Consider the following 288,358-nt stretch of genomic DNA (forward strand, 5'->3'; position numbering starts at 1 on the left):
TTTGCAAAATTCCTTTATTAAAATCAACAGCCTTCTACGATAATCTTCCTTATTATTGAAGGACCAATATTGAGGAAACACAATTGCCATGGCCTCAAGTAGTTGATCATATGGGAATCATGATATTATTTCAGATGAAACTCTATAGGCTATGTCCCTTGCAGTAGATGCTATAGACTCAACAATCTTGGTAAACTCTTCCCTTGTAACTCTTGTAGCTCACTTCTTTGGAGCACTGTAGTACATTGGTATCTGAAATCCCCTTACACAAACACATAAATCTCCATTTTCAATGATCTTTAAATAATTATCAGGATCATCCAAATCTATTAGTTTTTCGCTAATGATTAAATCTATCATCGAATAAATTTAGGTCAGTACGATAGAGACTATCGAGGGCTTGGCATGACAATTTACGCAACTGAGCATATTCTGCAATATACATGGCTCTTTGCTGCGTTTTCTTCATAATTAACCTCATTTCTTCTAGCATGGGAAGAAGAGATGCCAAAGTCAAAAGTGTCTCTATATTTCTTAACCTCTGAAGCAGGTTGCCACATCTCTAATTTTCTGCATTGTCCTGATTTTCGTACATTAGTCCAATCAAAGATTGATATTCGAAAAATACTCGATGTGCTGGTCCATCCAAAGAGATCCATCTGGTATCAACATTGTTTAGAAGCTTGTTTCCATCGGTAAATCCATCAGCAAAGTATTGAAATTCCCTAAAATGCTTGGGACTTCAACAAAAATATGCATACAACTCTCTTACTAAATCTTCAACCTTGTTTATTGAATGAAACTTCTTCACAACTCTAAAAGAAAGATTCATCCTATGGGCCATACAGTGAATGGCAACAACATATGGTGAACAAGAAGCCTGCATCTTTGTGCAAAGACCATTCCTTTGACCTTGCATTACTGAAGCTCCATTCGCTCCAACATAGACCAACTTCTTCACTATTGTCAATTCATCCATAGCTCCATATTCAATTAAATTTCTCTTTACTAACTGAAATAAAGTTTCTGTTGTCGCATTATCTCTCAATTTAGCAGTAGATAGTAAATGTGGTTGGTAAACATTATTCTGTATGGTATAAATATGCATGCATACCCATGACGTATTATCTATTGTTGTAACTTCATCTAAGGACAATGCAATAAACCTTGACTATTTTATTTTTCTTTGTACATCCTCTATTTCAACCTGTGCAATACAACTTGCCCATTTCCATCTACTGTTTATTGACCAATGACAAATAGCATAGTTAGGAACTTTTTGAAAGTGTAAAAACCCACTCATTTTTGGATAGTCTGTCATTGGACGCCCTCTGCTCAAAATATAGAAAACATTAGTTAATTGAACAGCTTTTCCACGTTCTTCTACTTCACTTGCTTTTGCAAAAATAGCATTAATAGAACCTTGAACTTCACCAGGCTTCATCTGAAATTTATGAAACATATAATATTCTTCAGCATTCCTTTTATGTTGACATTGCTCCTTTGTTTTATATCTTACCACTTTTATTTCCTTACTATCTACAGTTGAGGTTTCATAAATCTTACCAACATATTTCTCTATGGTGTCTAGTTTAAGCTGCAACTGCTTTTCCTTTTTATAGTTCCAATTACAAATTGCACATCTGTATTCTACTAGTGGCTCACCTACAATTGGATTGTCCATGGGCTCAATGAATGGATACTTTGTTGCCTAATCAAATTTAAAGCTCCTATCCATCTCCCACTGACGATTAGTTTTTTCTTTCGATTTTCCTTTCCCTTTAGTGTCACTGTTACTATTAATTGCACCATCATCATCACTGAAGTCGATTGATTCATCTTGGTACTAGTTATTTACTAGATATTCTTCTTCAAGGTCATCTTCATTAGAGATATCAAGTTTTGCAACTTTGTCACCAGATTTATTAGGCTCCCCAATTTGTTGAATGGACTCCTGTGTAGGTTGAGATTGTACAGGCTCCTCTGATGATGTACCTTCCTTACTTTGACCAACACTGTTGTGTCTACCCCCGCCAAAGTATGAAGATATATTTTTGCATTTCGTTGGCCTCTCTTGGACATCTCCACCTTCATTAGTCCTACTCCTCTTCCTATTTAAATTTGACTGTGACATCTCCATCAAATTAAGGCTGCAATAAAATACTATGGAGTCATAGTCGTAGTCATTCTGGTTCTCTATTGATCGCAATACTATGAAGAAGGCTCCTTTTGGCATGTTTCAATAATGAAACTCATGTCTTAAATAGACAACTATGAATAAACCATTTTTATTTTGGCGAATGGGCTGACCGTTACATATGATAAAAACTAATATTTGGCGAAGCTCGCGTAATTTCAAGTAATCTAGTGGGTGAATATGGTAGGAATTTGGGACCCCATTGTGTGTGATGCATGGTGAATTGGGTCCTAGGACAAAAAAAAAATTCACATAGGAAAATGGGAATTTGGCGAATGATGTTCGTCAAAAGAGACACTCAATTAATTCCATGGAAAATAAGAGTAAACATTAAAGAGAAATATGAGTGAAGAACCCAACTACCAAACTAAAATTATGTAATAATAGTGGTGAACGTTCCAACCACTGTATGAGTATTTTATAAAATTTGGGCAAACCGGTCAACTAGTATATGGTGTTTTTTTTTTCCCAATTTCTATAGCCCGATTAGGACATATTTTCCATTTGGCGACTAATCGCCACTAAAAAAATCCCTGGAGATCGAAGTACTATCACTTAGTTGATTGATGAAGAGGATTTAATCAACAAGATGTAACAAAAGCACCTAACGGAAAGGTTGAGTTATGATTTTGTAATGAAGTACAAGGACTAGTTAAGACAATAATAAAATGATGTATTGATAATACACATGAAGATATAGAGGTTGGCCACACTTAGCAACCATAGAAGTATAAGTTCCAACAAGGCTATTTGAATAGCTTGACTAAGTTCATTAGTGAGTGCCAAGCAAGCTAGTTAGTGCTGAGAAAATGCAAATTTTAGTGTGTGTTGAGTGATACAGAAGGAACCAAAAAAGTAATAGGTGTCAAGCATTAGAAAAACTTAGTGGATGTCAAGTGAATCCATAGTAGGTGTTGAGCATTAGTAAAACATAGTTGGTGCCAAGTAACACAGTATGTGCTGAGCACTAGAATTTCAATAGTGCCAATCTACTGCATTATTATTTGAAGAGTCAAAGATTCACCAAATTTGAGCTAACAAGTTTATTACCTTAACTTTTTTGAACCAAATGGATGATAAGGATGATGAGTTGGTGACACAGAATTTTAGGTAAACCAGTTTTGGGCATAGTTAGGAGGATTATTCATGATGTTTCTAGAAGGAACAAGATATGGGGTAGATCCATTGAAACCTACCTAATACATTCAATCTAAAAGAAAAGAATGGGAAGATTCAAGAAGGAAAAGTATTCTAGAGTTCTATATAAGGAGTCATAGAAAAAGAAGCTAGAGTTGTTGGGTCAAAGTTGTTGAAGGGTGTGAAGGAGAGGGAATCAAGAAGAAGGAAGAATAGAGCATAGAGACTCTTCTTTGATAAGTGGAAATATAGGAGATTACACTGGTACATCAAGCATGGAGACTCAAGGAGATAAAGCTTGAAGGGAGGATAAGTTGTCAGAACTGCAAAGACTGAAAACTAGACAATGTTGTGAGCTAAACAAAGATCTAAAATTTGTAAGTTGTGAGTTGTATCAATTCAAAAGCCCTTGTTATTACTCTCTGACAATTTTGTTAGCTAGGGTAAAATCCTATGGACATAGGTTGGTTTAATAGCCATTTATAAATCCTTTAACAAGGTGGCATTCCAAGTGAATGTTCCAAAGTCCTCTAACTAGGCCCACTTCTAACATGGTGGTTAAATCTTTTAACCAAGTTACATCTAACATCATGTTGTAGAATTTAATAGGGCAAGCCTATCATAGGGCATCACTTTAGAAGAGTGAGAATTGAGTAGCATGTTACAAGTGGTTTTTTTCAAACTGGGTTTTCACATAAATCATTGTATTATCTATTGATTCTTCATGTGTAATGCTCACATGTTGATTTTACAATAACTTGCTAAATAAAAAAGTTTAAGCTTGGATGCATGAATAGTTTAATGGGCTCACTTTACTTGATGAAAAAGTTTGAATTGGACATTTGGACCTTGAAAAACTAATTCACCCCTCTCTCAGTTATTCTAAAGAATTTCTAATAGGGTTATGTCATATTTCTAAAGAAATGCATCATTTAATTTTTTGGGGCTATGTTTTATCCATCGTCAGATCAAGATAGATCCGCAGTCGTCATATTGTCACTATTAGAATTTACATAGCTTTTTATCATAGCGACAAAGTCGCATAGTGCCACATAATAAACTGGTCCCATTTCCTTGGTTAGTGTAGTCATTAGTTGGTCCAACTTCTCCACCATCAGATCAAGATCATCCAAGGGTTATCACTTTCTCACTTTCTCAAGATGTAAGGACTTTAAATTATGTGAAAAAGTGAGAAAATGACATGTGGAAGGTGGGTCCTATTTCCTTATGGGCTGCAAAAGTAAAGTATGTTAGAGCAGTGTGGCAAGCTATAATAGGTTCTGATTGGCTTTATTTTATGTGAATGTTGAGGTGGATATCAAGTATTCAGCAGGCCCAAAGATATTAAGGCAGGCGCAACAATAACTAAGTTCTTTTACAATCATCAATCATTTGGAGATTGATGATCATTTCTTTCTCACATTATGGACTTGCTCAATCTATAGATTATGTGACAAAGAAACATGAGGACACACATCTAGGTGGCCCAAAATTTGCAAAGAGTTATTGATAAATAATTAGAAAGGTGTTGGTGGTGGTTAAGTTTTTTGTGGCCATGACGAGTATAAGGAGAAAGAGGGTGGCAAGGGTCATACGATATGATGGTCAAACTTGTGAAGACCTTGTGAGCTAGCAAAAAAAAGAAGAAGCTACTAACCCATGTAATGCTTTTTGGTTGTAGGAGCTATTAACTTGTTGGCTTTGATAATTTGTGAAACTAGGAACGAGAGAAGTAATGGTTTTCTTGTGTGATCTAATCTTCATGATCAATCCCAACCACTCTTGAGTTATGGTTGTGCTAGGAAATCCTGAAATGCATGTTGCTTGCCTCTTAGCTATCTATTTGAAGGATGTTTGCATCAATGGCAACATTTTATCTCAAGATCAAGGTTTATTCCATTAGGGTTTTGATGATTTCCATGCCTCTAAAGATGTACCAAATCAAATTAATGATCCATATTTTATCCAATCACTCTCTGATAGTCTTATATGCATGAATGAAATTATGAAGTAATGGGGGAGTTATGCTTAAACTATAAAAGAAAGTTTTGTTTTCTTCTCAAGGGTTCTCTCTTTTCATATTTTTAGAGCCCTTTTGTAATTTTTCCTATGCTCGACATATATCTTCTTTGTTGTATCCATTTTCTGTCAATTAAGTGTCTGTGCACTCTTGTGGCCTTGCTTACTGAATGCATTTTGAAAATTAAAATATCATATGACCATGTTTATACTTGGTGACTAATTAGATCAAGTGAATACATTATATTCCTTCTCTGATCATATTATCTTTTGGCTTATCTATGATATTGAGATTGAAAAGGTGTAGATAATGGTATATTTTGAGAAGTCTATTAAGCTCTAGTGCATTCATTAGGAAAGAAGTAGACCCACATACTATTTAGTGCATCACCCTCTAGTTTAGATTAGGTGGTTTTTCTTACATGCATTCCTTCTCCCTTTTCCTCTCAAGAATTAGTTAGGTGCATCCTAGTAGTAAAGGAAGTCAACCTTCTCTAGAGCCTCAATCTCAAGTTGCAAAGTCCCACACTTTTGAAATTGTTTCCATGTCACACATGGTTTCCTGAGAAGTATTACCTCAGGCTAGGGTGCAAGATTTTGTATCAACAACTACCATTGTCACCTTCCTAAATGTCTTCAAAGACTCCTTCCAACTTGGTTACATCATTGAAAAAAATTTTACCCAACTTTATAAAACTACTTGATCACTTTCCCTATTCAAGACTTGGGAAGCAATAAGGAAAAAAATGAGAAATTTTGAGAAATGGAGCCTAATAAAATTCTTTCTTCAAAGTAAAACCTTAGACACTTCAAGGAACACCTAATGATGAGGTTTCCACAACTGATTTACTCTTTGCAAAATTTCTCTCAATACGTCTAATTGTCCTTATAGCCCTTTCTATGCTTTTCAGACAACAACTTTGTTTTTCTCCACTGAACATGGAAAACAAAATAGGTATTTGGATATTGATGCAAGGAGGAGGTTGTGATACTACATTCTTATTACAAAACTCTCATCTATAGGCTTTATTCAAGCCTACCAAACGTATTACCATCAATCCCTTAGGACTCTTCCAAGGCTAGAGACCATGTGGTTAGCCTATTCCTTATGCCACCCTCACCTATTCCAAATGTCTCTACCTAACCCTTAAAAAACTCAACCAAATACCTCTCATAATACCCAACACCTTCACTACCTTACACCATCCAGGATCTTTCACAACACCATACCCCAATAAGCTTCTAAAAGGCTTAACTCATTTCCATTTAAGTGGTTTCAACATTCATAAATTGCGATACACCTTAGTGGGCTTCAAAACATCAATTCTCACAAGCAAACCTTAAGAGGCTCTTTCTTGTAGCCCTACCTTTGGGGTTTTAAGGTAGGAAATCAAAATATATCCAAACAACTACCAAAATAAATGAGGGATTAAGATACCCAATAAGCTTGATGAAATTCCAAAAACATAGACTCGCAACTATTCAATAAAGCATATAACTTGCAAGCCCAAGTCTAGACAAATAGGCCTAAAACATACCTTTTAACTCCCAACTCATTAAAATTTCAAATAACAATAAAAAAGGAAAATTTTAATAGTTTTACGTTATGAGGATCTTACAAACTTTTGACTTTAAAAATCCTAACTATTGAGGAGATATAGAAAGCTCCAAACCCTTGTCATAATGAGGGTTTCCTTGTTGAATAAGATAACTATCTCACAAAATTCAGTTTTTCATCTATTCTTTTGGTGTTTGAAAATGTTACTAGTTTTCAATTACCCTGATGAGAACAAAACACATCTAGGGGCAGCTAACTCCCATTTTTAACATGCCCATTTAGACACCAAGCCAACTATAAGGCTTGACCCTTCTTCTTCTTTAGGCTCTGCAAAACCTAGGCGGGCAGACCTATAGATTCTTTATATGGTACCAGTTACCAAAGCATACACTGAATCTAACATGAAGCAGATAAAACCCTTATTTCTCCTAATAACTCATGAAATAACCATCAATCTACAGTAGCTAAATGCAGATCTAGGGATCTCACAAGCTGAGTGAGAGTTCAACTTTTATAGCTCTTCAACATGAAAAGGGGAAAAATGTTTGATTATTGATGTTGATCTCAGCAAAACAGGATATGAACAACACAACCTTATGATCCTTCAAAATGATCAGTGCCTTATCTATTAGGCAATTCACACAAAACCCTAACACATATCCTTGAAATTCACTAACATATGCCATACATCAAGACTTCCTGATCTATCTATCCACTTTGTGAATTAAACATCTGCATCCTTCTTAACCTCATACTCAACTTATCCCTTCATGAAATCTACAATCCTATGATGATGAATCAAGCATTTACATAACTCTTTGAGTCATAAGAAAAATAAATGAACATATACAACCAATAGGTTGCAACTAAGTTTCATATTCTTTGTTTAAAAAACACAAAAGATCACAAACAACATGAATGGGAGACAAGATATCAGAATGAAGATTGACTTATTGCTACCTTATCATTCCTTTCCTTGAAACAAATTACAATAAGATGCATGAAATTTAAATACAAAGCTACCTAACAGATTAGAACTATCTGTATTCTTATTTCTTACTATTCATTACATGAGAAATTTGCTGAAGAATGGTATCACAGATCTGAGAGAACTCAAGATTGGAACCTACTAGTTTCTCAGTCACAAAAAATGGAACCCCTACAATGAGAAAGAAAGGGAAAGATATAGACAAGAAAGAAATCCCAGATTGAATCTACAATCGACATCTATCCACTAGGAAATCAATCTTTTTCAACTGAAAGCCTCTTTCATTGCTTTACCCATCTAATTTGATTTGATCTCATTATTAGCTTGTAACTGATTTAGATGCTCAATAATCAAATATGCCCTTTCTATTACCAATGCCCCTAAAAAAACAAATTGACCTATATCATGGATTGATGAAATCTTGTGCAAAAACAAACCCTAGAATCAAAAAATTCAGATTCTCACGATTCTAACGGTATATGATAAGGCGCACTTTGCCTTCCGAAAATTCCAAGGATCTCCATTTGAAAAACGTCCTCTGGCTATAAAAGTTAGGTCTGCACTTTGAATTTTAAATTTCAAACATTTAAAAAATCTAATGTTTGAACATTAGAATGAATCCCCTTTTTTATTTAACAGAATTTTTGAACATGCATCCATTTTTGAGAAAAATATTAAAATGACATTTATAAATTTTTATCTTTTCCTCATCCCTTCAAATTTGGGGTCAACCTCTGTTGACTGATGCCATGTGGCACTCATTGATTGGCTATCTATTGTTCATTAGATTCCTCATCATCGAACATGGGACCCTCCTTGCCACGTGTCACATTTTTGCAATCCCATGTTATTTAACTTGCGAGCAACTTAATATTGTGATTTTGCACAATTCGTCGATCTGGTCAATTGGCAGCATTTGACAGTCCCATTTTGATCTGCCACTGTTCAACTGCAAGCTAGGCCCACTGCCACATGGCACCCAGGCGCATTCTCACATTCTTTATCTACCTTGCAACTTCATATTGCGGGGAAGTGCAGTTTGTTGGATCAAGCGATGTGTCAGCATCGTAGCCTCCATTGCCACATCAACGTGCTCATTAATTTGCTTAAAATTTTGATCTTGTCACATTGGGTGATGTCATCATACAACAGATTGCAACATCCAGTGCACAAAGGGCCCACCTCATTGCTCACAACCTCCACAAAAGGTGATTTCTTCAAATCATATTGCATCATGTGAAGAGTTGTATTAAAACACTTATAACTCCCATTTTTCCATCAATGTGGGATAATGGTTTTAAATGTACAAAATGTGGTCATTAATTTAGAAAATACTTAGGTAAGAGTTATAAAGTTACATATTGAATTTAAAAAGATATATATATATATATATATATATATATATATATATATATATATATATATATATATATATATATATATATATATATATATATATATATATATATATATATATATATATATATATATAGGTTGCACTAGATGAGAGAAGTGGTCAAAGTCAATGGATGAATCTATCTCTACCATTTCCAATGCTTGTGTTGGATGATAGGTGTCAATTGGGGCCAAAACCCATATATCCCATTTGTCCACCCATTCTGTTAGCTCACACTCATCTCAATTGTCCTCCACATATGATGGACAATAGTATGCCATTTATTATGTGTAGATACTCCATGAACCTACACCAGTGATTCTAAAAGAGTGCAAATCACTTGATCCTATTAGTGTGCAACAATCCTCATATGGTGTAGTACTAGCATTATCTATCAACCAAAAAAATTTATGAACCATAGATTCACCTTCCTTACCTGGACCCATCGTAGCATTACACAACTAGACAATGGATTTTACATCTGTCAATATTGTTCTATTTTTGTAATGTTTTATCCATGAGCTAAGTCTTTTTTGATGCATGCACCTGCACTATCTTGCTCTCCCTTTCCATGACTAACATGTGAAATTCCACATATATTAAACTTTAGGCAACTTGTGCATTCTACTCAATCAATAGAACATTTGTACATTCTTGAATTAAGATGCACAATTATTTGACCAAATAATGTGTTGGTGATATTGTATCCCCTATTACCCAAATCTCCATAAAATAGTTGGAAAAAACTATATAAAAACTCCATAGAATGTGATTGATCATTGTTAATGTAAAAATGGTACTTCCTTAATATCTTCCTATCATCATCTATACTTCTAGGTAAATGCATGAATTTTATGTCAACAAATATGGAAACCTACTAAGAAGTATAATAATTTTTTTGCACTTCATTTTTTGGTTGTAGTGTAGTGTTATTTGTGAAGTCTACAACTAGAACAATGGTATCTAGTGGAAATGTATCCTTACACAACTTGAATTGCAAATCCAGCCATCAAGCTCTATGTGTATGCCTTGCATACTCATGAATAATCTTTTCACAAATAATCTTCATGAACTCATATAGTGGAATCATTTCAATGACCAAATGACATCTTTTCCCCTATTTCCCATCTTTTAGAGCATATATCAATTCTTATATTTTATGTAATCTACTATTTCATTTCCAATTGCATGTATACTATCCATATGTTCATAAGTTGATAAAAGCTAAAAAGAACCACAAAATAAGCATGTACCATCCAAGCATTACATCTTATATAATTGTTGACCATCCCCTATTTCATATAAAATAAAGATATGAATTCCTTTGAAGATCTAGGTGGCTCATTCATGTCACAATCCTGCAAAATAAACTTAGAATACAAAAACACACATATATGCCTAAAAATATCAAAATGGTTAGAAAATTCAATATGTATCCTACAAAAATAAGTTTTATGTGTGTGTGATTTATCTTCACACAAAATGGTTTACCCATCTCAAAAAATATTTGACTTGTTTGATATTGAGGATACATTTTTGTGATGTGGAACCTAATCAACCTCAGAGGTTTATTCAGTGTGATTTTCTCCCCATATTATTTCTACAGGGGTTTGGGGGCTGTGTCCCCAAGATGGGGTCAAGGGGCAATGTCCTTGCAGGGTCCTGGGGCAATGTCCTAGGTGTGTTCCCTATTATAGTATAGGGTGGGGTGGAGGAGCAACATCCCCACAAGGGTTTTCGAGGGCAGCACCCGTAAAGCCAAAAATGACCTTATATTGTAAAAGGTGTTGGCCACTATTTTTATATTATTCTAGCACTAATCTTGTAAGTGAGAAAAATCTTGTGTAAAATTCTTAGGGTTACAGATTTTCATAAGGTGTGATGCAAAAATTGGTTCTTGTAGTGGTATTGAGCTATAAGGGATTATGGATTGTAATTAGGTTGTAATCATTGGATAATAATAATATTGGACTTGTTGTTGGTGGATGTAGGCCAAGGATTGGGTGAATCATGTTAAATCTTTGTGTCTTGTGTTCTCTTTCATGCAATTTATTATTTTATGATATGTTATATTTGCATGCAACTATTATTTTTTTCTAAGGTTAATCATAACAAGTGGTATCAGAGCCAAACTATCATCATTCTTTTAGCCAAATAGACATCATTTTTTTTATCAATCCTTGATAGAAAGGTCTTATAGTTTAGTGGGAGTGATGGAAAACAAGGGTAAGTTGAGGGTTAACAAGTTTAACGGGAAGAACTTTTATTTATGAAAGATGCAAATAGAGGACTATCTCTATCAGAAGTATTTATGGAAGTCATTGGAAGGAAAAACTAAGAACTAGTGAACTATGACAAATGAGGAATCACAGATTTTAGATAGAAAGGCACTTTAAAGCATTCAATTATGCTTGGAACCATTAGTGACATTCAACATTACAAAAACAAAGATGATAGAAGACTTGATGGAAACCCTAGCGAAATTATATGAAAAGCCCTCCACTTGAGATAAGGTATTTATCAATTAGCATTTATTTCATATGAAAATGATAGAAGGTGGATCTATTGTAGATTATTTAAATGAGTTTAATATTGATACTAGTTAGTTATCTTCTATGGATATTAATTTTGATGAATAAATTAGGGCTGTCTTGATTTTGTGTTCCTTGCCTGAAAGTTGGAATGGCTTGGTAATGGCTATGAGCAATTTTGTTTTTGGATCTAACACCCTATAATATGATGATGTGATCAGTGTTATTTTGAGTGAGGAAACTTATAGGAAAACCTCAAGTATATCCACATTAGGAAGTGCTTTGAATGCATAATGTAGAGGCAAAATTTTTGAGAGAGGAAATAATTCTAGAAATAGTAAAAAATCAAGAGGAAAGTAAAAGGGGAAGAGATCTCAATCTAGGGGACCAAGAGATATTGGTACTATGGTAAAACAAGGCATAAGAAGAAAGATTTTGGGATTCAAAACAGAAATGAAGGGGATAAACTAAAAGTGAACAAGGAGCTAAATTTGGTAAGTAACTAATCTGAATAGTATGCTTTGCTTCTTTCTTTAGAAAGTATTGATGATTGATGGTTTTTAGATTCTAGTGTTTCATTTTATGTTAGACCTGATAGAGGTTATTTTATTGATTATGTGCAAGGGGATTTTGAGCTTGTTTATTTGAAGGATAATGAACCATGTTAGATTGTTAGAAAGGGAAAAGTGAAGATTAAGTTGCAAAATGGGAATTATTGGCTACTATATGAGGTAAGACATGTTTCAAGGCTGAGTAGGAATTTAATTTCAGTAGTGCAACTTAGTGATGAGGGTTGTGTAGTTACTTTTAATGATAAAAATTGAAGGTTGTAAAAGGTTCCCTTGTAGTAAAATAGGTGTGAAAGTAGACACCTTATATCTTTTTATAGGTCATATTTTTCCTTCTACTTTGATTGTTTCAAATAAAAATGAATTTTTAGGAATATTTTCTATAGTTGAGTAGGGAGAACAAATAGTTGTTGTAGATTTTGATATAGCATTGTGGCACAACAAACTTGGGCACATGAGTGAGAAAGGTATAAAAGTACTTCATCCAAAGAAGTTTTTACTAGGTTTGAAATGTGTCAATATGGAATTCTATAAAAGTTGTGTGTATGGAAAATAAAAGAGAGTGAGTTTTGTGAAGATTGGGAAAGAAAATAAAAAGTGATAAATTAGAGCTTGTGCATATAGATGTATGGGGATTGGATCGGGTATCTTCCCTTGGTTGCTCTCATTATTATGTTACATTTACTAATGATGTAACTAGAAAAGTACATGTTTATTTCCTTAGATATAAATCTAATGTATTTTAAACTTTTAAGAAATAAAAATGCTTAGTAGAAAATGAGAGTAGTAGGAAATTAAAATGGCTTAGATCTAATAATGGCGGTGAGTATTGTAGTTATGAATTTGAAGACTATTGCACCACTAATGGTATTCATAGATAAAAAACTATTCCAAGGACTCCATAGGAAAATGGAGTGGTTGAACACATAAATAGTAATATAATGGAGCGTGTAAGAAGCATGAGGTTGCATGCAGTGTTGCCCTTAAATATGTGAGTAGAGGCTATCAATACTATTATATATTTGATTAATAGAGGTTCCTCTACTCCATTGAGTTGCAATATTCTAGAGGAAGCATGGATTGGTAAGAAGGTGAGTTCTACTTTTCTCAAAACCTTCGAATGTGAAACATTTTCTCATATAGATTCTAAAAAATTAACCAAGATGGAATTTAAGTCAAAGAAATGTGTATTTTTGGATATGGCATTAATGAATTTGGTTATAGACTTTGAGATTTTGAAAATTGTAAAATTGTAAGAAGCAAGGATGTCATATTCAATGAGAATGTAAGGTCCCTCCTTGTATGTAATTATCAAATATGAATTCTCTGTTAAAATCATTATAGGAGATTGAAATGGATATGAAGTAATGTTTTATGTTGTGAATTCCCTAATAAAAATTGAGATTAGTTGAGACATCCATGTCCTTAATACTCAGTGATTCAAGAGCTATTATATTATCTTGACTATTTAAACTTTAAAATTTCACTAACAATGATACAAGGTGTTTTCACCTAATGATGATGATGTTGATTATGTTACCTCGATAATTAGGTTATACACATTTAGATAGTTCAATATTCCTTAATTGGTGATGTTTATGATATTTAGGTGTATGCATGCCTAATGATTATTATTCTAGTATTTTAATCTCAATTAATGAATAAAGGTAAGTTATATTGATTATGTAATTATTGATGACTAAATGGGTGCACCAAAATTAGAAAGGGTTATTTAAATGAAAGATTTACATTTTGATTTATGTGACTACCTAAATAAGTTTCAAATATATATGCATCTAATTTTCTTCAGCTACTAATGTGTGAAATGAGTGTGCAGGATTTATTAGCTGAGAAATCTAAAAGAGAGTTAGAACTAGACCCTATGTACCATTTGTAGAAACCAGGGTTGAGTCTAATAAAATATGCAGACCCTATTGTTCATATTTTATTTGTATCATGAATTGAATGAATGTATTATTCTGTAAGCATTAAGTGTTAATGTTTTGTAACAGGGATTTTATAGTGTCACTTGACACTTGTGACTTGTATATAGATTTCAATTTGATAGTTAGGGTTAACCAAGTAACCTAAAGATCTAAATTGGACTAGGTTAGTTACCTTTTTTCTAATTAGTTAGTAATCGAGATTAATTACCCTAATCAGAATTAGTGATTAATTTGCATTTTTGAGGGTTGCTAGGAAATCCAAAATTTTAAAGCTTTTTGATAGGTCCCTAATTAGTCCTAGAGGTAAAAAATCATGAAAACTAAGTACGTAAGGGGTATAGGTATGGGTTAGGGGCATTTTCCACCCATCTAGCCTCTTTTGTTGACTTTTATGGTCACCCAAATATCCCATTTTTGCTTTATTACAAAATTTGAAAGTTTTTCCATGAGTTGAATAAGTCAAACTCCACCTTGAGGTTAGCCTTATGAAAAGTTGAGTTAGAAGACTCTGGAATCTTTAGGCAAGTGAGGGATTCCATTTTGGAGGTGGTTGAGTTAATATCCGATTTAGAAGAAAATTTGAGAGAGAAAGAGTGTTCACCCAACCTATAGTTTTAAAAATCAATTCAAGATTGAAGGAGAAGGAGAAGGAAGGGAAGCTCATCTCAAATTGTTTAGTTGCTATAACCTTATTGTGAAGGTAGGAATCACTCAAGCTCATTTTGTTTATTCTATATTTCATGCTTAAGTAGTTTTCTTGCATATGTACGTTTGTGTGCTTGATGAATATGTTTGGGAGGGATTAAAATGGGTTTTTCTTAAATACTTTTCCTATGTATTTTGCTTTAATTTTTGAAGGGATTGTATGGGTTGTATTGGCATTACTCACCTTCAGATAGGGTAGAAGTGGCTATGTACAAGAGGAGGTCTTTAGTTGAACTCCAATAGTGCAGAGTCTCTCCTTAGGATGAGGAGAGGGAGAAAGTAGGGTGTTATGAGCCTCTACTCACTAGCACAAACCATGTTTTGAGTTTTGAAATTTAAGAAATGGAAGAATAGAAGCTCTTGTGATTATAGCCCCAAAAGGCCACCTATTATGGTGTTATGGCTGACATCTCCTATTGAAAAAGTCCACCTCCTCCCTAGTCTAGTTCAATGACGAACCTCTTGTGCAAACATAGATGGGAGTGAATGTTTGAAATTATCTTTATGTTAAGATTGGTTGTCTCCCAGCCAGTTTTTGTTCTCTCCATGATCACCTTGATGTAGTGCAGACTTCATAATGTTTTTCTTATTGTGGAGCCAAGCAAGAAATTCAAAGTTGTTATTTAATTTCAAAATGTGTTGGGAGATTTCTCCTTGGGATTAAAATCTTGTTGTAAAAAAAGTTAATGTTAAACTTATTGTGGAAATGACTACAATCTCGAGTTTTTTTCCCTGGTCATTTCTTGAGGGAGTCCTTGAATTAGATGATTGAATTAAAAAAATTGAGTATGTTCCTTTCGTATGATATTTCTTGCAATTAAGTTTATATGCATGTGTTATCGGAAAGTGGATACAATGTTGTTTTACCCTTCTCTATGGCATTCTTATGGTTGGAATTCGTATTCATTTGATTGGTGTTAATTTGATAAAATGATGAAGGAATGAAAGGATTTGATCTTAAGTATGATGTGTGAAATTTTCTACATGAGTTCAAGTGCAAATTAAATTAGGAATATAGTCCTTGGATTAATCTACATTAGATATCATAAAATTTCTTAGTGTTCCACCTTAATTATTTAATAGATTTAATGGATAGACTATTAGTTTTGCAAGTCGATATAGAACTTTGGGAATATAGCTCCTAGGTAATATTATCATTTTGTTTAGCATTTCAAATTATGACCCAACTTAGAGAAAATAAATCCACCCTTTAAAATTTATCTCAAAGGAACTAGTACATACACTTTCAAAAGAGAAAAGTGAAAAAAAAGATATAGGTTCAAAAAAAAAATAGTGGAAATAAAAAAAGAAGAAAAAAGAACCTATAGATGGATGTTGTCCTTTGTATGGGGAAAAACATTTAAATTTTTCCCAAGTTTGTGATAGTCATTATAATAACAATAAATAAATAAACTTTGAATTATGCTCAATTCTATAAAAATACATCTAAGTACATTAATATAAAACAATATATAACTTTTATCCTTTTTCTCTTACTTTGAAACTCACTAAGAAAACTTTATTCATAAAGACTCCTCTCAACACTTTTTCCTTGAGGGAAATTTGACAATTTAAAAAATAAAATCAACATAAATAATAATTTAAAAAAAGAGGAAGAGGAGGATGGGACACCCATGGGCCCCACCCCACCTCACCTTTCCTTTTCCAAAATTTTTGGATGTACCTTTTTGAAAAAAGGGTTGGCAAAGCTCTTTGTTTTAATGGAACATGGTTATCCATTCAAACTTTATAAAATTTTACCCACCAAAACTAGCTAGGCTTCTTAATTGATGCAGCCCTACTTTTTTATTTAATACACCTCCAAACTTTTATAACTCACCCTAGAACATAGCTACTAGGGGTAGAGATAAATTAGTTTAGTTAGTAAGTTTGGTAATTTAGTTAGAAGTTTGGTAAATAGTTAAAATAATTTAGATAGTGGGTAATGAAATTAAATTAGTAAGTTAGTATGGGATAAAAATAAAGGAAAGTAATTAGTAGTTAATGTTTCTATTTAAGTTAGTAAATGGTTTGGTTTATTTAGTACGCAGGTTTAAATTATTTTTACTTATTTATTTTTAGTTTAGATTTAATTAAAATATTTTCCTTATTAGTTAGTAATTAGAGTAAATTTAAATAATAAATTTATTAATGTTATTATGAGGTAAATATAATTAGATGGTAAGTGGATTTAACTTAGTAGTTAGTAAAGTTAATTAAATTAGTGCCAAAGGTGGGTAATATTTATTTAGTTGTTAGTTAATGTTAGTGTAAACAATATAGTTACAATTTATCTATATAACTCGTCAATATATGCATATGATATTTGAAATAAAAATCATATTTTTCTTTAATATAAATAATACTTGGTATATTATGGATTTAATAATGGAGTTCATGATTTCAAATTGTCAAGGTTGCAGAATTAAAGGGTTATTGTACAAAACCTTGGATTGATAACCCGATAGTGTTTAGGAATGTGACCTAAGGATAAAATGAATGTTGTGAAAAAATTAATAATCGATATTTAATGATTTTAGCTAGTTTAAAAGTTTATTTAAATAATGGAAACAAAGTATTAAGGTAATTACATGATTTTTTTTTCTAAAACAACTTGATATCCTAATAGAACAAATGAAACTTTATGAACTAAAATAATGTGATTTATGGAAGGGTCAAATTAAGGATGACTTAGTCAACAATTAGTGTTTAGTCAACCCAAACTCGTGGTTTGTATAACACCATGACTTGAGTGTCCCAAACATGTTCAGTGTGATCAGAATGTCATCTTTGCATCTTACTAAAAATAACCAAAACTAACTCCAATGCTTGGTCAAACCTTCTATAACTTTCAAGGTATCATGTATTAAACATAGTGGATTAATTAAATTTAAAAAAAAAAATTGGTGTGCTTTTGCTTCAAATTTTGGGCATGACATTTTGGTATCAAAGGCTAGGTTCATAACACTTGGGCAACAATGGGTCCATGTAAAGTGTTGATGTTTAAATTTTATTATATGATGTAGGGATTTCTCCTTTTAGAATTTTTTTTAATAAGCTAATGTACTCTTTCTAAATAATGAAACTAATGAGTAAACCTAAGCAAAACTTGAAATGGATATTAATGATTAAAAAGGTCAACCATATTAGATAAATTAGTCTTAAGGACTTGAAAACAACTGATTCAATGTAAGAATATTACATTTATATTAAGTTGGATTATGATCTCATAAAGAATTTGAAATTATATTGAATATGATCACCTGGAGGGAAAAGCTAAATTAAGAATCCTAAAACATCTTTCAATTAAGTGAGTGGAAACAACTAAATGACGTAGTGATTAGAGGCAAGTGCTTCACATCATCTTCAATAGAAGTCAAATTTTGTTTGACTTGGTCACTCATGGAAGAATTGTAGTTCATATCAAATATGGAAGTGATCAAGTACATTAGTATTGATTTAGACATTTCAAACATAAGTAAAGGAAAACTAGGATCTTCATAAATCTAATTTTGTACCTATAGGATGAAATATTGAATAGATAAAATGAATTTTGAGTAAATAGAACGGTAAAACTTGAAGAGTATATCACATTACCAAGTTGTTGGGATACCTCTAAACTATTGAAAAATTAAAATATATCATTCTAGTAATCCTCAAAAAGAAAATGAAAGAAGTCAATTGAAATCTGCAAGTAACCTTTGGAAACCTCAAATAATCAGATTACTAATGCAAGAAGCTATTGAACAAGTGAGTTAGCTAGGAACACTCAAAGAACAAAATAATCTTAGTTCTACTATGAGTAGTGGAACCCTAATTAGGGATTAAATCTATCTAAAAATATGGTGGTAAGAACATATATTAAATGGTGGGAAATGTAAACTTCTGAGATAGGGTTATGTGAGTTTAATTATGTCAGAAAACTTATTGTATAAGCATGAGAAATAAGTTTTTAACTATCAAGTGAATGCTCATAGACTCTAACATTGAAATTTGTGGACTAGTTATAACCCTACAATATAGAGTAAGTAAAGTTGTGATGAGGTCATTGATGCAGAGAATCTTTGTATTTATCTTTAAGGAATCTTAGTTCAACTCAAGGGATTCACAATAGGCTGGTACACCCTCAAGGAACCAAGAACATCTCAAAGATTACAACAAAGAACCCTGACATTATACACCGATAAGACAACATCTTCACTCACACAATCAGATTGCTATGTCTGATTGCATTGTTTATAAATCCAGTTCTAAATATCTCCTTGAAAAACCCTTTGAAGGAGTTGTTCCAAATTAGTAATTCTAAAACATATCCAAATATGAGACCAATAAAATAAGCAGATTATAAATTACGTACTCTGAACCAAGACCCATTTTCTCTGTCATAAACCAGAACCAAAACTGGTAACCCTGCCTAGGGCATCACATAACATTCACAAAAAAAATTCAAATAACCCCAAACCAATTTCACATCATCCATTTGTGAGTCTAGTTTCCAAATATTTAAGCCATTTATTTTTCCCATTCATATATAATTTTTCAAGCACAAATCCCTGCCTTCATCTTGAATGGATATCTTTAAAAACCAGTTTTCACTCAAATCTTCATAACTTTCACAAATCTATATAAAAACAATCCAAACCAAAAGAAAATGAAATTTAATTCATGTATCTTTCCAATGAATATATTTAGAGGTCTTTATTTTCCAAAATGTTACTGTACCAAACGTTTCAATCTGACTGTAGTTGGGCATTCTCAAATCTGCAATTTACAAGCTTTGCCAAAATCTGCATAACTTCTTCATTTCTAAATGAAAAAAATCCAAACCAAATCCAAAAGAAAGGTTATTCACTTCTCTATCCAAATATACAAAATTTACATGGTTTCCAGGCTGTACATGGTCGTACAATACCTGGAACCAACACTAAAACAGAAAACCAATCAAAATAACAACTTAGGATATTACCAAGTTTCTTTCAAAATGTATCTCTTCCTTTTCTTAATGCTTTGGTTCGACCTTACATACAGTTTTATAGATTTTTTGGTTGGTTATAACTTCCAAACCACCCTTTAAACCAACCCATTACATTACTTTAACCCTTTTGCATTTTTGACAACATTTTATGCACTTTATGCATTTTTACATTACAACTTTCATACAAACCCAACCTAGACCAACATTATGACTCAAATGAATTTAGATGGATGTAAATAGATCCATTCACCAATTAAATCAACATTTTTACATTATTTATCATATTAAGACCTCCTTTGACAACTTATTACAAATGGCTTCTATAGCTTTTATATCTTTGTCTTCTTGAAATTTAATGTGCTCCTGCACCATACTCCCAAACTTGAAAAGTTTCTAAGTCCCTTGGAAACATGGAATCAATAACCTGCAAGAAAAAATATTAGATCAAAATCCTCATCTTTTCCTTTGACTCTTCACCATCATCACTGGATTGATGCCTCCTCCACTTTCCTATCTCTTTCACTAATGACTCCCATCAATGGAGTTATGCTGGTTGCCTCTATGGTGCTTCTCATTCCTCAGTCCACTCCTCCATGCTGCATCACAACCTCTTGTCCCTCACCTAGGAGTCCCATCATGCCTCTCTCCCCAGTCTATTGGCAACACACAAAGGACCATCCTCTCTGGCCCTGGATCATCTCCTATGATCCTTTGGTAGACCTCTCTTGTCCACCCATTGTAGCTGAGCGAACCGGCACCATTCTGCAACCACAAACCTCAAAACAAGAATCCAAAATAACCCAACACTGCCTGGTGTAGATCATCTTCCATCTACACGCTCAGAATCTTCTGAGCTCTGACACCAATCTGATGCAGAGAATCTTTGTATTTATCTTTAAGGAATCTTAGTTCAACTCAAGGGATTCACAATAGGCTGGTACACCCTCAAGGAACCAAGAACATCTCAAAGATTACAACAAAGAACCCTGACATTATACACCGATAAGACAACATCTTCACTCACACAATCAGATTGCTATGTCTGATTGCATTGTTTATAAATCCAGTTCTAAATATTTTCTTGAAAAACCCTTTGAAGGAGTTGTTCCAAATTAGTAATTCTAAAACATATCCAAATATGAGACCAATACAATAAGCAGATTATAAATTACGTACTCTGAACCAAGACCCATTTTCTCTGTCATAAACCAGAACCAAAACTGGTAACCCTGCCTAGGGCATCACATAACATTCACAAAAAAAATTCAAATAACCCCAAACCAATTTCACATCATCCATTTGTGAGTCTAGTTTCCAAATATTTAAGCCATTTATTTTTCCCATTCATATATAATTTTTCAAGCACAAATCCCTGCCTTCATCTTGAATGGATATCTTTAAAAACCAGTTTTCACTCAAATCTTCATAACTTTCACAAATCTATATAAAAACAATCCAAACCAAAAGGAAATGAAATTTAATTCATGTATCTTTCCAATGAATATATTTAGAGGTCTTTATTTTCCAAAATGTTACTGTACCAAACGTTTCAATCTGACTGTAGTTGGGCATTCTCAAATCTGCAATTTACAAGCTTTGCCAAAATCTGCATAACTTCTTCATTTCTAAATGAAAAAAATCCAAACCAAATCCAAAAGAAAGGTTATTCACTTCTCTATCCAAATATACAAAATTTACATGGTTTCCAGGCTGTACATGGTCGTACAATACCTGGAACCAACACTAAAACAGAAAACCAATCAAAATAACAACTTAGGATATTACCAAGTTTCTTTCAAAATGTATCTCTTCCTTTTCTTAATGCTTTGGTTCGACCTTACATACAGTTTTATAGATTTTTTGGTTGGTTATAACTTCCAAACCACCCTTTAAACCAACCCATTACATTACTTTAACCCTTTTGCATTTTTGACAACATTTTATGCACTTTATGCATTTTTACATTACAACTTTCATACAAACCCAACCTAGACCAACATTATGACTCAAATGAATTTAGATGGATGTAAATAGATCCATTCACCAATTAAATCAACATTTTTACATTATTTATCATATTAAGACCTCCTTTGACAACTTATTACAAATGGCTTCTATAGCTTTTATATCTTTGTCTTCTTGAAATTTAATGTGCTCCTGCACCATACTCCCAAACTTGAAAAGTTTCTAAGTCCCTTGGAAACATGGAATCAATAACCTGCAAGAAAAAATATTAGATCAAAATCCTCATCTTTTCCTTTGACTCTTCACCATCATCACTGGATTGATGCCTCCTCCACTTTCCTATCTCTTTCACTAATGACTCCCATCAATGGAGTTATGCTGGTTGCCTCTATGGTGCTTCTCATTCCTCAGTCCACTCCTCCATGCTGCATCACAACCTCTTGTCCCTCACCTAGGAGTCCCATCATGCCTCTCTCCCCAGTCTATTGGCAACACACAAAGGACCATCCTCTCTGGCCCTGGATCATCTCCTATGATCCTTTGGTAGACCTCTCTTGTCCACCCATTGTAGCTGAGCGAACCGGCACCATTCTGCAACCACAAACCTCAAAACAAGAATCCAAAATAACCCAACACTGCCTGGTGTAGATCATCTTCCATCTACACGCTCAGAATCTTCTGAGCTCTGACACCAATCTGATGCAGAGAATCTTTGTATTTATCTTTAAGGAATCTTAGTTCAACTCAAGGGATTCACAATAGGCTGGTACACCCTCAAGGAACCAAGAACATCTCAAAGATTACAACAAAGAACCCTGACATTATACACCGATAAGACAACATCTTCACTCACACAATCAGATTGCTATGTCTGATTGCATTGTTTATAAATCCAGTTCTAAATATTTTCTTGAAAAACCCTTTGAAGGAGTTGTTCCAAATTAGTAATTCTAAAACATATCCAAATATGAGACCAATACAATAAGCAGATTATAAATTACGTACTCTGAACCAAGACCCATTTTCTCTGTCATAAACCAGAACCAAAACTGGTAACCCTGCCTAGGGCATCACATAACATTCACAAAAAAATTCAAATAACCCCAAACCAATTTCACATCATCCATTTGTGAGTCTAGTTTCCAAATATTTAAGCCATTTATTTTTTCCATTCATATATAATTTTTCAAGCACAAATCCCTGCCTTCATCTTGAATGGATATCTTTAAAAACCAGTTTTCACTCAAATCTTCATAACTTTCACAAATCTATATAAAAACAATCCAAACCAAAAGGAAATGAAATTTAATTCATGTATCTTTCCAATGAATATATTTAGAGGTCTTTATTTTCCAAAATGTTACTGTACCAAACGTTTCAATCTGACTGTAGTTGGGCATTCTCAAATCTGCAATTTACAAGCTTTGCCAAAATCTGCATAACTTCTTCATTTCTAAATGAAAAAAATCCAAACCAAATCCAAAAGAAAGGTTATTCACTTCTCTATCCAAATATACAAAATTTACATGGTTTCCAGGCTGTACATGGTCGTACAATACCTGGAACCAACACTAAAACAGAAAACCAATCAAAATAACAACTTAGGATATTACCAAGTTTCTTTCAAAATGTATCTCTTCCTTTTCTTAATGCTTTGGTTCGACCTTACATACAGTTTTATAGATTTTTTGGTTGGTTATAACTTCCAAACCACCCTTTAAACCAACCCATTACATTACTTTAACCCTTTTGCATTTTTGACAACATTTTATGCACTTTATTCATTTTTACATTACAACTTTCATACAAACCCAACCTAGACCAACATTATGACTCAAATGAATTTAGATGGATGTAAATAGATCCATTCACCAATTAAATCAACATTTTTACATTATTTATCATATTAAGACCTCCTTTGACAACTTATTACAAATGGCTTCTATAGCTTTTATATCTTTGTCTTCTTGAAATTTAATGTGCTCCTGCACCATACTCCCAAACTTGAAAAGTTTCTAAGTCCCTTGGAAACATGGAATCAATAACCTGCAAGAAAAAATATTAGATCAAAATCCTCATCTTTTCCTTTGACTCTTCACCATCATCACTGGATTGATGCCTCCTCCACTTTCCTATCTCTTTCACTAATGACTCCCATCAATGGAGTTATGCTGGTTGCCTCTATGGTGCTTCTCATTCCTCAGTCCACTCCTCCATGCTGCATCACAACCTCTTGTCCCTCACCTAGGAGTCCCATCATGCCTCTCTCCCCAGTCTATTGGCAACACACAAAGGACCATCCTCTCTGGCCCTGGATCATCTCCTATGATCCTTTGGTAGACCTCTCTTGTCCACCCATTGTAGCTGAGCGAACCGGCACCATTCTGCAACCACAAACCTCAAAACAAGAATCCAAAATAACCCAACACTGCCTGGTGTAGATCATCTTCCATCTACACGCTCAGAATCTTCTGAGCTCTGACACCAATCTGATGCAGAGAATCTTTGTATTTATCTTTAAGGAATCTTAGTTCAACTCAAGGGATTCACAATAGGCTGGTACACCCTCAAGGAACCAAGAACATCTCAAAGATTACAACAAAGAACCCTGACATTATACACCGATAAGACAACATCTTCACTCACACAATCAGATTGCTATGTCTGATTGCATTGTTTATAAATCCAGTTCTAAATATTTTCTTGAAAAACCCTTTGAAGGAGTTGTTCCAAATTAGTAATTCTAAAACATATCCAAATATGAGACCAATACAATAAGCATATTATAAATTACGTACTCTGAACCAAGACCCATTTTCTCTGTCATAAACCAGAACCAAAACTGGTAACCCTGCCTAGGGCATCACATAACATTCACAAAAAAAATTCAAATAACCCCAAACCAATTTCACATCATCCATTTGTGAGTCTAGTTTCCAAATATTTAAGCCATTTATTTTTCCCATTCATATATAATTTTTCAAGCACAAATCCCTGCCTTCATCTTGAATGGATATCTTTAAAAACCAGTTTTCACTCAAATCTTCATAACTTTCACAAATCTATATAAAAACAATCCAAACAAAAAGGAAATGAAATTTAATTCATGTATCTTTCCAATGAATATATTTAGAGGTCTTTATTTTCCAAAATGTTACTGTACCAAACGTTTCAATCTGACTGTAGTTGGGCATTCTCAAATCTGCAATTTACAAGCTTTGCCAAAATCTGCATAACTTCTTCATTTCTAAATGAAAAAAATCCAAACCAAATCCAAAAGAAATGTTATTCACTTCTCTATCCAAATATACAAAATTTACATGGTTTCCAGGCTGTACATGGTCGTACAATACCTGGAACCAACACTAAAACAGAAAACCAATCAAAATAACAACTTAGGATATTACCAAGTTTCTTTCAAAATGTATCTCTTCCTTTTCTTAATGCTTTGGTTCGACCTTACATACAGTTTTATAGATTTTTTGGTTGGTTATAACTTCCAAACCACCCTTTAAACCAACCCATTACATTACTTTAACCCTTTTGCATTTTTGACAACATTTTATGCACTTTATGCATTTTTACATTACAACTTTCATACAAACCCAACCTAGACCAACATTATGACTCAAATGAATTTAGATGGATGTAAATAGATCCATTCACCAATTAAATCAACATTTTTACATTATTTATCATATTAAGACCTCCTTTGACAACTTATTACAAATGGCTTCTATAGCTTTTATATCTTTGTCTTCTTGAAATTTAATGTGCTCCTGCACCATACTCCCAAACTTGAAAAGTTTCTAAGTCCCTTGGAAACATGGAATCAATAACCTGCAAGAAAAAATATTAGATCAAAATCCTCATCTTTTCCTTTGACTCTTCACCATCATCACTGGATTGATGCCTCCTCCACTTTCCTATCTCTTTCACTAATGACTCCCATCAATGGAGTTATGCTGGTTGCCTCTATGGTGCTTCTCATTCCTCAGTCCACTCCTCCATGCTGCATCACAACCTCTTGTCCCTCACCTAGGAGTCCCATCATGCCTCTCTCCCCAGTCTATTGGCAACACACAAAGGACCATCCTCTCTGGCCCTGGATCATCTCCTATGATCCTTTGGTAGACCTCTCTTGTCCACCCATTGTAGCTGAGCGAACCGGCACCATTCTGCAACCACAAACCTCAAAACAAGAATCCAAAATAACCCAACACTGCCTGGTGTAGATCATCTTCCATCTACACGCTCAGAATCTTCTGAGCTCTGACACCAATCTGATGCAGAGAATCTTTGTATTTATCTTTAAGGAATCTTAGTTCAACTCAAGGGATTCACAATAGGCTGGTACACCCTCAAGGAACCAAGAACATCTCAAAGATTACAACAAAGAACCCTGACATTATACACCGATAAGACAACATCTTCACTCACACAATCAGATTGCTATGTCTGATTGCATTGTTTATAAATCCAGTTCTAAATATTTTCTTGAAAAACCCTTTGAAGGAGTTGTTCCAAATTAGTAATTCTAAAACATATCCAAATATGAGACCAATACAATAAGCAGATTATAAATTACGTACTCTGAACCAAGACCCATTTTCTCTGTCATAAACCAGAACCAAAACTGGTAACCCTGCCTAGGGCATCACATAACATTCACAAAAAAAATTCAAATAACCCCAAACCAATTTCACATCATCCATTTGTGAGTCTAGTTTCCAAATATTTAAGCCATTTATTTTTCCCATTCATATATAATTTTTCAAGCACAAATCCCTGCCTTCATCTTGAATGGATATCTTTAAAAACCAGTTTTCACTCAAATCTTCATAACTTTCACAAATCTATATAAAAACAATCCAAACCAAAAGGAAATGAAATTTAATTCATGTATCTTTCCAATGAATATATTTAGAGGTCTTTATTTTCCAAAATGTTACTGTACCAAACGTTTCAATCTGACTGTAGTTGGGCATTCTCAAATCTGCAATTTACAAGCTTTGCCAAAATCTGCATAACTTCTTCATTTCTAAATGAAAAAAATCCAAACCAAATCCAAAAGAAAGGTTATTCACTTCTCTATCCAAATATACAAAATTTACATGGTTTCCAGGCTGTACATGGTCGTACAATACCTGGAACCAACACTAAAACAGAAAACCAATCAAAATAACAACTTAGGATATTACCAAGTTTCTTTCAAAATGTATCTCTTCCTTTTCTTAATGCTTTGGTTCGACCTTACATACAGTTTTATAGATTTTTTGGTTGGTTATAACTTCCAAACCACCCTTTAAACCAACCCATTACATTACTTTAACCCTTTTGCATTTTTGACAACATTTTATGCACTTTATGCATTTTTACATTACAACTTTCATACAAACCCAACCTAGACCAACATTATGACTCAAATGAATTTAGATGGATGTAAATAGATCCATTCACCAATTAAATCAACATTTTTACATTATTTATCATATTAAGACCTCCTTTGACAACTTATTACAAATGGCTTCTATAGCTTTTATATCTTTGTCTTCTTGAAATTTAATGTGCTCCTGCACCAGTCATCAACCTAAGACAAACTAAAGATTCTAATATAAGAGTTGAGTAATAAGAGGATTACAAACCACGAGGCATGATAAGACCAATGATGATGACCTATATCTACAACAAGGAGATAGTTGTAAGAATGAATAAGTAAACATTGATGACATCCTAATAGTGGTTTTATACCGAAATAGTCACAAAATTACAATCTAAGGATGAATTTATAAGTCATTATGACTAGGAGACATGGACTATGGACTTTGATAAGAAAAATAACATTTTGTACAATCTCGGATGATAATTAGAACTTGTGTAAAGGATGGAATAACACAGGTAGTAATATATATATATATATATATATATATATATATATATATATATATATATATATATATATATATATATATATATATATATTTGTATCTAGGATCATACCAAATTTGGTGAGAATGATAATATAACTTGAGTCGGTATATTGTGGTGAATTTTTCCTAAGAAAGATTATTGGTAGGAACCATAGTATGTAATTATAGTGAATTAAGGATAAGAGATTTGATATTGTAACTACAACTTAGAGTACAACTCTACTGACACTAATGTCCCCACATATTTACATTTTTTTGAAAGAAACCGATGTAATGATAAGAGGATGTAAGGGGACTCATTTTAGTATCCTCACAATTGCACTTTTGAGTGAGTTTAGATCAAGCTAAACCCCTTTGTACAGTAAACCTTAATCATAGGGTGATGTCGATGAAGATAAGTATGTAGTTAGTATGTGGGATCAATCAGAGTTTGAGTGACATGGTCATTAGACCACCATCTAAATTCAATTCAAGATCTTTGCAATGTATTTGGGAGACCTAAGATCCCTCATTTTCCTCAGTGACCCTGGTACAGTCACATTATGTCAGTAATGTAAATTTTGTGAGTAATTAGATGTATTTCCTTATTTATCTAATTTCAAATGTTAGTATTTTAAAGTTCTTCCTATTTTCCAATAGTGTGATGTGGGGCTATTTAGCCAACTATATTATTGATGATTCTATTTTGCCTCTAGGTTATGTCTTTATTTCTTGATTAAAATTTTACTATTGTGGCCACTATTTATTTCTTTTATTCTAGACTTTTGAGTTGGATGTTTCGTCCTTGATGTCAAATTTAAATTTTGAGGCACTTTCTTGTGAGTTTTGTTGGCAAATTGACATATGATAGGCCTACCAAAAAGGGGTTCTAGACAATTAAGTGGATGTGTAACAATAGGGTATGGAGTTACTAGTGGGAGTATTCGTACCCCACCCTCTCCCAAGACCTTGAGAATATGATTGTGAATATTTGTTGACTGTTATGAGTAATGAAATTGTATGCAAGCATAAAAGTAGATAAGTTTATGAATTTACCTAATGGATTTCTAGATACAAAAGGTGCATGTGTAGTTATGGACTTGTTTTGTGGCCTATTAAAGAACTAGTACGTCATGGAAACTCTAAAGTAAAAGTGTTTAACCTTAATAAAGAGTCAAGTTGCTTAGTATAAAGACCTTATTTGAGGGAGTCTTGTATAGATGTTACCTCAATGAGTGGGTTTGTGGAATATAGAATATCTATGATATTATTATTATTCGAGACTTTATAAGTATGTTATACTAGATTTGAATGTTGTTTATATGTGACCAATATGTTTTAAGGAGTATTTGACCCTAGAAAATGTAACCATGTCAAAGCTATGGATTGAACTTCACTTTTAGTAAGAATAAATAGGCACATAGGTTATCATCCCTATGTATGTATGTGAATTATTAATCATTCTTTTTATAAGCGTAAATTTTGGTATAAGTCTAGACAAGGTCTAGCATAAGACAAACATTTTAGTTCTGTGACTTCCAGGAGGAAGTCAAAAGCTAGTGTGGGAGGATGTAAGGTCCCTCCTCGTATGTGATTATCAAATATGAATTCTCTATTAAAACCATTATAGGAGATTGAAATGGATATGAAGTAATTTTTTATGTTGTGAATGCCCTAATGAAAATTGAGATTAGTTGATACATCTTTGTTTTTAATACTCAATGATTCAAGAGCTACTATATTATCTTGACTGTTTAAACTCTAAAATTTCACTAATGATGATACGAGGTGTTTTCACCCAATGATGATGATGTTGATTATGGTACCTCGATGATTAGGTTATACACATTCAAATAGTTCAATATTATTTAATTGGTGATGTTTATGATGTTTAGGTATATGCATGCCTAATGATGATTATTCTAGTATTTTAATCTCAATTAATGAATAAAGTTATGTTATATTGATTATGCAATTATTGATGACTAAATGCGTGTGCCAAAATTAGAAAGGGTTATTTAAATGAAAGATTTATGGGACTACCCAAATAAGTTTTAAATATATATGCATATGATTTTCTCGAGCTACAGATGTGTGAAATGAGTGTGTAGAATTTATTAGCTAAGAAATCTAACGAAGAAGCAGACTTGGACCCTATGTAACATTTATGGAAACTAGGGTTGAGTCTAATAAAATATGTAGACCCTGTTGTTCATATTCTATTTGTATCATGAATTGAATGAATGTATCATTTTGTAAGCATTAAATGTTAATGTTTGGTAATAGTGATTTTATAGTGTTGCTAGATACTCATGACTTGTATATGCATTTTAGCTTGATAGTTAGGGTTAACCAAGTAACCCAAAGATCTAGATTGGACTAGGTTAGTTCCCTTTTTGCTAATCAGTTAATAATCAAGATTAATTACCCTAATCAAGATTAGTGATTAATTTGCATTTTTTACGATTGTTAGGAAGTCTAAATTTTTTAAGCTTTTTGATAGGTCCCTAATTAATCCTAGAGGCCAAAAATCATGAAAACTAAGTATCTAAGGGGTATACGTATGGGTTGGGGGCATTTTCCACCCCTCTAGCACCTTTTGTTGACTTTTATGGTCACCCAAATATCTCATTTTTGCTTTATTGTGAAATTGAATATTTCACCATGAGTTGAATAAGTTAAACTCCACCTTAAGGTTAGCCTTATGACAACTTGAGCTAGAAGAGTCTACAACTTTTAGGCAAGTGGGGGAGTTATTGCATTTTGGAAGTGGTTGAGTTAATATCCTATTTAGAGGTAAATTTGAGAGAGAAAGAGTGTTCACCCAACCTCTAGTTTTAGAGAGCAATTCAAGATTGAAAGAGAAGGAGAAGGAAGGGAAGTTGATCTCAAATTGTTCAGTTCCCATAACTTTATTCTGAAGGTAGGAATCCCTCAAGTTTATTATGTTCATTTTGTATTTCATGCTTAAGTAGTTTTCTTGCATATGTATATTTGTGTGTTTAATGAATATGTTTGGGAGGGATTGAAAAGGGTTTTTCTTAAATATTTTTTCTTAGTATTTTTCTTTGATTTTTGAAGGAATTCTATGAGTTGTATTGGCATTAATCACCCTCAGATAGGGCAGAAGTGGCCATGTATGGGAGGAGGTCTTTAGTTGGACTTCAACAGTGTAGAGTCTCTCCTCAGGATGAGGAGAGGGAGAGAGTAGGTTGTTATGGACCCCTACTTGTCAACACAAACTATGTTTTCGATTTTAGAATTTAAGAAATGGAAGAACAAAAGTTCTTGTGATTATAGCCTCGAAATGGCACTTGTTATGGTGTTTTGGCCAATGTCTCATGTTGAAAAAATCCACCTTCTCCCTAGTCTAGTTCAATGGTGAACCTCTTGTGCAAACTTAAATGGGAAAGAATGTTTGAAATTATCTTTCTGTTAAGATTGGTTCTTTGTTGGTCAGTTTTCATTCTCTCAATTATCACCTTGATGTGTTGTGGACTTCATAATATTTTCCCTATTATGGAGCCAAGTAGGAAATTTAGAGTTGTTATTTAATTTCAAAATGTGTTGGGAGATTTCTCCTTGGGATTAAGATCCTATTGTAAAAAAAGCTAATGTTAAACTTATTGTGGAAACAACTATGACCTCAGTTTTCTTTCCTAGTTCTTTCTTGAGGGAGTCCTTGAATTAGATGATTGAATTAAAAAAAAATGGAGTATGTTCTTTTCATATGATATTTCTTGCAATTTAGTTTATATGCATGTGTTATCAAAAAATGCATACAATGATATTTTACCCTTCTTTGTGACATTCTTATGGACTAAATTCATATTCATTTGATTGTTGTTAATTTGATGAAATGATGAAGGAATGGAAGGATTTGATCTCAAGTACGATGTGTGAAATTTTCTACATGAGTTCAAGTGCAAATTAAATCAAGAATATAGTCCTTGGATTAATCTACATCAGATATGATAAAATTTCTTAGTGTTCAATCTTAATTATTTAATAAATTTAATGGATACACTATTAGTTTTCAAGTCCACATAGAACTTTGGGAATATAGCTCCTAGGTAATATTATCATTTTGTTTACCATTTCAAATTATGACCCAACTAAGAGAAAATAAATCCACTCTTTAAAAGTTATCTCAAAGGAAATAATACATACACTTTCAAAAGAAAAAAATGAAAAAAAAATATAGTTTCAAAAAAGAAAGAGTGGAAAAGGAAGAAGAAGAAGAAAAAAGTACCTATAGGATGATGTCCTTTCTATGGGGAAAAACATTTAAAAAATTTCCAACTTTATGATGGCCATTATAATAACAAAAAATAAATAAACCTTTAATTATGCTCAAGTATATAAAAAAAATTCTAAGTACATCAATATAAAACAATATATAACTTTTACCCTTTTTCTCTTACTTTGAAACTCACCAAGAAAACTTTATTCATAAAGACTCCTTTTTCCTTGAGGGAGATTTGACAATTTTCAAAAAAAAAAATCAACCCAAATAATAATTTAAAAAAAGAGGAAGAGGAGGATGGGACACCCATGGGCCCCACCCCACCTCACCTTTCCTCTTCCAAAATTTTTGGACATACGCTTTTGACAAAAAGGTTGGCAATGTTGTTGGTTTTAATGGAACATGGTTATCCATTCAAACTTTATCAAATTTTACCCACCAAAAGTAGTTAAGCTTCTTATTTAATGCAGCCCTATTTTTTTATTTAATATATCTCCAAACTTTTATGACTCACCCTAGAAAATAGGGACTAGGGTTAGAGATAAATTAGTTTAGTTAGTAAGTTTGTTAATTTAGTTAGAAGTTTAGTAAATAGTTAAATTAATTTAGATAGTGGGTAATGAAATTAAATTAGTAAGTTAGTATGGGATAAAGAAAAGTAAAGTAATTAGTAGTTAATGTTTCTATTTAAGTTAGTAAATGGTTCGGTTTATTTAGTAAGTAGGTTTAAATTGTTTTTTTTTTTTTTAGTTTAGATTTAATTAAAAAAATTTCCTTATTAGTTAGTAATTAGAGTAAATTTAAATAATAAAGGTATTAATGTTATTATGAGGTAAATATAATTAGATGGTAAGTGGATTTGATTTAGTAGTTAGTAAAGTTAATTAAATTAGTGCCAAAGGTGTTTTGTATTTATTTAGTTGTTAGTTAATGTTTGTGTAAATAATATAGTTACATTTTATCTATATAACTTATCAATATATACATATGATATTTGAAATAAAAATCATATTTTTCTTTAATATAAATAATACTTGGTATATTATGGATTTAATTATGGAGTTGATGATTTCAAATTGCCAAGGTTGCAGAATCAAAGGGTTATTGTAAGAACCTTGGATTGATTACCTGATAGTGTTTAGGAATGTGACCTAAGGATAAAACGAATGCTTTGAATAATTTAATAATTGATATTTAATGATTTTAACTAGTTTAAAAGTTCATTTAAATAATGGAAACAAAGTATTAGTGTAATTAGATGATTTTTTTTTCTAAAATAACTTAATATCCTAATATAAAAAATGAAACTTTATGAACTAAAATAATGTGATTTATGGAAGGGTAAAATTAAGGATGACTTAGTCAACAATTAGGGTTTAGTCAACCCAAACTGATGGTTTATATAACATCATGGCTTGAGTGTCCAAAACATGCACAGTGTGGTCAGAATGTCAACTTTGCATCTTACTAAAAATAATTGAAACTCACTCCAACGCTTGGTCAAACCTTTCATAACTTTCAAGGGATCATGTATTAAACATAATAGATTAATTAACTTTAAAAAAAAATTGGTGTGTTTTTGCCTTGAATTTTGGGTATGACAGAGAAAGTGTTGTACAAAGATCACTTCTAGCAACATGAGAAGAAAGAAGATGATTATGTAGTGTTGGATGATACTCCAAAAGCTAGTATTCCAACAATTCCTCATGATCTAGAATAATCACAACAACAAATACCATACACCCTAGTGACCAAGTAGGCCTCTAGAAATATTTTCTCCTTCCTTGTATTCTATTTTACTTACTAATGTTGGAAAACCTAAATGTTATGATGAAGCTATGCAGGTGGATGCAAAGATTTAGTGGGAGTCTACAATGAAAGATGAAATGGACTCTTTGTTGAAAAATAAGACATGGGATTTATGCAAGTTTCCTACAAGTAAAAGGGCTTTATAGAATAAGTGGATTTATAAGTTGAAAGAAGAGGATGGAGGTAAAAAAAAAATTTAATGCCAAGTTAGTGGTAAAAGGATTTGCATAGAAAAAGGGCATTGATTTTAATGGGATATTTTCTCCTATTGTTAAAATGACTTCTATTTTTGCACTATTTTAAGTATTATGGCTACCCAAAATTTGTATTTGTAGTAGCTTGATGTTAAAATAACCTTCCTTCATGGTGATTTGGATGAAGAGATATATATGGCTCAGCCATAGCGATTTGAGGTCAAAGGTAAGGAGAACTTAATCTACAGATTGGAGAAAAGTTTATATGGCTTGAAACAAGCATTTATGCAATGGTATATAAAATTTGATAGTTTTATGCATGTGCATAGGTAAAGTTGGCATCATTCAGATCATTGTGTTTATTTTAAGAGGTTGGATGGTGACAACTACATTATTTTATGTTTATATGTTGATGATATGCTTGTAGTTGGGTTTAACATGGATCACATTAAGGGATTGAAATGCTAATTAGCACATGCATTTGCTATGAAAGATTTGGGGGTAGCAAAAAAAATCCTTGGTATGAATATTTACAAAGATATAAAGAACAGCAAACTGACATTATCTTACGTTGATAATATTAAGAAGGTGTTGTAATGTTTCTCTATGGAGAATGCTAAAGTTATCAGCACACCTTTACCTGATCATTTGAAGTTGACTAAGGAGATGTGTCCCAAGACACAAGAAGAGGAGGACAAGATGTCCAAGGTACCTTATGCTTCAACTATAGCAAGTTTGATATATGTTATGGTATGTACAAGGCCATTTATTACACATGCAGTGGGGGTTGTTAGTAGGTATATGAGTCATCTAGGAATTAAGCATTAGAATGTAGTTAAATGGATTCTTAGATATTTGAAAGGAAAATTTAGTAAGTGTTTACATTTTGGGGGCTCTACTACTGATTTACAAGGCTATTTTGACTTAGATTTGGTAGGGGATATTGATACTAGGCAAACTACTATAGGTTATGTCTTTACTATTGGTGGAGCAATAGTGAGCTCAGTTTCTAGGTTGTAGAAGATTAATTCTTTATCCACTATAGAGGTAGAGTTTGTTGTTGCTATAGAGGTAGCTAAGGAGTTGGTCTAGCTTTAGTTCTTCATGGATGATATGAATATTTGTTCAAAGATAGCCAGACTGACATTCATCCTGTAAAGAATTTAGCTCTGCATTCAATGAAAAAACACATATAGTTGTGGTACATTTTTATTTGGTCATTTTTGGATGATGGATAGTTAAAGTTGGACAAGATACACATAAATGAGAATCTAGTAGATATGTTTACCAAGGTAGGAACAAGGGAGAAGTTGAACTCCTCCTCAGCTTTGGTTGGTCTTCTAGATTGAACATAATAAAAGAACAATAGAGTATAGGGTGGTTTGATATATTCCAAGAAGTTATAAGTTTAGTAGAACTATGATTAGACTCCAAGTGGGAGGTTATTATTGTAGAGTTTGATCAGTCTCCATGTGGGAGATTCTTGTGATGTGGAGCCTAATCAGACTCAAAAGTTTATTTGGTGCAATTTTCTCCCCATATTATTTCTTCAGGGGTATGGGGGTAGCACCCCTAAGATAGGGTCCTGGGGTAGCACCCTAGGTGCATTCCTTGTTGTAGTACAAGGTAGGGTAGATACGTGGGTGTTTTCAGGGATAGCGCCCCTGAAGCCAAAAATGACCTTATATTGTAAAAGGAGCTAGCTACTATTTTTATATTATTTTATCCCTAATTTTGAAAGCAGAAAAAACTCTTGTACAAAAAGAGTTATTGTTAAGGATTTTCATAAGGAGTAATGCAAAAATTGGTTCTTGTGGTGGTATTGAGTTGTAAGGGATTACAGATTGTAATCAGGTCATAATCCCTAGATAATAATAATATTGGAATTGTTGTTAGTGGACATAGCCCAAGGATTGTGTTCACCATATTAAATCTCAGTGTCTTGTGTTCTCTTTTATGCAATATATTATTTCTGATATTGGCTATATTTGCATGTAATTATTACTTCTTTATGAGGTTAATCCTAATATAAATATCAACAAATTTTGCTAAAAATTGTGTCTGAGTTGAGTCCAAAAAAAATTTCACATGTGGGTCATGATTTTGGCTAACAATCCTCCTTTTTACAACATCTCTTTGATTAGGGGAAACATGTGTGTTATTTATCAAAAAATCTTCAATCAATGATTTCAGATATTTATTTATTTCTTTATCCTTTCATGGTAGTCTACCATTAAATGTCCATAACTCATTTTTCATTGGATCTTCCAATCTCTCATGCCTTACCATAGCTCTCCTTAGAGTACCTCTATCAGTTTTCAATATTTTTCTTGTCTTTCTCATGAGTTGATATTTCTTCATTTGGGTACTTACTATTGTCAATGTTAATTATGTGTCTTGTGATATTACTATCTTTGGTGTGTGATTTAGAACTCACTTTTTCATATGCACTCATTAGATTCTTTACAATATTTTTTCATTTGAATTGTCTATCATTCTTAGCCAAAGAATCTTCATGATGGGCCTAAATTTCAAATTCCTCATTATTTCAACAAATAATTGGCATTGACCTATAATATTTAATTCTTCAAAGAATAATCTCCACATATAATTAACTTTTCTTTGACAAGTACACTTGCTAATCTTGTCAAACATTGATTTCAAAATATTAGTATTAATATCAATCAAATATTTTGGTCTTCTGAAAAAAAATTCTAGAAGGTTTTATAACTCTTCCATCCCCTCAACATATTGAACATCAACATAAGGTTGAGTATATCACATACCTTGAACCAAAGATGATGTGCCTTGGCAATAAGATGCCAAAGATAGAATATCACCTACTTGATATGTTGATGTTGTGCATTCAAGATGACATGATAGAGTGTGTACATCGTCGAATGTAGAAATTAGTGTCTCTTTAACATGAGATGATGATATGACTCCAACATTGGAAGATGTTGTAGCTTCACAATTCAATTATCTTCTTGAGCATGAGAGTCTCATTCATTCTCTTTGTCTTTCCAATTCTTCCTCTTCGTTCCTTTGTATTGGCAGTTCTTGTTCCTCTTTGAAAGAAAGTTCTTCATTATTGTGTTACAATTTTATTTGTTCACACAGTAGTTTCATTTTATCTCTTTTAATTTCCAAATCTCTCTCCTTCTCTTTCTTTGTTTGAGTTTTTAGTTTCTCCCTTGGCATGATGATGATTTCTATATGTCAAATTATTCAAACATTTGAATTACTTACGATTTGTAAATTACAAATTATTCAAATACATATAAAAATTACAATTATTTCAATGAATACATAATATATATTAAAAAACTTTTCAAATTTTAAATTATTTCCAAATAACGATTCATTCAAACATACAAATTTCAATGAATTCACTACATATTAAACAACTTGTCAAATTATAATGAAAATTTTCTCTACAGTAATAAAGAATCCTTAAAAAGGACTGCACTAACTTTTTATATAGAAATATTGTTCAAAAATCCTTCAAATAGTGTATCCAATTATTGAATTTGGTGTTTTCTAGCTACCAATAACATGAAAGAATGTTCAAAAACCCTTCAAATGGTGTTTCCAATGATTGGATTTGTTTTTTTCTAACCTCCAACAACATGAAACCTATGTTTTCTATCAGAACAATAGAATAGACAACAAACAAAAAATAGAATATTGGTCAGTAAGGACACAAACTTTTGTTATAATAATTTTTTGGTGTTTTCAAATAGTTTATATGCACGATAGTGCCTACACACTATGAAGCATGAATGTACTATAGTGAATATGCACTATGTGAAAAATCTATCTCTCCCTATCCCACCCTCTCCCATCCCCTACTTTCTCTCTCCCCTATCCTACCCTCTCCTATCCCCTACTCTCTCTCTCTATCTCTCTCTCCCCTATCCCACCCTCTCCCATCCCCTACTCTACTCTCTCTCCCACTCCCTACTCTCTCTCTCTCTCTCTCTCTCTCTCTCTCCCATCCCATTCTCTCTCTCTCTCTCTCTCTCTCTCTCTCTCTCTCTCTCTCTCTCTCTCCCTCCCTTCCTCCCTCACCCTCTCTGATCCCATACTCTGTCTCTCTCCCCTATCCCACCCTCTCCCATCCTCTCTCTCTCTCTCTCTCTCTCTCTCTCCCTCCCTCCCTCCTTCCCCACTCCTTATTCTCCCACCCCTTGCTCTCTCTCCAATCCCAACCTCTCCTATCTGCTACTCTCTCTCTCCCTCCCTTCCACCCTCTCCCATCTCTCTCTCTCTCTCTCTCTCTCTCTCTCATTTCCTACTCTCTTTATCCCACCTTCTCTCTCTCACTCTCACTCTCACTCTCTCTATATATATCCCCCCCCCTCTCTCTCTCTCTCTCTCTCTCTCTCTCTCTATATATATATATATATATATATATATTTATTTATTTATTTATTTATTTTTCATGTATCTATCTTGATCTTCATCTCCATATTTCTCTAGCTACTATATATTTCTCACACACATCTCTTTTTCTCTCCCCCCATCACACCCTCTCCCACCCTCTCTCTCTCTCTCTCTCCCAATATATATATATATCCCTCCCTCTCTCCCTATCCCACCCTCTCCTACCTCCTACTCTCTCCCCATCCTCTACTCTCTCTCATTCTCTACCCTCTCTCCATCTCTCCTTCCATCTCTCCTTCCCTCTTTATTAAAACTCATGCTTACAAAGTGCCTAAGCACTATGGTGTGTATGTACTATGTAAGCCTATATTTTAAAATGCTTTAAATAGTGCATGCATTATATTTTAAGCTTTGGATTCTACCAAGCCTAAGGCTTGGTTTCTCCTTGGGGATCCAACCCAAAGCTATGGAGTCTCTAAAATCGTTGGAGACATGTTTTGTAGTAAACATAAAAGAATGATTGATTTTTCTTGTGTACTTTCCTTCAAGTTTCCTTGTGGTTGAGCATTGATAAAATTAGGTTACATGACATTGTAGATATCTATGTTACCTATATAACCATATAATTTATTTCAAATTTTGAACTATTTTAAGCCATTCCACTATAATTTCTTTTGAATGTATGTCTATTTTCTATCAAAAACCACTGTGTACTAATTGGGGTGTAGATTTTAGCTCGTTCATCATATTTTGCAACTTAGTTTTTTAGAAACTAGAATCCATTCTACACACTTTGAAAAAAAAGAACTTTAGATTATTTTTCAATCATTTCTTGGTGGAGCACATAGATACTTGACATTTTTGGGGTGTGTTCAATTAAAAAAATCATTAAAAAAATACACATTATAAAATTACCCAAAAAATCTAGGATATGTTAGTGTAGTTTTCTAGAATCTACACCCAAAAAATACACATTATATTATTTTTCCTATTTTTCTAGGTTTTTCATACACTTTTAATAATCTCGCTTAGGTTAATAAAGCATGTCTTTTTAGGTGAATGGTTGTGAGGTGTCACCTTCCTACATGTGAGCATCCATTAGCTATCTTGGGAAGATACTTTGCTATCTTTAGTCCGATAGATGGTTGCTCCTCATTGGTTGGTGTTGCCACCTCCTCTCTCTTCCTAGCCTATATAAGCATGCTACCTGGCTTGTATTTGCATCTCTTGTTTTTGCATCCTCTTAATGCTATTTTGCTTTCAACATTTGCATTACTCTCTTGGAAACTAACTCTATGATGCTATTTTGATTTTGTATCATTTGCATTCATAGTTTAGATATTTAATCTTTGCACTAGTTTTTTGGGTTATTAATCTTTTCAGATTCTAACATGGTATCAGAGCTTTTCTATGTGCAAGAGTAGATTTTAGTTTCCTTATTTGAGAGATTCGAGGGGGGCAAACAAACTTTACTGTAGTTTTTTGAAAAACGAAGTATGCTCTTCTCTTCCATCTTTGGATGATCCTGAGAATCAGAAAATTTTTGACAAAAACAATTTTTCTCTGGGGTTTCAATCTCAAATCTGACAACCAACTTGCATATTTGGAGTTGTCAATCAGTTTTGCAGGTTCCAGCATGCCATTGATGGACTTAAGAAGCTAATCCAGCATTTGCATGTCAAATTTTGGTTGCTGGGGTCATTTTCTAATTTTTGGAGCCATTTTTTACTATTAAAGGCGTCTGATTTACACTATAGCAACATCTTTTGTTAATCAGCAAGAAAAACACTTTCTGAGTTTTGTTGCAGTCCCAAAAAACCATCTGGGTATTTTTAAGATTTTGCATGCAAGCTGTATATTTTTCAAAATCGAGCATGCAAAGCTACAGCCATACCCCTCTCCGTTGGCAGCTGCAGATTTAAATGCAGTTTTCAAATGTCTCGTTCTTGCTCATACGGACTCTGATTTTGATGATTCTTGTTATGAACTTGGCTAATTTTTTGTGCTCTATCCACTAGTGGAGTTATTTTTTTATTTTCATGCATGAATTCTTCAGAAATTGCAGATTCTCAGTCGTGACTGTGCACAGTTCTCATTTTGGAAACTTCGGAGGATCATAACTTTCTCATATGACCTCGTATTGAGGCTATTCTTTTTTTGAAAGTGCATGATTTTTCGAGTAGATCGCAGTGGTACTATTTGTTTCCTTGATTATTGTGCCCAAGTTTCACTTTTAGTATATGTTCTTCATGAGGGTTTGTAATGCATTGAAATCAAAACCACTAAGTATCTCTTTCTAGTGGTAGTTGTAAATGCACTAAAATAAAGTGCCAAATCATATTTCTTTGGGGGGGTTCTTTGATTGAGTAAGAAGGGGGGGCATTGTCGTGGCTGGGTTCTCTTTTTTTTTAGCATTTCTTTGCATTCCTTCATCATGGATCAAACAAATATGCCCATCCTAACTCCATACAGTTACTTTGAGTGGAAATCACGCATGATAATTCACTTAAGGAAAGCTGGATTAAATAGGATAACTATGGGACTTGAAACTGAACCTGCTAAAGATGAAGACAAGCCTAAGTGGTTTAACAAATGTGATGAGGCATATGGAACATTGTGTTTGTCTATTTCTCCTGACTTGCTATTTCACATTGAGTCTTTGGATACACCAAATGAAGTATGGACAAAGCTAGAAACATTATTTGGCACATAAGATTCAATGAGGGGTCATATGTTGGAAAATGAATTAATTAGTTTGAGTCCAGGAAATTTCAACACAATCCAAGATTTCTTCACCAAATTGAAATCACTAAGGCTGCAGTTAAAACAATGTGGAATTGAAAAGAAAGATGAACAACTGATTCTCAGTATTCTCTCTAAGTTAAGTTCAGAATATTTTGTGTTTGTCTCTACCTTTTATGCTACTAAGGGTGCAGTTGGTACTCAATTCACCATGCCATCTTTAGATGATTTTGCTGTCAATCTCACTCGAGAACAGGACAGGCTAATCCAGATCGGCATTCTTAAGTCCTCTAAGTCACATGGCTTGGCTGCCAACCAAGGCACAAAAGAACAACAAGGACAAAGTAGTAACAACAATAGTAAGGATAAGAAAAAAAGGAATAGCGAGGAGAAGAAGGATCAGATATCGATTTCTTCAAAAGCAACTATTGATACACCATCTTCCAAGGGCAATAAGCCTAAGAAAGAAAAGGTCAAATGTGCCTATTGTAAAAGACCTTGTCATGATGAACATAAATGTTTGCAGAAACAACTTGATCACTTGAGATACATTCTTGAGAAGAATAATATCAGTGTTCCTAAGTCTATCAAAAAAAGTTCTATTGAAGGGTCTAACAAAGAAAAAGAAAATAGCAAGGGGAAAGGAAAGGGCAAGGCTCTTTTTGCAGTTGCTTCCTCACCATCCACTTGGGTTCTTGATTCAGGTGCTTCACACCACATGGCTTCATCTAAGGAAGAAATTGCATCCTTAGAGCCATGTACTATGCCTTCTATGTTGGTGGGTGATAACACTCCTGTTGAGGTGTGTGGGAGAGGGTCTGTTGATGTGGAGGATGGGACATTCCATGATGTTCCTTGTGTACCCACAATGTCAACTAATCTCCTATCGGTATACCAGATCACTCACACAAGTTTAGGCAAGCAGGTTGAGTTCACTCCTAGTTCAGTGGAGATATGTGAGGTTCACAATGATTCTACAGTTGTAGTTGGGAGAGCAGATCATCAGTCACGACTCTATATGTTTTCTCACTTTGTTCCTAATCCTCCTTTGACTGTTGCGCTCACTCACTCTAATGATGTGAGCAGATTATGGCATGAGCAGTTTGGCCATCTTAAGTTCCACTACTTGCATTAGCTTAACTAGTAGAGCATGGTCACAGGGTTGCCTTCTACTTTGACATTGGAGTCACTTGGAATACATGATAGATCTTCTGATGGATCAGATTCACTTGAGCAGTCTTCTACCTCCACTTTTGATGCAGAGAGTGATTCAGAGGACTCACTTCCTTCCTCTCCTAGTCATCATTTATAGGTTGATGATTCTCCTCTAGATTCTCCATCTTTTGGTCCACTTTGGGCTAGACAAACCTTGCAGTTTGCAGGTGATTGGGTTGGAGATCCATCAGACACCAAGCAGATTCGTTCACAATTCCAGGATGCTCTACATATCTTCATTGCTACTGCCTCAAATCCACAGTCCTTTCATGAGGCTTCTGGTATTTCTGAGTGGGATACAACTATGCAGGAAGAGTATAGTTCCTTGATGAGAAACCACACTTGGGATCTTGTCCCCTTTCCTAAGGGAAGAAAACTTGTTCGATGTAAGTGGATCTACCGGACAAAATTTGCAAGCTTTGCTGGAGGTGCGGGATGCTTCATCTTTTGGGGGGGCCTCTTCCTCTCACTTGGAGTCCTAATTTTCTTTGGGGAGTCTCTTTTCTCTCTCTTTTGGGGGAATTTTATGTACATGGGTACCTCATCAGGCTTGACTTGCCGGGACCCATTTCTACATCCACCTAAGCTTCGCTTATGGGGGGGTGTTAGTGTAGTTTTTTATTTTTCCTATTTTGCTAGGTTTTTCCTACACTTTTAATAATCTCGCTTAGGTTAATAAAGCATGTCTTATTAGGTGAATGGTTGTGAGGTGTCACCTTCCTACATGTGAACATCCATTAGCTATCTTGGGAAGATACTTTGCTATCTTTAGTCTGATAGATGGTTGCTCCTCATTGGTTGGTGTTTCCACCTCCTCTCTCTTCCTAGCCTATATAAGCATGCTACCTGGCTTGTATTTGCATCTCTTGTTTTTTCATCCTCTTAATGCTATTTTTCTTTCAGCATTTGCATTACTCTCTTGGAGACTAACTCTATGATGCTATTTTGATTTTGTATCATTTGCATTCATAGTTTAGATATTTACTCTTTGCACTAGTTTTCTAGGTTATTAATCTTATCAGATTCTAACAGGATAAACTACACGGTGTTAGGTAAGTTTTGATTGGAGTGATTAAAGAATTTCAATAAAAGGTTAAAATTTTAGGGGTGACACACTTTGCACCATGTTATGTTTTCTCTAAAAAAGTAATACCACTTTCTGTGGCCCCCTTTTTTGAGGACCTAAAAGTAAACCATTTTGGCAAAAACCTAGTAGTTTAGAAACTAGATTCAAAGAACTACTACCTTTTTTTTCATATCTTAAAATTTTGAGCATAAGTATCTTCAAATTCTTGTCGAAGTTCAAAAATTGGTACTTTCAGCAAAAAAGTTGACATTTATACCCACCTTTTTGGACCACAACCTAGTGCACTTACCCAAAAATATTATCATCAATCTTTGGTGTGTAAGGTAATTTTATTTAAAAGGATTTACAAAAATTTATTTATTTGTGTCATATTATGGTGTTCATACACAAGTGCAGTACGATCCTAAAGCAAGTATTTTGAAATAGTATTTTTTAAAGATCCCTACCCCAAAAAAATCTATCATATGGGTACACAAATAAATTACATATTCAAAAAGTAGATTCCAAACACTACAAATTTTATTGCTAAAGTTTTTTTATATTCAGTCTCGAAATGCATTAAATTTTTACATCAATTGACAAGAAATTTCAAAAATAGGAAAAAAACTTCCACTTTTTTCCCAAAAGTGAGATTCAACTTCTTGCACTTACCCTAATAGAAGATATGAAACTGAATTTATTGCTAAGAAACTAGATAGGTTCATTTTTAATGGGGACATATCACTTTTCAATTATGTACTCACAACAACAGCTCATCATGCTTCTAGCTAAGACCATTTCCCTATTTACTTGAACATTGTTGATCCCATTAGAACTAATAGATCCCCTTTTGAATTTGAGAACATGTGGTTCCTTGATAAAGAGTTTCTCTTTCTATTAGAATCATAGTCAAAATAAGAGTCCTTTTAGGGATCTAAGATGCATATCTTTTTTTCCAAACTTAAACATCTAAAAATTAGAATCAAAGACTAGAATAAATCTCATTTCAACATTATTTTTGAGGAACTTGCTAGGGTGGAGTCAGACATTAAAGACCTCACCGGAAAGATTCAAGCTTATGGAATAGACAATGATTACTATTTCCAAAAAATATTGTTAATGAATAAACATGTTGATTTATTGGCCAAAGAGGAGATCTTTTGGAAACAAAAGTCCCAAGAAACATGGTTAAAAGTAGGGGACATGAATACCAAGTTTTTTCACAATAGTTCCATGGCCCAAACTTATCTTAATACAATCACTAAGATTATTAATCATCAAGAGATAACTATGGATGATTCAAACAATGTGTTAGAAGTGTCCATTAACTACTTTAACAAAACTTTAAATAATCAGGATGCCTCGAACCTATTAGCCCAAAGATAGTTGGTGGCCCATATTCCAAGACTCATTGCTAGAGAGAAAAACTATGGGTTAAATAAAAAATTCACCAACAAAGAAGTCAAAGAAACTCTCTTCCAAATGCAACCAAATAAAGCCCCTTGGGCAGATGGTCTTGAAGCCAACTTCTTCACAAAATGCTAACATTTCTTAGGAGATGATATGTGGGAAACTTTAGAAGGTTATAGAATTTTGTCTATCTTCTCAAGGAAATTAATCATACTTTCCTTTCCCTCATCACCAAAAAATCATTTATCATCCTCCCTTAAGATTATAGACCCATATCCTTGTGTAACACTATTTATAAATTGCTCACTAAAGTTCTTACAAATTGATTAAAAAGCATTATCCCAACCATCATCTTAGATGAAAAAAATGGATTTATTACATGGAGAGTTATTATGGAGGGTATTTTAATCATTGATTCAGTTCAAAAAAGAAAATCTTAGTGCATGCTAATTAATCTTTATATAGAAAATTCATATGATGAATCAATTGGAGGTTCTTATGTAAATGTAAGGAAGCCTTTGGTCTTTCCAAGCAATGGATCAATTAACATTCTCATGTATTTCCACTCTTAAGATCTCAGTCATTCTTAATGGGGATTCTAAGGGTTTTTCTCAGTATATCTAGAGGAATTTGGAAAGGTGACCCTATATCCTATTTTCTTTTTGTAATTATAGCTAAATCTTTTGGTAGATTAACTAAAACTTCAGAACTAAGTGGACTAATTTGAGTCAAAGTTACTAATGGGGTGGACAATGTCATCCATCAAAAATTTGTAGACATCATGATCCTTCTATGAAAATGCTTAGTAAGAGAGGCTTGGACCATAAAAGCTAACCTAGGCATGTATATGGTAGCCTCTAGTTGCATGGTAAATGAAAGTAAACTAGAAATCTTTTTCATCAACACAGACACGATTATTGAAGACATAATTTGCACTATCCTTAACTTAAGAAAAAGAGTATTCCCATGTAAATGTTTAGGATTTCTCATGGACATAGGAACTAAAACCTCTAAACTACGGGATCACATATCATTAAAAGTGGATTCCAAGATGAACAGTTAGAAAATAAAGTGGGTATCTAATGTGTTGGCTTGGTTTTGCACCATTGTTGTTTTGTTGCATTAAGCAGTGAAAAAACCTAAGTGTGTGTTTTAAAATTTTAAATTTAGCTCAAGACCTTGGGTAAGACTCCTAAAAAACCCTAAAGCCTTTTTTCCTTTTTTCCCTAGCCCTTAAAATTTTTTGAAAATAATATTTCAAAAGAATTTTAGGTAGAAAAAATTTACCCTAAAGTTTCATGTTGCAAGGATTGCCATATATATTTACATTATAAACCTTTCCTAAGCCAGCTTGGAATCATAGTTAGTATTTTGAATTTTTTATTTAAAAGCCTTAACTATTGCAGCCTTTTTGATTAACCATTGATCTTATCAAGATCAATGGAGAGCACTTACCCACATTAAGAAAATGTATGAACTTTAAATAATGTAGGCAAGCACCCTTGCGCCACATAGCCCGCACTGATAGTAGAACCTCAATAAGCTACAAAGTCCATAGCTTGTTAAAATTTGTCAAAAATTTTTCATAGAGTTTTCAGTGCCTATCAGCACATGTTCAAATTTCTTGTGATGTTATTTTTTGGCTCTTTAATGAAGTTATTACCTTGTAATCAATTGTGATGTACCATTGATCTTGGATCGATCAATGGATAGTGCTTGCCTGAATTGGCAATATGCAAGAATTTTAAGTAATACGGGGAAGCGCCTTGTGGACATGTGTCCACAATGATGTCAATTTTGTGCTTTATGAGATAAACCATTGATGCTGATACTTGTTCTCTTTTCATAGGACAGGTGTCATAATTCTATTGGTTCAATATTCTGAATTAGTCTTCCATAACATTAGATTTCTCCATCATTGATCTTGGATCAATTAATGATCAGCGCCTTCCCACTTGATGAAGTTGCACAAATTTTAGACAAAGTGGGGAAGTGCCTTAGTGACATGTGTCTATACTGACATCAAATTTTTTATTTCATACTGGCCAAATGCATAGACTTTTCTCATTGTTGATATTAACAAGATTGATGGAGAGTGCTTCCCCACATTGTGAAGATGATAGATATATACATAAAGTAGGAAAGCATCTATTTGATGCATGGAAAAGGATGATGTTATGGATACAGCTTGGTAGAAGACAGTAATGATGTTCTCCATGGAAATTGTCAAATGAGATGGAGCATAAAGAAAGTATTTCATTGGTCAACTTAGTTGACTAGATCCTAATGGGAAAAGATTTTGATTCACTGTTGATCTTATCAAGATTGACAGAGAGCACTTACCCACATTTAGAAAATAATCAAACTTTAAACAATGTAGGAAAGCGCCAATGCGTTGTGTGGCACAAAGAGACCAAGCTTTGAGAAGGTTGCTAAGTCATGCCATGCTATAAAAGCCTTGATGAATTGAAGTGCATTCATTGGTTGAACATGACATGTATATGTCAAGCTAGAAATGATGATGTCATGGCTGTGGAAATTCTCAGAGCTGATACTGCAGTTCGTACCACTGTTAGACTTTTCAAAATACATTGGTTTGAAAGGTGATATCCTATTGGTCAAGATAGCTGACTGGATGATATAAGGATACAAAATTTTCATGATCATCAATTTGTGCAAGATCAAAAGTCAGTGCTTACCCGTGTTATGAAGTTACATGACATTTAAATAATGTGAGGAAGTGCTAATCTAATGTGTGGCAAGGTGGGACCAATTGTGATGGATATGTGTTGAGTTGTACTAGGTAGAAAGAGTTGTTGGAGTGTCATGCTAGTTGGATCTAAATAGTAAAGGCTATGTTTCAAAGATTTTTTAATTTTCATGACCATCAATCTTTTTGAGATAAATGGGTAGCACTTATCTGCATTATCGAGATGTTTAAACTTTAAATAATGTGGGGAAGCACCTATTTGATGTGTGGCTGGGAGCTTTAAAACATTAAAGAAGTTTTCTTTTTCAGAGTAAAGTCATCGAATGTTGTATGATCAATAGGTGAAATACAAATTTAAAACATGATACGAAATTAACAACTAAAAGGAATTAATATGCTTCAAAACTCCTTCATGTGGTCTGAATGCAATAGTATAACCTAAAATTTTCCACTACTAAGCCATAAAATTATAGATTTCTCAGAGCATGAAGTTTTCTAGAGCTATGGCATGAAATTTTTCAAGGGTTTCAACAATTTACAAAAAAAAATTGCAGAAAAGAGACACAATTCAGCAACTAAGTACTTTGCATCCTCCAAAAATTAAGAAATTGATGATGTGTGAAACTTAAAGTTTTTGAAAATGCCTCCACAAAAGGAATTCTCTAGAAAAACTAATTATCTTAAGAGGTCTATGCATGATGATTTTCTTGAACAATTTTATTTTTCTATAAGTGAAATAACCAAGGGAAGAGAGCTTATTTCAAAGAGCTCTAGGTTAGTTGTAGAAGAGGGTTTTTATGATAGAGCCAATTGGGTAAGAGACATTGAGGTTTCCATTAGAGGGTTAGAATTCTTTTAAAAATGGTTTTCTAAAAGAAAACTAGATAACCCTTGAAGTAATGTTTGGGAGTTCGATATTGGGAAATTAATAGTCCCTGGGGTTTTCTTTGACAGTGATCTATTGGTTGACTTGGCTAAGAAATATGATCATATTACTAGATTTGTGAAGAACTATGCTATAGAAAATCTTTTTAGGGTTTCTCTTGAATTGATTAGTGAGGTTTTCAACCTCAACCCTAACCATATTGTGCACAAGATTATTAATATGGATGATCTTCAAGCAAGGTATGATGCATTGAGAGTGTACCTAAGAGTAGGGCCTTTATTGTTGGTCTCAGATTGGTTTTGACAATTAAGTGTCAACACACTTAACCAATTCTCATATAAAAGCTAAGTACACTATATATGTCGAGCCATAGTATGTGCTAAGCTAGAATTCCAATAGTTGTCGAGTGACTTTAGGTGCTGAGCATGATACAAGTTTCAAGTGATCTATATGTGTTGAGCAAGCCAGAATGCTACATGTGTCAAGCAAGCCAAAATGCTACATGTGTCGAGAAACATCGAATGCTACATGTGTTGAGCAAGCCAAAATCATACATGTGTCGAGCACCAGTAATCCAGTATGTGTCAAGTAACACAAAATTAACATATGAGTTTGTGCCTTCACAAACTTAGATGCAAACCATTTTTTGAGCCAACATAGAAGAATCTCAAAGGATATTAAAGATAAGAATGAATATTTTATATTTCCTATGCAATCAACATGCAACTAATAAAAAAATGGAGAAGGCATGCAACCACTAAGAAAAGTGCAAGGAATGAGCAATAAATAAAGATTTAATATGGATCATAGATTCATTTCAAACCCTAAGTCTTTGAAGCCTTTATAAGAAGGCAAAGGCCCCTTGATTTGAAGTTTCTAAGTAGATGAATAATTGAGGTAAGTGAATTGTAGAATAGAGCAAGCAACAGTGGTGTTAAAAACTTAGTGATTGGATCAACATTGCATATTCAGTTGATTAAAATAGAGCAAGCGCATCAAATAGATATCGAATCTCAGAGGATCAAGATCAAAGAGAGTAGATCAAGTGCATGAATTCAGCAATCAAGGATTGTAAGATATTAGGTTTATTAATCTAATACTCTCTAGTAATTGTATTAGAAAGAAAATCCTATGTTGATATGTTAGCTTAACAACTAGATTGTAGAACCTTTGACAAGCTGATAAAATCCTTTAACAGGATGACACTTCATGTAAAGTGTTTGTAAATCCTTTAAATAGGTCACTACTAATACAGTGTAAAGCCTTTAATAGCGAAAATCATCAAAAGTAGTCAAACATTATTGCTGCAGTGATATTTTGTGGGTATCATCCCCACCCCAGTTTTACCTTCTCATTTGGGAGGGTTTCTAGGTTACCAAATTTGGTTTTATGTGTTTTGATGCATTTGTTTACTTTATGCTTAACTGATATGTTTACATGTATGCAATTTATTTTCAGTTAAAATTTTTTGAAGGTAAAAAGTGTAATACTTATGATTCACCAAACCCCACCCCCCAACCCTCTCTCAAAAGTATTCTTCCCATTTGATTATTCCAACAATTGGTATCAGAGCTTAGTTCTCACAAGGAGAAGCCTAACAACTTAGAGAAAAGATCCAAGATGGAAGTCTTTAAACTTGGGAAGATTATAGAGAATCAGGTGATTGATGTGCACCTTCCTCTACACAACTTGGAGGAAGCTAGAGAAGAATTGAGAAAATCCTTGAAAAGAAGGAAGGATATATAGCCATAGCTGAAAATGATACACAATACAAGGAGATTGATACCATAAAAGTGTTTACCAATGGAGATACCAAAGAGTTTGATGTAGCAATTGTAGAATTGATGGAAAGGAATAGAGCTCAAGCAGAAGAAATCAAAATACTCAAGCTTGAACAAGAATCACAAGCCATAATTCTTTGTGAGATAAGGCTATGCTAGAAGATGATAAGAGAAATCTTACCAATAGACTAGAGGAAAAGAAAATTTATTTTGAAAGAATTTTTAACATGCAGTTAGATACTTTATGTCAAATGATGAATGCACATCATGAGCTAAATATGAAGGACATTGAGATCTCTGCACTGAAGATGTAGAATGAACAATTCCAAAATGACCTAAAAAGAGAAAAGGAGATTTTAGAGAGCTTCAAAAAACCTAATGAGGCCATCAAGTACTATGAGAAGCTACTAAAGTCACCAAGGGCTAACAATAACACTTCAAGACTAGGTTACATTAGCACAGAACAAGGAGAATCATCCAAGACTACAGAAGAAAGGAGTAACAAAGGTAAGAACATTAAACCTACTTGTCATTTATATGGTAAAAAGGGACATACTTCAAATGTGTGTAGGATCAAGAATTCCCATCAGCATGATAAGCCTAAGAATGCAAGCTATTGTCATAAGTGCAAGAAGCAAGGACATCAAGCACATGAATGTAGGACTAGGACTATCAGGACACCAAAATTTGAAGGTCACTACTACAATTGCAAGAAGTATGGACATAGAGCATTTGAGTGCAAATCAAAGCCTATGTGAACATCAAATTAGGAAACAAGAGAAGGTAACCATGGTCATCACTACAATTGGGACTATAACACCAAGTATAGCTATCATTACTATTAGGAATATGGCACATTCTTGAAAACTATATAAGGACACATTTCAAAGGAAACCATAGCAGATAGTTAAGTCAAACCACATGTTTCAATTGCTTGAAGATTGGTCATATCAGTAGGAATTGTCCAACAAAGTCAAAGGTAGCCAAGTCAAAAGTCAACAAAGGAAAAGATAAGGTAGATGTTGAACACATCAAAGGAAAAATAAACAAGACATGGAAGAAGAAAGATGAGGTTAGCACATCAAATAAAGGGAACTCATCCAACTAAGCATGGATAGGTGTATGGGAATGATATACAAAGCTACATCATACATGAGTCCCAAGGCAAAAAAGCACTACAAAGAAGAAAATAGAATGAGAAAAGATGCAAACTTAAAACCTCAAATTTCTACAAGTGTTGTCGAGCTATCCTTAGATGCCAAGTAGTCATTTGCAACTGAGTTGATAGATGATGTTAAGCTAATCTTCAGTTGATGCTGAGTTAGGGAATTTTAATGGAAACTGAGTAAAGAGGAAATCTAGTTGGAGCTAAGTGATGAAAAACTAATGGAAGTCAAGTTAGGTTGAAATCTTCAAGAGCTAAGTTTACAGCTATATATGCACTAAACATTTAATTCCAAGTTCTAAAAGAGTATAAAGTCAAATTTTTTTATCATTTCTTGTCATTTGAATGTAGAGAAAGAATGAGAATAGTGTAGAACTGATTGACAAATAGAATTAAAGCTTTTGCATGGATTTCAACCAAGACCAAACATTGTTTTCATCAATCTAAGGTATTCTTCAAGTGTCGAGTTACATAGTTATATAGTTTTATATCTTTTGAAACCCTAGATTTACAAAATGGCATCCAGTTTTGAAAACCCCGAGGAAAAGGAAGGTTTCAAGGTTCAATTAGTTAGAAATGATGTCCAAAACCCAATTTTATGCCAATTCTAGAAGTTGCATATAAAAATGATCTTGCCCGTGCACTATCCATGATTCCACCCAATGTTGTAATGGTGTAAGATGTCAGGAAGTGTTAAAATTGTAAGGTAGGAGAAATAGGAGAGCTGGAGATTTTTTGAGCATATGATCAACTGTGTGATAATGGAGTGTTGAAGGAAGAATTTCAAATAATTGAGAAAAAGGGTTTGGCCCATGCCCTAGTTTTGCCCACAGTTTTCAAAACTAAATGGATAAGAATTGTTTTAAGTAGAATACATAATGGTGGTTTATGGTTAGAAGGAGGGCCTATCATGATAACCAAGATAATCATGCATAGGGTTATAGGTTTTCCAACCCTAGATCAGTACAAGACCCTACAAAGTGATTCCGAGGAAGCTATTGAAAATAACACAAGGGCTAAATGGAACAAAAGGAGCATGACTATTGACACTATCATAGATCCCCTTCTAGATTTTGTAGTGAGAGTGATATCTCACAAGTTCTATCAATCAAGTAGATTGAATAGTGTTCCTTGCATTGTTATGGATGTGGCTTACAAGATTGTGAAGAAGGATCATTCATATGATCTAGCAAAATTATTATTACAATAGATCATGGAGAATTTGGGAGCAATAAGAAGATCAAAAGGTGCTCAATGTAATTTTGGATCAGTTCTGATCTACATAATTTTTCTATGTTTTGGAAGAATTTCCCTCTATTGGTAGAGTTAATTGGAAATCAAACAAGTTAGTTATTACTCAAATCAAAGAGTATATTGAGAAAATGGGAGAGAACTTTGAAGCTAAAATGACAAGTTACTTTGAGGATTTCAAGAATTCCATGAAATAAAGGCTTAGGGTACCAATTTCCATAGTGGATCAGCATATCAATGATTTTTTGTTCTAGTTGATATTGATTATACTTATATCCAAGTAGCAGTTCCAAGGGTTAGATGGCTAAGAGCATTAGGATATGAGCTAGAAATTGATGAAGCATCGTCAACAATCATAGCATTGCTTGTAGAGAAAATTGATAAGGAGGCACACCATTTTGGAACATATGATGTTGTGGAATCTATAGTTGAAATAGAGTTGAAGACAACCTCAATGATAAAGAGGAAGGATAAACTAGTGAAGAAACTAAAGAAGAAATTTGGAGAGGAATTGAAGGGGTCGTTGAAGAGGAAGAAGAAGAAGATGATGAGAGTGAAGAAGATGAATAGGGGAAAGGCCCACTAGAGATTACAGAAGGTTTAGGTGAGGATGAAGAAAACAAAGAAGATGGTGAGGAAGAAGAAGCCAAGGAAGCACCAACTCAAGCTGAGCCCAAGAAGAGAAAGCCCAAAGCTCAACCTATAGTCTAGACCAAAGTAAAGAAGGTTGTAAAGCCAACACAAGCCAAGTCAACACAAGTGACAAGAGCCACCACAAGAGCCTCAACTCAAAAGGCAAAGGAACAAGTCAAAGAGAAGAAGAAGGCTATTGAGCAGACTGGGGTAGTGCAGAAGAAACCAAGGAGCAAATATGTTGTACAACAAGAATTTGATGGTGAGGAAAGAATAGAATCAGAAGACATCAACCAATTTAGAGTGGTAAGGCATGTTCCCAAGTCCAATATTGATAAAATATGTAATAATGTTAGAAAGAAGTAGATTTTTCTAAATTAAAAAGTATTGATTTCAATAAATTAAGTAGAGAGGATTAGAATAAGGTAGAAGAATCAATATATGCTATGATGGCTAAATTCAAGAATATTCCTCTTGAATTGGATGATACAATTCCTAAGGAGTTGTATGCAATTATTGAAAATGCGTGGCATTACTCTTTTTAAATGGAAAAGGAAATAAGAGAATCCACATTGACACAAGTGATTTTAGAATTGACTAGAGGTCAAATTGCTAGGGCGAATAAGAAACATGGGGGAAAGTTTGCACCAAAATATAGAGCCTTCTGCATTTTGCAAATCAAATTGAAGAAGTTGTAAATAAATCCACAAGCTTGTGGAAGTCAATATATAACTTGACTACTGACAAGGATGGAGAAGAAGAGGGATAGAACACTGATGAAGATGATAATGCAGATAAGGTAGAGGCTAGTAAGAAGGAGAAGGTAGAGAAACAAAATGAGGAAAAGGAAATAGAAAAAGGAGAAGAAGAGAAGAAAGAAGAAGAAAAAGGAGAAGTAGAGAAGAAAGAAGAAGAGAAAGGAGAAGAAGAGAAGAAAGAGGAAGAAGAAAAAGAAAAAGGAGAAGAGGAGGAGACACAAAAAGGAAATGAAATGGAAATATCTAACCAATAGTAGTAGCAAGAAGAACAAAGTGTGCAAGACACACAATTGCCATCTCCTATCTCTCCACATGTCATTACCACATCTGCGGATACCATAACTATGAAAGATGTTCCTAAAAATCTTGTTAGAACGTGAATCCACTGACTACACAGGATCTCAAAAAGATCCTTGACCAATCCACTCAATAGGCTAAATTATGTATAAATCCAGTATTGGTTAGTGTGGATGAGTTGCAAAAGGTAGTAGCTAACTCAATTAGAGATAAGATGAAACCACAAGAATCACCTTCTATCATCTCTACAGCTACTAGTGCTCAAATTCTAATGCCTCCATTACCATTTCCAATAGTTGACACATCAGGAATAGTTGACATAATGTAGTAGAAGTCAACTATAGAAGAAGAAAAAGATACATCAACAAAGAACACATGACAAAATGATACATCTAATCCAATAGTACAAACTAAAGGTACACCCCAATTGATTGTGATTGATCTAGGAAGATTAGAATAAGATAAGGACACACCAAAGGAAGTGGAGCAGGCCATCATATAGACATTGGTTAATCTACCAACTACTAGCACTCCTACACAAGTTCTTCAGAAGTTGAGCACTGATGCAATGCCATTACAAATTTCTACACTAGGCTCGAACTCTACTAAGGTTGCATGGGTACTCCACTATGGAGACCCTACATTAGATGAAAAAATAGAGATACCAAAATTTGATTGTGTAATCATGAGCCTTGAATAGATAAACATCATGTAGCAAGCATTGGAAAGGAAAAAGAATTAGAAGATACTCAGGAAAGAGTATAAACAAAAGCAAGCATTACATGAAATTAAGGACATCCTTTTGGATGTCTTCAGCTCACAAACACCTAATGAAACCAAGCCAATATTGGAACAATTATCAGATGTTGTAGAACAAGTGACAAATGAAGACTAGGAAACCAATGTAAAACTCATGAAATGGTCTGAGAAGAAATTCCAAAGAAAATTCAATGAGAAAATATCAAGTAATATAGCACTTTCACAAGTTGAATTGGCAAAGAAGATTGAAAAGACAAAGACTGTGCTTGGGAATGTATTCTCATTGTACAAAAAGTTATGTGACTTCTCATATTTCACACAATAGACAAGCCAAAGGATACTAAGCTTGGAGAGAAATCTAAATATTTATAGCATATGACTATCAAAAGATCTAGCTCAAAGTGAGAAGCATTTTGCTCAAATGCTTCACACACAAAGATAATTAGCTACACTAATAGTAGAAGAGGCCAATATCAAGGGCAAACTAATGCAGATACAATCTTCCATTACCCCACATTTGGAAGTACTCCATAAAGAAAAAGCCTATGTAGAGACTATTCTAAAGAGAGATCCTAATCTTTCTACTTTAGATGGACTTGTTCATCTTGCAGTAGAGACTGTCATCTAGCATAAATAATTGGAAATTTCTTTGGAGAATTGGGATGTAGCTATCAAGATGATTATGGAGGTAAATAGTACATTTTTGGAGAAATATGGTTTTGATCCTAAGGACCCTTTGACATCAGTGTCAAAAGGGGGGAGATATAATAAAGGGGGAAAAATAATAAGGGTAAAGACATAATGTGTGAATAGAAAGGGAGAGATATAATATTTTGGGGGAGTTGTAAATAAGAATGGAAGGTAGAACAGAAAGAAAAAATAGGGCAAAGGCAAAGAGTATTAGATACATTAGCATGAGACAAATTTAGCACAAGAATTTTGGTTACAGGAATGGAAATGGCACATCAGCTTAGGGGGAGTTATAAGATTTTTGAGGTGTATTGTTCTTTACAAAGTTTTGAACAAGTTTTTGAAATTTTGTACATATGCCAAACAAGAGTAAATAATGTACTCATAAGATCAAGTATAATGCTTAGTTAAGTTTTTTGACACTCATGTCAAAGGGGGAGATTGTTGGTCTCAGATCGGTTTTGACAATTGAGTGTCAAAACACTTAATTAATTCTCATATAAAAGCTTAGTACACTATATATGTTGAGCCATAGTATGTGCTAAGCTAGAATTCCAATAGGTGCTCAGTGACTTCAAGTGCCGAGCATGATATAGGTTCCGAGTGATCTATATGTGCCAAGCAATCCAAAATGCTACATGTGTCGAGCAAGCTAGAATGCTACATGTGCCGAGCAAGCCAAAATCATACATGTACCGAGCACCAGTAATCCATTATGTGCCAAGTAACACAGAATCAACATATGAGTTTGTGCCTTCACAAACTCAGATGCAAACCATGTTTTGAGCTAACATAAAATAATCTCGAAGGATATTAAAGATAAGAATGAATCTTTTATATTTCTTATGAAATTAGCATGCAGCCAATAAGAAAAATGGAGAAGGCATGCAACCAATAAGAAAAGTTCAAGGATTGAGTAGGAAATAAAGGTTTAATATGGATTGTAGATTCATTTCAAACCCTAAGTCTTCAAAGCCTTTATAAGAAGGCAAAGAACTCTTGATTTGAAGTTGCTAAGTAGATGAATAATTGAGGTAAGTGAATTACAGAATAGGGCAAGCAGTACAAGTGTTAAAGACTTAGTAATTGGATCAACATTGCATATTTAGTTGATCAAAATAGAGCAAGGGCATCGAATAGATATTAGATCTCAAAGGATCAAGATCAGACAGAGCAAATCAAGTGCCTGAATTCAATAATCAAGGATTTTAAGCTACCATGTTTATTAATCTAATACTCTCTAGCAATTGTATTAGAAAGAAAATCCTATGTTGATAGGTTACCTTAACAACTAGACCGTAGAACCTTTGACAAGGTGATAAAATCCTTTAACAAGGTGAAACTTCATGTAAAGTGTTTGTAAATCCTTTAATTTCTTTTGAGTTAAAAAATTTTTAAGGTAAAAGTGTGATACTTCTAATTCACCCCCCCGCCTCTCAAAAGTATTCTTCCCATTTGATTATTCCAACATCTGCAACAACATTTCACCATGATTGGTACACTACCCTTGGTCACACCCAATACCCCAGAGCCACTGATGAGGAAATACTTTAATCCTAGGGCTCAAGCTTTGTACTTTTCCCTCTGCCAAATCTTTGGAATGGATGAAGGGGAACACATCCCAGGCTCCATTGTTCTTATTATGGCTCAAATATTATAGTTTAGAATGAGTAGTATTTTTGATTTTGCCTCTTTCCTTATAGAGGAAATTCATAATGGTTTGATAGGAATAGAAAAGGGAAAGGTAAAAGAACCCTATTGCTAGTACTCTTTGCTCATGCATGTATTTCTTTTTAAGGGAGTTACCTTTTTCTCTAAGGGCATGAAAATGAAATTGATGAGGGATGGTGAAAAGCTACAAGTCCAATTGTGGAGTTTTGATATGACTAGGGAGGCCAGGAATGCTAGTTACATAATGTTTGATAGGTATTTTGCATCCAGACCTAAATTACTTTTGAGAGGCGATAGCCCTAGAATCCCATAGTCTTTGTTAGAATTGATCAAACCCAAAGATCATGCAAAAGGGCCCTTGGTTAGTTACAATTGGGGGGATATAATCCCATATAATGTTTCTAAAATGATTGGAGTATACAATTTTTTAGGGAAGCCTCATGTTCTACCATTCCATGTGCCATTGAAGATAGGGATAGCAGAATTGTTATGGCAGATTGGAACCATTGAGGAGGGAGGTATGATTGGTAAAGGTAAAGGTACTTTTTTCCCAATTGTTACTTTGGCCCATGATTTTGTTTTTTTTAAAGAATGGGTGGAGGCACCTTAATTTGTTTTTGGATAGATAAAATATGGTAGAGTCTCATGCAAGGTACATTGATCTAGAGGGATTTTATGATATTTTGAGAGAGAGGGAAAAAGCCACCTATATGACATAGTAGGTGTATTTCCCTAAAGATATTATTAGGAATATCTTCTACTTACAGTAACAAGAGGTGAGGAAAGAGAAATGGGTAGTATTCAATAAAAGTTTGGAATTCATTAATGTATTTGACTCTAATTATAATCCTTTGAAAGATAAAAAAGTATTGGGGAGCCAAGATGCATGTATTAATGAATAATTTTGCTGCAATAATGCAAACTATGAGCAAGAAAAAGGCTACATATGTTAAAGCTTATCATGATAGAGTAGCTGAGGTGGAGAGAAGAATAAACAATAGAATGATAGTTTCTCTAGGTCAGTACACATTGCAGAAGAGGGCAAGGTACATAATAGTTCAGAATATACAACAAGTTCCCGCTCATAGAAGGCCAAGGCTAGAGAGCCCACTTGCAGCTAGTGCTCCAAAAAGGCAAAAAACTAGAGCAAGGATATTCTTCTTATGTAGAGGAGTATTCCCCAAGCCAAACCCCAATCAAAATAGAGGATGAAGCATCCTTAAGAGAGAAGCTGAGACAAACGGGTGGAGAAGGGGATGTAATTGTTACTTCTGCAAACATGGAAAGAGGAGTTCCTCAAGAGCCTCCTATGCCCTCCTTAGACCTTACAATTTCTGGTTATCAAGGTAAGGAAAATGACACAATTATAGCTCAAGCTTCATAAAAAATTATTGATGATGAAAATTTTGTTAAATATAGAACTTTTGCACAATTTTTGTGGAGAAAAAATATAGGAAATTTTGAAGAGAAATGTAAAGCATTGAAAAAAGAGCAACCAAATAGATTTGACTATAAAATTGAAGATGGGGTCAAGACCAAATTTTTGAGTGATTCTGTCTAGTTAACACCTAAGGCTAGGAGGAAGTTAGTTAGGGAAGCAAGAGTTCTAATTTTTCCTGAATGGGACATAGCTAATGCTATGATTTTTTATTCAACTAGAAAGGAGAAAAATGTTCAATATAAAATGGAGGAAGAAATACTACAGGCACATAGAGGAATCAAATTGAGTAATGATCATCAAGCCCTAGTAATTTGGTCACTCAAAAAAAGAAAAAAGACTAGAATACAAGAAATTTCTAGTGTAGAACATACTAGTACTCCCACAGTATATAGGGCTAATGAAGTGAGCAATCAACAAATTACCAACATGGCTAAAGAAATACTAGAGTTTGGGGCTACACTGTTTGGAAAAGAGCAAAATAGGTTCTTAGAACTCAATGCCAAATTTGAAGAAGTGTTAAAGGCATATGAGGAAAGGGGTAAGTAGATACAATTACTAGAAAATAAGGTATCTCAAATGGATAAGCAGCTTGGGAAGAGAAAGGTTGGAGAATCCACCAGGCCAAGAATTGTATATCCCCGACCACCAGTTGAACCATTCAAGTCAACTCCCATTGTTGAAATACTAGAAACCCAATAGAAGCCTAAATTCTACACTTCAGAGGAATTTGGGGAAGCAAAGAATAAGTTGTATGAAATGCATGTAGAATTAAATAATCAATGTGAAGAAAAATTGAGGAAAACAATTTTGTACTTAATAGATAGAATTGAACGGCCAACATTTTATGATCAGTTGGCAAGAATTGTAGCTATTTGGGATGAGATAAAAGGAGATGAAGGTAAATTGGTACCTATTGTAAATAAGTGGACCAAAATAAATAATGATATTACCACTATGTGCGTATCTATCATCCGACTACCATGTCACCAAATCGAAAAGTTTTTTGATTTCCTTAATAAGCTAGAGAATTTTGATGAAAAATGATGTTCTATTCATAAAAGAATAACAATTTTCTTTTCCAAGTATATGACTTAAAAATTTGACATTTTTCCTAGTGCTCTCAAAAAGGTTGACAGAATAAAAGAAAAGGAAGAATGGAAAAAGGAATTGGATGAAATATTTTGCCAAAGAATGAATAATGTTATAAATGAAAATGGGCATCTACTATGGAAGATGACAAATTATGAGCTAGTCAAGATACAACTATTTTACAATATTATTAGGAAAGATCTCATTGAAATAGAAGAAACTTACAATTTGGTAATGCAAGTGCAAAGGGAAATAATAAACTTTGATTGGCTTGATGACACTATTTTCAATGATTGCAAAGAGAAATTTATGTCTGTAGAATAGATTGCAGAAGATGATGGGGTAGAAGAAGATGCAGAGGTAACTGTTCCTTTAATAGTTCATGATAAAGATAGTGAGAACCCCCGAGTTGAGGTGAGCTTGCAGGTAATAGAATAGGACATATCACTTTCAAGCTTGATAGCCACATACTCCAAAGAATTAGATTAATAAAGGATCAAATCATGGAGTTTATAGTATTCCAAAAGATGTAACAAAAGAGGGGCCTACCAAAAGAATTTTATGATGTATAATTTTTTTTGTTACACACATTTTTGTCTTTTTGTGACAAGCAATATGTAAATACCTTTTGTAAAAGGACACTTGTCAGTTCTCTATGCCTGAAGCTTGTTTCATCTCACACTATATAAGTGAGATTCTAAGGCTAGAAAATGGTTTGATTTCTAATACATTTTTAGTTTATATTGAGTATGGTTCAGTCCAATTTTATGTATGCAAAATTATGATGTATTCTCCCTACAAATACTTGGAATGTATTAACATTATAGGGTTCTAGTGTCTTGTCTATAGTCATTCAGAGTTTTATTACAATTGTATGCAAATTTTCAAAATGAGATTAATACAAAATTAAATTGTCTCCATATCTATTCTCATTGAATTTTGTCTCCTTTGTTATTACCTGGTTGCTTTGATATTGTATGAGTGAAGCTTGTCCACTTGAATGTAAATCACTTAAGTTGTATGTCAATTCATTATTGCTATTAATTCAATGAATTAAGTAAATTCTTTAGTGAATTTGATGGGACTGCTATGGTAGTAGAAAGGATGCTTGTAAGAATGAATTTTAGTAGGAATTATTGATAATATTTGTTGTAATGCAACAAATCAGATCTATAAATTGGAGCAAACTCTAAATCCCAATGGAAGAGGCACTAATCTAATAAATCTAGTCTGTAGATAGGTAGATCATGAGTAAGCATCAAATTTTAAATAAAAAATAGCTTTATTTTACTAGTTGAAGAGTTTTAAGGATGGTCAACACTTGTTTGCATGTAACCTTTAAGCTTTAGCTAGCTACTATTGCTGAAAATACTTGCAAATTGAAGAAGAATTGTGACCAAATCTGTTTATAAGGGGTGTATATCATCTAAAACTTTCAAGAAATGGATAAACTATATATATGTCAAGGATAGAAGATGAGAATTGAAACGAAACTAATAAAATTCTCATACAACAACATTCATTCTGAATCATCCCTTAGGTATACCCACCTTGGTTCTAAAAAGTCTAAATAGTAGAAAGCCAGTCCTTGTTTTGTTGAAGTTGGATCCAAATAATATGCATACATAATTGTTGATGGGAAGTAGCTAGTCCCTAGATTTGTGGGTAGTATTATCTTGGTATTAAGCTTTTTTGTTCAATAGTTGAAAAACACCAACACAATGCAAGGCATTTATCAATGATAAAATTTGTTCTCTCTACCCTCCCATCTTATCAAATGTATTTTCTTCTTCTAACCTCCAAGGCTAAAGACGACCTTGAAAATGGATTTAGATCCTTTTATTGGCAGGAAACTTCACACAATTAATTTTTTTCCTTTGTGAAACAAGACAATATTTGCAAACCAATCATAAATAGAGGATTGGGAGTTTAAAAATTATAGTGGCAAAGTAAGGCTTTTGGTGCAAAATTAGTTTGAAAACTTTATAAAGGAAGAAATAGGAACTAGGAAAATATTATTTCCCACAAATATCTCTCTCCCAATGAATCAACAAGCATATCCTAGACTGAATCCCCTCCTAGGGGATCTAGAGTATGGAATTTTATACTAGAAAATAGAATCTTAATCTCACAACATCTAACATGGGATGTGGGAAATGGTCAATCGGTTTTATTTTGGGATAATTCTTGGGGAGATTACCTTCCCTTCAATAGTCATTTCTCCCTCTATACTGTTAATACTCTGGAAGCATCTTGGGGGGACCGATTGAAAAATTACATAACACTCTCAAACAATGATCCCCATATCTAATGGAACTAGAGATCCCTAGTGAATATGCCCTTCAAAAATGAAGAAAAAAGGGATCTTCAATCTTTCCTCTCTCTTCAACAAATATTTCATAAGGAAAAAGAGGATTCCTTAGTATGGACCAAGGCAAAGTCGAGACACTATAGTGGTAAGAAGGGATACAATTCTTTAGTTCTCCAAACCAACTTTTCCCTTTACTCTCTCCAAATCTAGATCTATGTTGGAATAAGTTTGGCCTCCCCAAATCTAGCATATTCCTATGGCTTATGCTCAAAAAACAATCCTCACAACATAATGGTCTAGGAGGATAGGCTTGTATGGTCCATCCAGATGTTGCCTTTGCAATCAAAATGAAGAATTAGTGGACCAGCTTCTACTCACATGTCCCTATGCCCATAAATTTTGGGTTTGGTTATGTAAGAAACTCCATATTCAAGCTTGCCCATGTAAAGGCCACAAGATTTTCTATAACTCACTTTGGCTATCTTTCCTTGATATTCTTATATGGGAAATTTAGAAAGAGTGAAATGGAAGAATATTCAAAGGTTGTGCCATGCCTCTTCTCTCCCTGTAATAAAATTGAGACGAACATAGTGGAGAACATAAACCATAAATTGAGGTCCCCTCCTCAACCCAAAGGCCTATTTTCTAGCTAGGATGCATGGATGAAGTAAGAATGGTTTGGAATTATCAATCCTTAGTGTTTAGGCCATGGAGGTAACAACTCAAAATAACTTACGAAAGATCTCTCTTGGTCTCTTCCTCCTCCTGCGTGATTCAAACTTAACTTCGATGGAGCCTTTAGAGGTCACTCATGACTTGCTAGCATTGGTTGCATCATTCATGTTTAGAATGGAAATATTTGTGTGAGAATTGCCAAGCCTATTAGAGTGGGCTTCCAACAATATAATAGAACTAGAAGCTTTTGTGGAAGGTCTTATACTTTTTAATAATATTTGTATCAAAATCATTATCATCAAATGAGATTCTCAAATTATGCTTAATGCTCAAGGAATAAATCATCCCCCAACTAGACTTTGCATACTAGATTGGATAGAACTATAGTTTTACTTAATTTACTCTCCCTTTTTAAAATTACTCACATTTATATAGAAGAAAACTACCAAGTAGATTCCCTTCCCAAACTAGGTATAGACATGGCTCCCACATTTTTGAACCACCTTAACTCCCTTAATCGTCCCTTTTTCACCTCACTAAAATGTTGGTCCTCTAGATTCGGTAGGTCCTTCTATGTATAACCCCTTCATTTTTTCCTTTATCACCTTTCTTTTCATTATTATATTTCAGATGTTACTCCACACCTTTTATATCAAAACCCATAATAATCATAGTGCTTTTATTAATTTTATTATTATAACTGTTTTCTCACGACCTCATTTTTTGGGAGTACTCGTTATATTTACACCTCTAGCTTCGATCTATCTAGTTTATCCTTTTGTAATACAATAGTATTTATTACTTGTCTTTGTCACGTACTTTCTAGGTATTCCATCACATATCTAGATGCCCAAAAGGGTCCTCAATTGGTAACCTTAGTCATGGACACCAATATTCACATGGACAACTGGCAATAGACTTCTGTAATTCTAGGGTCGAATCTCCAATAGGGTCGGGCTTAATCGGCACACTTGCAGCTGAATTGACTACTGAGGTGGCAGATGTGGGCTCGTTCATGCCATCAGTGTCTGTTTCTTAGCAGGTTGCCATTAATTTTGAATTCCAACTGTTCCTGCCAGATGCCAAACGGATGGAATATTCACATAAAATATTTGTTGCTTCACATTCTAACGCAATAATTGTTTTATAGCAATGACAATGGGAGCTTCTAAACAGAATACAGGCCTCTATCAAACCAGAATAGAAAGACAATTATTTTCAAATATCAGTTGGAAATATTTTGGTAGGCATTTCTAAAAAATGTGGAAGCAAAGGCAAGTCAAGGCAACTGATCTGTTCAATCTGATTCATCAAAGAAATATGGCTTCATGGAATGCGTCGACTGCAAGATATGCACAAAATGCTCTTGTCCAAAATAATTTAAAATGTTTCTATTGGATGTAATTGTCAAGTATAAATGTCAAACTTTGATCTTACTTTGCTATACTTTGCTATACTTTGCCCAGCCTGTCTGAAAATGGGAGCGATGAAGCAGAGTATGAATACCAAACGATTAGAGCATACAAAAACGATAGAGGACTTTCTTCATATCTTGCAAAAAGTTGAAAGACAAACATTTAAGTGAAAAAACAAACTCTTAATTTAGATGAGTATTAACCTTTCCATTCTTTAGTGTTAACAAAGATATAAGATCACTCAAAAATAATTTCTTACCATTTCAGTCACCTTAATTTCTCATTTTGATCTATATTCATGTTTAGAGCATATAATGTAAATTTATTGTAGTTATATTTTTATATTATATTAGATTTAAGAGTTGAGTTTATTGTTTTAGTGTATGGCTATCTATTTTCTCATATTTTCTATTGTAGGTCTATCAGTGAGCATATTTTTATTTGAGACCTCATATTATATGTCTTAAATTTGGTCTAATAATTCATGTTTTGGTTTGTGGAGTGATAGAAAATGTTATATGATAATAGTCAAAGTTTGTAATTAAGAAATTTATTAAAAAATCTAAATAAATAAGTTCATGAATTTGGTGAATCTTTAAATTTATATATATAATAAGTATTGTCCCTTAATAATGATGCTTTAATAGTTTTCTGAAATTATAATTTAAGAAACAATATTAGAAGTATCTTATGTTGGTCTTATATTAGAAAACAATATGAATGAGATAAATTAATTAAGGAACTATTTAATAAGGGAAAGATGATTTAGACCACTAATATTATGCAATGAAGGAGGAGTGAAAGAAATATAAGGATGAAGCCAATAGTTTTATGTTTATCAATTCAACACTTTTGAATCAATTTTGTATATATATATATATATATATATATATATATATATATATATATATATATATATATATATATATATATATATATATATATATATATATATATATATATATATATATAAAACATATAAAATTATTTTTCATGTCTCTCAACTAGATTTTTTACTGATTCAAATGATACGTGTGTAGCTTCCTTTCTCAATCCTTTTATCTGTAGTTTATCTTTTTGTTTTGATTTTTTGACTATCTTGTAAGCATCTTTTTATAGATATATAAAATATATAATGTCTTAATTGTAGCTATAGTTAATACAAGATTTATGTAAATTTCATCATACTATTGATATCAATAGAGAGGGTCCTAATCCTTAATTTGAATTACTTGAAAAGAAAGTATGGAGTTACAAATCTTAATTAATAATGCTAGGTGGATTATCATCTAGTGGATTATTCTCATCTTCATAGTTTGTAACCACTCTAAAATATTTTAAATCTCATCATTATAACCTTGAATATTGTTGATGTATATAGATTAATAGAGATCTTTAGTAGTCATGATATCTACTAATGGAGTGGGCTCCACTTATTATCTTTTAAATTTTAAATTTTGCATTTGACCCCATGTTGGATGTAGTGTCTTCAAATAAGGTAACATTGACATTGTTGAAAGTTTCTTCCTAATTCTTTTGTTGACTATAAAGATGAATTTTTATATATCCATTGACTCCAATATACAAAGAAGATAAAAATAAGAGATGCATCAATGTTCCAAAGAAAGGGGTGCATTATGAAAATGGGTCATTTTAGGCCAAATCAAATAGTTATTGTGAATAAAATTAATTACAAAATATATGCTACACTAAAGGAAACTAGACCATCTTGCATCTCTCAGAGAAAAAGGTGCATGATCAAAAAAGTAGAGTGCAAAATTAGCTACAACATTAAATGTTCCTACACTAAGTATAATGCCATTATTGATCATCTATCCTAATGGATAAACAAAAGTAATTTTGATTACACATTTTCCCCTTTCCTAGAGGACCTAAATGTCATTTGATGTTGAATATTATGTTTCCTACTCTCAAGTTGTATCCATCCTTAGCTTTTGGGTGGTGCACTCTACATTTGCACCCTCCATATTGCCCATTCCATCTAACATCTCCTTAATAGAATGAGATGAAAGAGTGTAGTTGATCCCCATGGTTTGGGGCCTCTCCCTAGATGAATAAAACATACAAGGATACTTAATTACTTGTGTTGAAGAGATGGTAGAAGTAGGCCTCTAGGAGGTTTGCTTGTGGTTTTTTCCTAACTTCATGTAGCAAAAATTATCCTAGGTCAAAGTCATACTTAACATGTAGAAAATAACGAAAAAAATATTGTTGTTCTTACTCTAAACTTCCTTATATGGGCTTGAGAAACATTCATTTTTGGGGGAATGCACAATATTTTAATTCTTGAGGAAGTATTTTTCCATTGAGAAACCTTCCACATTGGCTAAGAATTGAAAATCATGCAATATATTGTAATGTTGTGATTTTGTAGCATCTTATGCAATTGAATGTAAACCCTTTACAATATAAAGGTTGCGTCTAGTATTGAGTACTCAAGATAGTTTTCATAGGGAGAACCTTGATACATTCTATTTTTAAGAAGAGACTTGATAGGTTGTGTGGATGAAATATCATGATTTTTAATTTATTGACACAAAGTTTTCAATTGCTATAAAATATTATTTGAAATAATATTGAAGGGAAAGAATTTAGAGATGAAACTTAAATGGCATGACTATAAAATATTATATTATATATATTAAATTTTGAATGTGAAGATACAAGGAACAATATACAGAGCTTTGCCCATAGCCAAACATAATCAAGAATAAAATTTCCATATTTCTTTCTATGAAAAATCACTTTGAAAAACCCTCTAGCACTAGGGTATATTCCTATTTTTCTTCCAATAAAGGAGGCTATAATCTTCATATCTAGTGAATATGCAATTGAGGCTTAGGAAAAAAAGTGGATAAAATTTCCATTCAATCCATTCACAACATAAAACTGTTAGAGTAAATAATTAATTAATTGTTAATTATTTATTCTATTACTTAAGCTTACTTAGGTAAATGCATTTATTTAATATTTTGTATTTAATGCATGTAGTGGTTAGTTGTTGACAACATGGGAGTTTGTTCCCTTCTAGCATATTCCACCTTTTGTGGATGTGTGCTGAGTTGTCATCCTTATCTTCTACCACCTTGTAGCTTGTTCTACAAGCTTCCATGAGCTCTTTATAAGTGGGCTCTCTCATTGTATAACATAAAACATTGTGCATATTGTAAATACATTTTTTTCTTGTGTTTGCACATATTGTCTCTCATGTTCATTTAGGGTTTTTCCCTTGCTCCATGCTCTTCCTCTCCTTGGCTTCTCTTTGATAGATTTTTGCATACAAGTGATCTTGGGCATCTTTGGAGTTGGCTTTTATCAACTCCAACATGGTATCAGAGCCTTCCTGTTGCTGCTTCATTGAAGAATTTTGAAGCCATGATTTGAAGTCACAAACCCTAGTTTTTTTGTGCATTTTTTCTTCAAATTAGGGGATCAACAAATTTTTAGAGCACTTTGGACCCAAATGGACATCACCATTGGATCCGAAAGGTCATTTGCAGTCAAGATTCATATAAAACTTTTCAATTTTGGAGATAGAGCTTTGGGAGGCAAAAAAAAATTCATTTCAGGCCCTTTCGTATGGATGTACGGACGATTTTTGCAAGAAAAAAAATAGTTTCCATGCATTGCTAGGTGCCCACCCTTGCCCCATTGTGCGGCTTCCGTCACGCCGCTTACCGGTCGCTACCACTGGGCAACACTGTCGCAGAGCCGCTACAGCCCAGCGCCACCCACGGCCCACCTCGGTCTGCTTCTTTCCGGCACCTCCACCGGCCCCCACCTCCTCCGCTGACACTGTGTCAATTTTTGTTGCCACTACAGCCGCTCCATCGCCACCTCATCAACTTTGGGCTCATTTTTTTTGTACAGTCAGTAGCGAGTCAATGCGTGACACATGGTAGGTCTACCACATGGCACATTGCCACGTGGCCCCTACCATGTCATCCATACTTGCCATGTAGCATCCGTGTGGCACTGCCATGTGGCCTCTTTTTGCTGCAACGGCTGATGGGCTGTCAATTTTTTTCTCATCAAATGCTGACATCAACATGACGTTAGTGCTTGCATCATCAGCCTTGCTTGCACTCTTCTTCTAGGTCTTTTTTGACCTGCCTTTGGTTTTTTGGCAATAACCTAAGCATACGGAGGTATTTTTCCGATCCGAAAGAAGTGTCGAAAAGCTGGTTCCATGACAGAGACATTTGTGCAGGTATTTTCAAGTTTTGATGATTTTTTATTGCCTAATTTTTTAGTCAAAATTTGAAGTCCTAATTTTGACTCCGACATGCATATTTTTTGTGTCCCATGCCTATTTTTTGAAAACTTTATATTTTTCGAAAGCTAGTTTTGTCACCTTTACAAAAATGTGGTCCTTTTTCTTAGTTTTTAGCCCATGCTCTTTCTATCATAGTTTTGGCATTTTTGCTATATGGTAGATATTTTGAGTGTTTTAGGCCCGAGGATCATTTTCCTGGCAGGTTTCCTTTGTTTTAGGCTGTACTTTCTTTTGTATTAGCTTGTTTTCAATTTTGATCATTGTAGCTATCATTTTGAAGCACTTTTTTGTATCACACTGAGATAAAAGTGCCACTTTTGCATTCCGACGATCATGAACATTGTTTTGAGTCAGTTGTACATGCATTATTTTCATAAAGCAACATGGGGGGATAGTTGTTTGCTATTTTAGGCATTCTCCCTTTGTCAAGTGAGTGTCCCTTCCATGACATTAGCCCCATGTAGAGTCAGTTTGACCATGTCTTTATAGGTGTCTATACATCTTTTCCTCTCTCCTCGTTCTTGGTTCGTTTGCAGGAGACTTTGGCCCACCTTCTCAGTTTCCTGTCATCACACCCCGTTTGCATTAAGGGGGGGTTATGCTATTTTTCTAATGCATCCATGGTTTGATGGTTTGATAGTGTGAACTATGTATTCAGTGGTTGATCCTATATACAAGGCGATTGCGATGGCTGGCTACCTATGCATTTCGGTGAGATGGATCATCTACCATATAGACATGCTCGGTTCATGCCTTCTTCTTCCATGGAGGTTCTTCAAATCAATAGTTTGGTAGATTTGTGGCTTCTTCATGCTTCAGTGATGCTCTTCATGATCACTCCTTGTTCCCATTTTAGGGGACATTCCCCTAGTTGGAGACTTCTTCAGTTCTTCACTAGGTTCTTACCTCTTTTTGGGGGTGGGTTTTTCCCATGTGGTTTTCTCTCTTTCCCCGTTTTACAGAGGTTGCATCTTTTGTTGCATTGTTCATGGGTACCTAACATGGCCTCATTGTTGGGACCCATTCTGCATTTCATCTTAGTTTTGTGAGCTTAAGGCATTTCCCTAAGTTGCACTTAAGGGGGGGTGTTAGAGTAAATATATAATTAATTGTTAATTATTCATTATATTACTTAAGCCTACTTAGGTAAATGTATTTATTTAATATTTTGTATTTAATGCATGTAGTGGTTAGTTGTTGACAACACGTGAGTTTGTTCCCTTCTAGCATGTTCCACCTTTTGTGGATGTGTGCTGAGTTGTCATCCTTATCTTCTACCACCTTCCAACTTGTTCTACAAGCTTCCATGAGATCTTTATAAGCGGGCTCTCTCATTGTATAACATAAGGCATTGTGCATATTGTAAATAAATTTTCTTCCTGTATTTGCACATATTGTCTCTCATGTCCGTTTAGGGTTTTTCCCTTGCTCCATGCTCTTCCTCTCCTTGGCTTCTCTTTGATAGGTTTTCGCATGCAAGTGATCTTGGGCATCTTCGGAGTTGGCTTTCATCAACTCCAACAAAAACTCTTCATTATCATGGAGTTCCTTACCCAGTGTGGTATCAAAATTTATATGCATAGATTAATTGGGGATAAGTGTACAATGATGTGGTAACAAAAAGGTGTAACTATCTATTTTTTTCTATACAAAGTATAACACAATCATAGTTAGAGTGATTGCACTATGGGTTGGATAGCACAAGCCTTAGGTTTGTCAAATTTAAAACAAAGTGCAATCACCCTATACCATGATCACACTATCAAAAAAATGATAGAAACTCAAACCCATACCCATTTTATCATTTTCAACATTTGGAACACATTTTCCTCTTATTTTCTTACTTATAATACTGGGAACACACAATAAGCTGCAAATTTCTTGGTCAATTCTCCTCAAAAGTGTCTCCACATCAATGCCAATCAAAATATAATGGAAGAAGTAATTTTTTGAACGATTATTTTTTATAAGATTTAACGTATTTTAGTTTTTAATCAATCTTAACTATATTCTATTATCTTTTTAAAATAGGATTATTTAACACCTAGGTGTTGGGGATAACTCTCCACCTAATCCACCAAAAAACTCTCCACCAAATCCACCACAAAACTCTCCACCCAATCCACCATAAAATCCTCCACAAGAAAACCCTTTGAATGTAGAACATGAGCCTCAATGAACTACACCAATTTCACAAATTTGGTTGAAACAAATCCTAGTAGGGGTACAACTTGCAAAGTCACTTGAGTTCATTTTGACCTATGTAGCCTCAATTACTGGGAAACTTAATGTACGGAATAATAATAGAGAAGAGAAAAATTATTATTATGAAAATAAGTAATCCTATAGAGATGAATTTTTTTTTATAAAAGATGACATATTTAAATTGTATTAAAAGTTAGAAGAGAAGATGACATCCTTAGAACTAAAAGAAAGAGGTTCCATATTAATTAATACATTACTGATGACATAAAAATAATTTTTGGGACTAGTGGGGGATGGTTTTTTGATGCCCCCCCCCTCTATCAATCTTGAGGTTTATAAATATATATTAAGGAAATTGTATTGTGGGTTTATCATGGTGATAGGTCATTATTTGAGAGGAAAGGGACACATCATGACCCTAATCTATCTAAGATGCATGTTGGCAAGCCATAGGTGAAGCATGTTGGTGTTCATTATGTTGTGAAGGAACATGTAAAGGTTGATACATTAGTTACCATTAGTGCTCTAACTTAGAGTATCATTCTTTTTCCTACTCCTTCAATTGAGGATGACCCTTATTAGTCTAGATGAGGTCATATGTACCAGTAATGTTGATCTTTGTGCTCATTTGGTACTATTGACAAATATGATGACAAAGATGATGTGCTAATGACCTTTGACTACCTCAATGCAGTATTTGGATTTTTAAACAAAATTGTATAAGGTGTTCTAATGGCTTTAGTGAACTCAACTTTAGGAACATCAGCAACATTTTGGTTGAATTTCACACCTTCAACTGAAGATGATGTGCCTTAATAGTGAGATGTGAAAGATTGATTGTCACCAGCTTCTTATGTTGATGGTGTGCCTAAAATATGACATGAGGGAGTATGTACACTGTCAGACATAGAACATGATGTAATGGTTTTACTCCAATATTAGATGATGGTGTACCTTCAACATGATATGACAATGTGACTTCAACTTGAGAAATCATAGATAAATTTTCATATTTCAATTATCTTGTTGAGCATAGGAGTCTCATTCATCATCTTTATCTTTCTAATTTTAATTCTCTATTTCTTTCTATTTATGGTTCATATACCTCATCTAAAGATAGTTCTTCATCAATGGAGCACACCTTTTTTTATTCACAAAGTAGTCTCATTCTAGATCCCTCTTATTTTCCAAATCTCTTATGTTCTTCCTGTGTTAAAGTTTTTATTTATTCCCTTAGTATTATGATGATTTTTTCATATCAAATCATTTAAACATACCAATTATAATTAAAATAGATAATACAATTTGTCATATTATAATTTTAATATATTACAACATCTCAACTTAGAAATTAAAATTGTAACATGTCAAATTAGAATAGAAAAGACTCTTTACTCACATTTTCCATTTGTAAAAGATAATACTTATCTGAATTGATCAACTTGGATGATGAATAATTGGATTTCCCATCACAACATAGTTTAGCACTGAAAGGAATGGTGAACAATGATAGAATATTGTGCTTTGTGACCTCCAACACTATTATAAGTGATTTTTTGTTTGATATAATGCACACAAAAAAAAGTAAACCATAGAATGTGGACATTCTTTGATAGTAAATAGCTTAATTAATTTATTTTTATTTCAAATAGTGTGACTGCACTATAGGAAAATCATGCTATAGAGCTCGATCAAACATAATCTCTCTCTCTCTCTCTCTCTCTCTCTCTCTCTCTCTCTCTCCCTCCCTCCCTCCCTCCCCCTCTCCCTCTCTCTCCTCCCTCCCAACCATTTGGAAGTAGTGCTATTAGAATCTAGATGGACAAAATATTGTTAAAATTTTATTTTGTATTTTTCTTCAAAGCATAAGAATAAAATGTATAATTTCTTTGGTATTTATCAAGAAATGGAATTATGTCATTATTTTCTTATTGGTGGAGCAAAATGGTTCTAGGTTTTTTATCTTGTTAGAGGAGTGCTAGTTCAATATATTTAGGAGGTGTATGTAATAAAAAAGATACAAGCATAAATTTTCACAGTTTGTTTTATTGGAGCTACCAAACTATTTTCTCTATCACTCGTGCCATCAAGATGAATCATATTACTATTAATAAATCTTGGATTTTATGTTTGAATAGCATAAAATATATGTATGGTGTTCGTTAACTTTATGAAATTGTAGGGGAAAAAAACACTCATTATAGTTCCTAGATATCCTTTTAGAGAAATAAAATACATTGATGGAATTAAGGTTGATCAAATTATTGGGAAGGTTCAAGAAAAACAATTACCTTTGTAAGATTTGTAAATTATTTAGGCTCTCAATATTTAAACAATACAAAATTAGATGTGGAAGATATTTGACTGGAACAAGATTTATATTCTTTTTTCATTTTTTTTAATTTTTTTTGGCATTTGGAAGTGTTGGATGATATAGGGGAACCCCCATAATTTTAACAATCAAATTATAGTATTGAAGCTCAAGATTTTTGATATACAAACCCAAATTCTACCATATAAATATTGGAAGCTAATTCCATACTCATTAGGAGACTCTATGTGTCTTGTATTATATTTACTAAATTGGTTAGTTGTGTCTAAGTCCATATGAACTCATAAATGTGGTGTAAAAGTGTTGGTTAGCTTGTCAACACAATCGATCAAAGTATGAGCAACGAATTATAGGTATATAAGGGAATATTCCTTAGGATTCATAAGAATATGAATAATTTAGGTAAGACTTTATCATCATATTTAACATCTAGACATGTATCGTTAAAAACCACTTTTTCCACAATTTAACTCAAAAATAGATAAAATAAAGTCAATGGGCCATAGGTGTGTAACAACTTCACATTCAAACATTTACAATGTAAAGGCTTGAACGTAATAGAGTTAGAATTGCAATTCTATTTTTGAATTTACAAAGCTATTTCACTTGTATATTGAGGGTTTAGAAGCACATGAGAAGCATGTCTAGAATGAAGGATGTCTAAAAAGAATAAGAGGTAACATATTTATAGTTAGACAGAGTTGTTAAATGATGACAAGGAGGAATAATAGAAAAAATATTAGCACAAAATGTATATAAATACGAGTATCTCTGACCATATTTAAAATAAAAACTCTACTTTAGACATAAGTCATCATATTGAATACCATCATTAATTTTACATATGATATACATCTATAAAAACAATTATTAAACTTGTTTTGACCTAAACATGTAGATCATATATTTCGACTCCTTTAAATATGATCCAGTAATTTATATGCTGGAATGTATCTACAATATTCTATAATATCAGAATTACTAAGAATGTGTGATAATAATTTGCATAAATGTCTACTAGTATCGTTGCATCTACCTCTCACAATATTTCTCCATCCTCTATGTTTGCTTTTTGTCCATAACCTACTCCCGTTACATGACAAAGCTTCAACAAATCTATGTAATTATAAATACTGTACTCAGCATGTTCCATCATATTACTTTGAAGGATTTCCACGAAACTGTTTGCTTGTTTTGTTAACGACTCCAATTTGGCACATCCTCCAACCCAAACATGGAATTAAATAATTTTCAGAGATATTTTTATCAAACAATTGGTATGCCTTATATACTTATATTTTGTACCTACAGTTGCTGCATGCACGTGAAGCAGGGTATGTGGAGCTACAAGATCTGAGAGTATTCATACTCTATTTCATTGCTCCCATTTTCGGACAGGCTGGGCAAAGTATAGCAAAGTATAGCAAAGTTCGGCATTTATACCTGGCAATTAAATCCGGTACAAACATTTTAAATCATTTTGGACAAGAGCATTTTGTGCATATCTTGCAGTCCACGCATTCCACGAAGCCATATTTCTTTGAAGAACCGGATCGAGCAGATCAGTTGCCTTGACTTGCCTTTCCTTCCACATTTTTCAGAAATGCCTACCAAAATATTTCCAGCTGATATTTGAAAATAATCGTCTTTCTATTCTGGTTCGATAGAGCCCTGTATTCTGTTTACAAGCTCCCATTGTCATTGCTATAAAACAATTATTGGGTCAGAATGTAAAGCAACAGATAATTTATCTGAACATTCCATCCGTTTGACGTCAGGCGGGAATAGATGGAATTCAAAATTAACGGCGACCTGCTAAGAAACAGACACTGACGGCATGAACGGGCCCACATCCGCCACCTCAGCAGTCAATCCAGCTTCGAGTGTGCCGGTTAAGCCCGGCAGAGGATAGGCGTATTTCACTCATTCTTTACTCTCTACACTATCTAGTGGTTAGAGTGATTAGGAAAATTGTGGGAGATGAATTTTATCTTCTCCAAGAGAGGGAATAATCTAATGCAGAAATCATAGCCATGTTTATTGTACTACCCTTCTCCATGTTGGCGGTGATAAGAGGGCCATTTTGGATCTCTGCAACGCCCTTTCCAAACCTCCATTGGTTATAGAAGTTGGGCACATCCTTGAGAATATTGATCAAAATCTAAGCATTCTTAAGATGAGTGAATTTGGAGTTACTGATAGACCAGTGGAGGTATTTCCTATCCTCATTATCTAGAATGTTTGTGTCTTCAATGATTGCATCGCTTCCTTTCACCCAAATTGGTGGTTCCTCCTTTCTCATGTGAATTTTCCAACCTTCTTAGTGGCGTGGGATCGACTAGTTCCTAACAGAAGACCGTGTAGGGGATAGTAATTTGGAAGTTACTTCATCCTCTAATGAGGAGTAAGGTGTCAAGAGTATTAGTTTATTTTCTCAAAATAGTCCTCTTTTTGTAATTTTTGTCTATATTGTGTAAAACTATATCGTAACTAGTTTTGTTTCCCTTGTAATATCTTTGTATACATTTCCCTTCTTCTACAACTTCATTAGTGGTAAACACATTGTACTTTGATGGTTGGGAGTTCCTTTGGTTTTTAACTCTCATATTTATCTTCATTATATACATGTGTCTTCATTATATATAATATGATTTGAACTTATATCATAGGAATTGTCATTCTTTTGAAGATGATGTTGGTATCTATGAGCTTAAGGAAGTAGTTAAAAGTTTATCTCTAATTTTCTTTATAATTTTCAAGATACTTTAAATTTAGTTTCTACATATCTCGGGAGAGACAAGTTCTTTTATTTATTATAAAGTTGGCATTATAGTAGTATGTTTATTGCAAATGATGTTTGGAAAAGATCCCAACCTTATTCTGGCATAACTTCTTAAGTGGGTATTGCTCTAGTGCTTTTGTGATATTTTCTCCTAGGTTGGATAGTCTCACATTTATGCCGACCGATTTTACTTTGTATCTTTATGGGTCCTTTAGCTCTTCAAATTTGAGATTTTATTTTATGCATGCAATGTTATTTCCATATTTTGTTCTCATAGAAGGGTCAATGTTGTTTTCTCGGAACCACATCTTTGTTGGTTATGATCTCATTTTAATTGATTGTTTTGTGTACTTATGATTTTGAAATTTACTAATCACACACTAGTTATGGATTAAGGCACTCGGAGTACTTCTTTGGCTATATACTTCTTCTCCAAAATAAGAGGACAACGAATGGGCTTCCAAAACTAATTATGGGTGGCTATGTGCTTTTTCCCTTTCCACTTGGCTATTGAAGCATAAGGGTCCCCCCACTGCCCAATATTGGTATCTAGTATGGGCCTTTCCAATCTTCACAAATAAGGGGTATGGTGATAAGAAGATAAATTTACAACCCACTTTAATTGAGGCCTTACATCTTTTCGCATAGTTTGGCTTTTGGGTGTAAGTTGAACAGATCTATATTTTGCCCATCTCCTTATTACTCCCTCCACCTACCCCTCCTGGAAGGTTGATGAGGCTTCCTTCCCTTTCTTCCCTTCCCTTATGTTCCTAATCCCTCTTCCAAAATAATTAGCCATCTTTGACTTTGGGGCATCTTATTATGAATGCCTGATAAATCAGTTAAGGTCTCTCCAAGGCCCTTACATTGTCTATCTTTGCAATTATCTTTAAATGTGTTTTATCAAAGTATGGGCTTCAGTATAAATTGATCTTTATGTGGGGCCCTAGGATGGTTATTGGATGTGGATAAATATAGTCTAGATTTGTGTTGTCTTGGGGTTTCTCTATATCAAATTATCTATATTTTTGTGACACTATGTTCTTATGGCTCCAACATAGCATAGTTTCATAATACTCTATATTATTTGTCCTTACGGTGGTTTTAATATTTCGCTCTTTACATATCTTCAAGGTGACAACTAGTTTTATTCAACCTTCATTGTTTCATCTTGTCAGATCTCGAAACATAAGGGTTAATGTTCCCTCATACTCTAATTAGATGAAATAATCTTCTCAAGTGAGGGGACTGGAGAATGAATTGGCATAGTGTCAACTTCTCAAAGCCACATAAATGCTTTGCCAATTCTCTTATCTGCATTCCCCCCCTATGATCTTGACTAGGGGCATTTCTGCCCACCCTCCACCCTTTATGCTTTGTACCATAGTTTCAAAGTAAGATTTGATTGAGGCTATCTTCTTTAATCTTGTTGAGAACATGTTTCTAGCTACTACCTTCCCTATTTATGTCTTTCTTGATATTGCAGAGGAACTCATTGTGCAAGGCTATCTCTTTCCCTCATCTTCGACATGTACTCAATTAGAGCTCTAATTTTTTCTAAGATTTTTTGCATTTCATCTTATACCTCAGATGCTTTCATATTAATCTACTTTAGTTGTATTAGTTAGCCCTTCTAGTTTTGGGTAGGGAAATCCTTTAACCCTCCCCCTTTTCTAATATATGGTGTCTTCTCTTTGTGTTGTTATGGTTGCAAGGGAGCATGAATTATGAAGTTCTCAGAATTGCTCTCTCTTGCTCCTCCTTTGTATCAGTTATCTACTCAATTTTCAAATTAATAGGCATTAGAGATGCTTCAACTCTTGAGTACATTTATAAGGACTGGTATACCAGCTAAAGACCTCATTTGGAGGCACTTGTACAGGTGGTACGCTACCTTAGCCATAGGTTTGTGGCATTGTAAATCAAGGGTATGCCCTTTATTTTTTGTAATGGAGGATCCCCTCCCCTTGCATACATGACTTCAGTCCCAGGCTAGACTAGGGATTTTCTTTCCCATTCTATTCTCCCTAGTTCCCACAACTTGAATGTTGAACAAGGCAAAAAAAGATGTAACATTTCTTAATAATTAATAAGATTTGGCAATATTATAATAAAAGGAAATATTAATAAGCAAGGGCCTACAATGCATTGGTACATTGCGAACCTCTCAACATGGAGGTCTTGAGTTCAAAACTACTCATTATTAATACATAATAATAATTAATCTTAACAATAATAATAAATAATAGATAAATAATCAAGGTCATTGGACTACTTATAAATAGAGTGAATGAAAATTTATTGCTTGAGGGAAATTGTAAAGTTATACATTTTTTTAATAATTCTTTTTTATCTCTACGAACTTTTAATAAATAACAAAATTCACATTTGACAAATATAAAAGTCTATCAAATAAATTGAATAAGTTTAGTTAAAATGTTTTAAAATTATTTTAAGAGTATATTTTACTTACTATTCACATACACCAAATAACTTTTAAATACTTATTGTTAAAAGCATCACAATTAAAAGGAATAATAAATTTATAATCAATAACAAATCTTTAACATGTCTAATTTTAATTTTATAAAAATGTTAGTAATAATCTAACATTTAGTAATAATAATAGCCATCTTCCACAATAATTAATTGTAAAAATGTATTATTAATATATTTAAAAATATTTTTTATACCTGATAAAAGCATGTTAAAATATAATACTTATATCTAAAGAATAATCTTTATAATTATTAAATGGTAGATCAAAACTTTAAACTCTTCTAATAGAATAATACGTTTTACTCCTTCCGAGAACATTGAGAAGATTTGATCATCACAGGTGGCAGTATGAGAGGAATTGAGGTACGGAGGACTGCAATGGCATACAACCCTTGTGACTACATGGTACTGACATAATTAGCAGCTGTTAATGTCTACTACTAAATCAGAGGTCTTTTGCGATGGAGTTTTTTTACGAGGCTTTTTCTGAGTAGGGTATGATTATAAGAGGAGAGCAACAGGGATAAATTTTGTTATAAAAATCGCTGCCAAACAAGTTAATTCTCACACATTACCGAGTTTACCCTTAAACATTTCATTAAGCTATTAAGTATGTCTGTAGAAATGGCATCTTCGATGGATATCTTCTGCTCTAAGCACCCATTTTTTAAATGACACCATTCTCTATTTAGAGAGATCACGGGAAATTTAGTCTACACCCACTAACTATCATTCTTATTATAATTGCAAGTTTGAAGCTTTATCAAGTACCAACCGACGGTCACTTTCTTCACAGACCGCCGCTTGATACCAGTTAAAAAACACTCAATCAACTGGAAAGAAATCAAAACGAAATAAAATAAAATAATGTTTTAGCGGGAGGAAAGAAATCCGAAGGAATCAAAAGGCCCTAAACCAGGAAAGATATCGATACTTCATTTATTGGGAAGCCTGCAATTCTACCTGAATTAGGAAACCACCTATTATTGGAAGCTGCAAGCTAGGTATAAATCTTGTACACGGTCATTACATCCTTAAATAAGAAACCGACGTCGACTAAGTAGAATTAAATCAAAGCATATATTGAGAAGATAGTTTTTTTTTTTTTTTTTAAGGAAAAAAACTAGGTCAATTCAATTTCATAATTGAGATGTTCTGCTTTTCTATGGTAGAAATCAATTATTAAAAAGCCGGACAAGTCTGATTAGTTTCGACATATCTTAAAATAGATGTTACTAAGTAGAAAAAGTAACAAAGTAGAAAAAGTATGATATTAAAATAGAAAGATATATGTTATTTTTATATCTTCCACATTTTGCATGGAGAATAGTCATTTTAACAATTTAATACACAAAATTTTATGATGCCACATGCTGCTGCATCATGAGCCAAAATGTAGCAGTCAAACAATTTATTAATTAATTTTAAAATTACAATAGAACCAAGGATGAATATTCGATTATCTTTTCTCTTAGAATCAAGTTGCAAACTCATGAACATTTCGATCTTAAATGCAAGCAAATGATGCTATTTACTCTTCAAATTAAGGGGCTTAATGTTTGTTTCACATTAAAATGCTTGTTAAACATAGGACTTGATGATTAATCACATCTAATCATAATTAGGTCATTTAATTAGTTAACTTCAGACATGACATCTCTTTAGTGAGACTCTTCACCAAATAAGCATGTCTATTCATACATAAGCACTTTCAGTTTTATATTTATATTGACCAATTGAATGAGGAAAGACGTTGAAATCAATTAATGTTCCATCCATTGGAGTTTTCTCTATAAATTTAATATTAAAGTGTCTGCTTGAAAAATAGGCAACAAAATTAGGAGTTGAATTATGAGGTCATCAATTTCACAAATTAATGCAAACAATTCTAAGCATTAATTGCTAGCTAAAATAAGCTAAGTAGTTGTATGGGGCCTTGCTCTAACACTAATTATGAACATTGTGACAATGGATGTTGTACTACAAAGGACTAGAACCATGATTCCCATAACTATTCTAACTTCTACATTACCAGCCTCATGCTAGGTTGATGTGGTCATGCTCAAAGGGTCTAATTAATGATTATGCAACTGAGTAGTTTTTCACTCAAGCACTAATGAATGAGTTTCCAACATCTTAAGCACCAACAATTTGATTACAAATAGTCTAACAATTATAAAAATAAATCATCCCGAACTATGCATGCATTATCTTTTTACTTTCTACTCCAACTTTTAATGTGTTCACATAAATGTCAAAAGTCCTAGGGACAAGACCGGTGAAGGTAAGAATATGAATAGTTATGATCTGGTTGTTGTGATTGATGTCAAGGTGAAGATAAAATATAGACTGGTATGATGACATGTTCGGTGAAGCTTTGTGAGCTCATAAGTATGACTCTAGTTCATAGGTCTAGCTAGAGAAGTAAGAAGGACAAGCCAAGCTAAGGCAGTGAAAAGAGAAATTATGCTTAGACAAAATCAAGCCAAGTACATATGGATAGAAATGGTGTTTTGAAGCAAGAAGATAGGTTTTTATGATTGGCTAGTGTGAAGAAAGGATGAGCCACTCAAGTAGGATGAAGAGAAAATGCAAGATACCCATGACTACCATGTCATGAAGCATGTGGATTGCACTTGAAATTGCAATCAATAGAAATGGTACCTATCATATCAAGGAAAAATGAATGAATTCAAATTCAAATTCTTTCTATTAGAGCAATCTATCAAATTCATAAAACATATGTGACTTATATTCATACAAGGTACATTTAACAAGGATGACACAAGACAAAGTCATACAAGCTAGACATAGGCTAGAGAATTCAAATTTGGACTCTTAGATTAGGGTCATACAAAATACTATTAGTTTGAAATAATAGTTGAGATTGCAAAGTATAAAAAGCAAGAAGCCACAGAGATAAGTTGATTGTAATATCAAAGAGAAGAAGAGGAAGAGATAAGTGTAAAGGGTAAAGGTGACATGTGTTGAAGGGAGAAAGTGTGCCAAGTGATAAAGTGTACAATAGCTAGTAGAGTTGAGCACATAGTGATTGTGTCTAAATTGTAGAGTTGAGAGAAAGTAGAGAAATTTGTAGATAGGTCTGAGGACTATCTAGGTGATCTATATCAAGCTAAATATAGTACCTACTTTTTTTAGATTAAAATCTCTAATATTTTATATCCCTACAATAGTAAGTCCCGTTAAGGGTAAATGTTGACAATTTCTTTGTATTGAAATACAGTAACAAGATAATACATTAGTTTGACATTCCAAAGTGCTTTGTATTCAAATATCCAATCAGGATGACACAAGTTCTTTGTATTCAAATACCCCCAACCACCACTAGGAGGTCTATCATCCTTAATCCTACAATAAAGGATAGGCCTCACTTACACTTTCTCAATTTAATTTATTTGGGAAAAGTGTGGTTGAAAAAGTAACCAAACTTGAAGCCAATAACATGATTACTCGCCACATACACACAAAATTTATATAGATAGGGTTTCACATTTGAAGTAATATTTGTTAATTAAGAATTACACTATTGTCTACCCTCTAGCCTTCTAACAAGAAGACTTATTTTTCATTTATCGTTACTATTCAATGGAGGTCAAAACATCAAAATGAATTTTGAATTTGGAAAGCCATTATATAACACAACCACTCAATATTATATTTTGAGTATGTGTGTTTAGATTCAATAGTGGACATTTTTATAGGGACATTAATAGATACTAACAAACAATTTCATATGTTGAACAAATAAAAACACCTAGAGTAGGGAAATAACACACATATTTGAATATTTTGTATTAAATTTTTAAGTGATTAACTTACAAGACCTTTTACTTGCAAATTTTCTCCATTTAGTTTACATAGACACACTCAAACTAGGACTTTGAGAATACTAGTATGACACCTTTAAGCTTATTATAGATCCAAGTTTTTTTTTGATGTTATTTCCATATTTAATCTAACATTTTACATATATACATACAGATTGATAGATCTAACATATTAGTCTTCATAGTTAGAAGCATCATTTACAGATATATGTTTTATCCTATTCTATATTTTGTTGTTATTGATGAAAGTTTTTATTTTAATTTATCTTTAAATCTTGAAGATATCATACACAAGTTCACCAAAGTTTTTATCTTTGAACATATTTATGTTCCTAATGATTTGTGCGGACGTTTCAGATATTCATTGTGATCCATTAGTCTAGGTCTTCAATTTTGCGGATATCGAATAATGTGGATATATAATGTCACTAACACACTCATGTTGAGATCTTAAATATTAATTTGTTTCTATATGGAGACTAATAGACGTACCTTAATATATATAAGTTTAACTTGAAAACTAACACATAAATGAATACATATTTCAAATTATTTCTATTGAAAGTAATACATGACTTTCATTGTGTAGATTGCACTATAATGTAGGAAAACATATTAATGTATCTCAATAATCTAAATTAAATTGTAGAAACACATGTGGTGTGATAATTTGTTCCACCTATTTGTATAAAATTTATAACCCTTATGGAAATGGATTGATTTTGCAAGTTGGCAATGTAATTTCATACACAATTTGTATGAGCCAAATTTCTAAACATTCTATCTCTATTTCTTACTTTTAATAGGTGACAAAATTGAAAAATAACTATTCCTATTTTTTTCTTACACCATATTAGCTATTGATTGCATGTAGTTTCCATTTTATAGGCCCAAAATACATGTCATGGAGGGTAATAATAACAAATTAAAGTGTGGTCATTTAAAATTTTATGGATGAATACAATTGAAACTATGTAATTTTATTTACTTTCATTTTGATTGATATTGTCCAAATACTTGAAAACTATCCAAAATTTGATTGGGAAATTTCTATTCTCATGTCAATTTCTATTTATTTTAAGGTATTTTGATACAATGATATTAATTTTTACATGTGAACAAGTTGAAAAAAATTGAGCAAATTTTGGGTCATTCATTGATCCTTATCATTTTCATTTACTCCAAATCAAATATATTTTAATACATTTAATTTACATTTCCCCTCTTGGATTATTTTTGTAGTGGACAAGTTTGATCTCAAAGGGCTCACAATTGAGGCCAAATTCAAATTTTATATAACCTACAATGACTTGCATATAGTCTACCTCTAGTTCCAAAAACATTATCTTTAGAAAGTTGCCTAAGACCATAAAGGTAGTGTATTGATAGGTTAACCTATTGAAACTTGACTATAGAACTATAATAAATTACCAAAGATCTTATAAATATTGACATCATTACATGCATTCATGTATTATAAGATAACATAAAATAAGTTTGATATCTATAATACATTCAAAATTGATATATACAAGATTTTCAATTTAGATTCATTTATTAATTTTAAAATAGTGAACACACCAAAAAAAATTAACTTTTTAATAGTTGATAAATAATTTTTTGATAATAACAATAAATTATTTCAATATTATTATTTAAAACAACTTTTTAATTCTTAACTTTACTTAATTAAAATTAATTAAAATTTTATTATACTTTAAATTATATATATATATATATATAGTTGAATGCAATGTTACGCTGTGGTGTGCTATCAGTCATCAAATTTTATCCTTTAGATATCAATTTTACTATACGAATAGTTACATAACCTATAAATCCCCTGAAACACCAAATTTTTAGAATAAAAATTAGTTTTAAGTTGAATAGAAGTGTTAATTCTAAAAACAATGGGTTCTCCGAATGATAGATATTTCATTTGACAAGGTCTTATAAATTTCTCCCTTTTCAAGACAGAGACTCTCAATCAGTCATTTTGGATTGCACTGTAAGGATTTCTCACAAATTATGTTATGTTTACCTCTATAAATGGGTCGTAATATTGCTTTGTTTCAATCTCAAGTTTCAACTACTCTCCCATTCTCCGTTGAAACGTTTAAAGGTTTTTCTCTTTATCTGGACCGGGATAAAGAGAAAAACGGAAGTCAGTTACCGTGGGGAAGGAAGTTAAAAGAGTCGGAGAACATTCATGGGAGTGGAAGAGAAGCGGGGAATCGGAGGCGGACTGGCGACAACAGACAGGCGGCTGGATGAAAGGTTATATACGAATCGATGCTTCCATATACGACCCGGTTTTGGCGCTTATCTTCCAGCAACCAAACGGGGCCTTAGTGATTGGTTGGAGGAAGAGATTAGGAAGAGATTGGGAAGAGTAGAGATCACCAGCATCTACGTCCCTGCATAAACTTCCAGGTTCTTTGTCATGAACTTTTTCTGTAGATGCGTGGTTGATCTTTAATTGATTTTTTGGAAAGCAATAGAAGAGAAATAGGCGTAATAGCGAAACTTTAGTGGTAAGCTTACAGTATTTGAATCATCCTTTCCTTTCCAACAAAAAGAATGGAAACGACTTTCCTTGATGATTATCCTCTCAGTTGTTTAGATAGAAATTATTTAAAATCTGAAAATTGAGTATCACATTTGCCTCTGGATTTTTGTCTGTCTATTGTTATTTTGCTTCGAGCCTTAAATTTTTTGGGTACATCTACTATAAGATTGATTTTATAGCTTGAATTCTTGTTTAAATTGTTTTACATCATACTCTATTATGCGTACAATCTCTCAAAGAAAGCCTTTTCGATCTTTCGTGCTCTTTCTCTCTCTCTAATCATGCTGCCCAATCTTGCCATTAATACGACTTAATGACATATCTTTTTAGGGGTAACACTGGTCTTCATATGTTGTAGTCATAACTTAAAATTGGTAGATTTATTTCTATACATCAGCACAAGTGTTTGATTGTTCTTCCAAATCCATTGGGATTAATCATCAAGTAATAAGGCCCCATTTGGTTGGGTAATAGAAATTTGGCTCAAAATAATCGAGGTTTCAAAAACGTGTTTTGCATTTTGCGAAGATAGTTGGACTACTTGGTTGACATAGAAGATGAATATACAAATCCATCTTCTACGTTTGGTTGTCAATTTAGAAATTAGAATTGGAACAGAATATGACTAGGAAAATCCCTTTCTTGCATTTGGTTGTTCATTTTCAAATTGGAATTGGAATTTAATGTAGATTTTTTTAATCTTATTTTATTTTGAAACACAAGCATTATAAACAGTTACCAACATTCAAATAACAGTGTGATTCTAGCAAAAAAGTACAAAACACTAGTGTTCCAAATATATTCAAATTATGAATCTGATCAATAATTCAAAGTAACATATGTAGCATGAGATAGCAGTTGGAAAAACAATATCCATGAACTAATGGGAAAGTACAATATCCATGATATGAATGGTTGTCTGAAAACACACCCTATAATATTAAAACACAGGGAAATCCATATTCTACACAAACAATATCCATGAACTGATGGGAAAGAACAATATCCATGATCTAAATGGTGGTGTGAAAACACACCATTAAATATAAAAATGCAGGAAAATCCACTCTCTATACCCTTATGCCCCACATTTGGCAAGCAACCCTCTCATATGCTACTCAATCTTCCCATTGCTATCTATATTGTTAGATGGTAAATCTTGCATATACAAACTAAACATGCTTGAAGAAGTAAAACCCCTTTTTTTTTTAATGGAATACACCAAGGAGTTGCATCAAAAATTTAATGACCATTTACAAACATGAATAGTAAACAATCATCAAATAGCTCATTTTTCTATCAACATTTGTCATCTCACAATATTAGCAAATCAAGATCAATCAGAAAAACACAAAAGAAAGACACTTTGTCAATACCATTAACAATCCTATTAGGAAGCACACATACATAGGAAACTAAATAGGGAAAAAAAGACAACAAATAAAAAAAATCCAAGAAAATTAGGAATATACATATAACATGGGATATAATCATGAATTGTATAATCATCTACCAGAAAACACAATAAAAAAAACACTTTCTCAATACTTTTAATAATCTTGTCAATAAGAACATACATAGGAAATCAAATAGGGATAAGAAGACACGAAATAAAAACATAGCTAAGAAAATTAGGACTTATAGATATAACACAAGACATAATCATGAACTATACAATCATTTGCCAAAATACATTTCTATCAACATATGCTCTCAGGTTCATCATTTTCTACTTGGTTTATTCCACATAAGTATCTATTTCAATTTTAGCTCTAATTAGCAATGAGTTCTAGTTTAGTGCTATCATAGATCAATACAATACCATTAAACAAAGGTAACTCACCAATGAGAATTACTTCAAATGCCAATTATGCCAATGCCAATGAAACAAACAACTAAACTATGTAACAATTTAGTGTTGTCATTGATTCAATCTGATATCCCTAAATGGAGCCAACTCACCAACTGGAATAACTTCAAATGCCAATCATGCCAATGCCAATGATTTGAACAACTAAACTATGTAACAATTTTTTTCTGTAATGAGTTCTAGCTTAGTGTGGTGAGTGATCAATGTAATACCACTAAACAAGGCCAAGTCATAAACTAGAATTACTTTAGATGCCAGTCATGCGAATGCCAATGAAATGAAATGAAAAACTAAACTATGTAATAGTTTGTTGTTGTAATGAGTTCTAGTTTACTGCAGTGAGAGATCAATCATACCAATCAAAATGAAATAAAAAACTAAACTATGTAACAATTTGTTGTTGTAATGAGTTCTAGTTTAGTGCAGTAAGAGATCAATGGAATACCACCAAATAGAGCCAATTCATAAACTAGAAATATCTTAGATGCCAATCATGTGAATGCTATTGAAATGAAATGAAGAACTAAACTATGTAATAGTTGTTGTTTTAATGAGTTCCAGTTTACTGCAGTGAGAGATCAATCATGCCAATGCCATTTGATTTAAACGTATTACAATTTAAACTAATCATATGATTTAAATTGAAAGTTAATGTTCCTTAAATTTTAATGGAATGCAATAAGGACTAACATCAAAAAAATATGATTTTCAGTGAATTCGTTGTTCTCTTGTTATTGGTGGGCTTATAATCTTCATCATTTGGTACTCCTTGTTGTATTTCATTTAAACATCTTAATACAATGAGGCTAAGAGGGCTATCATTTGTAATACATCCTAATGCAATGAGGCTAACATATTCAATAGGTATAAACATTAGAAAAAGGAAATCATCCATCATTGTATATGGATACATCACTTTAGTCAAATAACACACATTGTCCCATAAAAGTTCAATTATTCTCAGGATCTGTAAGCTTCCCACATCCTACTTGCTAACATATTCAATAGTTATAAACGTATTACAATTTAAACTAATCATATGATTTAAATTGAAAGTCAATGTTGTTTAAATTTAAATGGAATGCAAAAAGGACTAACATCAGAAAAATATGATTTTCAACAAATTTGTTGTTCTCTTGTTATTGGTGGGCTTCCAATATTCATCATTTGGTACTCGTTATTGTATTTCATTTAAACATCCTAATGCAATGAGGCTAAGAGGGCTATCATTTGTAATACATCGTAATGCAACAAGGCTAACATATTCAATAGGTATAAACATCAAAAAAAGGAAATCATCCATCATTGTATATCCATACATCACTTTAATCAAACAAAACACATTGTCCCATAAAAGTTCAATTATTTTTGGGATCTATAAGCTTCCCACATCCTACTTGCTAACATATTCAATAGGTATAAACATATTAGAATTTAAACTAATCATATGATTTAAATTGAAAGTTAGTGTTGTTTAAATTTAAATGGAATGTAGCAAGGACTAACATTAGAAAAATATGATTTTCAATGAATTCGTTGTTCTCTTGTTATTGGTGAGCTTATAATCTTCATCATTTGACCTACTCCTTGTTTTATGTCATTTAAACATCCTAATGCAACGAGGCTAAGAGGGCTATCATTTGTAATACATCCTAATGCAATGATGCTAACATATTCAATAGGTATAGACATTAGAAAAATGAAATCATTCATCATTGTATATGCATACATCGCTTTAATAAAAAAATTAAAAATTGTCCCATAAAATTTCAATTATTCTCGGGATCTATAAGCTTCCCACATCCTACTTGCTAACATATTCAATAGGTATAAATGTATTACAATTTAAACTAATCATATGATTGAAATTGAAAGTTAATGCTACTTAAATTTAAATAGAATGCAGCAAGAACTAACATCAAAAATATAGGACTTTCAACGAGTTTGTTGTTTTCTTTTTATTAGTGGGCTTATAATCTTCATCATTTGGTACTCCTTATTTTATTTCATTTAAACATCCTAATGCAATGAGCCTAAGAGGGCTATCATTTGTAATACATCCTAATACAATGAGGCTAATATATTCAATAGGTATAAACATCAAAAAATGAAATCATCCATCATTGTATATGGTGGAGTTGATAAAATCAAACTCTACAGTCACCAAAATCACCTGCATGAAAATAACCTGTTGAAGGGAAACCAAGGAAGGAAGAGGTGGAGCTTAGAAAAACCCTTAATAGACATGAGAGAGAAGATATTGGAAACAAGAAATATATTTACAATATGCTAGAAAGAGTTATGTTGTGTGAAAATACAAAGTGAGAGCCCAAATATAGATGCCTCATGGAAGCTTGTAGAACAACCTGGAAGGTGCTAGAAGATAAGTCTGAAAACTAAGCATACATCCACATAAGGTGGAGAGTCCTCAAACAAGGCAAGAGGATAAGTATGACTTAGATAGGAAATGACTCTTATGTTGTCAACAACTTGTCATAGCTCCTAGATGACAACTGAAGTCTAAATGCATTTATCTAAGTAAACTTAAGTAAATATAATAAATAATTAATAAATTAATTATTTACTCTAACACCCCCCCTTAAGTGCAACTTAGGGAAATGTCTTAAACTCACAACAACCAAGATGAAATTCAAAATGGGTCCCAGCAATGAGGCCATGGTAGATACCCATGAACAAGGAAATCTCTGTAAAGAGGAGACAAAGGAGAAAACCTAGTGGGAAAAACCCCTCTCCAAAAAGAGATAACTAGAAATCTAGTGAAGGACTAAAGAATCCTCCAACTAGAGAAATGTTCTAGAAAATAGGAGCAAAAAGTGATTATGAAGAGCATCAGTGAAGCATGAAAATGCCAAAACTCTATCATTAGAGAGAAATTTCTAATCTGAAGAACCTCCATGGAAGAAGAAGGAACGAACTGAGCGTGCCTATATGGTAGATGATCTATCTCATAGAAATGCATAGGTAGCCTGCCACTGTAATCAACTAGTATATAGGATCAACTACTGAATACATAGCTCACACTAACAAACCATTGAACCACATAAGCATTAGAACAACAAAATAACACCCCCTCAATGCAGAGGGGGTGAAATGATAAGCAACTAAAAAGGTGGGCCAAAGTCTCCTACAGAAAGAACCAAGAATGATGAGAGAGGGAAAGAGGTACAAACAACTATAAAGACATAGTCACACCAACTCTGCATGGAGAAAAAAAGGAAGAAGGCACAAAATCAAAAAACAACTATCCCCCTCATGGTGCTTTATAAAATAGTGCAAGTACAACTATCTTAGAACAATGTTCCTAAAACTGAAATGCAAGAGTGGCACATTATCTCAATGCGTATACATAAAGATGCTTATAAATAATAGCTATAATGATTAGAAAAGAAAACAAGCTTATACAAAAGAAAGTACAACCCAAAACAAAGGATCCCATGCCAAGAAAATGATCCTCGGACCTATAACACCTAAGATATCCACCATAGAGAAAAAATACCAAAAGCATGATAGAAAAATCATGGGGCAGAATCTAAAGGAAATGATCGCATTTCTGAAAAGATGACAAAACTAGCTTTCCAAAACTATAACATTTTCAAAAAATGGACATGGGATGCAAAATATATGCATACTGGAATAAAAAATAGAACTTTGAAATTTGAATGTAAAAACAAGTAACAAAACTGTATTAAAATCTAAAAATACCTATATCAATGTCTCTTTCTTGGAACCAACTTTCTGATGCTTCTTTTGGATCAGAAAAATACCTCCATATGATCAAGATATGGCCAAAAAACCACAAGTAGGTCAAAATGACCCTAGAGAGGTGCAAGAGGTGTTGATGTAGGGTGATGTCATGCTAATATTAGTAGTTCATGTGATTAAAATTGATCACCACATGGAAGCAACATGACAATGTTGACATGTCCAGTTACTAACATGGCAGGGGCCACGTGGCAGATGCCAACATGGCACCCATGCCATGTGGTAGCCATGGACTGGTGCTAAGTGTCAAAATAGATACAAAGTAGCACTAACTATGCAAACAACTACCAACTATGCAAAGGAGGTTCCGGGGCCATGAACAGGCTGAGGAGAGTAGTAGAGTTGGAGAAGACTAGTGGAGCACTGCAATGGACATGAAGCAAAGGTGGCATCAGGATGGCCATAGGCCAGTAGCCGTAAGCTGGCTAGGCCATGGTTGTTGGAAGGAGGCACGACTGACTATGGCAACTCTAAAGTGGTGTAGTGGTTACTCTGTGGTTGTACGATGGTCGCCACCCAATGGTGCACATGGAATTTTTTATTTTTTTAAAAAATTGTAGGTTTCTATAGTCCATACAGTAGCCTACAACTAACTTTTTTTTGCCTCTTGGAGCTCCTATCACCAAAATGGACAATTTTTGTATGGATCCTAACTATAAATAGCCTTTTGAATCTAATGGTAGCATCCATTTGGGCCCAAAGTGCTTTGAAAAAATGCTCTTCCCCCAGATTGAAGAAAAATGCACAAACAAACTAGGGTTTATGTCTCCAAATCACAGCTTCAAAAATCATCCAACCAGAAAGTAGCAGGGAGGCTCTGATACCATGTAGGAGTTGATGAAATCCAACTTTGTAGTCACCAAGATCAGCTGCATGCAAATAACCTGTCAAAGGGAAACCAAGGAAGGAAGAGGTGGAGCTTGGAAAAACTCTTAACGAACATGAGAGAGAAGATATTGCAAACAAGAAATATATTTACAATATGCTAAAAAGAGTTATGTTGTGTGAAAATACAAAGTGAAAACCAAAATATAAAAGCCTCCTTGAAGCTTGTAGAACAAGATGGAAGGTGCTAGAAGATAAGTGTGACAACTAAGCATACATCCACATAAGCTAATGAGTCCTCGAAGAAGGTGAGAGGATAAGTATGACTTAGATAGGATCAAACTCCTATGTTGTCAACAACTTGTCACAAACTCCTAGATGAAAACTAGAGTCTAAATGCATTTATCTAAGTAAACTTAAGTAAATAGAATAAATAATTAATAAATTAATTATTTACTCTAATAGTATATGCATACATCATTTTAACCAAATAAAACACATCATCCCATAAAAGTTTAGTTATTCTTAGGATCTATAATCTTCCCACATCCTACTTGCTATATATTCTCAAAATTGTGCTCATTGATTTCTATCCTCCTGAGACAACCCATATGTCTCAAGCACTAGTACCTCTATCCCATCACGATCATCTTCCTCTTCAATAGATACTTCCAATGGAAGGCCATCCTCTATCTTAATGCCAAAACAATATAGGATTGTGTCATGATATGAAAAGATGTTGCATGTCTCAAGATTGGAATTTAGATTACCAAATGTACATTCTACTACATTTCTAAGTGAGAAGTGTTGATGGTTGAAAAACTCATGTGCAAAGTTTATTGGATTTTCTCTTGATCACTAGGTATGTGCAAGATCATGGTGTGCCAAAAAGTGGCAATGTGAAGAGTTTGAAAACATCTACAAGTATTCCAAAATCCGCTCTGACTTTTTTCCACCTATCTAGGTACCAAACTTGGAAAGTAAGGTCCAACCCTTATTGGGTATCTAATTTGATATCGAATACCCGATATTATATTAGATATCTGATATAATATCAGATATCCAATATCTGTGGGTGTTATTAAAAAAAAAGACAATCCACAGGTTGCTTTCACAATCTAACCTGCAAGTTGTCCTTTTTCTTTTTTAATAACACTAACAATTAGCAGATATCCGATATAATCGATACCCGATATCTATTAGTGGACATATGCACCGAGTTGTGGTGCCAAAAAGATGACATGTTTTTTTTTTTTTTTTTTTTCTAATTTTCAATAGCACGTACGCGCTATTCTGATGACCAAAAAGTTATATGATGGGCTGCAGACCCACGACCCATCATTTTCATCTTTTTTTTTTGGCTCTCCAACAGCGCATACACAGGTTTGACAACAAAATTTCACGACCATTTGCCAAAATGCCTCCTCAATGACGAAATCCAAGACAACGAGCACACCCACGACGGCGAGGTAAGTGATATAAACTTAACTTTGCATTGTTTAATATTTTTTTCATATTTTTTTATTGGTTTTTGATATTCTTTTGTAGGGTTTTTACAAATTTCTTTTAGATTTGTTTATTTAGTTGGATTTCAATTGATTTTTTATCAAGAAATGTCCATAATCAACCGAAAAATCCACAAAACCCTCCTCAAGAAGAACAACAAATTCCACAACCCGAACCAATTGCAAGACCTCCGCCAGGCACACAAGAAAATATAATAAATGAAATAGAGAGAGGTAAAACTGAATTAGAAAGACTCATTGCTCGGTTGAAAGAATTTGGACAAACCAATCCAATGAGGGCTCAATTGGCATCATCTCTCGAATCTATTAACACTCAAATAGCTTCAGTTAGTGGTCAGTTAGATATTTGGCAGGCTAAAAGGGATGAACAAAAAATATTTTATGCAAATAAATTTTCATATGAAGATGTTTAAAAAAAAGAAATACCAAAATGTAGTATATGTCCATTATTTAGAAAACCCGGTGAGAAAAATATTGTTAGAGAGGGTACTAAACAATTCCCCATCCATTGGTGCATACATGATGCTATTAGAAATAATTTTTGGGATAGATGGTGGATGGTTTTTGATGCCCCTCCTTGCAACAATCACGAGGTCCCCATGTATTTTTTGAAGAAATTATATTGTAAGTTTTTCCTTGTGGAGATCCCCAATTATTTTGATATGTTAGACTCCCAAGGTAGAGGTGGGGGGTCATCATTTGAGAGGCCAAGAGCACGTCGTGACCCTAATGTAGTTAGGGCACCTGTCGTCCATCCACAGCATGAGCATGTGATTATTCCTTCAGTTGTGAAGGAACATGTAGAGGCCAACACTCTAGGGACCATTAAGGCTTTGATGCAGACCCTCATCCATTCCATGAGCTGATTAGTTGAGGGGGAGCCTTCTATGCATCGTGGTCACATGTGCACTTCATGCGGATCCCTATGCACATTTGGCACTCATGCCAGAGATGGTACAGATGGTGGGCTTGTCATTGATCAGTTCCTGAACGAGACATTTGGCATTGACACACAAGTAAATTACTAATTTGATCACATTTCATATGTATAGTGAATGATTAATTAATTAGCATTTACTGACATTGTTCAAAATTTAGGGTCAAAGTGTTGCTGGGCCTAGCAGCGATCCTCCAGACCCATTTTTTGTCCCTTTGACGAGTCTTGAGGTATGTATCAATTTAATAATTTTAATTAATACATATATTTATTACATAATCATATTAAGGATTGACCAAAAAAATTATGCATGTGCATTAGTTCTCCACAAGACCCTCAACCTTTACCACAGACACAAAGCAGAGACATCATACGAGCTTCACATAGGTACAGTTGTTTGATGTTAATTTAATTCATTTGATTATATTTGTTCCATTTTTCATGTTAGATATAACGTGTGTTGTATGACATGCAACTCATGATGTCGGACACACCTCCTCATCTGCGACAGTCTGTTGATAGTGGAGTAGCCGCAACTGTGGCTAGCTCACAGCCACTGACCGAGGTATGAAAGAATTTTTTTTGTTTTAGTTGTTGTTTATAATAGTTGATCTCAAAATTTCTAATGTTATTTATAAGTGATTATATTTATTGAATTTTTGTAGCGTCTTGTCATGCCTAATTGTCCACGAGCATTTGAGGTGGACTTACAGAGTGACTATTTGTTGGCAGTAAGAAAACAATTGATTTTGTGTGTACATATATTTGATTTCAACGTATAATAAATATTGATTCATATCTACTTTCTTTGTATCAGCTGGACCTGGAGAAGAGTCTCAATAAGAGGTCAAGTGAGCGTGTCAGGAGGGCCCCGTCATCTCCACTATCTCCCTCCACACGATGGCAGAGGATGTCGAGAGACTTGTTTCCTTCCCCTCGTGGGAAAGAAAAGATGTAGTTGAGATATTTGATACATATATATAGAGAGAGAGACTTGTTTCCTTCCCCATGTATATATATAGGCATCAGAGAGACATATTCGACATACATTTGATGTAAATATGACATTCTATATTTGATGTATGACATTTATTTGATGTATGACATTATTGGTTAATATATGATATGTTTCTTCATATATGACATTATTGGTTATCATAATATATTATGTGTTTGTTAATGTATATGACATTATTGGTTATCATTTTATATTATATGTTTGTTCATGTATGACATTAAATTAGATATGTTCATGTATGACATTAAATTAGATATGTGCATGTATGAAATTAAATTCAATTGCTAGAGAGTTGCCATTATGTCTACCAACTAGTAGATGTTCTTTTTTGCTTTATTAGTATTTCTCAAAAATTGCAAAGAAGTTGTTTCTGGTGAATAGTTGTAAACAATTGTGATCATCGACTTCATGTACTCATGGCTTTGGCTATAAGCATCCATGGCTTTGGCTATGTGCACTAGTGGCTTTGGCTGTGAGCATTTATGGCTTTGGTTGTAGGCACAATATAGCCTTGGCTATAGGTTGTCTTTCTTGCTGCATGTCAAAGTTACCTTCAAGAATATCATTAGTCTAAGATCATTACAATTAAAATACTATGACATAATACCTTGGAAATAATAGTCTTTAACCCATTACTTTATTTGTTAAAACATCATGTAGTATCTACTACAGTGCTTCTACTCAAATATGTTTTCAAAAATACTTAGTATGGAAAAGAAATGTCTATGGAAAGCTTGTCAAATAGGATATTGAAGAACTAAATGTGGATGGTCATTAGTACCCATCAATAAGAACATGGACATCTTTCTCAAGCAAGCCATATGACATTAGCTTAATTCATAAATTTACTTTGCAAATAACTAGAAGATGCTATGAATCTTAATACAGAGTTAATCACAAACTCATTATTCCATCCAAGAAGCATATATTACCCTAAGCCAATTAACTGATAGAATAAAAATTAATTCAATTTCAACAAAATTTTGAGTATAACAAGCATCTTAGGATCTCATCCCATCCCCTCCCCGACTCTTTAGATCTCTCACACACACTCTTATCCCCCCTATCTCTTTCCCTCTCCCTCTCCTACCACCTAATTTATCTCCCCCATCCCCTACTCTCTCTCTTCTCTCCTATCCCCTACTTTGTCTCTCTTACACACATTCCCATTCCCCCTCTCTCTTCCTCTCCCACCTCCTACTTTCTCTCCCCTATCGTCGTACTCTCTCTCACACTCACACTACTACTACCTACTATCTCTCTCTCTCTCTCTCTCTCTCTCAAGTTATCTCTCTCCCCATCTTGTACAAGCTCTCTCTGCCTCTCCCACCCTCTCTCCCATCGCCTACTTTCTCTCCCCCATCTCCTGCTCTCTCTCTCTCGTCTCCCATCCCCTACTCTCTCACACTCTCAAACTCTCCCCCATCACCTACTCTCTCTCTCCTCTCCCATACCCTACTCTCTCACTCTCTCACTCTCTCCCATCCCCTACTCTATCTCTCTTACACATACACCCCCATCCCCCCTCTCTCTTTCCCACTCCCACCACCTACTTTCTCTTGCCCATCATCGTACTCTCTCTCTTTGCCACCCCCTACTCTCACACACTCACACTCTGTCCCATCCCCTTCTCTATCTCTCTTACACACACACTCCCATCCCCCCTCTCTCTTTTCCTCTCCCACTGCCTACTTTCTCTCCCCCATCGTTGTACTCTCTCTCTGCCACCCCCTACTTTCTCAAAACACATCACTCCCCATCCTCCCTACTCTCTCTCCCATCCCCTCCCTCTCTCTCTTCCTACTCTCTCTCACTCTCCCCCTCCCACCACCTACTCTCTCTACCTCTCTCACCCCCTCTCCTCTACCATCCCTGGCTCTTTAGATCTCTCACACACACTCTTATCCCCCCTATCTCTCTTCCTCTCCCTCTCCTACCACCTAATTTCTCTCCCCCATCCCCTACTCTCTCTCTTCTCTCCCATCCCCTACTTTGTCTCTCTTACACACATTCCCATCCCCCCTCTCTCTCCCTCTCCCACTTCCTACTTTTGCTCCCCCATCGTCGTACTCTCTCTACCACCCCCTAATCTCTCTCTCACACTCACACTACTACTACCTACTATCTCTCTCTCAAGTTCTCTCTCTCCCTCTCTACTATCTCTCTCTTTCTCTCCCATCTTGTACAAGCTCTCTCTGCCTCTCCCACTCTCTCTCCCACTGCCTACTTTCTGTCCCCCATCCCCTGCTCTCTCTCGTCTCCCATCCCCTACTCTCTCACACTCTCACACTCTCCACCATCCCCTATTCTCTCTCCTCTCCCATCCCCTACTCTCTCACACTCTCACTCTCTCCCATCCCCTACTCTATGTCTCTTACACATACACCCCCATCCCCCCTCTCCCTTTCCCTCTCCCACCATCTACTTTCTCTCCCCCATCATCGTACTCTCTCTCTACCAACCCCTACTCTCACACTCTCACACTCTCTCCCATCCCCTTCTCTATCTCTCTTACACAGACACACACACTCCCATCCCCCCCTCTCTTTTCCTCTCCCATCGCCTACTTTCTCTCCCCCATAGTCGTACTCTCTCTCTGCCACCCCCTACTTTCACACTTTCACACTCTCTCCCATCCCCTACTCTCTCACTTTCATAGATACACACACTCTTATCCCCCCACTCTTTTTCTTCTCTCCCATCTCCTACTCTCTACATCTGTCACACACACTCCCATCTCCCCTATTTCTCTCCCTCTCCCTCTCCCTCTCCCACTCCCTCTCCTACTGCCTACTGTCTATCTCTCTCAAGTTCTCTTTCTTCCTCTCTACTCTCTCTCTCTCTCTCTCTCTCTCTCTCTCTCTCTCTCCCATCCCTTACTCTCACTCTCTCTCCCATCCCCTACTACTTTCTCTCAAACTCTCACACTCTCTCCCATCCTTTACTCTATCTCTCTTATAAATAAATACATATTCCCATTCCTCCCCACTCTCTCTCTCTCTCTCATAGTCCTTGTCCCACCACCTACGCTCTCCCATCCCCTACTCTATCTCTCTTAAATGCTTCCATTCCACCTCTCTCTCCCTCCCACTCCCTCTCCCACCGCCTACTCTCTCTCTCTCTCTCTCTCCCATCCCTCTACCATTGCCTACTCTCTCTATCTCTCTCTCCTCTCTCTGATTCTTGACTCTCTCTCTTTCACACACACACACACACCCATCCCCCTCTCTCCTCTTCCATCCCCTACTTTTTCTCTCACTTGCTCTCCCTCTCCCACTGCCTACTCTCTCTCTCTCACTCTCACTCTCACTCTCTCCCTCTCCACTCTCTCTCTCTCTCTGTGCTACCCTCTAGTCTCTCTTAAATTTTCACACTCTCTCCTATCCCCTACTCTATCTCTCTCTCTCTCTCTCTCTCTCTCTCTCTCTCTCACACACACACACACACACACACACACACACACACACACACATTTCTATTCCCCCCTGTCTCCCCCTCTCTCACTCCCTCTCCTATCGCCTACTCTCTCTTCGATCCCCTACTCTCTCTTGAGCTACTTTGTCTTCCCCCTCTCCCATTCCATACTCTCTCTCTTTCACACACATGCACTCCCATCCTCCTCTCTCTCAAGTTCTTCCTCTCCCACTCTGTCTCCCATCGCCTACTCTCTCTCTCCCCCATCCCCTACTCTTAATCTCTCTCTCCCAACCTGTACTCTCTCTCACACTTCCTCTCTCTCCCATCCCCTACTTTAAATCTCTTTCCCCCATCCCACACTCTCTCTTTTCCACCCCTACTCTCTCTCTCACTTCCTCTCTTTGCCACCCCTACTCTCTCTCTCTCTCTCTCTCATCCTATACTCTCTTTGCCATCCCTACTCTTTCTCTCTTTCTCACTTTCTCTCTCCCCTCTCCTATCCCCTACTTTCTCTCTATCTCTTTCATGCACACACATAGCCATTCCCCTATTTCCCCCACCAAGTTCTCTTTTGCAACTTACATCTTAACAGTGCGTGTGCACTATAGTGCATGCACACTATAGTGCGTGCACCCTATAGCGCACACATGCTATTTAGAATTGAGGTTTAAATAGCATGTGCACGCTATAGCACGTATGCGGTATAGGGCACACATGTTATTTAAACCTTAATCAAACCCAAGCCTAAGGCTTGGTTTTTCCTTGGAGATCCGACCCAAAGGTTTGGATTTGATGAACAGGCCCGAGACGTGTTTTCCAGCAAACATACAAAAAATGATTTTGTTTCTTTTGTGCTCCCCTTCAAGATTTCTCATGGTTGGGTATCGATAAGATCAGGTTACATAGCATTATCGGTCTCTGTGTTAGCTATCTAACCATATAATTTATTTTTAATTTGAACTATTTCAAGCCTTTCATCTATAATTTCTTTTGAATGTATGTTCATTTTTTGTCAAAATCCACCACGTACTAATTGGGCTATAGATTTTAGCTCGTTCATCAAATTTTGTAACAACTTAGTTTTTTAGAAACTAGACTCCATTCTACACACTTTAAAAAAAAAAAGTTTTGATTTTAGATTAGTTTTCAATTATTTCTAAGGGGAGCATATAGATATTTCATGTTTTTGGGATGTGTCTAGTTAAAAAATTCATAAAAAAAATACACATTATAAAATTACCTGAAAAATCTGGGATAAACTACATTATGTTAAGTAACTTTTGACTAGAGCGATTAAAAAATTTCAAAAAGAAATTTAAAATTTTAGGGGGCCACACTTTGTACTGTGTTATATTTTTTGAGAATAAACAGTACCACTTTTTGTGGCCTCCTTTTTTGAGGACCTAAAACAAAACCATTTTGAAAATAAATTAGTAGTTTAGAAACTAGATTCAAAGGACTGCAACTTTTTTTTTTTGTCATATCTAAAACTTTTGAGCGTAACTATCTTCAAATTCTTGTTGAAGTTCAAAATTTGCAGATTTCAGGAAAAAGGTGTCCACTTATACCCCCCTTTTGGCACCACAACTTTGTGCACTTACCCTAGTGTTATTTATATATAAAAAAAAGACAATCTGCGGGTTGTTTTCATAGGCTTATTTCATGTTCAACATTTCAGATATCAGTTTTTTTATTAGATACACAATATAAGGTAGGTTTTTTAAAAAAATCAATTTTAATATAAATTTAATAAATTTTATCATAAATTTGTTAGTTTTAGTTGAATTTGTTAAAATTTAGGATTTTTTGATAGAAATTGTTAAAATTAAGGTTTTTTTGAAATATAAATTATGTTTTGCAAATTAATAGGAAGCGCTGATCAAAATGATGACACTGAGACAAGGAATACTATTCCTCGTAATCCCCCACCAAATGATCCAGTGCCCCCATAAAACTGTCCACCAAATGATCCTTTACCCCCTCAAAACCCTCCTCAAATCGAGGATTTAACAAATAAAAATCCCACTGAATTGAGGGGTTTGCGAAGAACATATAATAATGTACCCGCATTGGCTCCTATAGTATCCACATTAAACACCATAGTGGATAACATTGAAACCCTTACCAATGAACAAAATGCTTCTCTTCATTGGTGTGATGAAATGCATGAGATGTTTGATGATGGCTTGGACAATGATGAGGTTGCGGCCCCCAATATAATCGAAGATGATTTGGCTAGCTTTTTTGCAAACCCAAAAACTAGTATACAAGTCAATTGCAAGAAACCCAAAATATCGATTAAATGGTGCACAAATGATGGCATACGTGAAAAATTTTAGGATCATTGATGGATGGTTTTTGATATCCCTCCACATAGCAATTTAGAGGTACCATTTTATTTCCTCAAAAAATTGTATGCAGAATTTGTGTTGGGCCTCAAGGTGAACTGTTGGAGTGTGAAGCCCAACATGGGTGTAGGGTTAGGAGCTCCTCAAACAAGACCCTCTTCCCAATAGAAGAAAGCTAGCACTTTTGTCCCCCATACTGATGTTTCCCCCCCTCCTTGAGTGCAGCATTCTGATATTATAGCAGAGGCTACCTCGCATACCATTATAGCCATTCATAGATTGAGTAGCCTATTGATATCTTAGGCTAGATCACTCCTATCTCCCCATGTTGATGATGTTGGTGCTAGTTCATCATCGACTAGCTCATCACATGTTTGTGTGCCTCACACTTGAATTACGTGTAAGAATATTTTCTTGGGTCCCATAGGTGATCTTCCTATGTATAATTTTGTATTAGATGAGGATACACTAGAGGCACATGTAGAGGCTACAGACTCTAATGTGAGAGAGGAGGGGAATGCAGAGGCATGGGCTCCTTCTATGTCAATACATGTATACATTTTTTTGTTATGACATATGCGATTTAAAGTTAATTTTTATAATAGGGTAATTTTAATTTTTAAGCCATATTAAATTATACATGTATGTCATCTTCATTCATGTTTAGTTGATGATCGAGGAGCAGCTAAGATTGGTTGATGATGCCATGCTCTCAGCCATTTCATTTGGTTTTGAGACATCTATAATACATTATGTTGTGTTCTCATTATTTTTTCTATTTGATATTGTAGCATATATGGTTTCTAATCTTTCCTTTATCTTGCACGTACAACATATCCCTAGGGGACAAAGTGTGGGGGATGAGCCAATACCTATTGACAAAGAAAAAGTAATTAGGTGCTTTCTATTTGATTAAATATCAATTCATTCTTGTAAAAATTTTATGGTAATAAAATTTAATTACATTCTTTATTGTATATAGGGCATCCCTACTAGCAATGAACCCATATAGATTTCACATCGTAGATGCTCAGGCATTTCCATTCGCATTGAGAGCCCCATTATATGTATAAGTATCATTTATTTTTCATTTTTGTTATCTTCATAAATAAATTCAAAATTGAATTCCATGGTATTAACAACTACTATTTTGTATTTCATAGGAAACTCCTAGTGCACATGAGGTTTGATGGGAGAGTTCTGTAGATTTGATGATGCAACCACTATATCCTGAGGAGGAGCCTGCACTAGTAAGTTGTAGTTTGAATTTAGGATTAAATATGTTATAAATTTAGCATGCTATGAATTATAATTTCATAGTTTAAGTTATAGGTTCATCTGACAAACATATTTGAACATACACAGGCCACAATCAGCAAGGTACAAGCATTTCCTAGGGCATATAAGAGGACTCCTGACTAGCACAGGAAGTCAACGAGAGAGGTATTTATTATGAAAGTTTAATAGTATAAATATTCATTAAAAAAAAAGATCATTATGCATTTGAATAATTCAATGTTAGATACACAAAATCATATAAATTTAGTAGTCTAACTTTGGGCTTTCCTTTTTTGTTTATGTATGAGGCATCTGATCCACCTAGTGTAGCGAAGAGGCTACATTTTGATCATCCACCAGCACCCTAGGATAGTATAGTTGTCATAGGATGTGTCATGAGACATTTTGAGATGACATATGCCACATTGTTTATAGAAACATTGATGTTATACACATTTTTATGGCATGATCAATGCCATTTTGTATATGGATCTATCTATTTTGATATATATATTTGTGTTAGAAATGAAAAAAGAAATCTGTAAATAAGCAATACCAGGAAAGAATCTAAGTGAGTAAATGCATGAAAAGATATTACCATAAAATAGGAGAGAGAAAGCTTCAAGCTCCAACACCATGAGACAAGATATTTGGAAAGGGGAAAGCAAAGAAAACCCCTTGTGACATTATGAATGAGGCATGAAAAGCTTAAGAAGAAAAAGAGATAGAGCAAGAGAGCAATGGCTCATACAATATTTGAGAAGAGGAAGAAACCTCATTGTAAAATGAGAGAAGAGGGTCATCTCTTAAATAGATACAAGAGAGAGGAGTTAGAATGTAACTCCCATGTCTATGAATGCCACCATTCATAAGTGTGTGAGGCCAAGTGTGAGATTCCTCTTAAGGAGGAATAATCTAAAATTAGAAATTACAATAAATATTTGTCCTCACATATTCCACTAGATGACAAAATAAGATGTAGTGGAAAAAAGACAAAAAAGAAATATATTAGGATACCTTGGCTTATATCCTAATATATTACAACAATAAAGAAAGAAGGTCTAACCTTGGTTTATAAACACACCAAGGAAAGATTACAACTTCTAACACCCCCCTTTAATCTTTACTTGGGGTAATTACATCAAAGGGTATTAAACCCATAATTTACAAAAATCTGCAACTTAATCTTCAATATGAAGTAATTTGATTGTCTTCAAGCCATATGGAACATTTGTAGATCCAAGAGAAGTACATGGGTCCTTTGAATTTGATCAAGTGGAAGCTTAGACACCTCTTCATATGTGGAAAACCAAGAAGGTTCCTTGATGGACCACCTAAAAAACAGAACAAAAACAAGACAACTATCCACAAGTAGAATTTCCTCTTATATTCAAATTAGAAATCCTTTTGAATAAGAATAAGAAATTTTTCATAGAGACATAGAGGAAAATAAAACATGTTACCACAAAACAATGGAGATAACCTGATATCAAGATAAAGTATATGCTTAAAAAATTGTCAACAAGGACAAATTGAGTAAAAAGCTTGATCAATGCTCTCATGAAAAGAATATTATACTAATGCACAAATGACCACAGACAAGGCCAACTAATGATACGTGCATCAACATTGCATCAATAATGTGGATATAGATAGTCCACTTAATGAATCATCCCACTGCAAGTTAATGGGTGATCAATCCATAACATGCATGACTCATGATCTAAGCAATAAAGTATGCAGATCATTATCACATTAATATATGAAAATAAAGTAAAAAAGAGAGACATGCTGATCAAAGTAGAATTATCATGATTTTTGTTAGGATAATCAAAAGAATGGATTATGAGGATATAACAATATATTGCCTTCAAATTGGAACAAATCATCTGAATTTGGAGGGAAAACTCCAATAATAGCATCCTCTTCATTGAGGAGCAAAAATGGAACAACATGGAGGGAAACTCCATAAAAATATTATCCTATCAAAATGGAACAGATAGGATCAAATGGAGGGAAATCCATATAAAATGAGTGCATACCAATATAGGATGGAGGGATACTCCATGGGCTAGATAAGGAAACTATGTATCAGTTATATTGAGGGGACCTACATAGTTATCCTTGAAAAAATTGGCTCCCTATGCAACTCAAAATATCATATAAATCATGTATATCAATGGTATATGTAATCACCTAAAAATGGTCATCTAGACTATTAGCCCCTTTTTCAACATTTTGGCTAAATTAATTTAATCACTTACCTAAGCCAAATTTCTAATAATCAATTTATTTGATTATAACCTATAGTTTGACTATGCTATCCTAAGTTCATTATTTGATTAAAAGAACATGTCCCCTTTTAATTAAATAAAAGACCCCATTCTTCTAACCCACTTAAAGTGCACACATAAAGTCTTTTTTCTATTTTGCAATTAAAAGAAAAGGCTTTGTGACTTTTGTCTTATATGACAAGTCAACTTATATTCTATTGGTTGATTTGTGTGTGCACATGGATCACTCCTATTTTCGAATTCCACCGTTGATCATCCACCATCTTCATCTTGATCTCCACCGTCCATACATCTTTAAAAGGGAGAGAGCTTTCCCCATCCATGATCCATCTTTTGAATATTGTTATGCTGTAGGTTTTCTAACAGGTTTCTTTGGAGCTTTGTGGAGAACTTCTATTTCTTGTCTACATTCTCTCATACCATAGCATTTTAGCTTAGATTCATGTTGCATGTTAGTTTAGCTTCTATTTTGCAATAATCTATCTCACATAGCTTAATATTTGGATTGTAACACTCTCATCCATGCTTAGAATAGCTGCATTTGACATTCTCATTCTAGCTTAATCTTCATTTGCATTGCATCCTTGAGGAACTCCTTGGGACATTTGCATTCTTGCATCTTGTCTTTGGAACCTCCCATTGCATGGTTTACTAGCAAGAAGAGTATCTCTAAGGCTCATCTGAGAGCCTTCTTATTCTTAAAATATACTCTCTTGCACTCCGTGGATAGGGAGCTCTAAGCTGGCATCCGAACATTCCAAACTCATGGAATCATTTGGATAGAAGGGTTTAGAGTGGGACACTTTCGAGTGTACATTTTTGGCGCCCACCATGGGGCTTGAATCAAATTTTCAGCTCCATTTTCTTTCATTTCTTATCTCTGGTTTTTTACAGCAGCATATTGGGTCTAATCAAATGCTTTTGTAGAATTATCACTTTGGTTTTAAGGCCAAGCCATAAATAAATTGGTTTGAAGGCCAAAAACTTAGTTGGTTTAAAGATTTGATCATATCTTTTAAATCGCTTGGAATTTGGTTCTAAAATTTTTTTTGCAAGTTGGATATATGCTCAAAATGTCTCAGTCCAATTTACAGAGAATTTTGACGTGATGTTCGGGAGTTATGAGTTTTTCTTTGTTTTTCATAAAAAGTCGTTTCTGATCGAAAAACAGCGATTTTTTTAAAAAAACTTACATTTTCAGAAAGGTTTTTCAATTCTAATGGGGGTTCTTTCTTTGTGTTTTGAATTTTGAGATCGTATTAAGGATCAAAAACTTGATTTGATAAATTTAGCCTATTTTGACAAAATCAATCTCTAGGGAGCAAATGAAGAGATTTTTTAAAATTTCTTGCATTTTTGTAAAGCTTTCTGATTTTTAGTATGGGTCTCTTCTTTTCATTTTCATTTTTGGATACAAAATCATAGCAAAAAAGTCCAATCTTGTTGACTAGGTCAAAACCAAAGAGTAAAAATGAAAGCATTTGTGATTAACTTGCACTTTCTTTGCATGTACTTGGTTGGAGGATAAATTAGATTTTTGAAGCAACTCACCACTTTTTATTGCAGATTTTTATGTTATTTCACACTAACTTTTGTTGCTAACAAGTTGTGATTCCAGGTTGCCATCCTTGTGAAAAAAATTGAAACATTGCATAAAAAGAATGCATGTCAAAGCTTCAAATGCACAAGGGCTACTAACGATTGTTTGCAGGGCTGCCCAAAGCATAAAAACCCAAATTTCTTGCTTTTTTGTTTTCATGTGTGGCATTGAATAATTGTTCATTTTTCATAGGCACATAAAACTTGTGATTGGAGTCTTTTGGTAATAGGAGAGTATGCTCTTCACCCTTGTGGTGAATCAGAAATCTTGACTTGCCATTTAGTTTCAAAAGCAAGGGGTAACTGAATCTTCTTGGCGTGTTTGGGAGAAAATGATTGGAATAGGAGAGTATGCTCTTCACCCTTGTGGTGAACCAGAAATCTTGACTTCCAAAATTTGATCCACTTTGTGTAGTTAGAATCCTTTAGAGGGCCTGCTCTCGGACAACCTGAGAGGAACGACCCAAGTGGGAACAAGCCGATTACCTGGCTCTTCCAACCCACTATAAACTCAAGGCTATCAAGGACACAAAACCTTGGTAGACGTAGTGTTTATCTTCATCTAGTGTGATCGCTTATGGGATTTCGACCATAGGGAGATCACTAGGCAAGAATGCTTAAGGTACTCTTGTGATTGCGAGATCGGTTACTCATCGCAAGGTGAGATGTCCCGTAATTGAGAGCAAGAGGAACACTATGAACGGAATCCCTATCTAAACACCCTAAGTTAGTAACTACCTTTTTTAGCTGCTCAACTTCTTGGTGCAAGGATTGATCCTAGTGGACTACCCGGATCACCCCAAGATTTACACTCACCATATGTGTTCCCTTGGTTATGCTTATGGCATTTCCATGACAAAGCCAATATCTCTTGTGGGAAACCACTTGGTGTGAGGCAAAGGAGCATCAAGCGTGGGCCAAGTTGTTGATAATGAACCATGACTTCTAGGTAGATATTGCTTGATGTGTTCTCAAATGTGCTATACTTGTGAAAATCTTTTGAACATACACATGACGATAATTCTAGGGAATTCTTTTGAGACGTCACATATGCTTGTATCATGCAAGGTTGCTTTGTTCCTTGCTTGATTGTTTGAAGACTACTCCATGTGTCACTATCTTGCTTGGAAAGAAATTGCTTTTGAACATCAAACTTGCTATGCTATCAACTATTGTCAAACTTTATCAACCAAGTCAAAACATCAAATGTAAACATTTTCTTGTGTTGCTTGCTAAGGGGAGTCTCATCATTTGATTTTTATTTTCTATGTCTCTAGTTCTTGAACATGCTTAAAGTGACTCTTTGGTCTTGGTGCTCTTGGTCTTTCTATCTTCATGGTCTATGCATGCTTGCTAGTTATCTTTTTGCTAAAATGGTTACCTTGATTTCTTGACTACACTCTTGGGTTGGGAAAGTTGTTCACTTGTCACCCTATTTGCTCTATCTATTTGGCTATTTGGGCATGTTGCCTAGCTATTGACTTGAGTCATTCATGTCGTAAGTTTTTTGGACATATTGTTTGACAAGTCGCTTTAATCTCTCTCTACTATCTTGGCAAGTGAACACTCTACCTCTCTAGTTTGGACATCAAGTTATCTTGTGTCACCCTATTAGCTTCCTCTAGTCTCCTTCATGCTTGATTATCTATCTACCACTATGGAATTCAAAGCTTGTGCTACCAAACCTCAACTGAATCTAGATGATCATGATATCCTCCATGTCACTAAAGAGTTTCAAGATCTATATGTGAAATACAAAGAACTAGAAGCAACAAATGATCTTTCTTACCTTCATCTCTCTAAGCGCATGACAGAAATGAAGTCTAAACTTGAGAAAAGGTTAGAGGAGAAGATTGCATACTTACATGAATCTTCCTTAAGGTCTTTACATGAATGTGAGTCACCTTCTTTGAGGTCATCCTCTTCTTCTAGGTCTACATGCTCTACTTCAAGACATCAAATGTCTTCTTCTTCTAGATCTAAAGACCTCTTTAGAGAACAAGCAAGTGATACCTCCTTTGAGCCTATGCTAAAATTTCATGATGGACCTATCTTTGACCAAGCTAATGATGAAGACATGGATGCATACCATTCACTTGAGAAACAATAAGAAGATCCTAGGCATACTTCTAATATAACTTTTACTCCCTTGGAAGATTCTTATGATGACACTTTGCAAAAACTTCTTGGCAATAAGATCATCATGTTACCAAAGTCTAGCTCATATGGAAACCCATTCTTGGATATCTATTGTGCTTATCATCAATATAATGAGCATAGTACTTCAAATTGCATTGAGCTGAAACATAAAATCCAAGATCTTATTGATAATGGAATTATTGATACCTTTAATGATTCATGTGGTGAAGATACTTCTCTTGAGCAAGATTACATGAATGAACCTATGTCTAGTGATGGTTTCCTTGATACCTCCACCTCTCCCAACACTCATGCATCTCCCAATACTTCAAATCTTTCCAACTTGCTTCCAACAAACAAAAAACCTAGTGCTTTCCATATGCAATATGCGTACCCTCAAGGGCTACCTCTAAAAGAAACTCAAGCTAACCTTCACTTGGCTACAAACCTTTTCCATGCTACTAATCCTAAACATCCTCAACCTTCATGCACTACTATGCCTAGTCCAAGCACTACTCCATTCACTCTTCATTATCCCTTTTCCTTAGAAGTGGCTCCATGTCAAGAGGACTCTCAAAAAGAAAAATCTATAAATGTTAAGAAAGATCAAGATCAAGCACCCTTTCATCTCTTTCAAGATTTTTCCCCTCCATATCCTATATCTTATCCACCTCCTAAGTATGATGAAGACACCACTTCCATTATCCCCCTTGAGCTTACTGAAAATTATGAGAAAATTTCTCTTCATATGCTATCCAAAGCTACTTGTCAAGATCAAAGCATCCCATCATGTTCTACTTCTCCACATCCACTTCAAAACTGTGCTCAAGCTTCAAGTGCTTCTATTAGAAATGTTGTTCCTATCAAAGGTACTCATGAATCTATTGATGGCTTTGACCACGTTGCTCACTCTAAAGATGTTGATATCTCTTTTCACTATCCATTTGCATCTCCTAAGTCTATCCTTGGTCCTTATCCATCAAAGCTAAAGCCTTCAAACCTTCCATCTATATTGGGACCTTATGTTCCTTCATCTCCTACATTTTCTAGTCCTAGCTCTCCTATAATACCTCAAGATCAACAAAGACACTCATCCTTGATGACTTTTCACCCATCTATACATCGAAACCAGTCATATCATCCTTATTCATCCACAAATCCCAAGTCCTTTGGAAGTGAGGATAAACATAAGAATCCATTAAAAAATGAAGATCACTATGTCCCATCTAATCGACATGTGAATTCTAAGAAGGAGAAAGCACAAAAGAGACTACAAAGGTCCACTATTAAAAAAGCTAAATCAAAGAAAATATGGGTTCCTAAACCCATTATTGAAGAAATGTGTTTTGAAGTATCCAAAGGAAAATCTAAAGCTATATGGATTCCCAAGTCTCTTTTAGAAGACTTGAATATTAAAAAAACTTCAAAGTTGACATTCAAGCTTCCAAAGGCTTCCATTCCATCTTCTTCCAAAAATCTTTCTAAAAATATTCCAAAGCCTTCCACTCCACTTTTTTCCAAATCTCTTCTACCACCTCATACATCTAAACCTCAAGCTACTTCATCCATGATTCCTCCTTCATTCCAATACCCTTCAAGGTGTGTGTCAATGTTGATCTTGTCCAATATTTTAGCTACCCACATGAAATCCTCTAAAGCTTACACTTACTTTCTATACATGAACTATTATCCTCCATATACTCTTCCTACTGCCATTTGTCTTTCATCACCCTATCAACATCTTTGAGCATACCTTTCTATGGTCTTGGCTTATCATGACTTATCTTTCCTATAGGAGCACTATCTACATTCAAAAAGCTTGAGCTCTTTCTTAAAATTCAAAAAATTCAAAATAAAAAAAAATGAAAAAAATGAAAAAATATGAAAATGTGCCATGGTGAAAATCACTTCTTGTGGCACCTTGGTAGCAAAAGTAAAGAGAAATAAATCCATCCTATGGTGAAAACTACTTCTTGTGGCACCTTGGATAAGTACCATGATGAAAACCTGGCAAACAGGCATCATGCGTAATTCTTCCATCATCCATCTATCCCTTCTTCTCTCTTTGATCTTGACAATGTTGAGCTATCTTTGCATATTGGCTATCTTATCCACCAGATTTTCTATTGTGCTCTCCCATTCACTCATAGCCTCTATCTTGAGCTTTATTCTTATTGCTCTATCCCATTGCTATACTATCTAGTTGACCCCTTGGTCTTGATCATAATAAATGAAACATGGTTCTCATAGGTCTCTTGACATGTCTACTCTTTTGGACTACATGCTTCATGCTATCTCACTTGTTGGCTTCACCGCTTATCCTACACACTATCTTTCTCATTACTTCCATTGCTTATCCAAAACATGCTTCATATATTTCACCTCTTTTCCTAGCTTGGGTACTCTTGAGGAGTCAGTCCTTGAGGATCACTTTCACTTGCTTCATACTCCTTTCTTATCCATCTTTTCTTATCCATTGGCTCATTGCTCCATCATATCTTATACCTTGCTAGACATTGGGAGAAAATGATGTGATCTTTCTTGAGAACTAGTGATCTCTAAATTATTCTAAAAAATTTCAAAAAATCATATATGATGCTGAAAAAATCCTAAAAAACTAGAAAATGTCTTGAAAAAATGATCATCTTAGTGAAAACCTAGCAATAGGTGCTTTGATGTATCACCAAAAAAAAATCAAAAATAAAAAAATACAAAAAAATTGGAAAATTCCTAAAAAAATCTGTCAAGTGGTGAAAACCTGGAAACAGGCGCTACTTGAAACCCTTGCACCTATGTCTATCAATCTCAATCATCCACTTCTCTACACATTTCCTAGCTTGGAATTGTTTCTTGTCCTCATCTTGGAGGCATAGCTACTTAGCCTATTGAGGTATTCTTGTGGATTAGGGTTTCTTTGACAACTCACAAAATAGTGTTTCTCAACACTTCCCCCACTTTGACATCAAGTGTTTTTCAACACTTTTCAGATAGTTTACCTACAGTCTTCGATGTTGCGATATTTCTCCCTATCAAAATCAAGTCTTGAAGAAATGACCAAGTAACTTGCACACATGCACTTTAACACTTAAACGACTGAGCTATGCTGATATTTATCTACTTTGTGTATTGTCTATGATGATTTCTTTTCCATGTGTTCCCTCCCTAATAGTCTTTCAAGGATGTCATTGACTAGAAGACTGGGGGCATGGGACATATTTTCTTGATTTCTGCTTGTGGGTATACTTTTGTTTTTCTATAGTGTTGTAAGCATTTATGCTGGTCCTATTCAACACGTTGACTTACAAATGTATCATCCTTGACTATTTTGCAAGACCGCACTCAGGGTTTATCCTAGCGCTTATGCCTTGATATAGGTGTAATCTTGCTAAATTAAACTTAGGTAATCTAATCGTGTAGTTATCTTGACTTACATATCTCTGATGCTTAGATTGGATTTCCACATACCTATCTAATATTGATCATATTCATATCCTCATAGTTATACTAGTGATGGTTGTATGATCTCATGATGTCCCTAATAAATGCTCAATGATGAAATTAAGAGTCTAAATGTTATGCACTTCTTGCTGGTAAACCACTTTGCATATTAGCTTGCATTTTAGGTTCATTTTCTAGCTTAGTCTTGCATTCTTGCATATGGGGAGAGCTCTCTTTCTTCATCTTTTTGTGGACATATCAGCTAACTCCTTTCATATATTTCTTTACTTTCTTCTTCTTCATGTCTTTTCACCTTCTTAATCTTTCGCTTCATCTCTTCTCTATCTTATCATCACATTATATAAAGTTTTGACCTCTTAAATAATTTTGACGTCCTAGATTCATTTTCAGGATCGAAATCCAAATTCGAGTTCATCTTGATGGTCAAAATTGTCTTTTAAAATTCTACTTTCTTCTAAGCAGTTAGCTGACCTTTTGAGGTCTAATCTCCGAATCATCACTGGGGCATCTTCATTTATTCATGACTTCATCATTTCCATACTTCATATCTACTTCAATTCACTATTTCACATCTAAATCATCTTTCTACTAGATTTGACCTAATTTTATGCTATATCCTTCAAGGTCAACTCTAGTCAAACTGGGGCATTTTGTCAGTTTCTAATAGTCATTCTTGAGTTCTAATCATCTATTTGTCATCTTGGACATTGCTATATTCTAATTTTCTCATTTCTAGCCAATTTTTGCATCCCCTTACCTCATTTCAATTTCGATCCTGAGGGGGCAGAAATACTCTATCACTGCTTAGGAGCATTTGTTTGATCTTCTCACTTGCTCTCACTCTATCTGCTTTTCTAAGTGTTAGTATTCTTCTTGAATTCTAACATCATCTCTTCCTAGTGTTCAGTACTACTGCTATCAGGCTGTGCATTTAGGACTTGCTATCTATTTCTGCATTTCACTCTTCGGAATTAGACATCTATATCTATCATCGCCTACTTGGCTTCGATTTTCTTTGACATAATGTGTTCCCAAATCGATCACACATTAGTCAAAGAGGGGCAAATGTAATCACCTAAAAATGGTCATCTAGACTATTAGCCCCCTTTTCAACATTTTGGCTAAATTAATTTAATCACTTACCTAAGCCAAATTTCTAATAATCAATTTATTTGATTATAACCTATAGTTTGACTATGCTATCCTAAGTTCATTATTTGATTAAAAGAAAATGTCCCCTTTTAATTAAATAAAAGACCCCATTCTTCTAACCCACTTAAAGTGCACACATAAAGTCTTTTTTCTATTTTGCAATTAAAAGAAAAGGCTTTGTGACTTTTGTCTTATATGACAAGTCAACTTATATTCTATTGGTTGATTTGTGTGTGCACATGGATCACTCCTATTTTCGAATTCCACCGTTGATCATCCACCATCTTCATCTTGATCTCCACCGTCCATACATCTTTAAAAGGGAGAGAGCTTTCCCCATCCATGATCCATCTTTTGAATATTGTTATGCTGCAGGTTTTCTAACAGGTTTCTTTGGAGCTTTGTGGAGAACTTCTATTTCTTGTCTACATTCTCTCATACCATAGCATTTTAGCTTAGATTCATGTTGCATGTTAGTTTAGCTTCTATTTTGCAATAATCTATCTCACATAGCTTAATATTTGGATTGTAACACTCTCATCCATGCTTAGAATAGCTGCATTTGACATTCTCATTCTAGCTTAATCTTCATTTGCATTGCATCCTTGAGGAACTCCTTGGGACATTTGCATTCTTGCATCTTGTCTTTGGAACCTCCCATTGCATGGTTTACTAGCAAGAAGAGTATCTCTAAGGCTCATCTGAGAGCCTTCTTATTCTTAAAATATACTCTCTTGCACTCCGTGGATAGGGAGCTCTAAGCCGGCATCCGAACATTCCAAACTCATGGAATCATTTGGATAGAAGGGTTTAGAGTGGGACACTTTTGAGTGTACAGTATAAAACCATAAAGTGCCATCATGGGTATAGAATGATGCTATAAAAGCATAATAGTGCAACTATGTGCACGTCAAAATATCACAATAAAGTCGAAGGCAAATGTGTAAGATAACTCATAATCCAATCAAAATGAATTAAACTTTATTTTCAAAATGCAGAGATCTAAGGATGATCAAAATAAACAAAATATGTATATCAGGTATAAAACTCCATTGAGGGTAAACATGAGTACTTAATTCATTTTGTGAAGGTATAAATCAAATTCTGAATTATTATAGTCATAAAATTATATATTTATCTAGGTATATATGTGTGCACCCATATATACTTAAATAAATATACGATAAGTCACAATATTTACCTTTAACATTGAGAAGATACTTCTATAAAAAATATATCAAGAAGAATGAATATGATGAATAAAGACAAAGTGTCTTAAATAGTAATTCAGTCATATCATTTTTACACCACAATTTTGATGGCAAAAGAAAAGAATAAAAAAGAATTAAAAGAAGATGTTACATAAAAGAAATATTAATATAAGCAAAATGGAACACTGTTCATTTAACCACTTAATTTATGATTAATTAAAAAAACACTGTTCAACCACTTACCCCCAAAAACATCATTAATGATGTTGCTTGGATTATCTACTCTAACAACGAGGCTTCTGCTGAGGGTATGCTTGAAATAGGGCTCTGAAATTTAAAATAAAGAATCAAACAAAATTTTCAAAAACAGTTACTGTTAGAAAAGCTGTTATAAACTACAAAGTGTGAATATTGAAACTTCATAATGATGCCCAAAGATATTCAAAATCTCTGTCATTTCTCACAGATAAATACAGCAAAGTGGTAGATAAACTTAACAGTAGAAAAAAAACCAACAGGCCCAAAACTAAACTCCACCTGTGAAAAAAGAACAAGCGACAGTTAAATGAGGAAAGGGCAGCCAAACGGACTCATGGGAAGCCATGCCGGGCCACGAGTAAATGAGGCGGCCACTAATTAAATCCTTGCAGAACTCCATTCCATAGCCCTATTTGTGGGTATCTGAGTTCCCAGTTTCGAGCCCCACTAAGGAACGACATTTTCGTCAGGCAAAGGAAGTACCAATGGCTCCTTTGGTGGATGCGGCGTATTTGAAATCCATCGATAAGGCTCGCAGAGACCTTCGGGCTCTCATTGCCGAGAAGAATTGTGCACCTATCATGCTTCATCTCGCATGGCATGATGCAGGAACTTATGATGCGAAAACAAAGACAGGTGGGGCAAATGGCTCAAATCAGAATGAGGAGGAAAACACACATGGTGCAAACAGCGGCTTGAAAATTTCCCTCGACATGTGTGAATCAATCAAAGGCAAGCACCCAAGTATTGCATATGCTGATCTATTCCAGCTGGCTGGTGTGGTTGCTGTTGAGGTTACTGGAGGTCCTACAGTTGAATTTAACCCTGGTCGTAAGGATTCATTAGCCTCACCAAAAGAAGGATGGCCTCCTGATGTTAATAAAGGTTCAGATCACCTTAGAAATGTATTTTATAGGATGGGCCTATCTGATACAGATATTGTGGCTCTTTCTGGAGCACATATATTGGGAAGAGCCCACCCAGAAAGGTCAGGCTTTGAAGGAGCATGGACCAAACAACCTCTTAAGTTTGATAATTCATATTTTATAGAGCTGCTTCAAGGAGGAAGTGAAGGATTGCTTAGTAGAGGTACTTTTTTGCTTAATAGTGCTTGGACTGGATTTATTGTAGGATGTCTACACACTTTATTAGGGCCTGATCATCTTGCTGCACTGGCTGCTCTTTCTATTTACCAAACTAGAGTGGAAAGTTCTGCTGTGGGAGCTCTTTGGGTAAAAATACACCAAATCTACAACATATGCAACCGTCTGATCAATATTTGAGAGAAAGAGGGCACACTCCTTGGTGGGTTTGGTAGGCACAACCATCTCGGGCTCCTCCACCTTCAAATCCAAATGGGTTAGTAGGGGGTACGTCTCAGCTGTCCCATGAAGAGAACCCACTTCATCACTTCTCACAAAAAGTACAGAAGCCTACTGCAAACAAGAAAAATTTCTAAAATCTTAACTGAAACAACCTCTGATTTTCACTATCTATAAAGGCTGTGAATACATACAAGGGACGCATTAGTGGACTAGAAAAAAAAAAGACAAAGAAAATTCCAGATAGCACAAGGTGTCGCCGGCAAACTGCTCTTGATAGAGCAAAGGAAAATCTTATGCTAGCTACTTCTCCCGGTTCACTGCCTTGTAGAAACAAAGAAATAGATGAGATAACAGGATTTTTGATGGGAGCACTAGCAACTGGTAACCAATGTCTGGGTCGATGTCTTTACATACATGGGGTGACAGGGACTGGAAAGACATCAACTATTTTAACAGTAATGAAGAAGATCCAGGCTAAAGTTGATGCTAAGGTTATTCAGCCCTACCGATTTGTAGAGATAAATGGGCTTAAACTTGCCCAGCCAGAGAATCTCTACAAGGTTCTCTATGAGGCATTGACTGGGCATAGACTAAGCTGGAAAAAAATTTTTCATTTTTTGAATCAGCATTTCTCAGAATCAAAACAAACAAGCAAGGATGGATGTCAACCCTTTATTCTGCTAATAGATGAGCTTGATTTACTAGTTACTAGAAATCAATCAGTTCTGTATAACCTTTTTGGTTGGCCAACTAGAGCCCATTCTTAGTTGATAGACATTGGTATGGCAAATACAGTGGATCTGCTTGAGAAATTGCTTCCACATATAGCAAGTCATATGGGAATGCAAAGATTGTGCTTTGGCCCCTATTCTTACCAGCAACTGTAGCAACATTGAAAAATTTGGTTGGCATGGTAGACATTGAAGCTACAATACATGAAATGTTTCAAGCTCCACATATTCAGATAATGAGGAGTTGTTCAAGACTTGCCAAAATTTTTCTTGTAGCAATGGTGTATGAGAACTTTAAAATAGGAACATCAGAGACAACATTTGAAAAGCTTGCAACCTGTAATTCATTTCTATGCACAAACCATAGAGAGAAATGCCCTGAGTGGGACACACTCGTTTCGATTGGTTGCAGGCTTGGTGCTTGTCGCATTCTACTTTGTGAACCTGGTTCTCACCATGGTTTGCAGAAATTACAAAAAAGAAGGGAGGATAGGAAAGACAGATATCAAAAGAGCAAAAAGTTTCTAATAAGGAAAATCCTTTGGCGGCAAGCCTTCCAAAGGGGGTTAGATGAAAACTAATAGAAAATAAGAATTAACTTGCACAAATTAGAGCAAACAGAAGTTAATCAGGTTTGGCGGTAAACCAGCCAAATCCAAAAAAAAATTAATTAATTTCTTCCAACTTAAGAAGATTAAAGAAGAAATTAGTGAAATCTATCTCAAGAGTCTCCTTCGAATCGTACCTTCATGCAAACACTCAAAACAAAGATTGAATGGCTCTGATACCATGTTAGAAATGGAAAAAGAAATCTATAAATAAGCAATACCAGGAAAGAATCTAAGTGAGTAAATGCATGAAAAGATATTACCATAAAATAGGAGAGAGAAAGTTTTAAGCTCCAACACCATGAGACAAGATATTTGGAAAGGGGAAAGCAAAGAAAACCCCTTGTGACATTATGAATGAGGCATGAAAAGCCTAAGAAGAAAGAGAGAGAGAGCAAGAGAGCAATGCCTCATACAATATTTGAGAAGAGGAAGAAACTTCATTGTAAAATGAGAGAAGAGGGTCATCTCTTAAATAGATATGAGAGAGAGGAGTTAGAATGTAACTCCCATGTCTATGAATGCCACCATTCATAAGTGTGTGAGGCCAAGTGTGAGATTCCTCTTAAGGAGGAATAATCTAAAATTAGAAATTACAATAAATATTTGTCCTCACATATTCCACTAGATGACAAAATAAGATGTAGTGGAAAAAGGACAAAAAAGAAATATATTAGGATACCTTGGCTTATATCCTAATATATTACAACAATAAAGAAAGAAGGTCTAACCTTGGTTTATAAACACACCAAGGAAAGATTACAACTTCTAACAATTTGTGTACTTTGTTTATGGATACATGATCTTTGATATGCATATTTGTGTAATTGTCTATGAATACATGTATTTTGATATATATATTTTCATTTATGTGCACAATGATATACATATTAATTTAGTATCTAGTATTGTTCAATTTATCATGGATCATGTGTATCATTCATGTTTATGGAATATCATTAATTTTGATCATGTTTGTTATATTCAATTCAAATACAATAATTTATGAATAACATTTTAACAACATGTATTATTAAATTTGGATGCAATGTTTAATTTGAAGTGCTATCATGACATAAACACACTTGTTAGCCTCCTACACAAGGTTCACATAACCCATACTGATCCACTTAACAAAACTAATTAATGCATGCTATCATTTCACACCTTATATAGGTATTTCCAACCTTGTATGATTGTGCTCAAACCCATAACTAAATCTTTTCACTCATTTGCACTTTGCAAGAAAAAGTTGCAAAATTACAATTTTGCAACTTTTGCAATTTTGAACAATTTTTGTTATAACTTCAAATTCTTAATTATATAAGTTCACCAAACTTGGAAAGGGGTTATCAATAGCCCTCAAAAGGTTTGAGTTATGACCCTTGGAAGATCTACCTCGAAATGCACTTAGAGCACCTTGGAGACTCCTTGGTATGGGGTGGCCGTGGATGATGGATGGTCTTCATGGCTAGAACAAGGGTGTCACTAGGGTTCAACCACCCATATAGAGCTAATGGTGCTAATGATTCAATGCCAAAATCAATAGTTTTAAAGTTATGCTGTGGTGCACCTATGAACTGAGGCACACTACGAGTTTTGGAATTGAGTGAGATTGTTGCATTGAATTCAAATGGAATGTGATATTTGGAAAATGAAATAGGTTATTTTAGGTCTCAACATCATTGTCCTATGGAATTTGACATTTCATTGATAGCCCTCATGAGCTCCAAGTTACGACCCTCGAAAGATTGACCTTGAAATGCACTTAGAGCACCTTGGAGATGACTCAGTACAGGGTGGCCGTGGATGATGGATGGTCTCTGTGGAAAAAAAAAGGATGTCACTAGGGTTCACCCACCCAGAGCTAATGGTACCCATGATTCGATGCTAAGATTAGTGGTTTGAAAGTTACGTCGTGGTGCACCTATGAACTAAGGTATAATGCAAGTTTTGGCATCAAGTGAGATCACTGTGCCGAATCCAAATGGAATGTGATCTCTCAAAAATGAGATAGGTTATTTTAAGCCTTGGCATCATTGTCCTATAGAATTCAATGTTTTATTAATAGCCCTCACAATCTCTAAGTTATGACCCTCAGAGGACCCGACCTCAAAATGCACTTAGAACACCTTGGAGACTGCTCAGTACAGGGTGGATGCAAATGATGGATGGTCTTTGTGGCTAGAATAAGGTTGTCACTAGGATTTATGCACCCATCAAGAGCTAATGGTGCTAAAAATTTGATGCCAAGATCAGTTATTTCAAAGTTATGCTATGGTGCACCTATGAAATAAGACATATTACAAGTTTTGGCATCAAGTGAGATTGCTATGCCAAATCCAAACAGAATGTGATCTCTCAAAAATGAGATAATTATTTTAGGCCTTGGCATCACCATCCTATAGAATTTAATATTTCATCAATAGCCCTCACAAGCTCTAAGTTACAACCCTTAGAAGATTGACCTCAAAATACAATTAGAGCACCTTGGAGACTACTCAGTAATGGGTGGTCGTAGATCATGGATGGTCTCCATGGATAGATAAAGGGTGTCATTAGGGTTCACCCACCCATCTAGAGCTAACGGTGTTGATGATTTGATGCCAAGGTTAGTGGTTTCAAAGTTACGCTATGGTGTACCTATGATTTGAGGCACACTATGAGTTTTGGCATTGAATGAGATCGCTATGCCGAATCCAAATGAAATGTGATCTCTCATAAATGAGATAGGTTATTTTAGGCCTCAACATTACCATCCTATAAAATTTGAATTTTAATCGATAGCCCTCACGAGCTCCGAGTTATCACCCTCAGAAGATCAAACTCAAAATGCACTTAGAGCACCTTGGAGACTACTCAGTAAGGGGTGGCCACAGATGATGGATGATCTTTGTGGCTGGAAAAATGGTGTCACTAGGGTTCACCCATGTAGTCAAAGCTAATGGCACTAATGATACGATGCCAAAATCAGCAGTTTCAAAATTACATTGTGGTTCACCTATGAACTGAGGCATACTACAAGTTTTGGCATCGAGCAAGATCGGTCTGCCGAATTCAAAAAAAATATATCTCAAAAATGAGATGGGTTATTTTAGAACTTAGCATCACTGTCCTGTAGAATTTGACATTTCATCGATATCCCTCACGAGCTCCAAGTTATGACCCTCAAAAGATCGACCTCGAAATGCACTTAGAGCACCTTGGAGACAATGGGGTGGCCGTAGACAATGGATAGTCTCTGTGCCTAGAACAAGGGTGTGACTAGAGTTCAGACATCCATTTAGAGCTAATGGCGCTGACTATTCAATGCCAAGATCAGTAGTTTCAAAGTTACGCTGTGGTGCACCTATGAATTGAGGCACACTATGAGTTTTGGCATTGAGAGAGATCGTTGTGCCAAATCCAAATAGAATGTTATCTATAAAAAAAATTAGATAGGTTATTTTAGACCTCAGCTTCATCGTCCTATATAATTCAACATTCAATCAATAGCCCTCACGACCTCTGAGTTATCACCCTTAGAAGATTGACCTCAAAATGCACTTAGAGCACCTTGGAGACTACTTGGTATGGGGTGGCCATCGATGATGGATGGTCTTTGTGGCTAGAACAAGGGTCTCACTATGCTTCACCTATCCATCTAGAGCTAATGGCATTGATGATTTGATGTCAATATGGGTGGTTTCAAAGTTACACTGTAGTGCACCTATGAACTAAGGCACACTACAAGTTTTTGTATCAAACGAGATCACTGTGCCAAATCCAAACAGAATATGATCTCTCAAAAATGAGATAGGTTACTTTAGTCCTTGGCATCACCGTCCTGTAGAATTTGATGTTTCATCGATAGCCCTCACAAGCTCTAAGTTATGACCCTTGGAAGATCGACCTCGAAATGTACTTAGAACACCTTGGAGACTACTTAGTACGAGGTGGTTGCAGACAATAGATGGTCTCCGTGGCTAGAACAAGGGTGTCACTAGCATTCACCCACCCATCCAGAGCTAATGTCACTATCGATTTGATGTCAAGATCAATGGTTCTAGAGTTATACTATGTTGCACCTATGAACTAAGCCACACTACAAGTTTTTGCATCGAGCGAGATCGCTCTGTCGAATCCAAAAAGAATGTGATTTAACAAAAATGAGATAGGTTATTTTAGGCCTCAACATCACTATCCGATAGAATTCAATATTTCATCAATAGCCCTCATGAGTTCCAAGTTATGACCCTTGAAAGATCGACCTCAAAATGCATTTAGAGTACCTTGGAGACTACTTGGTATGGGGTGGCCATGAACAATGGATGGTCTCTATGGCTAGAAAAAGGGTGTCACTAGGGTTCACCTATCCATTCAAAGCTAATGGCACTATCAATTTGATGCCAAGATCAGCAGTTTCAAGGATATGTTTTGGTGCACCTATGAACTAAGGCATAGTACAAGTTTTGGCATCGAATGAGATTGTTGTGCCAAATCTAAAAGGAGTGTGATCTCTCAAAAATGAGATACATTACTCTAGGCCTTGACATCACCATCTTGTAGAATTTGATGTTTCATTGATAGCCCTCATGAGCTCCGAGTTACAACCCTCAAAAGATCGACCTTGAAATGCACTTAGAGCACCTTGGAAACAACTCTGTGCGAGGTAGCCATAGATGATTTATGGTCTCCCTAAATAGAACAAGGGTGTCACTAGGGTTCACCCACCAATCCAAAGCTAATGGAATTGATGATTTGATGCCAAGATTAGTGGTTTTAAAGTTATGATGTGGTGCACCTATGAACTGAGGCACACTGCAAGTTTTGGCGTCGAGCGATATTGATGTGCCAAATCCAAATGAAATGATCTCTAGAAAATGAGATAGGTTGATTTAGGCCTCAGTATCACCATATTATAGAATTCAACATTTCATCAATAGCCCTCATGAGCTTTGAGTTATGACCCTTGAAATATCAACCTCGAAATGCACTTAGAGCAACTTGGAGACTACTCGGTATGAGGTGGTCACAAATGATGGATTGTCTCCATGGTTGGAACAAGGGTGTCACTAGAGTTCACCCACTTATCTAAAGCTAATGGCACTGATGATTTAATGGCAAGATTAGTAGTTTGAAAGTTACATTGTGGTGCACCTATGAACTGAGGCACACTATGAGTTCTGACATCTAGCAAGATCATTGTGCCAAATCCAAATGAAATGTGATCTCTCAAAAATGACATCATTTATTTTAGTCCTCTGTATCATTATCCTTTAAAATTTGACATTTCATTGATAGCCCTCACGAGCACTGAGTTATGACCCTTGGAAGATTGACCTTGAAATGCACTTAGAGCACCTTAAGGACTCCTTGGTATGGGGTGGCCACAAATGATGGATGGTCTCCATGGCTAGGAAAAGGGTGTCACTAGGGTTCACCCATCCATCTAGAGCTAATGGTGCTAATGATTCGATTCCAAGACCAATGGTTTGAAAGTTATGTTGTGGTGCACCTATGAACTAAGGCACACTACAAGTTTTGGCATCGAGCGAGATCGCTATGCTAAATCCAAATGAACTATGATCTCTCAGAAATGAGATAGGTTATTTTAGGCCTTGACATCACCATACTCTAGAATTTGACATTTCATTGATACCCTTCACGAGCTCTGAGTTATGACCCTTAGAAGATTGACCTCAAAATGCACTTAGAGCACCTTAGAGACTCCTCGATACAGGGTGGTTGTGGATGATGGAGGGTTTCCATGACTAGAACATGGGTGTCACAAAGGTTCACCTACCCATCCAGAGCTAATGGCACTGACGATTTGATGCCAAGATCAGCGATTTCAAGGTTATGTTGTGGTGCACCTATGAACTGAGGCACATGACAAGTTTTGGCATCAGGCAAGATCGATGTACTAAATACAAACAGAATGTGATATCTTAGAAATGAGATAGATTATTTTAGGCCTTAGCATCACCATCCTATAAAATTTGACATTTCATCAATAACCCTCATGAACTCCGAGTTACAACCTTCGAAAGATTGACCTCAAAATGCACTTAGAGCGCCTTGGAGACTCCTCAGTACAAGGTGGCCGTGGATGATGGATGGTCTCTATGACTAGAATAAGGGTGTCACTAGGGTTCGCCCACGCATCTAGAGCTAATGGCACTAAAGATTTGATGCCAAGATCAGTGGTTTCAAAGTTACAATGTGGTGCACCTATGAATTGAGGCACTTTACCAATTTTTGCATTGAGCAAGATCACTATGTCAAATCCAAATGGAATATGATCTCTCAAAAATGAGATGGGTTATTTTAAGCCTTGACATCACCATCTTGTAGAATTTGACATTTCATTGAAATCCCTCATGAGATTTGAGTTATGAACTTCAGAAGCTCAACCTTGAAATGAACTTAGAGCACCTTGGAGACTCCTCAGTATAGGGTGGCCACGGATGATGCAGGGTCTCCATGTCAAAAGAAGGGTGTCACCAAGGTTCACCCACCCATCTGAAACTAATGGTACTGATGATTCAATTCCAACATTAGTGGTTTCAAAGATTCATAAGGAATTGATTTCATATAGGCTTTGAGAGTTTCATAATGAATTAATGAATGATGAATTATCTCCAATCTTTTGAAAGTTTCACGTGTTAAGTTTTTCAAAAAGTGGAAAATGTAGTTTTCGAATAAGAGGTCATAAGTTCAAATTTAATAAAATTATTCTAGATTATAAAAGTTTCATTCATTTCTCTCTATATGAAAATAAAAAGAGGTGTGTCCAATGTTGAAAATGACAACAACAAAATAAGAAAATAATAAATAAAATTTACTTATTTTATTTATTTTTTCTTAATTGAATATAATATTAGTTCAATATAATGGCTTTGATTTAAATGTTAAAAATTGCTATAAAAAAAAAAAAAAAATAGATAAACTAGGATATATATCAATGACAATTTAATTTGAGTTTATACAAATATATTAGATAAATGTAGCAAAAAACACAAGTATTTGTCTTATTTGATTAGTTTGATAAAAATGGTTTTAATAAACATAATGTCAGCTCTATGTCAAATAAGAAAATAGTCAAAATTGTAATAAGATATCCGCAAGAAATTATCTTTCATTGTCTCCTTGCTTCAATACTCATAAGCTATTAATGCTCTTAAAATTGTCCTTATAGTCTTGTATCACATGCAAATATGATTTGCAAGAACTTGTTCAATATCTTCCTCTCATAATTCCTTACAAAGAACCTACCAAAATAAAAATTAGGATATGTAATTAATTTAACCTGTCTTTTTCATTATTACAAAAACCATATACAAAAAACTTCACATTTTACATCATAATACATCATAAATCTTAGGAATTCTCCTCAACACCTTGCCCCCCCTCCCCCCCCAACTCTTCATGATGTACCTACATTCCAATATCATAAAAAATATTAGTAACTTATTGTATTAAAAAAAATAATCATCAGTTCACTAAATCATTATGAAGAAAATAACATAAGAAGTAAATATACCTAGTCGAGTGTTCCAGTAGGGTCCTCTCTCTATTTTAGGGTCTCTAATAGGGCTTCATGATCAACATTAGTAATAGTAAAAATTTCTTTTACTTTTGGTCTTCCTTGATGCTTCAACAACTTTACATTTTTTGCTATAATAAGATGTGAATATATGAGAATTATTTTGTGCTTCTGAGAGTCTTCGAATGTAGGAATTCCATTCCTTCTAAGCATATATGTCTGCAGCCATGTTCTAGAAAACCACTGAACCAGTAGGATATATGAATCCATCATCATTTGTGATTGGTTGTGCAAGATTTTGTTTACCTCTTACACAACATGCTCACCAATAATTGGATTTCTCATCATTCCCCTATGGTGAAACTAATGCAAAGACATGTCTTGGTTGAAGATCTAATAGATATTTATGCTCAAGTGAACTTTCCGTGTCATCATTTTTTATAGAGGGTATGATAGACAATGGAGTAAGATAATGTGTAGCCCATGTGTCCACCCAGTCATTTGACTCACAGTGATCCCAATCACACTAAAAAAAACTAGGACAAAAGCAAGCTAGTTGTCGTTTCCAAATGGTCCACGTACTAGAATCAAAGCTCCTGAATGAATGTATTTTTGATGAGTCTCTCACTATAGCACAATCTGATCTATCACCTATGGACCCTTCCTCAACTAACCAAAAGAACCTATGTACCACTAAATCAAGAGTCCCCCCTATGATAATGCTAAACTACACCAATCAACAATACTACAAGCACCAAGAAACTCTACTACTGAATACTTCAATTTCTCCTTAACTAGAGCTCTCTTCACACATTCCCCTACTCCATCATGTTCCCCTTTCTCATGGCCAGACTAAAAAAACCTCCAAATATGAGGCACCTCCATCTTCATGTGCATCCTACACAACTAATAAAACATGCCTGCATTCTAGAATTGATTTGTACAGCTATTTGGCCAAATGATATGCCTATCCATAGCAATTGCATGCTCTTGTAAGAAATCAAAATAATTCTCGAAACAATGTTGCACAAACTCGTGAGAGTGAGATCTATCATCGCTCATATAAAAATGATACTTTCTAATAATCTTCTAATTATCTTCCACACTATTAGGGGCATGTCTATATGTTATGTGGATGAAAATAGCAATCTGAATGGAGTTGTAACACTGAGATTGTGTCTCATTTTGAGGTTGCAATATGTAGTTCTCAGCAAAATAAACAACTGATATAATAGTGTCAATGGGAAAAGTCTCCTTACACAATCCAAATTGTTGATCCAACCACTAAGACCTTTGACCATGTCTTGCATACTTGTAGGAAAGATTTTCCTTGAAATTTGAAATAAAACTAGCCACTTTGATTTCTTTTGCAACCAATTCACTTCTAGACCCCTCACACCCACTCTTCAATAGGTATTTCACCATTTGATATACCCTTTTTTTACTATTGTCTTTCCAAGATCTTGTTCACACCCCTCATGGAAACATGTGTCAAACTTGGATAAGCCACCACATTCTGAACACTTCTCATTTAAGAAAGCATTTTTATAAAAGAAACAACCATCAACTCTATGACATAAAATTTGACCTAGCAAGTCTCTTGATGATTTTGGAAGCCCACTAGCACCACAATTCTCCACCATTTTTTTAATATGCAAAGTAGAATGGATGGAGCATAATAATTCATGGTGCATAGAAAACCTAACATGATATTTGCAACAACATGTATTTCAAATTTTAAGTGGCACACGATAAAATGGCTTCAAAGATTCAAAAGCCCTTTGTGATATATAAAGACTTGGATGACTCACTCTAAATTGTTTGGACAACATAGTTTGACTTGCCTCCAAATAGTGTTTAGGATGTGGCATGCAGTCTCTGATGCTAATTCTCAACTTTAGCATGTCTTTAGCATTGGGTGATACTCATGAGCTAGAGTGCCAAAATTGTGTAATTTCTTCCTTCACATCATTAGATAGCTTGTTATCAAAATGTGGAAGTTTCCCACCAAAAGCCCATGTTTCATTTTGAAGAGGATCATCAATTCGTTCTCATCGACTAAGTGCTCTTCTCAAAGTAGTATGATTTAGGTTCAAGTCAATGAAAGTTTGTCTCATATATCTACCCTTTCTCAAATGATGACTTACCAAAGAGATTGTAATAACCCTTCGAGCAGCTCTCTTATCTTCTCCTTGCTATTTTTCCCAGTGCTATTGAGAGCACTAAAAAGATTCTTCATAATAATGGCATTTTTTTCTAATTTTTTATTGATATGAATCTTCAATTTGGAAAGCATAGGTCTCATCTTTTGCATCTTTAATAAGTGCATAAAAAGTTGGCATTGCTCCACCACTGTCTTGTTTTCGAAAAACATCTTATAAAGTCTTAAAGCCCATAATCGAACAGTTCTTTCTAATTTTTTCCCTTCCAAATTGGTAATAATCGTTTCATTAATTTTAATTATCCATTTTGGTGTTCTAGAACCCTCATGTCAATTATAATTAGGAGATATGTAAGGTTCCTGTGCATTAGGTTCTTGTGCATTGTCATGTTTGGCATGGTCAATCATGCAATTTACATTATGACCTAGTAGCATTTCATCCTCCAGATTTTCATTCTCTAAATTTTCAATTCTAGAATTATCATTTTCAATTGGTACATTTTCATTCCCTAACTACACATATTCATTATTTCACTCTATGATTTCACCTTCAACTAATTCATCATCAACTTGACTCACATTTAATATACCTTGTCTTTTCCTTCGGTGTTCTACTTTGTCCCTTTCCCTATATGCCACAATGTCTTCATTGGATACCTTCCTTTTATGTTTAGCCATTCGATGACTATTTCTCTCCATTCAAATGACAATATCAAACACCTAGGGATATATTATCAAACTTTTTTCGATTGTTTGGGCCCCAAAATGTGAGTTTTCCTAAAACCCATGAAAAAGGCCCACAAAAAGTATTGTTGTTAGGTTGGTAGTCATAGGGAATATTTTGCAAACATCATGCCAGTAAAATTGGGCATTCGATTTTAGATCAGATACCCGATTTTAAATCAGATATCAAATTTGAAATCGGATATCCGATATTGATAGCCAAATATTGGAGGCAAAAATGAATTACTAGAATGTATTAGCCTATAATATTATTATATGAGTTATGAGTTATGAATTACAAAAATATATGAGTTATGAGTTATGTATTAGCTTTGATGTATTATTATATTACATTATTATTATTATGACCTATGTTAACTATTAATATATAATAATATATTATGTTGTTATTATTATTACAACCTATAAATATTATATATATATATATGATTATTATATTATATTATTATTAAATATAATAACGTAATATATTATATATGTTATTAATATAGATAATAATTATTATTATTTAAAAAATTAACAACATATAATATTATTGTTATTATTATTATTATGACCTATGATCCATTTAGTTAGTTATAATGCATCGAGAGGGGTCACAAGTTAATATCTGACCCCTCTCAATGCATTTCATGACAACCTATGTCCCTAGGGGTCCTAGGATCCCTAGGGACTCATTTGGGTGGTTCCAATGTGTCTAGAGGGGTCATAGGTTAACTTATGACCCCTCTCCATGCATTTCATGACAAGCTGTGTCCTTGGGGATGCATTTGGTTTGTTATAATGCATCGAGAGGGGTCATAGATTAACCTATGACCCCTATCAATGCATTTCATGATAACGTATGTCCCTAGGGGCCCTAAGACCCCTAAGGATGCATTTGGTTGGTTATGATGTGTCAAGAGAGGTCATAGGTTAACCTAGCACCCCTCTCGACACATTTCATGATATTGTATGTCCCTAGAGGCTCTAGAACCCCTATGGACACATTTGTTTCGTTCTAATGCATTGAGAGGGGTCATAGGTTAACCTATGATCCCTCTCAATGCATTTCATGACAACCTATGTCTCTAGGGACCCCAAGAGATGGATTTGGTTGGTTCCAATGTGTCTAGATGGGTCATAGAACCTATGACCTAGATCAATGAATTTCATGATAACATATGTCCCTAGGGGCCCTAGGACCCCTAAGGATGCATTTGGTTTTTTATAATGCATCAAGAGGCGTCATAGGTTAACCTATGACCTCTCTTGATGCATTTCATGATAACATATGTTTATAGTGGCTCTAGGACCCCTAAGACCACATTTGGTTTGTTATAATGCATCAAGAGGGGTCATAGTTTAACCTATGACCCTTCTCAACCCGTTTCATGACAACCTATGTTCCTAGGGGTCTTAGGACTCCTAAGGATGCATTTGGTTGATTTGAATGCATCTAGAGGGGTCATAGGGTAATGTATGACCCCGATCGATGCATTTCATGATAACTTATGTCCCTAGGCATCCTTAGACCCCTAGGGATGCATTTGGTTAATTCCAATATGTCTAAAGGGGTCATAGGTTAGCCTATGACTCCTCTCAATTCATTTGATTACTACCTATGTCCCTAGGGGTCCTAGGGCTCCTAAGGATGCATTTGGTTGGTTCAAATGTGTCTAGAGGGGTCATAAGTTAACCTAAGACATAGATTGACACATTTCATGACAATGTATGTCCTTAGGGGCCCTCTGACCCCTAGGGACACATTTGATTTGTTATAATGTCTCTAGAGGGCTCATATTTCAACTTATGATGCCTCTCGATGCATTTCATGATAACATATATCCATAGGGGCCTTAGAAAACCTAGGGATGCATTTGGTTGGTTATAATGCAATGAGAAGTGTTATAGGTTAACTTATGACCCCTTTCGATGCATGTCATGATAACATATGTCCCTAGGGGCTCTACGACCCCTAGGGACACATTTGGTTGGTTGTAATGTGTCAAGAGGGGTCATATGTTAACCTATGATCCCTCTAAATGCATTTCATGACAACCTATGTCCATAGGGGTCATAGGACCCCTAGGGATGCATTTGGTTGGTTCCAATGTGCCTTTAGGAGTCATAGGTTGACCTATGACTTCGATCAACACATTTCATAATAATGTATGTCCCTATAGGCCCTAAGAGCCCTAAGGATGAATTTGGTTTGTTATAATATGTCGAGAGGGGTCATAGGTTAACCTATGATGCCTCTCGATGCATTTCATGATAATGTATGTCCTTGGTAGCCGTAGGACCCCTAGGGGTGCATTTGGTTGGATATAATATGATAAGAGGGGTCATAGGTTAACTTATGACCACTCTCAATGCATTTCATGACAACCTATGTCCCTAGGGGTCCTATGATGCCTAGGGATGCATTTGGATTATTTCAATGCCCTGATTGATGCATTTCATGATAATATATGTCCCTAGGAGCCCTAGGACCCCTATAGACATTATAATGCATTGAGAGGAGTCATAGGTTAACCTATGACCCTGATCAATGTATTTCATTATAATGTATGTCCCTATAGGCCCTAGGAACCCAAGGGATGCATTTCGTTGTTTATAACCTATGACCCCTCTTGACATATTTCATGACAAGGTATGTCCCTAAGCGTCATAGTACCCCTAGAGATGCATTTGGTTGGTTCTAATGTGTCTAGAGGGGTCCCTCTCTCAATGCATTTCAAGACAATCTATGTCAGTAAGGGTCCTAGGACCCCTAGGGATGCATTTTGTTTGTTATAATATGTCAAGAGGGGTGACAGGTTGACCTATGACCCCAATCAATTCATTTCATGATAACGTATGTCTGTAGGGGCTATAGGACCCCTAGGAAATCATTTGATTCATTACAATGTATTGAAAGGGGTCATAGCTTAACCTATGTCATTTCATGAAAACATATGTCCCTACGTGTCCTCGGACCCCTAGGGACACATTTGGTTGGTTCCAATGTGTCAGGAGGGGTCATAGGTTAAAACCTATGACCCTTATGGATGCATTTCATGATAACCTATGTCCCTAGGGGTCCTAGGGCTCCTAAGAATGCATTTGGTTCATTCCAAAGCATCTAGAGGGGTAATAGGTTGACCTATGACCATGATCGATACATTTCATGACAACATATATCCCTAGCAGCCCTAGGACCCCTAGGGATGCATTAGTTAGGTTATAATGCATCAAGAGGTGTCATAGGTTTTCTAGAGGGGTCATAAGTTAACCTATGACCCCTCTCAATGTATTTCATGAGAATTTATGTCCCTAGGGGTCATAGGATGCCTAGGGATGCATTTGATTGGTTCCAATGCCCTAATCGATGCATTTCATGATACCATATTTCATTTGTTATAATGCATCAAGAGGGGTGATAGGTTAACCTATGAACTCGCTCAATGCATTTCATGATAACGTATGTCCCTATGGGCCCTAGCACCCCTAGGGATGCATTTGGTTGGTTATAATACATCAAGAGGGTTCATAGGTTAATCAATGACCACTCTTGACTCATTTCAAGATAAAGTATGTCCCTAGGGGTCTTAAGACCTCTAGGGATGCATTTGGTTGGTTCCAATGTGTCTAGAGGGGTCATAGGTTAACCTATGATCCTTCTCGACACATTTCATGACAACCTATGTCCCTAGGGGTTCTAGGACCCCTAGGGATGCATTTGGTTTTTTATATTACATCAAGAGGGGTCATAAGTTATCCTATGATCTTGATTAATGTATTTCATGACTACGTATGTCCATAGGGGCCCTAGGACCCCTAGGGATGCATTTGGTTGGTTATAATATGTTGAGAATTGTCATATGTTAACCTATGACCACTCTTGATGCATTTCATGATGACGTATGTCCCTAAGGGACCTAGGCACCCTAGGGATACATTTGGCTAGTTCCAATGCATTTAGAGGGGTCATAGGTTAACCTATGACCTTGATCGACACATTTCATCACAACATATCTCCGTGGGGGCCCTAGGACCTGCAGGGACACATTTGGTTTGTTATAATGCATCAAGAGGGGTCATAGGTTAACCTATGACCCGTCTCAATGCATTTAATGATAACGTATGTCCCTAGGGGCCGTAGGACGCTTAGTGATGCATTTGGTTGATTACAATGTGTTGAGAGGGGTCACGGATTAACCTATGACCCCTTTCAATGCATTTCATGATATCATATGTCCCTTTGGTTTCTAGGACCCCTAGGGACACATATGGTTGGTTATAATGCATCAGGATGGCTTAGAGGTCAACCTATGCCCCTAGGGGTTCTAGGACCCTTAGGAATGCATATGGTTGGTTCAAATGCATCTAGAGGGGTGATAGGTTAACCTATGACCTCGATCAACACATTTCATAATTATGTATGTCTATAGGGGCCCTAGGAGCCCGAGGGATGCATTTGGCTTGTTATAATGCATCAAGAGGGGTCATAGGTTAACCTATGATCCCTCTCGATGCATTTCATGATAATGTATGTCCCTAGGGGCCTTAGAACCCCTAAGGATTCATTTGGTTTCTTATAATACATTGAGAGGGGTCATAGATTAACCTATGATCCCTATTGATGCATTTCATGATAACATATATTCCTAGGGGCTCTAGGACCCTTAGGAACACATTTGGTTGGTTATAATGCATTGAGAGGGGTCATAGGTTAACCTATGAACCTGATCAATGTATTGCATGATAACATATGTCCCTAGGGGCCCTAGGACACCTAGGGATGAATTTTGTTAGGTATAATACATTGAGAGGGGTTATAGGTTAACCTATTACCCCTATCAATGAATTTCATGACAACATATCTCCCTAGCAGTCCTAATGCCCCTATGGATGGATTTGGTTTGTTTGAATGCATCAAGAGGCATCATAGGTTAACCTATGCCACCTCTCAATGTATTTCATGGAAATGTATGTCCCTAGGAGCCCTAGGGCCCCTAAGGACACATTTGATTGGTTTCAATGCATTGAGAGTGGTCATATGTAAATCTATGACCCCTGTCAATGCATTTGATGGCAACTTGTGTCCCTAGGGGCCCTAAGACCCTTAGGTATGCATGTGGTTTGTTCCAATGTGTCCAGAGGGGTTATAGGTTAATGTATGATCTCTCTCAATGCATTTCATGACAACCTATGTCCCTAGGGGCCCTAGGGACCCTAAGGATGCATTTGGTTGGTTCTATTGCATCGAGAGTGGTCATAGGTTAACCTATGACCCCTTTTGACACATTTCATGTCAACCTGTGTCCCTAGGAGCCCTAGGACCTCTAGTGATGCATATGGTTTGTTCCAATGCATTGAGAGGGGTCATAGGTTAACCTATGACCCCTCTCAATTTATTTCATGACAACCTATGTCTCTAGGGGTCCTAGGGCCGCTAGGAACACATTTGGTTGGCTCCAATGCATCTAGAGGGGTCATAGGTTAACCTATGACCCCGATTGACACATTTCATGAAAACGTATGTCCCTAGGGGCCCTAGGACCCCTAAGGATGCATTTGGTTCGTTAGAATACATCAAGAGCGATCATAGATTAAGCTATGACCCTGATCGACACATTTCATGGCAATGTATGTCCGTAGGGGCCCTAGGATCCCTAGGGACACATTTGGTTGGTTCTAATGTGTCAGGAGGGGTCATAGGTTAACCTTTGACCCTGATCAACACATTTCATTATAACATATGTCCATAGAGATCCTAGGGACCCTAAGGACACATGTGGCTAGTTCCAATGTGTCTAGAAGGGTCATATGTTACCTATGACCCCTGTCGACACATTTCATGACAATGTATGTCCCTAAGAGCCCTAGGACCCCTAGGTACTCATTGAGAATGCATCAAAAGGGGTCATAGGTTAGTCCTAGGTTAACATATGACCCATTTTGATGCATTTTATGACAATATTATATTTAATAATAATATAATTTTGTATTTTTAATATAACAATAATATATTATTAGATTATATAACAATAATAATCATATATGTTACTAGCTTATAGATTTAATAATAATAATAATAACCATATATAGTATTATATACAATAATAGTCATATAATATTACTATATTATGTTTAGTTATAATAATAATAAAATTTATAATAATATTATATTTAATAATAAGAATCATACATATTACTATAATATAATAATAATTACAATCATATATAATAATAATTATAATCATATATAATAATAATAGTTAATAATAATATCAATGTCCACACTTCCCCCAAATAATTTCCCTCTAAAAGAGTCTAAAGTTTCCCTCTCAAATTTATTTCCTCTCAAATTTCGCTCCCTCCGAAATTGAAATTGGAAAATCCCTCATCTCAAATTTCCCTCGAAAATTTTAATTGAAAAATCAAGGACCTAATCAGATACCTGATTTGATTTTGGGTATCCAATTAGGCTTGGTATTTACCAAGCCTATTTGGTGGACCCAGAAAACATGTTTGAGAAGGGTTTCACTAACACTTAGACTTTGGGTAGCCATCTAACAATGATATTTTCATCAAAATTGAATGGAACAAAAATAATTTTTTTATAAAAAATTTTGAGATTCCATCGATTTAATTGCTATCAAATTCTGAGTTCGATATGTATTTATTAGTTAATTTTCAATGAAGATGATTGTAAAGTGTTGATTGACATATGGATTGAAAAATAGCTATAACTTTCAAATGATATAAACATTTTTTAAATCTAAAAGTTGCATCACATTATATGCTTCACCTAGTATAAGAAAAATAAAAATAAAATAAAATTTGTTAAAGCTGTCTATTAGTCAAGGTCATCAAGTTTTAGTAGAAAATTCATATTTAATGATTTATTTGGAATAAAAATACCCAAAAATATGTGTCACATCTAGGAATGAGTCTACTTTTTATATCTATAATTATATTTAAAAAATATTATCATTTTATTTTGATTAAGGTGGTCAAACATACACCTACTTTTTATTTTTGCCCCAAAATTTTTTGTACTACTGCATTAAAATCCAAACTTTTGACCAATCAATTTTATTTTTCTTCAGATAAGGCCTAGTAGTTTAGAAACTACATTCAATTTCCTATTGATTATTTTCTTACAGCTTTTTGATATAAAGTTTAGAACCACTTTAAAATTATATGTCAAGTTGACATAACCCCGATTCGCTAGTTTTTTACTATCACTTAAGGCTATAGTTTGGTTGACCATGATCCTACACATACCCCACTCTTTCAAGTGGTAGCATATACACCAATATGGAGTGAAAAATCTAGGTTTATTTGGATATCCAACATCCACTAGAAAATATTTTCCTACATAAAGAATGTATATTGGCAATACTTGAAACATTTAGCTACCCTTGAGTATATTAAAATGTGATTTGACTTACCAAGGGTAACTACAAGTGGATCTACTCTAGATAGAGTTGAGGCCAAAACATGACTATATGTAGTAGAGCCTTCCCAACCAACAAGGTAGTACTAAAACTTACAATCAAAGGAGTAGACACCCATAACATTTTGTTACAGGTTCCCTTTTCTATCATAATATTTACCTTGTACGTCGACATTGACTCGCACTGGAATATGGGTTCCATTAATAGCTCTAGCACAATCCTATGGGATATGATACACTAATCAAATGTATATTCAAGCAATAATAAGGTAAGGATAACAATCTAGACAATAAGGAAAACAATCTAGGAAATGCACAATTTACTTTGAGGAATGGTTCAAAATGGTCCTTCCCACTAATTTCAAGAGGAGTGCCTAGACTAGATGGTATGAAGTAATCCCTATGAAGGGATAAGACAACCATCAACACCTTGTGGAAGTACAAACTTACTATCTCTCCTGAGTGCCCAAAGTTATGGGCAATCTTATGGTTTCTTAGATTGTGCCCAAGGGTGTGGAGGAACATCACTAGTTTTTACTCTAACTTCAAGTGAATCGTATCTCTCAAGCTTCCTTTCAACCTAATAATATGAGCTAGAGAAAAGAAGGTTGCTCTACTCATTTGAATCTAGTCATGACAATCTACCTCATTAGAATGAATAATATCTCTACAAAAAGGAATTTCCTTTTCTTATTCATTTACCCATTTGACTACCTTCTTGGGCTACCAACACTTTGGCTATGGCAACAAAAGAAAAAAGAACTTTGAGAATGTGGGTGTATGTGGTCTTCCTAACCATACATCCTTGAACCTCTATGTTTTCCATGGATTCCATCAATGGCCTAAAATGTTAACAAATTATACACTATCAATTATGAGATATCAACTATTACCTATCGAGATACAACATGATTATTTGCTAGCCTCATTGCATTAAGAAGTCAATTATTCATTCAAATAAAATGAGGAGTACAAATAGAATCATAAGCCCATAATGAATAATGCAACAATAATGTGTCATTCTACTCCATGTAATATGCCTGTACTCTATAGTAATGAATGCATATTTCTGATTCCATTTGTCTATATGTAAATATAGACATGTATATATGAACACAAAGACATGTATACATGCATATCGAGATACATGTATATATGTACAGACACATGTATGCATGTATGTATGTATACACACACACAAATATACATACACACACACACACACACACACACACACACACACACACACACACACTCATGTAAATATCTATACACACACATGTATGTATGTACACACACACACACACAAGTACAAATTATAACCTGAATTTGGGTTTTTATGAATGCATTTTAAAGAATTGTCGGGTTCTTTTAGAAGATGAAAAAGAGCAGCATTGGCATGTGGGAATAGGGTTTCTCTCTAGATTGATCTATACATATTTTAATTGCTCATTTTAATGACATGATTTGCATTGATCTCATTACTAAGCATATATTGACTATTTTGCTAAGCAGATTCGAAACAAACTCTTAACAACATATATTAACTATTTTTCTATGAAGATAGAAACATAGCCATTGAGTTGATCTATACATAGTTTATGATTTGGCTATGTTTAATCGATTTGCATTAATCTATACATAGTTTATGACCTCATAAACTATGTGTTCACAAACTATGTATAGATAGTTTATCCATACATAGTTTATGACTTGGCTTTGTTTAGTGGTATTGCATTGATCTCTCACCACACTAAACTGGAACTCATGATAAGAACAAACTATTACATAGTTTTGTTGTTCATTTCATTGGCATCGACATGATTGACATCTGAAGTAATTCTAGTTTATGAGTTGCCTCTATTTAATTGTATTACATGGATCTATACATACTTGATCTATACATAGTTTATGACCTTGCAAACTATTATTATAGTGGTACATTTCATTGCTATTGGTATAGATAATAAAAGCTTTAACTATGCTATATACAAGTAAAGAATGAAAAAAACCAAAAAATGATATAATTAGAGAACATATTGGAACTCATTTTTGAACAAAAAACCAAAAAATGAAAAGGTGGTTGGGAGAAGAGAACCAAAAAAAGCTATCACCATTGTGCAAAGCCAAACAAACCCCACAACCATAGCCATTAGCCAAGAAGAATCTAGACAAACAACTAGAGAAACCCCAAACTTGCCCAAGAATAATGGTGCTAGAAACCCCAAAAATGAATCGAAGAACAATGTTGCCTCATCTTCCAAAAAACCCCTTTCATCTTCCAATAACCTAACCACAAATTTTTGTGAACCCAGAAAGCTAGTGCAAAGAGTAAATATCTAAACTGTGAATGCAGATGATACAAAATCAAAATAGCAACATAGAGTTAGTCTCCAAGAGAGTAATGCAAATGCTAGAAGCAAAATAGCATTAAGAGGATGCAAAAACAAGAGATGCAAATACAAGCCAAGTAGCATGCTTATATAGGCTAGGAAGAGGGAGGAGGTGGCAACACCAACCAATGAGGAGCAACCATCTATTGGACTAAAGATAGCAAAGTATCTTCTCAAGATAGCTAATGGATGCTCATATGTAGGAAGGTGACACCTCACAACCATTCACCTAATAAGACATGCTTTGTTAACCTAAGCGAGATTATTAAAAGTGTAGGAAAAACCTATCAAAATAGGAAAAATAAAAAACTACACTAACACCCCCCCCATAAGTGAAGCTTGGGTGGATGTAGAAATGGGTCCTGGCAAGTCAAGCCTGATGAGGTACCCATGTACATAAAATTCCCCCAAAAGAGAGAGAAAAGAGACTCCCCAAAGAAAATTAGGACTACAAGTGAGAGGAAGAGGTCCCCCTAAAAGATGAAGCATCCCGCACCTCCAGCAAAGCTTGCAAATTTTGTTCGGTTGATCCACTTACATCGAACAAGTTTTCTTCCCTTAGGAAAAGGGACAAGATCCCAAGTGTGGTTCCTCATCAAGGAACTATACTCTTCCTACATAGTTGTATCCCACTCAAAAATACCAGAAGCCTCATGAAAGGACTGTGGATTTGAGACAGTAGCAATGAAGATATGTAGAGCATCCTGGAATTGTGAACGAGTCTGCTTGGTGTTTGATGGATCCCCAACCCAATCACCTACAAACTGCAAGGTCTGTCTAGCCCAAAGTGGACCAGAAGATGGAGAATCTAGAGGAGAATCATCAACCTGTGAATGATGACTAGGAGAGGAAGGAGGTGAGTCCTCTGAATCACTCTCTGCATCAAAAGTGGAGGTAGAAGACTGCTCAAGTGAATCTGACCCATTAGAAGATCTATCATGTATTCTAAGTGACTCCAATGTCAAAGTACAAGGCAACCCTATGACCATGCTCTACTGGTTAAGCTGATGCAAGTAGTTAAGATGGCCAAACCGGTCATGCCATAATCTACTCACATCATTAAAGTGAGTGAGAAAAATAGTCAAAGGAGGATCAGGAACAAAGTGAGAAAACATATAGAGTTATGACTGATGATCTTCTCTCCCAACTGCAACTGTAGAATCATTATGCAACTCACGTATCTCCACTGAATCAGGAGTGAACTCAACCCACTTGCCTAAACCTGTGTGAGTGATCTGGTGTATCGATAGGAGATTAGTTGACAATGAGGGTACACAAGGAACATCATGGAATGTGCCATCCCCCACATCAACAGACCCTCTCCCACACACCTCAACAAGAGTGTTATCACCCATCAAAATAGAAGGCATAGTACACGGCTCCAAGGATGTAAGTTCTTCCTTAGATGAAGCCATGTGGTGTGAAGCACTCGAATCAAGAACCCAAGTGGATGGTGAGGAAGCAATTGCAAAAAGGGCCTTGCCCTTTCCTTTCCCTTTGCTGTTTTCTTTTTCCTTGTTAGACCCTTCATTAGAACTTTGTTTGATAGACTCAGGAACACTGATATTATTCTTCTCAAGAATGTATGTTAAGTGATCAAGTTGTTTCTGCAAACATTTATGTTCATCATGACCAGGTCTTTTACAATAGGCACATTTGACCTTTTCTTTCTTAGGCTTATTGCCCTTGGAAGATGGTGTATCAATAGTTTCTTTTGAAAAAATTGATATCTGATCCTTCTTCTCCTCACTATTCTTTTGTTTATTGTCCTTACTATTGTTGTTACTACTTTTTCCTTGTTGTTCTTTTGTGCCTTGGTTGGCAGCCAAGGCATGTGACTTAAAGGACTTAAGAGTGCCCATCTGGATTAGCTTGTCCTGTTCTCGAGTGAGATTGACAGCAAAATCATCTAAAGATGGCATGGTGAATTGAGTACCAAGTGCACCTTTAGTAGCATAGAAGGTAGAGACAAACACAAAATATTCTAAACTTAGCTTAGAGAGAATACTAAGAATCAGTTGTTCATCTTTCTTTTCAATTCCACATTGTTTTAACTATAGCCTCAGTGATTTCAATTTGGTGAAGAAATCTTAGATTGTGTTGAAATTACCTAGACTCAAACTAATTAATTCATTTTCCAACATATGACCCCTCATTGAATCTAGTGTGCCAAATAGTGTTTCTAGCTTTGTCCATACTTCATTTGGTGTATCCAAAGACTCAATGTGAAATAGCAAGTCAGGAGAAACAGACAAACACAATGTTTCATATGCCTCATCACATTTGTTAAACCACTTAGGCTTATCTTCATCTTTAGTAGGTTCAGTTTCAAGTCCCATAGTTATCCTATTCAATCCAGCTTTCTTTAAGTGAATTGTCATGTGTGATTTCCACTCAAAGTAATTGTATGGAGTTAGGATAGGTATATTTGTTTGATCCATGATGAAGAAATGCAGAGAAGAAATGCTAAAAAGAAGAGAACCCAGCCACGACAATGCCCCCCTCTTTTTACTCAATCAAAGAACTCCCCCCAAAGAAATATGATTTGGAACTTTATTTTAGTGCATTTACAACTACCACTAGAAAGAAATACTTAGTGGTCTTGATTTCAATGCATTACAAACCCTCATGAAGAGCATATGCTAGAAGTGAAACTTGGGCACAATAATCAAGGAAACAAATAGTACCACTATGATCTACTCGAAAAATCATGCACTTTCAAAAAAAGAATCACCTCGATATGAGGTCGTATGAGAAAGTTATGATCCTCCGAAGTTTCCAAAATGAGAACTGTGAACAGTCACGGCTGAGAATCTGCAATTTTTGAAGAATTCGTGCATGAAAATTTTAAATAAAACTCCACTAGTGGATAGAGCACAAAAAAATAGCCAAGTTCATAATAAGAATCATCAAAATCAGAGTTCATATGGGCAAGAACAAGACATTTGAAAACTGCGTTCAAATCTGCGACTGCCAATGGAGAGGGGTATGGCTGTAGCTTTGCATGCTTGATTTTGAAAAATATAGAGCCTGCATGCAAAATCTAAAAGATACCCAGATGGTTTTTCAGGGCTGCGAACAAAACCCAGAAAGCGTTTTTCTTGCTGATGTATAGAAGATGTTGCTGTAGTGTAAATCATACGCCTTTAACAGTAAAAAATGGCTTCAAAAATCAAAAAACGACCCCAGCAACCAAAATATGATATGAAAATGCTGGATCAGCTTCCTAAGTCCATCAATGGCATGCTGAAACCTGCAATACTGATTGAAAACTCCAAATATGCAAGTTGGTTGTTAGATTTGAGATTGAAACCCCAGAAAAAAATTGTTTTTGTCAAAACTTTTCTGATTCTCAAGATCATCCAAAGATGCAAGAGAAGAGCATACTTCGTTTTAAAAAAAACTACAATAAAGTTTATTTCCCCCCCCTGAATCTCTCAAATAAAGAAACTAAAATCTACTCTTGCACATAGAAAAGCTCTGATACCATGTTAGAATCTAAAAAGATTAATAACCCAGAAAACTAGTGCAAAGAGTAAATATCTAAATTGTGAATGCAGATGATACAAAATCAAAATAGCAACACAGAGTTAGTCTGCAAGAGAATAATGCAATTGCTAGAAGCAAAATAGTATTAAGAGGATGCAAAAATAAGAGATGCAAATACAAGCCAGGTAGCATGCTTATATAGGCTAGGAAGAGGGAGGAGGTGGCAACACCAACCAATGAGGAGCAACCATCTATTTGATTAAAGATAGCAAAGTATCTTCCCAACATAGCTAATGGATGCTCACATGTAGGAAGGTGACACCTCACAACCATTCACCTAATAAGACATGCTTTGTTAACCTAAGCGAGATTATTAAAAGTGTAGGAAAAACCTATCAAAATAGAAAAAATAAAAAACTACACTAACTAGGTTTTCATTTCAAATTCCACTTATTTCTTGGAAGATACATCTTCAAAATTTCATCCAAAAATTGGAAGGCAAAAGCTGAAATTGGGTTATGAATTTGATGAACCAAACACCCATGAAAAGCTCAAAAACCTAAATTTTGCCCTCATAACCCAGTTTTTGCACACATTTTCCTACAACCAAATAGAGCCTAAAGCTTGTTTAGATTTCTTGTTTTAGTTAATTGCATTAAAACCATCACACATTTATCAGCTAGAATTTAAGCCAAAGAACTTCTATATGATTTTCCATAGCTAGGTGGACTACCACCCATTTGAGCCATATGAAAATGATTCCTTGTTTCCTTGAGGGGGATTTCCTATGCTGAGGTGACCTCAAATTTTTGCATCATTTCTTATGCAAGTTATGTCTAATTTTCCCAGTTGTTGTTTAAACAATCACTTTCTTGTAGCACTTTTGGCTTCCATTATTTTTTGTGTTACCAAGATTGAACCCTATATATATGTTAAAGAAAACAAGTCTCTATTTCTCTCAAGAAGCACCTCAAACATTTCCATCCTCCTGATATGAAACATGAGGGTTTAATTGCTCCATATGAGGCTCAAAAGCTACCATGATCCATTGTAGAATTTTGTTGATCTAATTTTATTTAGGTGCAAACACCTAAAATGAAAAATTCATTGTTCCTATAAGGAGGGGCATGGAAGTTATGATATACTAGAGTGGGTCTTTCAGATCTTCACTCTTGTGATGATACTAGGTTGGGTTATGGTAGAAGAAAGTAGAAAATGGAGGTTCTAGAGACAAATGGAAATGGAAAGTTTGGGAAAGTTTCTGATATCAATCTAAATGTCTATTAGTTATGTGAATTGAAAAAAAAAATTCTAAGAAAGTTATCAGAAAAAAAAAAATTAATATACAAAAAAATAAATTAAATTAGAAATCTTAAGAAACTTATATTATTTACAAATTAATTTATAGGTGTTACTAAAAATATTAGTCTAAATACTTTATATTTAGCTTGGTTTATGTTAAACTTTATTATTTTAACACTTGCTTATCCTTTTTATTATCAATTTAAATACTTTATGTTTAATCTGGTTTATGTTAAACTTCATTACTCTATGACTTAGCTATCCTTTTTTATTATAAACAAGGTTTTAGCTAATACGTTAGACTCTAGTATTAGTAGAACTTTCTCTTGTTTTTTATTAAGTTTTGGTATGTGGATGATGGTTTTTCCTCTAGCTTGGTTGTAATGGCCCATAGTAGGAAAGTTATGTGTCCTTATTGTTTCTCAGGTTCAAGATCTTTTTCCGTGCCTCCTTTAATAAAAAACTAATAACAAAATTAGATTAAGGATACATTTCTACAGCTTTACAATCTTGTTCAATATGAGAATTGAAATAACAACAATTAGAAATTATAGACTCATATAAACCAATATTTTTATAAAACAGTTTTATTATAAGATGTAGAAATATTTTTATATAATTTTATTTATAAATTAATTTAATTATTTTATTGGCTAATAACAGATTCCTTAGTTTGAAATTTTCTCTTCTAAAATTTTGTACTTTTACTTTCTCAATAGACATCTGCATCTCTATAATTCTCTTCTCATATCCAATATAAATAGGAAAGATATAACAAATAAAAGTGTGTTGAGACTCATCCCATGAACCTAATTAGTTCCCTTGAAATACAAATTTGTATAGAGCCTATCTGTATGTCAAGGCTTAGGACTAGATCCTATGACCTCCAATCATTTTCTTGAGGCACAACTTTGTAGTCTTTTATATGTTTCAAAATTTTTCAATACCAAACACACAAAATAGGTCTCTATGTGATGGCTTGGGATTCGATCTCGTGACCTCCAATCACATGCCTGAAGAAAAAATTTATAGATACTGACTTGATCCCCTGAACTAAGTCACTTTCCTGAAACTCAAATAAGGCAAGACCATGAGTAGTTCATCAATTTATTAATTATAGATCCTAACAATCCATCAATTCTAAGTACTAGTGCAAGGATATCAAGAGGCAAACTTTTAACGAATTCATAAATTTCACTTATTCTAAAATTCCTTGTTTCTTTGCATTATCATTTTTCATCTTTAGTAGGCATAATTTCTCCTAGACCAGATTTGTTGTCAATCATGTAGTGTTTAAAAATTAGAGGTAAGCCTCTAGAATATTTTCTAGCACCATTGTGCTCTCCCATTTTTTTCATTTCATGTGAGTCTAAAAGTATCAAAGCTTTTCCCAAGTAGAAAAAGTTTGTTCTGAAGATTTCATCTAACTCCCTATTAATGCCATGATCTAAAAGAACATTGTCAAAGAAATTGAATCTTATTGAGGTGCAATGGTTAGTGATAGAAAGATATTTCTTAGATAATATTTTGAAGGATTATTAATAAATATATATTTTTAAAAATGAATAGTAAAAGAATATTGAAAAAGGAATAGTAAAGATATATTTTAAAGTCATCCAATATAATGTCTAATGCATATATATATATATATAATAATAATAATAATAATTTTTAGAATTATGTATCCTAAGATGACAAGATATTTTTTTTAAAAATTGTATACAAAAATTTGTAAAAGTCCCACCAACAAGTCCTCTTTGATAAAGAGAGTCTTTCTCTTAGTTAGTTGAAATGTATTAATGTTACAAGCAATAGTCCACCAAGATAACTGAGATGGGGGGGGGGTGTGGGTGGTTAAATTAGTTATCCAACCATTAAAATATTTATCTTCTTTAAGAAAACTTAACCATTCAACCAAACTAAAAAACAACCATAATAAAGTGCACATAGACAATAACACTAGATATGTTGACTAGGGAAACCCTTGATCAAAGGGAAAACCCTTGTGGGAATGATGACCACAAAATGATGTACTAATATAAGTATTCCTTGTTAGAGGATAGACCCTATGAGGAGTCTATTATAACATTTTGTGTACAATGAGTCCCTATTAAGAGACTTTGAATCCCTATTATGAGTTGTGCCAACATGTTAGGAGTTGTGGTATAATGTATGCAAAATGAGCCCACTGCCCAAACATGCAATTTCAACTACAAGAAGAGCTCACTGCTCAAACAACTAATTTATTGTTATGTTCCTTTTTCCTTTTCTCTTTTGTTTGTCCTATCAACTAGACCAATCACTGATAGACCTTGTAGAATAGGTCACAAACCCTAAATGCAAATACCAAACCTCAGCAATGAAGTTTCCTTCACTTCTGCAGTACTCTACTTAACTTTGCATTCCACACTCTCTACTACTTATCGAACATTCACAATTTACTCCTTTGATACCATGATAAATGAAAATATCCTTCCTTCATACCAAGTCCATAAAAAAAATTCTTGAATTGGCTATTAGTCCTTCTCAATTAATTATTATAGGACCACATTTAGAACACATTACATTTAGCAATAACACAAATCTTCTACCTTGCAACTTGAATAACTTTTCATATGCACAATATTATGATGAGTGAGCTTAGCCATGTAATCACCAACATGTCTTCTTCATGTAATCAACCTCAATCCTCAAGATATCAACTGTACTAAGAGATATAACAAAATTACCACAACATGCCTCTATAAACTCTATCTTGGAACAGATATCACCAAAACTTACATAACTTCTTCTAGACTTTTCCTTTCTCCTTCCAAAATTAAGTACATCTACTAGATACTTATAAGTATCTCCCATAAACTCAGGTGGTTATCATTCTCCACTAGTTATTTGTACCAACTTCATCTTTTTGATGTTCTCCTATCAAATACCATAGAACACTTGCTATGTAGATATCAAACTTACTATGTTGACATCAATGACAAACTCAGTCATGAATGTAACATATCATCATAGTAGTACTCCCCCATAGGAATATCATCAACATCCATGCTTCCAACCAATCTTCCAACAATCTCTCATCAATCTCCCCCTTTGGCATTGATGGCAACATAGATGAAAAACATCTAGCTCCAAGAATACCAACAAAAGATTGTTCATCTTCAAATCCCCTTCATCAATCATGCTCTGCCATTGATATACCTTAATGTGCTCTATACAAAACTATTATTCTATATACCATGCTTATAGCAAACATCTTCCCTAGCATAATGTTTTTCATGAAATACTTCTTCTCCATTGACATCAATGTCAAAGGTTACTACAACCAACATCTCTACATGAAATTTTGCAACAACTAATACTTACTCATCTCAAGTATCAAAAGACATTATTCACAAAAATATCAACAAGAGTCCTAGATGACTCTGTCCATCACAGATACTACCCCATATAAGAAGCATCAACATCTAATCCAAACAAACAATGGTGCTCTGTTACTCTAGACTGATGCACTCTTGCATCTTCTACTCTAATGTAAGAAGGGGCATAACCCCAAGCATACCTCAAAAATTCTCAAAAGTCTCTTTGGGAAGAGACTTAGTGAATATATTTGCAATCTGCTCTTTTGTGCTCACATACTCCAATTTGGTATCCTTTTTGCAACTTTTTCTCTCAATACATGATACTTAATAGAAATGTACTTAGTCCTTGAATGCAACACTAAATTCTTAGACATTTATACTGTGCTTGTGTTGTCACAATATATAAAAATAGGTTCATTGATTTCTATCCCTATATCTTTCAACATCTACTTCATCCAAATGACTTGATTGCAATTATTTGCTACTGCAACATACTCTACTTTTGATGTACTTTGAGATGTATAATACTACTTCTTTGTTAAACAAGAAACCAATCTTCCTCAAGAAAGAAAGCTCCTCCAATGGTGCTCTTTCTTTCATCCATACAGTCTTGCCAATCTGCATTAGTATAAGAACTCATAGTAAAATCATTAGATCTGTCATACCATAATCCAAAATCATATGTTATCTTTAGATATCTACATATCCTTTTCATTTATACATTATGTGCTTCTCTAGGATCAGCCAATAATCTTGCAACAATTCCAACTGCATTTGCTATATCTAGCCTTCTGTGAGTCAAATATTGCAATCCTCTCATAGATCTATATTTCTTCTGCTCAACAGTAGGTGTCTCATCTTTTGTAGATAACTTGTGTCCAGTTACCATAGGTGTACCAATAGGTTTGCATGTCTCCAAACCAAACCTTTTCAGTAAATCCTTCAAGTACTTAGTCTAAGAAATAAAGATTCCTTCTTTATTTTCTACAATCTGCAATCATATGAAATATTTCATCTCTCCTATCATACTCATTTCAAATCCTTTCTTTGTCTCTTCTACAAACTTCTTACTTTCTTCCTCATCTCCTTCAAATATAATGTCATTAAAAAAAATATTACTAAAATTATGAAATCGTCATTAGTTTCTTTCCAATACAGATTACTATCTGCCATACCTTTGCTATATCCATGTTTTGTCAAATGCTTGTCCAACCTTGCATACCAAGTTCTAGGTGGTTGCTTCAATCCATAAATTACTTTCCTTAGTCTACATACTATGTCCTTGTCATCTGTTAAAGGACATCCTTTACGTTGCTCAATGTATACCTCTTCTCCAAGTTCTCCATTTAGAAATGCTGACTTGACATCCATCTGAAATACTTCAAATTTCTTCTTTGCTACATAGGATAAGAATAATCTTACTATTTATATTCTAGCCACTGGAGCATAGTCTCCTTATAATCTATTCCTTCTTGCTATGAGTAACCTTTACATACCAATCTTGCTTTGCTTCTTACAACTTCACCTTGTTCATTCATCTTGTTTCTAAATATCCATTTGGTTCCTATCACATTCTTGTCTACTGGTCTAGGGACCAATTCCCATGTCTCATTCTTTTGTATTTGATCCAATTCCTCTTTCATAGCTTGCTTCCAATAGTCATCTTTGCATGCTTCATTTGCATTCTTAGGTTCAACGTCAGATATCAGACATAGTTCTTCATTAACTCTACTTCTTGTCATCACACCTTTGTCTTTTCTTCTAATGATCTATTTGTATGGGTGATTCTTTATCATGTTCTTTCCTAAAGTAGGAGTTTCTATCTCAACTCTTGGCTTTACTAAAGTTTTCAAACTTTGTTCCTGTCTTGCCTCTCCTTCATTCTGCAAATCATTGTTAGTCTTATGAAATACCTCATCATTCCTTGGCTTAGTAGCAACATCATCATCTAAATTGTAATAAACTATTTTCTCTTGAATTATAAATTTCTCATCAATTCTCACATTTGCACTTTCCATAATAGTCTTAGTTCTCTAGTTATAACATCTATAAGCCTTTCTTTTCAATGAATAACAAAAAAAAATACCTTCATCACTTCTAGCATCAAACTTACCAATGTCATCATCTCTCTTTATGTAATACTTACTTTCAAAAATTTTGAAATACTTAACTGTAGCTGAGTGACTAAACCATAGTTCATAAGGTGTCTTGTTTGTGTCTTTCCTAACTTGCACTCTATTCATAGTGTAGACTATTGTATTCACAACTTCTCTCCAAAATGTCTTGGATAAATCTTTCTCCACTAACATAGCTCTAGCTACTTTTGTAATAGACTTGTTTCTTCTCTCTACAATACCATTCTATTTAGGGGTTCTCAAATCTGATAGATATCTCTTAATTCCATTTTCTTCACAAAACATGTTAAACTCATTCGAAGTAAATTCTCCTCCTTTATCTGATCTTAAACATTTAATCTTCATACTAGATTCATTCTCAATTCTATTCTTGAGTATGTTAAACTCGTCAATGCCTCAAATTTATCTTTAAAAAATGCAACCCACATCATTCTAGAAAAATCATCAACTAGAATCATAAAATACCTTTCACCATAGAATTCTCTAGTCTTTGTAGGACTAGTGAGATCTATGTGTACAATCTCCAACTTTTTTGTAGTGGTAAACTTCTTGCTTGAAAAAGAAGTTCTATTATGCTTTGCCAAAATACACTCCTTGCAAATTGTGTTAGTAGGCTTTACAATCTTTGGCAAATCTCTAACTATAAATATTCTACTAGTCCTCACAATACTATCAAAATTTATATGACAAAATCTCTTATGCCATAACCAACCGTCATCTACCTTTGCAATGAAGCATGTCATTTTAGTAGGATTCAACTAAAAGACATTATCTCTAGATCTGGTTCTTGTTACAATTATCTTTCCATCTTTATCTTTGATCATTCATGTCTTCTTTATGAGCTGCAACTGATAACCTTTGTCTAATAGTTTTCCAACACTTAAAAGATTGTGCTTTAAACCATAAACAAAGTATACATCCCCAGTGTTAGTTTTACCATCAAGAGTTATAGATCCAATAAATTTAACTTGGCATACTGCATTATTTCCAACTCTGACAATTCCTCCATCTTGACTTTGGAAGTCGAAAAACTTGTTCATGTCACCAGCTATATGATGTGAACAACCATGTCAATTATCCAATTAGATTTCTTCTCAACCTATGATACCAAAGCCACCTTCTCTGGAATTTCTTCTTTAATTAACACAAATCCAATTTCATCATCACCAGCACTTAATGCTTGTTCATTACAATCATTATCTTCATTTGCATACAAACATTCTCTATCCTTTCTAGGCTTATAACTTCCCTTTTACTTTTTCTCTCTTTTATGACACTTAGATGCATAATGACCATATTCATCACAAGTCCATCATTTAAATATTTTCTTATCTCCTTTCTCTCTTCTTACTAGAAGGGATACTCTTTCAATCTTTTTGTCTTCCTTAGATTTGCTACTACTAGCAAAATCTCCTCTAGGACTTGTGCTCCTTGATAAGTTAGGTCAAATATTCAAGGCACTAAAAGATGCCTTTGTTATAGTTAACTCTCGAGAATATCTAAGTTCATTCTCAACTGCTTCAAGTCTTCCAAACAATGTCTCCTTTGTGAAATCTTAGGTAGAAGATATCAACTGTATCATCTGAACTAATGACTTGAATGGTGGTGTTAGAGTCTTCAATATCTTCCATATAACCTCATCATCTTCTTTGGTTCCTCCTTGACCATTAATACCTCCAGTAGTTTTTGATATCTCATCTATATATGTTCTTATAGATTTATATTCTGTCATTTTAGCATCTTGAAATGCACAAATCTAACTTTGTAGCCTCAACTTCTTGGAATGTGCATCACCTTCAAAACTATTTTCCAAAGCTTCCCAAATCAAATGTGAAGTATCAAGTGATTTTACCTAATTGTACTCAATTTTAGGAAGTACAGTCAATAGTGCTTGTCTAGCTCCCATGTCATACATGGGTCTATATAGGATCATGGTGTGCGAAAATGTGGCAATCTAAAAAATCTGTAGTTTTGAAATATCTCAAACCTTTCAAAATCTATTCCAACATTTTTCCCACCCACCCTAATACTAAATGAAAACAATTAATATCTTTAAAATGTCTACTATACTTTTTGATACCAAACCTATATGGTCAACTTTAAAACATCCTAAAAGTGTGCTTTTGGCCTATTTTTATGTGATTTTTTCTTCAAACATGTAGCTGATGACTTTTTTTTCACCAAAATTTGGTGAAATGAAATGGGTTTCTTAAGAATGTTCTTATCTTTCCATAAATGTAAGTTTTATCAAATTATGAGTTTAGAAAGTAATTATTAATTTTTTTCTAATTGAGTTATGTATAAAGTTCTAACTAACACATTACTTGAAAAACAACTATAACTTTCAAAAGGTACAACATTTTGTAAATTCAAAAGATGCATCACATTCTATGTTTCTTCTACTATAAAGGGAAAAAAATGAAAAATTGAATTTTGAAGAGTTTTGAATTAGTTAAGGTGGTCAGACACAAGAGTTTTTTTATTCCAAAAATACTAAAGTCAAAAATTAATTAATTATTATTTATTTAAAATAAAAATAACCAAAAATATGTGTCATATCTAGGCATGAGTCTACTACTTATATCTAGAATATTATTAAAAAATTGTATCATTTGATTTTTATTAAGTTGGTCAAACTTACATCTACTTCTTATTTTTGTTCTAAAATTATTGTAATATTGCATTAAAATTCAAAATTTTGACCAGTCAATTTTTATTCTTTTGAGATAAGTCCTAATAGTTTAGAAACTAGATTAAATTTTCTATAGATTCTTTTCTCTCAACTTTTTGATATAAATTTAATAATAACTAGGAAATTGCACATCAAGTTAACATAACCCTAATTTTCTGATTTTTTATTGCCACTTAAGAGCATAGTGTGGTTGACCATGATTGTATAGATACCCACATGAAAAGATCTATTTTTTCCTCGGTGCAAATTTCCAAATCCTTTTCTTCAATGATTGTCTTCACTGGTTTTGTCAAGATCCAATATGTTAGACCCATACACAACAAATGTGTCTTCATCTTTTCCTTTGAGCTATCATAGTTTGTTCCATCGAACTTTAGAATATCTTTCCTAACCACGTTTACCATGGATCCCCCAAAGCTATTAAAATTTTTCTTCAAAGACCTAATGCTCTGATACCAATTGTTAGAAACAACAGTCCATCAATATAACTAGGGGAGGGCAAGGTAAATCAATTATCTAGCAATTAAAACATTTATCTTCTTTAAAAAAAAAAAAAACATTCAACCAAAGTAAACAACAACCATAATAAAGTGCACATAGACAATTGCACTAGATATGTTGACTAGGGAAACCCTTGATTAGAGGGAAAACCCCAGTACGAATGATGCCCACAAAATGATGTACTAATATAAGTATTCTTTATTAGTGGATGGACCTTGTTAGGAGTTTATTAGAACATTTAGTACAATGAGTCCCTATTAGGAGACTTTGAATCCCTATTAGGAGATTCCAACCCTATTAGGAGTTGTGCCAACCCTATTAGGAGTTGTGATATAATGTATGCAAGATGAGCTCACAGACCAAACATGCAATTTCAGCTACAAGAAGAGCTCACTACTCAAACAAGTAATTTATTGTTATGTTCCTATTTCCTTTGCTCTTTTCTCTATCCTATCAACTAGATCAATCACTATCAAACCTTGTAGACTAGGTCACGAACCTTAGATCCAAATACCAAACCTTGGATCACTCAACAAAACATCGGCAATGAAGTTTCCTTCACTTCTACACTGTTATGCTCAACTTTGCATTCCACACTCTCTACTACTTATTGAACATTCATAATTTACTCCTTTGATGCCATGATAAAGGGAAATTTCTTTCCTTTATACTGAGTCCATAAAAAATTTCCCTAAGCCAGATGTAAGTCCTTCTCAATTAATTAATATAGGACCACATTAAAAGCATGTTACATTTAGCGATAACATAAGTCTTCTACCTTGCAACTTGAATAACTTTTCATACATGCAATATTATGATGAGTGAGCTTAGCCATGTCATCATCAATATGTCTTCTTCATGTCCTCAACCCTGATCCTCAAGATATCAACTCTTTTAAGAGATATAGCAAGTTTACCATAACATGCCTTTGTAAACTCTATCTCAGAACATACATCACCAAAACTTACATAACTTCTAGACTTGTCCTTTCTCCTTTTGATGTTAACTACATATACCAGATACTTAGAAGTATCTCCCATAACCTTGGGTGGTTATCATGCTCAACTAGTTTTCCATACCAACTTGATCATTTTGTTGTTCTTTCAAATACCACAAAAAACTTGCTATGTAGATATCAAACTTACTATGTTGACATCAATGACAAACTCAGTCACGAGTGTAACATATCATCATCATAGTACTCCCCCATAGGAATATCATCAACATTCATGATTCCAACCAATATTCCAACAATCTCTCAATAATTAAATGACTAGAAAATTATATTTTATTCAATTATTTTCCTAAGAGAAAGAACAATTATATGTATTAAATCTCTTAAATGATAAGAATTTTAAGAGGATTGGACAATTTATGTGTTGATGGTTGTTTTATTCTTATCCATGTTCAAATTTCAACTTTATAATAAGAGGATGAGGTCTTCTATTTGTTGTCTCATTGTTCACACTAAAAAGTTAATTTTTTGTGGCATGGAAGAGGAGAAGGTTGTTGTGAGATCCAAACTCATTCTTTGTTTGCACAACCATGCATTCAAAAATTCCAAAATCAAAATTTATAATGGACTCAAGGACACCTCTTTTCCTCTACCTAAGACCCAAAACAAGAAAAATATATTTTTCTTGATTGCAAAACAATTTTGGAGAAAAGAGAAAATGGGTGGACATTTTTGATATTATACTTGTGTTTTCTATAGTTAGGGTTAATATTCAAGGTTACATTTAGGATTTGTGTTATTATTAGTGTTAGGACTTAATATTTATTTATGATAGGATTTCTGTCAAATTAGGATTCAAGATTTGAGTTAGTATTTACAATTAAAAATGGGATTAGTGTAAGGATGATGAATATGGGTTTTACTATTATTGGGGTAAGAGTTTACTATTAAGATAATGGTTAATATTGGGGTTAGGCTTACATTTAGTGTTAACATTAGAAATAGACCACTAATAAATAACCTTATACATCTCATGAAAAATAAATTCAAAAGGGTTAGGGTTTTAAAATAGTAACATCAAAATTAGTATTATTGTTGGAGTTAAGGCTCTAGATTAAGGTTAAGGATTATGATTGGGTTTAGATTTAAATCATAGTTGAAATTGTTGTATACAATTAGTCTTAATATTAGAGATGGGGGTTCAATAAGAACCCTATCCATCTAGTGCATACATTTATTTAATGAGTGATTTTTCATGCAACAATATGTTACATAAGTTCAAATTTGTGAAATGTATATTTTATTTTCATTGTTTAAATTGTGCTTTCCTCAAGTCTATATATTTTCCCTAAAATTTAATTCAACTAATTAGTCATATATTCTTCTTAATATTTATTACCATGATGTTTTTACCATTCCTAAAGAATTGAAACTATGAGGTTGATTTTGGATGAGAGTTTTGAAATATAAAATCTTTTCTCTCTCAATCAACTCAAACCTTCTCTCTCCCTAAACTCCAAGTTTTCTCTCTCTGCGAAATCCATCTCTCTCTCTCTCTCTCTCTCTCCCTTGTTAGAAAGTCAAGATTGAGAAGTTTTCTTTCCTCACTCTCTCTCCATCAACCTTAACTTTGAGAAAGAAGTTGGTGTTTGAATTTCAACTTGGTTCAAATGCATACCCTAACCTTAACTTTTTTCCCTAATCCTAACCTATATTGTTCCAAAATCCTAACCCAAACTAGCATTTAAAATAACTACCTTGTGAAAACTTTGAAGAAATACAATTGCAGGTGTAAATCCAATGGTCCATTAAGCCAAGGAGAAAATGATTGATAAAGGTAGATTTATCAAATTTTATAATTTGGAATGCTTCTAGAAGCCATCAATTTCTTTAATGAGTTATGTGTATCCAAAGGTTGTAAAGTAAATCTTGAACAAATGATAGGCAGTTCTATTAGAGGTTGCACTATAATTAAAATAGAGTAGTCATAGAAAGGTTCGGTGAAGAATGGCAAAGCTAAACATGATCATTGTCTCCTTGTGTTAATATTTTCCTTCAAGTGGCTATGTTGGATATATTCTAAATAGAATAGATGGATTATTACACTGTAGATGCATGTGTGATGTGGAAGGAAGCACAATGAATGCAAAATGTTTGACAAAGGGCTTCAAATTTACTCGTTGAAGCTTAACCATTTGACAGAATGCCTCATAGGGTGGCATCTTATTTTCCCAACTATTCTAAAGGAAAGATTGGGAATATAAACCGAGTACCTCAGCTCAAATGGAATGAAAGTTTTAGAGCAGGTATGGAAAACTTTTGAATAAAGTAAACTAGTTTCCACCACATAAAAGGACCTGCCACTTGTTCTCTAAAGTGCCTCTATAAATGATTATTTTAGAAGATATTGATGATTTATAGAAATGCATCAACTGCTTAATGAGGACACCCAAGTGGGCATGCATGCTAAGAATGAGAGCATTATTTAATAAATGTGTGGATAGCAATGTATTAGAGAAGCTTGCCAATTGTTTGACTTAACGTCTCAAAGAAGTGACATCTCATCTCACATGATAGTTGGAGATTCTACATAAAAGAGTTTTGGTTAGATTCTAAAGAGTAGAGATTGGTGAAGGTGCCCAAGTAGTCGTCCCAGCTCCACACAACAATTGATTTCAAGTGAGTTTTACCATGTTCCCAACTAAATGCAACCAGCGAATGTAATACAAAGAGCAAGGATCTTTGATGACATCTCATCACCAATGGTACCAAATGAAGGCTTTTAGGTAATGGTGAAAAGGAAATATAGTAAAAGGGGTTAAAACTTGACGCCCCAATCTATGTAGTAGCATCTTCTGCCCTGGCATGGTGAATAGTGCGCAGAATATGATCACAGTCTGAACAAATGTATATGCTAAATGCGAATCACTAACAGAGATCTTGAATAATTCCACATAATTCTATGATGAGAAGCTCACTCGGAGGAGGGAAATGAATCCAGTTTGGACGCCTTATCATGGATTAACTAGAAGTATGGGAAGTTTGCCAGCAAAATCTATATCAAATGTCATGCAATGTGGGAGCCAAGATACTGAATGTAAATTATTTGACAAATGCCCCAAAGTGGTGGTCTAGTTGTAGAAAATGTGAATTCTTAAATAAAGGAGTGACCTCATGACTGCTACGATTGTAAATAGTGCACAAAACAGTTTCGTTGAAAAAGCCTTGGAAATTTGAAACCAAATGCATCATCGATTGTGAAGCTTCTAAAAGCTGGCATAATCTCTATCATGAGTACACGATGTGATTTGATTGAAAGCACTTAGATCGTGATGCCACAAAGAAGCAACATACAGAATGCTGATGAATTGTCTGATGGAACGGGGAAAGATTTCTTTGTTAAGATAATTATAGATAATTTCAAATGTATTCCTTTCGATTGGTAAATTGTATTCAATCATGAGCCATTAGCAATGGATCATAATTTGGGGACGTACTTGCAGCTTTAAGTGGAAAGAGCAATTTCATCACAAAATCGTCTTCTCTATTTTTGCCAGTGCCCCTTACATATGAAAGTTAAGTTGGAAAGAGAAATCATGGTTGTGTCGAATGTAAGATGAAAAAATGTATGATTGAATTCCAGTTATGGTGGAAGCTCATGTAGTACATGTGTTTCTTAAATGTGCTCCATGCCCATGAAAGGTGAAATAATTAATGATCAAGATGATGCAGATTATGATTGTATCCAAACTCGTTTTCTCCTTGTTGAGATGGATGTAAAGCAGAGTGATTCCTCCAACTTTTCAAAAATAATCATAATCCAAAATTATTGAGGAACGTGTGCTATGGTGAGATATTGTTCTCATTGGAAAATACCTTTTAAAATGGATATTAAGGTTACTCATGGATAGACAAAGGATGTCAAGTTTATTTTGATGCCATGACTACCTCGTGGCATGTTCAATTATTTAGGTGGTGAAGTGATCATAAAAAAAGAAGAAGTAGATGAAGATAAAAGACAATGTAAACAAGACTGATCACATGGTCATCATTAAAATTGCATATTTCGATCTTCCATTTTATAAAGGTGACAAGTGTCACTTATTGTGACTTGTAATATTAAAAATTTCACTTTGATTTTGTAAAAAATAAAAGTTAGACTTGGTTGTCATATGCATTCCAAATTCTCAAACTCAAACCATTTTAGTGGTTATGAATTCGAAAATTTGGTTATGCTAGAATAGATAATAAGTTCATGAATAACACATGTTAAAGGGGGACATTTTGGATTTTGAGACAAGAGATACTTATGTCATGATAGAAAGCCAATTTTTGGAAAGTGCGTACAATTCTTTTTCTTGTAATCAGCAATTTTCTTATGTTCTTAGTGCTAATAAATAAAAGGAAGTGCATTTTGTATTCTCTTTTCTACGAAGTTTGAACTATTTGGGTGTTGATTCTTGGTGTAATTAATGTTTTCATAGTATGGTGTAGATGTTAGTGAACCATCGAACCATCATAAAGGTAATGCTAGCCTTCAAGTGTAGTTCTTGATTGTTCTTATTAGTGACTTAAGTTGTTCTAGTCAAGCTTTGAAGTTCTTTGGTATATTCATCATCAATAGCTTTCTTTTGAACTTCTAAGTTTGATTACATTTTCATTGAAAATAACAAATACCTATATCTTACGAGGGAGCTTCACCTCTCAAATATAGAGGAAGATTGTCATCTATTAGTGATTAGTTGCAATCTCTCCAACTGTTGGCACACTTGTCACTATTCACAGGGTGAGCAAGGTTATTTTTAGAAGTAACTTTACAGTGACAAATTTGTTTACCAAAAGATTTTTGGTGACTCTGCTGGGGAAAGAAACATAAAGATTAACCAGTTGCCTATGATGAAGCAAGATAATATTTCCACATGAGAACGTGTTTTGAGTTCTACAACTGAATCTTGGTTTCCAGGACACATAAGAAATTATTTTAGATTTGAACACTCTAGTCTAAAGGTGTAGACAAAGTACTCAACAATACCATCAAGTGAATCAAATTCTAGAAGAAGAAGAATGATTTGGGGAAATCTTGCGCAAAGATCTCATATTGGTCAAAACATTGTGGTTGTTGATATAATAGTTTTCATTCCAAGAAGAAACAAGAAAAATCTTGGTCACATCCAAGATCAAGTGAGTAATAATCAGTAACAAAGTTGATAAAAGGTACCTTCCCTGGAATGAAGGTTGGCAACTCTATTTCAAAGATTGATTATTGACAACTCTATCTAAAAGTGGAAATTTAGAATCATGGTTTGGTGCAAAGGAAAAGTTTAAAGTAATAGTGATAGTGATAGTGATGATGAATATTTTTCATACTAGAAGAAGAAAACTCCTATTGAACACATACAAGTTGATTTCTTGAAGGGTTTCTATGGCAGAAGGAGGCTAAATCCCAAAATGGTTAATCACCACTTGCTTCAAGTTCTGTGAAAGATCAATGAAGAAGATGGAAAAGATTATGGTTTTCTTTCTCATGATAAGGAATTGTTCTTGGAAAAGGGTTCAACATATAATGATAAAGAAGGACTTGTTGAAAAATGTGTTTCATCTAAATCATCGATGAAGAATGATAAAAATATCTCTCATGCACCTGTGTGTGAACAAAATAAGATTTTTATTGGTCCTAAGAAAGCTAGCTTCTTGAAGGGTTTCTATGGTGGATAGAAACTAGATCTCGAAAAGATCCATCTGTCTTTGCTCTAAGCTTTGCAAAAGATAGATGAAGATGATGGTAAAGATGAACATTTTTTCCCTCATAAATCACGATAATTATCAGAAAGAAGTTCTACGTGAAAGCATAAGGTAGAATTTGTTCAAAACTATGATTCATGTAAATCAAAGTTAACCAGTGGTGATCAAGAAAGTGGTTCAACACCTACACCGATTGCTCAATAGAATAATAATGCTAGTGATCCTAATCAAGTTCTTTTTTTGAAAAGATTATGTGGTAATCAAAGACTTGATCCTACTAAACTAAAACCTTGTTATTGCTTAAAATTTTGAGGGATATTGAATAGGAAGATGAAGGGAAAAATAACTTTCTTTTTGATGGAATACCTTACCAAGTGAATATTGAAAGAGATTTATTAGAAGATGCATGCCTAGAAGATGATCAAGAAAATGCAAGTGAAAAAGGAAAAGGAATATGTATTGAGCCTTGTCATAGCCATTAAGAAGATCTTGAGAAGGTAATAGAATTGATACATGAATCTAAAAATAAGCATCTCGATGAAGAGGCCTCAAAATTTTCACATACATGCTTGCACCCACAATTTGAAAAGAATGATGAACAAAGAGTGTTAGAGGATGAGTCATATATGGTCACTATTCCAAGTTGGTCTCTTGATGATTTAGATGATGACTTCCTATGTGGAGAAGATCTTCCCTATCCTCTATCCTTGGTCATTGAAGAGGAGAAAAATGTTGATAAAATTCAAGGTATGGGTATTTCTTCCTCTAACATGTTGCTAAGAAATGAAACTCATGATGATCTTGTGAAAGTTGAGGAAAATAATCTTCTATTATAGTTGTTTCAAACTATGGGTCTTGCCATTGAAAATCAATCTCTTGATATGAATGATGCTAATATGAAGAATGAGGCAATTTTGGAAAGGATCCATTCTATTTCTATGAGTAAAGATATTGAAGACCATCTCAAGGAATGTGATAAGAAAAGTGTGAGTGTTGATAAACTCAAGGAGGTTTAGGATAATGCCCAAAGTTATTCAAGATTCCCTCTTGATCAAGTTCCTAATGATTTAGGAATTGATTCCATGTGTAAGCCATTTCAAGTTGTTGATCATAATTATCATTCATAATTTATGAAGGTACATACATCCAAAGAGGCATTGACTCCTCAAGGTAATATACAAATTAAAAAGGATCATGTTGTAGATAATGACACAAAGACTTTAGATCCATTTGTAAATGGATCAAAAGTTCATTAGGTATGTTCAAACAAAGAAATAGATAAATTTTAAGATGACATAGAAGAAAACCCTACCCCACACGACCAACAATCAAAGTGAAAAGAGGGGAATCTCATCCTATTGTTCACATGATCATGAACCCTAAATAACAAAAGTTATATACAAGTAAGATGTACCTTCAACTCCAAAGCATTTCTTAGGATTTTAAAAAAGGACCATGGTAATTGAAGAAGAAACCCTCTATTTATTAGAATAGAGCCAAGGGCTTCATGATGATTGATCATGAGCAATCCAAGTACATGACATATGGAGCAAAAGACCATAATTGCATTCAAAAGTTTTAGAATCTAATACTGCCACTCTTTCAAAATGAAATTATTGATGACATGCGATAAGATGCAGATTTGATTCTAAAGTAAGACATGTTTTATGAGGAATGGTTATTTTGATATATACCCTTGTCCAAAGTAATGGAGCATGTTAGGAATCTAAAATTTTGAAACTAAGGATCAAGCCCACATTTTTCTTTGTTGGAACTTGAGAGTTCTCACCTATTAGCTCACCATTGTATTTATTTTCCTCATCCAATCAATGGATTCATGTGACTCATCTGGAGCTAGAGCTACCAGAGGTAGGGGTTCCCTACAATGTACATATGTTGGTTATATTTCTTTTTGTGTTTGTCTCATTTTTGGATTTCTCTAGTATTTCCTTTCATTTCCTATGTTGTCCCCCAATTCACTCTATGGCCCTATGATAATGCACTGGTCTTCCAATTCATTGGGTTCATCCTTCATCCTTTCTAGTCCTTGTCCCAAATTAGAGCCAAGTTTTACAAGATGTTTTTAGTATTCCTAAAAAGTTGAATATGTGAGCTTGATTTCGGATGAGAGTTTTTAAATGTAAAATATTTTCTCTCTCCATCAACTCAAACCTTCTCTCTCTTCAAACTCCAAGTTGTCTCTCTCTATGAACTACAACTTATCTCTCTCCACCAACCTTAAATTTTAGAAAGAAGTTCCAGTTTCAATTTCAATTTGGATCAAATGCATATTCTAACCTTAACTTTTCACCCTAATTCTATCCTATATTGTTCCAAAATCCTAACCCAACCTAGTATTTAAGAATAAATACCTCATGAAAAATTTGAAGAAATACAATTGTAGGTGTAAATCCAATGTTCCAGTAAAGCCAAGGAGAAAATGATTGGTGAAGGAAGTTTTATCAGATGTCAAAATTTGGAATGCTTCTGAAAGTCATCAATTTCTTTAATAAGAAGTGTGTATCTAGAGGTTTTGAAGGATATCTTGAATAAATGGATAGGAAGTTGTATTAGAGGATGCACTATAATTAAAATAGAGTCATCATATAAAGGTTGGGTGAAGAATCACAAAGTTAAACATGATCATTATCTCCTTGTGTTAATCTCTTCCTTCATGTGGCTCTATTGGATATATTGTAAATAGAATAGATGGAGAATTACACCATGGATCCATGCATGATGTGGAAGCAAGAAAAATGAATGTAAATTGTTTGACAAAGAGCCTCAAATTTACCTATGAGCACCCTAAAGCATAGAGGTTGAAGCTTAACCATTTGATAGAATGCCTAACAGGGGTGGAATCTTATTTTCCCAACTATTCCAAAAGAAATATTAGGAATATAAACTAAGTACCTTAGCTCAAATGGAATGAAAGGAAAGAATACTATTTTTAGAAAAAGTGTGGAAAACTTTTGAAGAAATTAAATTAGTTTCCACCACATATAAGGACCTATCACTTATTCTCTAAAGTGCATGTATAAATGATTATCATAGAAGATATTGACGATTTATAGAAATGCATCGAATGCTTAAATGGGACACCTGAGTGGGCATGCATTCTAAGAATGAGAGAATTATTTAATAAATGGGTGGATAGCAATGTATTAGAGAAGCCTACCAATTATTTGACATAACATCTCAAATAAGTGACATCTCATATGTCATGATAGTTGGAGATTCTACATGAAAATGGTTTTGGCTAGATTCTAAAGCATGGTGATTGGTGAAGGTGCCTAAGTAGTTGTGCCAACTCCACACAACAATTGACTTGAAGTGTATTTTACCATATTCCCAACTAAATGCAACCAGAAAATGCAATGCAAAAAGTGAGTATCTTTGATGAAAAATCATCACCAATGGTTCCAACTGAAATATTTTAGGTAATAATGAATAGGAAATATAGTAAAAGGGGTTACAAATTGACCCCCCGATCTATGTACTAGCATCTTCTACCTTGGCATGGTGAACAATGTCCAAAATATCATCATAGTCTAAAGATATGTATATGTTAAATGTGAATCACTAACAAAGAACTTGAACAATTCAACATAATTCTATGATGAGAAGCTCATCTGAAGGAGGGAGATGATTCCAATTCGGATGCCCTATGATGGATCCACTAAAACTATGGGAAATTTTCTAGGAAAATCTATAATAAATGTTATGCAATGTGGGAACCAAGATAGTGAATGTAAACCTTTTGAAAAATGTTCCAAAGTGCTGGTGTAGTTCTAGCAAATATGAATTCTTAAATAAAGGAGTGACTTCATGATTGCTAAAATTTGTAGTGCCTCTCCCATTTGACTTTTGTAAGTCATCTTGATGGATGCAACCTTGTTCATCTCTCCTTGAGATGGGATCATGATTGGGACCATGAGTGGTCTACATTTTTGAGGTGATTGGATTTATGTTATTGTATCAGTTGCTTTGATTATTTTTATGGCTGATTTATGAGTTTATATTGTGATTTATGGTTCAATGAGGTTTGTGCCAGTAGTTACCAAGATTGATATAGTATCATAAGGTTTTTTTCTGATTATCCTAAGATGTGTGTAGAGATTGCATTATGTACTTTTCCCATGCTACACTGGACTACGTTCTTGTAGTAGTGGTTAGTCATATTTATGACTGTATTCACTTATGTGTTTTGAGTGTCTTTTATTATTGTTTAAACAACCATTATTAAATGCTTAAATAAATTAGAATGGATTGTCCATGTTGGATTCAGTGGTTATGTGCTGAAGATATTTACCTTATTATATTTTGATCCTAGAGATACTTGTTATTCATGTTATGTTTTATATTTTGAGATGATAGTTATTTCATGATGATTAATGGTTATCTAGTATTTGGAAATATCCTTGATTATGTTATGTGGTGGATTTAATGCTATGGTTATCTACTCCATTCTTGCTTCATTATGTTATATGTGAATGTGAGTGATGTAAATGGAGTGTTCAATATATTTGAATAAATGGTTAAATTAGCCATTTAATACATTTATTGCTTTGGCTATGTTATTATATGAAATTGCACTTGATCATGTTGTTTAGTGTGCGAGATTTATATCTCTGACAGTGGCGTATGGAGTTAATGATTCAACTATTCATATTTTACCAATGTTGTCCTTGTATGGTCGACATATCCTTATTTTGATTGTTTAAGGAATTCTTTAAGTGATTATTAAATCTAAACTCATTTTCATTATGTTATTAGAGTAGTGAGCATGCCCATGCATTTAGAGGTTCGCATTGTCGTGAAAATTGTCAAGGAATTTTTTTGGTAATTTTTGGGGTTTTGGGCTTTGTTTTATTTTATTTTAATTTATGGCAACTTTTCCGTAGATGAATAACTATTACTAAGAATAGCCTATTTTCATTTGGGTCGATTCGGGGTTTAACTAGGTTGGTTGGTTAGTTACCCTAATCAATTATTCACTGTAAAAGTAAATAAGTATCCAAAAAGAAATATAATTCCTCACTCCTCACTTTTGAATTAGAAAGTTTGAGAGTAAAATTCAAAATCTTTGTCATGGGGATTTACTATTTTGTACATTGTGGGAGCTATGGGAGTGGGATTGTTGCGAGGTTGATTTGGTTGGATCTAGCTTGGGGAGACCTTGGATTGCCACAATTTTTGGCTACTTCTAGGAGATTTTTATTTTCTAGTTCAGATTCCTATTTTGCTCTTTTTTCTATTAGGTAGGGCTCTCCTGTTTTATTATTTCTACTTTGTTTCAGCTTCTAGTTTTGGTAGCCATTTGTTAGGAGGCTAAGGACTCATGTTCCCCTCCATTTTTGTTTGCTATTTCTACTTGGTTGGTTGAGTATGAACATTTTCCCTATTTTTAGCATGGGGTTTTGGGGTTTTGTGCCATTATGCTGGCCATTTTTGGATATGGTATTGGAACCCAAATTTTCTTGGATTTTGGGGTCTTTTTGCCCAAAGACCAAATGGGTTTTAATTTCAAAGTTTTCCATTTTTTGGGGTTTTTACCTCATTTTTCATGTCACCCTATTTTCTTAGGTTTCCTTGGCATGAGTTTTCTCATGGACCTAGATCATCCATTTCGATGTTAGTTAGGCAATTATTGCATTTTATATTTGCATTGGGATGTGTGTTGCATCTTTACTCCTAAGTTTGTGTTCAGTTGAGTGATTTTATACCTAGTGATATTGGTTTCTTTTGGACCTTTGTTTTGATTTCATGGACACTAGGATTCATGCAGAATCCATACTACTAGATTGAGGTTGGTTGAGTGAATTCATGATGTTTGGGTCTTGTTGCATCATTGAGATTTGTGTAGAATCCATACTTCTAGATTGAGGCCAGTTGAATGATTTTATGATGTATGGTTTTATTGTCCTTGGGATTTTTGTAGAATTTATCCTCCCTAGTTACTTTTGGTTGAGTGATATTTTGGTTGTGTTCTCATCCAGTGCTTGTGTTATGATCTTCATGATGATGGTGCACCACACAGGAGTATGTGCACATACATTTTTTGGGTGACTTACAAGGCTTGATCTTCCATGGTACTTTTGGAAGTTATGATCATTAGGGGTTGGGTTGGGAAATTGCATTCCTACAGGAACTAATCATTGGATGAGCATGGTTAGTGTAGGGTAACATATGGAGGGGCCTTCTATCTCATAGCTTGGCGATCATGGCATCATAGGTTGGTGGAGGGAGCTTTAATTAAGTGATAACTAAATAAAATGTGTGATTTGTAATAAAACATAAGATAATAAAATGGTTTAGGATGTGCTCCTTCATTGGGAAGTCTAAGCTACCAATTCTAGCTTGGGCTTGTCGATGCCAAGTGACTCTCCATGATGCCAACCCCTACTTAGTAGCCCATTGAGTGTCTAACCAGGACCTATAGTTTATGCATTGTCTATGTCCTTGGTTTCAGTCATCATTGTTGTCTTCTGTGCGTGTTAGCCATGGAAATTGTGCTTTGTGTGTGTTTGTGGTTGGATCATTATCTCCATCAGCAAAATGGGTGTAGACTTGTGGGTTCCACATGGCTACCCATACCACTACTGGGGACTGGTGTATAGATATGGTCTTTTTTCCTAGTGTGACCATTGATGGATGCTTTCACTTAATACTTCAGGTTATAGAGTATGATTTCTTGTAATTTATGCTTTCATTAGAATGCTTGGATATCATGTTTAGATGATTCTAGTTTATTTGATGCATTCCTATATTATGATGTTTAGCATATAATTAGATGATGTGAATTACTTTATTGGAATATCTATTGCTTATTAGTTTAACATATTAGATTTTCTATTCATATGATGTTTAGCATATGATAGATGATGTGGTTAATTTATTGTATTATCTAATGCATTACTTCTAGCTTGTTAGATTTCCCTATTCTTATGTTGTAGCACATTTTAATAGTGATGTCCATTTTATGATAGTACTCATGTTCTGTTTTCTAGCTTGGGATGTTATGCATGGGGATGGCTAGGGCCCACAATGGTCTTATGATGCTATTATAGTTAGGAGTAACTGCATGCTTAGTTTGGTTGTTTAATTCATAGCGATGTTGTTTTAGTACACTGTGATGTTGCTTTTTGCATTTCCTTCTTATGATATTCTGTTTATGAACCATGTACATTGTGATGTTTCTTTTTGCATGTTCTTTCATATGTTGTTTTGGTTTGGATATTAGAGTTATTTGTTCTCTTTTTTTTCTCTCAAGTGATCATTCCTTGATTTATGTGGATCCGATACTCCCCTGTGGGGAGGCTTTCATGTTTTTATACTTTTTTTCTTTCTTTTTCTTTGTGCTATTGTTTTTTCTCACATCGAAAGGATAGTTCCTCAAGCAAGAATGTACTTCCTCGCATAGGGAAGCAAAGCCATGCATGGAGTGTTATGAATCCTCACATAGAATGTTGTGAATCTTCGCGCAGAGTTATGCATATGCTCATGTGAAAAAATACACTTTCATGCACACAATGATGCAAAGTATGGCATAAAACTTTAGAATAGTGCACTTCCTTGCATGAGAAACAAGGAGCATATAGGCTTACCCGAGGAAGTTTTCAAAGTTGGTTTTGGACACCTTGTTGGATTTCACAGCTTTCTAGTTCAAAATAGTCTTTCTAAGGGGTTTAAAATATATCATTTAAGTATAAGTTGATGTATATTTAATATATATTCATTATACTTAAGATATATTTTATTATATGCATCAAGTCTTTTGAGATAGGTTCTAGACCTCTTCAAGATAAGATAAAGATTCTAGGAGATTCAAGGGGTTCAAAAATTTAGATAGCCAAATTTTAGGATTTTGCATTTATCTTCTAGCATGGTTTTTAGCTGATGAGTGGTCATCCTTCAAGCCCTCATCCTATGTATTGTTGTTGTTGGCCACTATTTGTGTGTGTTAGTTTTGTTGTGCAATTTGGAGATTTGTTGGTTATCAAGATTGTGGTGAAGTCTTCTATTGTCATCCTTGTGATCATTGTATGATGTTTTCATGTGCATTCATACTTGTAAAAAATATATATCTTGGCTTGTATTGAATCCTTGTTCCAAGGATCTTTGGGTAGAGCATTACATGATTGCAAATAGTGCACAAAACAGTTTCTTTGAAAAAGGCTTTGAAATTTGAAGCCAAATGAATCATTGATTATGAATATTGTTGAAGCTGACAAAATATCTATCATGATTACACAATGTGATTTGATTGAAAGCATTTGGATTGTGGTGGCACAAAGAAGCAACATAGAGAAGGTTGATGAATTTTCTAATGGAATGAGGAAAGATTTCTTTGTTAAGATAATTATAGATAATTTCAAATGTATTCATTTTGATTGGTAAATTATATTCAATCACAAGCCATTAGCAATGGATCATAACTTGAGAACCTAATCCCAACTTTCAAATGGAAAGATAAATTTCATCACAAAATCATCTTCTCTATTTTTTAATCTGCCCCTTGCTTATGAAAGCTAAGTTGGAAAGAGAAATCATGGTTATGTTGAACAGAAGATGAAGAAATGTTTGATTGAATTACACTAATAGTGGAAGGTCATGTAGTACATGTGTTTATTAAATATTCTCCATGCCCATGAAAGGTGAAAGAATTAATGATCAAGATGATGCAAATTATGATTGTATCCAAATTCATTTGATCCTTCTGGAGATGGATGTAAAGAAGAGTGATTCCTCCAACTCCTCAAACATAATGATAATCCAAACTTATTTAGGAACGTGTGTGTTATGGTGAGATATTCTTCTCAATGGAAAATACCCTTTTAAAATGGATATTAAGGTTACTAATGGATAGAGAAATGATGTCTATTTTATTCTGGTGGCATGACTACCTCATAGCATGTTCAATAATTTAGGTGGGTAAATGATGATAAAGGAAGAAGAAGCAGATGAAGATAGAAGGCTATGTCAACAAGACCAATCACATGCTCATCATTAAAATTGCATATTTTGAGTTCCCATTTTATAAAGGTGACACATGTCATTTACTGTGACTCGTAATATTAAAATTTTCATTTTGATTTTGTAAAAAAAGGGTAGACTTGGTTTTCACATGCATTCCAAATTCTTTAACTCTAACTTTTGAGTGGTTATGAACCTGAAAAATTGGTTATTATAAATTCATGAATAACACATATAAAAGGGGGACTTTTTTGGATTTTAAGAAAAGGGATACTTATGGTCTTATAGAAAGGAAATTTTTGGAAAGTGCGTACAATTATTGTTCTTGTAATCAACAATTTTCTTATGTTCTTTTTGCTAAGCAATAAAGGGAAGTGTATTTTGTGTTCTCTCTTCTACAATGTCTAAACTATTTGGGTGTTGATTCTTGGTGTAATTAATGTTTTCAAATTATGGTGTAGATGTTAGCGGACCATCGATTCATCAAAAAGCTAATGCTAGCCTTCAAACATAATTCTTGATCATTCTTATTAGCAATTTAAGTTATTTTAGGGAATCTTTGAAGTTGTGTGGTGCATTCATCATCAATAACTTTTTTTTAATCTTCTAAGTTTGATTACATTTTCATTGAAAAACCACAAATACCCATATCTTACGAGGGAGTTTCTCCTCTTAAATGTAGAGGAAGATTGTAATATGATAGTGATTAGTTTTGATCTCTCCAACTATTGGCACACTTGTCACTATTCATAGGGTGAATAGGGTCATTTTCAGAAGTAACTTCATAGTGAAAAAATTGTTTACCAACAAGATTAAATCCTACAAATATGTATTATTATTTTTCCTATTTTTATATTTTCTTCATCAATATTAAAATTAATATAATATATGATTTCAACTATCAACATTGTAGTTAAGACAATATAGTTAAGAGTTTATGATTTTGTCATAGTTAGTATTATAGCTATTTAGGGTAAAGATTAGTGCTAGCCCATTAGGGTTTAAGGTCAATCATATCACACATAGTATTATTGTTAGTCTTTGGGATTGGGTAATGGATTAAGATAAGTTTTAAGATTATGAGTTCATTTACATTTATATGATGACTGGAAATGTGATATATAATTATCATTGATTAAGAGCCCTATCCACTTGCATTTATTTAATTAAACTTGTTCAATTCTTAGCAATGCATTTTAATTTTTTTTAATCTATATGCTTTTCTTCAATTCATATAAATTTATTTCTATAAATCAATCATTGTTGCTTCTTAAGCTTGAGTTCCATTTTATATACCTAAAAAAATTGTTCACATATCTGGTTATTTTTTTCTTATTTTTTGTATTTACTTGGTCAATCATAAAAACTCCATGATAGTGTTTTCAACTATCAATATTATATCTAGGATTTAAGAAGGGTTTTATTATTTTAGTTAGGATTGAGGTTAGTGTAAGACTTTATTTCATGATTCATATTACCATTATGATGTAGAGTTTTGGTTAGAGTTTAGATTTAAGGTTACATTTAGGATTTGTATTATCATTAGGAATAAGATTTCAAATTTAGGTTATTCTAGATTAGTGTAATAAAAATTAGGATTAGTTGTAGGATGATGGATAAGGGGTTTATTATTTTGGTATAGAGTTAAGATGAGGATTGGAATAGAGATTAAGATTATGATTAGGAAAAGTGTTAATGTCATGTTACTATTATAGTTATGGATAATTTTTAATCAAGGTTCAAGATAAGGGTGTTGGAATTCACAAGTGGGAAGAATACTTTTGAGAGGGGGGAGGGGAGGGGGGGTAAATTAGAAGTAACACATTTTAACCTTTAAAACTTTTATCTAAAACTAATCACATGCATGTAAATATATCTAATAAACATGAAAGTAAAGACATGCATGAAAACACATAACACAAGATTTTGGTTAGCCAAATACCCTCCAAAATGAGAAGGTAAAACTAGGGTGGGGTTGACACCCACAACTTATCACTACAAAAATATTTAACTGATTAGTGTTACAATAGTTTGACCATCATAGATGATCTGCCTAGTGAGAGGCCTACACTGTTAAAGGCTCAACACATTGTTAAATGTGCACCTATCAAAAGGATTTTACAAACATTCACTTGGACTATCACCATGTTAAAGGATTGACAATATGGCTATTAAACCAACCTCTCAGCATAGGATTTTCATTCTCCTAATACAATGGTTAGAATGTATAGTAGAATGTTTGACCTAATTACTTACAACCTTCTATTGCTAATTTCAGATCGATGCTCTGTCCAATCTATTATGATCCTTGCTGATCAAATGTATGTCTGACTGAAGTATTGATGCTTTGTTCTTGCCCAACTGATCTATCAATGCTCTATTTCATTAAGTCACCTTTCACCATTCTACTCTTTTCTCAATTCTACTATTCTGTCTTCTAGATTCAAATCCTTCAACAACATGAATTAAGAGGCTTTGTATTTCTTAAAAAGGATTTCATGGCTTAGGATTTGTTGTGAATCTACCACTAAGATTCATTCGTATTTGCCTCTTTACCTTCTGATTTATTTCATTGGTTGCATGCAAAATACATTGGTACTCTAAAAGATTCAATCTTATCTTCTAGAACTTGAAATCTATCTCTTAGCAAGCATGCAACAAGATCTACACAGAGTTTGTGAAGGCACAAAATCATATGTTGAAATAGTGTAACTCAGCACTAACTATTTGTTGATGCTTGACACACACTGTTTAATGGTGCTCATCACATATAGTATTTCTATCTTGCTCGACACCTATACTTCACTTGGCACATATAGTTCACTCAACACCTATAGTCACTTAGGATTGTCTATCTACTTAGCATCTGAATAGCTTGGAACCTATTGGATTTCTTTTTTAGCACATATTGTAGCTCGACATTTGTATTATACTAGGCATCAAGTTAGAGAATTTGTTAAATGTGTTGACACTCAATTGTCAAAACCAATATGAGACCAACAAAGGGCTACGGTAAGGGTTTATTATTAATATATTATTATTATTATTATTATTGAGGATAGAGTGTGGGGTTAAGATAATTACCCATGTCTACTATTTTATGTGTTTTCTTTACAACATTTAGTTCAAGTAATCAACCATAGATGATGTCAAATTTATCAACTTTAAAAAGTTGTGCTCATATCTACTATTTTTTATTTTTATTTTTTATATTTACTTGTTCAATCATTCAAAAAATATATAATGTATTTTTAACTATCAATATTATCATTTTACAAAAGATTAAGCTTAATCATGATTCATATTACTTTTACTATTAGGAGTTATAGTTAGGATTAATATTTAAGATTAAATTTAGAATTTGTATTATCATTGGAGTTAGAATTCAAAATTTAGGTAATGTTAGGATTAGCATTATGTTAGGGTTCAAAACTTGAATTATGATTTATGGTTAAAGTTGAGGGTTATTTTTAGGATGATAGGTGGGGTTTTTTGTTTTTTTTGTTTTTTTGGCTTATAATTAAGAGGAGAATTAGAATAGTGGGTAGGTAAAGTGTTAATGTCATGGTTTGGGATAATTTTTCACAGTAAGAATTATGCTAAGAATTTATTATTAGTAATATCATAATCATTATTATTGAGAATAGAGTATAATGATAAGATATTTACTATTTTATGTATTTTCAAAAATTAACAATAGTCTTTTTATTTTTGTGTTCTATCTAAATTCTAAATTTTTTGATGTATTATATTTTTTCTTTATAAGAACTAAGATAAATTTATATTATATTTTTATTATCAAAATAACTTCAATACATCAAAATTCAAACATTAGAAAATGTAGGAAGCCTGGTATATTTATTAAAATTAAGTAGGAGAAGTCCAAATTATCATATCCCCATTTTAAGAAATAGATCCTTAATTAAAACATATCCAAAATAGTCTTAGTATTTTTGTTATTTGGCTAGGTTTTGAGGATGTTTTGATTTGGGATGGCACTCTTTCAAGCATCTTTTCTATTTTTTAGTTGTTGAAGCAATTCAAGTCACTGATGGTAGTCCTCTTATATGGGCTTTAGTTTGGAATAAAAAATTATATGCAAAATTAGTATTGTCTAGTGGTTGGCCCTAGAAGAAAGGATACTGATTTTGGAAGATATCATGAAAAGTGGTATGTGGTTTGCTAATAGGTGTTTTGTTTTTGCATCATAGGTTGAATTATTGAATCATATATTTTTCTATTCTCCATTTTTCTAGAATACGTAGATGAAGATCCTTAAAATTTCGAACCTAAGTTGGATAATATCTTATAGCATCAAGGATCTCTCACTAATGTGGAAAGATTTTAAAGGTAATCTTGAAAAGAGTCTAGAGATGTTGGTTTTTGCTCAGGTGATTTGGAATCTTTGGAAGGAAAGGAATGGTAGAGTGTTTAGGGATAGATCTCAACCCTACCTTGTTATTTCTCTTCTTATTAAGCTTAACATTATTCAAAATTATAATACTATGTATAAGGAGAAAATAGATTTTGATTCTAGTGGAAACTTAAGTAGACTGAACGATTGTAAAGTGGTGGTTAAAAATAAAAGGGAAAATGCAAGATGGGATCACCCTTAGATGAGATGGAATAAGATTAGCTTTGATGGAGTTGTTGTGGGACATCCAAGTCTAGCTAGTTATGGTGCTAATATTAGGGATGATCAAGGAAATATTCTCAAGGCTATGATTATTCCTCTTGGCACCCAATCTAATCACTTAGTTGAAATGATGGGTCTTCTTCATCAATTAAACTGGAAATTAATATCAAAACTAAGGGAATATGGATTGAAGAGGAATCATTAATATACATAATTGTCTTTCTAAAGCCCTAATTCCATCATGGTCTATTGGAAATATCATCAACAAAGTTAAAATTACTTTAATTAAGTTTCATAAAGTTTACATTTCCCATTTATTTAGAGAGGCGAATACAATGGCTAACTCACTTGCCATTATGGAAATTTAGAAGGGAATCATCTCATCATGGAGCCAGGAGGGTGAGGTTAATTATGAAACAAAGGCACTTATTAATCATGATAACAAAATAAGAAAATATGGATTCCTTTCATTTATTTCTAATGGGAACATAAGTATGATGAGAAATAAAATATAATTATTTGGGGAATTGTTTGAGATATATTTGTGTGATAATAATTATTTCACATGCTTTATGAGAAGCTTTTATTTTATTTCTTCCTTGTGAATTTTTGTCATTTTTTTACATTTTTGAGAACTCATCTATATAGCTTGCTAAAATGGGTGCAAAAATTAGGAAAGGGGAACCTAACAGCTATGAGAAATAGAGGAAAGGGAAGGAGTAGTGTGAGAAACTAGTAGAAAGGTGTCTCACACCATATATAGAGAAGATGAAAATATTTAAATTGGAACATTGGAACAATGACAAGGTCAATCTAGGAGATAGGAAGCTACAAGTGAATGTAGCGATAATGGTAGAAATTATAGGGCTCAATGATAAAGGTGATTTTTCTTTCAAGATCTTAAGTATTCTAAAATTGATATTAAGAATTTCAACAAGGAAATAGATGGTCATTTGATTCAATGGAAAAGGAATCCATTAGGATTTCTAATTAGGAAGAATCAATTGATCATGATGTGTTTTGTTCCCAAAGAATTATTGAAGGGAAAGAGACTAAGGTCCTAACTCCGAGCATGAAATAGTTTGAGATAAGGGATAAATCATTTTTGGTGAAAAAGAGAAGAAGGAAAGAATTCTTATGTTGTAAGTGGTTGATGAAGAGGAGCTCAATGTCAAGTTGAAAAAGGATGACAGTGAATACTTGGTTGTGGATCCTCCTCATGGTCTCTTTAAAACTATTAAAGTGGTTTCTCTATATTAGCAAAGGTTAGACAACCAAATCTTTCACTATATCAAAATGTTAAAGTATATAGTATTATAAGATAAAATGGAGGAGATGCAAAGTAAAATGGATTAGCAAGGGAATAAATAGAAGCTAGTGTAGCATAAGGGAACCCTAGAGATAATAGAAGAGATGATGAATATTGAAAAAATGGAAAATTTGACAAAAGAATCACTGAATAGATGTCTGAATTTGTTGGATACTACAATTGAGTGTATGAAAAATGTGTTGAGTTGCATAAATCATGGCAAGGAGGTGAAGCTGATGTTTGACTTAGAGGAGGGTGAGAAGGAAGACATGGAGGGTGGTCATTGAAAACGTACCCATTCCAAAACTAAGAAGAAGTAGAAGAAAGAGACTAAAACTTACTAGGAAGATATCAAAGAGGTCAAAAAGAAGATAAAAAGTATTCAGTAGGAGCTAAAAGATAAGGTAGAAGAATTAGCCTACTTCTTCCACATTACTATTGTCTCTTTTTGGTTTTTTTCTTTTGTGGTAATTTTTTTAGTGTTGTTGGCTTTTATGTTGGATTTTGCTAGGCTTTGTTGGTTGTGGATTTTGGTGAGTCTACTGATCAAAACATTGTTTCATTTTGGGTTTTAACTTTTGTTGTCATATGTTTTAACAAATAGATTTCTACATCCCCTGTAAAAAAATAATTTTAAATTATTAGTCAAAAGAATCACTTGTTCAAAGTTGAGAATATAAAATCAAATAAAAATTATATAAATATGAAATCTCTAACACAAAAGAAATATAACTATTGATAAAATACATTCAGTGATATTCACCACAAGAAAAAATTATAAGGATAAGACATGGTGTGATGTTATCCCTATGAATGCATGTCATTATTTTTAGGAAGACTATGACAATATGATGGGAAAATCATACATGACGGAGAGAAAAATACATATACATTTTGGAAGGATGGTTTTTAAGAGGCTTTTGCACTGATTAAGGATGAGAAGAAGAGTGAGGTGATGTTGTCTATAAAGGAAGTTATGAAAGAAATGAAACTAACAAAAAGGTCAATGTTATTCATGGACTAGTAGATAAAAGAGGAGAAAAGAAAGAAAACTTAGTTTTGGTTGATGCAATAAAGGTACTAGAGCATTTTGATGATGTTTTTCCTAATGAATTACCTATTGGTCTACCACCAAAAAGGGACATCCAATACCACATTTCTCTAATTCCTAGAGAAAATATATGCAATCAAGCATCTTATCAGATGAATCCAACACAACTTGTAGAGATTAAGAATTGAGTAGAATAACTAATGAAAAGAGGCTTGCTTAGACAAATCACAAGGTCATGTTTAGTACCTACATTTTTGTCTCCAAAGGATGATGACACATGGAGGATGTACACTAATAATAGATAAATTAATAATATTAACATTGTGTATTGGTTTTCTATTCCTCATTTAGAGGACATGATGGGTAAACAAGTAGGGGCCATGTACTTTAATAAGATTGATCTAGAAACTTTCTATTATTTTATCTGCATTCATTAAGTGGATGAATGGACAAAAAAAATAAGATAATATAGATGGTTTATAAGAATGGATGACTATTCCATTTGAGCTTTCTAATGCACCTAGTGCATTAGGGTGATTGATGAATATTGTACTACAACCTTACATTTGTAAAATTTTATTTTATTATTGTGATAACATCTTGGTTTTAGAAAAATAAACAAAGAAAACAACACCTGAGGTTTATCTTGTTTGTGGTAAGAACAAAAAGGTTTTATTGAAACTTAGAGAAGTGCACATTCATGCTAAATAGTTTGACTTTTTTAGCTTTCTTAGTTTTGAAGATGGAATTCAAATGAACCAAGAGAACAATAAAGAAATTGTAGAACAACATACGTCCACCATTATTATAGAGGTAAGAAGCTTATATGGGTTGGGAATTTCTATAAAAAAATTATTAGAAATTTTAGTATCATTGTAGTGCTCATAATAGACTACACCAAAGGAAGGGAATTCACTTGGATAGAAGATGCTGAGAAAAGTTTCAAACATTTTAGAAGAAGATAATTGATGCTCCTATACTTACAGTTCCATATTTTGACAAAGTAATTGAAGCAGAATGTGACACTTCCCATATTGGAATAGGTGTTGTTCTTAGACAAGTGGGTAAGACTGTAGCTTTTTATATTATTCTTCAAGCATTAAAGCATTGGAGACACTATCTTCTCCCACAAGTTTTTGATTATTCATTGATCATATTCATCTAAAATACCTCAAAACATAAAAGAAGTTGAATAATAGGCATGCCAAGTGGGTCTCTTTCTTATAGGGATATACCTTTTTCCTAAATTGTAAGTCTATAAAATAAAACGAGGTTGTTGATGCCTTAAGTAGGTGTGCTACACTATTAACCAAAATTGAAACTAAAGTCAACTTTTTTTATCCTATTAAGACTCTATATATAATTGATGATGATTTATGTGAAATTTTAGAGTAGTTGAAGGGTTCATTTTTGGGTAAGTTAGATCATGTGAAAGATGACCATTTTATACATGGAGGTTATCTCTTCAAAGGGGGACATCTATGTGTACCAGTTCACTCTATGCAAGAACATATTATCAAGGAATTTTACATTACTAGGCTACTTGGGAACATTGGAAAGGGAAAGACAATACACTTAATTGAAGATAATGTTGAAAATATATATAGAGTAATTGAGAGGGGGGCGAATTAGTTACCACAAAAAAAAATCCACAGAATGTAACTAGCTATTGATTTTCACTCTTCTAAAGTGAGCCCTATTAGGAGCTAACCCTTTTAAAGGTTACAAAACACACTGATAAGTGTGACCCTATTAGAGGATTTAATCACCCTATTAGGAGTGTCCGTGTTAGAGGTCTTTAGAAAAAATTGATAGAACTGTCACCTTGTTAGAGGATTTACAAATAGTTGTTAAACCAACTTTGTTAAGAGATTTAGGAATCACTACCACAATGATTAGATAGTAACAATGAAATGACTTGAATGAGATGTAACTAAAATTGTTGATTACAAATCTCTATTTTGCTCCACTAGATCCTTCCTAATCAAATATAGCTTTGCTACACCTCAAGGATATCTAACCATCCTTCAAAGTTTTCTTCACACTTAATCAATCCACTTGCATGCTCGCTCATTCATTCATTTTCACTTTCACTCACACAAAATTCTCTATTTTACCTTTCATATATACCATTTAGATTATCAAGTCAATTCATTCAAAAGTTAACACTATGAACCATTAAAATCCTTTGGTGACCGAGTGAACTCGGTAAGCACTAACTTTCCTTTGTTAACCTTGTGAGCTCAATTAACATTGACTTCAGCCACAAAATCATTTAACACTCGAGTGAGCTCGATAAATACTGTCTATGCAAGGTAATGTCTGAGAATTCTCGGTAGACACTAAAAATTGTCTTTCAAACCAACTAAGATTCGTAGACATTGATAGATAACTAATAAGATATTTGTGTGACATCAAAGACAATACACAATTAGACAATTATATCCAACAATCTCCCTCTTTGGTATTGATGGCAACAAAACATGTCATAGCATGATGAAATTTGAAAACAAGAATTTCTCTGATAGAAAGTTTTCTTCCTTTTGGAATTTAAACCTCAAGCTTCACTTATCTATAGTAATCTCCCTCTATGAAGGAATTACATAGCTACACTCCTTAGAAAGATATGATAGTAAACTCTCCCTCTTTCCTTCATCTTCTCTTCAAATTTTAGAAAGATATGATAGTAAACTCTCCCTCTTCAACAAAACATATGAAATGAGTATCAATGTACCTCAAGTACTAATTCATATGCAATATTTCCTTGACTATGTTGCATCAACTTATAGATCTTCAACTTGGTTCCTATTGATGCATCACTAAAACTTTATTTTAGTTAGCTTCAAATAGGGGAATGACCCCTAACTTACCTCTTAGATAAAAGAATGCATCCTTAGGTAGTGCCTTGTGAATATGTTAGCAATATATTCTTTTGTATGGACATATTCCAATCTGATTTTCTTGTCCTACACCAATTCTTTGACAAAGTGATATTTTATAGCAATATGCTTGGTTTTGGAATGCATCAGTAGATTCTTTGAAATGTTAATTGCACTTGTATTATCATAGAACATGACAAATAATTCTTTGATCTCAACCTTCATGCCTTCCAACAACTATTTAAACCAAATAATATTATAATAATTTACTGCTGCAACACATACTCTACTTTTGCTCTAGATTGGGATGTGTAATTTTTCTTTTTACTTGTCCAAGATACCAACCTTTTTCCAAGAAAGAATGCTCCACCACTTGTACTCTTTCCATCATCAATGTTTCCTACCCAATCGACATCAATATATACTTTTAAATCTAGGTTTCCTCCATGTTTATACCACAAGCCACAATCTTAAGTTCTTTTCAAGTATCTCAAGATTCTTTTTACTACCATCATATGATTTTCTCTGGGTTTTGCTGAGAATCTTGCCACTATATCAACTGCTAAAGCAATATCAGGCCTTGTATGAACAACATACTACAATTTTCCAATCGTTGATCTATATAAGGTCTAGTCTACATCTTTTGAATCATCATCTTTAGTAAGCTTTAGTCCTATACACATGAGAGTTCCAATTGGTTTAGAATCTTCCATACCAAATTTCTTGACTATCTCCTTGATATACTTTGACTGAGTGATGTAGATACCATTCTTGCTCTGCTAAATTTGAAGACCAACAAAGAACTTAATATCTCCAAACATAGACATTTCAAATTCTTTTTCCATTTTCTCTGAAAATTATTTATATTGATCATCATTCCCTATAAAAAAAGTATCATCCAAAAAAATTTGTGCCAAAACAATCTTGTTATCTAGTCCTTGCTTGATGTACAAATTACTTTTATCATTAGTTCTTTGAAATCCAATCTAAATAAGGTAGTTATGCAATCTTTCATACCATGCTCTAGGGGCTTGTTTCAAATCATACAATGGGGTGAACCCACAATAATGGGTTCCACTTTAGTGGGACAAACAAAAATGAAAAAAATTGCAAAATGAGAAATTGAGTTTAACATATGTTTGCGCGAACACACATATCGTGTTCGCGCAAAAATTTTTTTTAATAATGTTCGCGTGAACATATTTCGTATGTTCGTGCGAACATATGTGATATATATGTTCACACAAACATGATTTTCATGTTTGCGCGAACATACGTTCAAGCGAACATGGTAAACGTGTTCGCGTGAATGCCATGTTCACATGAACATGCAAAATCACAAAAAATTTAGCCTTTTTTTTCTTTTTTTTCTTTTTTTGATCTTTTGACTACCATAATTGTAGGAGAATGATCTCCTACTATAAAATTAAAAATGTGAAAATGTGCTACTCGGAGCAAGCTTTCCAACGACTATAATTTTATTACATAATTTAATCATTAAAACTTTCAAAGATGAGTTTAACTCATTATAGGTTCATTACCGATTGAACATCAACTGACTTTGACACCTTGGCAAAATTAGTAAATTAGGTCAAAAAAATTTTGAAAAATATGGAGGCACTGGCTTATTGAGATACCTTTCTATTCAAAAAAACAAAAAAATTGTTTATGATAAATTACCTTCAAATTATCAGTGTCAAACAGAACGTATGTCTAAATTACGGTTCATGTCACTTCAAAACTTCATAAACTATACAATATTCAACAAAAATAAATCAAACCAAATGCAGACACTAGATATTGATGTTACAAATCCAACGCTGAAAGAATTACTTCATTATCATTTCTAGAAAAAAAGTTATGTGTGTCAAACGGACTGTCACTTTTTAAAATATTAAATTTTATTATGTACCACTTTTTGGAGGAGATAAAAAAAATTGACATAAATAAATTTTTTTTTTAGATTAAAAAATATGGTTACAAAGTAGGAACAAAGTACTCAAAATCACTAGTTTATGTCATCTTGAAATTGTTTATAGTTTTGGAGATATAGTCACTTGAACGTGACGTTTGTTGCAAAAATATTGATTTTAGTGTCAAAATTGGTCAAAAAGTGGAACCCATTATTGTGGGATCACCCAAATTTGCTTTGTGTAACTTGTAGACCATGTCCTTCTTGTCTAGACCAATAAAGCCTTCAGGTTGCTCAATGTAGGCTTCTTCATCAAGAATACCATTACGAAATGTAGATTTGGCATCCATATGATATAACATAAATCCTTTATGTGTTGCATATGGAAGTAAGGTTTTGACACCTTCCAATCTTGCAATTGGAGAAAAAGTCTCACCATAATCAATGCCTTATTCTTGAGAATATCCTTTACATACCAATCTAGCTTTGTTCCTTGATACCTATCCATCTTCATTCAACTTATTCTTGAATACCCATTTAGTTCCAATTACATTTTTATCTTTAGGCCTAGGTATAGGAGTCTAGGTTTTTTTCTTATCTATTTGTTCTATCTCTTCATTCATAGCCACAATCCAACTTTCATTTTCCAATGCATCTTTGACATTTCTAGGTTCAAAATCAGCAAGTAAACATGTACCTTTTAGCTTACTTCTTGTCATGGTACCTTCTAATTTGTCTCTAATAATCTAATCCAGTGCATGATGCCTCTTGAGATACTTGGCTAATATAGGTTCCTTGCCTCTTGAATGAATTGCATTGTCATTCTCTTAAACTTCAACCTTAGGTTCTGGTTTCTCAAACTCGATAGGCATTGGCTCGGTAGCTTTAGGGGGAGACTCGAGTCTTTGTGACTTGGTTTGAACTTCTTGCAACTTGGTAGCTATGTTGGGCTCAGTAGATGTAGTCCTTTTATTGATGGACATGTATAGAAATGTATCAATACAAACAAATCTCCTATAATCTCCAGGTTCCTTTTTGCTTTCTATTTTAGTCTTTTCTGCAAACTCATCAACTTTGACATGTGCACTTTCTATAACTTTGTGAGTAGACAAATTAAAACATCTATATGTCTTACTTTTACAAGAATATCCTAAGAATATTCCTTCATCACCTTTAGCATCAAATTTTCCTTTTCTAGATTCTTTCAAAATGTAAAATTTACTTCCAAAATGCTTTCAGGTAACTTACATTAGGTTTATAGCCATACCATAACTCATAACGGGTTTTGAATGAGTCTTTCTTCAACAGTACTTGGTTTAAGGTATGAACTGCAATTCTGATAGCTTCCTTCTAGTATTTGATAGCAATGGTTGTTTTCAATCATTATAGTTCTTGCACAATCCATGATAGATTTGTTCCTCCTTTCAACTATTCGATTCTACTCAGGAGTAGCAAGGGTTGATACCTATTGTTTGATTACTCTTTCAATCCAAAAGTTATTGAATTCATTGCAGATGAATTGACCACCTCTATTTAATCTCAAGCATTTCAATCTTTTCCTTGTTTCTTTTCCTACTCTTGCTAAATACCACTTGAGCTTCTCAAATGCTTCTTACTTCTCTCTTAAGTACATAACAGTCATCATTCTAGAGTAGTCATCAGTAAAAAGAATAAAGAATTTTTCTCCAGTATAAATTTCTACTCCAATAGATCCTCATAAATCAGTATGCACAATTTCCAAAATATCTTTAGACTAATAGTTTTTACTTTTAAAGCTAGTCTTTCCCATCTTACCAATCTGACAATTCTTGCATAAATCAAAATTAGGTTTCTTCAAGTTGGGAATGCCTCTTAGTTTTTTGAATTTTCTTATTTTCACCATGTTATCAAAATTTTCATGACACGGCCTTCTATTCCATAATCAACTTTCTTCAACTTGAGCAATAAAGCATGAGCATTCACCAACATCAAGATAAAAGCAAGTTACCTTTTGATTGTTTTGCCTAATCCAATTAGTTTTCCTTTGTCATCTAGCAGTCTTGCTTTGCCATGCATGAGTCCCACCTCGAATCCAATGTTGATTAGCTATGCTAAACTCAATAGGTTATATTTTAATCCTTCAACCCAATATGCATTATCACATACAAGTTCTTTGGTTAAAGAAATTCTACCTCTTTCTTTTATATAACAAGGTTCATTATTTCCAAAACTTACACTACCACCATCATAGTCTTCAAAGCATTCAAACTTTGTTTTGTCACAAGTCATATGATGTGAACATCTAGTGTCTATGATCCATGTATCATTTTTGCTCACATGACAGATAAGTGCCATCTCATTTTCATCTTCATCATTATCAGATTCATCTTTTGTAGCACTGTAAACAATTTCATCTTCACTATTATTTGAATCCTTAGAATCTTTGTCCATAAAACATGTTTTCTTACCTTTTTCTTTGAATTATTTGTGATTTCTAAAATCCTTCTTACCATTGCACTTGTGACCTTTCTTCTCATCCATGCTTTGCTTGTTTGGGCACCTTTCTGTAGTATGACCTATTTGTTCACATGAAAAATATATTAAGGGAACTTTACCTTTGTATTTTCCTCTGCCTCTAGAATATTTCCTTGCAAACAATGCTTCAACAACTTCAAGATCACTGTCTCAAATTTCTTCTAATTCTTCTTCACTATCTGACTGAATGTCCTTTATCTTCTTGCCTTTCTCCTTAAGTGAAAGTTTGACCTCAAATGAAAATTGAATATTCTTTGAAGCTAGAACATAATTGTCATAATTATCTAGCTCAAAAGCTATCAATCTTCCCACTATGGCATCCAAAGTTATCTTGTGATTTTATTCACATCTTCTTTCTTGAATAGTAGATAATCTAATTGCATAAATAGGAAGTAAGGTTATGAGAACTCTACTTATAATAGTTTCTTCTTCAATTTTTCCTCTAGAAGCTCCAATTGCACTAACACCAGCTTTGATTCTTTCAACATATTTTGCAATGTTTTCATCCTCTCTCATTTTCATCTGATCAAATTTTCCTCTTGGGCTTTCTACTTTGGATCTCCTCACATTATCATCTCCTTCATAAATTTCCTCTAGGCTAATCCACATTTCATGAGCATTTTTGCAGTCCTTGATCTCATCAAATTCTTCATAGCTTAGGGCAGATGCAATGTCTATCATCATGGTGTTATGATTCTTCTTCTTAGTAATGTCATTAATAGATAATGTCCTAGTAGGAGCTATATATTCTTGATCAAGGTATTTCAATCTTGTATCACCAATTGAAGCCATATGAAGTCTCATAAGCCCCTACCATGCTGAAAAATTATCTCTGTTAAGCCTTGGAATTTCTCTCTTGTAAGACAACTTGATCTTTAGCTTAGGTCCTTAAAACCTTCCTACAAGCACTGCAAGCTCTGATACCAATTGTTGGAAATATAGATAGAGTAATTGAGAAGGGGGGTGAATTAGCTACCACAAAAAAAAATCCACAGATCCGTTAGATTTTTTATAAATCTATTTACTATTGTCACTCGGTAAACATACATAAAATGTTGTAACTCAAAAAATGCAGTGTATGTACTTTAACAGATCTTAAACATTCATAGAGATAACTTGCAACTATAAAAGAAATAGCATGAACACATAAGACACTAGATTTAATGTGAAAACCCAATATGGGAAAAACCACCAATGTAACTAACTACTAATTTTCACTCTTCTAAAGTGAGCCCTATTAGAAGCCAACCCTATTAAATGTTACAAAACACACTATTAGGTGTGACCCTACTAGAGAATTTGATCACCCTATTAGGAGTGGCCTTGTTAGAGGTCTTTAGAATTCAATAGAACTATCACAGTATTAGAGGATTTACAAATGGTTTCTAAACCAACTCTTTTAAGAGATTTAGGAATCACTGCTAGAATGATTAGAAAGTAACAATGAAATGACCTAAATGAGATGAAACTAAAATTGCTGATTACAAATCTTTATTTTGCTCCACTAGATCCTTCCTAATTAAATATAGCTTTGCTACACCTCAAGGATATCTAACCATCCTTCAAAGTTCACTTCACACTTAATCAATCCACTTGCATGCTCACTCATTCATTTATTTTCAGTTTCACACACATAGAATTCTCAAATTGACCTTTCATATATACCATTCAAATTATCAAGTTAGATCATTCATAAGTTACAATCACCAATAATCATTACCACAATTGGCTTGAAATAATACTTTAAAAAAAATTTCTTTAATTTGCAAATTAACAAAATCCTTCATTGATCGACCTTGCTCAGTATACACTGATCTTGAAAGGATTTCCTATGTTGACCATTAGAAGCTTGGTTAACACTTGAAACCATGCAAAATCCTTTGGTGACTAAGTGCACTCGATAAGCAAGAATTGTCCTTTGCTAATCTTGTGAGCTTAGTTAACACTGACTTCTACCACAAAATCCTTTGATGCTCGAGAGAGCTCAATAAATACTGTCTATGCAAGTTAATTTCTAGGAATGCTTAGTAGACATTAAAAATTATCTTGCAGACCAACTAAGCTTGGTAGATGCTGACAGATAACTGATATGAGATTTGTGTGACATCAAAGACAACACTCAATTAGACAATTGTATGCAACATATAAATATTGTTGGAAAAAGATGAAGAGGGATATCACTAAATATGTAACAAGTTGTAGAATCTATCAAGTGGCTAAATGATATTACAAAATACAAAATTATACATGCCTTTACTAGTACCAACTAAACCATGGACTTATTTGAGCATGTGTTTTGTGTTGGGTCTTCCACACACTCAGTGAGGTAATGATTGTATTTTTATAGTTGACCAATTTTCAAATATGATTCATTTTTGTAAAAAGACCAATGGTGAAACTAGGATAGCAAAGCCATTGTTCTAATAATTTTTTTGTTTATATAGTCTTTTAAAGACCATTAGATCTAGTAGAGATACTAAATTCTAGAGTTATTTTTTAAGGTATTCATTTAGAAAATTGGGGAAAAATATACAACTTAGTAATTTATATCATCTTTAATCAAACAAGAAAGTAGAAGAAGTAAATCAAATTTTGGAAATTTTTGCACAATGCATTATTGGTGAGAAAACCAAATAATGAGACCTACCACTACCCTAGGAAAAAGTTTCTCATAATAGTTATGTTAATAGATCAATAGGAGAACCTCATTTTTAGATTTTCTATGGTAGGAACCCTAAAGGTGTTGTAGATCTTGTACACTACCCTAGGCATAACTTTCTTATAATAGTTTCATTGATAGATGAACAAGAGAATCTCCTTTTCATATTATCTATAGTACGAACCCTCATGGTGTTCTAGAAATTGTCACTACCAATGGGAGACGTATATAGATGATGTAGTATCTTTTGTTGAACACCTTCACCAACTCTAACAAGATGTCAAGTCTAAGTTATAGGACAATAAGGGGAGATACATGATTATTGTTGATGCTGCTAGAAGACAATAGGTATTTTCTAAAGGTAACTTGGTGATGGTTTACCTGAGATGTGATAGGTTCCCTTTTAGCACATATCATAAGTTTAAGTACAAAAGTATTGTCCCTTGCAAAACCATCAAAAAGACTAATTATAATGCTTATAAGGTTAACTTACAAGAATATCTAAACATATCTCATGTATTTAATGCTTCTAATTTTATGCATTCCATGAAGGTGTTCATAGGATAGAACATCGAAAAGTAGTGGATTAACAACATTGACTTCCTATTAAGAAGGGAAATATTGAAACAATTCTAGATAAATTGACTACAACCACAAGGTATGATTGGTAAAACTTACATTTGACACATTGGCATGGGTTACCAGAAATATAGTAAACATGGTTATTTGAGTGTGACTGATGTAGTTGCCTACAAAAAAGTTTAAAAAATTCACAAATAGTCACTTGTAGAAGCTTCATTTCTTTCAACAAGGGGAGAATGATGTAGGGACTTCTAGGGGTTAAGATTTGGATGTGGGTTTCTGCAAAAGAATTTAGGGTGGTTTCATTAGGAGGAGTTAATTGGTTTCAAATTGAGCTCTTCTCTATTGGTGTTAATTCAAATTTATTTTTGAGAGCTCAATAATCTATTTAAAACCCAAAAATTAGCTTTCCATATTTTCCTTAAATATATTTTTAAAAATTTTTGTAATAACTTTGAATGCTTGTTTCCTAATTCAAAGATTAGTTAGCAGTTTTACTTGATATAGTTTAGAGAAAGTTCAATTTAATTTTTAGCTTTCTAGATGTTATTTCAAAAGGTTACCAAAAAGGGCAATTCCAAAACTTGTAAAAATCTACCAAAAATATTATCTTATGTTTTTTCTAGTTTACAGGGATTTTAGTTATTTGAAAATTTGTTGAACATTATAGCATAGTTATTAGTGAATGGAAAATCAATGAGTTTTGAAATTTGTGTATTTCTTTTTACATTTGGCTTCATTTTGAAGAATGCATGACTATGTAGAGATACCTAGGTGTTGCATCACTAGGTTTCCTCTATATATCATAGATTATTCTAGGCATTGTCAATATTATAATTTAAATATCACACTATAATAATATCAATAAAAATTAACTATAAAGCATAAATAGTAAATAATTCTAATACTAACAAATATTATTATAAAATGAAATTATTTTGAATTATGTGAAATATTTTTATGGTTGTACTTTCAATTGGATAACATTTGACCTCCTTTAACTAACAAATTATTTATATTGTATCAACCATACCTTTAGTGATACATAATAAACATATATATAATTTAAGAGTGAATGATCAATTATGCAAACATTGATTGAAATTTGGTAGGTCAAGTTATATAAATGGAAGATAGATAGCAATTTAATATAATGGATTGCATATATAAACTGGACTTTCGCATCTAGTATAAGCTCAATTTTCTTGAATAATCTATAACAAGTATGGATTACAAGAATGCATCTAGTACATAGATTTAAAGTGAGCAAAGGTGCACAAAATTGCTTCCTACACTAATCTTTGAGAGGACGATTATAAAAATTCAATTAACTATTGTAGAGATCTCAAGAAATGCATAATAATATAATCAAAATAACAATGAATGCATAACAAAATGATTACCATGAGGAAACCCTTCTAGGAGAAAAACCCCACCCTCCAAAACCTGTGCAATGTACTTTCAAATCAAGAAGATGACAATACACTTGTAATGCAAGTTCTTATAAGAGCACATCACCACAACTTGAACTCAGACTTAGACTTAGAGAGACTCCTTCTAGCACCCAATCTTAAAAACAAAACTGGATAATTCAAACATCTCTGCAATCCCTCCTTTTATAGTGATTTCTCACTTGGAAAGCATTTGCAGTCTTACAAATCCATGGACCAAAACCATGGGTAAAATAGTCATGCCACATGTTACCCACTTGTCATTTATAACTCTAAGAATAGCATTTTCATCCATAATTTTTTCCCCTAGTTTAGACCCCCATAAAACTCATATAATGAATTGATTATAGTCTAAAAGTAGTCCTCTTATATTGTACTAGGGACAAGACACATTTTTAAAAACTCATACACCTTTTCCCAACTCATAAACATGTGGAAAACTACTACAAACAAATTCCAAATTTTTCTAAGAAAAAACTTGCAAGGTTGAGACACAATTCTCAATATTCTCCCACTTGTTGAACACCTTGCAAGAGTCAAGGGATCCAAGGTGTCATGGACTTAATTTCTAGGGGTCAAGAGGCCCATAGACTCTGAACACCATCTGAATTTCTTTGTGCTCACAGGCCTAGTTAATGCATCAGTAGCATTCACCAAAGTTTCTACATTCTCTAGCTTCACCTTGCCATCCTTAATCATATCTCTTACAAATAGATATTGTACATCAATGTGCTTGGTCCTGATATGGAATGTTGGGTTCTTTGCTAGGTAGATTGTACTCTGATTGTCACTATAAGTTTTCACTACAACGTATTTAAGCTCTATATCTAAACACAGTCTCTTTAGCTAGATGACTTTCTTGTAGGCACGAGTAGCTTCCATATACTCTACCTCTGTAGTGGACAAAGCAACCATATCTTGTCACTTTTTCATTCAACTAATTACACCACTAAATAATGTAAATACATATGCACTCATGGATCTTCTTCTATGAACATCACTAGCCCATTGTGAATCCACACAACCTTGAATATCCAAGGAATGCTCATTTCTTGTTCCATAGAAATATATAGAGTACTATAAGGTACCCCCAAATTATCTAAAAATTATTTTTGCTACATCATAAGTTGTTGTAATAGAAAATAAAAATTGAATGGATGTCATTTTTGCTACAGGAGAAAAAATTTCACCATAATCAATTCCTACAACTTGGCAGTAACCTTTTGCAACCAATCATGTTTTATACTTCTCAATGCTTCCATTTGAACCCATATTACTTTTGAACACCCATTTACAACCAACGGGCTTCTATTCTTTCAGAAATGGTACAAGGTCCCATGTATCAATCCTCTTAAGAGCTATCATCTTTTCTTCCATGGCTATTTTCTAGGACTTTGAACCATTTATACCAAGAGCCTCTTCTACAAATTTTGGTTCATCAATATTAGCATTCAAAGAAAATATACACCTCGAATCATTAGGAGACTATCCATATTTTTTTGGTGCTTTCCTCTATCTACTAGATCTTTGAACAATATCTAGTTCAGGTTCATGTTCAGGTTCATGATCAAGTTCTCCCTCTTCCTTTAATGATTCAAAATTCTTAGAGCTTCTTCAACATATTTTCTTTCTAAGGGCCTCAACTCAACTTTCTTAGGTGTAGTAAGAAGTTGAATCACACCTTTCTTTTCTTCCATCTATTCTTATTGTACTGTAACAAAAGAAGGCTTAGTTTCTCTAATAACAACACTTTTGAAATTACATAATTTTTTTGGAATAGGATCTTAAAGCTTGTATCCTTTCACACCATAGTTATATTAGATCAAGATACATTTGATAGCTTTGTTGTCCAATTTTGTTGACTTCTCCTTTGGAACATGAGCATATGCCACACAACCAAAAACTTGCAGATGTCTAAGCGAAGGCTTGTGGCTTGAACATGCTTCCATTGGTGTCTTATCAACAAGAGAAGATTTATGAGACCTATTTATTAGGTAGCAAGTAGTGATAATAGCTTCAGCCTAGAACTTTTGTTCTTATCCATCTCCACTCAGCATTCTCCTAGCCTTCTACATCAAGGTCTTGTTCATTCTTTCTGCAACTCCATTCTACTATGGAGAATATGGATTTGCTTCTCTCTTTTAATAAAAACATATTTACAAAATGTGTTGAAATAATTGGAGTAAAATTTACCATCATTTTCAATTCTCAAAAACTTTATCTTCTTTCTAGTCTACAACTCAACGATTGCTTTAAATTCTTTGAAACAACTAAAAACTTCAGTGTTGCTCCAAAGGAAATGAATAGATGTTCTTCTATTGAAATCATCAATGAAAGAAACATAATAAATTGATCTACCAATAGAAGGAACATCAATTGGACCAAATACATCTGAATGGATTAGATAAAAAATGCATGAGCACTTATAGGAACTTGAGTAAAATTGAATGTGGTTTTCTTTACCATAGATGCAATGCTCTAAAAGTTCAAACTCAAGATTGTAGTCATTCAACCCATCAAAAATATGTTTACTTTTTAAGGTTTGTATACCCTTCTCACCTATCTAGCCAAGTCTTTGGTGCCATAACATAGTCTTCTTTCTAGGCAAGTTTAATTAAGTAGATAGAGCACCCTTGGGTACCCAAAAACCATGACAATCTGTTGATAGAGAAAATCCCTTGTTCTTCAACAAAGTAGCCCTCTTCACAATATTATCATAAGTACTATTATACTCAACCAAACATACATCAAGTTGATACAATGTACCCAGTCTACTTCCTCTTGCTATTACCATAGCACCTCTCACCATTTTCACACTTGCTTCAAAAAACTATACATGCACACTTGCATCTATTAGTTTTCTAATAGATAAAAAATTTCTCACTAGTCCTAGGATATGCAAGACACCATAAAATCTTCTAATTCTACCATCAAAATTTTTTACACAAATACTTCTATGACCAACAATATCAAGAACTAAGTTATCACCCAAATACACCTTACCACCATCAAACTTTTCATACTTTTTGTGGTCCCACAACACACACCCCATTCCTTACTAGGAATGGGGGTCCCCTCTTTTTCAAGACCCTAAATTAGCCATTCAAGATTCAGAAAAAATTTAAGAGTCAAAAAGTTGAAAAAACCAAAATATTAAAAAACTGAAAAGGAGAAAAAAATTAGAAAATGAAAAAGATACAGAAAATATAAAATTCAAAATAATAATAATATTTTTTTGCGCGCATGCGTCACTTAGTAGACCTGCATGCCCACATAGGGCCACAAGTGGATGGGGTTATAAAACCCCCCATTACCACGAAACCCTTAACCCTTTTTCATTTCCTTTTCTCATTGGTTCTAGTTCTCTCGTGCAGAAGGTGAGTGTAATAATTTTTTTTGCTGCATTTGCGTATGTTCGCGTAGTGTACAACCTTTTGACATGTGAAAATGCACTTTATGTGTGCCTATGCATTCCGACACATGTCACACCATGTGTATAGATGTGCATCAAGAAGTGCAACACTGACTACCATTCATGCATGTCGTGCAGTGTGCACTGTGCAACGCAACACCAACTATTGTCTATGTGCGCTTGTGCATACCATGCAATACCGCATGTCCATCTCCCTACCACCTTGCCCAAGCATGCATGCCATGGTCACTGCACTCTTTGTGCTTATCATGATGCACCCACATGCTTGTTCACCTTTTCACATCACATCATTCACTTTTTTGCATTCTTTTTTGCCATTAATTAATAAAATAGTGTATTTATGCACTTTATGTACTCCTATGCATGCCTAGACATATTGCACTGTGTGTGCTGATGTGCATCAAGTAGTGCAACACTAACTACCATTCATGCATGTCATGCAATGTGTAGTGTGCAATGCAACACCAACTATTGTCTGCATGTGCTTGTGTGTGCCATGCAATACTGCATGTCAATCTCCCTACCACTATGCCCACGCATGCATGACATGCTCACTGCACTCCACATGCTTATCATGATGTGCCCACATGCTTATTCACCTTTTCACATCACATCACATACTTTTTGCATTCTTTTTTTCCATTAATTAATAAAATAGTGCATTTATGTTTTGAAGGCTTTTGTTATTTTCAACTAACAAACACCTTTTCTTATGTCATTTAGTGATTAAATGGCATCCACATCAGGAATGGCACCCAAGCTCATCGTATTCAAGTTTCAAGGTGTAACATCAAAATCAAGGTTCCATGATGATCATGCAAAGATCAAAGACACTGACTTGGGGCACATAGATTTGGGAGAATTCCTTAGAATCTACAATAATCCAACAAAGAGATTGACACTAGTATCCTAACTGATTCATTCTGGGTTGGTGAACATAGTTTTGCATCTCGTATCAGTGTAGTAAGAAAAATTGATTATGATTCCACTGCAACATTTTATGCCTAAAGAAAGAGTGCTCAAGAGTGTCACTAGAGAAGTTGTGTTGGACCTACGACCTGACAACATTGAGAGGGTCTTCCATCTCCCAAGGGTAGATCAATTAATTAGAATCTCATATGAAGCAATAGAGAGATGGTATAGGGAACACTAGAAAGAGGCCATAGAGATTATCCAATCATCTTACCTCATTGAGAAGCCTCCTCAAGGAAGGATAACAGGCAAAGTGGATATGAATCAGGGATATATGAAGGAGGATATTGGATAATCCATCATTCTCTTGAGTAGAGTCATGGGTTTACCTATAGTAGATAACCTCAACACTTTCATGATTAACTTTATTGAGACAATCAGGGTAGCAAAGATACCATTGGACTGGGCCACCACACTAAGAAAATATTTGTGTTGCAATTGAGGTAGTAAAAGACAAGAAGAAGTTCTATATGACTTCTTACATGGTCTACTTGTTGCAAGGGTAACAAACTACCCTAGTTTGTATAGGAAAGGTAGTATGCAGGATCCTAACACATGGCATTACATTGTCTACCCTCAATTTGTGAGGATGAAGCTCTCAACATGGAGCAAAGAATATAGAATCATGAATGATGAATTCATTTTTGTAATCATCCAATTCATCAAAGTAGATTATGGAAAGAGGTTATCCGATGAAGCAAAAGTATAGATAACAATTCTTGGGGCCTAATTCAATTTAAGACATTCACATAATTGTGAGTACCTAGTGCATCTATCAACCCTATGTAGCTCCCCAAATATCCTAGTGATAAACTGGTGTTATTGGAGATTTCTTGGTTGAATCAACATATGAGAGGGTGAAGAGACAACAGAGACCCTGTTGGGCATGGCCCTTGTTCATAGGACCTTATCAGGTGAAACAGAAACAAGATATTTTATCCTTTGAGTGGGAATGGGAGAATTATCCCCTTAAAGAATATAACTCCCCTAGGCCCTACTTTGACAATATTGAGAGAGTGGAGAGTCTAGCTAATAAGGAATTCTACCATGAGGAATTCTACAAGCACCTCCTTAGTAGCAAGAAGGGAATGTACAATGGTTTGAGGATACTAGATTTGCACAAGTTTAGGATGACACTCAATTGCCTCCCATTGCGCGTAGTCAATCAAAAGAGGGAGAGATTCCACAGGTTTCCATTCTTCCTATGAAAGAAGAGCTAGCTTCTCCTTCTTCCTCCAAGAAATAAAATAAGTTTAAGATCTAAATGAAAAAGAGGCAAAGGATCAAGAAAAGATTGGTACCTTTCCCATTTGTTCCTGAAACCATTCTAGAGGGAGATGAAGAGGAGGAAGAAGAACAAGAAGAGGAAGAGGAACAAGTGCCCCTACAAGGAAGAACTTGGCTAGGAAGATCCACTAAGCTACAAAGGAGAAAGAGTGCCATAGGTAGCTCACCATCCACCCAAGAAGAAACTTTAGAACTCTCCTCTTTAGAAGATGAAGTATAGTAGTGGGTGGATGAGTAGAGTGAAGAGGGTGATAACATTTTCACAATGTTAGATTTTGATTTTATGCCCATGGGTACAGAGTTGATTGGGGATAAGATCAAGGACACCCCTACAAGTGGACCAAGCCCTTATCTACCACCATGACATGTGGTGGAGATGGGGAAGTTCAAAAGGAACCATCAAAAGAGGAGGAATGAGAACAAATGGTGACCGATGAAGTGTCAAACGAGGGACAAATGGTGGAATATTCTCAACCTACTTCCCAAGACACTAAGGTGCAAGTTGCAAGGTCTACTAAGACTAAAACCACAAAAGGAGACCCCTCACAATAAGGGACAACTCTTAGGAGGAGCGATAGGGGCAAGGAGGTAGTAGAACATACCACTTCATTCTCGAGGGCTAGGTCATCAACTAAACACATCCATAGATGGATCTGTAAAAAAAATAATGAGTACTAAACCTCAATTTTGTGCTTTAGAGGAAGACATTTGTGATATTAGGAGATTTTGAATAAACCTGACTCCCCATTAGACAAAGCAACACCATTCGATTTGTCACTAGTACACGAAACCATGAATTGTTTGCACAAGTAGTTGTTCCTCTTGAAGACACAAATCTGGAAAGCCTTGATCCCCAAGATTATGAATTGAAAGATGTTATGCTGGGAAGGCCTACATAGGATTTAGCTCAATTAATGATGACCATGGGAGTGAAAGAGGTCCTCAAGAACATGGAACAAGATGAGGCCAAACTCCAAACACTTCAAAGGCAGGTCAAGATCCTAAAGGGATATTTAGCCAAAGTAGTTGGTCTTCTAGATCCTAAGCACCTCGAGCAGACTCTAAATACTATACTTAGGGAAGGGTGAGCTGTGCAACTTGACCCATTTTTGAAGGCATCTCAGCAGTGGCAAGAAAATTTTGAAGAGAAAGGAGTTGTGATTATCATGGGAAATTTGAAGTTACTGCATGCTTCATAGGAGAATGTGAATAAAGTCATAGAAATTTTGAAGCAGGACTTTGGTATTATGGTTAAGTATGAGCCTAGAGTAAGGATTTAAAAACTTTCCAAGCCATAAAAGGGAAAAGGTATTGGGTTTCTATTGATATATATATATATATAGGAGAAGAGTTAGATATGATTTATGACTGGATGGAGAATATAACAGATAGCAATAAAGTAATAGAAACATTACATGAGGAGATTCATTGGCTCAAGGACCAAGCCTAAGTGCAAATTTTGGAAGTGAGAAACATTATAGCAATGTATGCCTGGATATTTTTGAAGATGAGCAATGAGAGAAATTGTTTCCTTTTGAGGTAGTAGTAGCACATTTTAAGAAAGCTTTTAAGTATCTAGTGATGAAGATATTCGTCAAGCCTTCAGGGCTAAAGAAGCCTTGTTAGAATTGGATACAAGACTTGGGGATTTTGCTAACACACAAATTGAGGTAGACAATTAAAGATAAAAGGTCAAAGATAAATATGAGGCTTTAGATTTACCAGATGCGGCCAAAATTACTGAGATTATAGAGAAATTCAAGGCCAAACATCCAAACATAGTTTGTGATGGAGAAGAACAAAACCTAGATGCCAGAATTTCAATTTTCACACTTAGTAAAATTTTGAGATTTTGACCCTATCAAGGTTCATAGCTCTATAGGTGTGTAGGTGCATAGGTCCATAGGTCTGTAGCTCTGCAATTCTAGAGGTGCACTGACGGGTGATCCTACAATAATGGGTTCCACTTTTTGACCAATTTTGACACTGAAATCAATATTTTTGCAACAAATGTCACATTTAAGTGACTATATCTCCAAAATTATAAATAATTTTGAGATGACATAAAGTAGTGATTTTGAGTACTTTGTTCCTACTATGTAACCATATTTTTAAATCTAAAAAATATAAATATTTATGTCAATTTTTTCATCTCCTCTGAAAAGTGGTACATAATAAAATTCAATATTTTTAAATAGTGATAGTCCGTATGACACACAACTTTTTTTCTAGAAATGATAATGAAGTAATTCTTTCAACATTAGATTTGTCACATCAATATCCAAAGGATGCATTTGGTTTGATTCATTATAGTTGAATATTGTATAGTTTATGAAGTTTTGAACTGACATAAATTGTAATTCAGACATACGTTCTGTTTGACACAGATAATTTGAAGTCAATTTATCACAAACCTTTTTTTTTTTTTTTTGAATAGAAAGGTATCTCAATAAGCTAGTTCCTACATATTTTTCAAAAAAAAATTTGACCTAATTTACTAATTTTTCCAAGGTGTCGAAGTTGGTTGATGTTCAATCGGTAATAAACCTATAATGAGTTAAACTCATATTTGAAAGTCTTAATGACTAAAATATGTATTACAATTATTGTTCTTGGAAAGCTTGCTTTGAGTAGCACATTTTGACATTTTTATTTTACAATAGGAGATCATTCAATCTTAATTTTGGAGGTCAAAAGAGAAAATTTCTTTTTTTTTCAAAAAATAACACCAAAAATTTGCAAATTGACATGTTTCCATGAACACTATGTTGGTGTGAACATAGTATACATGTTCTTGTGAACATGTGTTAGTGCAAATGTATGTGAAAATAATATGGCGGCTATAAATTTAAGTTAATGTGTTGGTACGAACATGAAAAATAGTTTGTGTTCAAGTGAACATAAAAAAAAAGCCAAATTTACCATGGTGTCAAATGAAAAAACAAAATTTTAATTGGAAAATTGTTATTTGAATATGTTTGCATGAACATATTAATAAGGTATGTTCGTGTGAACATACCTTATTTAAACTCAATATGTTTGTGTGAACAAGTAATTGTTTTATGTTCACGCGACATTGTGAGAACGTTCACATGAACATACATAAAATTCAATATTGGAATTTTTCATTATTTCACAATTTCCTTCGTCCCCCAAAAGTGGTACCCAGTATTGTGGGTTCACCCTAATAGTTAATTGCTAGTTCCAAAAATAGAGCTTTCAATGCACCAAAAATGTATTTTAATGATAATTTAACTATGACAAACAACTAGTAAAGGATTAGTCTCCAATTTTGGCAGTTCTAGATACTCCTACTTTGATTGAAGGCTTCCTCATTCTTTTCTCTCTTGTAATTTCTTTTTTTTTTGACATGTAAGGGCTCATGCATCCAATTAATGAATAAAATATGGATGGAATCCTATTAAGCACAAATTTAATTATTAGTTTGTATATATTTAGTTTGTTCTTTTTATTAAAAGTAGTTTTATTGCATGAAGAATATGTCTCACTCTACACACAAATTGAGGAAACAATTTCTTATAAATACTCCATTGTAATATGTAATTGGAGCAACCATTATTAGGCAATAAAATTATGTTTTTGGTGCTTGAAAATGGAGTAGTCATTCTTTCTTGAATATGTCATTGTTTTGTGGATTTTGTTCATGAGATTGTGATTGAGACAAAGGTTTATTGCATTGTTTCTAGTTGTGTGATCTTTTAATTTTGGTTTTTGCTATAGTTTTATAAATTTTGTTGATGTATCTAGCTCAAGAAGAAATCTCCAAATTGTGATTGCATCAGTGGAATCTAGGAAGCATTGCTCCTATTTTCATTGGTTATCCACTGATTCTTTCGAAATCTTAACTCACTGTGTGTTATTTTTTGTACCTTATGTCTGGTAGGATTTCAATTTCATGTTATTTTCTTTACAATTTGTTTATTTTCTTTGCTAACCCCTTGTTAGAATAGGAATTCATATTAGTTGAATTATTAGATTGCATTCATTTAAAAGAAAAAAAATAAAAAACATAGTTCTTCTGTATGTTATTTTGAAACAACATGTAGATTCTTTATTTCATCTAGGATCAAAAATGAACTAGCAAAGGCCTCCTAATGAACAATCACATTTATCTTCAACTAAGGAGATTTTGCTACGCCACAGGACAAATATGGAACCTTGGAGTTGATTCAAAAGATTAGCTTTTCAAGAAAGGAATTAGCAAGGATTCCTATTGTTTAGCATAACAAAAACTCAACAAAAGTGGTGCTAGAAGGAGGGCCTAAAATTTTGACTCCCAGAAAAGAAGAAAAATTGCCAAAGTTTTAGAATTATGCACTTTTGCAATAATCTGCACTTCACACAAGCTCAAAAAAATTTCTATGTTTTTCCAAAAATTCAAGTGTGCAGGTGCATAGGTCTATAGGTACATAGGTTTTCAAGTCCATAGGTGTACAAGTACACAAAACTCTATGGTGCACCAAATTTGTGAGAAAGTGTACTTCTATAGAGGTGTTCTTTTTCAAAAATTGATGTAAACTAGAGAATTTTGATCTAGAATCCCCATTTCAAAGAGCATTAAGGTCTTCATCAAGTGCACATGAGTTTCTTTAGCTTACTCACTTTCGTAATCCATGTAGTGATAGAGGAATACCCCAAATTCAACTGCTTCCATTCAACATTTCATCATCTTCTTCTACTCTACCACCGCTTCAACCACTGAGTGGACCCCCACAAACTTCAGTAGTTCCATCACTATCCCAACCACCCTTAGGTCCACCAAATCTTCCAATGGCCTTTTTTGCAAATTCTATGGACTCACCCATCAACTTTAGAGGTGCACTTCATGAGCTTCCTAAGAATCCTAAAAAAAATTGCCTGAAGTTCATTTATGGAGAAACATGAATTGTTGAATATCATGTCAAAATTTTTACAGAAATTTGCAACTAAAAGTAGATTGCCAATGAGGATGTGGTTCTTCATTTATTCCCCTATTCTTTAGGGGAAATTTTCTTCAATTGGTACATTAATTTGTCACCAAGATGTATTGGAGATTGGGATACTTTCAAAAAATTGTTCTTGGAACAATTCAAAACTTTCGTCAACCCAACTGTGATACATCAAAAATTTATATCAATTAAAAGGGACTTGGGCAGCTGAGATAGTTTCATAGTTTAACCATCGCTTTCATATGGCATACCACAAGTTGGGAAAACCATACATGATACTAGTTGGAGCCACTATTTAGATTTATCTAAATGCTATAGATGCTATTACAATGATCTTTTTGAGGAAACTTCCTCCCAATGATATTGAGACATTAGATAAAGTCTTTATAGAAGCAATCAAATTCATAAAACAAGTTAATCCTAATAGAGGATGAAAGATGCTTCCAATGCAAGAAGTTGCTACAATACCAATATACCCCATTGCAGCACCCACAGTGCCTATCCAGTTCATATCTATGAATCTAGTTCTGTTATAGTAGGAACCTACATATCTAGGGTATGAGCCTCCAAAAATAGGTTTCTTTGAATAGAAGGCAATAATTCTTGTGGAAATAGACAATAACCTTATTTTAAAATTTAGTTAAATGGAGAAGACTATGTTACAAATGAACAATGAATTGACACATCTTATATTGTCACAAGGATAGAATAACAATTTTCAAAGAAACAATGTTGGTCCCTACAACAACAATTTTGGCTAGAATTATAATAGGAACTTCAATGGGAACAACAACAACAATGCGGGAAACAATGGCAGAGAGAACAACTTCAATCCTCCTGATTGCAATAATGGCTTCCAAAGGTAGAACTGACAATGGAACATCTGAATAATGGAAGAATTCCTACTAATAACAATAATAACTTTTTTCAGAATGTAGATATCAATCAATATGATGATTGTCAAAATGCGCCTAATAATGATGGTTCATACTATAATGGTAATCAAGAGATTAATCAAAGCTTATAGGTAAATGATAATGCTCCTCCTATACAATTCAATGCTATTCTATTGGAATCCTATGATTTTGTACAAAATGCACAAGTGGAACAACTAGCAAGTGAGGAGCTCTCATTCACATTTAACCAAGAACCAAACCTTCAGCATGATGAGATGTTTGCCTTTCGCAATGATAATCAAAATACATAAAATGTCAGAAGTAGAAAAGAACCTTGATGGATGGAATTCCTCCAACTTTACAACCTACTCCACCTAATCCAAGAGCAACAATTCAGCACCAATAAGGCTAGTGTATGGAGGATAGAAAAATCAAAACCAAGGGAATGCACTGACAATACTGAAAAATCTTGCTTGGTCTACTGAAAAGTACAATGTGGTAGAGGACTTAAAAAGGACTAAGGCCAATATGTCCATGTTCGACATGTTAAAGAACTATCCACAATAATGAGTAGCTCTTATGAAAACTTTGTATCATATAAAGGTTTCCCATAATATGAATATTGTTCCTCAAAAGACAATATCCCAACAAGTGAATATTGCAGAAGCGATGCCCACTATGTTCAAAGAAAATGTTGAGGTACCCCCATTTTTTCTTAGCATCAGGATATATGGGAAGAATCTTCACAATTACCTTATTGATTTAGGAGCTTCATGGCATGTAATGCCATTTTAAATAGCTCAAAGGCTAGGAGTTAGTCCTCAACCCTCTAATCAAGTAGTGATATAGTTGGATAAAATAGAGGTAAAAGTCATTGGTGTATTGAAAGATGTGTGGATACAGTTAATAGTTGACCCCCAAATTTAGAACATCATTGATATACATGTGATTGATATACTAGAAACCAATAGGTTACTTCTAAGTAGAGAATGGACAAAATGTTTAAGAGGATCGTTTTATAAAAACTTCACTCAGTTGTGGTTGCCATGGAAAGGATTGAACAATCAAATCAAGATAGATGTTGAACCCAAACTAAAAAAAATGATTACAGAATACAATGCCCAAAATGAGATAGAATTCTTACAATTGGATTTGGGTTCATACAAAGTGATGTTATTAGATACAGTTCCAACCAATACATCTCAAGATCAAAATGAAGAACCTAAAGTGCCAGTACCCAAAAGTGAAACTATGACATACTTCATAGATAATATGGTGACTAGTTTACAATGTTTAAGAGAGGAAGCTAATCCCAATATCCTCCTCCTCTTGAGATTTTTCAAGTTGCATAAAGTTCGTAACTTAGAATTTTAATGCTCATCATATCAAGAAGCAATATTAAAGGTGTTGACACACATAATGGGAAACAAAGATAAAAAGACCTCAATAGATGAACTCACGCAAAACCAAAGTTCTGTAAACTCATCCAACTTTGCTAAAAAGATTGAAGAGGAAAAAAAAGATCTAAATGTGTCATATAGTGATACCTCTTTAGATGGTGGAGGCTTGTCATCTCCTCCTCTCAGGATGATCAAAGTTCAAAGAAGAAGAAGATATATGAAAGGTCAAGGATGGACTTTGGTAGTCATTCATCCCAAACCTAAAGTTAAGGAAATCAAAGAATTGATAGGGGAAATTTAGGATAAACAAGAAAAACACATACTTCCTTTATCCAAAAATTACAAAGGGGAATCATCAAATCCTACACAAGGAAAGTTGCAATGGGTTCCTAAGAAATAGTCATTCAAGGCTCAATTGAATGAAAAGTTGAGGATGAATAAGCATAAAGTCAGAAAACCCAAGGAAAATTTGATTTGGTCACTCTGCTTTGATGGCTCTAGGTGCAAGTTGGAAGTAGGTGTAGGTATTGAATTAGTCAACCCAAAATGTAATTCATTCTATCTCACACATTGATTACAATTTAGATGTACTAAGAATGTTGTAGAATATGAAGTGTTAATTCAAGAACTTCTCTTTGCACTAGAGAAAGGAGTCACAACTCTTATAATTGAAGGAGATTCTCAATTGATCCTATGAAAAGTAAAATCAATATACTTTTGTAATGATAAAAAGGTTACTTGCTTATGGAAATAGGGTATGGGATATACTAGATGACTTTAAATTTTTGAACATCAAATCCATTCCAAGGAGGAAAAATATGGTAGTAGATGCTTACACCATTTCAGCAAGTGCTTTGCAACCAGTTGAAAGAATAAAGTTGAAAAGATTTTCAATAGAATTGGTTGTTGTTTCATCCATTCCTAGCAATATCACAAACTTTCAGGTCTTTTAGGATGATCAATATATACTTGAGTTCATCATGTGCAGTTGCCATTTTGAAGGAAAAGAGATTGATGATACACCGGATGACAAACCTGAAGATGATGAGCTTGAGGATGAAGATGGGATTCCTAATCTTAAAACCAATACTATTCCAAAAGGGATGGTTGAACTAGAACATATATTTGATCATGATGAATCAACACTCAATAGGAGGGTGAGTCAAGAAAAGGGAATCAAAGAATGTGACTCATACAACTTGGGCATTGATAAAGAACCAAAAATGGTATAGATAGGAAAAGCATGCAATCTACAAGAAAGAGAGGGCATACTCAAATTACTCATCAAATATAAGGATGTTATTGCCTAGAGCTATGAAGAACTAAAAACATATGATCCCAAGATTATAATGCATAACATTCCATTGAAACTAGATGTCAACCCATTCCAGTAGAGACAAAGATCGGTAAATCCTATCATTGAATGACTGATCATGAAAGAAGTAAAGAATTTTCTAGATTCCAAGATCATATTTCCCATTTTCCATTCTACTTGGGTGGAAAATTTGGTTCCTATATGGAAGAAGACTGAAGAGATTTGCTTTTGCATTGATTTTCATAACTTAAACCTAACATCTCAGAAGGATAATTACCCTTTGCCCTCACTAAATAATATATTACAAATTATAAATGGTTCAAAAATGATGTCATTCCTAGACAATTATTTAAGATACAACCAAGTGATGGTCAATGAAGAAGATTGGCTAAAGACAACTTTCACAATGAAGTGGCGAACTTTTGCCTATAGAAGAATGCCTTTTGGACTGATTAATGTAGGAGCTATGATTCAACAAGAAATGGATGAAGCCTTCAAAGGATTGATTAATATATGTATAATCATTTACATGGATGAATTGACTTTCTTTTTGAAAGATTGAAGTACTCACATTACTAATCTAAGACAAGTATTCAATAGAAGTCATCAATATAGCATATCTCTCAATCCCAAGAAATGCTTTTTTGGAATTACTAAAGGAAAGCTCCTAGTGTTGGAAATATTAAAGATATAATAGGTTACTGAGAGGGGAGAGGTGAATTAGTAACAATAAAACTTTTAAGTTAATTCGGAATAACCACATACACCATTCACTCATCTAGCCTGCTGCATAAAAGAACCATTAAACATTTAAACCACATATGCATAGAGATTTGGTGACCCAGAAACCTTCCAAAATAGAAAGTAAAACTGGGGTGGGGATGATACTCACAAAGCTTCATTACTATAGTATGAAGTTGGCCGGTTAAGGCTTACAATGATCACTTCTGGTGATCTGCCCTGTTAGGAGCACAACGGATTGTTAGATCCACCTTGTTAGAGGATTTACAAACATACTTTACAAGTATGCACTCTGTTAGGAGATTTGAATAAAGATGGTTAAGTCTACCCTGTTAAAGGATTTATAAGAATGATTCACATATTAGGATGAACCAATAGATCAACTTACAACTTGACTAGAATCTTTATTGTAGATCACCTTCTGTGATTGATGAAATCATTTCTGCTCCTTGTAGACCTTGCTGAGTATTCTTTACTGCTGATGAATTTGCATATCATAGCTTATGTCCCTTTTTGTGCAATATTCTATATCTTGTATATCTTTCTTTTTATCTATATATTGAATGATATAATACATTACATATTTCTACCATTCCAATAATTATTCATGCAAGGTCGGCCAAACACAAGTAAACAAAATATAACTGAGTCGGCCAAATAGTAAAATAAACTCGAGTTCTTCAGATAGACTTGATGACCTTCTGATATGCAGCATCCACTATGTTACTCAGCATCATCATGCACTCGGTAGAGGTAGGGGCTCGGTTCATACTAGTCATACAACGTTGCCTGGAACTCGGTAACCATTGGTGACTCGGTAGATATAGTGTCACTCGGTAGAAACTAACTTCTTCGTTAACCTCCTGAGCTTGGTTATCACTAAGTCCTTCCTCTCTCAGTCATCACTAAGTGCTTCCTCACTCAGTTAATACTGAGTGCATCTTTACTCGGTTAACACTAAGTGCATCTTCACTTGGTTAACACTAAGTGCTTCTTCACTCGGTTAGAACTGTGTCTTCGATGCTCGATTTGGACTATATCTTCAACGCTCGGTTTGAACTATGTCTTCAGTGCTCGGTTTGAACTGAGTTGCCATCACTCAGTCTAAACTGTATTACTCAATGCTCGGTTAGAACTGTGAGATGAGCATTGTCACTAATGGAAAATAACTTTATGCCAACAATCTCCCCCTTTGGCATTAGTGACAAAAACAATTATGATTCAAAGTTTATGTGCAAAATTTGACATACAGTTCTGAATTTTCAAAATTGATCTTTGCAAGTCTTATTACACATATCTTTCTTACATGTATCTCCCCCATAAAATATGCACAGTTTACACATATCTCTTGCACAATTATCTCTTGGAGTGTGTTATCTCCCCCTTTTTGACAATAATGCTAAATTAAACAATATATATTTACACAGAGATTCCAAAATGAGAGATAAACTCAGAATGTACCTTGAGAATAAGAGCCAATGTGTTATCTCAATTTTCTTGCTAAACTTTGCTAGTGGAGAGTGCTATTTGAACTTCTGCAGAGAGTTCAATCATATGATCTACAATTGAGAAGTTTTTGTCATGAATCAATGTTTTGGAATGGCCAATATGCTTCTGCATTGTTTCCATGATAGGAAGGATCATATTTTGGATGTCAATCAGAGTACACCTGATCCTTGCTTCCTCTCTCAATAATTTTTCCTGTTTCTCTGACAAAAATCTTATTTTGAGATGATGGGATGAACTTGAACTGTGGTCAAGCTACAACATTTGGGCACTGACCTTCATATCCTCATCAATTTTATTCAACTTTTCTTTAATTTCCTTAGTATACTCGGTAACATCACAAAGTTTTCCCAAAAGTGAAGTTACATTATTAAAAGAATGTTCAAAATTACTCAAAATTGTAGACAATTCTACCTGTTTTAATGCAATATGCTGAGCAATGTGCTCAAGCACCTTATTGTCAAATTTCTTCTCTGCCTTTTCAATAATTTTTTCTTGGCCAGAGGTATCCTCATTGAATTTATATACAGCCTCTTCTAACTGAAACAAAATGTGTTGAGTAGAATCTACTTCAACACCTATAGCCTCTATTAGAATATTCTTAGCACTTTCAATAATACTATATTCCTGGTCTCTCTCATGCCTCAGTTGTTTTTGCCTTGCCTTCTGATCTAATAGCTGACTAATCAATCTCATTTCATCGATTGATGCATTATCCAGATCTATCTTAGGAATGACAATGTCCTTATCCAAGTCTATTTCCTCATCCACTGCCTTGCTAGAAAACATGTATCTCTCTGCTTTTCCTGTAGTGACTTCACCTTTTCCCTTTGAAACTAAAACAATAGTTGATGAGGCTAGACTGGCTGACAAAATTGGAATAGGACTAACTAGAGGAAGACTGGGAGAAGTGCTAACAGTATCAAAAATTGATGTTCCTCCCAAGATTGATGTACAAGTTGGAATGGGAGAACTAACAGATGCAAAAATTGGAGCAGATGAAATTGTCAAAATTGAAGTACCAGTGGGTACATTTACTATACACTCTGCAGTAGAAGTTGATATGCTTGATGAACTTACTACTGTAGCTGATGATGACTCGATCAATGAAGATGGCTGCAGCTTGGTTGATGAAGTGGTAGAAACTTGCATAGATGGTACACAGAGCTGAGAGAAGACAGATGAAGATTGAGCAATTGATGAAGTTGTTGTGCACACAATCTCACCAGTAGAAGCTATCTCGACAGTTGATGTAGTTGCTTTAGGTGGAGAGTGAGGAAGAGATGCAATGACTTTGGCTGCAATTTTTATAGGATCATCTTCCTCCTTAGCTTGTTAAGCTTCTTCTTACTCCATTTCATCTTCCTTGTCTTCTTCCTCCATTTCATCTTCCTTGTCTTCTTCCTTAATATTTATCATCATTGAATTTAGATCCCCTGGAATATCTTCAATATCATCATCATCACTGCTGTCATTGTCCTTGATTTCAACAATATCCTCACTAGATTTATGTAGATGATAGATATGTTTCCACATGTTTGTTGCATCATTTACAACATGCTCAATGTCTTTGATTAGTATCAAACAAGTGTGGAATCTAATCATCATATTACCTTCATGATCTTTCAATGATTTCTTCACTTCTGCATCAGTGAGACTTGGCAGGAGATTTTTTAGGGTTTGCTCAAAGATATCCTTGACAGTCTTGATTGCAATTTCCCATCTTGGTTGCAACCTTTCCAATATCTCTTTAGGGATCTGAGAGGCAATCTCATCCGGAGAGTATTTCCATCTTCCCATTTTATTCAATACCAATTCCTCAATCTGCATTTTCTCCTGTTCTATTCTTGTTTCAAACTTTAATGCTTTGAAGTTTGTGAAGCTAGTACCTTCTTCTAATTGCTTCAACCTTGCCTCAAATGTGAGTGGAGGTTTGACAAGTATAGGTTCCTTCTTCCCCTGTCTCGCTCTCCTAGAGAAGACTGCAATAGCTTGCTTTTTAGGCTTGGTGATAATCACCTTACCTTTCTTGTTTTGAGGCTCCTCTGCTTTTTCTAATTCGGTTTCCTCTTCTTCATCATCTTCTCCTTTCCCTTCAGTAATCATTAGAGGACCAAGTTCTATTTTTAGCATTGCAATCTTCCTCTTTCCTTTGCTAATGACCTGAGAGATTTTGATTTGAAGCTCAATTCTGGCCTTAGCTTCATCATAAGTTCCAAAGACTGGTTGCTTTGGGTCTACTGGTTCATTCACCAGTGCTTCTATGATATCTCTGGTTTCATAAATATTGACCTCATAAGGAAGAGGTTTCACCCATACAACTCGAGGCCTGACTGCCTGTATGTATACTTTGTAACAATCTACCATAAAGCATACATCTTCTTTGTATTCCTCTACTAGTTTAGGTGGAATTCAGAACCTATTGTTCATTCTTTCCTTAAAATCTCCAAAGTAATTATCCAAAACATTGTCAAAATTTTCACCTAACTCTGCAATGAACTCATTTATTTGATAAAGAATGGGAATACCTTTTCCCTATACTACTGATCCTTTTGATGGAAAAGACTTTTGAACGTAGAAAAATAAACAAATCAAAAGTGAACTGAATTTGCAGGAGTTGTTCTTTGAAGTCCTTATGCTTTCCATATTTTTATTAAATTGAGACAAAAGCAATTCAGACAGATCAAACTCAACATTCTTCTTTACTACCTTATATGCTAAATCTATTGCTTCACAACGTACACTGTTTGGATGGCTCGAACTATAAATTTTATGAGCAATGACATGAATACCAAATGTTAATTCAACGTCAGCTACTATACTAAGCTTAAGTCCTCTACCATCCCATTCTGCTTGGGTTAGTCTTTGCAATTCTTTACGACCTAGGGTTTTGGTAGACTTAGCTTTGCTCAACATGGGAAGGCCAATAATCTTGTTAATCATTTTCTTTGTGATAAGCATTGGTTGCTCTAACCACAATTTCCCATTGTGAACCCGACTAAGTATATACCTAACCCATTTAATTTAAAAATTCCTTGGAAAATGTGAAATGTGGGTTAACCATTTTATTTCAAGATGCTTATGCTCGGGTTTCAAATTTCCATCTACACTCATTTCTCCTAGGGCATTATCAATTTCTAGGCTTCCAAGTTCTTGAATGGAACATTTGAAATGAGAGAAAATGTCATTTATAAGGGGTACCTTTGGAAGAATTTGAGACTGAGCATCGTTAGGGTCAAGTGATTCTGTAATTGCTAGTGCCAATTTGAAGTTTGGCGCCTTCCATTCCACACCTTTAACCAGCATTTTTGAGCCTCTCTTTGCCTTGGAGCTGCTACTTTTGGATGCCATTGCTGCTCGATAAGTGAAGAGAAATTCTAAATAGATTCTTCACCCTTTAAAATTTTCTCAAAATTTCTTTAAGCTTTCTCTGGAATTGTAGAAGATAACTTATCTCTAAGTTCGTAGTGAAGAATGAGATCAAATTTTGCCCTTTTTGACGAAAATTTTTTCATAAATTTTTGGTACGATGGTAGATGGAATGATAGGTTGTCATCCACTTGCTCGGTAGATACTATCAACTCGGTGATCAAAAGAAAACATTGATGTACCGACCTAACTCAGTAAGGTTACGAACTGACCTTGCTCGGTTGATATAACTCGATAAGTGAAACTTTATTGTACCTAACCGAACTCGATTAAGTCTAGGATCAAAGTGTATCTGAATACTATTTTGATCATCTTTCTTCTTGTGGAACTATTTGGGATAATTCTTGGAGGATGCAGTTCCATACTTTCTTTTATGAATATTAATTGGAAATGGTGGAGTCACTCATTTTTTGAGTGATATTGCCATTGCTTGACTTATCTTGTTTGGTAGATTTTGGAATCCATTGTTGCTTCATTTGCTTCCGAATGTTGTTTGCTTTGATTTTCTTCTCATCTTCAATTCTTTCTATATTCATGAAATTTCTAGCTATATGACCAAATTTTGTACATGTATAGCACCTTACAGTAGTGTCCTTCTTCCTTAGGTGATGTCTTGCACAATTTATGCCAGTATGTCCATATTCTCCACAATAGTGACATCTGCACCAAGTGTTGTAGTCCCATCCAAATATGGTTTTGACAAGTTGTTTAGCTGGATTGAATGATTTGGATTTGCATTGGAATGCCTTGTGACCATGTTTTTTGCATTTGTGATAGTTGCCTTCAAATTTTGGTTTCTCTTTGCACTCATTTGCTTTGTGACCATTCTGATTGCAATTGAAGCATTTACCATTGAATTTTGCTTTTCCATTGCTCCAGCATTTGTTAGATGTATGACCTAACTTGCCACAGTGATTACAAGTGGGTTTTTGATTCCTTTGTTCACCTTGTTTGGAGGATTCACCTTCTTGCTTGTAACCAAGACTAGCTTTACCTTTATGTCTATAAAGATTTTCCTCATTTTGTTGACTTAATTGATTCATATCTGCTTGGGATTTCATCATTCTTTCATTGAATTGCTTTTCAGAGATTAGATCATTTTCCAAGCTTTCATTGATTTGTCTCTTAGTTCTTAAATCATTCTATAGACTTTCATTTTGTACTCTGAGAATCCTAATTTCTTCATTTGCATTAGAGAGTTGGCTTACAAGGTCTTCATGCTGATGGGATTGATTATGGCTTTTATCTTCCAATTCTTCTTGTGCTTTGTTTCTTTGTTCCAAAACTTCACATAGCCTAATTGACTATATTTCCTTCTCTCTTTTAAGATTTCTTACCTCTTCTTGTAGAGATCCATTCTTTTCTAGAAGTTCTTTGATTGCCTTGTCAGCTTCTTATGAACTACTTGATGGTAACAAATCTTCAATCTTTTCTTCAACATAGTGATGATCATTCATTTGTCTTGCAATTTCATTTCTTCTTTTTAGGGATTGAGAAAGATTCTCCTTTGCTTCTTTGAGTTGAACCATGCCCATTTCTAGATCTAATTTTTCATTTTCAATAACTTTCTCCAGTCTGAATATCTCCATAACTTAGATCTTTGCTCAAGCTATCAAACTTTGTCCTGAGAACCAAAAAAGCTCTGATACCAATTGTTGGAAATATTCAAGATATAATAGGTTACTGAGAGGGGAGGGGTGAATCAGTAAAAATAAAACTTTTAAGTCAATTCAGAATAACCATATACACCATTCACTCATCTAGCCTGTTGCATAAAAGAACCATTTAACATTTAAACCATATATGCACAGAGATTTGGTGACCTAGAAACCTTCCAAAATAGAAAGTAAAACTAGGGTGGGGATGATACCCACAAAGCTTTGTTACTGCAATATGAAGTTGGCCAGTTAAGGCTTACAATGATCACTTCTGGTGATGTGCCCTGTTAGGAGCACAAAGGATTGCTAGATCCACCTTGTTAGAGGATTTACAAACATACTTTACAAGTATGCACTCTGTTAGGAGATTTGAATAAAGACGGTTAAGTCTACCCTATTAAAGGATTTACAAGAATGATTGACCTGTTAGGATGAACCAATAGATCAACTTACAACTTGACTAGAATCTTTATTGTAGATCACCTTCTATGATTGATGAAATCATTTCTCCTCCTTGTAGACCTTGCTGAGTATTCTTTACTGCTGATGAATTCACATATCCTATCTTATGTCCCTTTTTGTGCAATATTCTATATCTTGTATATCTTTCTTTTTATCTATATATTGAATGATATAATACATTACATATTTATACCATTCCAATAATTATTCATGCAAGGTCGGCCAAACACAAGTAAAAAAAATATAATTGAGTCGGCCAAATAGTAAAATAAACTCAGGTTCTTCAGACAGACTTGATGACCTTCTGATACGTGGCATCCACTATGTTACTCGGCATCGTCATGCACTCGGTAGAGGTAGGGGCTCGGTTCATACTAGTCATACAACGTTTCCTGGAGCTTGGTAACCATTGGTGACTCAGTAGATATAACGTCACTCAGTAGAAACTAACTTCTTCGTTAACCTCCTGAGCTTAGTTATCACTGAGTCCTTCCTCACTTGATCATCACTGAGTGCTTCCTCACTTGGTTAATACTGAGTGCATCTTTACTCGGTTAACACTAAGTGCATCTTCACTCGGTTAACACTAAGTGCTTCTTCACTCGGTTAGAACTATGTCTTCGATGCTCGGTTTGGACTGTATCTTCAACGCTCGATTTGAACTGTGTCTTCAGTGCTCAGTTTGAACAGTGTCTTTAGTGCTCGGTTTGAACTGAGTTGCCATCACTCGGTCTGAACTGTATTACTCGATGCTCGGTTAGAACTGTGAGATGAGTGTTGTCACTAATGGCAAATAACTTTATGCCAACACCTAGAACATGTCATTTCTAAAGCTAGAATCTCCATTGAACTTGATAGAGTTGAAGCCATTATGAAATTATCACCTCCTCACAATTAGAAGGAACTAAAGTCTTTCTTCAGAGAGATAAATTTTGTACAAAAATTCATAAGTAGATTTGCAGAGATAGTTCATCCTCTTAATGATTTACTAAAGAAGGGGGCTAAGACAGAATGGGTTCTAGAGATAAAGAAATAATTTGAAGATATCAAGGTGTCCATTTCTATAGCCCCAGTCTTGGTGAGTCCCGATTACAAGTTACCTTTTAAGATCTATTTTTTTTCTTCAGAACACTCTTATGTAGGGATCTTGAGATAGAAGAAAGAAAAGGAGAATGAAAGACCAATTTCCTTTATGAGTATCCCTTTGAAGAATGCTGAGTTAAATTATTCAAACCTTGATAAACAATCCTTTGCATTAATCAACGTGTTAAAGAAGTTAAGTTGCTACATACTAAGAAGTAAGGTGTATGCAATTGTATGTGATCTAGCAGTAAAGATGCTTTTGATGAAAAATGAACTTAGTGTAAGATGAGGATAGTGGATGGCCATGCTTCAAGAATTTGATCTGGAAATTCAACCTATGAGATTGGTCAAAGGTCAAGGATGATCAAAGATGATAGCCAATAACCAGGATGGAAGTGAAAAGGAATTCATGTTTGATAGTGGAACAAATTTAGATGATCAAAATAAAATGGTTGTATCTCAAATTGATATTGGTCAAGGTGTAGTAACAAACATTTGGTATCAAAACATTGTTTATTATCTTCTATAGGACCAATTTCCTAAGTGGATGAATAGTTCACAATGTAGGGGACTTAAAACATTTCCATGACAAGTATGGTACATGACATGGTTTAGCAGAAGGAAAAACTCACATGATTTTAAGATTGGGTTATTTTTGGCCTTCAATATTCAAAGACACTTTTGAACATGTGCGTTATTCCCATATTTGTAAAACCAGTGCTAATAAAGAGAGGCACCCGACAATGCCATTACAACTAATATATGAAGTGTGCTCCTTCACAAAGTAGGGGCTAGATTTTATTGGTCTAGTCAATCCACCATCATCAATTGGACATGCATTTATTATCATAGCTACAGATTATTGTACATGATGGACGAAAGCAGAAAAATTCAAAAATTTGCCCTGCTAAGGTGATAACAGACTTTTTAGAATTACACATTATTACCAGATTTAGAATGCCTTTCTCCCTTGTATGCAATAATGGGTCTACATTCGCATCTACATTCTTGACCCAACGGGCATTTGAAAATAAAGTCATTATCAAGTTCTCTTTGAATTATTACCTACAAGGAAATGGGGTAGCAGAATCTACAAACAAGAACTTGATCACAATAATAAGATGATTATTGAAGGAGAACCCTAGGGATTGGCATACACAACTCAAATATGCCCTATGGATAGATCGAGCAAGAGTTAAAAATGCTTTAGGGACTTCTCCATATTTGCTTGTCTATGGACAAGAACCAGTGTTCCCACTTAACCTCAAGATTCCTATTTTGAAATTCATGAGTGGGTACATTGAAGATGTTGACAAAGTACAAATCAGATTGATGAATCTTTTAGAGATGGACGAGAAACAAACTGCATTGGAGCACATGGCTAAACATCAAGCTATTGTAAAAAGATGGTTCGATAAGAGAGTCACGCTAAAATCATTTAGGATTTTCAACATTGTTCTAACCTGGGATAAGGTGAAAGAAAAGTTAGGAAGCCATACCAAGTTTCAGTGTTTGTGGATAGGCCCTTATTAGATCACGATAATTCTAGGAGAAAACACTTTTAGGCTCAGTTCCTTGCAGGGGGAATTTCTTCCCTTGCCCATAAATAGACAGTTTTTGAAGCATTATTTTGAAGCCTAAAAGGACACAAAAAAAAAATCAGTTAGATTTTATTTCTACATTTAACTTAGATTTTTATTCTTGCAAGTGTGTTTATTTTCCACAAGTGTGTTTGCTTTCAGTTGTGTGTTTTGTTTTCAAAGTTGTCTCAGTCCTGTGGGGTAAGGTGTTCTTGAGATTCTCTCTCAAGATTTTACTAACCACTCTTTGGTTCCAATTTTAGGAAGAGGTATTTCTTTGTTAAAACATTTGGATGATTGTGTGTCTTATACCAACTAAGCAACAAATGTTCCTTGCAGAAATGGAGGATTTTCAGTCTAGAAATTAGAAGTCTAGACCAATAAGTCCTCAAAACTTTGCAAATCTAAAAAATTGATTATTTTAGGTGTTGTTAAATTGAATTCAAAGATGATGAAGGATGATCCAAACTCTAATTGGTTCAAACAAAATGGGTCTTCTTGAAAGGTTACTAAGGTCATTGTTTGGCATCAAAGTTTCTGAAAGTTCTAAAAGAGGAATGCAAGGGATGTTCATAAAAGATCGAATCCAAGAAACAACACTGATGTCTTGACTACATAGTATAAGTGTAGTCAGGATATAGAAGAAAAAGAAAGGGAGAAAAAAAAATGGTGTTAAGACTGAAGGATTTGGAAGATCTGAAAGGGCAAAAATATACATTTTCAAAATAAGGTATCTTTTATCCAAAACATGGCTTCATCAAAGAGTAACATTATGAATTATATGAGTGATTATTTAAATTTTTTAGAAAGTTAAAAGAATGTTGCAACCTCCCAAGAGCCCTCAAACTAATTCTCTCATCTCATCAAGAAAATGATCGATGAAAAACCGTCATCAAGATTCTTAATGAATGAGCCAGGAGGAGTGGAAGACTATTTTTGAGTTGTTAGAAGACTTTGATAGACTACATCCTAATATGTCAAAGGGAATGAATACATGAATCACACACTAAGCTTGAAGGTTTTGAATTCTAAAATTTTGATTGCAAACTCATCTGAAATATGCTCGAGGTGTTCAAAGTTTGGTTGTTGTTAGACACATGTTGAAAGGATGTTTGCTGATGAAGAAATGTCTTGGTCATTTCTTCCTTTTTTGGGGCTATATGTTGTGGTCCCACAACACTCACCCCATTCCTTACTATGAATGGGGGCCCTCTCTTTTTTGAGACCTTGAATTAACCATTCATGATTCAAAAAAAAATTAAGAGTCAAAAAGTTTGAAAAACCAAAAAATTAAAAAATTGTAAAGGACAAAAAAATTAGAAAATGAAAAAGATATAAAAAAATATAAAATTTAAAAAAAAACATAATAATAATTTTTTGCGAGCACATCACCTAGCAGGTACGCACTACACACCTGTATGGCTATGTAGGGTCATAGGCAGACAGGTTTATAAAACCCCCGCTTCCATGAAACCCTTAACTCTTTTTCATTTCCTTTTTTTGCTAGTTCCAATTCCCTCGCATAGAAGGTGAGCACAATGATTTTTTTCTGCTGCATAGCACGTGACCTTCAGCCTTCTACAAATGTTCCTTGTGTGCACTACGCAACACAACATTGACCAACATCTATACATGCCTATGCATGCTAGTGTGCAATGCATAGTGCAACACCGACCATCATTCACATGCGGTTGGATGCACCGACATGTGCTGCATAGTGCAACATTGACCACTGTCTATGTGGGCTTGCATGTGCCATGCAACACTGCTTGTCTATCTCCCTACCATCGCACCCTTGCGTGTGCTGCACTCACCAGGCTACATGCTACACTCATGCATGCTCATCATGATGTGCCTGCACTTTCGTTAACCTTTTCACATCACATCACAATTTTTTCCATTCCTTTTCACCACTAACTAATAAACTAATGCTTTTAATTTTTGAAGGTTTTTTTTATTTTCAACTAACAAATGTCTTTTCTTTTTTTGTGTAGAGATTAAATGGCATCCACATCTAGAATGGAACCCAAGCCTATCATATTCAAGTTTCAAGGCATACCATCAAAATTGATGTTCCATGATGATCATGTAGATTTGGGAGAATTCCTTAGAATCTATAATAAAAAAACAAAGAGATCAACACATGTATCCTCACTGATTCATTCTGGGTTCTTAAACATACCTTCGCATCTCACATCAGTGTAGTCAGCAAAACTAATTATGACACTAGTGCAACATTTTATGCCTAAAAAAAGAGTGGTCAAGAGTCTCAGTAGAGAAGTTGTGTTGGATCTACAACCTAACAACATTAAGAGGGTCTTCCATCTCCCAAGGGTAGATCAATTCATTAGGATCTCATATGAAGTGGTAGAGAGATGGTACAAGGAGCACCAAAAAGTGGCCACATAGATTGTCCAATCATCTTACCTCATCAAAAAGCCTCCACGGGGAAGGATAACATGCAAAGTGGATATGACTCGAGGATACATGAAGGAGGATATTGGATACTCCATTCTCTTGAACAGAGTCATGGGTTTACTTGTAGCAAGTCACCTCAGCACTTTCATGATTAATTTTATTGAGACAATCAAGGTAGCAAAGATAACATTGGACTAGGCCACCACACTAAGTGAAAACTTGTGTGAGAAATTGAGGGTAGTAAAAAACAAGAAGAAGTTGTATATGACTTCTTACATGGTATGCCTACTTGCAGCAAGGGTGACAAACTATCCCAATTTGTATAGGAAAGGTAGTATGCAAGATCCTAACACATGGCCTTACATTGTCTACCCTCAACTAGTGAGAAAGAAGCTCTTGGCACAAAGCAAAGAATATAGAATCGTGAATCATGTGTTCATTTTTGCAATCATCCAATTCATTAAGGGAGATTATGGAAAGAGGTTATCTAATGAAGCAAAAGTAAAAATAATAATTTTCATGGCCTACTTTATCTAATTTAATACATTCACATATTTGTGGGTAGATGGTGCATCTATCAACCCTAAGAAGCTCCCCAAATATCCTAGTGATAAACTAGTGTTATTAGAGATTCCCCAATAGATTGAATTGGCATATGAGAGGGTGAAGAGACAACGAAGACCCTATTGGGCATGACCCTTGGTCATAGGACCTTATTAGCTTAAATAGAAACAATATATTTCATCCTTTGAGTGGGAATGGGATAATTATCCCCTCAAAGAATACAACTCCCCTAGGCCCTACTTTGACAATATCGACAGAGTGGAGAGTTTGGCTGGTAAGGAATTCTACCATGAGGATGTTGTTGAAGATCACTGGATGAATGCAAAAAATGACTATGACGTCCACATAAGGGAATATTGTAGGATGACTTTGTATCTAGTAGAGAAGGTGCTCTAGATGAACATTCCTGAGGAAATAAAGCAACAAGATTCAAAGGAGCCTCTAGACCACTTGTTCAACTTAGACAAAATAGTAGAAAGAACCATCATGAATGTTGAGGTTGACAGAGAGGAGGCTGATGATATTAATAATTGGGAAATGCATGTTGTTATAATGATGAAGGATTGGATTAAGAAAACTTTTCCACTAGATCCAATACTTGATACAGTGACCTTTCATGCACATGCCTACCCATAAAGAGGTAGAGGGAAGAAAGTAACATTTCCTACCTTTGCAGCCTAGTCACCTATCAGGCTAGAGATAGTACACCAACTTGATCACCTAGTTGGATACTATCACGCTCCAGAGAGGAAGAGAAAGAACAAAAGGAAGAGGATCTCCCCTCAAAGGATTCAAACAAACTAGGCTAAAGAATAGGCACGTCCCCAGTAGTAGGAAGAGAATGTACAAGGGTCTAAGGATTTTGGAGCTGCACAAGTTTAGGATTACCCTCAATTGCCTCTTGTTGCACCCAGACAATTAGAAGAGGGAGAGATTCCACAAGTTTCCATTCCTCCTATGTAAGAAGAGCTAGCTTCTCCGTCTTCCTCCAAGAAACAAAAAAAGTTTAAGATCCAAATGAAAAAGAGGCAAAGGATCAAGAAAATATTTGTGCCTTTCACATCTATTCCTAAAACCATTTTAGAGGGATATGAAGAGGAGAAAGAAGAAGAAGACGAAGAGGAAAAAGTTCCCCTATAGGGAAGAACTTGGCTAGCAAGAGTTGCTAAGCTACAAAGAAGAAAGAGTGCCAAGGGTACCTCGCCATCCACCCAAGTAGAACCTTTAGAACTCTCTTCTTTGGGAGATGAAGTACAACAGGGGTGGATGAGCAAAGTGAAAAGGGTGATGACATTTTGACAATGTCAGATTTTGATTTTATGCCAATGGGTACAGAGTTGATTGGGGATAAGATTAGGGAAACCCCTATAGGTGAACCTCAACAAGAATATTGGATGCAGATGCCACAAAATTCATAGGGTCTTGATCTTACTTCTCCATCTCCACCACAAGTCACAATGGTAGATAAGGGCTTGGTTACTCCTCTACCTTAGAGTTTGGAAGAAGAGGGAGATTAGAAGGAACCATCAAAAGAGGAGGAATTGGAAAAAATGACAATTGATGAAGTGTCAAAGGAGGGACAAATGGTAGAACATTCTCAACCACCTTCCCAAGACACTGAGGTGCAAGATATAGGGTCCACTAAGACTAAGACCACCAAAGGAGAGTGCTCACAATAGGGGACAACTCCTAGGAGGAGCAATAAGGGGAAGGAGGTAGTAGAACATACCCCTTCATCCTCAAGGGCCAAGTCGTTAGTTGAACACATCCCTAGATGGATTCAGAAAGAAATGATGAGGAGTACTAAACCTCAATTCTATTCTTTAGAGGAAGACATTTGTGATATCATGTAGATTTTGAATAAACCTGAGTCCCCATTACATGAAGCAATGCCATTCCAATTTGTCACTAGTACACAAAATGAAGAATTGCTTGCACAAGTAGTTGTTCCTCCTGAAGACATAGATGTGGAAAGCCTTGGTCCCTAAGACTATGAATTAAAAGAGGTTATGTTGGGAAGGCCTACACAAGATTTAGCTCGATTAATGATGACCATTGGAGTCAAAGAGGTCCTCAAGAACATGGAGCAAGATGAGGCCGAACTCAAAACACTTCGAAGGTAGGTCAAGATCCTAAAGGGATATTTAGCTAAAGTAGTTGGTCCTCTAGATCGTAAGTAGCTTGAGTAGACTTTAATACCGTACTTAGGGAAGGGGGAGGTGTGCAACTCGACCCATTTTTGAAGGCTTGTCAGCAATGGTGGGAAAATTTTAAAGAGAAAGGTGTTGCGATTATCACAAGAAATTTGAAGTTACTGCATGCTACACAGGAGAACATGAAGAAAATCATAGAAATTTTGAAACAAGACTTCAGTATTATGGATGAAGTATGAGCCTAGACTATTGATTTACAAACTTTGCAATCCATAAAAGGGAAAAGGTGTCAGGTTTTGATTGATGTATATATAGGAGAAGAGTTAGATATGATTGATGATTGGATAGATAAAATAGCAGATAGAAATAAAGTAATGGGAACATTACATGAGAAGATTCATTGGCTCAAGGACCAAGCCTAAGAGAAAATTTTGGAAGCAGAGAAACATTATAGCGATGCATGCCTAGATATTTTTGAAGATGAGGAATGAGAGGAATTGTTTTCTGTTGAGGTAGTAGTAGAAAATTTTAAGAAGACTTTTGAGGAAACATCTAGTAATGAAGATATTCATCAAGCCTTCAAGATTGAAGAAGCCTTCTTAGAATTGGATATCAAACTTGGGGATTTTGCTGACACCCAAATTAAGGTAGAAAATTGTAGACAAAAGGTCAAAGATAAATATGACTCTTTAGATTTACCAAATGTGGCCAAAATTACTAATATTATAGAGAAATTCAAGGCCAAACATCCATACATAGCTTTGGGATGAAGAAGAATGAAACTCGGATGCCATAATTTCATTTTTCACACTTAGTTAAATTTTGGCCCTATTGAGGTCCGTAGCTCTAGAGGTGCACAGGCACACAAGTCTGCAGCTCTGCAACACTGAAATTCTAGAGGTGCATTAATAGTTAACTACCAGTTCCAAAAATATAGCTTTCCATCCATCAAAAATGCATTCTAATGGCAGTTCAACTCTGACAAATGCCTAGTAAAGGACCAATTTCCAATTTTGGCACTTCTAGATGCTCCTGCTTCGACAGAAGGCTTTCACATTCTTTTCTCTCTCATAATTTCAATATTTTTTGACATGTAAGGTCTCATGCATCCAATTAATGAATAAAATATGGATGGAATCCTATTAAGCACCAATTTAATTATTAGTTTGTATATATATATATTTTTTTTATTGATTAAAAGCATTTTTATTGCACAAAGAATTTCTCTCACTCTCAACATGTATTGAGGAGATGATTTTTTATATATACTCCATTGTAATATGTAATTGGGGATGTCATTATTATGCAATAAAATTATGCTTTTGGTTCTCCCATTTGAGTCTAGTCATTCTTGCCTAAATGTGTCATTATTTTGTGGATTTTGTTCATGAGATTGTGATTAAGCCAAAGGTTTATTGCGTTGTTTCTAGTTGTACAATCTTTTAATTCTAGTGTTTACTATAGTTTTATGAATTTTGCTGACATATCTAGCTCAAGAAAAAATCACCAAATTATGCCTACATAACTCTTTGTCTCACATGAGTGCACTTTCTATGGCCTTGTAATTTGATAAACAGTGAAAAATCATTTAGTTATTAAAATTTCCCATCAACAATTGCATCAGTGGAATCTAGGAAGCACTACTCCTATTTTCATTAGTTACCCACTGATTCCTTCAAAAGCTTAACTCACAATGTGTTGTTTTATGTAGCTTATGTCCATTTATTTGCTTTATAGTTTCATTTTTTTCTTTTCTAACTCCTTGTTAGAATAGGAATTCATATTAGTTGCATTGCTAGATTGCATTCATTTAAAAATAGAAAAATATAAAAACAAAGTTCTTTTGTGTGTTATTTTGAAATAGTGTATAGATTCTTTATTTCATCTAAGATAAAAAATGAACCAGCAAAGGCCTCCTCATGAAAAATCACATTTAGCTTTAACTAAGCAAATTTTGGTATTTTGCAAGACAAATACAAAACCTTGGAGTTGATTCAAAAGATTAGCTTTTCAAGAGAGGAATTTACAAGGATTCCTGCCATTTAGCATTATCCATCAACCATGCATTGTCACCTGCATGAGTGGCCAATGCTACAATAAAAACATCTCCATCTTCTTTCTCAGACTCAGACTCAAAATCATAATCTTGCTTCTTCTTTTTTCTTCTTATCCTCTTTGTAGTTGTTTTGGAAGTGTCCAAGTTTGCCACAATTCTAGCATATGACCTTAGACTTACTAGGAGATATTGATCTCCCCTTATTCTTGGACATAGAACAACTATGCTTCTTTTTATTCTTGCCTCTTTCTTTTGGTCTTCCTTGAACACTCAAAGCCTCTTTAGCATTTAGAGAGACCTCCTTCTCATCTCCTTAGAAAGTAGAGAACCAACAATGTGCTTCATCTTCAAGACAACTAAAGTGCTCCCTATGGGCATGACAAGGTTGTCCCATGAGTCTTGCAATGAACATAGCAAGATTTGGCACCTTTCTTCTTCATCCATCAACACCCCAACTGAGGTCAACTATGTCACAAACATATTAAAACATTCAAGATGCTCAAAAATCTAACCACCTTCCATTCTCAAGGAATACAACTCCTTCCTCAAGAAAATCTTGTTCACAAGTGATTTTTCTTGATAGATCTCACTTACCTTCTTTCAAAGCTTCTTCATAGTAGGTTCTTAATGGATATTAATCAGAATTGAGTCTACAAGACATAATCTAATGAGGCCTTTAGCTTTTCTATCTATCACATCATACTATGTAGCTAAAGTTAGATATGTAGGCCTCATCTTATTCTCAAAAATCACATCCCATAGATCCCAATCAATCAATAGATCTTCAATCTTCAGCTCCCACATCTCAAATTTTGTGCAAGAAAACTTCTCTACAACAATCCTTCCTAACATGCTTGCCATTTGTGTAATCATGCAATCAAGAAATAAAAACCTCTACACAAGCTCCCACTCAAACCTTGATTATCTCATAAAACCTTGTACCCAAAAAATAGAACCAAAATTGGCTAGGCTCTGATACTACTTGTAATGAAGCAAAGGTGCACATAATCACTTCCTACACTAATCTTTAAGAGGAAGATTATGCAAATCCAACTAACTATTGTAGAGATCTCAAGAAATTCATAATAATGTAATCAAAATAATAATGAACACATAACACAATGATTACTATGGAGAAACCCTTCTGGGAGAAAAACCCCACCCACTAAAACCTTCACAATGTATTCAAGTCAAGAAGATTACAATACACTTTCAATGCATGTTCTTATAGGAGCACATCACCACAACTCGAACTTGGACTCAGACTTAGAGAGACTCCTTCTAGCACCTAGTCTTGCAAACAAAACTCGATAATTCAAATACCTCCCCAAACCCTCATTTTGTAGTGATTTCCAATTTGAAAACCATTTGTGGTTTGACAAAACCATAGTCCAAAATGATGGGTAAAGCAACCATACCACATCTTACACACTTGTCATTTGCAACTCCAACAATAGCATTTCTATCCATAATTTTTTCCTCTAGTTTAGGACCCCATTAAAAGTCATAATAAGTTGTTTATACTCTAAAAATAGCCCTCCTATATTTTACCAAGGACAAGACATATTTTCAACAATTCATACAAGTTTTTCCAACTCATAAACATGCAGATAACTACCACAAATAAATTCTAGAATTTTCTAGAAAAAGCTTGCAAGGTTGAGGCACAATTCTTTACATAGATTTTACAAACATGTGGAATACTTTATCAGACACTTTAAAAATTATTACCATCATTAAAATAGTGGATCTTATCACTACTTTACTTCTCCAATTCCTCTAGAACATTAAGCCTCCAAAAGTACACAACATGCTCCATATTGATAATCTATATACTTAAGAAACACCTTGTCAATAGTTTTTTTTTTTAGACTACTAGTTGTTGGTAATATAAGATGAGTAACTAAAAGGGAAGGGGTGAATAAGTTACCACTAAAATATATCCCAGATCCCTTAGATTTTGATACATAACATAAACTTCATTGAAATTACTAATGCTTGATAAATACATAGGCACTCAGTTTACACTAGTAAATATTGTAACTTGGTAAACATAGAAATAGAAATTGTCACTCAGAAAATGTAAATATTAAAATATTTTCTATGATTAACCATACTTAACTTAGTTTCGTACACATCAAATAAATAGCATTAACACAAGTGACACCAAGATTTAATGTGGAAACCCAATTTGGGAAAACCACCAAATGCAACTAGTTACTAATTTGGACTCTTCTAAAGTGAGCCCTACTAGGAGGCAACTCACTTAAAGGTTATAATATATACTATTAGGTGTGATCCTATTAGAGGATTTAATCACCCTATTAGGATTGGCCTTGTTAAAGGTCTTTACACACTTCAATCTGGAAATGCCACCTTGTTAGAGGATATACAAATAATTGTTAAGCCAACTCTATTAAGAGATTTAGATCACTTCCATAATGGTTAGAGAGTGATAATGAGATTACTTGACTTCTAATACAATTGAATTTTGGATTACAAATCTCAATTATAGCTTGTATACTTGATCCTTTTTGATTGAATGTATCTTTGCATCCCAACAAGGATGTTCTACTTATCCTTTTAAATCACTTCCTCTAAGCATCTTCAAATCTTTTATTACTTGCACACATTCAATCCTCAAATTGAACTTATATTTATACCATACACATCATCAAGTTGTCTTGAATACAACTTAGAATACTTAATATTCATCTCCTTACTTGGCTAGAGCCAATAAACAAAACTATGGAATTAAATATCCCAAAACAAGAAAATCCTTTGTTAGCCAACCATGCTTGGTAGACACTAGCTCAGAAATGATTTTCTTGTGTTAACCAAGTGAACTTGGTTAATATTGCATATTCACAAAATTCCTTTGGTAACTGAGTGAGCTCAGTTAACAATGGTTGCATCCAATATTTCCTTCATTAACGAAGTGATCTTGGTTATGTTAAAAATAGGAATTACTAAGAGGGGGGGGGTGAATCAGTAATTTAAAAACTTTAGTTGCCAATTGGATATTATTTTTTACTCTGAATCATACAAATGAAAGTAAACAAGTAATGTTGAATATTAATAATAACCATTCACAGAGATAACTCATAACACCATGTTTTGTTAACTAGGGAAAACCTTGGTGGGGATGGTATCCACTAGATAATTTACTGATATATATGCTCCTTGTTCAGGGATGCACCCTATTAGGAGTCAATGAGAAAATTTAGTATAGAGAGTTCCTATTAGAAGACTTTGAATCCTTGTTAGGAGATTCCAAGCCTATTAGGAGTTATAGTATAGTAGGTGCAAGAAGAGCTCACCACCCCAAACATACACTTCCAATTACAAGAGGAGCTCACTACCCAAATAAATAATTAGTCTTCTAGATATATAGGTGTTTTAACTTCTTTTTTGACTAATCTTTGATCATAGCTTGATCTCAAATCACAAAATTGGGTTCTCAAAACTACGCATATATAACTTTACAAAAGTTTTCATATCACTTATCAAAATACAAAATGCACACCTCTTCACATTTGAATTCACAAGATTTCATTTGCATAAATACCATGCCTTTTCACAAATTTATGCTAGGTCAGCTAAGACCATAATATACTTTTCCAACTTAGAGTAAACATCTAGGATGTCAGCCCTAATTGGTAAAGTAATTATTTTGTAAACAAAATAATTCCTTTACTTTTAATTATGTTGTTTTGTTTCACTAGTAAAACATGAATATCTCTTTTTCATATAGTTTGTACTGATGTATGATGTTATACACATCATCATCAACATGCATACTATCTCCATCTAACTTCACTAATCATAATATGATGTCAATAATAGGTTACATATAGAACAATACACTATTGTAAATCAATTTCATACCTAGACAACTTTCTGGGTACCAAAAGCTAAGTATTATTATTTTTTAGATATTCTACAAGCACCTGCATCATGTGTTTCCATAAATGAAAAATATTACATATCTTTATTATCCAATTGTGACAATCTCCCCCTTTGGTATTGATGGCAGAAAAATATGGAAAATTGGCTAAGTATCAAAAAAATTTCCAAGACATTATAATAACAATACATCAATCATCTTGTACAACTTATCCATCTTACACATGCTCCCTCTTTCAATAAATTTTTTATACCTTATCGTATAATTTTCTTAGGCATCTTCTTCCCATTTGACATCAATGACAAATGTCAAAATGTCAAAAGTATCAAAATTGTTCATCTGTTATCAAAAAATCTGTTCATCTACCTTAACCTGATCTAACATCTTCATGCAATTGCTAAAATTTGTTTTGAGACTATTTAAACCTTTTACCAATGTATCCTTGGTTGTTTTAGTAGAAGTGAGAATTTCATTCATATTGGAGTATAAGAAATTTGAATAGGTGTCCTTAGCTTTGAAATATTCCTCCAATTATCTCTCAATAGTTGATATCTTTAGAGAAATTGACTCTCTCAATTTACATAATCTCTTCAAAATTTGTTCTTTCTAAAGTTCTAGCTTCCTGATATCAGTGTGAATATTGGCCACTTGTCCTTCAAAGTCATCAACTTTGTTGGAAGGTTGTTGTATCTAGCTTGTTAGAGATTCTAGCTCACTCAGATTTCCTTCAATCTTGTTGTCTAAATCCTTGGTCAACTTATGAGATAAACTACACTTAATGTACAATACCTTTCCATCTTGTTGAAATCTTTTATGTTCCTTGATACAAGTATCAAAACTTAGAAAATCATTATTGATATTCTGACAAATGGTGCTAAATAGATTAGCATCATGAGAAATTTGGGCCTTGGATTCTGCAACATTCAACAAATTTGTAAATTCCTTGTCAAAAGACTTTAAGAATACTTGTACCCTCTATTTCGAATTTTCCTCTATATGCTTAACTACCAAAGTACTATGTAATCTGTCAGTTACCTCCATTAAGGTTCTTTGTAAGCTTTTTACTTTTCTATTCTGCTCAATGAGTTTTGTGAGAGATGAGATCAAGTCATTTTGATCATCATCATCACTTTTTAGGATAGTAAGCGAAAATGGAGTACATGAACTAGATGGTTTAGTTTCATCTTCCCTTTGCTTCTTCTCTACTACCTCCTTAGTTCTTCTCTCTTCTTTCTCTTTCTCTTCATTTTCTTTCCTTTCCTTCTCTTTCTTTTCTTCCTCCTCTATTCTTTTCTTCTTTTATTCCACTACTCTCCTTTTCTTTTCTTCCTCAACTCTTCTTTTCATTTCTATTTCAAGCAATTTTTTCTTGGATTCTTCAATCTCTCTCTTTTTTGCCTCTAATTTCCTCTTTTCCTCTTCAATTAGTTTCACTTGATCTTGAAAAACCTTTGCCTGAGATTCAAGCTATCTAAAACTCTCAAAAAGGTTAGTGTCATCAATGTTAATAGTAACACTGGTATGGTCAATCTACATAGTGTCACCACTTACTAACACTTCCAAAATTTTAGGTGCTAGAGTAGGTGTTGCCTTTGATTTTCTCATCATCTGACTAATAGTCACAACTATTTCACTCCTTATTTTATCCTTCTCACCCACCATAAATATAAATGGTCTCAACTTGTTCCTTAAGTAGGGTGCCAGATTATTCAGTAATTTCTTGACTTCTTCTTCATCATTTGTTTTGCATATTTTCTTATCATAGACTTTCGAAGTTCTATATCCTCTTCTCAAGCTAGCACTTTCTTCTCTATAATTTTTTCATTGACTTTGTAATTTATTGTGCCTTCAATATTCTTAAGTTTTAGATTGTTAACAATCATATATCTCATAGTAGAGATATCAATCTAATCTTTTTCAATATCATTATATGAATCATAAAATTTGTTCATTTGAACAAAGTTCTCTTCATTTGCAATGGCTGAGTTGGTCTTCTCAATCTTGAACTTCCAAGGTTGCTTTACTTTTCCTACTCACTATTTAGAAATAGTAAATCTTTCTACCTATTTAACTTCTTGTTCTTCATCTTCTTCGTCGGATTCCACAATTGTCAACAATTACTTCTATCTTTTTCTTGGTCTGATAGCTTGTTGCTTGACTCTTTTAGTTTTGGTAGTCATAACTTTGACTAATCTTCCAAATTTTCTCTTCAGCTCACTTGGCTATTCAGCTGATACTGAAACATATGGAATACTCTATTCTAAAGGTATCTTTGTAATAGATACACTAGATGGTTGCCCAACTGATAGTGGTTGCACATATATTATTCCTTGTTTCATTATCTACCTAATTGTTTATGACTCACTTTATATCATACTAGCCTTAGAGCTTTCTTCATTATTGTCTTAATATTTTTGTGAGATGCTTTCTCTAAGGATGCTTGATAGGAAAATTGGATAATCTCTTCATATGTCCCAAATCTGTACTCAGCTTGGTCCTTCTCAAAATTCAATAATAGATTAATATATCAAATTCCTACATCATCACTTAACTCATAACCTAAGGGATCAAGGAAAGTTTCTCGAGGTTCTGCTGCTTGAATATGAGTTAAATCTATCTAAACCATAACACATATATCAATTTTTAATCTTTCTACAATTGCAGGTGCAATTTTGAATCTTTATTTCATCCCATTCTAAAAAAATTTCATGATCAAATTTCTGCTATCCAAGATTTTGTTTGCTAGATGTCTTCTACATACAATTGCAATCTTTTCCATGGTACATCTCTCACCACTCATAATCTTTATAACTGATAAGTATGGAAGTCTCTTAAGTACATGAAAGAATATATGATTGATTAATGACTAAAATCTAAACACACCATTCTTGGCCCTCTTGATTTTCTCTAAGTTTTCAAGGAGTTGCACCCATAGAGTCTCACTTAGGTTAGCTTGTTCTTTCTCAAAACAAACCTTATAGGTTGCATCGATGAATCCTACTGATAATTAATCAATCTTATAACTTGCAAATATAGAATAGGCAATGATTCTACGTAGGAATCTTACATCATCTTGTTTAATGGTGTTGATCAATATGGCCTTTCCATTATAAATTGCTTTAGTGTAGCTCTCAACCTACTTCTTATCTATTTTCTCACCTATAGGTACACTGCCTTGTTTTCTAGGACCAGTTACCTTATGAATAAGTTTAGCTGAAATGTCAACTACATTGTCTTCCATCCACAATTTTCCATCATGAATTCTACTTAGTATAATCTGTGTCCATTCTTTAGTATCAAGTTCATTGTAGAAATGATATTTGAAAATCTTTAGTTCTTTCAAATGTTCAAATCTGGGATTTACTGAAATATCATGGTTAAAGGAAATTTCCATATTTTTTTCATATACTCACTCCCAATAGTTTCAAACTTGCTATTAAGATAACTTCCTACATCTTCCAAATACAATTCATTGTTTGCAGAAATAGATAATGCTAAATTAGGGTTTCCTTCTATGGGTTTCGTGGAAACAACCTTCAATTTTGGTCTCTCCTCATTCTCAACATTATGAACTACTAACATATCCATGATTTTATCAAATATAAACTTTTTCAAAGAAATTGTGGAGAAATAATAAAATACCTCTTTTTAAAATAGGGTTTAGTTCAAAATCACCTTGTTAAATCACTTTTGAGTGCTCTATACTTTTGATGTGATCACAATGAAGTGGTTATCAAGTTTTTACTTTATTTTATTCATTCAATTCAAAGTTACATTAATTGCATACTTTGCAAAACAAAAAAGCTTTCAATTACATTTTGTAATCAAATATCTACTCAAAATCTTTGTTCAATCTTAAAATGCTCCCCAAGGTTTACCAAAGCTTCCTTCCATCATGACAATGCTCCAAGAATCTTTTCTCCATGAAATTCTGTATAAAAATATATTTTTCATCTTCTATTATAGAATTAACTTTCTCTATAATAATAGTAACTCTTAATTCCTTCATAACAAGTTCTGATAAGCTCCAAATTACAAGTGAGCTTAGCTATAGTCTAAACTTATCTTGATATAGCTTTTCCCAACTTTTCTACTTGTAGTTTGATCTGTAAATGAAGCTTCAAATTTTGGTGCTATGGACAAGCTTAATTCAACTTAGTTGAATCAAACTTGATTATTAACTTTGATCTTCCTATCTCTGCATCATCTAACTTTTCTTTAGAAATATTCAATCCTTTCACAAATGCCTCATTAAGTTATTCTCAAAGTTCACTAACTATATTTCTTTGATCTTCATTCTCCTTTCTAGTTTCAAAGTTTCTTTCATGGTTCCTTCTATTTCCAAAATTTCTTCCATTGTTCCTTCTATCTCTGAAATTTTTGTCCATTCTACAATATGAAGTTGTTGTATAACTAACATACTAGGGTTTCACTTCTAAGTTTTTACTGATCAATGGGTGCATGACAATTCCAGGATATATTTCCAAAGTTATTTCACTTATAACACATAATTTTCCTTCTTTCTTCATAGGGTCTTCCTTCTCCTAATGTCCTCTCATTAGATCTTTTTCTATCTGTAGGGTTAGTACTTCCATACATTCTACTATTCCTTCTATCATTATCATATTTAGGTCTCCTACAATCAATTGCTTTATGACCCATACCTCTAAATTCATAACTAGTTTCCTTAGGAGATTCAACTTGCTTTGGTTCATCCAATATCTCAACTTCCTTGTCTTGTACAACTCCTTTAGGTTTATCAAAAGATTTACTAGATTCAATCTTATCATCAAATTTATCTTTATCTTTCAGATCTAATTTACTTTGAGGTTTCTTTGTAGACGTGTTAAATAAATAACCAAGACCAGTTTTATCATAAGTAGGTTTTTGTATTGACATTGAATCATGAAGCTTTTATCTACTAGAATAAAGCTTTCCAAGTTATTTCTTGCACTGAGTTAGTTCATCTTTCACAATAGTGTTGTACTTATGAGGTTCTTCATGATCTTCTTTCAACGTTTCAAACTCAGATGTCTTCTTTGCTAAAATTTCTCTAAGATCTAAATTTTAGTTTTCAAATTAGATTCAACTTTGTGAGGATCACTCTTCAAACTTAACTTTAGATTGGTAATCTTCAATTCATGCTTCAAGATCTTGTACTTTGTCTTCAGTTTTTAATAATCATCATCACTGGTTTTAGATTTAGTAGATGCATGCTTAGATTTGAGATGTTCAATCCTGTCCTTCTGTTGTCCAATATATACTTTGGAGTCTTCATATCTATCTTTTAGCTTATCTCTTTCTTCTCCAAGGAGATAAATTTGTTCAAGTGCTTCTTCAAGTTTTTTCATCAAAGGGATCTTACTCAAGATGTTAAGTCTCTTCTAAGAAATTGTGCTCTAATACTAATTCTTAGAAATAGGAATTACTGAGAGGGGGGTTGAATTAGTAATCTAAAAACTTTAGTTTCCAAGTGGATATTATTTATTACTTTGAATCATACATAAGAAAGTAAACAAGTAATGTTGAATAGTAATAGTAACCAAACACAAAGATAACTCATAACACCATTTGTTTTAACTAGGGAAACCCTGGCCAAAGGAAAACCCTAGGCGGGGATGATACCCACTAGATAATATATTGATATATATGTTCCTTATTAGAGGATAGACTATGTCAAGAGTCAATGAGAAAATTTAGTATAGAGAGTCCTTGTTAGGAGACCTTGAATCCATGTTAGGAAATTCCAACCCTGTTAGGAGTTGTAGTACACTAGGTGCAAGAAGAGCTCACTGCCCAAACATACACTTACAATTACAAGAAGATCTCACTACCCAAATAAGTAATTAGTCTTCTAGATATATAGGTGGTGTAACTTCTTTCTTGTCTGATCTCTAATCACAACTCAATCTCTTGGATCACAAAATCAGGTTCTCAAAACTACACATATATCACTTTACAAAAGTTTGTATATCACTTATCACAATACAAAATGCACACTTCTTCACATTTGAATTCACAAGATGTCCTTTGCATAAATACCATGCATTTTCACAAATTGCTACTAGGTTGGCTAAGACCATAATATATTTTTTCAACTAATAGTAAACATCTAGGATGTTGGCCCTAATTGGTCAAGTAATTATTTTGTAAAAAAAACAATTCTTTTACCTTTAATTATTATGTTCTATTGCACTATTAAGGTGTGAATATCTATTTTCCATATAGTCTATACTAATGTCTAAGTTTATACATGTCATCATCAACATGTATACTATCTCCATCTAAATTTGCTAATCATAATATGACGTGAGTAACAATTAACATACAAAATAATATACTGTTGTAAACATATTCCATACATAGATAATTTTCTTGGTACCAAAAATGAAGTATCTTTATTTTCAAGGTTTTCTACAAGCATGTACATCATGTGTTGCCACAAATGACAATGACTACATATCTTCATTAGCCAATTGGCAACAGGTTAACACTCAATCTTCTGCAAGCTTCTCTTTGTCGCCCGAGTGAACTTGGTGGACACTATCTTTTGAACTAGGCAAACTCTAAAAAGCTTAGTAGACACAGGAAACTATTTTAAATGCCTAAGTGAGCTCAACATACATTGACTAACAATGATATGTCATTTTGTGTAACATCAAAGATAACACATGATTAACCAATTGTTTTCAACAATCTCCCTCTTTGGCATTAACAGCAACACAACGTGTCATAATACAATGAAATTTTAGAGAAAGAATAAATTAAGGAACATATCCTTAGTTTCATTCTAATTATCATCCATGAGAACTCCCTATATCAGTGTGAACTCCCTCTACCTTCAATTTCTCCCTCTATCTGCAACCCCTACCTCTTCAACATCTTCTTCTAATAGAAATTTCTTTCTTTTTGATATCAGACCAAGTTCTCCCTCTTTGACATATTCAAACAAATTTTTTTTGATATGACAAAAAACTCTCCCTCTTTGACATCTCATGCTAATAAACAATATTCAAATAATATCAATGTACCTCATGTATTGATTCATATGCAATATGCCCTTTTCAATACTGCATCAACTAGATGATCCTCAACATGCACTGGTTGATGCATCACCAAACTTCATTTTAGTGAGATTTAAATAGTGGAATGACCCATAACTTACCGTTTAGATACAAAAAAGCATTCTTAGGTAATGACTTAGTGAATATGTCTACAATTTGTTCTTTGGTATTCACATATTCCAATATTGCCTCTTTATCTTGTACCAATTCTCTTAGAAAATCATATTTTATAGAAATGTGCTTGGTTTTGGTATGCATCACAAGATTCTTTGATATATTAATTGCATTGGTGTTATCACAGAATATAACCAATAGATCCTTGATTTCTATCTTCATACCTACCAACATTTTCTTGAACCAAAAAATATTGGAATAATTAACTGATGTTGCCACATATTTTGCCTCTCTATAGACTAAGAAATACAATTCTACATCTTACTTGTCCACAACACTAATCTTTTACCAAGAAATAACGCTCCACCACTAGTACTCTTCCCATCCAATCAACATCTATAAATGCTTTCAAATCCAATTTGCCTCCTTTTTGGTACCATAATCCATAGTCTTTAGTACCCTTCAGATACCTCATGATTCTCTTGATTCCTATCATGTAATTTTATTTCAAATTCATTGAGAATCTCACCACCATACCAACTATTAATGCATTATTAGGCCTTTTGTGCACTGCATATTGCAATTTTCTAATCATTGATCTGTATGTGGTCTAATCTACCTCTTTGGAATCATCATTTTTATAAATCTTATGTCTAGTAGACATAGCTATTCTAGTCGGTTTTGAATCTTTGATTCCAAACTTCTTTAGTGTCTCCTTGATATATTTGGATTGAGTAATGTAGATACCATCTTTCTTCTTCTAGATCTAAAATCCAACATGGACTTTTATCTCTCCAAACATGGACATCTCAAATTCTTTACTCATCTCTTCTAAAAATGCCTCTATAAATAAAGTGTTATCCACAAAGATTTCAGCCAACACAATCTTCTTGTCTAGTCTTTCTTTGATATATAGGTTGATGTTATCATATGTTCTTTGAAAACCAATCTTTATCAATTAGTTATGAAGTCTTTCATACCAATCTCTAGGAGCTTTCTTGAGACCATACAACACTTTGTGTAATTTATAGACCATATCCCTTTTTCTAAGATCCATAAAATATTTAGGTTGTTCTATGTAAACTTCCTCTTCAAGAATTCCTTTCAAGAATGCAAATTTAACATCCATTTGATAAACTTTAAATCCTTTATGTGTAGCATAAGAAATTAAAGTTCTAATACCTTGTAATCTAGCAATAGGAGAAAAAGTTTCACCATAATCAATACCTTCTTCTTGAGAATAACCTTTGCACACTAACCTTGCTCTGTTTCTAGAAAACTTCTCCATCTTCATTTAGCTCATTTTTGAAAACCCACTTAGTTTCAATTATATTTTTATCCTTTGGTCTAGGAAAAAGAGTCTAAGTAGTATTCCTCTCTATCTATTTTATTTCTTCATTCATATCTTCAATCAAATTTTCATTATTCAAAGCATCTCTTGCTAATCTATGTTCAAATTTAGTAAGAAAAAATGTACCTTTCAATTTGATTTGTGTCATTGTTCCATCTAACTTGTCTCCAATGATTTGATCCAGTGCATGGTGTCTTGTGACATATCTTGCTAATATAAGTACTTGGAATTTAGAATTTGTTCCACTCACTTCACCATGATCTTATGTATCAAGCTTAGATCCCACTATCTATGACTTGGGTCCATTATACTTAGTTTATGTTGGCAACAACTTGGTAGCTTCTAACTATGACTTGGGTCCTTTAGGCTGTGACTCAGATTGCAATAGTTGCAACTTGGTAGCTTTTGGAGATTTTGGGGACTCAAGAGGTGAATTTCTATTACTTAAAATTTGATTTTTCAATGTATCAAGTTCATAGTAGACAAATTTAGGGCATATGCACCAAGTTGTGGTGCCAAAAAGGTGACAAGTAATTTTTTTTCCTATTTTAAATAGTGCGTGCGCACTATAGTGCGTACGCGCTATACCGCATATGCGCTATTTAAAAAATAAAAAAGTATATATGATGGGCTATAGACCCATAGCCCATCATTTTCATCAGTATTTTATTCTACTCCTACAGTGAGTAGCGGATACGCGAGTTGAAGACTTAACATTTTCACCACCATTTGCCAAAATGCCTCCTCGTTGATGAAATTCAAGAGCACAAGTGCACCCACGACGATGACGTAAGTGATATAAACCTAACTTTGCATTGTTTGATATATTTTTCATATTTTTTTGTAAGTTTTTTATATTCTTTTTTAGGGTTTTTACAAATTTCATTTAGATTTGTTTATTTATTTGGATTTCAATTGATTTTTTATTAGGAAATGTTCATAATCAACTAGAAAATCTACAAGAACATCAAAACCCTCCTCAAGAAGAACAACAAATTCCACAACCCGAACCGATTGCAAGACCTCCACCAGGCACACAAGAAAATATAATAAATGAAATAGTGAGAGGCAAAATTGAATTAGAAAGACTCATTGCTCAGTTGAAAGAATCTGGACAAACCAATCCAATGAGGGCTCAATTGGCATCATCCCTCAAATCCATTAACACCCAGATAGCCTTAGTTAGTGGTCAGTTAGATATTTGACGAGTTAAGAGGGATGAACAAAAAAGATTTTATGCAAATAAATTGTCATATGAAGATGTTAAAAAAAAAGAAATACCAAAAGGTAGTATATGTGCATTATTTAGAAAATTCGGTGAGCAAAATACTATTAGAGAGGGTACTAAACATTTCTCCATCCATTGGTACATACACAATGTTATTAGAAATAATTTTTGGGATAGATGGTGGATGGTTTTTGATGCCCCTCCTTACAACAATCATGAGGTCCCCATGTATTTTTTGAAGAAATTATATTGTGATTTTGTCCTTGGGGAGATCCCCAATTATTTTGATATATTAGACTCCTAGGATAGAGGTGGGGGGTCATCATTACCCAGGTCGGGAGCACGTCATGACCCTAATTTAGTTAAGGCACTTGTGGTAAAGCCACAGCGTGAGCATGTGACTATTCCTTCAGTTGTGAAGGAAAATGTAGAGGCTAACACTCTAGGGACCATTAACGCTTTGACATAGACCCTCATCCATTCCATGAGCCCATTAGTTGACAGGGAGCCTTCTGTGCATTGTGGTCACATGTGCACTTCATGCGGATCCCTATGCACATTTGGCACTCATGCTGGAGATGGGGTAGATGATGGGCTTGTCACCAATCAGTTCCTGAACGACACATTTGGCATTGACACACAGGTAAATTACAATTATAATTTACTAATTTGATCACATTTCATATGTATAGTGAATGATTTATTAATTAGCATCTATTGACATTGTTCAAAATTCAGGGCGAGAGTGTTGCTGGGGCTAGCAGCAATCCTCCAGACCCATTTTTTGTCCCTTCCATGAGTCCTGAGGTATGTATCGATTTAATCATTTTTATTAATACATATATTTATTATGTAATCATATTAAGGATTGACAAAACAAAATTATGCATGTGCATCAATTCTCCACAGGACCCTCAACCTTTACCATAGACTCGGAGCATAGACATCATACGAGCTTCACACAAGTACAGTTGTTTCATGTTAATTTAATTCATTTGATTATATTTATTTTATGTTTCATGTTAGATGTAACGTGTATTGTATGACATGCAGCTCATGACGTCGGACACACCTCCTCATCTGCGACAGTCTGTTGATAGTGGAGTGGCTGTAGCTATGGCTAGCTCATAGCCACTGACGGAGGTATGAAATAATTTTCTTCATTTTAGTTGTTGTTTATAATAGTTAATCTCAAAATTTCTAATGTTAACCTTTGTTTATATATTACTATAGCTTTTATGGTTTTTACACAAGCAATGTGTATGTTAGGCCTACTGATACTCTTTTAATTATGGATTGGAACCTTGTTTTTGTTTTACTAAGTGGTAAGGGGTAGTTTTGTTTAATGGTTATCTACTAATAGTAGGTTAGTTTGTTGTTAAAGGGTCAGCCCCCTAGTTTTGGCTACTTTTAATTCAAAAACTAAGAGTGAAGGTAGAAGTGGCAGTGAAAGAATTAGATAAAGAAGAACTAGGAGCACATATTGAAGTTAGAAGTAGAGAAGAAGTAGGAAAATCAAATAAAGGTATGAGGACTAAGAGTAGGAGATAATGAAATTAAAAGTAAAGATAGGAATAGAAGATTAGTTGTATTCCAAGTTGATTGCAACTAGGAGTAGGACCTACAAGATGGAAGTTATATGTTTTCTATAAATAATAGTCAAGTTTAAAGATATAATTAGTGATTAGATATACTCACTTTGGTCTAGTAGAGTCATAAGTGCAGGAGAATTTGTGTTTTAAATTAATATTATTCATAGGCCAAAGTCAAATGTTGAACTTGATAATAGAACTAGGCATATCCTTATGATTCAAAGAAACTATAGTTTTTGGAATCAACACCACCAACTCTCCTTCACTATTTCTTTGGGATGAATGGAACTAGCATAACAAAATTCTACATTCTTTCTTTCTTGTCTTCCTCCTCCTCTCATACAAAATAAACTTGGATAAGATAACTTACTAGATTTTTGGCTTCATGGCCCTTCTCTCTTCTTTTCATACTCTTATAGCTATGCAAGTGGGATAAATCATTGAGTATTTTCTTATCTTTTATTTTTCCTCTTTCTTTTCTCAAGTGACCACTTGAGCTTTTGCTATAGCTTTTACAACACGATGCTTGAGATTGAGACATTTTCTTGAGTGAGGTCTCTTCAACTAGTTGACTTGGAATCTTAGTAAGCTTTAGGATTTTGTTATTCTTTTATGTATCATTTCAAATGAATGTAATAGTTAATATTCTTGGTTTGGGAGCTTTTTTCCTTCAGCTTGGTGATATTTAATCTCCTTGTAGTTTTCCCAAAATCTTTACCTCTTTATCTTTCTTTCTTCTACTTTATTGTATGCATGAGGTGGACACATGCTTCCAATAAAGTGGGGACTACATGTACCATTTGAATAAGTAAGAACACTTATTTGGTATTATTTTTTAGCCCCATTTTAATATACATTATGAGTTCCTACATTGATTTCACACTCTCCTTTAAACACTCATTGGAACTTCAAATTATTATTTAAGTCCTATATTGATTCATTTTCTTTAAAAACTCAAGGTTGCCCTTATCTATAAGTGTTCTTATCTATTTCAACTTCAATCAAATAATTCATTTCATTTATTGGACCTTATCTTACCATTTATGACATGTATTTTCTCTCTAAACCCAAAAATAAGTTGTTAGATCAAATTTCACATGCTCTAAATATCTTGGACCCACAATCAAAACTTGGGTTAGAATTGGTGGGTATAAGATGACTTTGGTGATATTTACTTGGGTACAATATTTTTGTTGGCGATATGCGTATTTATAAGTGATTATATTTATTGAATTGTTGTAGGGTCTTGTCATGCCTGACCGTCCACGAGCATTTGAGGTGAACTTATAGAGTGACTATTTGTTGGCGGTAAGAAAATAATTGATTTTGTGTGTACATATATTTTATTTCAACGTATAATAAATATTGATTCATATCTGCTTTCTTTGTATCAGTTGAAGCTGGAGAAGAGCCTCAACAAGAGGTCGAGTGAGCGTGTTAGGAGGGCCCTGTCATCTCCACTATCTTCCTCCACATGATGGAAAAGGACGTCAAGAGACTTGTTTCCTTCCCCTCATGGGAAGGAAAAGACGTAGTTGATCTAGACATGTATATATATAGGCATCAGTGGACATATTCGATACACATTTGATGCATATGACATTCTATATTTGATGTATGACATTATTCGACTTATGACATTATTGGTTAATATATGATATGTTTGTTCATATACGACATATGATATGATATGTTTGTTCATGTTTGTTCATGTATGACATTAAATTAGATATGTTCATGTATGACATTAAATTAGATATGTGCATGTATGAAATTAAATTCAATACCTAATCTATTCAAAAATTTGATAGAATATTGATTAACAATAAACTTTGTCATTGTTTAAGCATAAGTTAAGCATTTGCAATATGTCATTGTCATATGACTTATGATCTTGTTCATGTTTAAAGTTTTCCTTCCCTATCATTTTTTTATCAAGTTTAATTCAATACCTAATTAGTTTGAATTTTTGATACAATATTGATTGGAAATAGACTTTATTAGGCAATATTTGTGGACCTCCTGGCAATTGGTCACCTAAATGAGAACCTTGAGATTTATTAGGAACTCTATTAAAGAAATCAGTAGTTTGAAATTACTCTATCCAACAAAATAGTGGTCTACAAATATTAGAGAGATAGACTTAATATTTACCAAGTGGCCATCCAATGCCAAGTGTTGTGGATGTATCTCCATTCCAAGTTCAATCACATGTTAAATAATAAGCATTTTAGGAGTAAGAATAAGTTATCTAACCTTATTAACACTCATTTTTATGAGTTTGAAGTAAGGTATCAGGAGTACTTGAAATTCAAGACTTTGTCTTCTCATCTTGTCCATGTCTTTACTTAAATCAACCTGGATTAACTAAGGTACCTCAATTAACTTAAAAACACTATTCTTTAAATCCTCATCAATGTTTTTCAACTTTCTTTAAAATATATTGTGTCAAATGTAGTACATCACATAACTATTGGAGTAGGTGGATTATCTCCTTAAGAATATTTTCTACCTTGGTTGTAATGCCACCAAGTTCAACTTGTTGAGCAGTAATGGACTCATTTAGTTTCTCCATAATCTTCTTCTCTATTCTTTTCTCTTCTAATTGTATCAAATTTTCATTAACATCAACATTAGGTGCATTTACCTATTTTACAAGTAAACTTAATTGATCAATCATTGGAGGTTTGTCATTGTCTGGTGCATCTAGAACAATTTGTAATAAGATGTCCTTCACATCTTATAATACTTGTTTGTTCTTCACTTCCTATCTTTCTCTTTTGCATCTTTCGCATTCACAATTCTCCATAATTTATCATAGCATTAGAATCCAATTTTGTATGATCATAGATTGAAAGTATGATAGCTTCATCTAATATTACCTTATCTATCCTACTCTTTTTCATCTTTTTCTTGTCTTGTAATGTGATTGATCTTGTACTTGGTGATATAATTGGTTGCACTAAAGCCATTTCCTCCTTAGATTTCTTATTTTTCTCATCAATTAAAGGTTTGTCTTACTTTACCCACTTTTGTTGTGGAAATATTAGGCTATTTAGCTAGTGTCCCTATAACAACATTTGAAACAACAATTTTGTTTAGTTTTGCCTATGTGTATACAACAGTGTTCATTATTATTTAAGGGAATAGTGATAGTTACTAATCCATATAACCCCAATAATGTTTCCTTTTATTCATTACAGTCCTATAATAGTTGATCATTTTTATAAGGATTTAACTAATTCAAACTTGTTTGTGCATAAGGTACCTATTAGTAAGTCATATTTTGCAAATAAGGACTCTAAGAAGAATTTTGATCCTTTGCAAAGCTATTCTCCACATCAAACTCCCATGCGTGATTCAATTCAAATGTCTACTTGTAAGAGACAACAAAGCAAACCTAATGCTTAAAAGATTAAGGAGAAAATTGACCTTGGTATTCAAGCTACTTTGGAAAAAAATTTGATAGATAGCAAAAGGAAAAGGAGTGTGCACTTCTTAGAAGAATGAGGGACCTTTCGTGAAGTGTCAGACAAAAGATGTGCTCTCTAATCTAACTTGATGTGGGTGCTGCTGATGTAATTTTGCTTCAAAAAAAAAATTTGTCTCAATAATCATATATTCTTCTATAATTGCAAAGTTGACTAAGTGGAACTCATTTCATGTTCATGTTGCAGGTGCTTCCGGTGGTTCATGTATTCTTTGGAACCATAAATCTTGCACTGCTATATATTCAGTCTTTTCCTAACTAGTGGCAAGTAGTTGTTACTAATTTTGGTATGTCATTCACAGTGCTCAATATATATGGCCCTACTTCTACATGTGATGATAAGATAGAACTTTTGGATTCCTATTCTTAGGCTATTTCCAACATTCAAGATGATAAATTTATTGTGCCTAGGGATTTCAATGGCATTCTATATCAGGATGAGAAAATTGAAGGTGTTTTCCCCCTCTTCATAAAATGATAAATTTTCTAATTTTGTGAATAATAACACCCTCATTGATATCCCTCCTTCTAAACGGGCATTTACATGGACCAATAAGGGTCAAGAATTTCACCAAATTACTAGAGACTTGATAAGTTTCTTATTTCTCACGATTGATTCCTTTCAAATATTAATATTAATTTAGAAATCCTCACTTTGGTTGCTTCAGATCATTTTTCCATTTCTCTATGTATTGAATCTAAGGGGAGTCCTAGTGGTAGTAAACCATTTTTTAAGTTTAAGCATGTGTGGTTTAGGCACTTGGATTTCTTGTCACTACTCAACCAATGTTGTCTGCTCCTTTTTTCAAGGAATCTAGAATGTATCAACTTCACATGAAGCCTAGATAGGGTTTACCTAGCTACTTCAAGCTAATGGAGCAGACAGTTTGATCCCACGATGAAAGTTGAGAGAGATTTGGCAATTGGCAACTTTGTACTAGCCAACACTGCAAGTTTTAGCATCATCCAAGATGGCATTGTAAAATGAAAATGGAATGTGATCTCCAAAAAGTGAGAGTTTATTTTAGGTCTCTCCAACATGGTCCTGTAGGAATTAGAATTGCATCCATACCTCGCATGAACTCCGAGATATGCCCCATCAAAGAACGTAGCCCTATGGGATGTAGTGACCCTCGGGGACATTTTGGTTCGGCATGCTCGAGAATGTTCGAGCACTGAATGGGGCAAGACGAGGTTAAGGATAGGGTTTACCTAGCCACCCAAAGCTAACGGAGTAGACAGTTTGATCCCACGATGAAAGGTGAGAGAGATTTGGCAATTGGCAACTTTGTACTAGCCAACACTGAAAGTTTTAGCATCACCCGAGATGGCATTGTAAAATGAAAATGGAATGTGATCTCTAAAAAGAAAGAGAGGTTATTGTAGGTCTCTACAACATGGTCTTGTAGGAACTAGAATCACATCCATACCTTGCACGAGCTCCGAGATATGCCCCATCAAAGATCGCAACCCTATGGGATTTAGTGACCTTTGGGGACATTTTGGTTCTGCGTGCCTGAGAATGTTTGAGCGCTAAAGGGGGTAGGATAAGGTTGAGGATAGGGTTTACCCAGCCACCTAGAGCTAATGGAGTAGACATTTCGATCCCATGACAAAAGGTGAGAGAGATTTGGCAGTTGGGAACTTTGTACAAACCAACAATGCAAGCTTCAACATCACCCAAGATGGCATTGTAAAATGAAAGTGGAATGTGATCTCCAAAAAGTGAGAGAGGTTATTGTAGGTCTCTACAACATGGTCCGTAGGAACTAGAATCGCATCCATACCTCGCACAAGCTCTGAGATATACCCTGTCAAAGATCACAACCCTATGGGATTTAGTGACCCTTGGGGACATTTTGGTTCGGTGTGCCCGAGACTGTTCGAGCACTGAAGGGGGTTGTACGAGGTTGAGGATAGGGTTTACCCAGCCACCTGGAGCTAACAAAGTAGACAGTTTGATGCCAAAATTCATACAAAAGCATGTGCCAACCCTCAAACTGACTTGGATTGGTCTTAAATACCTCTTACCCACATGAATCAACAGATCTCATAGGTTTCCAACTTATTCTTGAAGCCCTTATAAAGTTTTAGCACTTTTTGTTAATGTTGTCAAGCAACTTTGCAAACTTCCAAAGTTGCCAAGTGCAACTTTTTCACTATTGTGCATTTAATGGCTCCATGACCTCAAACATGGTTAAATGAACCTATTTCCATGTAATTACAACTTTTAACATTTTTTCCATCTTTCCCATCCTCCTGGGGTCTTGGTCAATGTTTGACCATTCTAGGCTCTAACAAGCAATTTAAGCAATTTTGCCAACATAGAAGCAACTTGGGAAATCAAACACAACAAAAACCTATTTATAAACACAACTCATACACTTGGGGCTTTATCACATAGCCCTTATTCATGTCTTCTGGCCAAGACCACCACAAGCCAAAAATGGTTTAGGCAACTTGGCATATTTCCTAGGTGCTCCTGCACCAAAAAAGCTCAAAGCCAATGGGTAGAAGTCAATAGTAGGAAGAAGAATTCTCAACTACTAGCCCCTTTTTTAACATGGTTACTAAGAGAAAGTACAAACCTAATATGGAAGGTAAGAATTATTGTTTGGGTAGGAAGAATAATAAAGAAATAAGAGAATTGGCAAGTAAAGTTGGTATAGTAAATGGGAGACAGTTCACCATCTAGGAGAGTTGTAACAAAAGTTATAAAGGAATATCATATCATAGAATATTAGAGGATTGAATGCTCCTCATAAGAAGGATATTTTGGGTAATGTGGCTTGGTAACCCAATTTGAACATTTGGAGGGACCCTTGTGGAGAAGGGTAGGTATTTAGTTTAATGGTTTGAATCTATTCTTGAAACAAGTCATTTGCTGAATGTTCAGTACTTTTTGGGGATCTAGTTTGACTCCTCAAATTATTGGTATCAAATCTAGTAGATCTATTGAGGGGTGCAAAATTAGTTACTTGTGTTGTAGATTGTTATATTGAGAAGATGCCTCCAAAAAAAATATATAGAAGGAGATACAAGAGCTGATATAAGCTACTAAAGTAATGGATAGAGAGTTGAGGAAACAAAGAGACTAAGATGCAATAAGGTAAAGAGAAGTGAGACAAGTAAGCAAGTAAAATGCAACCATCTCAGAAATCTTGGAAGCTTTGGAAAGGATTCCTAAAAGGGATGTGCATGAAGAACAAGAAAGTGATGCTTAAGCACTTGAGAATCCTCATGGAGAGGATGGAGGGGACTTAGATCTTGAAGAAAGAAGGATGGTAAGGTTGTTGAAGATATTTCAATGTGGTAGAAGAAAGACAATAACTGATTTCCATATCTATCATGGCAAAATAGACAGTGAAGAGGTTTTGCAGTTGATAGATTCCTAAGAGAACTATTATAATTATGGAGATATAAGTGAAGTAAAATAAGGTAAAGCTATACAAAACATAGCTAAGAGGGACAACATTTACATGGTGGAGTAGTGTAATGGAAAAGAGGTTTTGTAAGGGTGGAACAAACATGACCAAATGGTGAAGGATGTGCCTCTTCCATCAAATAATACAATCCAAAAATAGAGGATAAGGAATAACTTGAAAGAAAAGGAGATGGGTTTGATGACCTACATAGAGGAATTTCACAAGTTGAGCATAGGAGGTGGATTAGAGCATAAAGATGAAAATTTTGCAAGGTATCTTAATGGGCTCATATAAAACTTGCAAAATGGGATTACCTTGATTTTTCCTAAGACGCTTAGAGATAGTTTCCAATTGGCTATAAGTGCATAAGATATGATCAATAGGAAGAAAGAGAGACAAGAAGGTGGTAGAGGAAATGCAAACAGAGGAAGGGGAAGAAAAACCAATAATATGGGAAGAAATGATATTTTGGTTTCATATGAAATGGTGAACAATTTATATTTGGAATGGTCACAACAAAATAGGCCATATAGAGCATCAGATGTAAGTAGTGACGATTTTCTTAAAAGATAGATGACTATGAGCATCACATGTATAGAGATTCTCCATTAATTTATATGTGTGCTGGTGTAAACCTGTGAGCAATAGTTGGTCCCAATTCAGTTGTGTGTCAATATTAGGAATGTGACCAATTAATGCGACAACCTCATCATATGTCACCATAGTCAAAGTATTGATAGCCCATAGGAACTCAACCTTTGAACATCCCATATGTAAATGACCTCATAAAGAAAGTTCAATAAACCTGCATGAAATAGTGAAACAAAAGTTGCATACTTGTGAAGATGATCAGACTGCAGGTGATCAATATGTCTCAAATCTTTATTCAGTTCTTTTACTATGTATATAAATGGTTTGTTATATAAAAGACTTATATCCACCAAATAAATAATAATTTTCTTACTATGCTATCCTTATCCTTGGTTGATCTCTGGTAGACCATTTCTTAACCATCCTCCTTCAATCTATAGGTCACTATATTAATCTGGTTCATCTTGTCTCTACTCGAATTAATAAGAATTGGCAATCTTAGGGATTGTCAACAGAGGAATGGGTCAAAGTGGAAGATAGGATTTAGAAGTGAGTTTAATTAAAACATAATAAATAGTGTATTACAAAAAGGAGAATGGTATGTTCTTCACAATCTACTCCCTTATACATTCTATCAATGTTCCACATTGAACCTGATAGAGAACATCACAACACATAACTAGCAACATAGAACATACCTCCTAGCCACCTCAAGAACATAAAATTTCAAAAACCAAAGTGCACAAGTTTAAATTAAAATCCTCAAAGGTCAAGAGCACAACAAATAAAAATAAATAAATAAATACGAACAAAACCCACATTTGATGGAATCATAGAAAATCTAGTGGCTAGATAGTTACAAGCTGATTTAAGCTAATCCTTCATCACCATTAAGGTTGAAAATAACATAACCAATTGAAAACCAATTTACATATAAAAAGTGACTAACATTACTCACAAAGATGGACTGGAAGCTACACACTACCTTGCGTCTAAGGTGCACTAAAGAACATAAGCAAACTCTTGGAGATCATATAATCCTAAGTTTACATAATCTGGTAGTAACACATTTCACTAACTTATGAAACATTTACCAAGTTCCATGATTTTTCTTTCCAAAAATGACATGCTAGATATGCTTTCCAACAATACAATTAAGATCCTTCCATCACACACTGCAAGTTTCAGCATCACCCGAGATGGAGTTGTAGAATGAAAATGAAATGTGATCTCCAAAAAGTGAGAGAGGTTATTGTAGGTCTCTTCAACATGGTCATGTAGGAATTGAAATCTCATCCATATCTTGCATGAGCTCCGAGATATGCCCCATCAAATATTGCAGCCCTGTGGCATTTAGTGACCCTTAGGGACATTCTGGTTCAGCGTGCCTAAGAATGTTCGAGCACTGAAGGGGACAAGAAAAGATTGGGGATAGGGTTTACCTAGCCACCCGGAGCTAATGGAGTAGATAGTCTGATCCCACGATGAAAGATGAGAGAGATTTGGCAGTTGGCAACTTTGTACTGGCCAACACTGCAAGTTTCAGCATCACCCAAGATGGTGTCGTAAAATGAAAACAGTGTGTGATCTCCAAAAAGTGAGAGAGGTTATTGTAGGTCTCCACAACATAGTTTTGTAGGAGCTAGAATTTCATCCATACTTTGCACAAGCTCCAAGATGCACCCCGTCAAAGATTGCAGCCCTATGGCATTTAGTAACCCTTAGGGACATTCCAGTTCAGCATGCCTAAGAACGTTTAAGCACTGAAGGGGACAAGATGAGGTTGGGGATAGGGTTTACCTAGCCACCCAGAGCTAATGGAGTAGATAGTTTGATCCCACGACAAAAGATGAGAGAGATTTGGTAGTTGGCAACTTTGTACTAGCCAACACTGCAAGTTTCAGCATCACCCGAGATGGCGTTGTAGAATAAAAATGGAATGTGATCTCCAAAAAGTGAGCAAGGTTATTGTAGGTCTCTATAATATAGTCTTGTAGGAATTGGAACCTCATCCATATCTTGCATGAGCTCCAAGATATGCCCTGTCAAAGATATTTGAATTCATAGTGTTTAATGAGAATATAGTTGAGGCTTGCTTTACTTTTCTATGTTAAGTTTGGCTTTCAATTTTGGAGGAATGAATCAACCTTGATGATAGAGGTAAATGTTGAGTAATATTTATTTAATCACATTGTTTGAAAAAAATTTAATGACCTTTAAATACAATTGAAAGAAATGGAATTCATCTCCCTTACTCATGTAGATGAATAAAATTGGAATTTAAAAAAGAGAGGGACATCCACCATAAAACCATTCAATCATGCACTTCTTGATGGGAGTATCATAAGTTCATTGTTAGATGGATATGCCAAATGTGGAAGAGTTATAAGGAAAATATGCTGATTGATTGAATGTAAAACCAAACATGTGGAATATTTAAAAATATATCATGGGGCTATTAATAAAATCATACATTCAAACCATTCATGTAGCCATAGTCACAAATTTCAACAAAGAATTCAACCAACATAAAGGTGCTAAACTTTGTAAGCTATGGATAAAATATTTTCTTTTGTCTCCATATCAAATAAAATATTTTGGTACCTCTATGAATGTAGTATGACATCCTTCATTTTATAGTGTTGATCCCAAAGCTACAACACTTATTATTTATTACACATGTATGTAAATCTATTAAGCATCAAATTCAACACCTTTATGTGCAAAATAATGTACTATATGTTAGAGTAATAAATTCATTTTCTTATTAATTAAATTATATTGATATAATTACTAAGTTACTTATTATATTGATATAGTTTACTTATAATTCCTTTCGATTTATAACTAATTGAAATGATTTCCCCAATTTTCCATCTAGTCACTAGGAAATTGGATTTGTTGTCTCTTTCTCTTAAAGAACCGGATCTACTAGTTCCTTTGGTCTAGAAGCCTTCTATTGAGATTGGGGTTTTGAAAGGTTCAAGGGTTGAGGAAATTTTTATAGAATATCTTGAAGAAGGATAGGTCATGTATAATGGTTTTGAGGAAGGCTAGAGTTCCATCCAAATGATGTTGCAAAATGGCCAAGCGGAGGAGGAGGTAGAAGAATAAATAGAATAAATGCATGAGAAGGAGGGTCATGAGGGCAATGTAAAATTTGGCAAGGGAAGAAATTAGGAGAATAGATCAAATATGCTTCTCAACTAGAAGAAGAATATTGCATTGGACACTGATACTAGTCTGCCTCGTAGCAAGATCACCAATGTTGGTGATGACCTTGTTAAGGAAATCACTACCAATCAGAATTTTACCTATAAGCCTACAAGACTTCATCCCTTGGTAGTGGTAATGGTGCTAATTATGGTTGAATGTGTTTGAAATAGAAAAAGAAATGAAGGGTGTTTTGCATGACACTATTCACTCATCATAGGTTGTATGGATTCAAACCCACAACCAAGCTTTTATACCATTATACAAATTACAAATTATAAGACTATGCCTTTCATGATAGTCTCATTTTCATATTGGCAAATGAAAAATGACTTTTGGAACAAACATAATAAATACTTTCAAATACAAATGAAGCCAATGTATTGTATTATAAGCTTCAATGGTAAAGACCAAGCCCAAACATTTATTAAGGTGTAGCATTTATAATTGTTAGGTTCATGTGAAGAAGTCATCATTCATATTCTCATTGTTGTGTAATTTGATGATAAGAAGAATACAATGATATAGAGGTTGATAGTGACTTAAAACTTTACAAAATTCAATCAATGAGAATTTTACATTGAGGGGGGAGTAATAATCAATGTTTCATTCTCATTGTTTGACAAACTCTTATATAAAGAGGGAGTAGATAGATGATATGGTTTAGTCTTCTTTTGAGAATCTTAGTCATATTGGTTCAAAAGGATTCATGATACAACTACTATACTTAGCATGACCAATTGATGCTAAAAACCTTAGTATTGACATAATTTAACCTCTACAATTCTAGGCATAAGATGATTAGCATACAATGGTACTTGAACAAAGAACACTAATAACTATTGAGGATGTGAATTGATAATACCATTTCGTAGATGATTTTGGCATCTCACCCTTTATCACTTGTGCGTCAACTTTTTTAGCCCTCTTATTTGGTGACCTACAAATGAAGAATTAGCATAGTAAAAAAATCTAAGATAAGATTAAAAAATGGGTCCTATTAAAGAATCTAATATAAATTCAAATAATGTATCTAGATTCTAAACAAATCAAAACTAAATCTCATCACTTACATATCATAACAATACGGTCCACCTTAGTCATGTGATAGTCTTGGGGAAGAGGTTGTAACATTGTATTTGGATTCAATTGATCACTTTTTCTCTCTCTCCCAATTCATTCTAATGAGCCAACTGGATCTGCTCGACATTTTAATGTCTCAAGTATTGCCTCATGGTCTGACTCACAAACTTTCCAAAGAATCTTATTATGTGGTTTTCCACCATATTTTATCAAGTGGACATTTGATGCGACAACAAGGTTTGAACAATGAAGAATCTTCCTCTCTGTTTGCCAATCCTCGAATAACCACAAGTTAGGATTCTTCATAGGATATCGTCTAAGCCATGTGCCTGTTACAACCACCGCACCAACATGGTACTCTAAACCTTCACCATCTATACCTGAGCGATCTAATTTTTGTTTGGCTTCAACACAACGACACAAATAATAATCTATCCCTTCTTCATTGTCTTCAGGTGCAATAATAGCAAAAACATGGCCTGTAGTGACAAATGTACAAAATGCAATTATTAATTCAGAAAATACTTGGGTAAAAGTTATAAAGTTACATATTTAAATTACAAAGATATATATATTACTAGGTGGCACTAGATCTGACAAGCGGTCAAAGTCAATAGATGAATCCATCTCTACCATTTCCAGTGCTTGTGGGGGACGATAGGTGTCAATTGCATCCAAAACCCATATATCCCATTTGTCCACCCATTCAGTTGACTCACAGTCATCCCCATTTTCCTCTACACATGATGGACAATAGCATGCCATTTTTTGTGTGCGAATACTCCATGAACCTGCATCAGAGCTTCTAAAAGAGTGTAACTCACTAGATCCTGTTAGTGTGCAACAATGCTGATATGGTGCAATGTCAGTATTATCTATCAACCAAAAAAATCTATGAACTATAGACTCACCTTCCTTACCTGTACCCATTGTAGCATTACACCATTGGATGATGGATTTTGCATCTATCAATATTGCTCCATCTTTGTACTTTAGTTCTTCATGAGCCAAGGCTCTTTTAATGCATGCACCTGCACCATCGTGCTCTCCCTTACCATGACCAGCCTCTATGCAATTCCACATATATTGAATTCTACACAACCTGTGCATCCTACTCAACCAATAGAACATCTGTGCATTCTTGAATTGAGATGCACAATTGTCTAACCAAATAATGTGTTGACGATATGATATGCCCCTATTAGCCAAATCTCCATAAAATAGTTGAAAACAACCATGTACAAACTCCGTAGAATATGATTGATCATCGCTAATGTAAAAATGGTACTCCCTCAAAATCTTCCTGTCATCCTCTGTACTTGTAGGTGAATGCATGAATGTTATGTGAACAAATATGGAAACTTGTTGAAATGTATAATACTTTTCTTGCACCTCATTTTGTGGTTGTAATGTGTAGTTCTTAGCAAAATCTACAACCAAAACAATGGTATCCAATGGAAACATATCCTTGCACAACTTGAATTGCAAATCCAACCATCGAGCTCTATGAGTATGCCTTGCATACTCGTAAATAATCTTTTCACGAAAAATCTTCATGAACTCATACACTGGAATCTTTTCAAAAACCAAATCACATCTTTTACCATGTTTCCCATCTTTTAGAGCATATGTCACTATCTTGAATTTTTCATAATCTACTATTTCATTTCCAAGTGCATGTGTACTATCCACATGTTGACAAGTTGATAAAAGTTGCAAAGAACCACAAAATAAGCACGTACCATCCAAGCATGATGTCTTGTAAAATTGTTGGAAATTCCCTATTTCACATAAAATGTTGGATATGAATTCCCTTGAAGATCTTGGTGGCTCTTTTATGTCACAATCGTGCAAAACAAACTAAGAATGCAAAACTACACATATGTGCCTAAAAGCATCAAAATGGTTAGAAAATTCAATATGTATCCTACAACAACAAGTTGTGCATGTGTGATTTATTTTCACATAAAAAGGTTTACCCATCTCAAAAAATCTGTGACTTATTTGAATTTGAGGATACATACCAATAAATTTTGCAAAAAATTGTGTTTGAGTTGAGTCCAAAAAATGTTTCGCATGTGGCTCGCGATTTCGGCTACCAATCCTCCTTCTTACAACATCTCTTTGATTAGGACAAACACGTGTGTTATTTTTCCAAAAATCTTTGATCAATGATTTCAAGGCTTCACTAATTTCTTTGATCACACACCAAAGGATAAAGAACTCATTTTGTCATAAGCACTCATTAGATTCTTTATAATATTTCTTTCATTTGAATCATGCATCGTTCTTAGCCCAAGAATCTTCATGATAGGCCTAAATTTCAAATTCCTCAGATTTCAACAAATAATTGGCATTGACCTGTAATATTTAATTCTTCAAAAAATAATCTCCACATATGATTAACTTTTCTTTGACAAGTACACTTGCTAATATTGTCAGGCATTGATTTTAAAATGTTAGTATTAATATCAATCAAATATTTTGGTTTTCTAAAACAAATTCTGGAAGGTATTCTAATCTCTTCAATTCTCTCAACATTTTGAACATCAATATAAGGTTGAGTGTATTGCGCACCTTGAACCGAAGATGATGTGCCTTGGTAATAAGATGTAAAAGATGGAATATCACCTACTTGATGTGTTGATGTTGTGCTTTCAACATGACATGATGGAGTGTGTATATCGTCGGATCTATAAATCAGTGTCTCTTCAACATGAGAGGATGATATGACTTCAACATTGAAAGATGGTGTAGCGGATGATATGAATCCAACATTCAAAGATGGTGTAGAGGATGATATGACTCCAACATTTGAGGATGGTGTAGCTTCACAATTCAATTGTCTTCTTGAGTGTAACAATATCATCCGTTCTCTTTGTCTTTCTAATTCTTCCTCCTTGTTTCTTTGTACTGGTGGTTCTTGATCCTCTTCGAAAGTCGATTCTTCATCATTTCTTTGCAATTTTCTTTGTTCATGTAGTAATTTCATTTTATCTCTTTTAATTGTGAAATCTCTCTCCCTATCTGCATTTGTTTGAATCTTTGGTTTCTTCATCGGCATGATGATGGTTTTTATATGTCAAATTATTCAAACATCTGAATTACTTACAATGTGTAAATTATAAATTATTCAATTACATATAAAAATTATAATTATTTGAATGAATTCACAATATATATCAAATGACTTGTCAAATTTCTAACCATTTCAAAATAAAATTTCATTCAAACATACAATTTTCAATTAATTCACTATATATTACATAACATATCAAATTATAATCAAATTTCTATCTATATATCTACAAACAATATTTAAAATGGATTGGACTAGCCTTTTTTATTAAAGGAATATTCAAAAATTCTTCAAATCACATATCCAATGATTGAATTTGGTGTTTGCTAGCTTCCAGAAGTGTTGAAATAGTGTTTGCTATGTTGAAACTCATATTTTTTGTCAAAATAACAGAGAGCATAACATACCAAAAGTTAAAAATGGATGAAATGGGCCCCAAGGTTGGGTTTTGACCATTTTTTGGTGATTTGAGATAGTGCGTATGCACTATAAAGCATGTACGTACTATAGTGTGTATGCAGTATCTCAAAAAAAATCACTCCCCATCCTCCCTACTCTCTATCCTCCCTACTCTCTCTCCCATCCCCTCCCTCTCTCTCTTCCTACTCTCTCCCATCCTTTAGTATCTCTCACTCTCACTCTCCCTCTCCCAACATCTACTCTCTCTACCTCTCTCACCCCCTCTCCTCTCCCATCCTCGGCTCTTTAGATCTCTCACACACACTCTTATCCCCCCTATCTCTCTCCCTCTCCCTCTCCTACCACCTAATCTCTCACCCCCATCCCCTACTCTCTCTCTTGTCTCCCATCCCCTACTTTGTCTCTCTTACACACATTCCGATTCCACCTCTCTCTCCCTCTCCCACCGCCTACTTTCTCTCCCCCATCGTTGTACTCTCTCTACCACCCCCTACTCTCTCTCACACTCACACTACTACTACCTACTATCTCTCGCTCGCAAGTTCTCTCTCTCCCTCTCTACTCTCTCTCTCCCATCTTGTACAAGCTCTCTATGTGTCTCCCACGCTCTCTCCCACCGCCTACTTTCTCTGCCCCATCCCCTGCTATCTCTCTCATCCCCCATCCCCTACTCTCTCTCTCCTCACCCATCCCCTACTCTCTCACACTCTCACTCTCTCCCATACCCTACTCTATCTATCTTATACATATAGCCCCATCCCCCCTCTCTCTTTCCCTCTCCCACCGCCTACATTCTCTCCCACATTGTCATACTCTCTCTCTCTATCACCCCCTACTCTCACACTCACACTCTCTCCCATCCCCTGCTCTTTTTGTCTTACACACACACTCTCATCCCTCCTCTCTCTTTTCCTCTCCCACCCCCTACTTTCTCTCCCCCATCGTTGTACTCTCTCTTTGCCACCCCCTACTTTCACACTTTCACACTCTCTCCCATCCCCTACTCTCACTTTCATAGATACACACACTCTTATCCCCCCACTTTTCTTCTTCTCTCCCATCCCCTATTCTCTAAATTTGTCAGACACACTCCCATCTCCCCTATTTCTCTCCCTCTCCTACTCCCTCTCCTACCGCCTACTATCTATCTCTCTCAAGTTCTTTTTCTTCCTCTCTACTCTCTCTCTCTCTCTCTCTCTCTGTCTCTCTCTCTCTCTCTCTCTCTCTCTCCCATCCCTTACTCTCACTCTCTCTCTCATCCCCTACTACTTTCTCTCAAACTCTCACACTCTCTCCCATCCTTTACTCTATCTCTCTTATAGATAAATACACATTCCCATTCCCCCCCTCTCTCTCTCTCTCGCGGTCTTTGTCCCACTACCTACTCTCTCCCATCCCCTACTCTATCTCTCTTAAATGCTTCCATTCCACCTCTCTCTCCCTCCCACTCCCTCTCCCACCGCCTACTCTCTCTCTCTCTCTCTCTCTCTCTCTCTCTCTCTCTCTCTCTCTCTCTCTCTCTCTCTCTCCCATCCCTCTACCATTCCCTACTCTCTCTATCCCTCTCTCCCCTCTCTCATTCTTGACTCTCTCTCTTTCACACACACACACACCCATCCCCCCTCTCTCCTCTTCCATCCTCTACTTTTTCTCTCACTTGCTTTCCCTCTCCCACTACCTACTCTCTCTCTCACTCTCACTCTCTCCCTCTTCACTCTCTCTCTCTGCTACCCTCTAGTCTCTCTTAAATTTTCACACTCTCTCCTATCCCCTACTCTCTCTCTCTCTCTCTCTCTCTCTCTCTCTCTCTCTCTCTCTCTCTCTCTCACACACACACACACACACACACATTTCTATTCCCCCCTCTCTCCCCCTCTCCCACTCCCTCTCCCATCGCCTACTCTCTCTTCCATCCCCTACTCTCTCTTGAGCTACTTTTTCTTCCCCTTCTCCCATTCCATACTCTCTCTCTCTCTTTCACACACATGCACTCCCATCCTCCTCTCTCTCAAGTTCTTCCTCTCCCACTCCGTCTCCCGTCACCTACTCTCTCTTCCCCCCATCCCCTACTCTTAATCTCTCTCTCCCAACCTATACTCTCTCTCTCACTTCCTTTCAAAACACATCACTCCCCATCCTCCCTACTCTCTCCCCCATCCCCTCCCTCCCTCTCTTCCTACTCTCTCCCATCCTTTCCTCTCTCTCACTCTCCCTCTCCCATCACCTACTCTCTCTACCTCTCTCACCCCCTCTCCTCTCCCATCCCCAACTCTTTAGATCTCTCACACACACTCTTATGCCCCCTTTCTCTCTCCATCTCCCTCTCCTACCACCTAATTTCTCTCCCCCATCCCCTACTCTCTCTCTCTTCTCTCCCATCCCCTACTTTGTCTCTCTTACACACATTCCCATTCCCCCTCTCTCTCCCTCTCCCACTGCCTACTTTCTCTCCCCCATCATCATACTCTCTCTACCACCCCCTACTCTCTCTCACACTCACACTACTACTACCTACTATCTCTCTCTCTCTCAAGTTCTCTCTCTCCCTCTCTACTCTCTCTCTCCCATCTTGTACAAGCTCTCTCTACCTCTCCCACTCTCTCTCCCACTGCCTACTTTCTATCCCCCATCCCCTGCTCTCTCTCTCATCTCCCATCCCCTACTCTCTCACACTCTCACACTCTCCCCCATCCCCCACTCTCTCTCTCTCCTCCCCCATCCCCTACTCTCTGACACTCTCACTCTCTCCCATCCCCTACTCTATCTCTCTTACACATACACCACCATCCCCCCTCTCTCTTTCCCTCTCCCACCGCCTACTTTCTCTCCCCCATTGTCATACTCTCTCTTTGCCACCCCCTACTCTCACACTCTCTCCCATCCCCTACTCTGTCTCTCTTACACACACACTCCCATCCCCCATCTCTCTTTTCCTCTCCCACCGCCTACTTTCTCTCCACCATCATTGTACTATCTCTCTGCCACCCCCTACTTTAACACTTTCACACTCTCTCCCATCCCCTACTCTCTCACTTTCATAGATACACACTCTTATCCCCCCACTCTTCTTCTTCTCTCCCATCCCCTACTCTCTACATCTGTCACACACACTCCCATACCCCCTATTTCTCTCCATCTCCCTCTCCCTCTCCTACTCCGTCTCCTACCACCTACTATCTATCTCTCTCAAGTTCTCTTTCTTTCTCTCTACTCTCTCTCTCTCTCTCTCTCTCTCTCTCCCATCCCTTACTCTCACTCTCTCTCCCATCCCCTACTACTTTCTCTCAAACTCTCACACTCTCTCCCATCCTTTACTCTGTCTCTCTTATAAATAAATACACATTCCCATTCCCCACCTCTCTCTCTCTCTCTCTCTCGCAGTCCTTGTCCCACTACCTACTCTCTCCCATCCCCTACTCTATCTCTCTTAAATGCTTCCATTCCACCTCTTTCTCCCTCCCACTCCCTCTCCCACCACCTACTCTCTCTCTCTCTCTCTCTCCCATCCCTCTACCATTTCCTACTCTCTCTATCTCTCTCTCCCCTCTCTCATTCTTGACTCTCTCTCTTTCACACACACACACCCATCCCCCCTCTCTCCTCTTCCATCCCCTACTTTTTCTCTGACTTGCTCTCCCTCTCCCACTACCTACTCTCTCTCTCACTCTCACTCTCTCCCTCTCCACTCTCTCTCTCTCTCTCTGTGTTACCCTCTAGTCTCTCTTAAATTTTCACTCTCTCTCTCTCTCTCTCTCTCTCTCTCTCTCTCTCTCTCTCTCTCTCTCTCTCTCTCACACACACACACACACACACACACACACACACACATTTCTATTTCCCCCTCTCTCCCCCTCTCCCACTCCCTCTCCCACTGCCTACTCTCTCTTCCATCCCCTACTCTCTCTTTAGCTACTTTTTCTTCCCCCTCTCCCATTCCATACTCTCTCTCTTTCACACACATGCACTCCCATCCTCCTCTCTCTCAAGTTCTTCCTCTCCCACTTTGTCTCCCATTGCCTACTCTCTCTCTCCCCCATCCCCTACTCTTAATCTCTCTCTTGAAACCTATACTCTCTCTCACACTTCCTCTCTCTCCCATCCCCTACTTTAAATCTCTTTCCCCCATCCTGCACTCTCTCTTTTCCACCCCTACTCTCTCTCACACTTCCTCTCTTTGCCACCCCTACTCTTTCTCACTTTCTCTCTCCCATCTTGTGCTCTCTCCCCTCTCCTATCCCCTACTTTCTCTCTATCTCTTTCATGCACACACATAGCCATTCCCCTATCCCACCCCCAACCTAGTTCTCTTTTGTAACTTAGATCTTAATAGTGCATGTGCACTATAGTGCGTGCGCACTATAGTGTGCACGTGCTATTTAGAACTGAGGTCTAAATAGTGTGTGCACGCTATAGGGCACACACGCTATTTAAACCTTAATTAAACCCAACCCTAAGGCTTGGTTTTTCCTTGTAGATCCAACCCAAAGGTTCAGATTTGATGAACAGGCTTGAGACGTGTTTTCTAGGAAACATACAAAAATGATTATTTTTTCTTCTGTGCTCCCCTTCAAGATTTCTCATGGTTGGGTATCGATAAGATCAGGTTACATAGCATTATAGGTCTCTATGTTAGCTATCTAACCATATAATTTATTTTTAATTTGAACTATTTCAATCCTTTTATCTATAATTTCTTTTTAATGTATGTTCATTTTTTGTCAAAAACCAGCATGTACTAATTGGGCTATAGATTTTAGCTCGTTCATTGAATTTTTTAATAACTTAATTTTTTAGAAACTAGACTCCATTCTACACACTTTGAAAAAAAAAAAGTTTTTATTTTAGATTAGTTTTCAATTATTTCTAGGGGGAGCACACAGATATTTCACATTTTTGGGATGTGTCTAGTTAAAAAATTCATTAAAAAAATACACATTATAAAATTACCCAAAAAATTTGGGATAAACTACATAGTGTTAAGTAACTTTTGACTAGAGCGATTAAAGAATTTCAAAAAAAAAGTTGAAATTTTAGGGGGGGCACACTTTGTACTGTGTTATGTTTGTTTGGAATAAACAGTAGCACTTTTTGTGGCCCCCTTTTTTGAGGACCTAAAACTAAACCATTTTAAAAAGAAATTGGTAGTTTAGAAACTAGATTCAAAGGACTATGACTTTTGTTTTTGTCATATCTAAAATTTTTGAGTGTAACTATCTTCAAATTCTTGTTGAAGTTCAAAATTTGCAGATTTCAGGAAAAAGGTGTCCACTTATACCCCTCTTTTGGCACCACAACTTTGTGCACTTACCCCTTAATGTAATCCTCAGGTTCTTTGCTACTATATTCTTCACTCTTTTCTACAAACTCATCAATTCTTACATGTGCAATTTCTATGATCTTATGAGTTGACAAATTCAAATATTTATATGCTTTGCTTCCGTAGGAGTTTCCTAATAATATTCCTTCACCACCTTTGACATCAAATTTACCTTTCCTAGACTCTTTCAAAATATAACATGTTCTACCAAATAATTTCAAGTAACTTACCTTAGGTTTGTACCCATACCATAGTTCATAAGGAGTTTGATTTGAGTCTTTCTTCAACTATAGTCTATTCAAGGTATGCATTGTAGTATTGATTTCCTCATTCTAGTATTTGATTGCAAAACACTTTTCTATTATCAAAATTCTTGCACAATCCATGATGGATATGTTCCTTGTTTCTACTATATCATTCTATTGTGGTGTACTAGGGGCTCATACTTATCTCTTAATTCCTCTTTCAATGCAAAATTCATTGAACTCATTGGAAATGAATTCACCACCTTTGTCTAATCTCAAACACATCAGCTTCTTTCCAGTTTCTTTCTCTACTCTTGTCAAATAACACTTAAATTTTTAAAATGCTTCATACTTTTTCTTTTTGATACATTATAATCATCATTCTAGAATAAAAGAATAAAATACTTATCTCCAGTGTAGCTCATCATTCCAATAGTTCCACATAACTCTATATGAACTAGCTCCAAGAATTCTTTAGAATGATAGTCCTTGCACTTGAAACTTTTCTTTCGCATCTTACCAATTTGACAATTTTTTTAGAGTCAAATATAAATTTTCCTTAGACTAGGAATACCTCTCACTCTTTTTTTTCTTGCTGATCTTGATTAGATTATCAAAGTTCACATGACATAACCTTTTATGCCATAACTAGCTTTCTTTAGCTTGATAAATAAAACATGAAATTTCACTAAGATCTAGGCAGAATGGGTTACCTTTTGTTTGTTTACCATAACCAACTAGATTTCCTCTCCATCCAGCATCTTCACCTTCCCATTCATGAATTCTACCTTGAATCCAATGTTATTCAATTGAGCCACACTCAGTAGATTATGCTTTAGTCCTTCAACCCAATAAGCATTATCACATCTTAGTTAATTGGTTAGTGAGATACAACCTTTTTCCTTTAGGCAACATGGTTCACTATTACCGAATCTCACACTTCCACCATCATAATGTTCTATATGTTCAAAAAAAAATTGTCACTAGTCATATGACATAAGCAGCCACTATCAATAATCCATGTATCATTTTTGCTAATAGGAGAGATAAGTGCCATTTTATCTCTTTCATCATCATATTCATCTTTTATAGCAATATAAACCATTTTATCGTCTTCACTATTATCTGAATCCTTAGCCATAAAACAAGATTTCTTACCTTTTTCCTTGTAGTCCTTGAAGTTCTTGAAATCCTTCTTGCTTTTATACTTTATTTGATTCTTTTCATTTTTTTCTTCTCTGTTTGGACATCTTGTAGCAATGTGTCCAACTTCTTCACAAGAGAAACAAATTAAAGGGATTTTACCTTTATACTTTCCTTTGGCTTTGGGATCCCTTCTTGCAAGTAATGCTTCAATGGCTTCAAGATCACTATCAAAACTATCTTCCTCTTCACTTACAAATTGTTTTCTTTTAGACTTTTTAGCTTTCTTCTTGATTTCTACTTGGATTCAAATACAGACTCAAGATTGCTAGAACTAGGAGTACATTTATCATAGTTATATAGTTCAAAGATAATCAATCTTCCAACTAGAGCATCCAAAGTTATCATGTTATTTGCATCACATCTCATCTCTTGAATAAAAAACACTCTGATTTCATATATAGAAAGAAGGGTTTTGAGTACCTTTCTTACCATTGTTACATCTTCAATTTTTCCTCTAGAGGATTTGTTACTCTCCTGAAGTGAACCTTGTTAGGAGCCAACCCTATTAAAGGTTACAAAACACATTGTTCTATGTGACCTTGTCAGAGGATTTAATTAGCCTATTAGGAGTGGCCTTGTTAGAGGTCTTTATACCCTTCAATCTAGAAATGCCACCTTGTTAGAGGATTTACAAATAGTTGTTAATAAAACTCTATTAAGAGATTTAGATCACTACTAAAATAGTTAGAGAGTAAGAATGAGATGACTTGATTTCTCATGCAACTAAATTGTTGATTACAAATCTCAATTCTAGCTTTTATACTTGATCCTTTCTAATTGAATGTATCTTTTTAGCTCAACAATGATATTCTTCTTATCCTTCTAATTTTCTTCCTCTAAGCATCTTCAAATCTTCTATTACTTGCACACATTCAATGCTCAACTTGACCTTATATTTATATCATAAAAATTGTCAAGTCATCTTGAATACAACTTATAATACTTAATATTCATCTCCTCATTTGGCTAGAGCCAATAAAAAAAACTATTGAATTCAATATGCCAAAACAAAAAAATCCTTCATTAGCTGACCCTACTTAGTAGACACTAACTCAAAAATAGTTTTCCTATGTTAACCAAGTGAACTTGGTCAACACTGCATATTCACAAAGTTCCTTTGGTAATTGAGTGATATTGGTTAAGACTAGTTCCATCCAACATTTCCTTCATTAACCAAATGAGCTTAGTTAACACTCAACCTTCTAGGAAATTCTCTGTCATCTAAGTGAAATTGGCAGACACTATCTTCTAAACTAGGAAAACTTTGGAAGGCTTGGAAGACACAAGAAACTATCTTTAATGCTTATGTGAGCTTTGCATATACTAACTGGAAATGATATGACATTTTTTATAACATCAAAGATAATATACAATTAACCAATTGTTTTCAACACTTGTGGCCTAAAAACACCTCACTCCTCAATATCATACCTTTGGAAGCATTTTATTACAATATATTTTCATCAAATGCTTGCATTTAACTTTAATTTTATTCAATCATACCTGTAAATAAATGCTAATCTGTTTATATTATCATGTCAATGCCTGTAACTTTGATATGATCTCTTAATTTTGGAATTTACTTAGTAACATATTTGTTTAGTGGTAAAATAGAAGAACTCTAAATAGGATATAGACTTCCTCTTTATATGTACACTAAGTCATTCATATATTTGTGTGAGGGAGAGAGGGTAATTTCTAAGTAGTATTCCACTTATGATCCAAATTAAATTAGCTAGGACCCAAAGAAAAAGGGGTTCTAATACTAAATCAGGGTTATAAAGAGTAATGAAATACAAAGAAATACACTCTCTTAGGCCCTTAATAGAATAATGTGAATGTGAAATTGAACAAATTGTTTAGCAAATGTAAATATAGATGTTATATGAATACAATCAGCCCAATTAGGATGCAAATATAGGGTAAAGATATGAAAGGAAATGAAATATGAAAGACTCACCTTTAAATGTGTAGGGGAAAATGTATTTAAGCTCAAGAACTTTTGGATTTGAATATTTTCTAAAATTTTGACTATAGATCTTAGAATAAAATGATGAAAGGAACAAAACTTAGATGTCTCCCCAAAATCTGAGACTGAAGGACTAGGTCAACTTGGAAAGATGTCCTACATCTAGGTTTATGTAGTCTGTGACTCCAAAAATAATCTCTATAAATCTTTCAAACTATAGGTTCTAGATCTATAATCCTTTTTTCTCCCAACTTGTAAATCAATGTACAAAATGAAGGTTTGGGGTTGGGGTTTTATGAGTGCCTGCCCTGGTCAAGCCCTAAGTTAAGGAATTAACTTTAATTGAAAAATATAAATGTAAGGAGATGATTTCATACATGGTAGATCTAAAATATATTAGGTGAAAGACAAAATTACCTTTGTAGATGCAATCACTTTTGTTATGTTATCAAGTATTCAAGTGTAATAGCCTTTACTCAAAGAAACCATAAGAAAATTAAAGAAACTAAAACCTCATGTATCAAAATGAATGTGACATACCATGGATGAATAATAGAAGAAATTGAATGAATAGGAATTATGAATCTTATCCTTAGATCTAAAATCCACTACAAACTTGAAGGAAGAAGCTTGATGCCAAAAGGAAATGCTTAGACTTGAATACTTGAAAGTACTTTCTTGAAGGACTCCCTAATTTCTTCCTTTCTTAAGAGAACATAATGTGAGAATGACATGATGTTAAAATGAAGCCTCCAAGCCTCCTTTTATACTAGCTTTTGGGTGCAAAAATAACTCTGGTTGATTGGGCAATGGTTACAAACTAATCAAACCCCTAAGGCCCTTCAAGCCCCAAGTTCTAGAACTATTAGATACTAGGCCAACCTAGGTTGAACTATTCTAGGACTAATAAAATGTAGGAGGACTAGGTTGACTCAAGCTGACCTAGTCTAGATTAAGGTCACTTGAGATGACTTGGTCCAGGAGGATAGGTCATGGATGCCATAGAAAGCTCAAGAATTTTGTGTAGATGAGATAGTGAGATAGTTAATTGAATAGGAAATATGATCAAAAGGTTATCAAGATGGTACCTAGAAGACCATTTTGGAAAGAAATAGATGATGACGGAGCATGAAATGGAAGAGGAGTGAAGAAAAAGAGAGCAAAACTACACTAAGGAGGGCTAATAGGTCTCAAAATAAAGTATGTCCATTTTAGGATGGTACATTTAGCCCCCACTTTAGTTGGAGTATGAGGCAAGTCATACTCTCAATAAAGGAGGGAAGGGAAGAGATACAATGTCAAATCAACTTGGATCATCACTAAGATTACTGACATGAGCTCCAAAACCTATAATCCTAGCTATCAACTTAGATCATCACTAAGATTAATAACATGATTTGCCAAACCTAGGATCCTAACTCCATTCCAAAAGAGCATGAAAACAAAGCACAAGGAAATCTAAAGGAAACAAAAGGAAAAAAAATCTAAAAAGACATTAAAAGGGTTATTACTAAAGCCCAAATTAATTAGTGAAAGAGATGTTAGCTAAGAAAATACCTCTCTCACTAATATCATATTTTGAAGGCTATTACAAAACATTAGAGATCATATAGGAAAGTTAAGAGTGCCACAAGGACTGTGTCCCTCATGGTTCAATCCTACCAACATTTAAGCATAAAGAGAGAGAGGAATAAATATTTAGTAAGGTTTTTGTTCCTTGTCATGAATCATAATGAGGAAGGATTTAATGTTCTAAGAGGTTTGTGTGCTTAATAATCTATCCCAAAAAATAAAAATAAAAGCTAGACTCAAATAGTTTAGCAGGTTTGTGTGCTCAATACTCAAACCTATCCATTTTTTAGTGTCTTATGCATGCATGTTTGTGTGTCCACTCATGGATCAATTTTTGGGTATCACCACATTGTGGGTATGTGTGTACATTACCCTTGGATGGATTTAGCAACAACAACAAAATAGAAAAGAACAAAAAATGATGTGTGCCCTCAAGATGAAGAAGTGTCACTGATACCCATAAAGGATTTAACAATGTCATTTGTTACCCATATGTATGAGTTTTAGAATATGTACTTGTGTGTGCAAAAGAGATGTGAAGTGACAATGCATAGATCTGAGAGTGACTTAGAAATCATACCAAGCGGCCAACACTAAAGTACTCCAAGTCATACTCAAAATCCATGTTTTTATTTCATAGAAACTATGTACATAAAGAGTGTATATATGCCCCCCTCCTTAGGATAAGTGTGTACCCATAGACATCCTAAGAAATAGATTCAAGGATAACAAAATTTATTAACAAGGATATATCCTTTATCAATAATGTAAATGCCATAAACTTAGCAAAGGGAATGGATTGTTATAAGCTAAGGAAATAGGTAAATTATGAAATGATATGGCCCAAATGAGAATGAACCCTTGAAAGGAAGAGATATTTTTTATAGTACATCTACCATCAAAAGGAGTGTTGTGAAAAAAGATACTACTTCCAAGAAGAACAAGGATGCACCTACTTAGCCCCCTATCTAGGAAAAAATAAAGATTCTTGGAAGAAGGATGCCAAGGTTTAAAGCACATAGTAAGGGGAAATATTTTTAATCAACATAGTTTTTCAAATAAATAAGTTCAAAGGATGTAAACTTCCACTTTACAGGGATGCTAAGCCATTTTAATATGTGTATGAGGGAAAGAGGGAAATTTCTAAGTATGATTCCACTTATGATCCAAATTAGATTAGGTAGAACCAAAAGGAAAATGGGTGATAATATGAAATCCAGGTTTGTAAAAAGGAATGCAATATGAAGAAATACACTCTCTTAGGCCCTTAATAGGATAACATGAATGCAAAATTGGACTAATTGCTTAGGAAATATAAATCTATATGCTATGTGAATACAATCAGCCCAACAAAAACATAAATTTAGGGTAAAGACATGAAAGGAAATGAAATATGCAAGACTCACCTTGAAATGCATATAGTAAGATGTATTTAAGCTAAAGAACTTTTGGATTTGAATCTTCTGATAAAATGACAAAAGGAACAAAACCCAAAACTCTCCTCAGAATTTGAGATTGAAGCGTTGGGTCAACTTGGAAAGATGTCCTACAACTAGGTTGACATAGTCCATGTTGGAAATACAATAGCGTAAGTAAACTCTGAGAGAGGGGTGGGTGGGAGGGGGAGGGGTGAACCATTCCTTCAAATAATTAACCTTTAAAACATTCACCACACATCCATCTCACAATTTGCATATAAACTGAAATACCAAACTAAGCATGTTCATTAATAGCATCAAATCAAATAAACATTCAACACATATTTGACACAAGATATCTCATTACCTAGAAACCCTCCAATGAGAAGGTAAAATTAGGGTGGGGATGACAGCCACAAATCTTCAATACTATAGTTGTAAAGTGTATCCAATGAAGGTTACAATGTTTGACCATAAACTATGATCTACCTTGTGAAAGGTCTTCCCTATTAAAGCCTTATAGGATTGTTAGATCATTTCAACACCCTATTAGAAGTGTTCTTGATTAAAGGACTTAAACTTATAATGAATTTATCACCCTATTAAAGGATTTTCAACAACCTGTTCAGACTATTCTATTAAGAGATTTAACTTATTCACCTTTTAAAATGTCTTAGCAATGATCCCACAATTAGCTCTACTACTAGATAACAAACCACCTCTTCGTATGTATCTTTGATCCTCTCTGATCAGATGTATCACTTTTTTCCTCTAACTTCTTTCCTCTATTCACCTATAACTAATTCTAAAATTCATAACTTGATGATTATCACAACTGCTTAGTCATCATGAATTCTCTATTTGTGCATGCAAACTTCTCTCTTCGCATATAAATTGTTTTAGATTTTGTCTTCCTTAAGAAGACCTAGTGACTTAAGGTTAGGTACAAATCAACAATTGTGATTCATCCATTTTGTTTCTTAATCCATCTCTTTAACTGATTGGTATCATGTATTGCATAGGGATCCTCAATATAGATTTATTCTTATCACCTAGAATCACAAAAAAATCCTTAAGTCAGCTCAAAAATGGTTTACATAGAAGTTTGTGCTATTACAAACAACTATGTGCAAAACTATTTTACTCAGCACTAGAAGTCCCTAATGCTTGACATCCATTGTATCTTCAATGTTGTAAATCAACCTCTAAATAACTTGGCATCCATTGATCACTGAGCATCTGAATCACTTGGCATCAACTATCTACTCAACACTTAAGTGACTCGACACTTACTATTTACTCACTTGGCATACACTATCTGACAACTTATGCTCAGCATACATTACTTTTTCGACATGAACTAAGTTCTATCTAGTAAATGACTTAAGTTTATTCTCACTCATATGTCAAAACCAATCTACAATTAACAATCTACCCCTTTAACATGAGTGGAAAAAATACTTGGTCATGCATAAATAACCTTAACTTATGAGCATAACTTAGATATTATTTATTCAGTACTTGGCTTACATACAAAATTTAAAAACAATTTGCAAAACTTGTGATTAATCAATCATACCTCAAAAGTTTATAACTACCCCTGAGTTGATTGTTCTTTTCTAAATCTGAATACTCATACTAAGTAAATTTGATGTACTATTGTGCACTGTTTTAGCTCTATCTATGTACTTACTCCCCATTAGTTTGGTCCCCCCCAAAACTTATTCATTCTCCTTTTTCAAAACTTATTCTTCCCCTTTTTTACACTTATGTCATGGGTGGTACGTGAATAGTGTGTTTATCCAAGAATGATTTATGTACCTCCATTATAATCTCCAATGGTGCATCCCAATTGTCACACACTACCTCTAAAGATTTGATTTTAATATCTAACTCATTAGTAATGTTAACTAGGTCTTCATGAGTAGAAATATGGTGATTTTTCTTCATCAATGTTTCTACAAAGGTTATTTCTTACAAGTGCAACACCTCTATATGAGGGGTCAACATGGATTGGATGCTAATCAGTGTAGCCTGAATATTGGTATCTTGAGCTTATAATGTTGCTAACTAAACTTGTGCTGAAAAAATAATTCTAAAATGATATTGACTTTGACCAAGAGATTGTTGTAGGATTTTACCTATTGAGTTCAAATCTCCCTCTAGGTGGTCAATGTATTTCTACACTTCTTGTGTGAACATAGTTACATCACACAACATTGTGTAAAGAGAGAAAATATTCTCCAACACCTTCTTCACACCATCAATTTTGGTTGCTAACTCAACCTAACTTAGTGCAATGACACTAGATATATTTTCATTTACCTTGGCTTGAAATTTTTCCCTGGACTACTCTAGTAATTTTACATTTTTGTCTAGATCTTCATCATTTATCTTCTCCACAATATTTTCTAATTTCTTAATGATTGGCTTTTCTTCATTAGGTATAGGTAGGTTGAATGCATCAAGAAATATGTCTATAATGTCATGCAATGCTTATTTCTTCCTATGCTCCCTTTTGAGAAATTCTTAATGTTTCTTTCTATCTAGAGCATCCTACAATATGCTCATTTTCTATATGGTGATTGATGCAAGATCAAACTTTGGAAGTTCAATCAACTCATCTAAGTTGATATTACCATAAGATGTAAGCTAGTCAACCTTAGATGTACTAGGACTAGGCCTTGATGATTTCAATGGTGTAGCTTCTACACTCAACCTACGAAGTGGTTGACAAGGAATAGGAGTAGCAATATCTAGTAGGGTAAAAAATGTCTAAAATGCTATTTAGTACTCTAGTTTCATAGTCAATACTGAGTCTTTAATCATATCCCTCTTTTATGTGATCTTTGTTTCACCTTGTGCTTGTGTTCTAGGTGTAGGACTGGCTTCCTAACCTATTTGGATGTGTGTCCCATCTTTCTCAACTATTGGAACTTCTTATACTAAAACATTTTTCACTAATGTGCTCACATGTGGTGTCACTATGTCCTTCCTTTGATATACTATGATAGAAATTGTAGGTTGTGTTTTTGTACATTGAGGGGGGTAATGGATAATTCTTGATTTTTCTCTCCTCAAGATGCCAATTCTTTCTTCTCCATCTCATCTACACTGGCCAATATAGGATGGCTACATAGTTTTTCCTTGGTGATGGAATCAATCAATATCTTCTTCATATCATCCTCTATTAAGGGATTTATGTTCTAAGTGGTGTTGTTAGAGACATCCTTGATCTTTATTTTCTCTACTTGTTGGTCTACTTTGTCCATATGAGGGGGATTAGCACTTGGCATATGTACTTCTAGTACATTATGATCTTGTTGCTACTCTTCCTTGGTTATAGCCTCTATATCTTCTTCTTTCATAGTGCCTTCCTTATTTTCTTCCCTTATAGATTCTTCCTTTGTTATCTCAACTACCTCTTATTCGACTTTGTCTTCACTGACTTCCATAGGTGCTTGCTCAATAGATTTTTCTATTTTCAACCCATAGATAACCTTCCATATTTGGGTGCTCTATTTGATAACTTCCTCAATGTTATTTTGTAAAATTTTAAAGGCTCTGTATTTGGAGAAAATATTTTTTTGTCTTTATTAATGGCCTTAGTCATAGATGACTTATCTAATCATGGCATTACTCTAGCAAGAGTAGTCTCCCTATTATTCCTTTCAGTATTTAAACTAAATTGTCATCTCTTTGAACTCTATCATATAGGCTTTTGGGAAGAGAGTTGGAAAGCTCTATAGGGGTATTCTTGAATGTGGCCATCATTTTGTACATAGATTCATCAATATTTTTCATCTAACTCAATCCTATCCTCTTCTGATTTAGCTGGAGCTATATATTTCCTCCTTTGCATCCTCTCAGATTCATCTTCCTTGGTAGCTATGCTAGCTCTCTTTCCTTTAGGCTTCTCAACTTCTTGAGTCTTCTTAGCAATATCTCTTGTCCTGTCCCTAGTGGTAGGAACTATAGGCTTTTGTTGTGAAGGTTTCAAAACTTTCATGGGTTTCTTGCTACTAGCTTCTTTTCTTTTCTCTTTTTCTTTTTTGTAGCAATAGGTGCTTCATTGACTTCTTCTCCCTTCAAACCTTCATCAAATTATACTTATTCTTCTCCTTGGTCCTCACCTTGACCCTATGTGAGAGAAAGTGGTCCTTGGGAAGGTGTGTCCTCTTCATCATCTTCATTATCCTCTTCTTCTTCATCTCCTTCTGCCTCTTCACCAAATTGTTCCTTGAGCTTTTTCAAAATTTTATTCTTCTTCCTCATCATAGAAGCTTTCTTCAAGTGCATTGTGATTTTAGACTTGGATACATCATAGTTTCCAAATGCGGTAGTCTTCTTATCTACTTCCTCTACTAGTAAAGTAGTGATGGTTGCAGATGTCTCATTCACATTAATTTCATAAGGCAATGGCCTGAGCAATCTAGCCCTTAGAAAAATAGCTTGAACATAAGTGAAATCAATATCAACTAAAAAATAAAAATCATTATAATGTTTCTCTATAGTGACACTAGTATTCTCAATCTTTGTTTCACTAACTTCTTAAAGTCTTCAAAATAACTTGTCATTATAGACTCAAAATTATCTCAAAGTTGTTCTTTGTATTCTCCAATCTACACTACAGTAGACCTTTTGGTCTTCCAAGAAACTTTGCCAAATGAGGGAAAAGTGTTCTAAAAATAGAGAAATATACAAACAAATATTGAACAAAATTTGTATTGTGTACTTTTTGTCTTTCTTATGGCTCCCAAGTTTTTTGAGGACTACTGGAGTTGTAACTTGGCAAGGTAATAAGAATGGTCCTTCTTTACTATCTTATAGCCTAAATCCACACCTATACATTGTACATTATTAAATCTGCTAGATTGAAAGAACTTGTGTGCAATTACCCTTACTGCAAATGTAATTAGGGGATCAATGATTGTGTCTATGGCCATCCCCCTCTTGTTCCATATTGCCCATGTGTTCTTCTCAATTGCCTCGTTTGCATCACTCCTCATAGTCTTTGATCTATCTAGGGTAGGATGTCATATTACTCTTTGAATTATACTCTATGATCTTGATAAGGCCATCTTCTATCCATACAAATTTTTCATGTATTCTACTCAGAACTATCTTAATCCACTTTTTCTTGAATACGTTAGGAAAATTTAGGGCATAGGTTACCCCTTTTCTCTCTACAATTTTGTTTTCCTCTTTTAGCACTCTATTTTCATACAATTTTCCATACAAGTCTTTGATTTCCATGTCTCCTATACTCCCTACCTTACAAGTGTAGCAACACCTTACATCTTGTATCATTAAAACTTGTGGTGGTATCATAGATAATGTACTAGAAGGGTCTTCTTTGTATGCAATATTAGGAATTTCCCAAAAATGTGGTTGAATAAGCTCATTACTAATCAAATGTACATTTAGAAATTTTTTTCCATCGTTAACCACAATAGCAGAAGAGCTACATGCCATTACAACTATCTAGGGTTTGCGTAAATTCAAATAGCATAGCTAGGCACATGATAAATACCTTAAAAGATCTAACATTTGGATGCGAGTAGCACGTGAATCTAGTTTGTAGATGCTTAAATCAATTTCTCTAACTCACCTTATGTTCATTGTGCTCTCTTCAATCTTGAATGATTGCAAATGAGTCATAAAACAACCATTTAACCCTTGAAACTTCACAATAAATGCTTAGTACTTATGAAAATATAAGCTCAACTCCAATAGTAATTTTGACTCACTTGACTTCCATGTAATTTCTACCATTCTTGGTAGCCATAGTGAGCTTGGCCAATCCTATCACTTTTGATAGCTTGGCATCAACTAAATTTTTACTTGGCAGCAATCGTGAATCTTTTCATGCTTGGCAACAAAACAAAAACTTATAGATTTCTTCTAGGTTCTAAACAATACTTTGCATCTTACTTCATGCATATATATGATATTTTCAAAACTGATGTATAATTGAACTTTGAAATATTAGTCCCACACATTACTCTTGATTACCTAGTTGGGGGTGGTGTGATCACTTGATCCATTGGATGAAGTGATCCCATCTAAAATTGATGTGTTGCAATTTTCCTTTTTCTCCCATGTCTTTTTCATATGCACTTTGACTCCTTCAAGATCAACCTTTCCTTTTCCTTTATTGAATTCACTACTAGGTGCTTTAGTTGACCTTGTTGGGCAATTTCTATTGATATGACCAATCTTCAAATACCTAAAACATGTAGCTTGACTCAACCATCCACTGGAGTCACTTATGAAATGTGTTCTAATACAATTATTAGAAACATGTCCATACACTAACAATAGTGACAACTATACCTTGTATTGTAATCCCAATTGTAGAATTTGTCAGTATGGTTTACCTTAGCTTTCTTGTTTGATGACTAGTTAGGCTTGGATCTGCACTCATATACTCTATGTCCATACTTCTTACAGTTGTAACAGTAACCTTCAAATCTTTTTTTTCTTGTAGTCTTGGTCTTGCATTCATGTTCTTAATGTCCTTTATTGTTGCACTTATGATAGTTACCCATGAATTTCTTCTTAGGGTTCTAATTTGCATTATTGGTTCTACAAATATTTGTTGTATGACCTATCTTTCCACAGTTATCACACGTAGTTTTGTAGTTCTTACCTTTGTTATTTCTTTGTCCACCACTTTTTAGATGATTCTCCTTCTTTAGTGTTGGTGTATGCCAATCTAGTGGTATCATCATGAGATCTAGGAGATCTCATCAGTATCTCAAAATATTTGATGGCTTCACAAGGTTTGTTGAAACTTTAAGAAAATTCTTTTTCTCTTTTTAGATCATTTCTCAAATGTTCATTTTGTAATTTTGGAGTTGTGATCTCAATATCCTTTTCATTCAATTCATGATTGGTAATCATCATTTTTTTTATTGTTTCTAGTTCTATCTATGATGTAAGAAATCCTATTTACCTCTAATTTCTTCTCTTTCAATCTGTTGGTCAGTATCCTTTTATCATCTTCAATCATGATTTTTTCTAACTCAGTTTTATTTTTCTGCTTGGTCACCTCACATAGCAATACTAATTGGAATTATTGTTCTATCTTAATATTTATCACCTCTTTAGTTAGGCTAGCATTATTTTCCATTAGATCTACAACTATTGCATCAAATTCACTTGAGTTTCCATTTGCAAACAATTTAGTTGTGTCTTCCTCTTGGTAATGTGTTTCATTCTCCTAAATATCTATCTCTTTCTTTCTCTTTAATGAGCACTTCAACTTGTCTCCTTCTTCATTCAACTAATGTAGGGGAAGGTAGATTTTGATCTTCTAACTCTCAATAATCTTTTCCAACTTGTAGACTTCCATCTTCAAGATTTTTCCTCAAAGCTGCAAAGCTTTCCTTTTTAGAGAACATAGCTTTGATACCTATTGTTGGAAATATAATAGGAAAAGTGAACTCTAAGAGGTGGGGTTAATCAATCCTTCAAATATTTAACCCTTAAAAAATTCACTATATATCCATCTCATAGTTTTCATATAAATTGAATTACCAAAATAAGCATGCTCATCCATAGCATGAAATCAAATAAACATTCAACACATATATGGCACAAGATATTTGGTTACCTAGAAGCCCTCTAATGAGAAGGTAAAATTGGGTTGGGGATGACACCAACAAATCTTAACTGTTGTAGTTGTAAAGTGTCTCTAATAAAGGTTACAATGTTTCATCATAAACTATGATCTACCCTATGAAAGGTTAGCCTTGTTAAAGGCTTACAAGATTGTTAGACCTTACCCTATCTAAGGATTTCAAAACCCTATTAGAAGTGTGCTTGATTAAAGGACTTAAAATTGCAATGAAGTAAGAAGTACCCCCTTAGAGGATATACAACAGCCTATTAGAACTACTTTGTTAAGAGATTATACTAATTCCCCTGTTAGAATGTCTTAGTAATGATACTGCAGTTAGCACTCTACTGCTAGATAACAAATCACCTCTTTGCATGTATCTTTGATCCTTTGTGATTAGGTGTATCACTTATATCCTTTAACTTCTTTCCTCAATTCTCCTCTAATAGATTCTACAATTCATAACTTGACAATTATCACAACTCCTTAGTCACCATGAATACTCTATTACCACATCCAAACTTATCTCTTTGCACATAAATTGTTCTAGGGTTTTCCTTCCTTAAGATTTTGACTTAGGGTTTGAATAAACAATTGTGATTTATCTATTTTCCCACTTAATTTATCCCTCTAAATGATTGGTTGCATGTATTGCATAAGGATCCTTAGTATAGATTCATTCTTATCATGTAGAATTGCAAAACAATCCATAAGTCAGCTATAAAATGGTTTATATAGAAGTTTGTGTCATTGCAAACAACTATGTCCAAAACTATTTTACTTGTCACTTGAAGTCTCTCAACATCTACTGTATCTTCAATTCTATAACTTGGCCTCTAAATGACTCAACATCCATTGATCACTCAACTTTTGAATCACTTAGCATCAACTGTCTACTTGACACTTGAGTGACTCATTACTTATTATTTACTTACTCACCATACATTACTTGTTTGACATGAACTAAGTTCTATCTAGTAAATGACTTAAGTTTATTGTCACTTATTTGTCAAAACTAATATGAGATTAACAGTCCATAACTCCAAAAATGACAACTCTAGAAATGTTGTGAACTGTAGGTTCAAGATCTGTAATCCTTTTCTCTCCTAGTCTACAAATCAACACAAAAACTAAAGGTTTGGAGTTGGAGTTTGATGATAGTTTTCCTTGGTCAAGCCATAGTTTAAGGAGTTAATTGTAATTTAGAAATGTAAATGTAAAGGAAATTTTCTATTGTGGTTGATCTAAATAATATCAAGTGAAAGATACAATTAACTCTACATATGAAATCATCTTTGATATGTGATCAAGTTTTTAAGTGTAATAGCCTTCATTCAAACAAATCATAAGGAAATCAAATAAGAAAAAATCTTATGTATGAAAATGTATGTGACATGTCATGGATGACTAATGGAATCAAGGTAAACTTTAAGAAACCTCCCTATAGAAAAATATATAAATTATTGGCAAATCTTTCAATATTTTGAAAAACCAAATTGTTTTTATTGGTGAATCTCTCAATTTTTTTAATGTTATATATTATTTACATTAGCAATTATTTTGGAATCATAATTTTTCAGTAGAAAATATTGGTGAATCTCAATAATAATACAAAGTTCATTAACCATTATGGAATATTACAAATCAAAACTGAACATGTTTTATCTCATGGAAATTATGAGGATAATTATATTATATTTTAAGTCAATAGTGAAAACTAAATATTGGTAATATGTCCCTAAAGTAACTAATAATTATGATAATTATTGGTGAATTAATTTTAATTTCTTCAATAATATATAATATTTAGGTGAATCAAATCTAATCATGTATTGAATGTTGTGGCGAATATTTTAATTTACTTTTTCTAGTAAAATAAATTATTGAGCGATTTTAAATATTTTAGAACTAAATTTAATAAAAATGTGGTGATTTAGGTTGCATTAAATCTTAAATTATTAGCCAAATTATTGGAAAAAAAATTCTAAAATTCACAAAATTATGAATATTCACCACTAAAAAAAACACTAAATGGAATAAATTGAATGAATAAGAATGATTGGTCTTCTCTTGAGAGCTAAACTCCTCTACCATCTTGAAAGAAGAAGTTTGATGCAAGAAGGATATTCTTAGACTTGAATGCTTGAAAATACTTTCTTGAAGAACACCATAAATGCTTCCTTGCTTGAGAGAAGATAACTTGAGAATGAGATGATGTAAAAATGAATCCCCAAAGAATCCTTTTATACTAGTTTTTTGGGTGGGAAAATAACTCAAGATGGTTGGGTAACGGTTACAAACTAATTAAACCCCCAAGGCATTTTAGGTATTATGGTCTAGAATTGCCTTAGACTAGGCCAACCTAGTCTAGGACTATGTTGACATGGGAAGACTAGGTTGACCTATGTTGACCGAGCCAACACTAGGTTTACTTGAGTCGACCTAGTCAAGGAGGATAGGTCCTAGGTGCCATAGAAAGCTCTATAATAAGGTGTAGATGAGGTCAAAAGGTTATGAAGATGGTACCTAAAAGACCATGTTAGAAAGAAAGAGATGGTGAAGAATCTTGAATTTTGAATTTTTATTGGTGAATCTCTCAATTTTTTTAATGTTAAATATTATTTACGTTAGCAATTATTTTGGAATCATAATTTCAGCAGAAAATATTGGTGAATCTCAATAATAATACAAAGTTCATTAATCATTATGGAATATTACAAATCAAAACTGAACATGTTTTATCTCATGGAAATTATGAGGATAATTATATTATATTTTAAGTCAATAGTGAAAACTAAATATTGGTAATATGTCCCTAAAGTAACTAATAATTATGATAATTATTGGTGAATTAATTTTAATTTCTTCAATAATATATAATATTTAGGTGAATCAAATCTAATCGTGTATTGAATGTTGTGGTGAATATTTTAATTTACTTTTTCTAGTAAAATAAATTATTGAGCGATTTTAAATATTTTAGAACTAAATTTAATAAAAATGTGGTGATTTAGGTTGCATTAAATCTTAAATTATTAGCCAAATTATTGGAAAAAAAATTCTAAAATTCACAAAATTATGAATATTCACCACTAAAAAAAACACTAAATGGAATAAATTGAATGAACAAGAATGATTGGTCTTCTCTTGAGAGCTAAACTCCTCTACCATCTTGAAAGAAGAAGTTTGATGCAAGAAGGATATTCTTAGACTTGAATGCTTAAAAATACTTTCTTGAAGAACACCATAAATGCTTCCTTGCTTGAGAGAAGATAACTTGAGAATGAGATGATGTAAAAATGAATCCCCAAAGAATCCTTTTATACTAGTTTCTTGGGTGGGAAAATAACTCAAGATGGTTGGGTAACGGTTACAAACTAATTAAACCCCCAAGGCATTTTAGGTATTTTGGTCTAGAATTGCCATAGACTAGGCCAACCTAGTCTAGGACTATGTTGACATGGGAAGACTAGGTTGACCTATGTTGACCGAGCCAACACTAGGTTTACTTGAGTCGACCTAGTCTAGGAGGATAGGTCCTAGGTGCCATAGAAAGCTCTATAATAAGGTGTATATGAGGTCAAAAGGTTATGAAGATGGTACCTAAAAGACCATGTTAGAAAGAAAGAGATGGTGAAGAATATTGAAATGGAAGAGGAGAGGAGAAAAAGAGATTGAAACTATTGGGACTCAAAATTTCAACACTAATTTTGAGTACTATTATGAAAAATAGGCATACTAGAAGAGCTTTTCATGGATGCGTACTTGACCATCATTTTGAGGGCTATGATATGTTTAAAGTGTTTAACACCTTTCATTCAGCATATTCATGTGCTTCATGATGATAAATCACCATTTTGAGCAACTGAGAAATTTGGATTTTACCTAAGTGTCAAACAATAATGAGAAGCCTAGTTTGCATTTGAATATATCACACACAGAAAGATTTCATGATTTCCCACTTTGGAAGTCTCTATTATGCATATCAGAGAACATATGTTTCAAATTTTAAGTCATGTTGATATGTTTTGACAAGGTTTTGATTCCCTTGAAGTTGCTTGTTTATTGTTGTCATGTTGATGCACATTTCTTTGAATTCCAAGAGGCCCTATTTGATATTGAATATTACATGACTTATTTAGTTATTCATGAAGAAATGGTTATATAATTGCATTTTAGTCATAAAATACATCCTAAATTTTCAATTTTAAGGTCTCATAAATCTGTTTGATGAGAATTCCAAGCTGATTCCATTTGCAAAAACCTAAGATTGTCCAGTTGTCCTTTTTGGCAACTTACAAGAAGCCTTGTTTGACTCGTCATAACTTTTACCTAGTTGACCCTGTTGAGAAAATTATTTTTCCATTGCATTCTAGGGCTCAGAAATATATTATGTTATAGTTGTGAGCTTATGAAGAATCTATTTGACTAGTTTTCAAATGTGATTTTGAATGCAATTTTGAAATTTTTGTTGGTAACTTAATGTGTAGATTGATTGGTAGGGCTGTTTGAAATGTTGTAACTTTGAAACCATGCTAGATGAGGAAAAAATATTTCTCCACTATTTTGTACTCTGAAAATACTTCTAGTATGCCAATTTTAAAATCTTGACAAATCTATCTGCACACTTTTCTAGGACCATTCCATTTGCCAAAATCTTTGTTTTCACAAAATGTATGATTCTGTGAATCCTAGAGGCCAACTAGGAGTACTTGTAAAATTACCATGGTTATTCTTCATGAGCCCAAATTGCACATTTGCACCCTACATATAAGATTCTACTAATACCCTACGTTTCATATCCCCAAGTGGTTATTTGATTAGTTTTCAAAGTTGAAACTAAATGCCTTCTATTATTCTTAACAACATCTTTGCATGATGTATTTCAAAGAGACAAAATTAGAGGCTAATATCTTTCAATCCAAAAGTTATCATAAGATGAAATCTTATGAGGAAATTTTTTTATACTAGAGAGTAAGTGTGCTAGGTTTGAAGGCTTGGTCAAGTATTTTCATCAATTTTTAATGCTAGTTTAATGACCTCCTAGCACAAAGTGAGATTCTTTATAAAATGATAAGAAATAAGTTTTGAGAGGTTAAATTAGTGATTAATTTTTTAATCCTTTCAATGCATTGAGTCAAATGGACTAGATTGAAGGGATAAGTGTTTGAGTTAAAAAAAAATGTTTTTAGCTAAGCCACTATGTGACCCAACTTATCAATCAAGATATTTATTTTACAAGATAATGCTATTATTTTAAGTGAGGCTTGAAATGGTCATTGAGATCCAATATTTTAAATATGACACTCAAAATCATTGGAAGATCAAATATTAAGTGGATTATATGCATTAAATAATATATCAAAATTCCAACCATGATATAAATGTAAATGAACTCATCATTTTCAAAGTTATCTTAATCACATACCCAACCCCTAAGACCAACAATGATACTAAGTTTGATATTATTAATTTTAAACCCTAACCCTAGCCCTGGTCTTTAACCTAAATAGTTATAATACTAACTATGATATAATCATAAACCCTTAACTTAATTATATTGCTATAACTATAATATTGATAGTTGACATCATATATATTATATTATATTTATGATTGATGAAGAAAACTCTTACTCCAATAATAAACCCTTATCATAATCCTTACCTGATATCTTAACCTTAATTAAAATATTAATGCTAACCATAATACTAATAGGGCATTAACACTTGCCATAACCATAATCATAACCTCTACTCTAATCATCATCTTAACTCTAGCCAAAATAATAATTCCAATATTCACCATCCTTACAATAGTTGTATTTTTAACCATAAATATGAACTCAAATCTTGAATCCTAATTTGATGCAAATCCTATCATACATAAATATTAAGTCCTAACCCTACTAATTATATGAATCATAAATATATCCTCAAATACTAACCCTAACAATAGAAACCTTATAACTTTGTAAGCTCGTTGAGAGCTTTCCAATGGTGTTCATTTCGTTGGAAATGGATTCACATGTGGAAGTTATGATAGTTGAAGTTTGAGGTAAAAAATGGTGGTTACGATGATGTCAACATGACATCATGGTAATTTTTTTTAAATGGTTGTTTGAATCAGGATAACAAAACAAATTTGTGGGTTTTGAACCATGATCTCCATCTTTTAAAACTACCCTCCTTTACCATCATGCCAAACATTGGCTTATTAACATTTTAGGTGTACAATTTATTTATCTCTACAAAAGTACTAGTGGGATATGAAGAGCCCACTGGGATGGAACCCTTGACAACTCACCTTCTAAGTTTAGTATTGACCATTGCCCCATTTAGTGAATTTGAGATGTAATTAGGATAAATGATCCTTATCCTTGACTTGGCTACCTATCCTTGGTTATTTAAGGACATTGGATAAACCTAATATGTAAACATTGATTAAAATCAACTCCATAAAATGGAAAATGAGTTTGCAAGAAGATTGAATTAGTTAGAAGGGGTTGTTTTATATAATCAAATTGGATAACTTATTTTGACACAATGTTGGGTATAAAAAGGGCTAAGAGTCCATTGAGATTCATTCATTCACATGTGATTTGGTCGATGTAAAGGAGAATGTGAAAGTTTCTATTATGAGAAGAATTCATGTAGGAGAATATGATGTAATGATGTTCTATCGCTGTAGTAAAGCCTTTTAGGCAAATTATTTCATACTCTTTTAAAAACCAATCTTGTAGAATTGAGAGCTTGTACATGGCTAGTCAGTATAAGGACTCTATAACTAAGAATTAGACTATATTTTTCAACAGTTTTGAATATCATACTAGAATAACATATTGAGTATATTAAATCATCGACTAGGGATGCAACTTGAAATGATCCCTCCAAAGTATATACTCTAACCCATCTTAAATATCATCATAGCTATGAAACTAAAATGTTAAAGGAAATACTAAACTAAGAATTGAAATAGTAGTCTAACCTAGTACTTTGAAATAATACTACAAATAGGAAACTAAACTATTTTCTTATGCTGTACAAAAAAACCAATAGTTTTCTTACCATATGGTTGTAGGAGAAACAGAGTTCTAAATATTTCTATTGAAACTAAAAATTGATTCTTAACTAGCTATGAATTAAGGTCACTTCCCATGTGGGCCCCCATGGAAGAATGGATGAATAACAACTCAAAAATTAAGAATTGTAAATACATTTTCAATCATGAGTAAAACACAATTACATATTGGAGCAATAAAATTGTATTGATCACTACTCCTTGATTACAAGAGAATTCCACACAAAAAACTAACTAGCTCAAGAATCTAAACTCCATTTTATTTATGACATCAACATAAAACATAAATCCCTAAATCTAGGATCCTCTAACATTAGTGATATGATGATATTGAATATAAAACACCACCATTCAATATAGGAGTAGATTGTGTTCATTTGCACATGAATTTAGGAGTTCGTGGTGTCTAGAGTTACTCCATAATGGTTGATAACTTCTTTGACTCAGCTCGAAATGGTAACCACTAATAATGTAAACATGAGGGAATCAATCTGACGTCAAAATAGTCAACCAACTTCCTATCATTACTTTCTTCTAAGGCTCACTTATTCTTCCCTTGATAACTTGCCAATTCTCTTCAAATGATTAGGGTTCAAATGAAAAAATTGCAATACATCTCCATGATATAATTCATTATAAGTTTTTCTTATATTAGCATTTCTCTTATCACATGGCGACAAGAAGAACTACCCAATCAATACAAGATAGAAAGATAGAATGTTTCAATCCATGAAATTATACAACATAAATGTACAATATATTTATCTAATCTTAGAAATATCAAAGTGAACACAAATATAGCAGTATTAACATATGCAGTCTAAAAAGGTCCATCAAATCTCATAAAGTTTCCAAGTCCTAGCCATAAAAGCATATTAAAAATATGAACCAAATAGGCCTTAAATTGGCCTCATCAATATCCAAGGTGGTTTCAGTAATGTTTTTCATAATCAAATTTTTTCTATTCTCTCTCATTCTCTCTTCTCCAAACTTGTTTCTACAATCAATAAAAATATAATTCTCCTTTTTTGGGTCATCCTTGTCTATTTGTATTTTGAAAATTCATGTTATCATTGGTAACTTCCCCCTAGAAAGTCAAATAATTTCTTAGGTAGAGGCAAAGAGATGTCCTTGGGTTCATTATAAATTTTAATTTCAGAATTTCTAAATGTGTGATTGTGCATGAGATTTTTCTATCATGTGTGAACATGATTGAGTGAAGTTTTTCTATTATGACTTTGTGGATGGAGTGCATGAGGTTGTGAAGAAACTTTTGGAGCATCATGAATACATTTCTCATTCAACTCAGCTAGACGTAGAGATGTAGTCCACTTAGATAGGATGAATTTCATAATCAAATTGGTTCCTCTCTCTCTCTCTCTCTCTCTCTCTCTCTCTCTCTCTCTCTCTCTCTCTCTCTCTCTCTCTCTCTCTCTCTCTCTCTCCCTCTCCCTCTCCCTCTCCCTCTCCCTCTCTCTCTCTCTCTCCCCCTCCCCCTCTCTCCCTCCCCCCCCTCCCCCTCCCTCTCTCTCTCTCTCTCTCTCTCTCTCTCTCTCTCTCTCTCTCTCTCTCTCTCTCTCTCCTCTCTCTCTCTCTCTCTCTCTCTCTTCACTCTCTCACTCTCTCTTCTATTCTAGTGATATAACTCTTTCTTTCTATTTTTTATGTTTTTTTAATATTTAATGTCTTTTTAGTTATAGATTAGGCATTAAATATTTCTACACCTAAATTATGCAATTTCACTTGGCAAATATTGGCTAGATCCTAAAATTAGTCCCCTAACTATAGGAAAAAAAAGTACAATATAAAAATTGTCTACCCTTTCTCTCTTCTCAAAACTTGTTTTTGCAACCAAGAAAAAAATATGTCTCATTTTCTGGGTCATCCAAAGATGGAGACTTATCTCTCATTACATAATTCATTTGATAATTTAAGAATTCTTCTTTCAAGAAAAATGCATAAACAAGAGATGGGGAATGACAACTCATTAGTTTAGGTATCATTGAAGCTACCTTAGTAAAATTTGTACATAGTTGATCCACTTCTTCCTACTTTTCCAAAAGGTCTTGATAATGACCATCAATGATTTGATTCAAACTTCTTCTTTTTTGCCTCCACTACTCTCTTTAAAATGTTAACTAATAGGACAACTGAGAAATAATAGAGAGTAACGATATAGAATAAGAGGTACCTGACATGGTATTCTCATTAGGGTTTTCTCCTACGACATTTAGAATGGTAGTCTCATCATTAACTAGATTTTAACCTTTGGGGGGTCTGTCTATACTACTTTAGACCTCTCAGGATTGTCAAAGTATTGAGCATCTGTAGCTAGTGCATCTAAACCTTGCTTAATTATTTTCCATACCACTTCATTCATAAATATCATATCAACTCCAAATTTCTTTTCAAAAATCTTTCATCTCAATGCTACAAGAGATGATTCTAGCATATCTTCTTTCATTAGGAAGTTTCCTTTTGACACATTATCATTTTCTAAGTCAACAAGGTCATTAACTAATTGGGGTCCTCTTAAGGATGAACCCTTCCTCTAAAACCTAAAGTTCTATTCATTAGAACTAAAATCATCTTCAATCACTACCTACTCTTCACCCTTTTTATCTATAGAGGGTTACTTTGTTTCAATCTTAGATGGTGAATCAACAAATTCCCGTTGACTATTACTAGGTTCATTCATTCTTTGCTCAAGTGGCTCAAAAGATTCAAGATTAATTTCTAACCTAGTTTGTGGTTCATTTATAGATAGATTTTATTTCTCCCAATGGCTTCTTCTTACTACAATTTATTTTACTTTTACAAGTATTTTCTACATTTTAGAAGCAATTGAGGGGAACTTTTCCCTTTGTCTTTTCACAAGAACTTGAGGGTATTTTTCATTCTTCTTGTTCCTTTTTCATAGAAGCCCTAGTTTTCATAGACAAGGGTGTGGTATTTTCTTAAGAGAATTAGACTTTCTTCTTGCCCTTGGCCTAGTTTGATCTAGATGTAGAGGGTCCAAGAGAACTTTTAGGTTTTTTATGGTTAGAACTTCTAGAATATCCTAATGAAGACATTGATTCCATTTTTCTAATTATTTTTCTAATCCCATGTTCAGTGTGAATTTGGTGTCCTACTCTCTTCCCTACAAGACTTAGGGTTTGGTTTTCAAATTCTCCTAAAAGAAAAATTTCCCATGAAATATATGTTTTTTTTCCTTAAATCATTTTCCACTATTAGCTTAATCAGACAATGGTGAGAAATGATGTTGAGCTTACCTCCCTGCATGAGTGAATCCCTCTTCTTAATAAAATGGAATAGAAAGTTGGTAACATTCATTGGCTAGTTGTCATGGCGTAGGCAACTTAAAAATTGAAATGAACAGAATACAAAAATGTTTGCCAACCTTCACAAGTAAAATATTTTATGATATATACTGTATAATCCATGTAAGGATTTGGTAGTGACAACCTATTCATACCTTGTTTCTTGTCAACTTCTGATGGTCAGTTTGTATATAATGTAATCTAAGTTCTAGTAGTTGTAGGATCAAACTTTAAAAAAAAAATTCTCCTTCATGCAACAACCATGTGACTTTTGGCACAATTTTCTAAGTGAATGGAACCCTCAACACTTTGACCATAGATGTATCATCTCTCAATGTACTAAAAAACTAAGAAGTTACTTCACCATTCTAGATAGTAAGCTTCTAAATGTAGTCAAGCTAACCCCTTTCTTGAAAATGTGGCATGCATGCTTGGAAACTTACCAATATTATGGATTGTAAGTTCATGTTGAACTAAACCTCCTCCCATCTTCTCAAAGTACCAAGGAAAATGCATAACAAAGAAATTCATAGCACCAAAAAAAAAATCAAAGTTACAAGAAGGAATTGTAGTAGAGAAATCCAAATGTGGAGTCAACAAAGGCAACAGTCATAGGAGAAATAAAAAGGTTCTTAGAGTTAAGCCCTTGTGGAAACATAATTGAAAATCTTCAACATATCACAAGTTAATTCCTCATAATTATCTCTTTAGACTTCTTGTACCAACCATCTTAGCAAATAATGTGTGAAATGAGTAATTCCCTTAAAGTTGTGACATCATATACAAAAGTAAAAATGTGGCAAGATTTTTTAAAGTGCAAATTTGGATTTGAATGTGTAGATTTGGTGAGATTTAAAAGAATAGCATATACAATAATTATAGTCACATTAATTTTTTTTTAAAAAACCTCTCCCCCCAACTTAATTGAACCATTGTTCCCACAATTATGCATGTGACAAAAATGCAACCAAATTGAAAAAGGAATAATGAAATATATACCTTGAATAGTATGTACAAACCTAGCAAAGTTCTACTGATAGAAAAAAATTTAACATCTATTGGTGAAGAATGATGAGGTGGAAATGTGGAATTCATTACAAAGAAGGTACTCTCATAAAGATACTTTCATAAAGAAAGTATTTATTATGAAATCATTTGAATGCTAAAGAGAAGAATTGACATAAGCAGAAGGCTCAAGTCTAGATGCTACAGGAGGTTAGTCTTCAGCTTTAATTTGAAACTACTATAGGAACTCCTCCTTAATTTGAGGCTTATGATATAATTTAAGCCTTTGACCATTAACCATCAATTTAAAATGCACAAGATCAATAGTTGATAATTAAACAACACCATTTGGAAAAAAAACAACAATCTCATAAGGTCCCAACCACCTAGTTTAAAATTTCCCAGGGGTATATTGATATCTAGAATCATAAAGAAGAGCTCACTCACCAACTCTAAACTATTTATCCTTGATAAATTTATCATGCCACTCTTTCCTTTTTGTTGCACCATCTTCATGTTATGAAATAAAGATTTCCTCCATTCATCTAACCTATTTAGAGTAAAAATTCACTGCCTTTGGGAAATAGTAAGATCCAAATCTAATTCCAATGATGTCCTTAAAGTTTTGTGCTCAAATTCCATAGGCATCATAGCTGACTTACCACAAGCAAGCTAAAAAATTATGAAGCCAGTGGTGGTTTTCCACGTAGTTCTATAAGCCCATAGTACTTCAGGAAGTTTTCTTTCCCAATCCTTCTTGTGAAATGACATTGATTTGGTAAGAATTGATTCAAGCTCCATATTAGTTACCTCTACCTAGACATTGGCTTGTGGAAGGTAGGAAGAATATTTTCCATGCCTAATTTTGTATTCCTCCACCAAGCTAGTTATAAGGTTTGAAGTAAACTGATCACCTTGGTCAAATAATAATTATCTAGGAACACCAAATCCTATTAAAATGGAATCATATAAATTTTTTGCAACATTGTTATCCCTAGGATGTTTCATAGGGTTAGCTTTTGCCCACTTAGTGATATAATTAGTACAAACCAAAATATAAGATTTACCTTGTGAAGTAGGTTCAATAGGCCCAAGAAAGTCAAATCTTCATTTATCAAAAGGCGTTACAAAAACCTATGGTTACAGGTGCATCTAATCTTATTTAGTAGGCCTCCCCATTCTTTGGCATCTGTCATAGTTATTGGTGTACTTAGCTGCATCCTTGTGGAGATTTGGCCAATAGTATCCTATGGTCAATATTTTGAATGTTGTTCTTTTGGTGGAAAAATGAATCCCACGTGGTTCATCATGACATGCCCAAAGGATATCATAAGTTTCATCCTCTCTTAAACATCTATGCATCACTTGATTAGGACCAGTGTAAAACATAAATCTAGTAAAAAAAAATTGAAAAATAACTGTTAACAATTTTCTTCACTTGAGAGAAAAGTGAGTTGGTTTCCTACCTATGGTTGGGTAATTTGCAATGTCACCATACCATGGGTTTTTTGTTGATAATAGGAAAAGATGCTCATCTAAAAACCTATCATCAATCATTGTATGATCATTAGGAGCATGTAAATGGGATAGAAAGTCAACTACTACATTGGCTTTTCTAGGTTCTTTTGGGATGGTGATATCAAATACTTGCATAAGAAACAACCATCTAGCCAACCTCCTTGATATGGCAAGTTTATTCATCAAGTATTTAATATGTGAATGGTCAATATGGACAATATCTTAGAACTAGTAATATAATGTCTAAACTTAATTAGCACATAAATAACTACAAGCAATTCTTTTTTTGTCATGGTATAATTGATGTCTTCTCCCTATAGATTTTCACAAATGAAATAAATGGCATGCTTTACTACACCTTCTTTGTGGCCTAGCATTGATCTTATGGCATAGTCTAAGGCATTTACTTTAATATGGAATGGCAATCCCCAATTGGGACCTCTTAATACTAATACTTTTGTTAGAGCCTCCTTAAGCTATAGGAAATACTTACCACAATTGGAATCCTAGGAGAATTTAGAATCCTTTTAAAATAAGTTATAGAGAGGTGTTGCAATTTGACTGAAATCATCGATAAGTCTTCTATAATAACCAACATGTCCAAGAAAGCTTCTCACATCCTTATGCTCTTTGGGTGTAGGAAAAGTTTTGATTACCTCAATTTTCATTGGATCTACTTGAATTCCTTGTGATGAAATAAAATGACCCAATACAACACCTTCCTCCATCATCATGAAATATTCTCACTATTTAGAGAGAGATTGTAGTCTTGACATCTTTTTAGAACCTTCTCCAAAATGATTTTAGCTTCTTCAAAAGTGGTCCCATGGGTAGTAAAATCATCCATATATATTTCCATACATTCAATATCTATGTCAGTAAAATAATGATAACAACTCTTTGGAATGTAGCTGGTGCATTACACAAGCCAAAAGGTAAGACTAACTATGCAAAGGTTCCCCATGAGCATGTAAAGGTGGTTTTCTCTTGGTCCTCTAGACCTATTTGGATCTTATTATAGCCACTAAAATCATCTAGGAAAGACCAGCTAAATTATCCAAAACTTGATCTATAAATGGCAATAAAATATGGTCTTTCTTAGTGGCTAAATTCAGTTCTCTATAATCTACACAAACTCTGCATTTCCCCCCTTTCTTTGGCACTATGAATAAAGGTAAGACCCACTGACTAGCAGAGATTTGGTAGATAAAATCAACATTTAACAATTTTTGCAATTGATTTTTAACTATGCCTTTTAAGACGGGATTAACTCTCTTTTGAGGTTATCTCACAAGCATATACTCTTGGCTAATGTAAATCCTATGAGTACAAAGCTTAGGATCCAATCCCTTCATATATCTATAATCCCAAGAAAATGCTTGTTGATTCTCTTGTAGAAACTTTAGTATACTTTTTTGATGTGGAGGTGATAAAGTACTACTAACATTTAGTTCTTTCACTAGGCTAACCTCAATCCTAATTACTTTTTACATCATGAATATTTGAGAAACTAGAGGAGAACACATCTTAGGAAGTAGAAATGAATGAAGAAATTAGGAGGAGGAAGAGTATTGAGGTGCATTTGGAGGTAGCAAAATAGTTTCCAAGGTACAGTCCTATTGTGAACACAACTAAGAATCTATTTCATATTCATTTGTGAAAATAGATGAGATATCATCATCTTCTCAAGGGGCTACAAATGCATCTCTAGTTATCATCATAAGATGATGGATTGAATTGAGCTTTGGTTCATCATCTCCTAAATCATGCCAAACTACTTGATCATCTTGTAATAGAGGCTGAGCAGGAGAGTATAGGTTCAAGTTCTTAGTATGCATCCCATTAGATATTGTCATCTTTCTAGACTTACAAGCTATGTAAGCATTTGTAGTACCTAACCATGGTCTCCATAAGATGAGAGGATGCTTGCCCATATTGGATTTTGAGGAATGGACAAAAAAGTATATAGGGTATTCCTAATAGTTTAGTGAAAATATAACATCCTCTACAATCTCATCTAGTTTAATAGTGGAACTTTTAGCAAGTTGTAAAAGGGTTGGCATTTCTCTAAGGCCAATAATATGCAAGTGAGACAAGACATCCTTTCTCATTAAATTGATAGATTCTTCTAAATTAAACCAAGGCATTTTGCACTTGAATTCCATGAAAAGTGATAGCAATTATAGGACCCCCAGGGTAACAGTATTTAGGTACTATCAACTTCTCTAACATAAGGTCAAACAATTGTCCTAAGACATGAATAGTTTTAGGATCTTTCATCTTTCTCTCTGGTTATTTTATGCAAGCTACTTTAATAGCCTTAGTATAAAAAAGAACTTATTATATAACATCTAGTAATGGTAATTTCATAGTCATATGCTTCAACTAGTTGAGAAAATCTATTACATCTTGGTTTTCTATAGCACAACTAGGTCTACTAGCCTTTGAGGAAATGGGGGGTTTTTTTTGTAGGAGAAGCTTGTGGAGTGGTCATATCTAGAAATGTCACCTTGCTAGAGGATTTCTGCCAACACAATCTTCGTGTTTGGTCCTTCTTTGATATATAGGTTGTTGTTATCATTTGTTCTTTGAATACCAATCTTTATCAAGTAGTTATGAAGACTTTCATACAAAGCTCTAGGATTTTTCTTGAGACCATACAATGCTTTGGACAATCTACAAACCATATCTCTTTTGCTAGGATTCACAAAACCTTTAGGTTGTTCTATGTAAACTTCCTCTTCAAGAATGCAAATTTCACAACTATTTAATAAACTTTAAATCCTCTATGTCTAGCATAAGCAAGTAAAGTTCTAACACCTTCTAATGCTGCAATAGGAGAAAAAATTTCACCATAATCAATACCTTCTTCTTGAGAATAACCTTTGCATACTAACCTTGCTTTGTTATTGTAAACTTATCCATCTTCATCCAACTTGTTTCTGAAAACCCACTTTGTGCCAATTACATTTTAATCATTGGGTATAGAAACAAGAGTCCAACTCTTATTCCTCTTTCTTTGTTCTATCTCTTCCTTCATAGCTTAAATCCAACTTTCATTATCTAAATAATCTTTTATTGATCTAGATTCAAATTTAGTAAGAAAACATGTACATTTCAATTTGTTTCTTGGAATTGTACCATCTTACTTGTATCTAATGATTTGATCAAGTGCATGGTGCCTTCTAACATATCTTTCTAACACAAGTACTTTGGATTTAGAACTTGTTCCACTAACTTTTCTATGATCATCTATATCAACCTTGGGTCCCACTGTCTATGACTCGGATCCATCAAACTCGAATTGCTTTGGTAACAACTTGGTAGCTTTTGATTGCAACTTAGGTCCTTCAAACTATGACTCTTGATAGCCTTTAAAGATATTAGGGACTCCAGAGCTGAAGTCTACTGACTTTGAATTAGATTTGGCAATGTATTAGGTTCATAGTAGACAAAAATTTTGTAATCCTTAGGTTCCTTTCTACTCTCTTCTTCACTCTTTTCTGAAAACTCATCAATTCTTACATGTGCACTTTCTATGATCTTATGAGTTGATAAGTTCAAACATTTTTATTCTTTACTTCTATAGGAGTATCCTACAAATATGCCTTCATCACCTTTGACATCAAATTTACCTTTCCTAGACTCTTTCAGAATATAACATTTTCTACCAAATACTTTTAAATAACTTACATTAGGTTTGTAGCAATACCATAGTTCATAAGGAATTTGATTGGAGTTTTTCTTCAGCTATACTCTATTCAAGGTATGTATTGCAATACTGATTTCTTATTTCTAGTATTTGATAGTAACACTCCTCTCTATCATCAAATTTCTTGCATAATATATGATGGATCTCTTTCTTCTTTCAACTATACCATTATGTTGTGGTGTACCAGGGGCTAATACTTGTCTCTTAATTCCTCTTTCAATGTAAAATTCATTGAATTCATTAGAAATTAATTCACCAGCTCTGTTTGAACTCAAACACTTTAGCTTCTTTCTAGTTTCTTTCTCTACTCTTGCCAGATACCACTTAAACTTTTGAAATGCTTCAGACTTATCTTTCAGATACATTATGGTCATTATTCTAGAATAATCATCAACAAAAAGAATAAAAATACTTATCTCCATAGTAGCTCTCTATTTCAATATGTCCACGTAAGTCTATATGAACCAGCTCCAAGATTTTTTCAGAATGATGGCTCTTGCTATTGAAACTTGTCTTTCCCATCTTACCAATTTGATAATTTTTGCATAGGCTCATATCAAGTTTCCTTAGATTAGGAATACCTCTCAACTTTTTTTTCTTGCTTATCTTGTTCAAATAATCAAAGTTCACATGGCATAACTTTCTATGCCATAACCTATTTTCTTCTACTTGAGCAATGAAACATGAACTTTCATTGAGATCTAGGTAAAATAGGTTACCTTTTCTTTGTTTACCAAACCCAACCAGATTTTCTTTTTCATCAAACAGCTCGGCCTTTGCATTCATGAATTCTACCTTGAATCCAATGTTATTTAACTATGCCACACTTAGTAGATTATGCTTTAGTCCTTCAACCCAATAAGCATTATCACATCTAAGTTCATTGGTTAGTGAGATACAACATTTTCCTTTTATGCAACATGGTTCATTATTTCCAAATATCACACTTCCACCATCATAATGTTCCATATGTTAAAACTTTATTTTGTCACGAGTCATATGATGTGAGCAACCACTATCAATAATCCATGTATCATTTTTGCTAACATGAGAGATAAGTGTCATTTTACCTCCTTCATCATCAGATTCATCTTTTACAACAATATAAACTATTTCATCATCTTCACTACTATCTGAATTTTTAGCCATAAAACAAGATATCTTACCTTTCTCCTTGTAGTCCTTGAAGTTCTTGAAATCCCTCTTGCCTTTGTACTTTTTGTGCTTCTTTTCATCTTTGTCTACTCTATTTGGACAACTTGCAACAATGTGTCCAAATTCTTCAGAAGAGAAGCAAATTAAAGCAATTTTACCTTTATACTTTTATTTTCCTTTGGGATACCTTCTTGTAAGTAACACTTCAATGGCCTCAAAATAATTTTCAAAACTATCTTCCTCTTCACTTTTAGATTGTTTTCTTTTAGACTTTTTAGCTTTTTTCTTGAGTGATACCTTGGCTTCAAATGTAGACTCAATATTGCTAAAACTAGGAGTATAATTATCATAGTTATCTAGTTCAAATGTAGTCAATTTTCCAACTAGAGCATCCAAAGTTATCTTTTTATTTGGATCCAATCTCATCTCTTGAATAGCAAACACTTTGATTACATACATAGGAAAGGGTTTTGAGTACCTTTCTTACCACTATCACATTTTCAATTGTTCCTCCAGAGGCTTTGATAGCACTGATACTAGCCTTGATTCTCTAAACATATTTTGCAATGTTTTCATCCTCTCTCATTTTCATCTAATCAAACTAACCTCTCAAGCTTTCTACCTTGGCTCTTTCTATGTTATCATCAACTCAATAGATATCCTTCAATTTTTTTTACATGTCATGAGTAGTAGCACATCCTTTGACCTCATCAAAATCAGCATAGTTAAGAGTTGATGAAATATCTATCATCATGATGTTATGATTTTTCTTTTCAACAATCTCTTCCACAGACAGTGTTCCAATAGGAGCCTTGCTAGAATTTTCCAAGTATTTGAAACCTGAATCACTCATAGTTTCCAAATGCAACTTCATGAGTTCTTTCCATGTTTATAAGTTATCTTTGTTCAAGTTGGAAATCTATCTCTTGTAAGACATTCTAATCTTTAGCTTAGGTCCTTGAAACCTTCTCTACAAGCACCAAAAAGCTTTGATACCAATTGTTGAAAATATAAGAGGAGTAACTAAGAGGAGATGGGTGAATTAGTTACCACTAGAATAAATATCAAATCCTTTAGATGTCAATAGAGAACACAAAACTTCACTACAAAATATTGATGCTTGGTAAACACACAAGCACTCAGTTTACACTAGTAAATATTGTAACTCGATAAGCACTGAAATAGCAACTAAAACTTGGTAAATATTGAGCATGCAAAAATTAAGCTATTAACTATGTTTAACCTTAATTAACTAAGTTGCATACATGAAAGAAATAACATGAACACAATTTGTACAAAGATTTAATGTGGAAACCCAATTTGGGAAAAACCACCAATTGCAACTAGTTACTATTTTTCACTCTTCTGAAGTGAGTGATGTTAGGAGCTAACCCTATTAAAGGTTACAAAACACACTATTAGGTGTGGCCCTATTAGAGGATTTTGTTAGGATTTTCCTTGTTAGAGGTCTTTAGAAACTTCAATCTAGAAATGCCACCTTGTTAGAGGATTTACAAATAGCTATTAAAACAACTCTTTTAAGAGATTTAGATCACTGCTACAATGGTTAGAGAGTAACAATGAGATGAATTGATTTTTGATACAACTAAATTGTTGATTACATATCTCAATTTTGGCTTGTATACTTGATCCTTTCTAATCGAATGTATCTTTGTAGCTCAACAAGGATATTATGCTTATCCTTCTAATTTGCTTCCTCTAAGCATCATCAAATCTTCTATTCACTTGTACACATAAAATCCTAAAGTTGACCTTATATTTATACCTTATACATTATCAATTTTTCTTGAATACAACTTAGAATAATTAATATATTCATTACCTCAGTTAGTTATAACCAACAAACAAATCTATTGAGCTCAATATGTCAAAACAAGAAAATCCTCCATTAGCTGGCCTTGCTTGGTAGACACTAACTCATAAATGATTTTCTTGTATTAACCAAGTGAACTTAGTTACTTCATTTTCAAAAAAATCCTTGAGTAACTAAGTGAGCATGGTTAACACTAGTTCCATCCAACTTTTCCTTAATTAATCAATTGAGCTTGGTTAACACTCAATCTTCTACAAATTTTTCTTTGTCGCCCAAGTGAACTAGGTAGACACTATCTTATGAACTTGGAAAACTCTAGAATGCTCAGTAGACATAGAAAAAAAATTTCATCACCTGAGTGACCTCAATATATAGTGACTAGTAAAGATATGACATTTTTTGTAACATCAAAGACAATACACAATTAACCAATTGTTTTAAACAAGTAGCTCTTGCGTAATTCAGGCATATACTTTGTATATGATCCCAACTCCTCTAAGTAATGTCTCCTCCTACCATAAGGTTTAAAGCATCTATGCTTTCATCATTTACACCTTTTAGAAAAATATTTTTTTGTGATTCTTTATTCAATTGATGTTGGGTATTGTGTTGCGTGTTAAACATAAACCTTGATATCATAACCCCTACAATACTCCTTATATTTAGTGAGAAATATATTCTTCATTACATCCCAATCTCTTACAATATTGGCACCTAATCTCATTAACCATGTTAGAGAGACTTCTTCAAGAGTAGATCAAAACAATTTCATCTTACGGGCATCAGTTGTATAATCATAACCCCTACAGAGGATGCCAAACTCAAAAAGGAAGGTTTCAAGGTCTTTAGTGATAAAGCCATAAAACTTGGGGAGTGCAAATGTAGGTATGTTTTTCAGAGTATTGTTTTCATGCAAATTAGGGATGCAAAAAGCAAAAGGTAGTTTGAGCCATTCTTGGTCATGGAACTTGTTGTTGTGGTTGATAAACAACAAGAGCTAATGGATTTCCCTAATACTCAAGTTTAACAAAAAGATCATTCAAATGTAGTGCTTCCTTAGATGGTGGAGGTAGTTATTCTTTTGTATCAAAAAATGGATTTTCAAACAATTCTTCTTGTTCTTCATTCTCAATTTGGGGTTCCTCATGTCCAAGATTAAAGATATCTTCTGGTTCAATTTGGATATTATGAGGAAATAATCTTAAAAGGTGATCTCTTCTTCTAAGCATACAATTTTAAAAAAAAAATTTAAAATGCACAAACTAAACTAAGGCAATGACTCCAGGACTGGATAGATTGACACCAGCCCTGATAATGGTGCCAAAAATGGTTGGTAAGTTTAATGATTATGTATTGTTCAACAATGTCAAATATCATAATAGAATAACATATTGGGCTCATTAAGTTATCGACCAGGGACGTAAAATTGAAATGATGCCCATAAAGTGTATGTTTTAACCCATCTTAAATGTCATCATAACCATGTGACTAAAATGATGAAAGAAATGCTAAACTAAGAAATGAAATAGAAATCTAACCTAACACTACTACAAATAGGAAACTAAACTATTTGTGTATGCTATAGGAATCAACCAACAACTATGTTACCATATGGCTGCAGGAGTGACATAGTTCTCAATATTTCTATTGAAACTAAAAATTGATTGTTGCCTAGCTATGAAATAAGTTCACCTCCTATGTGGGTCCCCACAGA

General features: G+C 34.1%; 1 pseudogene; it reads left to right on the forward strand.

Annotated features, from left to right (window-relative positions):
• Positions 1-114,542: 114,542 nt before the first annotated feature.
• LOC149566870 (origin of replication complex subunit 1B-like) lies at positions 114,543-231,572 on the forward strand (annotated as a pseudogene).
• Positions 231,573-288,358: the final 56,786 nt, after the last annotated feature.

Source organism: Cupressus sempervirens, chromosome 3 (genome assembly GCF_028749045.1).
Source record: "Cupressus sempervirens isolate cs-2001-9-10 chromosome 3, ASM2874904v1, whole genome shotgun sequence".
In the NCBI taxonomy this organism is placed as follows: domain Eukaryota; kingdom Viridiplantae; phylum Streptophyta; class Pinopsida; order Cupressales; family Cupressaceae; genus Cupressus; species Cupressus sempervirens.